General features: G+C 52.5%; 9 protein-coding genes across 31 annotated transcripts in view; 7 read left to right on the top strand and 2 right to left on the bottom strand.

Moving 5' to 3' along the window:
* The window catches only part of NDUFA10 (NADH:ubiquinone oxidoreductase subunit A10), a 41,166-nt gene extending 103 nt beyond the window's left edge, over positions 1–41,063 (bottom strand). Inside the window, exons 1-10 of the mRNA XM_065638069.1 lie at positions 40,939–41,063; positions 39,738–39,906; positions 38,883–39,098; positions 37,930–38,016; positions 34,690–34,811; positions 32,092–32,171; positions 28,505–28,559; positions 22,875–22,960; positions 14,956–15,064; positions 1–359 (exon numbers count right to left, since the gene is read on the bottom strand). The exon at positions 1–359 is cut by the window's left edge and continues 103 nt beyond it. Of these exons, the coding sequence (XP_065494141.1) occupies positions 291–359; positions 14,956–15,064; positions 22,875–22,960; positions 28,505–28,559; positions 32,092–32,171; positions 34,690–34,811; positions 37,930–38,016; positions 38,883–39,098; positions 39,738–39,906; positions 40,939–41,019 (1,074 nt within the window). The 5' untranslated portion in view covers positions 41,020–41,063 and the 3' untranslated portion in view covers positions 1–290. The remainder of the gene's footprint in view (positions 360–14,955; positions 15,065–22,874; positions 22,961–28,504; positions 28,560–32,091; positions 32,172–34,689; positions 34,812–37,929; positions 38,017–38,882; positions 39,099–39,737; positions 39,907–40,938) is intronic.
* A 3,197-nt stretch (positions 41,064–44,260) lies between these two features.
* On the top strand, positions 44,261–64,197 carry LOC135990174 (aryl hydrocarbon receptor-like). Its single transcript, XM_065637627.1, has 10 exons — positions 44,261–44,313; positions 48,088–48,275; positions 54,937–55,055; positions 57,898–57,987; positions 59,815–59,929; positions 60,443–60,570; positions 60,691–60,881; positions 61,277–61,386; positions 62,083–62,224; positions 62,640–64,197. Exons 1-10 carry the CDS (start codon positions 44,261–44,263, stop codon positions 64,195–64,197), a joined length of 2,694 nt encoding a protein of 897 aa, XP_065493699.1.
* A 2,559-nt stretch (positions 64,198–66,756) lies between these two features.
* Positions 66,757–90,237, top strand: LOC135990077 (aryl hydrocarbon receptor-like). The gene is made up of 11 exons (XM_065637421.1): positions 66,757–66,822; positions 66,903–67,090; positions 78,994–79,100; positions 83,871–83,960; positions 84,936–85,069; positions 85,319–85,439; positions 85,806–86,008; positions 86,135–86,244; positions 87,056–87,197; positions 87,879–89,484; positions 90,082–90,237. Exons 1-11 carry the CDS (start codon positions 66,782–66,784, stop codon positions 90,235–90,237), a joined length of 2,898 nt encoding a protein of 965 aa, XP_065493493.1. The 5' UTR covers positions 66,757–66,781.
* A 15,971-nt stretch (positions 90,238–106,208) lies between these two features.
* Positions 106,209–111,494, top strand: LOC135990141 (maestro heat-like repeat-containing protein family member 6). Its single transcript, XM_065637576.1, has 14 exons — positions 106,209–106,350; positions 106,621–106,694; positions 106,792–106,941; positions 107,126–107,280; positions 107,631–107,778; positions 107,984–108,171; positions 108,255–108,392; positions 108,973–109,087; positions 109,380–109,517; positions 109,750–109,926; positions 110,059–110,214; positions 110,517–110,843; positions 111,040–111,142; positions 111,430–111,494. Exons 1-14 carry the CDS (start codon positions 106,209–106,211, stop codon positions 111,492–111,494), a joined length of 2,076 nt encoding a protein of 691 aa, XP_065493648.1.
* A 2,990-nt stretch (positions 111,495–114,484) lies between these two features.
* On the top strand, positions 114,485–128,858 carry LOC135990140 (maestro heat-like repeat-containing protein family member 6). Its single transcript, XM_065637575.1, has 15 exons — positions 114,485–114,626; positions 114,897–114,970; positions 115,068–115,217; positions 115,402–115,556; positions 115,908–116,055; positions 116,261–116,448; positions 116,532–116,669; positions 117,250–117,364; positions 117,657–117,794; positions 118,027–118,203; positions 118,336–118,491; positions 118,794–118,898; positions 119,317–119,419; positions 119,707–119,763; positions 128,632–128,858. Exons 1-15 carry the CDS (start codon positions 114,485–114,487, stop codon positions 128,856–128,858), a joined length of 2,073 nt encoding a protein of 690 aa, XP_065493647.1.
* Positions 128,859–132,698: 3,840 nt separating this feature from the next.
* COL18A1 (collagen type XVIII alpha 1 chain) lies at positions 132,699–172,870 on the top strand. Of its 3 annotated transcripts, XM_065638305.1 has the most exons (43): positions 132,699–132,758; positions 133,213–133,280; positions 158,851–159,395; positions 162,378–162,461; positions 162,553–162,612; positions 162,786–162,933; positions 163,051–163,154; positions 163,243–163,269; positions 163,352–163,522; positions 163,624–163,650; positions 163,740–163,802; positions 163,903–163,989; positions 164,144–164,197; positions 164,271–164,420; positions 164,570–164,632; positions 164,822–164,866; positions 165,566–165,706; positions 165,791–165,862; positions 165,973–165,999; positions 166,103–166,147; positions 166,293–166,355; positions 166,816–166,851; positions 166,923–167,012; positions 167,186–167,215; positions 167,322–167,348; positions 167,564–167,626; positions 167,777–167,851; positions 167,938–167,973; positions 168,098–168,151; positions 168,356–168,430; positions 168,636–168,707; positions 168,918–168,960; positions 169,069–169,131; positions 169,211–169,254; positions 169,362–169,484; positions 169,577–169,721; positions 169,803–169,876; positions 169,959–170,087; positions 170,268–170,303; positions 170,547–170,819; positions 170,903–171,100; positions 171,284–171,399; positions 171,493–172,870. In XM_065638305.1, the coding sequence occupies exons 1-43, from the start codon at positions 132,748–132,750 to the stop codon at positions 171,704–171,706; spliced, it is 4,071 nt and encodes a 1,356-aa protein (XP_065494377.1). In that variant the 5' UTR covers positions 132,699–132,747; the 3' UTR covers positions 171,707–172,870. The 3 variants fall into 3 exon arrangements, with proteins under 3 accessions (XP_065494377.1, XP_065494376.1, XP_065494375.1); XM_065638304.1 differs by lacking the exons at positions 132,699–132,758; positions 133,213–133,280 and adding an exon at positions 153,557–154,513; XM_065638303.1 differs by lacking the exons at positions 132,699–132,758; positions 133,213–133,280 and adding an exon at positions 153,557–155,212 and having other exon boundaries at positions 162,795–162,933.
* SLC19A1 (solute carrier family 19 member 1) lies at positions 172,664–178,554 on the bottom strand. The gene is made up of 6 exons (XM_065638306.1): positions 178,416–178,554; positions 175,573–175,883; positions 174,081–174,828; positions 173,664–173,856; positions 173,431–173,572; positions 172,664–173,340 (listed from the first exon to the last, which is right to left on the bottom strand). The coding sequence occupies exons 2-6, from the start codon at positions 175,747–175,749 to the stop codon at positions 173,152–173,154; spliced, it is 1,449 nt and encodes a 482-aa protein (XP_065494378.1). The 5' UTR covers positions 175,750–175,883; positions 178,416–178,554; the 3' UTR covers positions 172,664–173,151.
* Positions 178,555–178,691: 137 nt separating this feature from the next.
* Positions 178,692–240,092, top strand: PCBP3 (poly(rC) binding protein 3). Of its 21 annotated transcripts, none has more exons than XM_065638320.1 (19): positions 178,692–178,757; positions 179,604–179,765; positions 184,843–184,932; positions 190,621–190,702; positions 191,800–191,910; positions 197,271–197,361; positions 210,524–210,595; positions 210,903–210,926; positions 211,906–211,938; positions 212,591–212,707; positions 213,121–213,252; positions 214,052–214,180; positions 216,849–216,923; positions 220,151–220,192; positions 224,313–224,388; positions 225,130–225,189; positions 228,026–228,078; positions 230,475–230,644; positions 239,742–240,092. In XM_065638320.1, exons 7-19 carry the CDS (start codon positions 210,527–210,529, stop codon positions 239,785–239,787), a joined length of 1,026 nt encoding a protein of 341 aa, XP_065494392.1. In that variant the 5' UTR covers positions 178,692–178,757; positions 179,604–179,765; positions 184,843–184,932; positions 190,621–190,702; positions 191,800–191,910; positions 197,271–197,361; positions 210,524–210,526; the 3' UTR covers positions 239,788–240,092. The 21 variants fall into 21 exon arrangements, with proteins under 21 accessions (XP_065494392.1, XP_065494389.1, XP_065494385.1 ...); XM_065638317.1 differs by having other exon boundaries at positions 224,310–224,388; XM_065638313.1 differs by having other exon boundaries at positions 216,849–216,992.
* A 9,297-nt stretch (positions 240,093–249,389) lies between these two features.
* COL6A1 (collagen type VI alpha 1 chain) lies at positions 249,390–274,194 on the top strand. Its single transcript, XM_065638334.1, has 35 exons — positions 249,390–249,674; positions 250,455–250,584; positions 252,434–252,634; positions 252,949–253,108; positions 253,309–253,431; positions 253,525–253,545; positions 253,753–253,773; positions 253,864–253,908; positions 254,172–254,225; positions 255,010–255,054; positions 255,156–255,182; positions 255,542–255,568; positions 255,670–255,714; positions 255,960–256,013; positions 256,755–256,817; positions 257,248–257,310; positions 257,475–257,528; positions 257,611–257,646; positions 257,798–257,860; positions 260,134–260,196; positions 264,119–264,181; positions 264,679–264,741; positions 265,234–265,284; positions 265,375–265,410; positions 265,906–265,968; positions 266,447–266,512; positions 267,158–267,193; positions 267,526–267,562; positions 268,457–268,465; positions 269,337–269,470; positions 269,974–270,083; positions 270,369–270,552; positions 270,777–270,951; positions 271,371–271,400; positions 272,164–274,194. The coding sequence occupies exons 1-35, from the start codon at positions 249,566–249,568 to the stop codon at positions 272,772–272,774; spliced, it is 3,072 nt and encodes a 1,023-aa protein (XP_065494406.1). The 5' UTR covers positions 249,390–249,565; the 3' UTR covers positions 272,775–274,194.
* Positions 274,195–278,053: the final 3,859 nt, after the last annotated feature.

The following is a 278,053-nucleotide window of genomic DNA, read 5'->3' as shown; positions in this document are numbered from 1 at the left end:
GTTCAGCATTGATCTTAAGTCTGCCCCTGTAACACCACATCACTTTGCTATCACACATAGACTATCAAACATCCAAAGACAAAGCACCCTGAATTCATCAGAGAACAACAAACCAGAATAAAGTGATTTCCTTCTAGGAGTCTATTCTCTTTATGTTGTAGCTGGAAGATGATTTCACCAGTATTTCTTCGCGCTACACAATCGATGCGGAGCAGGAACACTGAATTCAGCCTCTGTGTCACTCAAGTCCTGTGGTCTGTCACAGTTAGGGCTCCAAGGGGAGGCAGATTTCATTTCAGCCAGATCCACTTGTCACCAACATCAGCATTGTAGCCTTGCTTAAACTTGCGACCAGGAAGCTGGAGAAAGCAGAAAGTTCAGTCAGAAACATTTATCTTTTCATTGTTCATGGAAATTTTTAGATTCTTTACAATTGTGCCTCGTGGTGTCTGCAGAAGTGCAGCGTGAAATATTTTCTTTACGACATAATGATTAGCACTCGTAGAAAAATCAGTCCCTCTGAAAAATTTGAGTTGTGCAGCTGGAGGGAAGGCCCACAAAAACCACTATGCCATAGCACATATAAAAATTAGTCCAATATGTCAACAGTACAAGAGCATATTCCACCTGGATTCAGCCAATTCTTCTCCCCTACACACCCCTGTGCCCAGTTTAGTAAGACGTGACCCCTTTAATTATAACATGTAGTACAGGAATTGAATCAGTCAGTAGAATCTCACGCCAAGATAGGCACGCATTGTTAAATACATGAAATATTTCATGCATGAAATACTGAGTTAATTACCACATTAAATTAAACCAAATGAAATTGAATATTTAGCCTTCAAGTGCTGAACTTAACTTTATTAAAGCAAAAGCAATATCTGCCTGTCTTCATAAGAAAAGCCAGAAACCACTCCTTGCTGGAAAAACTGAAGTTTCTCAAACCTCGTACCCAAATTTCACCAGTCCCCTGGGACCTAAGCAACAGCAGGTTAGCCTGACCGATCTTTCTGTGCTCATGGCTCCCAAACCAGGGCTCGGAACCTCGGTGCTGCCACACAAAGTCACTCCTCCATACAGTTCATTACACATTGCTGTACGTGAGACAGCAGAGAACTGGGGACCCCAGCGGGAAACCTTTCCTCGTGACAGCTTCTCAAGAGCTTGGGCTGGTTTGCAAGGTCACAAGAGGATCACGCGAGGAGCAGTTTGAGTCTAGCAAACCAAGAAATGCACTGCAGAGGGAAAGGCTGGATGGACTGGAGCACTGGGAGAGGGACATCAGATATACTAGAAGAGCTGGAGGGTCTGCACCCTCACCAGAAAGGGGAAGCAAATTATCACATAGAGCAAATGGAAGTGAACAGCAGTAGCTTAAACAGCGTCTCGGCATTTGGGCGTTCAAGGAGTTGCATCTATACTTAGAGACAAGAATCTGTTACCTTCAAGTCTGTGAAAAGACACAGGAGACTGAAGCACACAACCCCCCTCCTGGTAGCCCCATCTAGCCAGCCAGATGTCCCACAGCCAAAGCCTTCCACGAGGGTTCAGGAGGAAGAGGATGCGCACAGCTGTACAGACCATGCACTGAGAGAAAAAAGCCAAGCCCGGCCCTCTCAGCCTGCTGTTGTGTGCAGCCACATGGCAAAACTACTCGGGCAGCATTACAGACACAGAAATTCAGCAGCCAAGCCGTTCTACCTCCAGCTTTTAAGATATGGGAAAAGAGGCTGCTTAAGTAGCAGCCATTTTAAGGGATTACAGCCACAGGACTATAAGAGAAAGCCTGCCAGTATGGTTAAAATAGCAAACTCCCCTTATATGGAGTACGTGCTCTCTCTGCAGGCGAGGAAAGCGCTTCTCCAGGCCAAGCAGGCTGCATCAGGTCAGCAAAAGCACGCTTATGTGACAAAAGACTCACCACAAACGTGCCAACAACGCTGTCAACCACCTCATCTCCTAACAACTTGCTTTGCAAACGCAACACAAATTTTTAGTGCAGCTTCAGCCTGAATAAACATAAACCAGACTCTATACCCACTAGGATAACTAAGCCATGGGAACAGACCCTGGCAGAGACAGAATCAGTGCATAAAGTAGCTACTGGGTGATCCTACGGAAGAAACAGATGTACATACATTTCAACCTCTCAGGTGTTAAAGCACTTCCCTTCAGAACGTACGGACCATGACCTGAAATGCCAGAGATAGTGATGTCCAAGATCCAAAGGTGACAAGCGGTGTCCCTCAGGGGTCTGGACTGGGTCCAGTCCTGTTTCATATCTTCATCAATGACACAGACAGTGGGATCGAGTGCCCTCTCAGCAAGTTTGCGGATGACACTGCACTGAGTGGTGCAGCTGACACACCTGAGGGACAGCATGCCATCCAGAGGTACCTGGACAAGCTCAAGAAGTTGGTCCATGTGAACCTCATGAGGTTCAACACTGCCAAGTGCAAGGTCCTGCACCTGGGTTGAGGTGCAAGTCCCGGTATCAATACAGGTGGAGGGATGAAGAGATTGAAGCAGCATTATGGAGAAGGCCTTGGGGGTACTGGTGGATGGAAAGCTGGACATGAGCCAGCAACATGTGCTTGCAGCCCAGAAGGCCAGTGGTATTTTGGGCTGCATCAAAAGGAGCGTATCCAGCAGGTGAAGGGAGGTGACTCTGCCCCTCTGCTCTGCTCTGGTTGAGAACCCACCCGCAGTCCTGTGTCCAGCTCTAGAGCCCTCTGTGCAGGACAGACATGGACCTGTTGGAGAGGGGTCAGAGGAACCACCAATATGATGAGAAGGAGGGAACAGCTCTGCTGTGAGGACAGGCTGAGAGACTTGGGGGTGTTCAGCCTGGAGCAGAGAAGGCTCCAAGGAGACCTTAATGTGGCCTTTCAGTACTTAAAAGGGGCCTATAAGAATCATAAGGACTCTTTAGCAGGGCCTGTCATGACAGGACAAGGGGTGATGGTTTTAAACTAGAAGAGGGGAGATTCAGGCTGGACATGAGGAGGAAGTTTCCCAGAGAGGTGGTGGATGCCCCATCTCTGGAGACATCCCAGGCCAGGCTGGATGGGGCCCTGAACAACCTGATCTAGTTGAAGATGTCCCTGCTCATTGCACGGGGTTGGACCAGATGATCTTTGAAGGTCCCTTCCAACCCAAACTATTCTATTATTTTATGAAAAGAAGAGTCTATCTCCAGAACATCTCTTCCCATCTCCAGGAATGAAAAAAGAGACAGAACAGGGTATTCATCCCTGCGATACAATACTGGAATCAGGCAGCAAACCACCACGAAAAAGCAAATGTGTTTTTTGAGAAAGTCTGAAACAAGAAAAGATGCTATAATAAAACTCTTCCTTTAAAAATTAGCTATCTGCTGGCATCCTTTGCAAATAATTAAGCACAGATCATCTGCTCAGCCCCGCACAAACACTGGTTTTACAGAGGACCCTAACTTGTCCTGATGATTTTTCCTTTCAAAAAACTGTAATAGTATCCTGTTTGAGAGAGCTGACCCTGCAGAGAGGAGACCCAGTCTTGATGAAATCTATGCTCAGACCACAAAAACAGCTATTTAATCCATGATGAAGCCTGTTGTTTTGAGGAGGGGGAGTTATTTTTTCCTATAGTTTTTATTTTTTATTCAAAAGTCAGAAAATAAGACACTTCTTTCCCTAAAACATCAAGCTAACAGAAGGCTTCTACCTCCTTCATGAGACATTCCCTACCCTGCCTTGTCACAAGCCATTACAAGCCATTTGTGATCAGTTTTTCTGTGGCTTTTCATTTAAATTTGTCTTTAATGTCTTGTCTAAATATCAGAAAAAAGCATGCAGTCCTGTTAAGAGTTACTCCTGCTGAGCAAAGAGGAGATGTGAGATGAAAATAAATGATTACTATCTCTGCCCTGCAAATTTACAGCGGTGAACTAGGGAGGACAACAGACCTGCTGTGACCAGCCTGTATCTATTAATTCTAGAATAAAAACAGCTCTCCCCGGTCCTCTCCAGGCAGCACATAATTGGCCCTTTGATACTTGAAGAGATTCCCAGATAACTAGATTATTAAAGCAACAGGAGCTCTCTGGGAAAATACAAGAGTTTACAGTTTCATTTCTGGGTAAATCTGCCCTCTTGAAAAGATACAATATCAATCCCAACAGAATTCAAATTCATTGTCCAAAACAAATTCCCCATGTGTCTTTGGTTAAAGATGTGCAATACATCAAAGCAAATTTTATAATAAGTATTCATCCATACTCCATCGTTCACAGTGGGCCTTGGCAAAAGCAGTCCAGTTTTGGGATGTGTCACAGCTAAGCTTTCAAAATAGACAAAAACATGGGAAGAGGAAGGCACAGTAAACAAATCCCTAATTACCACGCAAGGAGAATGATGTGAATGTCTGTTCTGCACACTATCTGCTCCAGGTACAAGTAACACAGACAACTTCCCAGGAACGGGCCCTTCAAAGCTCACATTTTACAATTGTGACCATAGCAAAAAAGCTGCACGACTCAGAACAAGGCAGGTCTGCCCCAGAGAGGAGGAAGCTGGTGATCTTTTAGCACTTATTGAGCATTTGGAAAAATACTGGAACAGGAGCCATTCCTGTTCTTGTGGTCTCCCGCCTCTCCTCCAGCTCCTCACGTACCCCCGCCTCCTGCCAGAACGAGCATTTGCTCAATGTCACAAGGAGCCTGGATCAAAACAGCCAAATGAAAAGTGCTGCAGCGACGTTGCACAGTGTGGCTGAATGGACCGAACAGCACAATGCCAACAAGAAGAGAGAGGTGTCTTACAGCACCCAGCCTCTCATTTCTGTGCTGCACAGGCCAAGCCAGCTCTGCAGCTTTGCTGGATCATTCCACAAGCTCAATCGACCCCTTTGCTCAGCAAGCAGCTGTTTGTCCCTCCTGGCTGGGTTAGTTTTCAGTGATTCTGCAAGCTCAGTCAGTCAAACACATACCAGATCACTGCCAAGAAGAGCAGCGGGAGCACGAGGGGAGATTGGGGATGCAGGGCAAGTGGTAGGATGTGCTTCTTTTGATGACAACGAATGGTTAAGTTGGTGCTCCCAAAGTCCAGTTCCCAGCCTGCTCTGCCCACAGCTGCTTAACCAGCACAAGGGCAGGGATGGGAACAAGCAGCCAGCCCTGAGGCTGCTGGTACCGCAGCCAGAACAGGGAGACTGCCCAGCCTAGAAGAGACATGATGGAAGGGAGATAGGACAAAGCTCTACAGAACGTGCCAGTAGCTGAGAGAACACAGTGACTGAATCTTCACTGTCTCTTCCAGTACAAGATACAAGTGCCATCAAATGAGTCAATGGTTTGAAGGACTCCTTCCTGAAGGATACTGCCAACACAAAATTTAGAGGGTCTTAATGGGAAACCAGGCAAGTGCTTGGAAGAGACTTGCATTTTCCATGAGACTTGTGCATTACCAGTGAGTTTCCCAGTTGGAATAATGAAAATCAACAAGGCCACACCATTTGCAGGTGGCTGGCACACTCACAGGAACACTCCGCATGCGTTACCTTCAAATCACACTTAAGACAGACCAAAGAAAAGGTGTGATTTAATGGCCACATTAAAAATAATAGTAGCACATCCTATTATGCATGATTAATTATTAACAACACATTTCCACAGGCAAGTAAAAGGAGTAGCATACAGGGTCAAATAAATCCCTTCAAACCCTCTTAGGTGCTTCACCATCATCAGCCCAAAGAGACCCATGGAGCCACCAGATTTGCCAAGCAGCAGAGAAGGCAGTTGACCATCACATTAAAGCTGAACCTTCTTTCCCAGGAGTAAGAAAAGTCGTGTCATTATCACAACGGCCATCTAGACACACACTTTGCAACATAAGAATTAAGTCTCTGCCCTCAAGAGCTTACAGAACAAGCAAACTGGAACAGAGATTCCGCCAGACAAACACAAGAGCTCTCACGCATCCCTGAGGCAGGAGAAGAGTGAGCTCCTGCAAGGTCACTGCCAAGTAACAGATTTTTCCACTCCGTGGAAATGGATGAGACAGAGAATCAAGTCTTGGTCTGCTGTATTACACTATGCAGAACTTAAATTGGCAGCAAGGATCACCTTAAGAAGTACGAGATAAAAATCCACCGCGCAGGGCATGAAACTAATGGAATGAGCTGTACTCAAAGGTAGAGCCAGCTCAAAACAACGAAACCGCTCAACTTTAAATGAGCATCAGTAAAAAGATGAAAACAACATAGTCTCATCAGTTAAATTAAGAACTGTGCCACAGAAGTGTCTGTCAAAACTACAAACATGATGAAAAGCCCTATAAAGTGGTGTAGGCTGCAGAGTAGCAACAAACAGCTTCAGCCAGCTGTTTGCTATACGCTGCGGCTGCATTTCATAGCTCCTCAAAACAGTTCCCGACCACACGTGTACAGGTAGAGCTCCAGCAAGCTCTGGCAACCCGAAAAGGTCTACATCCATCCACTTAGTCTGTCTTGTTTTCCAAGATTTCAGGAGCAAAAAGAATTATGATTTTTCCTGCTATTCCTGTGCTCTTTTCCACTAATGGCTGGGCTTCACAGCTAAAATAGATTTATAAATAGCATGTTTTGAGCAGCGCTGATCAAAAGCACATAAAAACAGAGTCATTACTCTGCAAGCATGGGCTCATTCATCAACATCTAAATCTCTTCATTTAGTGGCTCTTTATAACATGCATAATAACAACACCTTCCAGCACTGCTGTTAGCAGAGACTACTGCTTTTTCCAGCAGAAATCCTGACTTCCAGAAGTTTATCGCCAGTGTTTGCTGTTGGGACACAGCTAAAATTTGCAAAAACACGTAGCTTCATATATTGTCTGTATTCTGGAAGCGTTGGGTTCCCACGTCCCACAGCAACAGACAAAAAAAAAAAGAAGAGGAGGGGATATAATAAGCCCCAAACACATTCAAGGTGTATCAGGTTTGGTTTCCAAAGGACTGGCACTAAATAAGTGTTTGTTTACAGCTTGACTCCTGCCACTCTTTACTCAAAATTCTTAATGCTGTTTTAACATTCATTATAGCCCAAGTAAGAGTACTCAAAGGCTTTTCTGAATTGAGGTTAAAACAATTCCAATTTGCTGAAGTTGTTCAATGAATGTGGTCCTGCCCTTCATTCATTAAAAAAAAGACAGATGAGACAGCAGAAATCTTTTGGAAAGAACAGTATCCACAGGGAAGACACAGCGTATTTGTTTAAAGCTGGAGTATTTTTTTATTTCAAAACAAACTGAGTTTAAGTAGGAATCTGATTTTGTAAAAATTAATGACTTGCAACTCAAACAACTATAAACACCATAAAAAATTGTGATTTATATCTCTAGCCTTACTTTTGCAGGACATCCAAGAATAAATAAGCAACAGAATACAGCTAAATATTTTCCACCATGCCTACTTGCCCTAGCAACTACTCTCCATATCACCAGAATAATATCTAGTTTGGTTTTTTCTCAGTAGATTTGTTCGAAATGCCAGTTATCTACCACAGGAAAAAGCCAAGTAACTATATCCAAGCCAGTTAAAGTGTTATACTAACTGTAGATTTGCTTTTCTAACTGGACAGGTAAAATGCAAAAAGCTTCTTATAATAGCTTGCCTTACATTACATTACCCAAGGTCTTAGGAATGCCAGTTCTACATGAAAACGTACAAAAGCACTCCTCAGCAGAAAAAAAGCTATCAGAAAACAAGAAAAATAACATACTAATGCCATCCCAACCAGAATGGTACCACCACAGCTATGCAGTTAAAGACCTCACATTGACACTATTTCAGTTTAAGACCCATGGAGATGGTACCCATAAGAAGCTGAAGCAAAGCAAGGAGAGTCAGAAACACATCCAAATATCCTTCTTACAGATTTGTCAAAACCTTTTCTTGTTCTAAAGCATGATTTTCGGTATAAGATACCACAATGAAACTATCCTCTGAGGGCTGGATATTTTTTTTAATTACGTTTCCTAGGAGATGCAGAAGAGTGGGGTGGGAACAGTTCACCTGTAACTTTTCTTCAGCTTGCTTCAACACCAACAAAAGATTTTTTTTTTCGAAGTTATTTTCCTTGGGTTTTTATTTGTTTTGTTTAAAAGGATCACATTTCTACATAGATATGGGATTGAGAGAAGGAGGATGCGCTCATACATAAAAAGTGTTTTCTTTCATACAGCTCAGTGGCAGACTGACAAATTGGAAAAGAATTCTTTTAATGCCAGTGGGATTGTACCATCTTTGATCTACATCGGTACCCAGTGCCTGGGACAGCACAGTCCATCGTCTAAACCAAAACAGATGCAACTACCGAGACCAAGATAGTCCTAAGGTCTCTCAGATTCCTTCCTCCTGTATCTGGGATAGATATCCCTGCCAACTGTCCACAATATCTTTCAAGGTAAGCAGGGAAGAGAAGCCACATGCTTCTAAAGCAGAAGAGGGGCTGTTCTCATGCCCTCTCTGTACATATGCAATTGGTGAAAGCAGAGGAAGAGTGGAAAGGTAGGAAGAGGAGATAACATGCCTGCTCCCACCTCTTTCCAGGTACCCTTCGGAAACAGCTTCGTTCCTATGTTTTAGTTATTCTGCAGGTTCTTCTGGGCTTACCAACATTTAGCCAGGCAACATCTGGTTAGTTTAGAAAGGGCTAAATATATTTTTGCAGAGATAAAGCAGAAAAAGAACTTAAATTCAGCTTTGCCTAATTTATTGTGTGTTTGTTTTCATTCCTTCCTGGATTCAAGAACAGACAGGGCTGGGAATTACAGCTTTCAAACACCTCCATTAAAATAAGAATTAGGAAGGGAGACTTTAATCCTAGGAAAAAAAAAAAACAAAAACAAAAACTCCAGCAAGCCAAGAAAAAGTGTCAGGAGAGAAAAAACAGAAGACCAAAGACAGCCACTATGGTAACAATCACAAACACAGAATACAGATATCCTAACATTCCTACTTCTGCAAAGGCAAGAGTACCATGGAAGACAATTCATGGCTTAGATGATGCTTATTGCAGCAGTTGCACTTTATTCGTATGTATGGGTAATGTCCTCTGTGCCTGCAAGTAGAACTGGTCAAAGGGGTTTTTTTCAGAAGCCTGTAACAGTTCTTGTAACCCAAGATCTGCAGCCAAAGGCCATGACGTTGAGGACCCTGCCACACAGCATCACCACATCAAACCTCAATGTGTCATTTTGACACAAACACTCCACGTTGTTGATCCAGACTCCGACTTCCTGAAAGCTCAAGTATCTCTTTCTTAGTTCAAGGTATTTTCAAAAGGAGATTTGTGTGTAAGCCAGGAGGGCTCTGCACTCTCAGAGAAGATGGCAAAGCTAAAGGACTTCCTAACACTCCCATTTGCCAGCAGCCTCTTGCAACCACAGCCGCCAAGAGTCAGGGCTGCACTTCACACACAGCCCGGGCCACATCAAACCTGGAGCAAATCTTCCCTTAATGTTCTCCCTTTTGAGCTATTCATGATCTTAACATTATAAACATGTGTTCTCACAAAACCCTTGGGGTTTTTTTGTGTTGTGAGGCTGCATTGACTAATGTTGCAGACTCACCTTCCCATCACTCAAAAGCTCGCTGTGTTACAGTTGTTTTCCTGCAACTATCTAAAAAAAAAAAGAAAATGAACTGGAGGCAAGGCAGACATCCCACACTCGAGGATCTCACGTCCCAAGGTTGCATCCTGATGAAAACAAGGGAAACAGAGAGTCTGGGGGAGAAGTCTGGGATTCCCCACCCATCCAATCTGTTTCCCCTTCTCCACTTGCTGCTACAGAAGAGTCCAGGGGTCCACCAGTTACATGCTCCCATTCATAGGGCAGAAGGGAGGAAGATGAGGAATAGACTATGAAGATGCAGCTGAGCTGATGCAGCTGCTGTGGAAAGGCAGCCACCCCACCCCAGCCAAACGCTGCTGCTCCTTCCCTTCCACAGCTCTGTTATTCACCTAACTCCAGCAAACTGGTCAGTGGGGTAATCTAGTGTAAGACTAGTCCAGGAACTAAAAAAAAAAAAAAAAGAGACCAACCCTGGTAGGTTAGCAAGCTGAAGGGACTTATCCAAGACAGTTATGGGAGCTGGACTGCACCTCACAGCACTAGCTAGGTCTTTGACAAGCCCAAGTTTTCCTCACCTCATGGTCAGCACCCCTGTATTCCAAAAATAGTCTTCCACCAAGGGAAAAGGGTGGGGAAAAAGGAAAATGAGATCCTTCTCTTACCTTCCAGTGCCACATTTACTTGCTTTCTTGATGAGTTAAATGTTGAGCAGAAAGATCTGAGCGATTCATTTTGTCTTCACTTAATATAGAGCTGTGCTGACAAGGTTGGACCAAGCAGAATCAATACTATTGTCAAATAAGCCTCTGCTTTCCTCACATGGTGAATATAGCACACGTGCAAAGTCTATCTCACCACAGAAAGTGACACCGCACAGTTAGATGGTTCAAAGAAGGACAATAAGAATCACCAAGGAAAGGAGCCAGAATCGGCAAATAGCCAGTGCCTGGTGGAGAAAAGCAGTAAGAGGGTAACAAAAGGAAAGGAAGTATGCGGCTCACCCTTTCGGTGGAAGAGCAAAAGGATACTTCAGATTGAAAGATGACAACTAAAACTGGTCTTACACACAGGCACTCACTGGAACTGGAAGTGGCATAGGAAGAGTCTTTGAAGTTCAAGAGTAAGGAATAAATTCTTCAAAGAATTCATCACAAACTGTCTACTTCAAGAGTAAAGTATGCATCCCTGACTTCCTTTTTCCAATTGTGTAAGTTAGGTTAACAAGAGATACAACATTTTGACATGGGATTTGCCTTAGTACAAAGGGAACTTCCAGGTGCCCACACCTGGCTTGTCTGAAGAAGAATCTGTGCACCGAAGCACTTGGTCATTTTCTTTAATATACACACAAGCACATATACTTAAGGAATCCCAGCAAACTACAAACAGGATAAATACTCCTCCCACTACACAATCTTACACCCATGGAGAAAAAGAAAACCACACAAAAAACCCCACAACAACAACAACAACACCCACCTGAACACAAAGCAAATCCTAGAGCCACATTTTTTTTGCATCCTAGTGAAAATAGCCTTTCTTCAGGATTTCTTAGACTTGTGTTTGAAAGACATTGGGGCAAACACTGGACAAACAGAGGAGCTGGGTTACACGAACGAGGGTCAGGGCGAGTGGGCTGGCACAAATGCTTTTCACTAGGCTGATGACATGAGAAGGGAAACTGGGTTTTAACCATTTTGCTTTCACCTGCTCTAGTGAAGGAATTCTCTGCTCCAGTGCCTGAGTATAAACCAGCAAGCACTGGACTCCAGGCTCTGGTACACCTTATGATAAGCAAGCCCACTATTTTTGTTGTATTTTTAAGGAGAAAGTTTGTATAATGAAATACTGATCCCTTCATTATGATCTGCAGCAGAGAGGTTGCAAAGACTATTTTAAAGTTAGCCAGCTTTGTTTTCATAAGTAAAGATGTAGGTGATAGCTTGAATATCAATCTTAGACAGCTGCACTTAAGTATACAGAAAAGAGCATGCACGTAAAAAAGCCTTTTTTCACCACCCCTAGGAGATCGAGCAGGACTTGCCAACAGCATTCAGGAGTGTGAAGTACATAAGTACATTATTTAAATACACTGATTCCATTAAACAGAACCATTTGTTTTCATCTTCTCTGCAAACACATCTGCCTAAGTGCTCCAGCTTCGCAGGGTGCACATGGAGTTTGGAGCATTATCCGTGGGGATCGTACGCGGTTGGAAGAAAGCAGAGAGATACAGCAGTTGTTAAGGGAAAAAAAAAAAAAAGTAGTCAAGTCTTTACTAGTCTGACAGTTCCTAAAATAATGTTGCTTCACTTTAAAATGAACACACTTATCTCTGATCTACAGAACCTGACCAAAAGGTTACTTTTCCCTTGCCAGAAAAGCATCTTTAGAAGTTTATGAATGCCTGAACAGAACAGCTGAACCCTGCCAGATGACTCTATGGTACGAGGAGGCAGAAAGCCACCTCCTCAACATGTGAAAAGAACACTTATAGAAGAAATTTAGAGGATATACATAAAAAAGGCGAATTTCTAGTATTCAGAGCTGTATGTGGCTACCTCATTATTTTGCAGAAAGGCACACATACTAAAATCATGGACTCCGAAGAGTGTTTCCTCCTCCTTCTTGGTTGCTTCTGACTAATGAGTATTTTGAACAATAAACAGTTTCTGCCTGGAATATGCGAATCCCTGAAAGCCACCATTATTAGGCAGCATGAATTGTGTGCATGCAACTCCGAAAAGCACAGCAGTTAGCTGCTTATTGGTATGATCAAGGATTTATGACTAGTTATAGGATTGCCGAGGAAAAAAAATCCCCTACGCAAATCATTGTATTTATGTGGTAAACATCATTACGCTAACTTTAAAAGCTACGTTTCCCACAAGGAAAAGTTAAAGTTCTGTAATTATACCATAATTAAGTCTTTACTTACAAGTCATGTGAGCCTAAAATCTTTACCTGTCTTCAAATGTAAAAGTGGTAGCGCAGCTGTAGCCGTCTCTGCACAGACACGGGCAAGGGTTTGCAGTTCCCTCTCATTAGACCCAGCAACCTTGTAGCCAAGATTTGTATTTCTAGAAGTTCATCTGCTCTTTCTGCCTGGTCTCATGCTGCATTACCTCTGCCTTGCCTTACAAAGAAATTCACACCTTCATTTGCTAAATGAAGTTGGAGGGAAAAACACACATCTTCAAAGTTTCAACACAAAGAATTTAATTCTTTTGAACATAAAACAGCAGGTGGGGCTTTTGTGCTTCCCTTTCCAGTAGCTATGGGGAAATAAGAAAACTCAGCACCTTTTCCATTGTGCATCATCTCTACAGACCCCACTCATTCCTGGAGGATTATAAGTGTCTAAGCATTCAGAAGACAGAAAAAGAGTAGCTAATATTGGCTGAATTTAACAGAATGCTTTATGAAATGCACAACTCTCCCTTATTCCAAAGGATATTATCACTTTCCACAGTACTTTCCTGAATCAGGGCCTAAAAGCATGCCTGCAGAAGGGAGATCATATTTTGGCAGTGTTTTTTCTGCACTGACAGTGCTCAGCTTTGCTGTCAACTAACTGGCATTGAGCAGAGCAATCCAAGAGCCCAGCTTTCCTTCCCAGGTATTCATATTCCTACTCCTAAGCATTCCTTTGCTACCTCTGCAAGGCAAGTCACATTTTTTCCTGGAAGCCAGCTATTTGATGAGCCAGGGCATCCTCAGTTTCTCGGCTGCAAAAAGAGGAATGTGCTGTTCTACAGTTATAGAAAAAAAAAAAAAAAAAGGCTTTCAGAAGTATTACCCCTGGTTCTCAGCACACAGCACCAAGGTCACATCTAACTGTGTGTCAGGCAGCCTCAATAATTCCCAGCTCCACTGCAAAGTGACATTTTGGCCAAAAAAACCCTATCATCTTTGGGAAGAAAGGCACTGTCAGTACAGATGGATGTTGCATGCTGGCGATAAGTCATACAGCAGATCCTTCTGAAATATGGGCTGCACACGCACAGACGTCTCTTAGAGTGAAGGGCTCCAAAAATCCTTAGTTTGAGCTTGAAGTTTTGGACTTAAAAATGTAAGTGACATCAAGAAGCACGAAATTCAGATAGCAATTTCTCAGGTGGACCAGGGAGTTTTCAAACCCATTAGACAACCTCAAGGAGCACTGAGATGCTTTCTGCTGTTTTAACCTTTAGTTTCAGCCCCTTTTACAAGCTGGAAAGGCTACACCTCAAATGAGGCAGAAGAATGTGAACCCAGGAGCCTCTTCACTGCATAGTGAAGTGAGGAGGAACAAGTTATGGTCAGTATTCACAGGCATTTCTGAACTGACTATTCCAGAATAAAATGTTGGTAGTTCAGAGTTTCCAAACAAGTCCACAAACCTGTACCTTGCATTTTAATTTCAGGAAGAAACTGTATACTAACAGAAAGAAAAACTATAGTGTTTTGACTATGCAAATCATGTTTTACAACCATTTATATAGATTTTCCTTTGTCTTTAATGAATGCTTGGAAAAAAAAAAACCCACACAACCTCAGAGTGGCAGAGAAGTTTCGCAAGCCAACTTGAAAACATACCATCACCTGCAACTTCAGTTTGTCCAATCAGTATTAATTGTAATCAGTTCCACAGTTTCTCTAATGAGAGTTTACAATACCTGGGTCTTAGGAAAACACCGCATGGTGCAAGAGGACCCCATGCCAGGTAAATAACTAGAAGCGATAGGGCAAAGCGCTAAGTCAACTGGAAGCCGTTGTCTCCAGAACCAGAAAGGCAAGCAGCTAATTAAAACATTGTGTGGGAGCCTGCATGAGGTGTAAGAGAGCGCTGGGCCACAACAGGCTTTGGATGTGTGCCTGCGTACAGAAACACACTATTTAAAGCAATAACAGTTTTGAGAAGCAATGTAACATTCATACCTCCTCAGTCTACTCCAGAAAAAAAACACCCCCTCCCTCCCGCTTTATATGCGGTCTTCTTTATAGAAGTCGCCATGGGTTTCCAATTTTCTTGTTTGACTCAAGGGATTATTTTAGATTTCAGAGGTCAGAGACTAATCAGGGCAGGAGAAACAAAAACAAATGAAAAGCACTTATCCTTCAGTCCACATCTAAAGATCAAAAAAGAAAATCAGCTTGCGAAACAAGCCATTTGCTTCATTATTCCTCTTGTGGGGAAGCTAGACTTCAAAAAAGGTGGAGAGCTGGGCAGAATCCAGAACATACTTTTATAAATGTGTATCCCTGTGCATGAGATTGACACTGAGGATGTGCACAGTGCAGTTGTAAACACATTTACACCTTGGCACGGACAACTGCCTGGCTATCATACAACTGCTCCCCTTCCAGTATTACTTACCGATCGATACTCATAGTAAATTCTATCATATTCGGTTCCTCCAATTGTGATTTCTGGAATGAAGCGAGGGATGGCTGCAGGATCCAGCACTCCATCTTTATCCTGAACACTAGGGGGAAGAAAGAAGGAAAAGAAAGAAAAAGGAGCAGTTAGTCCACATGCTGTCCTGTCCCAAAGACAGCAACATCTATTCTGAGTTTGACCAAGTATTAAAGAACTACCTTTCTGTTAAATCCTTCCACATGTTTTGTCTATTTTCCGGTTATGATGAATACATAGTTATGTTCCTCACACAGTTCCTGTGTTTTGGGTTTTTTTTAATCCCCTTGCCTGCAGTTTGCTCCTACTCCAACTTCTCCCTGCTCCTCTATTCCCTCCTCCAGATTTTTCCTCCCTGAAGATGCTCCATCATTCCTGGCAACCTTCTCCATAACCCACCTCTAGCTTTTGCATTGCTATATAAGCAAGGCAAACCCACTGGTTTAATTGAATCCCATGCATTATCTTGCTATATCAACTTCATTTCATTGCATCCACCAAAGATCCATGCTGCACAGCACCAGCACTTTCACATATCCCAAATTTAAAATAAAAGGTCTGAGAAACTGCTAGAAAGCCACCTTCTGCATACTAGTATTATACATAGAGTAACAGTGCCATCTATATGCATTCGAGGAAAAATACATCCGTTTGCAGTGGACAGTGACCAAATGCTAAATTCAACACTTGAAACTCTGTTAATTGTGTTGTTTTCAGTAAGTTGCATTTCTTTACAAATATTTACATACATATAAAGCATACGCCCTGCACAAAGCAAAGTTAATCCTGTTTGAGCAATTCTTTTTCTCCCTAAATCACAGATTTTGGGACCTTCCCTCACAGCACCAAACAGTTCCAACAAGTAAACTAGTCTGCTAACATATCCCAACATGCACACTGTAAGTTATCGTACTACAGAAAAATTAGTAAGGAAATACAATGATCTAATAAAAGTTGAGATGCAAGAGGGTAGAGATAAATGCCATTTCACAAGACCAGGATAGGACCTTCCTATAAACAATTACTTTATCGATCTTCACATATATTTAATGTATATTTAACATGCTGGAAACCAGGAAAACAAGCCCTCTGCCTCATCACCAACACAGCAAGAGCTCCTTCCATGAGATGCTAACACCAGCCCCTCTCGTGGGCCACTCCGGGACAGCCTGAAATAATCGAGCTGCAATGGAAGAGGTTACCCAAAACAGTGATCTGATAGCACAATGGGTTTATTTGTAAATCCCAGCATACTTCAGGAAAAGTGCCTTTGCACCTGGTGAGTCTCCTCTCTTGGAGTTGTGCTGAGCAGGAATCAGCTTTAAACACGCACTGTTAATTAACCTGCAACTAAAATAAATGGACTCCAGCAGAAAACAGCCCTTCAGATACCAGCTCTTTTTTATTCCTTGAGCGGTCTGTCCTGCAACCGCACTTGTAATCAGCAGCGACACTATGAGCTCTATGCAGAGATGAGCAGTGGTCAAGACAGCGAGCTAAGAGTTTTCATCTGAACATGTTTAAAGACCTTGCTGAGCTCAGACTTAACAGCACAGGCTGTGGAAGATCCACTTATCTATCAGTGAATAAACATCTCCATCCCTTCTTCCTACAGAAACGAGAGAGTCAGCTCTCTGCCAAGCAGCAGATGTTCTGGACCTTACAAGTCTGCGGGAGAAAGCAGATAACATTTGTGTAGGCATATGTGAAGTATAACTTGACACGCATATAAACTGAGTCCAGTAGTCAACTGGTCTGCAGCTAATCCATTCTTCCACAAATCTTAGCCAAATGGCAATTTTACAGGACAATGCTCAGGCACAATTTATTTTAGTTACTGGCCAACATGGAAAACCGGCTCTTAAAAATTCTTTGCTTTCACAACCACAGCCTCCAAAGAAACCACCGCACAACAAAAAAAATGCAAACAATGCTACCAATGATGGCTTCTCCAACTTCAGCTCTGCTCTGTACCTTAAGAAGTAACTTTCAATACTAATTAAAAGCTCCACCCAAAGACACCTGCCACAACATCTTCAACCACAAAACCACATTTGCTTGCCAGAACTAATTCACTGCTCAGCAGGAAGCATTTAAAGGTACCTTTTATGTTTCCTTAGGTTTTTTTTTCCCTCTCTCCCCTAGCACAAAATTATCACTATTTATTATTTTCTGGCATGTAACCATATTTTGTTGAAGCAGCTCTCATCATGCAGTAGCACAGCTTCCCAGAGTGTGCTTTATCTACCCATAAGATTATGTGACATTTCAGACTTAACTGAGAGCATCTAAGTGACTGCATGGTCCTAATACTGTAGGAACATTGGATTTTTAGCTCACCATCATTGCAACCATCCATAATACTATTAGCTAGCGTTCTTCACATTGCTACACAGGAACTTGTAAATATATTACAACAACGGGCAGCTCATTTTTTTTCCAAAAGTACCTATTACACACCCGCTTCACACATTATGTCCAGCACGACATGCACGAGCAGGTACTGAGGAATCAGGACTAATGCATTCCTGCTTCTTTTCTGAGGAGGAAGCCCTGTTGCCCTCACAGGCAGCTTACAACAAAGATACACAAGTTTTTCAGAGAGCCTGTAGAAACCCGATGACACACAAGTAACTTCACTTTTTTCTTTCCCCACCTATGTTTAAAACAAAGTCTCAAGATTGCCTACCACAATGAACATTACAAAGCCTTATGAATGTATTTGCTAAAGGTGCAAGGCAAGGTAAAGGAAGTAGACTGTTTGGAAAAAAAATAAAGCAGTCTACCAAACAAAAAGCCTAGTTTGCATAGCCTGAGCCACGATTTCTCAACAACTGACGTTGGCATAGTCACAAAAACTGAAGTGACAATACATAGAATTAGAAAACCACGCTTCCCACCTAAAAGCATTCACTGGTCTAAGAGGCACAAAAGCATATCAGGTTAAATTCTGCACTTCAACACAAAAGTAACTTGAGAAATAGCAGGTGGGTCCCAGTAGGAAACAGAACGTTTTCTCACACACCTTGAAACCAGCTTCTCACCAGCTGGTTATTGTGTTCCAGGTTTGAAAGTGAGCAAGTAGGCGGCATTCATTCCTCTGCTATTCACGCCCTTATTACCTTGGCCAGGGCTCCTCAACCCCTGCCGAGGTTGGTTTCCCTGCCCCTGTGAGTGAACCAGTGAGCCCGTGACATGCTCGCAATTTTGCCCACACTTGTGAGAGCAGGGGAAAGGCAAAATGCTCCTGGCTCACACCATGGGCACACAGAGCTGGATGGGAGAGATGGTTCCCGCACCAGCTTTTTCCATACCAACCTCTGCCCCTGCGCTCACTCAGCAGGCACACAGGACAGCCGTGGGCGGTGTGTCCCCCACGTGTTTTTCCTTGCTTGTCATTTCTTCCTGGCCCATTTTCTCCAGAGTTTAGACCTCCTTAGTACAGACCTTACTACCTCCTTAGTACAGACCTCCTTCTGCCCAAGGGACTCGGCCTCTGCTGTTTGGTTAAGCAGGACAAGAATGCCATGCCCAAGGTGAACCTCAGCCACTCCCTTGGTGAACAAACACCCACCATGAATGCCAAGAAAGAAAAAAGAGCTTTCCAAGAAAAACACGTCTGCAAGAGAAGGTGAGGAGGTGCAAGAACAGCTCTTCAAATATAAAAAAAGAGTCACTGCAAAGAAGAAATTACAAAGAGCTGTTTCAGTTGAATCAAGAGAGAAGTAAGATGTTAAAGGAAAGTAGTTTTTAATAGTGCCAGGAGTTTCACAATGAATGGTTTGAGAGATTTTTTTGGAGTCTCTATGACAAAGAGCTTCAAAAACAAGTCCAGTACACCTATTGCAAGCACTTCTAGTCGCACTATTTGAAATCAGACAAGATGGGCATTCAAGCACGGACACTTCTTCCCCTTGCGAAGGACGCTCTGTGAAACAGAGCTGAAGGGTCACTCTCCCTCATTCACTCTCAGGCTTCCTTCTTGCAACTTTTCATTTAACCAGAGCAAAATGTACAGAAAGGAAATAGGAGCCAAGCTCTGGGGTCAGCAATAGCTCCAAGAAGCTAAACAAATGTTAAGAGAACTCAGAAATTACTAGTTACTGCACGTATGAGATCCTTCAGTAACAACCTCAAAAGGTTTGTTTGGTGTCCTGCCAAATACAATGCAGAAGGATTTACTACACAGGGTTTGTGGCACACTAATAGTTATCAACAAACAAAATTGAACAGATGAGAGTGGCAAACTATTTCATGGCTAGATTGCTTCCAAATGGACACAGATCCCCTTCCCATCAAGATAAAACAAATGCCAATACTCATCTTTTTATAAATGAAATTAGTAGCGGCTGAAAAAAAGCCAAAGATTTGTCCATACAAAATATGTTCTGCCCGAGCAAATTCTGAAGGAGCTGTGAGGATATAACAGATTTGGCTGTGGATTCATCTGATGAAACAAGACGAATGCAGTAAACTTCCCCCAACAGCTGGTAAAGCGACACAGGCAACATTACACAAGCTACAGATTATTTTGCAATACATGCAGAGACACACAATTTCACTGAGAAGGGCACAGATAGAAACATGCTCGAGACAGTGCAGTGGCAACAGAGGGACTCCCCAAGACGTTTCAAAAAGCCAGCAGAATGGTTTCTGTTGGATTCAGCACTTGGAGAGGAAGGAAAGACCTGAAGAGCATCCTCTGGGAGATCCCTCCAGTTCGCATACACAAATATATACATTAACCTTTCACCAAGACATGCCTCAGCCCCACAACCACACTACTATTACAGCAAGGGAAAGAGTACTCAAGGGCAAGACAGGGAGATAAAAGGTATCATTATGCAGCTGATTGTATATGGGTGTGGCTCACTGCTTTGATTAACTTATTTGCATTACCAGAGTAGTCAGAGGCCCTGCTGGAGTTTCTGTGCATTAGACCCTATATACATGCAATTAAAAAGTTATCCTCGCCGCTGCCCATCGATCCCCTTTCACCAGACATGCTGGTATGAGATGAAGGTGGAAGAGGTAGAACTGCCAACAGCCAGGGCAGGACTACAACCACAACACCCTGCCTTCTGCTGCAGTTCCCGGTCAGAGCGTGCTACCTCTCCCACAGCATCAGAATCTGCAAAATGCTGGCAGGTCAGCAAAGGAAACAATTGCAGATGGAAAAAAGCAGATAAATACCTGCTACAGCCTTCCAGAAACACCCAGGAGAGGGCGGCATGCACCAGCATACAGAACCTGGAACACACTAAAACACTCCAAAAGAAAAACATTTATGTGGACACGCAACACCTGCGAATCTACAGAAGGCCGGGTACCACAAACTCGTTTCTATTTGGGCACTGGAAAAAGTGAGGAAAGCATCAGCTTCAACGTTCATGAACCAGCACCTGAGTTTGGTGTTTGATGCTCCAGAATGCAATTGCAACCCTGGAGAGACGCAGCAGAAAACGCAGCTGACGCCCTGCAGCGTTTGTTCAGTTCTTACATCTTTGTCCTCTCTCCAGCACTGGGCCTGACATGTTTTCATGAGTGAAGCTTGTGCAAGCTGCAACAGACTCACACCCGTCCTGCACTTCTGCAGTTAATAGGAGAAAAGATTATGTTCAAACTTAACACTTTTTTTTATACAAAGTTTTAAAGGTGTTCTTCCCAGGCTGCCCAGCATATTGCCCACAAACTCCTCATTTAGCTGAGCAAGCACAAGCACAAAACTGGCGCAGGATCTGTTGTTACACATTTGATCGATGTCCTAACACCCCAGCACCCAACGAAGATTCAAAGCAAACACTGAGCACAATTATCAGAGGCTCAAATACAAATGCTATCTCGACAATGCTATTCCAAATGCAAGGGGAAACAGCAAAATCCAAACCATAAGAATGTTTAAATTAGCAGTTGGTTGCATTGCAAGAACTTAAAACAGACACACGTTGTCAACAGAAGAAATAATTTTGTATTATCTACAATGGCAAGAGTCTCGTACAGGAGACTCTCTCACCCTTCCTCACAGTTCAATGAAAAATTGAGTCCTTAACAATGCGATTCATTCCCTTCTACAGCTGCAAAGTAGAATTTTCATACAATATCTTAATACACTGCTCTTCAATTGTATGCTTTCCTTTAACTCCTTCCTTAACTCTGCAATTAATAATCCTTTCTCAATACCTGTACTAGTGTGATGCTATAGGAAAACAAGCAATTTAACTGTATTTTCTCTTTCAAATTAAATCTGATTTTGCTAGCTCTGCAGAGTCTAAGACACCAAATGCTATCCTTTAATTACTACACAAATACACCTCTGACACCTGAATTATGACTGATTTCTCTTACGCACCATTCAACACTGCTCTTCTGCGATCTTCACCCCTTGATAGAAAGGCCATAGAAAAGGAACATTATCTCTAATTTTAGGAAGCATTTGAAATAATAGTACAAAAAAACAAAAGCTAAAGAACATGAGAAGCCTGCAAAAAAAGCTTAACTTACTACTCCAATTCCTGTCACAATAAAGACTGCAATTCAGAGGCAATACCCCATTTTAAAAATCCCTGTTTCTAATAAGCTGAGATAAACAGAAATATGAAAGTACAATTCTTAAATTTTCTTTTAAAAATGTAGTAACTACCCTGCACTTGCAATTCCAGCAAAATGGGAAGCCTGTCCCACTTCAGTGCAAGGTCGTCTCTATTAATAGTCTTACAAGAGCAGATATATTTTTTTATATAAGGCTATCCAGAGAACATTTTGTTCATCAGCATGACTTCAGAGTGGCACTCCTGATGCCTCATCTGTACCATACGGACAAGAGTGTAGGTCTGATCTCACTTCTCCACACACATGTCAGTAATTGAGTTCAACGTATTTTGGAGGGCTCTTTTCAGCATTGCTCTGGGGACTTATGCAGCCCCACCAGTAGCGCTCCACAGCTGAATTGTAGGACAGATAATCATGGAGTGCTTGCAAAGAATTATTGAATTAAATTTTATTATATTCCAGCAAGGCACTTCCCACTATCTGAGTTTGATCTCTTCACATCCAACTCGACAGACAAAGATCTTTAACCAAAAGAGACAAAAAACCCCCACCCTTCAACTGCTGTACTTTACAATCCCTTGTTGTTATGGAAAATGAACAACAGGACTGCAATACTTTATTCTGTGAATTAGGATTAAAGCTTCTATTTAGGATTATTCACTGGGAGTCCGGGGAAAGGAGGAGAAAAAAAAATTATTGAGCAGTCATCCAAGTTTGCTCTGTTACCTTCCCCCCACCCCCCCCATACTCTGCTCAGCCAGCTTCTTGACAGCTAGAAAGATATTTAAAAGCAGACAGCATAAGAAATTAGTCTAGTCTTAGGAAAAAAAAAATATTCCACAACAAAAGTCTAAACAAGCTAATCTCAACAGCACCACATATAAAACTTGCTACAAGGTTGCTCTGTCAACAAGCTTTGTTGAAGGACTTCATGCTCGCAGGGCAGCAGCAAAACCACCATGCCAACAGCACAAACGCTCTGTTTTAAAATGAAATGCTTTTCTGTGATCACCCAGAAACAGAAGTGCTCACAAAAATATGTTCCCTAAGGGCCACAGCACTTTGGAAATGCCTTGAGAGTCCTTGTGCTTCAGTAATGGAATAGGATCCATTTGTCTGGAGTCTCTTGTTAATCAATTAGCAGCAGCAGAATAACGTCACACCATATTACAGTGCCAAGCACTAATAATACAGAAGCCTGCTATCACTGCTGATTTCTGACCAAAAGAGTGCAAATATATAAACATTCCTTTAAAAACACAAGGTTTTAACCATTTTCCCTGAGATCTGATGCTAAATAATGTTCAGCTACTAGAAGACATCATACTTACTAAAGTCGCAAATGATGGAAAGAAACATCATCCTGCTCCAGCCACGGCCCCTTGTCAAACTTCAGGTACTCAATGTCTTCAATTACCTGGGATCAGAACAAAAAAAAAAAAAAAACACAGTAAGAGGTGGTCTGATCAGAACATCCAAAAAACTCAATGAACACACCCCCAAAATCAATGAAATAATCAAAATATATTATTAAACAAGTCAACCAGCAAAAAGGCTTCATTGCTAAAGTTGTGTTAGCAATGCAAATGTGTAGAGCTGAACTATCATCTCCCAGTCGTATTTCTGGAGGTCGTGGCCCTGTCGTAAGCACTGGGCAGACACAAGGGGGGCAGCTCCAGCTTTCAGCCTTAGTGAGCAGAGGATGGCAGGGAATAAATTGGCTGAGAGGTGCCTTATTTCCAAATTCTTACCTGATCCAAGACACTCTTCCTCAACCTGCCATTGGGGCCGAAAGGAAACAAAGAAAGTACAACCCCAACTCTAAGGTAGAATGAGGAAGAAATAGAAATAAGTCTAAATTTAACCTCCTTTTGTTGCAAACAAAAACCATCACGCTACGTAGGAAGTCTGGTTTGGTTTTGTTTTTTCAAAAAACCTCAAACACGGTTCAAGTAGACATACCGATGGAAGTCCAAAGGCTCACGACTTCATCGGTCATCAGGACCTACCCAGGCACGCACGCACCCCGAGCAGAAAGAGAAGGGAAAACTCACAGCTCAGCATCCAGAACCATGCACACAGGTAACGCCAGCTCAACAAGTCATTCCTTCAGCATCCCCAAACTTATCAATCCCATATTTGAGCTTCATTTACAGCCTGGTTCCAACAGATCTTTGCTGGTCCACTGGGTAATTGTTTAACATAAGCCTGAGGTTATCACACATGACTGAGTAGATCTGAAGGAAACCTGAACTAGTGTCAGGAGGATGCACTTCAGGTGCATGACGAGGTGGAGACAGGACTGCGAATCTTGGGGAAGAGTGGATTGTTAACAGCTCCAAACATCACTTTTCAGAGGCCTCTTCCAGAAGGAAAGGATAAAGCTATGAGGTCAGGACCAAAAATGTAATGACATACTGTCAATCCATTGACAACAAGTAAGCAGATGTCAGTAATAAAGTAGTAGAAGAATAAATGAAAAATGCTTTATTCTTTACTGTGCATTAAATCCACTCTAATTATTCCCTGCAATCACAGCAAACACTAAATCCCATCTCTTACCACTTAAAAGGCAATAACGAAGTGCTATTACAAAGTAGTTTCGACTATAAAGGTCCACACTATTACCAGTATTATGTTTTTATGGTAAGAAATAATGGCTTAAAGATATGACTGCGTTATTTTCCTTGAGGGATTTGTATTTCTTAAAGACTAATTTTGCTCATAAAGACTTAAAAAAAAACGGTTGACAAGACAATACCAAGGCATATTTAAAACTTTAAGCCAGTTTAGGTGCTCTTTAACCATTTTTGATGTCTTACAAAGAGGCAAGGTTGGCAAGCCAAATACTGTAGCTGAGAGCACAGAAAACCTACTTTTCACATAACGAAAGCTGATGACAAATCTACCTGTTGATGGAAAAGTGTTTCCATCTTCAAAAAACACTACAGAAAACTGAACCACAGACATTTAGAGTTTTCAAATTTGTATTTAGAAATTTCTTCCTACCAAACCGCTGTAACATAACTCTCCAAGATAAGCATTCAATGATGGAAAGAGGAAGAAAGGTGTATGGTCAGTCAGCTCAAATATCCATTATTTATTTTAATTATTTAATTTAAAAGTGGCATCAGCCTTCCAAATAGGCTAGAAGAACAGCTTCTTAATTTATAAGGAATTCCTTGTCACTCCCTGGGAATTAGCAGCAAATGAATGACTGAAACCTAATCGCAGCACAACTTTTAATAACATCCAGGACAGATCTCGTCTTAATATATTACAAAGCATGGCAGGACTTATTAAAAATAGTTTCAAAAATGAGGCCCCCTTTCTGTAACCTTTGCAACTAAGCTAATACAAACAGCTCGCTATTTCTAAGCTTGTTTCACAGGGATCTGAGAAGTGCTGGTGCTGGAAGAGCTGGAGGGGTGACGGGCAGCAGAACGAAGCTCATTTCAGCACTTATTACTCCTTTAGCTACGACAACCAAATGTTAATTACAATATGAAACCCCAACTGATCTTTTTAAAACACACTTCTGAAAAGAAGTCATTTCTAAGTTGTGTCTGCTATGAGCAGCTCAAAAGCCATTAAACGATAAGGTCATGAAAAAACAAGCTCCCAAATCACAGCAAATAATCTAGATTGAAGCCCACTAACAGATAAACATTGCTATATATCAACAGGATACACCTCTGTAAACAAACACGCTACCAGCGAAAGCCAAATCTGCGGAACCTTATTTCCAAATTTCAGCTCTTTCATTCCAATAGTAAACTGAGTCTGAACAGAAAGGAAGAAATAAAAAAAAATTTAAAAAACCACACAAAAAACAAAACAAAACCAACTTTATTCTTTGAAGCAGAAATAGTACCAATCTCTATAGATACCATCTAACAATGACAATGATACCATCTTGTACTTCGATATCAAAATAACAATCCTTCCTCTAGTCCAGATTTGTCCAAGCAAATTCAGAACTCCAGCAGTGCATTCTGGTGACTCCATATACAGCAATGACCCAAGACTGCTGAGCTTGGTAGACTCTCTAACTTGAGCAATAAAAGCTTTAGTCTGAGATTAAACCATGATTTAAGTGATTAACATGAAGCGTCTAGCAATGGGTTTTACTACAAAAACATCTAGGGAGGAAACAAACTGCTTTATTCTGATCACTTCAAGACATGCTCACAGAGAAGGAAGGGGAGAAAACAAGCAAATAACCCCCCGTCTCATCTTATTTCTTCTGCCAAACACCTGTGGCTACCTTCTTGAAACACCATGGCTCTCACATCTTATCCTTCCTTTTATATTAACCAGAAAATAATAACAATAATTACTCAATATTCTCATACACATCCTGACTTCTTTTCTTGTTCACTTCATCTTCTCGTTTCATTGGTTTTGTCCCTTGAAAACAGATAAAAATCTAAAAATGTGACAGAGAACATACTATGCTTGGGATGCTGATCCTTCTTGCCACAGAGGATGCTTCTCACTGCAAAGCTGAATATTCCCTGTGGCTGCAGGTGTGTGAGCTGTGACAAGGAATGCTGAATGCTCTGTGCCTCACCTACCACAGGAGCAAGGACACCCCTACCCTGTGAGCACTAAAGCAATACTTTATTTTTTATGCGCATGGGAACAATGAGGCTGCACTCTCAATTTTTCACAGGGGTACTCACAAGACTAAAACCTCAGAGATTCAAGAGCTATTTGGAAACACTAATTTCAGGACTAAGGCAAAAACGTGAAGGTTTACACTCTTCAGTATTTTTTTTCCCCTTCCTGAAAATGATACAGAATGATTCATGTATATTGTCAGCTGGTAAAGGTCACAGGCCTAGAAACACACAACAATGCAGTTAATGGGGGGTTAAATTTTCAGGACCAGGAAAGTCCTTATCAATATTTTCTGCTTCACAAAGCTTTTGCATGGAAACACCAGGATATTAAGTGCAGGCTACTGTAACATGCAATGCCAACTAAAATTCACACTTCATTTCTCCAAAGTCAGGCTTAAGAGAGGAGAGTTTACTGCAGACTTCAGCTGAAACAGATTCATCGTCAACTCCTACAGCAGGAATCAAGTTCAAAGATACAGGAGATTATCCAGCCTCTTGATCCCAGGATTGCTCTTAGCAACAACTAGTTTGGAAAAAAACTCCCCCATTTTTATCGACAACCATGATGTTAAATGGTGTGGAATACCACTTTGGTCAGTCCTAGTCAGGGGTCCCGGCTGTGTCCCCTTCCCAAACCTCTGCACATCACCAGCCTAATTGCAAGGGGTAGAATGAGAAAAACAGCCTTGATGCTGTGTGAGCACTGCCCAGCAATAGCTAAAACATCAGTGCATTATCAACACTGTTTTGGTCAGATGAAAAGAAAAATACAGAAAATTAATTAGACTTCAGGCAATTCCAGTCCATCAGTGAGTGAGCACAGCAGTAATAAGCTGCCTCACATGACACTTACATGTTCAAATATGCTTTTTTTTTTTAAAGCCTGTTACACTTTCCCAAACTTCTCCCCTTCGCCAAACTGGTAAGTTTTCCATCTCAGAGTAATCACCCTGCCACTTCTCTCTTCCCAGCTGATTTAGGAATTAATTGCATACTGCTGTGCAAAGATCTGGACCTATTTCCTGAAACAAAAAGCAACATAACCAGCCTCATATTTCTTCTCTCCTCTAACAGAGGAAAGGAGAGCATTAAGTGGACTCCAGGAGGATTATCAGAGCTTTCAAACAAGGAACACAGAGGATGGAAATATTAAAATCAGCAAGACATATCCAAAAAGATATTTGTAGTGCAGCTGAGATCCTTTTTGTTACTACAGAATTCAAGTAAGCTTTGAGGGATTCACTGTGTAACTTTCATCCCTAGAACTGGAACAGGCCCACTATAGAACTGTCCAGAATTACAAAAACCTTGTTGCTCTTTCCAACAGGGGACAGAAGCTATAGAGAGAAGTTAACCATGGGGAAGCAAAAGGTTTCTCTTACCATCCTGGTAACCCTGCATGAGCAAGAATGTTTGCTGAAATAAGGCAAATTATTACACCTACTCCAAAAAAATAACACAGTTGAGTAGGAGGATGCAGTGATCTCACGTTAATCCTGTCACATAACAGATGGCTCGTTTCTAGCAATGAGAAGGTAATTTATCTGACTCGGTTCTGGGCTAATGTGTCTGGCAAAACCCTCTGGAGAAAAAACTGCAGTTTGGATACCATGTGCTAGCTCACACAGATGAATAACCCAGGGCGACAAAGCTTATAACAGCTCTGGTTATCCAGCTCTACACTATAACCAAATAACGACTAGCTCTTAGAAAACAACAGCTATTTTATCACATAGAAACCTGTGCACCAAACTGGATCACAGGAAGCTGCACAATGGCAAGAGACAGACAGACCTTATACTGGTACACAAAGTCTCAGCTGAATGCTGGAGCTGACATACCTTTTGGTTAATGTCATTAGCTCCCAAACTGAGCCTTGCCCATCCCACCAGGCACTTCAAACAGATCCTGACCAAACAGCCTAACACTGCACAGCCCAGCAGGGACTCTGAAAACGCTGTTTCCACCCCCTTCACAGGATTTGCTTTAGAAAACAAACCAAGTTTGGAAACACACAGCATAAGTTACATCAGACAAAAGATACTAAAAGAATCATTAGTGATAATCATGTGGTCTGCAGGAGGCTTTGTTTGCCCAGCCAGCCAGGTCTCTTGGCAAAAGGTCCGGGGGGGTGAGATTTCCACTCTCCTGACAAAATGACACTTACCACAATATTCTACTACAGACCCATCCAGATCTTTTCCATAGCAACAAACACTAAATGCATTAACTAGTTAACGAAGTTTGTTATCTAGGACAACGCATTCTCTTTACATTGCAGTGTTGGAAGTTAAAAAAAAAAAAAAAAATATATATATATATATGCAAACTCTTACCCTCTCCACATCCTCTGCCTCGGTTGCTGTGTACTGCAAAAGTTCACTGGTCTCACTGCAAAGAGGGGGGAAAAAAAAAATTAGTTTCCCTGATACAAATGCTCTACCCATCCTTTCTCCCCGCTCCAAAATGAAGCGGAAATTAAGTTAAAAGGCAAAAACACAGAACCAGAATCATTACAATTTTTCAAAATGCTCTCGGAGTTCTTGCAATAGAATTCCTATTAGACCTCACTAATGTGAATACTTGCCCCAATGACAACTGCCCAATCTATTTGAAGCCAAGTGAAATTTTCCACCAGTATAACCCAAAACTTCAGCAGACCATCCTTTTTACAAGTACGTTAATACCTGTGGGTAATTTTTAATAGAAGAATACATCCATTATTTATTAAGATTGAGCTAACTGAACCAATACAACACAGACAACAGGATCCATAATTATCTGTTTTAAATGTTTTGATAACAGCAGGGCCACAACAGGAGTTTCTATATGAACATGTTTCATTACTACACACGCACAGCCACCCTCTGCAACAGTTGTTCCCAAACCTGATCCAGCTGTCCTGGAAGATCTTTCCTTTAGCTAACAAAAACCTAAGAAAAAATACACAGTATAACAAACACACAGCAATGCTGAAGAGCATTGGGAAGGATTTGCAAATATTTTGTTTAGCACAACCAGTTTCAAGTTTAAACAGGATTAAGGCTGGCAACCTAAGTTGCTTTGAGTAGTCACATTACCAAAATACCTTATAACCGCAGCAGTCCTAACTAGTTCCTGCTCTGCGTTAACACTAGTCAGTCAAAACAGGTTTGGAAAAAGAATTCAAGAATAAACGGCATTTTACTCCTCCAAACCCCCAAGCTCTTACAGGCAGCCATTCGACTGGCACTCCTAGTAGGGGAACTAAAGAGTTTGTTCTCTACTGAAGAACAAAGCTGAAAGCCTCACAACGACTCTTCAGTCGCAGAAAAAAAGTAAACAGCCTCCTTTCAAAGGGAGCTGCTGTGACAGTGTAGCACCATACTCAAATCTTCAATATCAGCTGTCGGTAGTTAAAAGCAGAGGTCAGGCTTCCTCGGGGTCTTATACTAGCAATTGCTTAACAATGAAGATCGAATCACCTGATACTCTGCAGATTATTAGGGCTTTCATTAAGAGAAAACAGCTGCTCAGTGGAAGAAGTATGGGATTTGAAAGAGAACATTAGCAATCTTAGGGCTTTGGTCCAGAAAACAACAACAAAAACACCCACACACAAACAAAAAAACAAAAGCTGTCTGTTCAAAATCACAAGGTAGTACCTGCCATGAACTTGTCAGACTATAAAGGAAGCATCAGTTTTAAGACAGCCAAATATCCACTATAAAACACACCAAGCAGCACCAAATTGCTCCAATTAAATAGACTAAGATAACAGGAATTTTGCTAAGTAACAAACTAGACTATTTTCCTGCTGCATTTCAAGAAAAGCAATAGAACAAGCAAACATAAGTTTGAACACAGTACGCAGGAGTTTGTTCAGTAGTCTATAGTAACTCTTTTTATCCTGTCTGAACCAGATTTTGGTGATCCTCAAGAGTTAGGGAATCAAATGCTGCTTAGTCTGCCTAGAGACTGACAGCCAGGCACGAATTTAGTTCACTGCATCCCTCTGCAAGGTGGCACACAAGCAGTTAAAGACAACTGAAGCTTGTGTATATTTATCCAATATACAAGCCACCAGTGAGGTCCAGAGATGCACAAAGCTGAAGTTTCACACATTCACAACCCCCCCCACATCAAGGGGACAGAGATGTCCTTCTTCAGACCCAAGCACAAAGATTGATCTGACAAGCCCATCACTGATGAGGATGCCAAGCAGAGGGTGTTTGCTTAACAAGTGTACTGACCATGCACAGACAAAGGGGAAAGAGTTGAAATCACAGCAGGACCAGGTCTAGGATTTAGCCTCACTAAACACCACGGTACATTTCTGGGACTCGACTTGATCCAAACAACAAGCAGCATTTTTCTCCTCGCCAATAAATTCAATACAGTTCTGTCCCCAGGGGGATGACAGTCCCAGAGCTTCCCAGCCTCCCTCTTCATCCTTAGCTCCTCTTCACTTCCGAGAGCCATGTGCTGGCCGCTAACCTGTGAGGGACACACTGGGAGGCAGCTGACCACACATCACACCAACTTCTGCCCTGTCTGAATGACAAGCTCAATACAAAGTTATTCAGTTCAATTGCTGACAGTGCAATTACACTGATTTACCCTGGGAGATGAAGCATGGAAGCAAGGGGAAGATCTGAATACCTGAATATCTACTTTGACTGAAATGTAACTCAATAATCAGCTTTATGCATACACTGAACTTGCACAACTACAGATAGTTTTGATGTGAAGCAGGCCTGGCTCTGTGACCTTTACAAGTTTCTCTTCCAGAAAGCTCTTTATTTGTTTATGCGGGGCCAAGACAGCTTACATTTACATGCTTCTAGATTTTTAGGACAGTTTGACTTTTGATAGAGCTCTTTTACAAGAATTTGGACAGCTAGCAAACTAGAGTAGTCTCATCTCCAGTTTACAGTGCACACATTCTTGCTCCCTAGCTAGAGAAATAGGTGCCCAGAAAAGAGCAGGTAGTAGGGCAGTCTTTATTTACCAGCACAAACGAGTCCATCAAATCCTTTCCAAACACAGAAGGCTACCAGGTGTATGCCTCATGAGGTGGAGAAACAGAACAAGAAAAGAGAACAGTCCCTTACCAGAAAGCCTTTCTCCTCTCCCTCCCTACCACTATAAAGAAACTAGCCCAAGCTATGACAACTAAAAGGAGGTTTTAGGAGAGAAAAATTCCAAACTCTCCAAAAAGGGCTGAGAAAAGCTTATATTGCATCACTCTCTCCTCAGGTTATGCAAACACGCAGCTAGAGCTATGGCATTTTGGACTTCACTCCACGAAAGCACTCCAGCCACTGTTGCAAGCTAACAGAGAAGCAAGGATATTGACACCAATCACATACAGGTACCATCAAAAAGAGAGACAGAACTTGTTTTTGCAGAGCAAACAGAGCAGATTCCTGGCTTTACTCCTGAAGTGCTCTTTTAACTATAAAAAAAGTTTGTTTCCCTTTATCTGACTCCATGACAGCAAAGTTTCAATGCCCCAAGACAGCAGAATGAGAAAAACATATTGCAGACCAGGGCTCATTAGCTTTGCAACATATTAGGTGGGTCAGTTAATAAAATCCAATGAATTTACTACCATACAACACTTCACCCACTCTGAATCTGTTAAGAGTCAAAAAACACTGCTTTACAAAGCTCAAACCTAAAAAAAATTAATTTTTAGTCTTACAATATTCTAACACTGGCATTAGGCTTCTCAAATGCCAGAGGTAACTACACACAAGTATACACAGTTGTTATACCATGAATGCAACACCCCATCATTAGGAGACAATACTGTGCCACACAGCAAAAGGAGGCTTTTCACATAACATGATTTTAGTTGCTTATATTGACAGACATCTCAGGATTCACACAGGTTTTTTTACTCAATGACTTAACAGACAAAACATTTTGTTTTGCTAACCTGATCTCTGGTAAGAAGGTTTTCTTGTAAGCATCCTCAACGTTCTGGAGATACGAAGCAGACACCTTTTTCTCATATGGCTAAAAACAAACAGAAAACATGTTAGGAAATGAGTTTTCTTCTTTCACCAGTGGAGTTCCAGCCTAAGCAGAAGGCCCTTGCTACACCGTCTGCCAAGAGCTCACTCTTGTGTTGGCAGTCAAACGTCCAAGTGAACACACACATTAATGAAAGTTTCAAGAATTAAGACATTTGGAGTGTTCTGAATTTCTTACGTGGCATTAAATATCTACAGTACCCTAAGGAACAAGTTAGTCTGCATTAATTGCTGCTCTGCCCTGTGCTATGATGTCCATGGTTTTAATGATTAGCCATATGAGCAAGATTCTTCCTATATGCTAGTGAATCTAGGAAGAAAGGGAAAGACAGGCTGATCAGAAGAATGTAAAAAGAAAAAACAAACAAACAGCCCCTTTCTTCTCATTTATTTCACTTTGTTACAGGAATCATCTCATTTTCCCCAACTTCAAATAAACTAAGAGAACATCAACCGCCTCAAAAATATTAGCTCTCCAAGGACTGAGCAATCCTAGCTGCCTGCACATTCAATAAGTTACATATAATCATCCAGAAAATAGAAGATGGTCCAAGTCTTCCTTTTCAACAAGAGGGCCAAGCGTGCATCAGTTTCCACGGTTTAAGGCAGGTGCATGGGCAACCATCCACTCCAACCACCAACTCTAAAAAATCTTTAAAATTTCATAGCTATCATACTTGCTATTAAACAGTTCATCTTCCATACAGTTCACTTTAATGCCACATTTACAAAATGCCAAGAATTTCTCTAATCTACCATGTGTTCCTTCAGTTCAATCTTAAAATTAAAATGACATTTCCTGCTTGAAATGTTCATCCAAGATGCTCATTATGTTGGCAGGATCTGTGTCTCTGCTCATTGGACCCACTGGAGGGCTTTTCTTTTTCCAGTGCTCTGCAACAACAGCGTGCTGAATACCAATAAAACACTCCACTTGTTGAGAAGGCAGAATTCCCAAAAATACCATCCCCAAACAAGAACCAGTGTTCGGCAGAGTCAGTGCCTCAAGGAAGTTACAACTTACACCAGCAATTTCTACCAGGACTCAAAAATGCCACCGACCTTTATGCTCACAAGGGCAAAGAACCCACAGGTTCCCACGATACATTAAGAAGCTTCTAATTCTGTCACTGAAATTGCTAAAACAAAAAAGCTATGGTTTCCCTACACAAAAGTATCTTGTTCATTAAAGCACAGAGGCACATAGAATCATAGTCAAAACTGCTGGAGGCCAAAAGGGGAAAGTTATTCAACCAGCAGACAAGCAACTCAGGCCATGCAGGTCACCAAGCAGCAAGGGCAGCCTTCCATTTGCAGCTTTGAAGTCACCTCCCTTCAGCAATCATCAGCCTCCCTCTCAAATGAGCAGGAAACACAACGCTGCCGGCTCACCCCAGCACGCTGACATACACACATGCTTCAGGAGAAGCAGGCATCGACAAGCATTGAGAGACCCGAGAAATTTTAGTAATAAATCAAAGTTTCCTTTGAATCTCTCAGGCTTTCCACAGCTAAATGCTTCACTTGACTACAATTTCCCTTGGTCTTGAACGAAGTACAAGGTAAATATCACTTAATCCTCAAAACGCATCTGAGAACAGTTACAAGCACGTGTCCAAATATCACAGAATGGGGAAGAAAAAACCCAAACCAAAATCTTTACTCCGATTAGTCATTATACAAAAGTACCCAACAGCATTTCTGATCCAAGACTATTTCTATAACCCAGTAATCCAATATGCTGATATAAGGAGAGGTAATTTGAAGACGATGCCACAGAACTAAGTTAATTTTTGTTGCTTTTTAACAGTAGTCTCTAACCAGTGCCATGACTTAAAAAGATACATCTTGGAGAGAAACTGTGCCAGCAAAGGGGTTTGAGAGCAAAAGTGAGAACGTCCCAGCCAGAAAGCACCCTGGATTTTTTTTATATCGTGGAACACCTAAAATTAGTTTTAAGTTTAAAACTGGCAGTTTCACTGTGTTAACACAAAAGCATCAAGGAGTCATTTTCTTAAGTTCAGAAAGTTAACCAAACTTGTTGATCACAAGTCACCCACACATTAATGACAACACAGGTCTGAAACAGCAGTAGGCTGGAGAAGGGGACAGCCAGCAGGGGCTTGTGGTGCTCAGGAAGCACAGAAAATCTTAAATGGCGCTGCAAGAATCACGTTACCTGGACATGACTCCTGAAACAGCAGATACAAAGGCTGTTTTTTAAGGGCAGATAGTTTTTACAGAGCTCCTCATTACAGAAATGACAGCATATTAATGCAAAGAAGTTGATTTTTTTTTTAATTGTTTTTGCTTGGTTGGGTTTTTTTTAGAGCAAGCATACCAGAATACCCACACAGTCATCACCAACACACAGTTCTTACACTTAAGAGGCTGAGAAGCTTTTGAAAAGCAGAATTCTGCAGCAAACCCCACAGGACTCACACATAAGGGCACAAATACAAACATTAACAGGCAGTAATAGTGGCAAAAGATAAAGTTACCTCGCCTTTCTCTTGAATTCTCTTCTGCACCTCTGGGACAGGTACATCTACATAAATAACCAAGTGAGGTGGCAGGAATTCACAAATGCTGATCTCTTTGATCTCATTGTAGTGATCAACACCTGTATAAAAAACAAAATCAATCACAGTGGAGAGCTCAAGGCAGTCCAGCTGAACACATACATTGCGAATGAGGACAGGTGCAATAGGTTATAGTTTTAATGCTGTTCCTATCCAGTAATCAATTTGCAATCATTTCTTGAGTGTTTTTTACTGCATTCTATTTGTAAATAAATCACATGCCCCACCTGTATATTTGTAGTCTCCTCTTCTTGACTGATACAGCAAGTTTAGGGTAGGCATTTCCTCAAACAGGATTCAGGAAGATTTTAGAATAGAAATTTTTTCAGAAACAAAGTAAAACACAAACTAAGCAGCTACCTGCACTGAGATATAAGAATCTGAGATATAACAACCAGACTCCACTTTGGAGGACAGGACTGGACAACCTCACCTTCCCATACAGAAAAATGTATGTGAGAGGAGTTGGTTGGGTCTGTGCAACTGGGTTCTTCTACCACATCAATAACCTAAAGCATGTTTGGGGTAGTAGTTGATGATTAGGAAGCCACACAGGTTCAGGAGAAACATTTATTCAAATTTAAGTGGCATGAATAGCACAGGCTCTATTAAAGCTAGCTCAAGTGCAAGCTTTCCTCAACAAGGCTCACAGCTTAGCTAGAAACATAGTGCCAGGCTTTCAAATTCAGTCATGAAAAATATAAAGCTCACTGTGCTTGGCACCACAGTAAGCAGCAGTATCTCTAATCAAGATGTTTGTTACAGGATTTCAGTACAATCTGTTACTTGTTGTTGGAATTTTATACTAAATATAAGTTGTGGGCTGCTGGGCTTTGTTTGTCTCACCAACACAGGGCACTAAGACACAGTTCATTATAACCAGCCCTCAAACTCATTCAGCAGAAGTTGCAACTTATAGCAGGTGGTAAAAACCAAACATACACCTCCTAAATTTAAGTCAAATCAAACAGGACAGCAGAAACATTAGGCAGTCAGGAAAACAATTACCTTCACCTCAAGAGTAGCCAAAATGCCAGATTTGCTGAGAACAGGCAAAAAGAAGAATTCCAATAGCAATTTATTTAGGGGTCAGTTGCAGGCTGGGATTTACAGCTATTCTCTCCAGACTTCCAAATTCTTGTGCAGCTTTAAGTTTGCATGTTTTGGCTGCGGCTGGTCTCCTATGTATGTCACCTAACTGCTCCATTCCTAGCCAACGGATGGAGACTCCACACGTCTGCTCATGAGCATCAGCACAGTAACGCTGCGCTGCTTAGGAGCTCAGCACCCATAACCCCAAGCCACAGAATCACTCAGGTGGGAAGAAACAACCCCAGACGATCTGGTTCAACCACGCTGCATAGAGCAGGCAGCTCAGGACTGTGTCCCACAGTGTTCTGAGTATCTCCAGGTTAGAGATCCCACAGCCTCCCCAGGCAATCTGCTCCAGGGTTGTAGTGCCCTCACAGCAGAAAATATTTGGGTTGGTGTTCGTTGTTTTTGTTTTGTTTGTTTTGGGGTTCCTGTCTTTGTTTTGTGGGGTTTTTTTTCTTCTTCTTTCTCCTTATAAATGAAACTTCTTTTATTTCAGTTGGTGCCCTTTTGCCTCTTGTCCTCTCACTAGGCGCCACTGAGAAAAGAGAAGTTCCATCCAATACTACTCCCCATCGAGTATTTATACACATAAATACCACCACGTATTTCTACACATCCTCCTGAGCCTCCTCTTCTCCAGGCCATAAAAAACCCCAGCTCTATCAGCCTCTCCCCATACATTGGATGCTCTAGTTTCTTAGTGACTTCGTGGCACTTTGCTAGACTCACTCCAGTAAGTTCTTATCTTTCCTCAACTGGTAGCCCACAACTGGGCACAATATTCCAAATTTGGCAGTCACCTCCCTCAACCTCCTGACAACACTCTTCATGCAGCACTCAGGATGCTGGTGGCATCCTTTGCCAGAAGGGCACATTGCTGGCTCACGTTCAGCTCGGTGTCCCTCAGGACCTCCCAGGTCCTCCTGCACAAAACCCTCTACACAGTTGTCTCCCGGTGTATCCCTGCCATTAATTCCTTCCCAGGTGCAGGACTTTGCAGTCCCTTTTGTTGAACTTCATGAGGTTACCATCCAACCATCTCTCCAGCCTGCCCAGGTTCCTCTGAATAGCAACAAAAACATGGTGTGTCAACCATTCCCCTTCTAATTTTGCATCACCTGCAAATCTGCTGAGGCTGCACTCTGTCCTGTCATCCATGTTTTAAACCAAGTTTAAACCTGGTTTGGCCCCAGTATCTTCTCCTGGGATACACCACTAGTTATAGGCCTCTAGCTGGACTTTGCACTGTGGATCACGACCCTTTGAGCCCAGCAGTTCTGCCACTTAATCTCCTACCCACACATCTGATCCATACTTCATCAGTTTGTCAATGAGGAGGTTATGAGACAGCACTGAAAGCCTTGCTTAAGTTAAGCTAAACAATATCCATTGTTCTCTGCTCATCCACTGAGCTAGCCTTCCATGAGGAGCTGACTATCAGGTGTTTAGGTATGGTTTCCTTTTCATAAAACTATGACAACTCTTCTCCGTCACTTCCACATCCTCTCTATATTTGGAAATGGCTCCCAGGAGGATTTGCTCTATCAGCTTCCTGCAGATCAAGCTGAGGTTGACTGGCCTGTAGCTTCCTGGACCTTCTTCCTTGCCCTTCTTGTCAGCAAGGGCAACATCTGCATTCTTTGAGATTCAAAAGAGAGGTGGCCATTTAAGGCAAGTAGGCCAAACTCTGCTGACCCATTATTTACATCCCACCTAATGGTGCAAGATCAGGGTCTGCCTGAAGGCTTCATCAGCATGCTCACCCACACTTCCAGGGGACTACAGGAGTCTCTGGCTGACAGGACACAAGCAACACACAGAATACGTGTTCTTTAACATACAAGCAGAACCAAAGCCTTGAATTAAAACTCCAAGTCTCATGGCTCGAGGTTGGTCCTTGATGCACGGAATAGTAAGGTGCAAAGCACCTTATGAACAATTCTGAATATTTAAAGGAGTCCATCTTCCCAGCAGGCTTTTTTGTTTCTTTTTTAAAAGCTAACCTACCACACTTCTGATTGAGATTATGACAAAATAACTTCCTTTTGCATGCAAGTAACTTACATCGCTTGTGAATATAGCCTTGTTTAAACATTGCATCCAGAAACACAAAGTCGCTGTAGGGAGAGCGTTCCATCACCACACCTTGTCCTGCAATTGAAAGGAGGTTCCAGTCAGCAAGGCTTCAAGAGGCCACTGGCAGCAACGTGTACAACTAAAGACAGTACTGCTCTCATGGTCAATTTTCTGAATGCTTTTCTAGAAATGTTATTTAAAACAACAGAGCAAGTTTGTCTTACACAAACGTACTAGATATGTATGCTGAACACACCTGTCTCACCCATATATTCTCCTACTGTGCCTATCACTATAGTAGCTAAGCAACACTGTATTTAAAGAGTACATTTACATTTGTGTCTGCTACTTGCTGGCATCCACATATTTTCATCTTTTTTGGAAAACACTTACTAAAGCACAAGCAACAGGCAGATCAGTGTTGGCAGAGAAAATCTTTTATCACTACAAGACACTCACATTGTGACAATACCACCACAAAATCAGTATTTCATTAAATCAGAAATACTGAACAAACAACACCATCAGGAAGTGTGGAGAGAGCTTCAAGAAGGCTGTACCACTCCCAGCTGTCTTGGTATGTTTCAAATGTCTTTTTGAAAATAATCATCAAGGATTGCCACATTAAAACTAACGAAATTAGTAACTGGTGCAGATTTCCTTGACCACAAATTATATACCGTATGTGCATGTGTGTGTATATATATATATATATATATATATATATATATATATATGTATTTCTCACAAAATATGCAGGGTATTTTTATAAATGGACTATTCACTTGTACACACTAAGGGGGAAAATCTAAAAAGCTTAACAACATAACAACCTTTCATTTAAAAATGCAGATACTAGCAAAGCACTTCAGAACAGCTTACTTAAAACTCAGACTCATAAGTTAATCGATAAATGGAATTTATTTACTGTGAAATCTAACCTGTGGCCAGCAGATGCTCCAACGCATCAGCATACTGTAAAACACGGTTACCAAACAGCCAAGCTTGCAGTCGGTAAGAGTGTCCATCAGAGCATTTTGGATCATTGTAGAATCTCTCTAGGTTACAGAAGCCATTAAATTTCTCGGGCAGCAACGTTCCATCTCCTGTGATTCTGTCTAGGTAATGGATGTCTGCTTCTGGGAAATATTTCATTCCTGACAAAAAAAAAAAAAAAAAAACAACACAACCAAAATAAAAACAAACACAGAACACCAGTCATAATAAGAAGTTTTGTTTGATTACAGTAAACATCTATTCAGCTCATTTAACTATATAGCTCTACATTAAATAACACTTGAAAACAGCATATTAAATCCTTTGGTCAATCACATCACGGAGAGTAGACAAACTCTAATTTGAAGTATTGCCATCTTTTACCTCCATAGTAAGCTCTGAGCTTTTGTTCTAAGCAGAATCTTCTTGCCACCAACCCTCGGATCACCTTGATGCGCCGCATACGGCCATGCAGAAAATCCTGCCCCTCAAGGTGCTCAGTGACTCTACCAGAGCTGGGGGCTCAGTGAGCAAACTGACTTCATTAGAAGTGAAATTTCATTCACAACGAATCATTCTTACACAAGTGTCCCACAAATCTGACAAGCATCCCATCACCATTTCAAACCTCACCAACATTTTCATCTCCCCGTATCCATAAGAAGTCCGCATTAACTGCAGCATGGCTAACAATTTGCTGGTTAAAAATTGCTGGTTTGGTGAACTAACTTTCTTTATACAATAATCACAATTGCACTGTCAACTTCTAGCAGCTATCGCAGAAATAGGGAAAGATGTACCTAGTTTTTCTGCTATTTGTTTTGCAAGCTTGCCCTTCCCAGAAGATAAGTTTCCCTCCACTGTAAAGATTTTGCTGTATTCAGTGAACCTTTTTGTAGCTCTGTCTCCCAACATGTAAGCCAGCCAACCATATTGCAAATTCTGCTTGGAGCTGATATGAATTCTTGCCTGAAAGAAAACACAACAACAAAAGTAGCATATTTTAGTTTTCTTGGCCAAACTAGGCATGATCAATGTGCAGCTTTTTCAGAACTTCTGCACGTGCAGGAGGATATGCACTCACACATCTAATAATTTTCATACAGTACAGTTAGCACTGTCAGTGCAGCTCAGCAACTGTATCAGCATTTAGACTGAGAAGCCAGGAACTATTTCCAGTGTATTAGAACAGGACTGCTCTGCCAGAACTCTGCTCTGAGCCCACACAATGACTGAAATGTCCCAGACTTCCTAGAGGCCACAGATACATGATGTGCCCTGTCTTCCCAAGAGAGTTCATATAGCAGTCTTTTGTTTGTTGTTGGATAGATATGAACATTAAATCCTTTCCCGGTCTCTCAGGAGAGTTACAGCTTCATTTCTGCACAACACAGTTCATGGACAAAGGTGGAAAGAAATACCCACCTAGCCTGTAAAACTGAAGGCAGCACCTTACTCAACCCTGCTCAGCAAAGCCGCCAAGAGACTCTGGTAAAAACTGAATAAGCCTTACTTTGAGCAATGCAATGACCTCATTTACACACGCACGGTTTTATTTTTATTTATTCTTCTTCTTCTTGCACCACCAGACGTGACATTCACACGCTGAAGGTCACTGCATCATCACACTCTGGCCTCAGGTATTTTCTCACACCTCTACTTTAAACCTCGCCCCTCCGCAGCCCCTGCACTCACTCATTGGACTGTCCCTTGTAAGGAGCAGTCCAGCCCAGCCTCCCCCCGCCCGCCCAGCGCTCCCCGGGGACACGGCCCCTCCGAGCACCACAAGGCCGCTGTGAGCGAGCAGAGGCCGGCTCGGGGGCCCAGCCGCGCTCCCAAGGAGCGGAGAGCGGGCGCCACCAGCACAGCCCCCCCGCCGCCAGCCCCGGCGGAGGCCGGAGCGGCCCGGGCATCCCAAGGTGAGCCCGCCCGGCCGCGCTGCGCAGCCAGGGCAACGGCAGCTGGGGCGCAGGGACCTCCCCTTTCCCCGGCCCCGCTCACCGCCGGCACGACAGCGCTTCCCAGGCGGCCCCGAGCGGCGGCGGCGGCGGCCGGGCCGAGCTTGGCCAGAGACAAGGACATGGCAGCGCCGAGGAGACGCCGCCGGCCCCACCGCGACGGAAGAGGGCGGGCGCGGAGTGATGACATCACCACAGCGGAGGGGCCATAAGGGCGAGGCTCACGCCGCCTTCCCTCCTGGTCACACAGAATCACAGAACGCTGGGGGCTGGAAGGGACCTCGAAAGCTCATCCAGTCCAACCCCCCCGCCGGAGCAGGAACACCCAGATGAGGTTACACAGGAAGGTGTCCAGGCGGGTTGGAATGTCTGCAGAGAAGGAGACTCCACAACCTCCCTGGGCAGCCTGGGCCAGGCTCTGGCACTCTCACCATGAAGAAGTTTCTTCTCAAATTTAAGTGGAACCTCTTGTGTTCCAGTTTGTATCCATTGCCCCTTGTCCTATCACTGGTTGTCACTGAGAAGAGCCTGGCTCCATCTTTGTGACACTCATCCTTTATAAACATCAATGAGGTCACCCCTCAGTCTCCTCTTCTCCAGCTCAAGAGCCCCAGCTCCTCAGCCTTTCCTCACACGGGAGATGCTCCACTCCCTTCAGCATCTTCGTTGCCCTGCGCCGGACTCTCTCCAGCAGTTCCCTGTCCTTCTGGAACTGAGGGGCCCAGAACTGGACACAATACTCCAGATGAGGTCTCACCAGGGCAGAGTAGAGGGGAAGGAGAACCTCTCTGGACCTACTAACTACATCCCTTCTAATACACCCCAGGATGCCATTGGCCTTCTTGGCCACAAGGGCACAGTGCTGGCTCATGGTCATCCTGCTGTCCACCAGGACCCCCAGGTCCCTTTCCCCTACACTGCTCTCTAACAGGTCATTCCCCAACCTATACTGGAACCTGGGATTGTTCCTGCCCAGATGTAAGACTCTACACTTGCCCTTGTTATATTTCATTAAATTTTTCCCTGCCCAACTCTCCAGCCTGTCCAGATCTCGCTGGATGGCAGCACAGCTCTCTGGCGTGTCAGCCACTCCTCCCAGCTTGGTGTCGTGAGCAAACTTGCTGGCAGTGCACTCTTTTCCCTCATCCAAGTCATTGATGAATATATAACCACTCTGCCTTGGTAAACTTTTTGAGCAAATTTGCTTTGCATCTGAAAAGATCCATGTGCCCAGCCAGCCTGACCTCCCGTGTTGGTCAGGGACCAGAAAAACTGCAGGGAAACCTCTGAATGAACCAGATACTCTGGCTTTCTAATGCTCAGCTCCTGACTGAGCTTTGAGGTCTTGGACATGCCTCGTTGAAACAATGGAGGGGAAGAAGAAGGATCAAAGAGATGTCAGGGTGGAAAGGGGCGGCTGTGCCCTGTACCAAGTGTCTCCCATGCACCTAGGACCACGCTGTGCTTCCAGCCCTGTCCTGAGCCCCATCCAGCAGAGGCTGTGGGGCTGTGTCCCCCTTGACTTCCAGCTCATCATCTTGTTGCCTCCACCACAAGCCCTGGCCCTCAGGTGCTTCAGGGTCTTGCCTCTGTGTCTCCCCTGGATCTTGCCTCCCTTCACTCCCCAAAACCCTGCCTGCCTGTGACCCTGAGCTCCATAACTACCCCCAGCCCAGGAGATCCTCCCACCCTGCTCCCCACCCAGCCTCTGCGGCATCTTCATGACTCCCCATCTCTGTCTCAGCTCCAAGACCCGATGCCATTTCCCTGCCCTGGCTCTGTGTCACCCTGACATAGCCCCATGGTGACCCACAGCACTTGGCCTGCAGTGCTGGCACTGGGACACCTTCCTCCCACAGCTTCCCTTCTCCACTTGGTGGAGACACTGGAGTGCAATTTCCAGGGCTGAGCTGGATCTTTGCCTGCCTTATTAAAAGTACGGCTAAATTGCTGGTCTCTACGCATGGTCTCGGAAGGCCATAAACAACTGTATTAACACACTCTTCATCAAATTGACATCAGCTCTGCTGACTTGGGACATTTTTGATACCATTAGCTGCTCCTGCTTTGCCCCTTGGCAAGAAGTGATCACATTTCATTTCAAGAATTTACGCCTGGAAATTGCAAACCGTTTAAAAAACAAAAACAAAACAGAAAAAAATGTGTCTGGGTCTGGCTTTCTATCCTTAACAGCTCTGTCTACAACATGCTGGCATGTCAGGCGAGTATTTGCAGCGAGAGGGCAGGAAAAAATCTGCCATGGAGGCTGTAGGGCTGCCAGGATGCTGAAGGGGTGACCAGGGAAGGGGATGGGCCGACTCTTGAGGATCATCATTCCGTGCTGCTCTGAAACCGCATGGGAATAAGAGAGCTGTGCCCATAGCACCAAGAGGTCAAGTTCTGCCCAATCTGTGCTGAAAACGCAGCCACCAAGCATGATGCATGGAGACCACAAACATGACCCTGCTGGTGAATGTTATCCTGCAGGTATCACAGCAGGAGAGGAGCAAGGGAACTGGTCCAGAAGTGGTCATCTTTTCATAGAATCATAGAATCATAGAATCATTTCAGTTGGAAGAGACCCTCAGGATCATCGAGTCCAACCATAACCTAACCTAACTCTAGCACTAAACCATGTCCCTAAGAACCTTGTCAAATGCCTTTTAAACCCTTCCAGGGATGGTGACTCCACCGCTTCCCTGGGCAGCCTGTTCCAACACCTGACAACCTTTTCCATGAAGAATTTTTTCCTAATATCCAAGCTAAACCTCCCCTGGCACAACGTGAGGCCATTTCCTCTTGTCCTATCACTTGCTACCACGCTCCAACCTCTTTTCAGGCAGTTGTAGAGAGTGATAAGGTCTCCCCTCAGCCTCCTGTTCTCCAGGATAAACAGCCCGAGTTCCCTCAGCCGCTCCTCATCATACTTGTGCTCCAGGCCCCTCACCAGCTTTGTCACCCTCCTCTGCAGTAAAAAGAGGTGGCCCGTAGACCTGGTGGCTCCCAGGACTTGGTGCCCCGCTGCGTGCGGTGGCTAACAGGCACAGCGAGCTGTGAGCACGGTGACTTTTGGGTCACACTGCCTCCCCCTCTACAGCAGCTCCCCGACAGGGTGGCCCATGCACACAGTGTTTCCCACGATTTGGTGGCCCCTTGGGGACGGTCACCCATGGGGACGGAGGTCCCTGCGCACAGCAGCTGCTGCACACGGGTGACCCAGACACCTCGGACGCACCACCCCCGGGTCGATGGGCCGGCTCAAAGTCCCGGGGGGGCGGGAGCAGCCCCGCCGACATCCTCCTTAAACCCCGCTCCGGGCGAGGCTGCCCGATCCCCGCATCCCGGTGCTCGGCGCTGCTGGCGGGATGTTCGCCGGGATGTTCGCCGGGAGGAAGAGGAAGAAGCCGATGCCGAAGAGGTGGGGGGGACTCGGGCTTGCTCCGCGGAGGGTTTTTTTTTCCCCCCGGTCGATAGTTTGGCAGCCGCCGGGGCGGTGGTGCAAGATAGGGCAGGTGAGCAGGAGCGGGCAGGGCAGCAGAAAGCGGGTCTGTGAGAGCTCAACTGGGTGTAGGGAACTGTGCTAAGCTGCTCCAATGCAAGCACTGAAGAGGGAAAAGAGGTGGGGGACAACATGCTTGGGCTGCTGTGTTTCAATTAGGGTTAATTGGAAATAATGCCTTGCAGGTTCTGGCATACTGCGGGGGGAAAAAATAAAAAACCAAGCCACAGTTAAACTGCATCCCCAGTGCTCCTGTGAGGAAGCTCATGGGGGTGTTTGAGTTGCAGGCTGCCTTATGTAAATCAAACATACAACAATTACTGTTTACCAAAATATGACTATTTCTCAATAATTAATGAGCATGTTGCTCAATAGCTCTTGCATAATGCTCCCCTGATGTGTTGTTGGAGTTTCTTGGCTTTGGGACCCCCGTGCCTTCCCCATCCCAGCTCTGAAGTCACATCAGCCTGTTTATCTCAGGTTATCAGGCATTTTGAAAATAAAGGTGTATATATATTTCTGGGAGGCAGTGGGGGCAGGTAGATGAGCAGAACCTAAGTCTAGGATGAAGGAGGGTTACAAATCTATGGCAAGAAGGTGAACCAGACCATGCCCTGGGTGTTCATTAGGGAGTCTTAAAAGAAGTGTGAAAACATGAAGGGTAGTTGCTCTGCCTCAAACCTTTCTCTTGCTTGCCTCAAAGCAACGATTCCAGCCGTGTGGTAGAGCTGGTGTGGCCAAGCTGAGGGTTTGGGCTGGATTTGCATAGCTCAGGGTGCAGGAGAAGGTGTCTCTTTGGAGCAGAAGGGACCTTGATCCTTGTTGCTGCAAGGCCAACTTCAGGAATCAGAAGGGATTCTTTTCTTTAGTGAATGGGCAGCTCTTGCAGCAGGGTTGTGTTGGGAGAGGCCTGGCAGAGCAGGGCTGGGGGCTGTGGGATGCATGGCCAGCCCGGTGGGGAGGGGAGGATGGAGTTAGGGATTTTTCTGGTCCCTCTACAGTTTGCTCAGGAATTTTTACTTATTAAAAAAAAAGTAAAAATTAGGAGACAATATATCAGCTCAGCTGTCGTTAATAGTTAACATCCTTTGGTACCTGCCAGCTTGCAAAAGTGGTGAACTTCTTGCTGGGTACCCTGTTCAAAGGCAGCTGGCGAAAACCAACACTGCAGCAGTGGCACAGCCTTTGCCCCGCTGGGAGCAAAGTTTTCCCTGTGGCTCTGCTCCAGCCTGTCTACACTGGGGCTCAGAGGTTTTTTGGAGCAATGTCATTATGAACTTTGTGGCACAGCCACACCGAACTTTGCACCATATCCATTTCATAAAGCTGTGCTACATTAGGGCTCCTGCAAAGGAAACAGGGGCTTAGACCTCTTTAAAATGCCTTCTCCTTGCTCCTTGCTAGGTGTTGAGCTGCTTCATTGAACTCCAGGGTTGTGCTTGGGTAGCAGCACTCCCTGGGACAGCCTTGCACGATGCCTGCAGAGACCCAGAGCTTTGCACTGCGGTATGGATGGAGTCAGTCCTAAGGGCAGGGAATTTAAAGAGATTTTAAACATCTAGACCAAGCTTCACTCTTTCAGCGAGTGGGGGAAATGTAGTTTCCTGTGGTGCTCACCTGCATTTTTCTTTGTCATCCCTCCTCTTGAGGGTGTCTGTGAAGTACCCTGTGTGCTACAGCTGAGGACACGCAGGAACAGATGTTGGGTTGCCCTCCTTTAGCCTTCTGGTGTCCCACTGCTGGCTGTGTCACCCCATGGGTCTCAGCCAGAGCACCGTCAGTGGTTGGCCAGACTACTCAAGAGACCCCGTTACCTCTGTATTGTACTCACGCCCATATAGACCAGCACTCCTTGCTCATCTCCAGTCTCATTTTCTCTTCTTTCTGGCTGTTTGTGGGCTAGATTTGGATAGTGAGCGGACAGAGGACTTTTCTTTAAAAGCTGTCTGAAGAAACTCAGAATGATTTTCTTCGCTTTTTTTTTTTCCCAGCGGGAGACTGAATCAAAGGAAAACTATTTCATTTTTTCCTCCCTGATGAGTGACTGTGACTTCGAAAGTGTTTAAGACACTGGCTAACGGAGTACATAAAAGCACCCGTGCTAGTGCATTTTGCCCAGCTTTTACGGACAAGTTTGGTGATGAGTTGTACCCAGCCTCTTTGGGAAGCAGGATATATCCCTCCTGATGCTAGCTACAAAACAGCTTTTCCAGAGAAATGCTACAGTTTTCCATCTGTGCTTAGAAGACCCCACGGTAGCTCTCTGCAATGAAAATTCAACAGGCACCTCACTGCATTTCATTTAATACTAATTTCCTCTCTTGTCACACGCATGAGCAGTCCTGTCAGATGGGATTTGAGAGTGGTAGTAGAGGGGAGAGCTTGAATTGCTGCTAAATACTGGCAGATCCTGTTACCCAAAGCTGCTTTATGAAGCAAGGATGCCTGCGGAGAGGGAGTTTGTGGTTACACAAATTACATCAAAACAATATGAGTTGCATGTTAGGGGATGCAATCTCACCAAATACAGAGTGGGGGTCTGAAGGGTTCTTCTTCAAGCTAGAAAATTCAAATCTGTGTTCAAAACCAAAGGAGACAAGGTGACATCCCAGACTCATTAGAGTCATTAACCTCTTACTGCTGTGGCTGGGACTTCAGCTGTAGCTTGTAAAATACCTGCAGCTGATGGAGCTGGGTCCCCATATGAGCTTAAGACAAACAAGAGCTGCTCTCATGGATCCTACTTGTTCTGCGGACAGAAAGTTGGTCCCAGAGCCTAATTTTGGCATCAGGTGTTGTTTTAGGTTGGAAATACCCATCTGAAAGCATCAGAAATTTGGAGGAAAACAAATTTTTTTGAAAGCTACTTTTTTTTTTTTTAACAAAGTCTATTTTCTAAATGCTGTGCCCTAAACCACCCTGTGTAGTATCTCTTTGTCCAAGTGCTGTCATTGACTTCCACATGTACTCCTCTTTGTAATATTAGGAAGTAAAGCAACGGATTCAGGTTCTGAGCAATTAGAGGAAACTTAGAAGGAGCTAACTGAGATACATTCAAATTAAAAAACAAAACAAAACACAATTTTGGAGCTACCCACTTTCCATTCTGCTGTTTGTTAGCGTGCACATTGCCAAGGCCTGGCTGAGGGCTGCTTGGTCCTGGGCGGGCACAACATCTGATATGAGTCCTCTGAGCAACTCAAGGCAGGGCTTGCCATGGTAGCCTGCTGTGAGTACATGGAGCATGGCTGGGGAGAGACCTGCTGTATGGGATGGGGAAAAGGAGCAAGGATGGACAGGGAAGAGTGTGGGTAGAAGAGGCTAACCAGACCTCCAAGAGATGCTCCAGTGGCTTGTAGGTCTCTGCCCTTGGTGTCCCATTCTCTGCCAAGGCTAGGAGGTGGGAGCAACACTGTGATCTCCAGCTGAGCTGTTTCTTCAAGGTGCCTGTCTGATGATCACCCCAGCTGGAGAACATTATGCCCGGGGCTGCACAAGGTGGCCAGCTGAGATGGCCATGTCTCCACCAGCCATTACCTCATGCACTTGCTGGGGCTTGCTCTTTCTGCCACGTGGCCTTACCTTGGCCACCTGAAGTTTTACTGTTGTTGTGGCTGCAGTAAAGTCATCACTGGGTTTGGAAAGAGCCTGTTGGACAGGCCCAGTTTGATTAAACTCCTTTGCCTCTTCCAGCTGTGAACCACCACCCCCTGAAGGTATGAAGTCCAACCCCTCCAAGCGGCACAGAGACAGACTCAACCAGGAGCTGAACAAGCTGACCGGCGTGCTGCCCTTCCCCGAAGATGTGCGCATTGGGCTTGATAAACTCTCCATTCTCCGACTGGCTGTTGGGTACCTGAAGGTGAAGAGCTACTTGATGGGTGAGTGTCTGTGTTGGTGTTGTGTTGAAAAAACTCCTGGGGTCAATCCCCACTGCACGGCTCACATCCCACCCCAAGCCATGTTTGTCTTGGGATGGAGAGCTGGATCTCCTGAAAATAGGATGACAATGAGTTGTGGTATCAGACCGTTGTTTGTTAATGCATCAGTGTTGGATCTTTAGATGAGATAGTGGTGTGAAAATGCCCTGGAAAACCACGTAGGAAAGTGCCACATCTCCAGAAATGCACATGAGTTGGCAATGGTTGCTGGGAGGTGCTGTGCCTAGGGACATCAATAATATTCCTCAGGTGTTTTGTCACCATGCCACAGGCTTTGTCTGTGTCCCCTTTGGAAGGAAACTCCTTCGGTTTTGGATGCTGCACACTCAAATCTAATCCTTTTCAGTCAGTTATGGGTGGTTGGTGTCTCAGAAAAGCAACATCCTTGGGAAAGTGAGACCACCTTGTTTGGTCTAGGAAACTGAGTTATGGAGATGGAGAGCAGGCAGGGGAGGGGTTTGGGAGAGGCTGGGGGAGGTCAGGAGCAGCACATGGAGCAGAGGACCTCGTTCCTATCACTTTCAGAAGGGGTGTCTGACAGAAATGGCACCGTGGGTGGAGGGGAGCAGCTTGGGTGCCTGCCCAGCAGCTAAGACCTCCTGCAAACCTCCCTCATCTGCTCCTCGTTAGCTGCCATGCTGCCCCTCTTTTATGTCCAAAAACCCTCCTGTGTCCTACTCCCACCAGCCCATGGTGAAGAAGGGAGCAATAGGTAAAACAGTGTGTCTTGCTGAATAGCAACATTTCCCTCACCTAATTGGAACTGCAGTTTATAATTAAATTAAATAGAAAATCACCAGGATTTGTGGGCTGCTGTCTTTGCTGGGCAGGCAGGGTAGGAGGTGTTGCACAGGGCTGCTCTGTTTGTTGAGGTTGGCAGGTTAAACAAAGCTGCTCCTAAGGCCCTTGTTTGGTTTGGCATCTCGTTAGCTCGTTTTTCTCCCCTTTCTTCCTTGGTGGGGGGGGGGTCTCATACATTGATGGTTTACTGCTGCGCTTCCCACCCTGGCCCCGCTGGCCTCAGCTGTGGTGGGTCTATTATACTTCTCTAATGAGCATTTCTATGAGATTGAGGGTGATGCCTCACACCCAGAGACCCCAGATCATCTTTGCAGGATGGAGGGTTGAGCTGATGTGCCTGGAAAACCAATCTCCTCACGTTTGCCTCTCTGCAGCCCTGCTGCTGTGGAGACCCTGGTACAGGGCAGCAGCTGTAGCAGAACAATTATGGCTGGACATCACTGCTGGTTTTCTTCTGCTCTTGGAACCAGGGGCTTTCTGCTGTATTTTTCCTGAGTGTGCATGTAGCTCCCTTCCTGCTGCTCACAGTTCCCAGCAGTGATTGCCCTCTGGATTTCCAGCAGTTGTTGTTGTATCTGAGATAGCTGATGAAAACATTTGTACTGGGGGCTCCAGGGTTTTTCTGCAATCCCTTGTGGATGGTTCAGCTCCTGCTCCTGAAGCTGTAGCTCATACAAGGGGCAGCAATGGTGGGATTTCTCCTGCAGAGCTGGTTTCCCAGGTGGGAACCAGAGCAGCACTCTCCTGTTCCTCCAACTCCCTTCCATGGGACAGTGTTGAAGCATCACAACAGTGTGTTACCTCTGTAAATGACCTGAGGCTGGCTAGCAGACCACCCAGTGTGGCTGTGTGCGTGGTGGGCCCTTCTCCTTGCCCTGGAGGTGCCAGCTACTTGGCCCCTGGCACTGGCCTGTTTCATGGTGTTAGCTGCTCCTCGGGCACTTCTGGCACATCTTCATAAGCGTTGCCAGCTGCTGAAGGCTTTGCTGAGCCTGTGTTGGTACCAGCTGCCTGTGGCTGGGTGAGAAAAGCTGTGATCCAGGAGGTCCTTCCTTGGAGCAGAACCCCAAAGGACATGATGGGAGCATGAAGAGTCACCTTGCTGTAGAGGGAGAATGTCTTGTGCTGGGTGCCTTTGTGCAAGAGGGGTGATTGCTGCACGCACAGCATTGGATGTGCTTTGGATGCTGTTGGGCTCCTCAAAGGCAAGATTGGACTAAGAGCAAAACTTGCGGAGTGTGTCTTCCTCCGTTGTCTGCTTTTTGGGGGACAAAACTGGGAAACAGGATGAGATGCAGGATGGGTATCTGGGTAGGCAGCCTGATGCCATGGTGGCAAGATGTGTTGATTTGGGGACGCGGCGGGTCCTTTTGTCCAAGGCAGTGCTGGCACAACATTAACCTGCATTGCTGATGTTCAAAGAAAGGCAGCAACCAGCCCTCCTCACTGGTAGAGCTGGACTCTGCAGCACCCAGCATATGTCTGGGTTAAGAGGGAAAACAGTGGTGCAGAGCCTGGCTGGGGGATAGTCACCATACTGCCCTGCTTGCTGACAGCACATGAACTGCAGGCTGTGATGCAAATAAAGCCTGGAAGGCTGCTGGGATTGCTTTTATAACCTGCTTGCAAAAGCAGTTGCTGGGATGATCCCTGCAGCAAGAGCAAGACTGGTGTGTGAGCACTGCATAGTATGGAGGGGAGTCAGGACGTATGGACAGGGACATATTTCATTTCCAGTGCCTTGGGCTTGTGGGAATGGGTGATGGACCTTGGTGAAGGCAGGAAGCCAGCAGCATCTTTGTGTACTTAGAGGCTCCTATCATGTTTTCTCCCCACCTAGACTGAAGAAACTTGGCGCTCTTAGCTTTTGCCTCATGCCCAGTCCCTCAGGACTCTCCTGGGGCCCTCTCCAGCTGGGGATGCTGGTCCCCAGGAGGAGCACCCTGTGCCAGGCTCTCCAGCTGGGACCCCTGCCTCCGAGCAGAACTGGTTCCCACTGGATGTGTGCTCACCATGTGCTTCCCAGCATGAGAACTGCTTTGGAAAAGCAATCATCACTGAATGGGTTCATGTTCAGTGCCAGCCTTGACCCTGCCTTGGAGACCCATTCTGCCAGGCCAATTACTCCCATTTGGCCACTGCGCCTGTGATTTTCCACTCCCTCCCCTTGCTTCGCCTGTGTCTGCCCTGAAGTTCATCTTGTTTGACTTCAGATCATCCCACTGATTCATCAAGGTCAACCTCACTTCAAGCCCTGCCTGATGAAGAGCCGTGTCATCTGCAAGTCATAGCAGTCTGCTCGTGGTGTATCACATCAGGCATTTCAGGGGGAGATGACCAAAGCCCTTGTGCTGTGCTCTTTTTTCTTTTTCTTTTTTTTTTTCTCTGCAGTTTGCTGTTGTCTGCTTTCTGCTTTGTGCAGGCTTCTCTTCTGCAGCAGCAGAGCGTGGCATCGCCTGGTGAGCATCCCTGTCCCCTGCTGCCTTGACGTCTTTTCTTTAGCAACCTGAGCCTGCTGCTTTGTCTCCAGGCAGCTTTAATTGATGCCATATTGACAAAGAGTTCTTCTTTTCCAGCATTTCTACTGAGTCTGGGCACTTGCCCTTTCTCCTAGGCAAAGGGTTAATATGTGGAGCCAAAGTATGTGGTTATAACCAGTCTGGCAGGGAGGCACATGCTGGTGAGTGACCCTGGACGTACACCTGCTCAGGCTGTGCCACAGGTTAAAAGTAAAAAATCTATTCCCCTGTCTATGGAGGAGCACAGGATTAATCCTTCCAGGTCTGTGCTTCCTGCCAGCAGTCCCAGTCATTCTCTGTCCCTGCATTGTTGCAGTTAGGAAGGTTAGAACCAAAATCCCCACCTGCCATCTGTGCTGGGGACTGCTCATGGTCCTGGGAAATCTGCTCTGGCTGACCCTGCTGAAGCAGGGGATTGGCCCAGGACATCTCACCAGGTCCCTTCCCACCTCTGCTACTGTGAAGCTCTGCTGCGAGGCAGCTGGCAGCAGGTTTCACCAGGTAATCTCACTGCAGTCAGCATTAAATTAGCTTTTTTATTCATCTACTTCTCTGCTGTTATTGTGGGCCAGAGCTGCAGGAGTCTGGACCTGAATTAACTGATGCAGTGACAGGAGTCAAGCTTAAATCCCTCCCTGGGCAAGATCCTGCAGGAACATTCGGGAGTGTTTGCAGCAGGAGGCTGGAGAGACTGGCGTGAGTTTGGGGGCTGCCAGCACTCCCCTGGGCATTTCCGTGCTCCTTGGGGAAACCTGGGGTGACTTTTTCTGATAGATTTATAATCTGCGAGTTTGGCATTTGCTTTTTACTCAGATGGCGTGAGCCTGCTCTGGTTGGCATGCTGCCTTTGTTAAACAGCTGAGGCAAAGATTGGTGCTAATTTGACAGGGTTTGGGATTGGGTCCAAGAGGGAAACAGTTGCACATGGTGTGGTGCTGCTGGAGGAGCTGGGAGCTCCCAGTTTCTTGATGCAAGGCATCTCTGGAGCCTGTTCAAAGAGAAATGCTTGCCATGGGTGAAGTCTGTTATCTCTTGTGGGTGTAACTCTGTCCATGAGAACAGAACTGATCCCAGGGGGGGTGTTTTGCTGATAATTATTTTTTTCAGTGACAAAACTATGCCAGAGGCAAGGGATGTGTCAGCCTCCATGGCTGTGCTGCTGTGTTTGTCTTCATGAATGTGATGAGCAAAAAGTGAAGAGATTAGATTGCTCCTTTAGCTATCTTTCTCATGCTTGAGGTATTTCCTCTGCAGTGCAGAGTTTAGAAACCTCCTTGCAGAGGGGAAGACAAACAAACAGACTCCAACAACAACAACAACAAAAGAAAACGAACCCAACACACAACAAAAAAACCAACCTGACCAACTCAAAGGGATACTCTTGCTCGTGGTCCTCCAAAACCAGAGACTCCTTTCCCTGCTGTTCTACTGAGTCATTAATGCTGAAAATATTACTGTGCTGACCCTGGAGGACATCTCCCCTGGCTTTTTAAATGGAAGCCTCCCAGTCTTTGGGCATCACTTTGGCAGCAGGCAGCCTCTTCTGGCTGGTGTAGGGGTTCATGACAGAGCTGGATTTTCCTCCCTTCTCTTAAACATTGCACACCAATAGCCTCTATCCCAGTACTTTGAAAATACAAATGATAACTAAGTTGCTTCAGCAAATGCCTGAAATTCCTTTCCAAGTCAAAAAGTGACTGGGAATAGCTTCTGTATCCCAGGTGGTTACGTGGGCCTGGAGTCCTCTGTCTGGATGTGCTCAGGCATCTCTTGGGATTGCTCCCTAGCCCTGTGGTTCTTGGCAATTTGAGCAAGAATGAGTTCAGAGACCTTTTTGGAGGGGGAGAGCCACAGGGACACTTTGCTCCTGACTTGTCGGTTGAGAAGGACGCCCAGTCATGACATGTTTGAACATGAAGAGGGTCACCACCTGAAAGTGGGTTACTTGGGTGGGAGAGCACCATGCATTGTGCCTCATTCACTGGCCTCAGCATTTCCTTGATCTCTGGCCCTGGATTCTGAGGACTAGGCTGGATGTGAACACCAGCTGCTCTTCACCACCAATACTTATGAGCATCAGTTACAATCCATTCCCTGCAGTTCAGACCTTGCAACCCCAGTGCAGTGATGCTTGGTGGCAAGGCAATTGGCAGACACCATCTCTTTGGGTTTCTTACCTTCTCTTTGTGCTCCAGACCTTCCCCCCAAGCCAGGTCATCACAGTGTGTCCCACGGAAGATGGATTCTGCACAATTTTCTAGGTCAGCTGTGTAGAATGGACCACTCTGTGTTTGAGAGTAGGGGAAGTGAGCATCTCTGGGAGATTAAAAGTCCCTTGCTAAGACCGGTGAGAGAGTTGGAAGAAATAACTTTGTTGGAAAGCACAAAATGAGCAAATAGATGTCTTGTCTTGGATTCTGTAAGCCCACAGCAGCTCTCCCCAGCTCATTGCAGCTCTCCCTGAAGATGCTACTGGTGGACACTGGGAGAGAGCTGGGGGCCATGTGCTCTTGGGATATGCATCCTCTCAAAACCTTCTCTGTCCTTTTGGAGCTTTGTTTTAGAAGAACTTGGTTTCGTTTTGAATTTCCCTGCCAGCTTGCTTCATTTCAATGCATTAGAGAGGAGTCAGCCCTTCAAAAGTTTTTAATTTTTTTTTTAAATACTTGATGTTTCATTTTGAAACTATTCTGACTCATCATGTGCAAATTGAAGCCATACCCATGGTCCAGAAGGGCTTTGGCTGTTTTTCCTTGGGGATTGCTTCGCAGTTGGGAAAGAAGGGAGGAAAAAATATGAGTGCTTTGATGACATCTCAGATGGTTTGGGAAGGTTTGCCACAGTCTTTTGTCAGACCTGAAGGGCAGGAAAGCAGACATTGTGGCACTGGGGTGGCTTGAAGCCAGCACCAGCTCTAACAGGCCCTCACCTGGAGACTTCTCACTGTGTTGGGTGGTGTTTCTTGGCTTGGGCAGCCCAGCAGCACTCGCCTCCCCTCTGTCCTTTGCATCACTGCCTCAGACCTTGACAGAAGTGAGGTTTCCCAGTAATGGGACCAAGCAGTGGAAATAATCTCTTGGATGAAGCATTGGGCAAGTTGGGCAACGCAGTATAAAGGGGCTCTACTCCAGTTCCCACTGGTCTTGTCTTCCTCTGAGCTGGGTCCATGTGCATTGGGTAGCATGGTGCAGCTGTGCACGAGCAGCACTGGGGTGGGGAGGAGGAGGGAGAGGCTCGCAACTTGCCCCTTCCATGCTGATTTCTTGCCCTCTCACTCACAGCCACAGCTACGAACGTTGGTGACCGCATGCTGGATCAGCCCAGGGCCCCAGGAGGAACCGGATGGATGGACCTGCAGGTTAACAGAGAGCTGTTTCCTGAGGGAGAACTGCTGCTTCAGGTATCGTGCCATACCTTGGTTGTTTGGGGTCTTCCTTTGGCTCCTGCCATCCTCTGGGCACAATGGCTGGTCCCTGTCTGCTGAACCGTACAGCACCTATGGAGCATTAGGTCCCATTTGTGGGGCAAGAACCCTGCCTTACTAGGAGCTGCTTTGCTGTGTTGCTGCAGGCACTGAACACCTTGGGACAGGGACCAGAGACACTGCCTTCCTGGGACAGGTCCTCCTTACCACCGTTCCTTCCAACATCTCACTGTAGTTTACTGCTCCTTTGGTTACACTGCAGCAGCTCTGGATGGGCTGTACCATAAACTGCATCTGTGAGCAGAGCAGGGCTCGAGGTGGAGGGTCGTGCCCTTCTCCCAAAGGCATCAGGTGGTGTCTGCATCCGTAGCTGCAGGCAGTAGCTGTCACTGAGCCCAAACCTAGCATTTTCCCTTGGGACCCACTACAGCTCATGGACCCAGTGTGCACAAACTCATCCATCCCAACCAAGAGGTGCAGGGGTATCATACAGCAGTGTAGGGATTGATTCTCTGAGGTGGTGGGTTCCTTGTGTTCTAGTAGATGCCAAGAGGAGAATGGTGATAGCTGCAGGATAAAACATCTGCTAGGAACTGTTTGCCCTATGTGGGCCATTGCATGAGCTCCCTAGGCTGAGTTCACAGACTGCCAGGGATGGAAGAAGCCTGGGTTCAGTTTGAAGGTTGGGGAAGGAGGGGGAAAGAAGGGATGATGGATCTGGGAGACAGAAGTGGACAAAATCAGTGAGTGGTGGGAGCTTTGGTTTGTAGAAAGGCCCATGTGTGTCTAACGAAATAGCTATCAGTGAACTTCAGAGAACAAGGAGCTCATGAATCAGCTGGCCAGGATGCTGTTTGCTTGGGCTGTAATTTATAAGTGTAAGCTGAAGGAGATGGTATTGAACAGTCATATGGAAAGGCTGGCTGCTGAATAAACATCTGGGCATCTCAGCTTAAAACGTGCCAATCCTTGGGGCTGCAGGGCAAGTCTGTGCAAGACCTTTAATTGTTCCACAGCTGTGTTCCTGACATTGCATGTGTCTGTGCTTTCTGGAACTTGAGTCCTCTTCTCCCTTCATCCATCTCTCCAAACAAAACCATATGGATACTCAGCTCTCCTTAAGGTCTGATATTGGTGCTTTACGTGCACCATACATCCTGCAAAGCTTTACATGAATGCCCACCATTTCGTTCAGGCAGACGGGTGTGAGCACTGCTGTGAGGAGAGCCCCAACATGAGCCCCTGTGAGTGGTTTTGCTGAGGTGGTGACTCCTGGGAGCCCAGCATGACTTTTGGTGATGAAACTTGGACCACATGAAGTCTCCCATGTGGGTTTCACTCCCAGGAGTGGTCTTGGCTGTCTTCAAGTGTGATAGTCATGGAGGAACATCTGGAATAACATGATAGCCAGGAGGGAGACCGCAGTTGCCCCCGTCTCACAATGGACCTGCTCCTGAGTGCTCTCTGGGAGTTTGAGCTGGACCATATGATGGCAATTTGTTAAGCCACCAGAGCATCGGCAGCTTTGGGTGATTGAAGGCATCTGGAGAGCTTGTGAGGTGTTAATGTGGCAGAAATCCCCCAGCTGAGCTCCCTCATGTTTTTTCCCCCTCAAAGAGCATTTTAATCAGATACTGTAATTTGCAGAAAACTCTGACTCAGGGCCCCTTGGGGGGATGCAGCGCACAAAAGAAAGGGACCAGTCCCACTGGGAGCTGGATCTGAGTGGTATCAAACAACATGCAGCCTCTCACCCAGGGAAGCCTGAATGTTGCTGTAAATGGGCAAATGCACAAGCTGTGTCAGCAGATTGCTCCTGCCCCTTTTCTGCATGGGGGGAGAGGATGAGCAGAGCAAAGGAGCAGTGTGGGCAGCTGGACCCTTCTCTCCAGCCTTGTGACGTGAAGCTGTTGGATGGTGTGAGCATAAAGGTATTTTTTAATTGAGGTTTGGGGTTTTTGTGTTTAAAGCCTTACCTTCTGTCATCGGCAAGAGGAGATTAATTTTCCCAGTATGGTGTCTCATAGTGGTGGTTTGATGCGAGGATGTATTTGAGGAGCAATGGGTTTTGTTTCTGACAAGCATCTCGAGAGCAATGTGTGCTCTTGAGATGTCTGTCAGGAACAAGAAGAAAATCAGTTGAGGAGAGGTTGTGGTCCTGTGTAATGGGAGACAGATGAGAACAGGATGTTGTCTCCTTATCAACGATGCATCAAACAGACCGCATACTTATATGGACCAGAGAGTGCTGTGTCAGGCATCGCAGATGCAATGTCAGGGCCTTCACAAATCTGGGATCTGAGTTTCCAGATTTTTCCACATCTCTTTCTTTCAAGATGGGCATTGGTTTTAGCTGCATTCTCTTTGAATGATAGCAGTGGCTGAATTTGGTCTTACTTCATGTACATTGTGATGAGTTGTCCAATGTACCTTTGGAGCTGAGAGCAGGAGGCTGAGGGACAGCAATGTCCCTGTAGTCCTCAGGTGCTAAGGACTGAAAGGCAGGTTTCAGGGGGTGATGCCCTGCAGTGAGAGGACTTCAAGAAAGGATCTAGAAAAAGTTGTCAGTCCACCTTTGATCATTGCTCATGCTAAGTGAGGAATCCCTCCCCAAGTAACAAGGGTTAAGAGCCTCATGTGGTCACAAGGTGCTTTGATTTTTTTTTTTTTTTTTTTCTTTGTGGATTCTTTGTTGACAAAGAAGGTTCCTTCCCCCCTTCCCATCCCTGAATGTTGAAGAAACACCTGGAAAAGTTCATCTTTCAGCAGTTGGATTGAAGCTAGGCAGAGTAACTCTAGGCTCAACTTATGCTTTCAGGCACTCAATGGATTTGTCATTGCCGTGACTGGAGACGGCTACATCTTCTACATCTCTCCTACTGTGCAGGACTACCTGGGCTTTCATCAGGTGGGTACCACTTTTTTGCTGGCTGTAAGCAGATGGGTGAAGTCCAGGCCTGGGAAGGAGGTGCTGGTAGCCGGGGCTTTCTTTTCTTCTCCCTTCCCAGCTCCCTTGGGTCATTTTTGATGTGCATTTTCCAATGAGTCATGTTCTTTGGGGGCTGTGAAAGCCAACAAGCATGCTTGTGACTTGAGTAGAAACAGATGCAAGCTGAGCAATGGCAAGCTCTGTGTCCTCTTGTCTATGTGGGTAAGAGGGGTGTGAGATTTTTCTTGTCACGCTGCTGGGCACATATGCTCTCACTTACCGAGGGCTGAGGTTATCGTGATGTTGAGCAGTGTCAGTGCCTTGAAGTAGTGTGGGTTACATGGGATGCCAAGGAAAAACAGGGCTCTCCCCACATCCACCGTGTTACCTCCTGTTCCCCTGACACCCAGCTCCTTTGGCCAAAGGACTGAGTCAACAGGAGTACCACGAGGTTGCTGGACCTATTTCATTGCATGGGTTCCTGGTGTCCCTGCAGAGACTGATATATTATCTTCTTTGTCCTCTCTTTGCACCCTTTCCCAGCTCCCTGGGATCCTCATGGGCTGATGCCCCAAGTCACAACAGCTGTCAGAGGCAAGGAGTGGGCTTCTCAAAGTACCTGAATGTCTGGTGAAGCAGGATGCTCTGCTCTGGCATGTTTCTGAGGGCAGGGACATGGCACTTGGTGGCCTGAGCTGCCCATGGGCTTGGCAGGGCCACGCTGACCACTGCAGCATGCAGGACTGGGATGGGAAAAACTGTAGGAGGGGGCTGTGTTTGGAGGCAGGAGGTGTGAGGACTTGCTGGTGTTTCTGCTGCATGGCCAGCCTTACAGCCCAGCGTTAGCATGTCTGTCTTTCCTGGTGGCCCACTGAAGGAAGATGGTTTGCATTGGGATACAGATTCCTGTGGGTTTGGAGTAAAAAAAAAATACCTACAAAACCTTTTTTTAAAACAGCAATTTCCCCCACATAGATCTGGAAAAGTAGTTTGGTTTGCTCAAAATGTTTTGATCAACCTGAAATGTTTTTTTTACATTGATCCTGTGGAAGAATAAAATTTGCAGAGGACTAAGCATGGCAACGTTAAGAGGGATCTTGCATGATGTTGCAGACCGGCAACTTGTACCCCACAAACAAATTCTCCTCTGACAACCCACAGCCTTTCTGGCTCTTTGTCTGAATTGGGTCCTGAGAAGATACTAGAAGTTAAGATAGAAGTTAAGACATGCCAGGCAAATGCTGCTGCTGCAGCATTCACCCCACAGATGGGAAGCAAAGCTTCCCTAAGGGCAGGGGCTCCCGGGGTAGGTGAAGAAACTGGAGCTTCAGCATTTCCAGTGGACTGTGGTTAAGGATGAGGAGCCAGAGCAGTGTGAAAATCTGTGGAAGGGCTGGGTGACACCAGGAGAACCTCGGCCTTGCCGGTGTGGGGAATGGGGTGGAAAGCTCTGCTTAGCTGTGGCCAGGGGACACTGGGGAAGTGGGTGATGTTGACAGCCCTGAGCAGCCAGGGTTACTTAGACATGACCATTTCTATTGCTTCTAAAAACCTCAGAGCCATTCCCACAATTTCCCCAGGCAGACCCACTCTCTGCTCCCTTTTCCTCCTTCCTGAGCCACTCTCCCCAAAAGCAGCTGTTTCCCAGTCCCTGTTCTCCATGCAGCACACAAAGCTGGTTGTCTTTTCCTATTTCTTTACACTCAATCACTGCACTCTTCTAATACCCATGAAGGAAAGCCTCCTGCCGTGTCCTCTGCCAGGCTGGGTAGGAGTCGACACCCTTGTCCCCTTGTGTCATTCCAGTCGGATCTCATCTACCAGAGCGTGTATGAGCTGATCCATGCAGATGACAGAGCCACCTTCCGTCAACAGCTGCATGGTGCCCCGGTGCCCAGCAGCACCCAGCACACTGCCCATGGTGAGTGCTGGGGCTGTCCCAAATGGTGAACCCCAGGGACTATCCAGCCACCTCTGTGTGGCCATCCCATGCTGGAGAGCCCTCCTGGTGGCATTTATAGCCACCAAGCACAGCCCTGTGCTGAGGTGCATGCCATAGCCTCCTCCTGGGACTTGCAACTGTCCCAGGGGTTGGCATGGCCACTTGTCACTGAAAGCAGCCAACAGCAATGACATGCTGTCTTTTGTGATGCTGGAGGGATGGGGACATTTATTCCCAAGCCTTTTTGCTTTTTAGTGTTTGAAATACTTTTAATTTCAGTGAAGGGAAGCTTGTTGCCCTGCTCTTGTCTGGGAGACAAGCGGGAACCAGAAGCTATCATGAACTGGTAATTTCCTGTGGCAAAGTCTTACCCATCTTGGTGAAGATCATGGGTTCACTTCAGCAGCAAAGTCTCCACCAGGAGCAGATCTGCAAGGCCATGAGTTCAAAGTGTGCAGCTTGGAAAACTTTATTTTCCCTTTGTTTTCCTAGGCCTTCCCACTGACCAGCCGCTGCCAGCTGGATGCAGCACCATGTCGAGCCCCAAAAAACTCTCCTTTGTGGAGAAGAGGTTCACCTGCCGCTTCTGCTGCCTGCTGGATAACTCCTCAGGATTTCTGGTAACGCAGCCCTGCACTGGGACACCCCTCTTCCCCCAGCATGTCCCACAGGAGTGGGAGCAACCGCCAGCTCCCATCACCTGGTTTGTTTCACACCCATATTTTCTAATCCCCTCTAAGGCCTTAAATTTCCGTGGGCGCTTGAAATTCCTCCTTGGGCAGCAGAAGGAGGCATTGGACAGGTCCCCACTTGCCCTCTTTGCCGTTGCAACTCCCCTCCAGCCACTTTCCATCCTGGAGCTTCAGACCAAGACGCTGAGTTTCCAGTCAAAGTACCAGCTGGACTTCACTCCCACAGCCGATGATTTCTGGTAGGGCACCTCCTGCCTTCCCTGTGGCAAAACCCATGGCTGCAGGCACTGGATAGAAAACCAGAACCCCTGGGAGCAGCGCACTTCTGACCCAGCTCCCATGGCAAGGTGTCTGATGCTTTTGTCTATCCACTGCTGGGCATTTCTGCAGCCCCCCCCCAGTAACATGGGGAGCAGATTAACTGGGCGCCAGCGCTTCTTGGCTCACATATTTTAGCCCAGCAAACCCAACATGGGGTTTTGTGGAAGAGGGTGCAGTTCAGCCCAGGATGGAGAGTTTCACCACTCAAAGTGGGAGGTTTTCGCTGAGAGCTGGCCAAGGGATCATGTCTGGCTGGTGGGGTGCAACTGGGAGATGCATCCCTGGTGTCACTGGGTTTCTGTCCTGTTTCCAGGGGGAAGGTTGTCCTGGGGTACACGGAAACGGAGCTGTGCAGGAGGGGATCCGGGTACCAGTTTTTGCATGTGGCTGACGTGATGTACTGTGCGGAGAGCCATGTGAGAAGTGAGTGCTGGGGGGCTATTGAGGTCAATGCATTTGTGGGAGCCCTTGCAGCTCCCTGGCGCTGTTGCAGCTCTGGCCATGCCAGTACTGTTGCTCCTTGCTGGGCCAAATGTCCTAAGTCTGGAGCGGCTGTGATAAAGTCATAGAATAGAATCATAGAATGTCCTGAGTTGGAAGGAACCCATGAGGATCATCGAGTCCAACTCCTGTCCCTGCATATGACAACCCCATAGTTCACACCATGTGTCTGAGGATGTTGTCCAGTCTCTTCTTGAACACTGTCAGGCTTGGGGCCGTGACACCTCCCTGAGGAGCCTGTTCCAGTGTCCAGCACCCTCTGGGTGAAGAACCTTTCCCTGATGTCCAGCCTAAACCTCCCCTGGCACATCTTCCTGCCATTACCTCGGTTTCTGTCGTTGGTCACTAAAGGGGAGAGTTCAGTGCCTACCCTTCCTCCTCTCCTTCTGAGGAAGCTGTAACTGCGATGAGGTGTCTCCCCTGCTGGGTGGTGCTTCCTTGGGGAGCAGATGGGGACAGCACAGCATGCAGCATCATGTGCTGGCTGTGTCCCGCCTCTTCTGCCTCTGCAGCACAGGCATGAGGTGATGCTCAACATCATGGCATCTTATCCATGCCATTTGCCTGCCCCCATGACGTGACCGTGTTGGTGCCACCTCTCTTCTCTCCCTGCTGCAGTAATGAAGACGGGGGAGACTGGGATGTTGGTTTTCCGGCTGCTGACCAAGAAGGGCAACTGGGTGTGGGTTCAGGGCAGCGCCCGGCTGGTGTACAAAGGGGGCAAGCCTGACTTCATCATTGCCCAGCATCGAGTCCTGTCGTGAGTATCGCTGGGTCTCCGGCTGGCTCTTGGTGTGGGTGGCAATGGGGCTGCTTGTGGCAGGTGGAGGAAAGGGTGGTTGGGTCGCACAGTTGGCACTTTGCGGCACGTGCTCTCCTGTAGCGGGGGAGCATGAGTGAAACAGCTCTGAGAAGGTGGTTGTGGACATACTTGCTCCTGCCTGGAGTGAGGCCTGGACATGCAGCCCTTCTCTGAGCCATGCAGACCTCCCAATGGGCTTCCCAGAGCCCCAGCCCTCCACCAGCAGCATTGTACCCAGCCCAATCCAGCACTCTTTTCTTTACAAAAGCCAGGGCAGGGCTGTGGGTCCCATCTCACTGTTGGGAGCATGGATTTTCCTGGCCCAGATGAGGTGCTTATGCTGTTTCCATCTCTTTCTCCCTCTGCCCTGAAGGAATGAAGAAGGGGAGGAACATCTGCAGAAGAGGAACCTGCTGCTGCCTTTTGTCTTTGCCAGAGGGGAAGCAGTCATGTATGGGAATGACCTGGACCCCTTCCAGGCTAAGGAGGAGTCGCAGACACAGACAAGCTCCCACTTGAAGCAGAGCTCAGCAGACCCCAATTCTCTTCTTGGGGCCATGATGAAGCAGGATGCATCCATATCCATCTGCCACAGTGATAACATGCCTCAGTTCTCTTTGCCAGATCTCACCACTGAGTCTGATGGACCAAGCCAGAATGAGGAAGTCGGTGATGCCAAGGAGGACAGTGAGTCCCTCCTGGTTGTTATTGAAACCCTCTTTGAGAAGAGCAAGGTGGATGGAAACATCTGCCAGACCATCCAGAGCCTCAATGTGAACAATGCAGAGCTGCAGCGGTGGGAGGAGGCTCTGCTCACCTTGGGTGCAGAGGAGGAGCTGGCAGCTCAGGAGGTTGGTGAGAGGCTAGGCACTGAGGTGTTCTCCTGTGTAGAGCAGATGCTCCTTGGAGAGGATGCTGGGAAGAGCATGGACTTCCCACACTGCTGTGCGTCACCCTGCCATGAGGAAAACAGTGCTGTGGCTCCTTTCCAGCACTACTGGGCAACTAATTCAGCACTTCAAGACCAACCACAGCCTCAGGCACCTGGTGCACAAGGCCAAGATGCTGTGGTCTCTCTAGTCTCTGTTACATCTGAGGTCAGCTGTGCTCAACCAGAACCGCAGGTCCTGTTTAACCCAGCTGGACTGGTGGAGGGGACTGTTCTGGATGTCTCAGGTGCCAGCAGCAAACCCTCTGTAGCACTTCAGCTGGCAGACTTTGGACAAGTGCTTCAAACAGAAGTTGCCACCTCTGCTGTTGTAGATAACGTTATTCCTGACGATGAGAGCCAGCCCGGGTGCGAGCTGATGGGCTCAAGCTGCCCACCTCCCTTGCACTCAAACTCACTAGTGACTCAGTGGCACGATGTCCCAGTTCAGGTAAACCCAGCCAATGCTTTGGGTCAGAGCACTTCCCTTGGAAGTTGCCCATCAGAGGCTTGGATGTCCACAGCTCCAAAACAGCTGGAAGCAGCAGGAACACACCTGGAGTCACAAAATCTGCTGGCTGGCAGCTCCGAGAGGCCCTCAGGGGCTGGGCTGTGGTTGCTGCCCTCCCAACCTGCTCCTTGCCCTGCACAGGGCTTGCATGAGTTCTTGTTCTCTGGGGCTGGGGACCTGCACGATGAGGAGGCCTCTCTCCCTGCACCAGCATCAGCACCCTTAGGAGTGAGCCAGCTGCCAGGGGATGGTGGCTTCCCCAAAGAGCCCCCGATGCTCCCTCTGGAGCCCAGCTTTTCTTGGGAAGGGGAGCAGGGCGAGTGGTTCCTGCAGGCTGGGGCAGGTCCTCAGGGATGCGGTGGGGCAGGCCTGGTGCAACACAGTGGACTCCTGTTGGGGTCCAGCATGGATCCCAGCACCCAGCAGGTGGACCATGTGTTGTTACCTGAGTGCCAGTACAGAAATAACCTTTTTGGACACGAGTGTCTCTAAAACATCCCTTCCCCAGCAGCTGGGTGCTTTGCCTTTTGCCGGTGAGAGCCACCCCAGAGCATCACATTCCTCACCAGGCTGGGTTTTGAGGTGCTCAGCAGTTGTCCCTGCAAAGGTGGGCACAGGAGCACCCTTCTCTGAGCAGGACAGTGGCTCCCCATCAGCATCCTTCATGGTGGGGCAGCTGCTCTGTGCCTGCGAGGTCCAGCTGAAGGTGAGATGTGAGGGCTGCAGGACCTGAGGGATGTACCAGCTTGCGCGGATGGAGCAAGGGGTGGTGCCAGGGGATGCAGGCACAGCATCAGTTGCGGACAGCCTGTTTTAAAGCCTCACTGTGAACTAGGAGCCACATTTTAAAAAGCCGCCAGCAATTATGAGCTCTTCTGGCTGTGCGCACCTGTGAGTGGTGTCCCATGCTTTGTGGTCACTCAGGATTTTGTCTTCCGGTGCCCTAGCAGAGTTTTCAGGCAGCCTAGGATGAACTGTGCTGTATTTTTTCCATTGGAAGGTTTTCAGGGAGAGGCAGCCCTGCCAGAGGGGAGGTCTGTCAGAATCTTGCCAGTCTGTGCTTTCCTGGCAACATCTTGCAGACAGAGCTGCTGGCCTTACAGGCACCACAGCAGTGAATTGCTGTTTCTTGGTGCAGCATGGTTTCCTCATCACCTGTATGTGTGGACCACCCTCGTTGTGTTGCTGTTCGGTCCCCTGCGTCACCTCCACCTACCTGAGCCCCTCTCCTCCTTGCTCCCTCCCTCTTGTGCTCTCCATCTCACCTTCCCGCCCTTGCACCCATCACCCTGAGCATCACATCTCTTTCTCGCACCAGAATTAAGCATGTACTGCTTGCCAAGTGAGTAAAATCAGGTAATCAGTGCAGGGCTAGCCCAGCAGCAAGCCTGCAAGTGTTCTGGTGTGGGGTGGCCTCATCTCTCTGAGTCTCTGCCTTCGTGCCCTGCTCTGCCTCACTCTGCTGGGGCTCCAGGCTGGGAACAGAGTGATGTTGGAGATGTGCCAGACCCCTCTGAAGTGGCCTGGAGGAGCACCTAGGGTGGGGTAAGGAGCTGACTGGCCATGATAACAACTCAGCGGATCCAAAAAGCAGCAGAATGGACTCCGCTCACCAGCCTTTCTTGCCCTGGCGCTTGCAAGATGATGTGGAACTGCCCTGCTCCAGCCAGGGGCTTCCAAGAGGTGTGCCTTGAGTGGGGGGCACCCTGCCAGGTTCTGCTGGTCGGGGCTGGGACAGACCCCTGGTGCTCTGTTACTTGTCTCTTATCTCTTTATACACTGTGTATGTGCATCTAACATCTATTTGTGTGGCAGTGCCTCATTTTACGCTTTGTGATTTCTTTGTATTGCTGTTGGCAGATGGATGATGCCAAGGAGAAAAAGATGTCCTGCAACTCACCCCCTGCATTTGGTTACATATTAAAAGGCGATTTGCTTTGTATAGTGGTGATGGTTTGTTTTGACCTGAAACAGTGTTTATGCATTTCCCTCTTGAATGAGCAAGTTTTTGAAAAAAGCTCCCTTTTGGCTTAGCCCAAAGTCTAATTTCTCTGGGCTGTGGCTGAAGGAGGAGGATAATCCTGGCTCACCCCTTCCTCCTGCACCTGGGGAGACATGGGGCTGGGATCACAGGTGGGGAAGGGCTGTATTTTGCCTTGTACAGGTTAATTTTGGGGAGGAATGCAGCTGTGTGGATGCTATTGACTGTTATGGGTGATGAAAGCAAGGGTTGCTGCCATGTGTGTTTGTGCTCTGACCTTGCTCGGTGCGTGGCCCTGTTGCTGCATGTGAGTCTGAGCATTTTGGAAGGACAGAGCTGGGGGGACCTGTGTGTGCACAGACCCCCTGCCTCTGGGTGAGTGTGGAGCTGTGTGTGCCCAGCCCAGGTGAGTGTGTGACACACTTGGTTTCACTATCCCCAGCCAATCTGGGCATGCACAGCAGCAGAGGTGTGACAGGGTCCCCACGTTGCACCCCCTAAGTGCCCTGTGCAGTGGTGGAGCTCACAGGCACAGTCACGCTTGACACTGAGATGCACACACAGCGTCCTGGGCGTCGCTGCCGTGCACGTGTGTGCACAGACACGTGGACTCTTGTGCACACGGATGCGCACCCAGATGCAGACACACGCCCCCGCAGTGGCACGCACGGTGACACGCGTGTGGTCACGCTGACAGTCACCCTGGCATGCCAACCCCACTGCAGTGACACAAGGGCTCACACCCCTCGCCCATGTGGGCGGTGGGGCTCACCGCCCCGTTTTCTCCCCTTGTCAGCCCACTCCCCTTCATCCACCATCCACTCCACATCACTCCAACACCCCTCTTCACCTCTCGGTCCCCCTTCAGCGCCCCGTATCCCCACTCATCCCTGTCCACCCAATCATTCCCCCGCATCCCCTCCCACCGTTCCCCACCAGTCATCAGCCCCACTCCCCCCCTTCACCTCCCAATCCCACCCCTCAGCCCCCACTTCCCCCCCAGCTCCTCCTCTCCCGGGGCGGGGCCGCTCCGGCTCGTCTGCCCGCGGGGAGCCTGCGGCTGCCGCCCGGGGATGCGCTGGGCTCTGCCCGGCCATGTACGCGGGTCGCAAGCGGAGGAAGCCGGTGCCCCGGACGTGAGTTGGGGGACGAGGGGACGGTTTCCTAGGGGGTGGTGGGGACGTGGGCCGCCCGGTAACGCGGCTCTGCCCGGCAGGGTGCGGCCGGGGCCGGCCGAAGGTGGCACCTCCAACCCCTCCAAGCGGCACCGGGAGCGGCTGAACCGGGAGCTGGAGCGGCTGGCCGGGCTGCTGCCCTTCCCCGAGGAGGTGGTGGCCGGGCTGGACAAGCTGTCGGTTCTACGCCTCAGTGCTGGTTACCTGCGCGCCAAGAGCTTCTTCAGCGGTAAGAATCACCCTTTATTTTTTTTTTCCCCACTTTAAAGTGCTTTTGTTTTCCCCCTAACACTGTTTTTTTCTTGCTTTGCAATCTCAAGCTGCGCGGCTTCAGGGCGCACCGCGTCCGGGCGACAGCGCAGCTCCCGCTTGTTTGTCATTAGAGGGATCTGGGCAGATGAAGTTGATTTTGTTTGTGGGTTCTGCTGGAGTAGGAAATTGAGGTTCAGGCTGGAGGGTTTCTGCGGGATCCTGGGCTGAGGCTTTGGCAGGCACAGCTTGCGGGGGCAGCAGCGTGTTGTGCAGCCCGGTTGGAAAGTTTCATGATGCAGGTGACTTTTTTTTTCCCTCGTTGTGATAAACTGGAGAAATACGCCGTGTGCTGACAATGATTAATAATTATCTGTGATGTGGTTACAGTCTATTTGGGAACCTTTTAAAATAGACAGTGTTAAAGGCACATCTGCATTCTACTGGGCTGTAATTGTTGTAATTAATAGGAGCCCAGAGGGGATGGTTTTTAGGCAGCCCTGGATTTTCCTGGCGAAATAGCAGTGGCTTGAATATACTGCATATGACCTCAGAAACCACAGTTTCTCTTTTCAACTCCAGATCACGGAATGTATTGTATGCCTTTTTTTTTTTTTAATTTTCCATTTCTATTTTCTTTTAAACTCTGCTTGTAGGATTGGCAAGTGGGTGAAACGAAAAATAAATGGCCTCAGGGGAGTTATTTGCCTTGCAGCGTCGGGTCAATTATTTTTTACTATATTGACTGTTTTTTCTGTGGTGCGTTTGCCCTGGTGGGGAGCTCTGCTGCGTCAACCTTTGCAACGCTGAACGTGTTGCCCGATGTGATGATGCTCTGAAGCAGAGGAGGACCAGCGCGGTGCTGGTCTTTCTGATGAAACACACTTGTTCTTGCACAGGGTGGAATTCCATGGCACAGCGCGGGCCTCTCTCTTCTTCTGAAACATTAATAATTTAAAGTTTGGTGCCTGAAGAATTTATAAAATGGAGGGATGGTGGTGATTCCTTAAAACGGAGGGTTTGGAATGGCTGGTCTTGTAAAGCCTCACACCAGGAGTTGCTTTGGGGCTTTCCAGGGTGATTGTGCCGGGATGTCACGCAAGCTCGGCTGGGGAACAGTGAGCACAGGATGACTCGGGGGGGTGGGCATGACACCATTTCCCCTGCCCCGCGAGCATTCTGCTAGGGCTGTGCATCCTGGGGTTTGACATTCCTGCATCCTTGGCACCGTGGGTTACTTTGTTTTTGCATTGCAAGAAGCTGGGAAATCCCATTCTGAGATTTTATCTCGGGTTTGGTTGGTTGGTTGGTTTTGTGTTATTCCATCTGGTTTGATTTCATGGTGTCAACTTCCCAACCACTGAGTAAATCAGTGTGTCTGAAGCTGTGGAACGGTACCTGCCGCTTTCTGCTTCAAAGCAGGTCATGGTAATTCAGGTGTGGGAAGGAAGGAGGAAAGCTTCATCCTTTTAGATGCGCTAACTGATTGTAGACCTCCTTGACTGTCTTCTGCAGCTTTAAAAAAAACATCTTGAGTCTCTTCTGCAGCTTAAATATATATATATATATATATGTATTTAAAAGGAGGCCTGGGCAAGCTCATCTACAAAACAAAATTATTTTGGGTGAATTTAGTCCCTTTCGGTGTGAATGCAGTAGTGATGTTGCTCTCTGACAATCTGTGCTGGAGCAGAGATGTTCTCTCACTCAGCATCCTCAGATTTGTGAAACATGATCCTGAGGAAGCTGTTTTAGCTGCTGAACGCTGACAAGTCCTGATCAGAAAACGCCAGGGGTTTGGGGTGGTTTTTTTTGTTTACTGAGAGCAGCCAGCCCACCCCAGAGCTGTCCCAGGTGTGTCCCTGCTTGAGCACCCCCTGAAAGAAGACCAAGGCAAGGCAAGGGCAGAAACTGGGCTGTGCTTAGTGAGCAAGTCCTCCTGGAGCAGGTCTCAGGTGGTGCCAATGATCACTGATGGCAATTCAGCCAAAAGGTTTACGCCAGCTGCTATGTCTCCAGCCCCCATCTTAAATATTTCCTTGGGTGATAGAAACGTCTCCTTCTCCTGGCTAATTGAAAATGAACTAGTTTTTAATTTCATTTCAGCATCTTGATTTATGCATGGCTGATGCATAGGGAAGTTTGTATGGGCTTAAGTGATTGAAAAGCATGTCTTGGTCACTGGTAGAATCTCTGGGAGCTTCTCTCGTTTTGTTTTGGGTTAATGATCACCTTCTGGGCATAAGAGAAATTATTCAAAATGCAGAGCAGGCTTCACAGCTCTTATTAAACATGTACCTGCATTTACGTTACAGTGGCTGATATGCCCAGGTAAGGGTGGATTGACTGAGCTGTGAGGTGGAAGCAAACCTGCTGATTAGCTACCAAGGTGGCTGAAATACTGTGCAAGAAGCATCTGCGTGTGCTTTTATCTCAACAGCGGAATTTTGAGATCGATTCGGGGAGATATTGCTATGAGGTCTTTGATTTTTAAGACGACATGTTTTCCATTTGTGCATGAGGATTTTTACACTTTATATGGCCTAAAGTGAAACTATCCCTGTCCCCTTTCTGCCCGTCTGTGGTCATGACTAAAGGTCTGCAGTTAGGTGATAGAAATCAGAGGATTTAAGGCTGTTTAATGTTTTGTTGTTTGGAGTGGTTTAGAGATCATCAAGCATTGTTTTTGTTAAGCAGGGTTATTTATCTACACAAACATTTCTTCAGGCTGATGCACTGAGTGCTGGGTTGGGTGTCTCTGCTGTGAAGCCCCTGATGCCAGGTGGTGGCCTCCCGCAGGTCTTTGGAAGTCAGAAGGACACTGGTGTGTGTGTTCGTCTACTAATTCTGTTCCTTTTTTGCGGTCTGGCAAATCCTTCCAGTCTAACAAAGTGGGCGGCAGTTCAGTGCCAGGTGTTTGCCACGTGTGTTCAGCATCTCTGGGGAAGGAGGGTTCTTGGCCATGATAGCTCTTGGCCATGGTCACCTCCTGGAAGAAGGCACTGCTTTTTGCCTTGTACAGTACTAATAACACTGTTTAGGCGAGTGTTTGGCTGAGTTATGTGTCCTGGTGTCAGACAGCAGGTCCTCTCTGATTTTGACCATCCGAAGGACCCTCTGGCCCCTAGGACATAAAGCAGCAAAATGCCTTGGGATTACGCCAGTTCAGCAGATTTTCCCGTGGCACAGTGCAGGGCTGATGAGGATGGTTGGCAAGCATGGCCCACCATGCCAGGTCTGATCCGTGGTGGGGTGGAAGAGACTTCTCTTGTGCTGGAGCAGCACCGCTGTCCTCTGCAAAATGGCTAGGCACATTTCTTCTGCCCCGTTGCCAGACTTCGAGCCCAAAGTGTATACAAAGTGCTTTCTGCCAGCGGGAATGTTGCTTACCATGACAGAGGTGAACTTAGGTAGGGGAGCAAGGCCATGGGAGGGCTGGAGACATTGGGAGAGCTATCCCACCAGGGAGGTGGACTCATAAGGCCAGTGGTCCAGCCCAGCCCTGGACTAGGAGGACTCAAAGGAGCAGAATCACAGAATGTTAGGGATTGGAAGCTGAAGTTGGCTTCCAAATCAAGGGCCCTATCCAAATCTCAGTGCAAGCTGACTTAAGGGCTTCTTTCTGCTCCCTTCCTATCCAGGTCTTTTTTTCCTCTGTAAGTCCCCCTAAATGTCTTATTTCTTTATTCCTCCTTGGTGAGACAAATAGTTTTGATTCTCTCGTTCACCGTCTTAACCTTCCTCTCTGCTCTGCAGGAGGCTCTTTCAGCACGTGTGGCTCGGTAGAGGTGGCAGCGTGCTGCGGGGCTGCCGGAGCCGAGGAACCAGCTGCAGTGATCTGCATCTCCCCTGAGCCTGGGAACCCCTTCCTCTCTTCCCCCTGATGCTGAGGACTGTCCTTGAATGGTGCAGCAAATCCAAGCCACCGAGCAACCTCTCTCCTGCCGCCTTCCTCTCTCGTACCCCGTGTCCTGCTGTTGGGCAGCCGGTGCTGCCGCACTGGTGTCTGCACGGCACGTCGTACCAGCTGAGAACCAGCAGCTTAGCCCGGCGGTGCCTGGCGTCTGCTCCCCTCTAATCCCTCCCCGTTCCTCCCTTGATGCTAGGGCTTGGCAAAAGCTGCTGGTTTATGTTGGGGGGGGAAATCCCTCTTTTTTTCTCCCTTGCCTTCTGGGAAGGGGGAGAGAAAAAGGGAAGATGCTCCAGGGGAAGGTCGGTCTGCTGGGTCTCGCCTGGCATGGTGATTTGTTAGCAAAAAAGGAAGATACCTCAAAGGCGCCTTGTTGTGTGGCTGTTGGATAACAACTGTATTGCTTGGTCCACTTAAATGCCTGGTGGGAAGTCGATTGGCAGACCTCAAAATGGGCAAGGGTTCAGTTTGGAGAAGCATCTCTCACAGTTTGTTCCAGCAGCGTGCTGGGAAGGTTGTTCAAGCTGTGCTTCTCATCCTACAGCGAGCCTGGCCCTTCTGGGGAGTGAGAGCTAGCCCCTTGAGCACTCACTAGCCCTTGGGGGCCAGTTCAGGGTCCCCAGGGGGCCCTGTGCCTGTCACAGACCTGTGCCTGTGTGGCTCATTGCCAGGTACCTACACACAGGGGCTTTGCCAGGATTCTGCAGTCTCTTGAATGGAACTGAGTTGGGCTTTCATGGAGATTGTGCTGTTTGGGAGAGCTACAAAGCATCACGGCTTTTCCAAGCTGTTCCCCAGACCAAAACTGGGGAAGGAGTGGCACAGGGTACCTGTAGGCTTGATGTGAAGCTGGTTAGGCTGAGCCTAACCCTTTAAACTATGGTACAAATCCAGATAATTATTGCTAGAGCGTTATGGCCCAAAAAGTGCCTAAGCTGCTCCCTGGCTGTTGAATCAGGCTGGAGAAGTGCTTTAAATTATGTAGGTTATTATAGACCATATAACTGTGTCTCTAGAACCCCTGCTTGGGGGTGAGGGTGTGTTTATTGATGTGTGGTTGTTTCGATACCAAAAAGTCAGCAAAAAGATTCCTTAACGCTGTTTTGAAAGTGTTAAAAAGCAGGCTCTTTTATTACAGCGCACCAGATGCTTGGAGGATCGTTCCTCTAATCAAGCGTGTGCATGATTCACACTTCTTGGTATTTATTACATATACCTATTGCATATTCATTTGTTTCTACCACTTAGTTAATGCATTAAACATTAATTATTTACATAACTGCACCCTTTGCCAGAGGTCCATCTTTAGTATTCCAGAGTCTTCATGGAGGGTCTCTAGTGGTCCCCGGTGTCTTCGCAGCCTGGTGCCCCCTCAGTGTCGGCTTCTGACCTAATTTCTTGAGCATGCATATTGTCATTTTGTGCTGCTACTCAGCAAAAGTCATGTAGGTCTTTTCTCATTTAGCGGAACATCGGAGTCATCATCCTTGGAGGTGTTTAAAAGGCGTTTAGATGAGTTTCTTAGGGACATGGTTTAGTGCTAGAGTTAGGTTAGGTTATGGTTGGACTAGATGATCCTGAGGGTCTTTTCCAACTGAAATGAATCTATAATTCCGCTTTCCCAGCTTGCAAGCCAAGGACATCCCACTTTTCCTCATGTCCAGTCTCCACAGAGCTATTGTTTCTCTATTAGGTTTCTGTTACATTATGCCTAGTCTTGCTACACTGTGCCTAGGGGTTTCTAAAAGATTTTTGTTCCTCGTATCAGTTTAGAGTTGACTAATGTTGCTCATTTGCTTCATCTGCTGTCTCACCTGAGCTGTTTGGCCACGTACCGTAGATAGCTGTAGCAATAAAGCCTAAGGGACGGTTTAAGAAAATAATGCCTAGTCCTGTGATCATCCTGCTCTCTTAATTGCCTAAGTGATGAGCCGGCCTTGGAGGAGCAACTTAAGCTGGGAAAGTCTCATGACTTAGGTAGGCAATTTTCCTGCTGCCTGCTTTCCTTGCCTGGCAGGTCCTTATCCTCTTTGTCCTTGTTTAAACCTCTGCATGTGCTTCTCCCTTTGAGACCCAAGTGCCTTCAGTGACGCAACAGAAAGCTACACGTAGTCAAGGCCTCCTTGCTTTTAAAAGTGCAATTAGATCTTTTAACAGGACATCCATTATTCACCGCGCATGTTCATGGAAGGTGGTATATCTGCACAGTTCGGGCAGAGGATAAATAATTCATCTATTTAATGAAATTTGTGTCAACGGGGAGCTGTGGCAGGTATTATGAAGTGGTAAGTAAACCCGTAGTATCCATTATGAATAAGCAAAGGGAAACTCAAGAAGTATTTGCCAGTTGCTAGAAAATGGGCTCTGTACAGCTCAGCGGTGACAAATAAACTGGTGGTTCAGTAACCTGGATAGGAGGTGGCTCTGCTGCCCGGTTTCAGCAAATCTCTGCCTGTTTCTCTCACCGTTTCTGTGATGCTCTTGCCTTCTAATGCATTTCAAACACTCTGTATGAGAGGAGCTGCTGGCTACATCCACCGGGTCTTCTTCGTATGTGAAGGCGGAACAATTTTGTATTGGCTAAGAAGGGCTCAGTTCATGCTCAAGAAGCAATACAAATATTCCAGAATAGGATTTACTTAACTAAGTGCACGTTCCTGTTCTTTGCTTCTCAGAATAGTCGGAGGCATGTAAGCTCGCTGTAAAACATGTAGGTTAAATGACAGAGCAACAATCAGATTTGGTGTGCTGACAGGGTAGATGCCATCAGAGAAACCAGAGAGGAGGTTGCGGTGCTTCCGCTGCCTTCACAACAGCAATTTAGCTTTCCACTGGTTTGAGCATGTCAATCGGAAAGGCATTTGGGCCAAGTTTTGCTCCCTTAGCACCACGCTGCTGTTCTCTGCGTTGCACGTTCCTGCTGAGCCACAGCTGTGTCACCTGTTGGGTTCCCACCAGTGGAAATGAAAGCTCTTGTGCTGGTTTCACTGGAGCGTTGCAGAATTCGTGTGTCGTGATAAGAGGGAGGGAAGCTGGGCTCTTCCTTGGCTTTTTTTGGATAGATACATGTACTCTCATGGGTGGATGTGGCAGGTCTTGGAGGGTCTCCCCAGCAGTGCAAGGGGGAGACCCTGCCAAGGCAAGGGAGGAGGGCGGTGGGTGAGGTCTGATATGGGCGATGTGAGGCTGCTGCGGTGGGGAAGGGAACTCGCTGGTTCCCCTGCTGCCAGCGGATTTGGGCAGGCATCGTCTGCTTCCTGCCTGGGACCCACGTGAGCTCATCAGCAAACCTTCTTTCTTATGGTGGGGGAAACCCACTTGTTTATTTATTTTAAAATTAAAATCATTCTGACCGGGGCAAACCACTTTTCTGTTAAAGCAACTCTTCCAGATTGAAAATTTAGATTAAAAGTGAAGCAACCTCAGTTGCTTTAAAAGAAACAGGAAGAGGGTTTTTTTTCTACATTTCCAATATTTTGTTTCTTCTTTGCAGTGAAGTGCAGGAAAACAATTTTGAGGGGTTATTTAATGTGAGGGTGTGTGTACTGAGCAGCAGAGCTGCAGGTCCCTCTGCCCATGAGCATCTTGGAGCTGGAGAGGTGGGTGGGAAAGGATGACTTGGAGATATCTCATGGTAAGATTTTTACTACCATGTGAGTGGAAGACTTGCTTTCCAGGGAATTGGCACAAATGACAGAAAGACAGAGGTAGTTAGAAGGCAATTTCATTAATAAATAAATCAACCAATCTCTCCTTTCCCTGGAGAGTGACTGATACATGCTGGGGCATTGAGCCCTACAGCAGAACACTTGCAGGGTGCACCATAACCAAAACCTCTCTTCTCTCTCCCCCCACAACACCTGCTCGGGCTAATAGTTGCCATGCAGATGTCCCTGCCGTCACTTGTAGCTAGGTTCAGTGTTTTCTCACCTCCTTTAAATGATGACATGACCCGTCGGTGCTCTTGAAAAGCCATGAAGCGGTTGGGTTTCCTTCTGCTGTTTCTCTTGCATCAGTGCCTGGAGTGGGTTTGGGACCGAGTTGTCTCATTTTCCTCCTTCATAGTCAGCAGCTGATGCAAAACCCTGTTCCCACTTGGAGGTTTTTCTGTGTGGAGGGGAGGGGGCTGGGAGATATCCTCTCAAAAATGTTAATACCCACTTGTTGGTGCAGAGATTTCTCAGGTCTGCAAAGCCCTGGCAGGTTCATGAGTTCACCGGCAAACCTGGTGGCCAGCGAGGTGTCCCTCCGGCATCACGTGAAACAGCCTCCCAGGCTGGGTGCTGAGGAAAGCGCTGTCCTGGAGATGGCGGGAGGAATCCTCCCCGCTGGGAGGTGACAGCAAAGGGCCAGGCAGCAGAGACCCGGTGAGCAATGTGGACACCTGTGCAACGTGGACCACCACCATGCAGAAAGCATCCTTCTCCTGTCGGGGGGGCAGATGCAGGCAGGGAGCTCATTCCTTGGAGATGGGGCCAGGCAGGATTTTCTTCCTCTCCATTAAAAGGCTTTTTGTGGGAAAATAGCCTGAAGGTCCTGGCAGAAGCTATTTTCTTTTTTTCCTTTGAAGAAATAGTAGGAGAAATGTGCAAGCCTTGCTACTTTCAGCTGACCAGCTTCCCTCTCCTCACCTTGCTCCTTCCACAACTCCCAGCAGTACAGGTGATGCTGGTGGTCAGAGTGAGGGAGCCCAGGAAAAGCCACTTCTTTCAATTTTTTTTTTTTTCCTGCAAACTTTCCCCAGTTATACAGTGAGGGTGAAGACTGCACCTTATCTCCCTGCCCAACATGAAGGCAAGTGCTTTGTTGGGAAGGCCACCTTTCCTCCAGTGCCGAGCTTGCCCTGTTCTTCCCTTGTTCCTTCCCCAGGATAGCGGGGAGGGTGCTGCGGTGGGGAGGAGGATGCCGCGGTGGGGAGGATGCCGCAGCGGCTCTCCAGCTCGTCTCCGGTCCGTCAGGCTGATGCGCTGCGACAGTTCTGCTGAATTGCTGACCCGAGGGGCTGCGCGGGGCTATTTATGGAGAGACAAAGCCAGGGAACACCAGGCAGGAGGCTGGCCCGAGATGTCTGCAACCAAGAGTGGGTCATCTTTGGAGTTCCTTGGGTGGTTTGGATGGAAAACGTTTGGTGAAGGTCAAAGGGAAACCCCCATGGAGGTTATGTTTTATGAGAGCCGCCCCTCGCCCCGGTGCTTTGATCCTGTTTGCAGGAGCAAGCTGGGTTCGATGGCAGGCATCTGCGTGGAGGACAGTGGGCCATCTTCTGATTTTAACTTATGTTTCCTCTGGCCTTACAGCTTAGGAGCAGCCCAGATGCTGACAGCAAAGTCTATTTTTAGGCAGCGGTTGTGATCAAGTTTTCCTTTTTGCAGGGAAATCTCAAACCATTAAATCAGACCTCTGAGTAGAGTGCAGCACCCTTTATCTGCTCTTCTATCATCCAGTTTTATTTTTATCTTGCACCTTCAGCACAGCAGTCTGGGAGCTAGCAGAGGAGAACTGAAGACTTTTAATAATTCATAGCTCCTACATTTTGCTCCCAGGGATCAGAAAAGCGAGTTGCTGGAAGGACGCTGCCAGAAACCTACTCTGTTCACACCACGGGACCTTGCCTGGGTGATGCAGCTGCTGCGCTTGCACACTGCTCTGCCCGTGGCCGGTCCGTGCCCGGGACTTTGTGCAGGGGTTTTGGGCTCCAACCCAGGCAGGGGACTCTGAACAGTCCCTTGGGGAGCAGTCGGATGTGGCAGCATGTGTGTGTCCACCCCAGCATGTTTGGGACCAACCTGCTGTTTTACAAACACGTCTTGTCAACTTAATCCTGAGGTGTTGGCCCCTTGGTGTTCACATGCCTCCTGAACTAATCTGTGCAGGCTGAGCCCAAGGGGAATTTCCCAGACCTCACAGAAGCAGGGCTTTTGCTGCTGTATCAGAGTTTGTTTTGTTTTGGTTTGTTTGTTTTAATTAAAGGCAATATTAGAACTGGGACATGCTTTTCATTTGCTTATGGAACAGAGTCGATCTTTGGGATAGTCCTGTGCCTGGTGGAAGTGCATTTTGGCCCCAAAGCCTCACACGGTTATCAGTGGGGCTCTGCAGACCACAGCATCTTTCCTTGCTCCCACCTACCTATGAGCTAGTGCTTGGCAATTGCCCGCTGAGGATGTGGAGGACTTTGGGATGGAAGGTGAGCCCTGGCAGCGGAAGAGGGGATGGTGTGCCGTTGCGATGTGCTTGTCTTGCCAGCAGAGAAACGCTAATAGATGGGGAGACTCCACTTTGGAGACTGAACCGGTCCCTTTGCTCACGGCTGCCCTGCAAAGGGGCACCGCTGGGTTCAGCTTCAGACCATCCACCTTTTGCAGCCGCTGGGAAGCTGCTCACCCACGAGCTTCTGCACGCAGGCGCTGAGATCCTTCAGGATCTGCTCCACGTGGATGGAGGAGCTGAGTTCCAGCAGCTGCTTAGGCAAAGCACAAGGCAAGCTCAGTGTTACAGAGCCTGGTTTCATTTACACGCTGGTGGCTGGTGTCTTCCGACTTGCTTCTCTGTCTCAGCTCATGGCTTTGCTCCCACGGACAGCTTAATGGGGTGATAAATTACTTCCAGGGTCTACTTGATGCTCCTGTTCCATCTGAGCGTGGCAGCTCCTTGGCACGTGTAGCACAGGAGCTGGGAAAAGCAAATTCGAAAGAGCTTTTGCTCTCTTGAGCAGGAGCTAGGGCAGGCTGCAGTGGTGGCTGCTGCTGGTGTCACACACCTTACCTCCCAGCTACCGAGGGAGCAGCTGGTTTATCAGTGGCCAAATGCCACCCTCTGTCCTTGTGGTCCTTGCAAGAAGTTTCTCAGCTTTGCTGCGTTCCCCACTGTCTCCTGGACAGGCCTGCCGTGCACAGGCTTGTCGTCATCTTACTCTCTAAGTATTATCCACCCTATAATATCCCTGGGATTTGTTCTTTTGGGGACCACAGTACAAAATTTACAGGCACATCTTTTAGTTAAACTGAGTGACCGGCTTCCTCATCCATATTTATTGTGCATTGATTGCTATCAGGTTGCCTGTGATTGCGATCTCTGGTGTCTACATTTGTATGCATGTGTGCATTTTTTCCATGTTGTTTTTCTCCCACTGTGAGCTGTGGCTTGCCTTAATTTGATTGAATAAACCCACTATGTTGCTGAACTGTAATGAAACTTCATCGACTGAGCTATCCAGACTGTATCCTTCAAAACAGCATGTTCCTTATGCTGGAAGAGAATGGGTTTTGCTTCAATGCCTTTCGCGTAGAGCAGGCTTTCACAGATGTTGGTCAGCTGTCCTTGGCAGAGTCAGGGCATGCAGGAGCTGATGTGTTCTGGTTCAGCATCGCACAGAAATGATGGGTGCAATGACCCCCCCAAGCTGCTGCCGTGCCCCAGAGCCAGGGGGCTGTGCATGGTGTGGTACTAAGCTCTTGCTGTTTGCAAGAAGGGGTGTGAGGCATCAGCCCTGTGTCCACATCAGGACTGGGGACCTCCATGGTCGTTATTGTTAAACGGTAAGAGAGATTTCCAGCTGCTGAGACTTCACTAAACTTGTCCTTTTGTGCTGCTGGTTGCAGGTAGATGGCTGATACATGCAGGACCTTGTAGTTATTCTGCTGATGCCTGTCTGATCCGTGGCTTTAACTGCTTTTTACTTGTAGGTTTTTAGAGGTCTAGGGAGAGGGAAAATGGGAATTTGAAAATATTGGCTGTTAATGGTCTGGGAGGGGAAAAAAAAAAAAAAGGAATTTGAGAGTATTGGGTGGGTGAAAAATGTCCTGTTGAAATCATCTCTTTTGAGGGGTGAAGCAAAGGGCTGGCAGTAAATTGCAGCTTCCCCTGGCAGTGCCTTGCCCAGCTTTGCAGCCAGGTCCACGTTTTGGATGTTCATGGTGGTGACTTGTGTGTGTTACTGCAGCACTGAAGTCCCTTCCCTTTACTTCGTGCAGTTGCTCTGAAGAATCATGGTGCCAAAGAAGCACAGGGGGATGGAGACTGTGGCTGCGGACCAGCTCCGGGCTTGGCAGCGATACCTGAGGGCGAACTGCTCCTACAGGTTAGTGCTCCTCGCTGGACACCTCTCCCTGGCAGATGCCTTCAAGGGATTTTCCTCTTGTCCCACTTCCAACTCCTTTGAATTTTACCCAAAGAGAAGGCTGTTCTGTTATTGATTGCAGGATGTTTTTAAACAGCGATTTTTACGTGGTTTAGCTCATAGTGCTTCTAACTGAGCAGAGGTTTGAGACCTCTGCAGGTCCCTGGGGCAGAAAATGTGTTGCCTCGCCTCTCCTCTCCTCTCCCTGTCCTTCCTGGAGAAAATTGCCACCTGTACATAGTTTGGGTGTCAGAATCCCCTCTATCTCAGTGGAAGCAGTGCTAAACTTCTGACCATGGAGATTCAGCTCTTCTGCTTCCCTGCCCTCGTGTAAATGAGCCATAGGCGTGACACGGGAGCCAAACAGAGAAAGATGTTTTGAGTGTGGTTTTCGGCCTGGGCACACTGGTCCCTACTCAGGGATAGTTCTCCAAACACTTACGAAAACAGGGAAGAAAATGTCATGGAAGTCTTATCTGGTTTTCAGGCAGTGATGCATGACACCAGATACATAGGTGCTGATGGGCCATATGTTTAGCCCATATACACAGGGAACATGGATGTATCCTGGGAGCTCTGTGAGACTTGCATATTTGGCTCCTTCGGTGATGCTGGAGGCAACGCTGGTGATGCTGCAGCACGGCTGGGCTGCGCCTGCTGCTTCCATGGTTTATTCAGAGACGCCGGGAGACGACCTCCTGTCTCCAAACCGTGTGTGGTGAATAAGAAGAGGTCAGGCTCCGGCAGAGCGAGGTCCTGCGAGGACGCGGGGCTCCCCTTCCCTCCCCGCCTGGCGCCCGGGCACAGGCTGCAGCCCCATCCCTGCCTGGCTGGGCTCCAAACAGGGCGAGCATGCTGGTCAGCCCCAGCTCCTTTCCAAAAGCTCGCTCGGCTCTTAGCAGTAAGTATAATTATTGTCCTGCTTGAGAGCTCGGGAGCCAGGATCTCAGTGTTTAGTGAGAGAAATGCTAAAGCCAAGGAGGTTAATAACAAAAAATCTGAGGGCTTTCTGCTGTGGATAAAACAAAACTCTGCTCAGCAGGTCTTGCTGGGGATTGGTATCTTGCTCATCAGCTTGATACCATCCTTGTAGAGATACTGAGCTGGGTGTTAAAAGCTCTGGGTTTATGTTTGGCTCTTCCAGGGGCCCACCTGTGTGATGCTGGACACAGCAGGGGCTCAGAACCTGCCTCCGTACCACCAGGAAACACTCCTACGTGTTTAAAAAATTACTTCCAGCTCGTCTGTCACCTTCGGTGTCCAAATTTCATTTGTCTCATCTCTTGGTCTGCCCTTATTCTTCCCTTCACCTCATCTCATTTTCTAGCCTTACTTTTTTGTCCTGTCTTTTTTCACTAAGGCTCTCTCCAGCAGCAATCTCAGCAGAAGGGAGGTATCTTAAATGGGGGTTAAGCATGAAAATCTCTCTAAAGAAGCCAAGGCCTTACTTAGCAAGACTGAGGACTGGGTGGACCACCTCTGCCTAGGTGTGCAGTGATGCAGGTTCACATTGCTGGCTGCAGGGTATTAAATCAGCCTGCAGGTCAGCGCAGTTGGGGAAGGACAGAGTGCTGCAAGATGTTGCTTGCTGCTGCCATGGCAAAGCAACGCCTCCAAAGCTGCTCAAAGGGTTAAAGTGCATTTGGCAGCACTAATTAACCTCTGCAGCAGATTCCCACACACTGAGATCAACCCCAGTAAATAGAGAAGGCGTTTGTGCCTGGAATAAAGGGAAGGAGAGGGGGGAGAAACATCGACCTGGACAATGAAACAGGAGTTGGCAGCAACAATAGCTGGACTTGGCTGAGGCTACCCGCTAGACCCTAATTAATCGTGATGTCTATACATTATGAAGTGGGGGAAGCAGGCCAGGGCTGGCTACTGTGGCTTCCCTGCCTGCAGCCAGGTTTAGGGGTACGGGATGGTTTTGGCTCTGGACAGCTGTAGGGCTTCTGAGGTCAATGTTGCAGGAGGACCCCTCCTTCTAAAGGGCTCCTGCTTCCATCTGGCAGGAGCGTCCCCACGGGGTCCTGTTGCCCTTAGAGAGAGGAGGCTGGATGATGCTGTCACAGCTGTGAAAGCTGTTCAGCTTCTGGAGAGCTAAACTGGTGGTTTTCTTGTGTTTTCATAGCCTTTGCTCTTAGGCAGCACTGTGGGCTTGAAGGTGTTCATTGGAAGTCTATTGGGATCATTTCAGAGCTGGGGAAACCGAGTCACAGAGCAATACTTACCACTCAGGGTCAAGGGGAGACTCCTGTGGGCCTGCTCCCAGCCCCGGCAAAGTGACGACATAGTCTTCAAAGCACGGGGCTCTGCACCACCAGGGCTCGCCCCTCATGGTTGGCAGAGGCTGGTGCAGTGCCTGCGGTGCTTAGGAGTGCTTTGGGGTGGTGCCATGGAACCCGACGGTGCCTGTGTTAGCAATGCTTTCACAGATATCAGCTTTTCATCAGGGATGAAAAGCCAGGGCTCCTGGGACAGCAACTGCATGCTTAAATTGGTAGGAGAGCTCCTCTGCACCTTCTAATCTTCACGGGTCTCCAGATGCAAGGGACACTGTCGGCCAGCACCCTGGTCCCTTCTCCTGTGTCCTGTCCTGCCAGCCCTGGGACTGCTGGCTTGGAAAAAACACCCAAATAACTTCCCAAATTTGCTACACTGACGAGCTCCTCTTGAGGAGGACAGAGGCTTCAGTCAGCTCAGCCCGTTCCTGCCTGGGAACGCAGCGCACCCTTGGGTGTTGACTTTGCAGTCCTGGATCTCAAGGAGAGGATGGTAGGGCCAGTGAACTATAAAATATGTAAGTTGCGTAGCATTAAAAATGCATCAGAAACTTTGAATTTATGGCTACATTTGCTGTTTTCTGCGGGGAGGGCTTAGTGCTTTGAGCCTGCACAAGCAACAGAGCTTGAGTATTTATTTTGAGAAACCAGAGCACAGCGTTCAGCCTGGTTAGGTGGAGGGCATGCAGGAGCAAGCATGTGCTCCAGGATGGAGTGTTTGTGTAGTGTAAATCTGTACACCACACAGAGAGAGGGAGCTCCAGAGGAAGAGGAGCGTGGCTGGGAATGTCTTGTGGCTATTGTGTGCATCCCAGGTATGGGTGGCTGCAGACACCACTTTCTCCTGCAAACACCGATGTTTGGTCCTTTCGCTGCCATGTTGTGCTTTGGAAGGATGGTGCTGTGCCCGTTGGATGAGTGTCTTGCAGCAGGTTGTCGCCAGGCGTGAGTTTGGGATGCATCATGTGTTAGTTGAAAGGAAAAGGTACTCTGAAGTCCACCAGTGATTCTGCAGTTTTCCCCAAGGCCAGGGACTGGACTCAGCCAGTCCTCCCTCCTGCTTTGGAAGAAAATGGCTTTTCAGAAATCAGAGTTTTCCACTACAGTTTCAAAAAGAGAACTCTTATGCTTTAGCTTTTGCTTTTTCCATTTTCAGTGGTTAAAGCTCTGTGCAGCATTGGGTTGGCCACCTTGACCGCAGGGCAAGCAATAGCAGGAGGAAGGACCAGGCAAGTGGAGGCAACACCTCTAGGCTGGTGCCTTGTTCCTTGCCCATGGGCAGCCCACGTCTGGACACCATGGTCCTTCTCCAGCCTCCTCTGGCACGCAAGGAGGACAGGAGGGATGCAAGTGAGGCCAGGAGCTGGCTGGGTTTCTCCCAAGAGCTGCTGAACCTGCAGGAGTATCCCTGTTGGTGTGGGCCAAGCAGCAACAGGGAATGCCCAGCCAACACTGGCAGCACGCAGTGAGGGGTGGTGGGTTTGCTCTTCACTGAACATCTCCCAGCTTTTCTAGTCCCACACTGTCCCAGGCCACACGTGGCTGCCAGGACCCTCCTGGGCTGCGGGGGGGATGGGAACTACAAGAGCAGAACGACCCAGGTAGATGCAGGTCAACATAAAATGCAGCCGACATGAAACGCTGTTTTGATTCAGGGTTGTCAGAAAGGCTTGTTTCCGCCAGAATACGAGAATAGACCAGTTCCTGATGGTGTCTGGTTTTGTTCTGCAAGTGGTTCTGAGGCTTTTATTTGCTCTTCGCATAGAATGAGTATAAATGTCCAAATCTGGGTCTGAGTGACCGCTCTCGGGATGGAAGCAAAGTTCTCCATCAGTTTGGATTAGGGTACGCTTGGGCAGCTGTATGGGAGAGCTACCTCAGAGAAACCCAGCAGAAGGTGCCGTGTGTTTTCTTGGTGAGCGCAGCTCTGCCAGCGTTGATCCCCATTTTTATCTGTCCAGCCTCCAGTGGAGTTTACCCAAGCGAGGCAGAATGGAGGGTAATCTGAGAATGAGCTGCAGACCTTGACCTCTGCTCGGTAGGGCAGCCTTATCGGGTCTGCAAAAACCTGTGTTTTGGCTGTGTGTGCTCTGGCACTGTGGCAAGGAACATAAACAGGGGAGTTGCAAGGATGGAGGTCTCTGGTAATGCTCCCATCCTGCAGGAAGGATGTAAACCGAAGAAGCTACTGAAACAGTGGATTTGGTGACAGCCAGGGCAGCACCCAGTGTTAAAACAGCAAGGTGCCATTGGGAAGATCTTACTTTCCTTCCAGGGCTTCCCATGCTTTGTCTCCTCTCCTACACCCTTCTGTTGGTGGTGCAATGCCTGCTAGCTGGGACCACCCAGGACAGGTGGTCAGTGTCTGAGCAGAGTGAAACTCTCCATCCAGCTAGAAAAGGGTGATGCAAGTGTGGCATGTACCTGCCGATCTCCTCTTTCTCCCCAGGCACTCAACGGCTTTGTGCTGGTGGTGACATCAGAAGGACTGATATTTTACTCCTCGCATACCATTCAGGACTATCTGGGATTTCATCAGGTTGGTGGGACACCTTTGACTCACTGTGGTGGGGCTGCGGATTGGATTTTTACCTTGGTGGTGGAGAACAGCCACAAGTTCCCTGTGAGGAGGAAGCTCTCCAGGGATCACAAGGTCTTGGGGGGCTCTGTCGGGCTTTTTGTTGGTCTTGTGAATTTGGACCTTGTCTTGCCAGATGTGGTTGTGAGGAGGTGTCAAAGCAACTTCACTAGCCCACAGATGCTTTCCACTAGCCACTCTGACAGGCCGTGAGGTTCATGGCCCCGTTGTGCAATGTCATGGTGAGGTGTCTGGGGTTCCCTACCCAGTTTGCCTTTGGGCACCCACTCTTCTGGTTGACCCCTGGTAGATCCCGTAAGGCTCCGATGCTTTGTGTTTATCTGGACACCCAGGCAACCTGGAAGGCACTACGTCAGATTTACAGGGAAGTGGGACTTGCCTACAGTCCTTTAGTTACTGTGCTTTGGTGTTGCTCCCACACAGTTGGCTTTTCTCAGCACCTGGGGTAGATGAGGATTGTCCACCTGGGCAGAGGGAGCAAAGTCTCAGAGCAGGTGCCTTGTTCTCTCAGTAACAGCGTAGGTCTGGGGTGGCTTTGCTGTTGCTTTGTTCCCAAATACATGTTTTCATCTCATCCTGTCAGTCAGCGCTAGGATTTTAGAAGGGGAGCTGTCAGATTTTGTCAGAGGGGAGCTGTATTGCTGATGCTAGTGGCTCTTTAGGATGGGCGGGTCTGGCCCAACGTGGGCAAGTGGTCCTTAGAGCCAGATGTGCTGCCTGTTCCCACCAGCATCAGCTCCTGTGGAACGTGTCAAACCTCATTCAGCCAGCGACCTAGTTGAGCACTGGGGGAATTGGGTGGGATATGGCCAACAGCGCAGGATTAGGGGCCATGGCAAGCTGTTTCCAGGTGGGACATGAAAACTGGTGCCTGGGGGCAGCCCACAGATCTCACACTTTGCTTTATTCCTCTAGACGGATGTCATGCACCAGAGCGTCTTTGAGCTGATCCACACTGAGGACCAGCAGGAATTCAGACGCAACCTCCACTGGGCCCTCAACCCACCCCACGCCCCCGAGGGTGAGCCTTCTGCAGAAGGTAAACGCAGGTTGGGAGCCAGGCGTCCTGGGTGGCACGAGATGTGTCGCTCCCCACATACCCAGTTCCCTGCCATCGCTTGCGTGGGGCTTGTGTCCTTGTGGACCATGGGTTCATCCTGAATGCTGTAGCTTTCTGTGGGTTTCTGTTGCTGTGCTCTGCAAACCGCCACAGTCCCTGATGCTGGAGACCTCCAACCCCTGCTGGGGGACCCTTGCTTGCTCCTCTTTCAGTCCTTCTCTCCCACAGCAGGGAAGAGTCTCAGCTCTTCTGCTGTCGCCTACAAACCAGATCAGCTGCCCCCAGAAAACTCCTCCTTTCTGGAAAGGAGCTTCGTGTGCCGGTTTCGCTGCCTCCTGGATAATTCCTCTGGCTTCCTGGTGAGTACAGACCCACGCTGTGACCTCCACAGCAGGAGAGGGTGCAGGCTCACCCCATGGGATCTCTGCCACTGCTGGAGCATAAAAATTGGCCTTGAGAGACCCAGCGCACCTTCCTGCCATGTGCAGCTCCTGCCTGTCTCAAACAGGAAATATTTCTGCTGGTTTTCATAAATTTGGTCTGTACCTACAACTTCTCTGCATCTTGTTTTAGTAGGCAGCACTGGAACTGCAAAGGACAAGTCGCAAGAGATTGTTTGCATTAACTCTGCAGCAAGATGGCTTGTTTTCCACACAGATCTCTTCCCTCTCTTCTCTCTCCACCAGGTTTTCTGTGTGACACTGAGCTTTTTCTTCCCTTCCCAGGCTTTAAACCTTCAAGGCAGGCTGAAATTCCTTCACGGGCAGAACAAAAAGTCTGAAGATGGATCTGCGCTGCCACCCCAGCTGGCTCTCTTCGCTATCTCCACCCCCTTGCAGCCACCATCCATCCTGCAGATCCGAACCAAGAACATGATCTTCAGGACGAAGCACAAGCTGGACTTCACCCCCTTGGCCTGTGATGCCAAGTAAGCAGCAGAGCTGGTTTGAGGGGTGATGCTACTGGTTTCCAGCACTGCCAGTCCATACCCCGACTGGGTGATGTCCCACCTTGGCTCTGCCAATGAGCTGGGTGCATTCTCGCTGTCCCGCAGGGGGAAGATCGTTTTGGGATACACTGAGGCGGAGCTGCGGATGTGCGGCACCGGCTACCAGTTCGTCCATGCTGCCGACATGCTGTACTGTGCCGAGAACCACGTCAGGAGTAAGAGTCTCTTCGCTGATTCCTTGTGCCCATCTTTGAGGCTGATGAGTGGCCTGGGCTAGGAGCAGCTCCTGTGGCTGCCTTGTCAAGCCCAGCAGCTCTTTCCCCATAGGATCATAGAATAATTTGGGTTGGAAGGGACCTTTGAAGCTCATCTAGTCCAGCTCCCCTGCAAAGAGCAGGGGCACCTTCAACCAGCTCAGGTTGCTCAGAGCCCCATCCAGCCTGGCCTCGGATGTCTCCAGGGATGGGGCATCTACCACCTCTCTGGGCAACCTGGGCCAGTGTTTCACCACCCTCATTGCAAAAAATTTCTTCCTCATGTCCAGCCTGAATCTCCCCTCCTTTAGTTTAGAACCATTACCCCTTGTCCTGTTGTAATAGGCCCTGCTGAAAAGTCTGTCCCCATCTTTCTTATAGACCCCTTTTAACTACTGAAAGGCTGCAACAAGGTCTCCCCAGAGCCTTCTCTTCTCTGGGCTAAACAGCCCCAACTCTCTTAGCCTGTCCTCATAGGAGAGGTGCTTCAGCCCTCCAATTGTCTTTGTGGCCTCCTCTGGACCCTTTCCAACAGGTCCACGTCTTTCCTGTAGTGAGGGCTCCGGAGCTGATCCACTGCAGGGAGCTTGGGGTGGTGTGTAGTGATAGGTATTTGGGTATTTAGCTGGGATGGTGTCCCCTGCCCGTGCCAGCCATGCCACTGCTGTGACTCCGCCTGCTTATTCCGGCTGGAAGCAGCAGCATCGCTGGAGGCGGCCCTGCCTGCGGTGACGCGTTGACAGCCCTGGGCACGCGTGCTTCCTCCTGGCAGTGATGAAGACGGGCGAGAGCGGTCTGACGGTCTTCCGCCTGCTGACGAAGGAGAAGCGCTGGAAGTGGGTGCAGGCCAACGCACGGCTCGTCTACAAGAACGGCAAGCCTGAGTACATCATCGTCACGCAGAGACCTCTCGTGTAAGTGCCATGTGGGTCAGCCCAGGCTGAGATGGGGACAGGCTGGCTTTTTGCATCACTGTGGGCTCCAGGATGCCCCAGGCAGAGCAGGATGCTCAATTTGTCATTGCTGCTTATGCCTTTTAAAGGAGCAGCCATATTTTGATGCTGTTCAGCCACGTCCCCCTCTGCAAGGCTACCCCACAAGTTTGGGAGAGTGGTGAGCAGTGCCCTACACCTCCCATCCCTGCCCCAGTGTTCTGGGCACCAGTCCAGACTTAACCTGGGGAGACTGGTGGATGCTCTCCAGCAGCTGTAGGGACAGGAGGGTGCAGGAATAGCAAGGACCTCAAATGTGGCTGCTGTATGGCAGCAGCCAAACATCCCTGTCCTAGGGATGCAGCGTAGATGAGCAGGGCAAAGGTGTGACTTCTGTCAGAGCTACATTACCCTTTGCATTTTAAGTATCCTCTTGATTATGCTACAGGTTTGTGTTTTCATGCATGTATATATAAAAGTGTGTGTGTATTTGTACGTAAATGCGCATGTAAATGTATATGTGTGTGGTTCTGCTTGATACATGCATGCTCTTTGTAGCAAAGGAGCTTTGGCTTGCAGAAATCACAATTGTCCATTGCAGAAGCATTTTGCGGCATGTGTTTTTGCATATACAAGCCCCAATCTCCTCTTCCTGCCCTGCAGAGATGAAGAAGGAGGCGAGCACCTTCGGAAGCGGTCCATGCATCTTCCCTTTACCTTTGCTACAGGAGAAGCACTCTTATACCAAAGTGCTTACCCTCTCCCAGGCTTCCCTGATCCTTTTCAGAGCAAAGGGAAAACCAGCAAGCCCAAGAAGACCTCCTACAGCCACAGAGGTCGCTCCCAGAAGGACGGCATCGACCCCAGTTCTCTGCTGGGTGCCGTGTTGCGACAGGACAAGGTGGCATACGTCTCCCATGCAGCTCCCACACCTAACTGCTCCTGCAGCAGCAGTTGCGTAGACCACCTTGGGGACATCTCCTTGCTGGATGCAAGAGGAGATGGCTGGAGTGTGGGCACTGCTCCAGCTTCTTCAAGCAGGGACAGTCTCAAAGAGGAGCTGGTAGATTTTCAGCAGGAGGACCCTCTCTTGGCCACCCTAGACTCACTCTCAATTAAGAGTGACGAGAGCTGTTCCAACAATGAGCTGTTCAGTGCACTGGAGGGCCTGGGGTTGAATGCTGAAGACCTGGAGCTCCTGCTGCTGGATGAGAAAATGGTGATGGTCAATATGGACCCTGACCGCACCTCATCCCAAAACAACTGCCTCACCAGCAATGAGATTCTCTCCTACATCCACACCACGCTGGGGAACAAGCACGAGGGAGGACAACAGGTCTGTCCCCTCCCAGGCACATCCCTGAGCCCATGTGGAGGCACCACTGCGTACCAGGCCCACGTGGAGGACGAGGACTCCCAGTATGTGCCCCAGCACGTGGGGCAGCCCAGCATCGCCCCTGGCCAGCCCCCTGCTCTGCTGTGGGAACAGACCCTCCATACCGTGCCAGGGCAGCCACCCCCACTGCCGCGGGAGCCGGCTGAGGAAGAGGAAGAGGTGGCTGAAGGCTTACAGTGGAGGCCAGCTGGGGAGGATGGTCTGCTCCTTTTCCTCCAGCTGGCACAGGGCAACGCGTGGGACAAGGCACTCGGCTCACTCCCAGGAGCCTCCTGCCCACAGGAGCCCCCCAGGGCTCAGCAGCTGGAGGGGGGCTTCCCGGCCACGCATCCCACCCAAGAGGATGCTCACCGGTCCTTCTCCCTGCACAGCCAGTGCCAGGGAGGACCACCCAGCCAGCCGAAACACCATCACGTGCTGATGAACGGATTGTGTGGCCGCAGCCCTGACCCCACTCCGCACCCCCTCCCCAGCAGCAGCCCCAGCCTGTGGCAGGACCGTGTTCCCTTGCTCCTGGGGTCCCCAGCTCAGCCTGGTTTTTATGGCATCAGCCAAGACTTCATCTCCCAGCACCAGGGATGCCAGAGTCCCGGGCCTGGCATGCCAGCAGTACATTTTAATCTGAATGGATTATGCAGCATGGAAACTGCAGGCAGCAGGGGGTACCAGGCAGAGATGGCTCCTTGCTCTGGGTTTTTTTCGCCCTCCTTATGCCAGCTTATTCCCGAGAAGCAGCCGAGTGCCTCCATGCCCCAGCATCCTTTTCCGAGCTCATCTGCAGAGTGTTTCAGGAGCATCAGCAGCCTGCTGGAGACTCCTGTGAACTCCTATGGGACATACACCTCCACACTGAGCCAGGAGAGCAGGCATAGGGTAAGAGCTTTTCTCTGCTCTCATGTTCAGGCTTTTTTTTCTGTGCTGGTGTTTTCTGGGGTGCCTGGGAGAGCTCATCTCTGCAGTGGTGCTTCCCCATCCTGCAGCACCACCTGGCAGGGTGAGATGTCTAGGATGTGTCTGTCCTGCATCCCTGCTTACCCAGCCCTGCCCTGGTGATTACTGTCCCAAGAGCAGCTCATTCCTTGGTGCCAGACATCATCTGCTATTGGAACAGTGCCCTGCTGTCTCACAGGAGTCTGTGTTAAGCTCTGGAGCCATCAGATGCTGTCATAGCATCTTCTGCTTCTTTCTGAAGGCTATACTCTGCACCTCAGGTCCTCTCATTCTTTATCTCCTCCACTTAACACACCAGGCACCTTCTATTATAGCTCGGCCAAAGAGCTTGTCTCTGGTCCTGCCTAGGAGTTTGGGAGCTTATAGGACCAGTGAGGAACAGCTCTGATGCATCTCTAGGAATGAAGTGACGGGTTGGCATTTGCTCCCCCTTCTGCCAGACTCCTCTGGGCACCAGCCCAATCAGTACTTGTAAAAAGCTGCAAAATGTCTCAAGGCTTTTTTTCTCTCTTCTCCTAGCATGAGAGCAGCTGTGGTTTGCCCAACGCTCCCATGGGACTCCCAGAAGCCCGCCCAGTGCTGGAGGGGAGCCTGGTCCCCCCCTGCCAGCCGCATCCCCGGGCAGAAGTGCTACCAGAGCATCCTCACACCTCCAGCAGCGACTTCTGTCTCTAGGAGAGACTGGACTGGACAGAGCAGGATGATTCCCTGGGGAAGGAGCTGCCTTCAAGTTGCAGATAACAGACCTTTCCCTTGCCACATACATCCTGCCATTGCTCTTGATGTCAGTTGCTTTGGCTCAGTGGGATTTTTGTGTTTGTTTGTTTGGATTTTTTTAATCTTATTTTTTTATCAATTTACCACCATCCTACCCCTGCCGAGGCTCCATGTGCTGCTCCTGTGGAGGTGTCCCTGGCCTGGAGACAGCAGGTTTCCCCAGGGCATGGGAGAGAGCTGGGCTGTGATGTGGGTCAGCTGGCACATGCAACTTCATCTTTATCTCATGGTGTCCGAAGTTTTGGTCAGCTGGTAGATCTCGGAGCACGTTTATCCCTTGCTGTCTCATCCTACCCCCTGACTTCCTTGCTCTTGTTTCTCCAGTGGGTTGAGTGTCTGCCTATCCTGCCTCCATATCTTACTGAGAGTCAGCAGTGAAAAGTTTGGGCCTTTTATGGTTGCTGCTGTCTTTTAAACGACATTTGGAGACTAACTGTTGCTCTGGAAAGAAAGGATTGCTCTGTATGGGCAGCCACGCTGCTGTGTTGAAGGTGTGGTGTTCATGTGGTGAATCCCACACTTTGCCAAGAAGCCAGGGAGCGAGCTCTCCATTGCATTGGTCTTTGCAGTTCTGCAGTTAACTGAGTGCATTTTATTGGTGTTTTTTTCCAGGCTGTTGGAAAGCCAGACTGCTTCCATGGCTGCCACAAGGGTCCCACAGTTTGGTAGTCCCCACAGTGTCTGTGGAAGGCAGCCCTTGTCCCAAAGGACGGGTGGGTTTCTGATGGCTTATGTCCTCCACCTTCACCAAAGCTTTGCATTTACATGCATAATCCAACACAGATGGAAGACTCGCGTGTCCAGAAAAAAAAACAAAACCAAAAACAAAGTTTTTCACTGCTGGTATGAAATTTCCTGCCATCCCAGCCAGGCACCTGTGCCTGTGGCCACATTGTACAGATATTGCCTGTTTTATAAAGAAAGTGAACCCTGACTTGTGTTCTTCTGTTGCACTGGTCCTTCCCCACTGCCAAATTTCCCTTTGTCCCAGGTGTTCCCATTTGTAAGGATCCAGATTAGCAAAATCCAGACGCTGGGTTTTGCTGTATGGTATGTGATGTGCCCAGGTTGGCTGATCAGCAGTTTTTCTCCTGGGTGATGGGGACAGAAGTATCTGAACAGGCAGCAGGGCTCATTCTCAAGTGGCAGGAGCAGGCTGGCATATAAGCCATAGCTTGCATCTGTGCCTAAAAAGATTGCAGATAAGTAACGGAGCTGCCTAGCCTGAGGAGAAGATTTCAGATTTGCTCTACAAAAAAAAAAAAAAGTTTTTAGTAAGATAAAGAACATAAAGAAAATAATTTAAATGATACTTAATTTTAAGTACTGATAGAGTGATATTTTCCCACAGAAAATAAATACAGCCCATATGTATGTATATAATACAAGTTGACAGATGTATTTTTATGCCATTCCAGTGGAGGAAAAAAACCTCTTACCTTCCTGAAGTAGCATCCTATGGAATGGGACAGAAAGGCTGCTCAAAAGATCAGAAATACAGCAACCCTTTAAGAAACCTGACAAAGCATCATTCCTCCTCCTGCATGTCCACCTTTTGGTTTCATGTGAACTTTCTATCCTTTTTGTTTCAATAAATGGTTTCGGACCTCAGCCCCAACATCTCGTGTGCTGGTTGTATGTCTTTTCCCCATCTCAAGCGTGTTGGGTCTGGCTGGTTTCAGTGCTGGAGCCGGTATCCTGCTGCAGGTGAGCTGGGACAGCATCCCATGCAAAGTAGGAGGACAGGGTTCACCCCTGTGTGATGGAGGTTATTGCAAACTGTGCAGTCAAGGTGGTTAGAAGACTTTCTTCTGTGTGTTTGCCTCCACCAGAGGAAGGCAGAACCCCTCAAAGGCTCCTACAATGAAGCTTTCTCAGCTGGTACCTGCTTTGCCTTGGTCCTGTGAGCACACTCAGGTTGTGCGGTGGAGAGAGCCCAGCCTGGGGACCTTCGTCACTGCCTTTGGTGACAGCTGAGGCTTACAGGGCTGGAGAAGGGGCAGCTGAGCTTCCACGAGTTTGGCGTGCTGCCTGGCTTGGGCATTAGGCTCTGACTCTCCTGCTGCCCCTGCCTGAGAGAAGTCCTCTGCTCAGGGAGACACGAGCTGCTGCTGGGTGATGTTCAGGCCCCAGAGAAGAAAATTTTCCTCTGCATACGGGTGCTTTTGGTTCTGTATTGTTGTCCCCTCTGATGCTGGGGACTGCCAGCTGCAGGACATGTAGCCTGGAAGAACTGAAAATGAAGCCATCGTTGGGGTGACGCGCAGCCAGCCCACCCCAGGAGGACTCACAGCCTTTGGAATGCCAGGAGCACCCCACCCATCTTCCAGCTCCTGCCATGGACAAGTCTGCAGCCTCACAGGTACCTGGGGACACTTGCCAAAGTGGTGGGGAGATTGGTGGGCTGGGCAGGGCTGGACTGTGTGGTGGGCACATCTGCTGCCTATCTGCTTCATGAGCATCATCTCTTTATCATGGGAGCACCTTTGGCCAGCTCCATTAGGTGATGCCACCTGGTCTTCAAGGTGGTTTGTGGATTTGTACAGCCTGGGGATGTGGCATTTCAGAGGGCTCGTGGGGCAGCCTGGAGGTTGGTTGTGACTTCTCTCTAGAGAAAGGAGGCTTCATGTGTCCATTCGGTCCTTTGGGAATCCAACACGTGGAGAGAAGTGATAGGGTGGGATGGTGAACCTCAGGCTCTAAAAACAAACAAGCCAGTATGTTAAAATCAGCTGATATACTTAATATTTAAATCTCAGAAGGTTTGGAGAGCTGGTACTCAGGGATATTAAAAGAATCAGCTGAGTCTTTGGTGATTTGAGTATCTGATGATTTTAAAGGAATAGGGGAAAAAGCAAATATTCTGCCAATATTTAGAAATAAATGGGTGGGTTAACTAGAGACCAGCAGGTCAGGTGGGCTTTATTTTTTTTTTTTCCATTAAAAAAAATAATCAGGATCAAGTTTGAAATGAACTGAGAAATTTGATGGAGAAGTATGAGCATGTGGTTACAACAGAGTTCTGTGAGAGGTTTTTGCTCAGCCTGCATGACCTGATTTAAGAAGGTATCTGCAATGTGCAGAACCAGAAGCCTCCTCTGGGCTGCGTCAGGAAAGCTCTCTTTCATACAGGAATTTGAAATGAGACCTTTGCCCAGGTATTTTTGGTAAAAGTGCAAAGTTTTCTATGAGATAAGTTGTGCAGCACTGTATACATAAAATATATATAATTATTTAGAGATATATGGGAATATAAAATGTATGTATTCATAAAATGTTTATTTAACATGTCTTTTAAGACAAACCAGCTGATACTGTTCCCTGGCATTGTCTTTTCAATCTGGAAATTAGAAAAAAACCACAGGTTTGTTTTTCTGCGTATTGAATTTTAGACCATTCCCACCCCTACCTGGCACCTGCATTTCTAAAACAAAATAAGGCAGTGTTGTAACATTTCTCAAATTTGCTGGAGACATGCTGGGAAAATTAGATCTTTTACGTTTTCTGTGCTCTGCTCTGCTATTTCTCCCTTTTTCTTCCTAAGGAGTTTGCTATGGATAGCACCATACACACTGATGGGGATGGAGGAATGGCCACTCTCAGCGCTGCAGCACGGACACCGGAGCATCCTCGTGGCTGCAGGTCACTGATGTCCAATGGTCCATTGAATCAATCCCAGGCACTGAGAACAACCTGACCACTAGCAAACTTTCTCCTTGAGCCAGGTCCTGGATGTATGGGCAATCATACCATCACCAAATAGGAAATCTGGCTGGTTTCTCCTCTTCCTTACCACTTGTTTCCACAGCCTCATGAACTTCCCTGCAGCCAGAGTGACCTAGGGAGGACTGCAGCTTTCCTGGCTTTGTCACCACAGGTGCTGGTCTTCACTTAGCCACAGCATCAATTTGTCTGGTGCTGTGTATCTGTGAGGTCTGTGGAGCAAAAGCCATTATCTGTGCAGTGGGAGGTGCCCTGCAGCAGGTGTCCTCTGCTCTCCAAGGAGGCTTGCACATCCATAATTCATGCCCATCTTCATACCAGCTGCTGCTTGTCTTCCCCTGGGCCTTATGGCAGTGATTTGCAACGCACCTAGCCCAGGAAGCCTGGCTGGAGCAAAACCTCCCATGTGAGCTGCAGCAGAGGAGAAGCCACCGTCCGGCATCCCCATCCTGCCCTGAGCTGTGGTGGCAGAAAAGGGGGCTCAGGCAGGTGTGCTGTTGTGCTCCCGTTCATGCGCCTGGGATGAGCGCTGTCTTGTGGGATGCATTCACCTGTGAAGAGCTGGATTTAACCCAAGAAGGGTGTGAGAAAATAGTATGGAGGGACTTGGGGGCACTTGTGTAGCTCTGGGCTTGGCTTCATCTGGGGAAGGGCAGGAAGAGCTGCAGTGCCTCCTCACAGCAGGGTAGGACATGTTTGGGTGGTCTCGTTCCAGCTGTGCTGGGGAGGTAACAGTCCTACACCCGGCATTCCGCTCTGCCTGCACCCTCCTAGTCCTGCGCACCCCGGGCCTGCTATCGACTCTGCCACGTGGTTGTGGACAGCCAAAAATACATAACTTACGTGTGGACCCAAGAGAACTTACTGTTAGTCAAGTTTTTGTTTGAACAGCATGAGCAAAGACTTAAATTCAAGTCTTGTTATAGTCCAGCCAGGTGCCTCGCCAGCACTGATGAGATGCAGCCTCCTTGCATGGGGAGATGGAGGTTGGTGGTGAGTGGCTGAGCCTGAGTGAGCCCTGTGCCCTCTCAAGGAACAGCCCCTGGTGTCCCCTCACCTGTGGCGGAGGATGCGGCTGACCCAGAGCCATGGTGAGAGCATCGAGGCTCTGTTCATGCCCTGCCAGGTTATAACTGGAGGGAGCAGATTTAGCACTTTTAATGGCATGCACACAGGGGAGGAGGAGAGCAAAGGAGATTTGTTTTTTTTAATTCTGCGTCTTTCTCCTTTACCTTCATGGCCATCATTTTCCCAAGCTGCAGGAAACTCTGGGCAGGGGTCTGTGAGTCACAGCCTGCAGCAAAAGGAGGCTCCTGCTTCAAGCCAGCTGGGAGAGGTAATGTCTGATGCTGCCAGCATCTGTGAGGCTGAAAGCACCGGTCCCCAGACAGCATCACAGAGGCTGGGAGCAGGTGTCTCCCAGAGCCCCAAGGCAGCAAGGAGAGCAAGGTAAATATTTCCATAAAAGCTGAGCCTGGTGTTTGCCCACACCACTTATTGTGTACCATCCATTATACATGGGGGCTGGAGCCGTGGGCAGTAGAGCAGAACACGTTGTGATGGTTCGTGCATTAGAGATGAAGGAGGACGCGGGAGGTGGTGTTCGTTCACGCCTGGTCCGTATCCTCTTCGCTGGCTGCAGCTCAGTGCCAGAGCCGTGCTGAGCTCCCGAGATGGGTGAGAGGAGAGCCATGGACCAGTGCTGCATCCTCACCTGGGACAGCGGCTGTAAAGTTAACTAGCATTTCATTTTGGTTTGAATAATTAAAGCAAACAACTTAGACAAAGTATAAAGTCTCATCTAATACACAGGCAATTGAGAACATCTGGAATGTGCAATGATTTGTACCCAGTACTGTGGGTGCCCATGATTTTCACATATGATGGGCTTTAGATACCAGTCATCTGCCCAAAGAAATACATTTGTGTATCCTTTGACAGGTCCAAAGACTTTCCAAGCCTGGGTGGTGATACAAAGAATGATGGAGCACATCAGCCATCGTCTTGGAAGGAACGACCAGCTCACAGCTGGGAGGTACTTTTGATTAATGGGCTGGTGGTGGTGGTTATTATTATCTGGACCCAAGAAAGTCGGATTTGGATGGGCTGAAACTTTTCATGTTGTTTGATAAATGTGTGTGCCACAAAAAATAATCTCAAATCTAATGTGAAAACTTTCTAAAGAAAATGTTTTCAGGTCCCCTGTTTAATTATTTCATACTGAAACATACTTCAGTTTAGTTGATGGGTTTTAGAAAGCTGGAGTCAAAACTCATCACTCTGTTTAACCTCCGGTGAACCATTTATTTTCAACCCAGAGTATGTTAGCTTTCATTTTATATTTCTTAACCTTCTGCAAAGTTTGAGGAGACTTTAATTTTAGGTGGGTAGGAGACACACCTACATGTGAGTGATCTAAACCGCCAGAGGTGCCTGGGGACCAGCAGCAGTTCATCTGAGATGGGCAAGGCCCCAAGCTGCTGATATATGTGTAACCAAGGATGGCAAGAGGGTGAAGTCAGCCTCTCCCACACCAATCTTGCTGGACACCAGCGTGGTGCTGGTAGGCTGGAGAGGCCAAGAAGGAGCATCCGTCCTTCTTTGGCATTGATTCATGGATGAACACTGTCAACTGGTCTTGCTTGGCTAATGTGTGGCTGTGATGGGATGGTTCTTCAGGAATGCAGGCTTGGTTTCTGCAGTCACCTCTTTTTCTTAGGGAAGTGAGGGGGGCTGCATTGCTTCGGTGATCTGTACCCTCACAGCATCACTGAGGTTGTGTCTGTCACGTCTCTTTTCCTGAGACTTTGCTATTTCAGGACAGAACAGAAGCACCTCTCTATGAAGACAGGCTGAGAGAGTTGGGGTTGTTCAGCCTGGAGAAGAGAAGGCTCCAGAAAGACCTTATTGTGGCCTTTCCATACTTAAAAGGAGCCTGTAAGAAAGACGGGGACAAACTTTTCAGCAGGGTCTGTAGTGATAGGACAAGGGGTGATGGTTTTAAACCATTAAAAGAGGGGAGAATCAGGCTGGACACGAGGAAGAAATTTTTTATAATGAGAGTGGTGAAACACTGTCCCAGGTTGCCCTGAGAGGTGGTTGATGCCCCATCCCTGGAGACATTCAAGGCCAGGCTGGATGGGGCTCTGAGCACCCTGGTCTGGTTGAAGATGTCATTGCAGCGGCGCTGACCTAAATGAGCTTTGATGGTCTCTTCCAACAAAAACTATTCTATGATTCTATGCTAAACTCTAACTAGCATCTGCTGGTGCTGGAGTCACCCGCACCTGGTTACTTGAACGCTGTTTGCTGGCTATAACCACATATTGCTGTCCTCACTCCTCCTTCTGAAGTGTGAGCAGCCTGTTGTTCTGCAACTACGAGAAGCTCCTGCTTTTGCTAACAGATGTACTGTTGTTGTTATGTTGCTGATATGTCTCCCAGATGTCTTTCCACTGAGCAGAGGTGTTCTAGGGCTATTTGGTGTCATGGTGTCCTATGTCGGCTTTGAATTCCACCTCCCCTCCCAAATATGATTAATTCCTCTCTTTCAGCTGTCAGCAGTGGTTGCTAAACCCTCAAACACATCTGAGAGGATTTCCAAACTGAGCAGGTGGACCAAGTGTCACATCTCCCTTGCGCAGTCCTCTGCATTTGTGCTGGGCTCTAGCCCTGGCTGTTCCAGCCATCTCTAGAGGTTTTGGCTCTCCAGTGGAGGAAATGGCTCCTGCAAGCTTGTCCAAGAACAGCTTGCACCTCGGAGCTTGCTGCCTTTTGACAGGAAGGTTCATGCCAGAAAAACCCTTGGCTTGGAATGTGAAAGAGCATTAATGTTAAAAAAATCTCAGCCCAAGCTGACGGTGGCCTGGCCACACAAGAGAAAGGGAACTGCAGCTCTTAAGGGAGAAAAAGAAATCCATTTGCACATTGGCCTTCTGCAAAATCAATAGCTGGAATTACTTTGCAAAAAGCAGAACCCAGCAGATAAGGATCTAGCAAACAAGCAGTGCAATGTCTGCACACAAAGGGGAGAAGTTCAGAGGCGGGTTGAGCTCTACGTCAACCCTAGGGACAAAAATGACACCAAACTTGTCATCTCTGCTGCTGATCAGGCCAGCACACTGCATAGTGTCTTCAGAAGGTCCTTGCTTTTGCTCAGATCTTGTTGCCTTCCTGTAGGGTCAATGGGTAGAATTACTTGAGCTAATTTGCAGAGCATAACAAACATGTTGAGCTGGACTCTTCTGAGGCGCTGAGTTACAGTGATCCCATGTGGTTCAGTTCATCTCCAAAGGGAGATCAGCTGCATTTTGCCAGGCCAACTTCACCTCTGAATAGAAGCCTCTGCAGACACAGGCTTCTCTCTCACCCCTGGAGAAGGAGGGAGGAGGCTTCACGAGTTTGGTCCTGGGGTTTGCAGATTTCCTCCTGCCCTTTAAGTATTTGCCTGCAGTTAATTTTGGAGTTGTTTTTGCAAGGTGTCTACATGCCTGACAGCAGCTGACCTGGGGATGTTTTTCCCAATGCAGGCAGGAAGGGAGCAGTCCTGGGAGCGTGGTGGGGTATTGATGGTGCAGAGGGACTAGGCAGCTTCTGGCAGGAAGACAGTTCCTGCAGCGAAGGAGGCTCTGAAGAAAGGTGGAAGAGAAGACAGGCAAGACTGTGGCAAGCTGGAAGAGGAACAGGCCAAGCATTCTACATGCTGGCTGTGCCCCTGTGGAGGTAATCTCGTAGTTAGTTTAGGCTCCAGCTGGGAAGCAGCTCTGATCCCAGCTTTTACAATATCCTGCCAAGCCCTTGCTCCAAATCTGCTCTCACTGGCCCTCAGTGAGGCAGACCACGCAGCAAGAAGCTGCCAGCATCAATTGAGGTGAAAGACCTGTGCACTGCTTCATGCTGCTGGGTGTGAATTTTGTGCCTTGTTGCCCATCTCAGAGCTCCTGGGAAAAGGCTGTGAGACCTTAGTCTTGTTTTGGGTTTTGTTTTGTTTTTCCATGATATGCAGATTCAAAGGCAGAAATGGAGCAGTTGGATCCATGTTTCGTGGTGCTGAGGAGTTCTTCACTCCCCAAAACCATCTTGCACAAACATGGGAGATCCCTCTTGTGGGAAATGCTCCTTACCAGGATGGACAGCAAAAATAGACAGCATTTTAGGGCTTTCTTGTGCTGATAATACGTGTGGTGGAGCTGGTTCACTTTCTAAATCTATGTCACCACAAGCAAAATCCAATCTCCTTGTTTCTGTGTTCCACTGAGTTCCTTTGCACACAAGCTGTTCAGAGGGGTCTAGCATCACTAATGAAATACAGACTGGGTGGCATTTGGGCACCTTCTGCTTGCTTTTGGTCTGTGTCCTGGAAATATATGAGAAGGGTGAGAAGAAGCTGAAATTTGAGCTCCTCCCTGTTCATCAGCAGTGGTGGCTGTTCCTTCAGCACTGTTTCTGTACCATCATTAAGTCCAGAGTAAATTACAAGCTTGTGGTGGGACTTCACCGTCAAGGATCATATCTCCTGGGCACACTGGCTACTTGGTCAAAGCATGTTTTGGGGGGGATTCAGCCCCACTGATTTCCTCAGTGATGCTCCTCAAGCAGCAAGACCAGATCCCACAGGACTTGAATCCTTGCCCAGTTTCAACTGTATCTAGCTTTGATTTGGTGAGTTCTCAGAGCTGAAGCATTCTTTGGACTTCGGTTTGCTTTTGTGTTTTCAGGATGAAAAAGTAAAACTCATGTATTTGGGTGGGTTAAAGAGAGGAGGGAAAGAACTTGGTTTAAAGCAAGCTTTGCCTTCCTAGCCAAGTTCTTTAAGCAAGATAAGTCTCTGTGTCCCTTGGAGTACATTAAGTGTGGCTCCAGGGGGCCATTGTGGAGACGCAGCACTGTAAAAATGCAGATTTCATGGAAAGCCTTATGCACTGTGACAATTTAAAGTACCCCCGAAGGGCGTTCGCTCAGGCAGAAGCACACTTTATTTGAAGCATATTATGAATGAGACAGCAGAACAATTTGTTTGCCGGAGATGGGCAGTGGATCAATTAAGCAGAGCAGAGGGCACAGAGCAAGTCAATTTGTGAAAGGGCAAAACACAGAGGTGGTGGCTACGTCCTGTCTGGCTTCCAGGTTGGCCCTCTCCTCTCTGCTGAGGTGGGGTTGAGGTGCTGGGCTTCAGGATCGCAAGTGTCTGTGGCTTGGGGCATCTGTGGATGCACATGGAGAGTTGTCTTTCCTGAGGAAAGGGCTCACCGTATTGTGGTGAGGTATCAAGCTTTGGGCGCCCTTCCAAACGCATTGGGGCATCCCCTTGTCTCTGCTCTTCCTCCTGGTTATCATTGTGCTGTAAGTCAGCTGCTACAACCCAGGACCTGCTCCCCAGGTGGTAGTAGCTCACTTGGGGCATTGTCTGCATGTAAATACTGGGAAACCAAGGAATGGTGCAAGCACATTGTTTTGTTTGGGTTTGGTGAGGTTTTCTGTTGTGTTTTTTGGTTGGTTGGTTTTTTTGGTTGGTGAAGGGAAGAGGCTGGCTGCATGGGATTTTAGTTTATCTTTTTGAGAGGGTGGGAATTTCCTTTGCTGAGGTAGAAGGCAAAGTGCTCAGAACTACAAGATCTTATTGGATGACAAAACCAATTTTTTTAAATAGGAAAGGTAAATACCTGAAATCTTCCATCTGTTTGGGTTTTTTTGGGTGGTGTTTTTTTTTTCTCCCATGGCCTATTTGAAAGTAGCTAGGGAAAAAAAAATATTAAGGTCCTTCAGCCCAGCTGCTTAAAATTCTTTGGGTGTGCGTGTCTTTCTGCTGACTCTGTGTGCGACCTAGAATGGCCTTGCAGCTCTTCATGTATGGGCAGCACAAACACTACAGCTCAGTCAGGGACAGCCGACCTTAACTGACCAAAGGGATATTTCATCCCATATCTTGTCATGCCCAGCAATAAAAGCTCAGGGAAAGGAGGAGAAAAGGAGGACATTTGTGTTTATGGTGTTTGTCTTTCCAAGCAACTGGTACACTAAGGCCCTGCCTCCCAAGCACTGGCTGGGTATCTGCCTGCCCATGGCAAGCAGGAACTGAACTCCTCTTTTTGCTTTGCTTGCACATGCAGCTTTTGTTTTCCCTGTGAAACTATCATTACTTCAGTCCACAAGTCTTCTCAAGTTTCTTCTATTTTCCTCCTATCCTGCGAAAGACAGGAATGAGCAAAAGGCTGGGCAAGTGTTCGGCCGCTGATAGCAGTCAACCCACCACATTTGGTTTCATGTCATAGATTTATAGAATCATTTCGGTTGGAAGAGACCCTCAAGATCATCAAGTGCAACCATAACCTACCTCTAGTACTAAACCGTGTCCCAGTGTCTGTCTTGGCATTTTCTTCCATGGAGGAGAGTATGTGACTTAGTCTCCCTAGAAGTGTAGTATCCACTGCTAAGCCTGTTGTTTTCCACGAGTGAAATATGTCCTGTGTGTGCTGAGGAAGTCGTGTCGTTAGGAACCACAGCTTTACCAGTGTGAACCAGGGAAAATCAGGGCTTTCCAACAGTCCTGCTCTGTGTTACTGAGTCTGTGAGCCAGAGAAGATGCCTCAGCTCTCATGAGCCACTCGCTCAGGTATCTGCTTCCTAGGATTTGAGGTGGAAATCTGCCCAAAGGAACCCAGCTGACAAGGGATCTGCCTGGACAACACAAGGTTTGCTTTTCCTTTCACCCAGAGGTTACTCCCCTTCTACCCTAAAGGCAGAGCTTGCTTTGGTGCAAAGTGGGCTAGCTAGGACAGACCCAGAGCAATATGCATGGAATAGGGTGCTGAAGGTATCTTTTCCCATACTTAGCAATTACACCTGAGGTGTTCTGCTGTCTGGTTAAACGTGGCACGTTGTGAGGCCTGGTGCTGTTGCATTCCCACTCCATGGGAGTGCAGCTCCCCTTACAGATCCCTCCATCGGTGTGATAACATAGTCATCACGTTATACTTTAGTCTTACATTTAGTTTAGCTACTCTGAGATTTCAGTCCCTAAAACTCCTCCTGTCACCCCCAGTGGCTGAGCGTCCCCAGCCCGTGACTGACTGTGAGCTGGTAGATGGAGGCGTTTTAACCCTTGGTCTCCTGATCTGTACCAAGATCTCCGTGGTCGCCACTTCCAAATTTTTCAACCACCTATTTAATGTGTACTCTCAAAACGCCTCTGCTGAGTAAGCCCAAAACTCCTCCAGAAGTAATGAGAGAGAAAGCTGCTGGTAACCTTTTAGAGTCCTTGGCTTTTCCCACAAGTTTCCCCTTCATCCTGGTGCTAGAAATCAGCAATCTGTGGGCTTCAGCTCAGTCCTGAAATGCAGACAGCACAGCAGCTGTAGCAACAGCCTTTCCTCTGTGTAAGTAAACTGGCTATCACTTAACGAGCCACAGCACTTAATGAACTGTGACATGGGCAAGTCTCTTTGTCTAAACTAAACCCTGGGCAAACAGCTGCCAGAGGCAATTACAAACTCTGGTTTTTATTAATAACCTTGTCAGCAGGCTGGTCGTTCTGCTTGTTTGGGTTTTGTTGCAGTCTGTCCTGACACATGGTGACGTTGATGGCAGTGATGCCAGACGTTGCCCTGTGAGGTGGGGGAGATGGAAGGAGAGCCCCAAGCCTGGTGCCAGGCATTGCAGAGCAGGCAGGACAGCACAGGATACTGAGGGCCATCGACATCCCCACCTGGCCAGACACGTGGGGACACCATGGGGAATCTCCTCTTTGTGCCATGTGTTGCTCTGGCTTTGCACTTCTCTGCATGGTGCCTGTGGCCCAGTTCTGCCCAAGAACCACGACTAGGGGCATGGGCTGCCCAACAGCCATTGAACCACCTCATTGCCAGCTCCCCCATGGTCTGAGACCCTCTTAGGGAGCGTGGTGAGGTGATACTGTGGGACCGTGAGATGCAGAGCTGTACTCCAGCAGAGTAGGGAGGAAAGGGAGAGAAAGCCACCCGAGGTGGAAAAGGGAGAGGAGGCTGTGGCAGGAGGGAGTTGCGGCCCATCAGTAAAATTCACGCAGCAAATAGCCTCATGAGACAGATTGTTTCATTGCAAAACACCTTGTTGGAAAAAGAAAGGCAGATGCACCCAGGGCAAAAGCAAATGCGCTTGACCTGATAATTTTACTTCAGGCTATGTGCGACTCTAACTTCTATCAAACACCTCTTTATTTTCTCTCCTTCCCTGGTCTAACTTCTGGGGAAAGGGCACATCTAAAAGCCCCACAGTTCTCTCAGAGAATTAAAGCTGTGTTGCTTCCTTGCTAACCTTCTTTACTTGCCTTTAGGCAGCACAGTGATGAGTTAAACTCAGCAGCTCTCCAGATTTGATGACAAAGGTATGAATACAGAGAATGATTTGCCAAACAGACTGCATCCCTTGGAGATGCTGGGAAGCAGGATGTGCACTGACAAGCCAGTTATCTTCTCAGACATCAGCCACATCCAGTGCACATGTGGGAACCAGGCTGAACTGCTTGCATTTTATACACCAAAGAGATGCGACCGGGATTTACCTGTAGGCAGGTCCCTGTTTGTGTCAGGTGGACCACGAAGGGCTATTCAGTTGTTAGGGGGTGTGAAGAACAAGACAGTCTCACAAAGCTTGTCCATGCAGGTCCAGAGGCCAAGGCTGCATCTTGGTGACCTCCTACAGGAACGTGGCAGAGAGCTCCTAAGTACCAACACAGCAACACGTTTGATGTCAGAAAGTCATTGAAGTGTTCCCTGTAGTGCACCGATGCTGACTCGCATATTAAGAAGCAAGCACTGAATCAGGCATGTCTGATTTTCTTTGTTTCCTTAGAAGTAATCAAAAGTTAGGCTTTACGGTAGGTAAAAGTGCATCGCTGTGATTTTTCTGAACCTTTCACTTCCATTTGACCTGATGTTGATGTGATTGTGTGGCTGTGGTACTTTGATATCTGCTTGGATTTTTTGGAAATGAAGCATTTTGCTGCTTTTGAACCATACTCTGGGAGAAAGCTGGTTTGGGAATGGCAGGTGCATTCTCTCTCACCCCTTGCCTTATCTGTTTAGCAGGGAAAATTCTGATTTGCAACCAAAACTTTGCTCTCAGTGTTTGGAAGAGATATACACACAGGACTGGCAGGGCTAGTCAACATTTACCTTTAAAAAAATTTCAGAGAGGGAACTAGATGTCAAGTGCAATAAATGTTCAGTGAAGAGTTTGTTTCCAGACAAAATGCTGCCAATTTATAAAAATCAATGTTTAAAACCTGTTTTCTTTTTTAAAGGAAGCTGGTTTATGGCTTTCTATCCAGACCTGGGGGTCCTGGTGGACAGCAGGATGACCATGAGCCAGCACTGGGCCCTTGTGGCCAGGAAGGCCAATGGCATCCTGGGGTGTATTAGAAGCGGGGTGGTTAGTAGGTCGAGAGGGGTTCTCCTCCCCCTCTACTCTGCCCTGGTGAGACCTGGAGTATTGTGTTCAGTTCTGGGCCCCTCAGTTCAGGAAGGACAGGGAACTGCTGGAGAGAGTCCAGTGCAGGGCAACGAAGATGATTAAGGGAGTGGAGGGTCTGCTGTATGAGGAAAGGCTGAGGAAGCTGGGGCTCTTAAGTTTGGAGAAAAGGAGACTGAGGGGCGACCTCATTAATGTTTATAAATATATAAAGGGTGAGTGTCATGAGGATGGAGCCAGGCTCTTCCCGGTGACAACCAATGATAGGACAAGGGGTAATGGGTTCAAACTGAAACACAAGAGGTTCCACTTAAATATGAGAAGAAACTTCTTCTCAGTCAGGGTGACAGAACATTGGAACAGGCTGCCCAGGGAGGTTGTGGAGTCTCCTTCTCTGGAGACATTCAAACCCGCCTGGACACCTTCCTGTGTAACCTCATCTGGGTGTTCCTGCTCCGGCGGGGGGGTTGGACTGGATGATCTTCTGAGGTCCCTTCCAGTCCCTAACATTGTGTGATTCTGTGAAATTTATTTTTCATCTCTTCTACATCCTATGCTCTACACATTATGTTTTCATGATCTACAGGTGAAGGTCTTTATGAGTTTTTATCCTTTGTTTCTGCACAAGTGTTTCTCCCAGCTCTAGGAAATGTCCCAATGATCTTCCTGTGTTTTCCTTGTACTGTTTCCTAGAGTCCTTTTTTGAAGAGATGTGTTTGGAAGCCTGACTAATGCATCCTTTTGCCTTAGGAGTTAGACCTGAGTCCAAGTGATTTAAAGCAAAGATGGCCAGACCTCTCTGCCTCTCTGGAGCTGGGATGTCAGGGAGCTGGCTGCTGCAGGAAGGCTGTTTACCCTGCATTGTTCCGAAATTGCAGTGGGGGCACAAAGCATGGTGTACCCGTGGTGTACACCCCAGGGGAGAATCAAATCTCAGTCTGTGAAATCTGAGTGTTGATCTAGGAGAACAGCACAGGAGTTTGATACTGGTTGTTTGCTTTTTCCCCATGATCTTTTGCCCTGAGGCAAAGCTCTTTCAGGCCCCAAACCTGCCCATCATGGTGCTCCCCAAAGCATAGGAGCTACTCCTACTGCTCTTCTGCCCTTCTTTCTCCAACAAGTGGGTCTTGCTTTGGTCCCCAGTGTGCCCAGGGCACGGGGGAAGAAGAGAAAAATGGTATTTGTGCTCAGCAACCGTTGGCCAGCCATGCGGTGTGGTAGATAAAGAGACCAGAAAGCCCTTTGCCCTTTGGTTCTTCTGCTGAAGCCTTTAATGCTTCCAGCAACAGCAGAGCCCAGAGCTGTGGGGATCCCTGAAAAACTCATCCTTGGAGATGTCCACAGATACTCTCCCCGCCATGCCCTGCCATTTGTGCCTCTTTAGCGGCTCCTGTGGAGCTCCTTCGGCGCTGGGTCACTGTGGGGTGGGTTTGCTGGGCTGGGGGAGGCCCCAGGGCACACGCCTGTGGCACTGTGTCACAGGGCCCTTTGTGACCCGCTGTGATAAGGGTGCTGGTGGCACAGCAATGACCTCACTGTGCCCGGAGGACACGACGGGACAGGACGGGACCGAGCAGAGCTGCCAGGAGCCCCTGTGCAGACACCTTGTTCCCTGTTGACCCGTGTCTACTGTCTACGGCGCTCTTCCTACACGTCTCCCATCCCTGCGGCAGGAGCCCTTGAGGCCAGGCAGCAGCGGGATGGCGTGGAGACCCCCGTTCATACCCAGGGTGGTCTGGCTGAGCGATAAGAGTGAGGACAAGGAGGAGAAGGAGAAGGAGGCTGAGGCTGCCCCGGCATCGCAGCGTGAGGAGGTGCAGGAGATCCAGCTGCTGCAGGCAGGTCAGTGGCCGGGCAGGGCCGCAGGGCGAGTGGCTGCAGCCAGCTGGGACCCATCCCCGTGGACATCCCCCGGGAAAGAGGGGACAAGGGGACAGGGCTGTTCCCCACACTGGGCTCTGGCCATGCTCCATCCACGGGGCACTCCCAGCCCCATCCTGCGGCCAGAGAGGCGGGGGTCAGTGTCCCCACCAGCCCCTGTCACGGGGATCGGCTGTGTTCTCCAGCCTCTCCCGCAGCCCCTCAGCTCTGCCCACGCTTGGTCTTTGCCAGATCCCAACTGGGAGCTGCCAGAAGAGGAGCAGAAGCAGGAATACACCCGTGCCCTGCACAACACCGAAGCAACGGTACCCGCAGCCATCCCTGCTCTCACTGCTCAGCCGAGCACCGCTGCTGGGCACCCGGTGTGGCATCCTTCTCTTCCCTGCCCTTCCTTCTCTGCAGGTGTTTTGGGAATCCTTCGAGCCCAAAGCCCGTGAAGTCTCCACCATCTCGGTCGTTGAGGTCATGGCAGGAGCACCCTCCCGCTACGCGGAGGCTGGTGCTGCTCTGCTGGATATGCTTGTGGAAAGTGACGTCTCCACTTTGCAGCAGGTACATAGTCCGCGGCCAGGGCTGGAGCCCCTCGGGAACCGTGTGGCCCCTGAAGCCGGGTCTGCTGGGCTGCCAAGAGCCTTTTAGGCCAGCACACTGGGGTGGGCAGGGCAGCACTTGTGGGAGGAAGCCGGGGAGATGTTTCCTCTGGCAGCACTCCAGCTCTCAGCTGTCCTTCCTCCAGGTGCCCAGGATTGTGAGGTGCATCCACCAGTGGTTCACGTCCAACGTGGATGAATCTGCCGAGCACAGGCTGGACAACACCCTTGTGGAGCTCACGCACGCGCATCCCCATGATGTGGTGGTGACCCTGCTGCGCTGTGCCCCGTCGTGCGACCGGTACTGGGAAACCTGCCTTGAGGGCTCAGGGCTCCCCAGCCTTTAGAGCCCATCAGCCTGCACAGCCCGTCCCACGTGGGCTGCCAGGCAGATGGAGATTTTCAGGACCCTCTGGCCCCTCTGTTTCCCAGCCCTGGCGTGTCAGCCCCAGAGCCCGCTGCCGTGCTCCCCCTGCCCACCAAGGCACCGTTGCTCAGCCGCCTGCTGCCCGCAGGGGCAGAGCCGCTGGGTGCTGCCTGCGAGGGGCAGCGGGCAGAGGCAGGTCTGGTGGCCAGCCTGGGCCCCCCGCGGTTGCCCAGGCCCTGGTGCTGTGGCCGAAACCCCAGTGACACAGAGCTTTGGGCCTGCAGAGCTGCTGCAGCCATGTGGAGGATGATGGTCGCCACCAGCATGACCACAAAGGAGGTGTTCCTGGAGCTGCTCTGCGTGCTGGAGGACTGGCCGCTGCACAGCACGTCCACCTCTGACGGGGACCACCAGGACGTCATTGCCCTGGCTGTGAGTGTCCGGGCCAGGCCTTTGCTCAGCCCCAGGGTCGCCCCTGCGGGCAGTTCTCCATCATGTCCCACGGTGGCTGGAAACCCGGGTCAGGGGCAGGTTTAGGAGCAGCCAGGCCAGGCGCTCCCCTTGCGTCCACGCTCGGGCCCTGCCACGGGGACGTCTCGGCACTGAGCGCCGTCTCTGGCTGTTTCGTTTTCTGCAGGCAACCAGGGCTCTGCGGGAGATCCTCCGGATGCCCAGGTGCCCAAGAGGGCTGAAGCTGCATTTCCCTCGCCTCCTCCTGGCTCTGCTCTTCCAAGTTTTGTACAGCACAGAGCAGCTGCCAGAGGAGGTTGATAGTTTCTGGAGGGAATGCCAGGAGGAAGGCCGCCTTCCCACCAGCCCCAGCAGGTGCTCCATCCCAGTCCTCCCAGCTCTCCCATGGCCCTGGGGCCAGGGCTCCCGGCATGACTCGGGCTTTGCTCCGCACACAGGTTTATAGTGCTGACCGTGAAAGCGCTGCTCTGCCGTCTGGGCTACAGGCTCGTAGCCTTTGAAGTGGAACGTAAGCGTGGCTGGGACACACTGCTCCACGCTGAGACCCACCACCGCGCAATGGGGCTGCTGGCCAGGTGAGAGCCCCCTTCTCCCTGCTCGCCCTGCCATTCACGCCCTGCAGACGGGGCGCCCCACACAATCCCCTCGGTGCTGGGTGAGAGGGACTTGTCGGCGGGGTATGGCCCAGCAGCCTGGCAAAGGCTGGGAGAGCCGGGTGCACAGGAGCAGCCACCTGCCAAAGCGCCGGCGTCCCCTCCCGAGGGCCTGGGCTGACGGCACAGAGCCGGGGCTCTGTCTGCAGGCAGCACCAGCCAGGGCAGCCGCCGGGGCGGGCAGGATGCACTGAGGGCCAGCGGCAGAGCCTGGGGGACGAGTCCCCGTGGGCAGGAAAGGAATCTCTGAGACTCAAAGGGAAGGCTTAGGGGTGGGAAGGGTGTTTTTTCCAGTTTCCTCCCCAAAAGGAGCCTGCTGGTGCTGGGCACTGCCTTTCTCCTGGTGAGGGGTGGTGGGAAAGACCCGGGCCTGTGGGAGCAAATGCTGCTGGTGGCTGGAGTGCAGCACACAGGGGTCTTTGGCCCTTGAGGGGGACAGTGAGCCCCGGGAGAGCTTTGTCCGCCATGCTCATGGCCGATGGTGCCTTTTTCCGCTTGCCAGAGAGATCCGTGGTGTCTCAAGACACTTCAGGGACTCTGTGGTGTCCTACCTGGTCGAGCTGCTCCGCAAGAATCAGCCCCGCTGTGAGCTCGCTGCCATGGCGTTCCTTGTGGAGGTGAGCCTGATGGCGAGCGCTGCCTCGCTGAGCTGCCTCCCACCGCTCTGGCCTCTCGCAGCCGCAGCTGCAGCGGGAGCCCGGTCGGTGGCTCTGGGGCAGAGGGTGGGCTCCGCTGTGTGCCCTTGGCCCCCTGCTGCTGGGGGGACACTTGTCTCTGCCTGTGTTTCGTGCCCCCCTTGCGCCAGCTCTCGCTCTTGCATCGCGGCTCCTCGTAGGACGAGCAATCAGAGGCTGCCGAGGGCTGGGGTCCTGCCGGCCGGGCACCCCGTCACTGCTCTGTGTGTTTCAGATCCTGGCCTCCCCTGGCGTAAGTGTAAGGGGTGACAGCGTCCTGCAGCTCGTCCCGAGATACCTGCAGAGCGAGTGCAGCGTGATGCGTTCCCTGGTGCTCAGAGGCCTCATCGCGCTCTCCAGCAGCCCCCTGATGGTGAGCAGGAGGCAGCGGCTGAAGCCGCGCTGGTGGCCTGGGGCTGGGCAGGGCTGCTGGCTACCACAGTGGCTTGGACTTGGCTGGGCTGCGGGAGCTGTGGTAGCTGCTCCCAGCTCTCCTGCCTCCCTGTTCACCTGCCCAAGCCCTTCGGGGCAGGCCGTTGGCTTCTGGGCCCTGAGGCAGCAGCGTGGGCTCCAACGGCCACAACCGCTCCAACTGTTCCACGCAGGCCCAAAGAATGCGCTTCCTGCAGCGAAGACTCGTAGACCTACTGCAGGACGCAGACGTGGATGTGCTGGGGATGACCCTGTCTGTGCTCAGGAAGGTGATCCTGGACCCAAGCGTCCCAGTTTCCACCCCCATTGCTCTGCAGCTGGCTGAGAGGCTCCGGCCGCTCCTGGACAACGTAAGGCTTTGTGCACCCCCCACGGGCGCTGGGTGCTGCCAGGAAACTTTTTGCCTTGTGGATTTTCAGAGCTATGACCAGGTGCACCTGGAGCAGCCGGTGCTGAGGTCTTGCCCTCTTCCTGTCCACCAGGAGTCCTGCTACGTGCAACAGCTCTCCGTCAGCCTCTTTAGAGATGTGATGGAGCACGTAGCAGATGACGGAAAAAAGCCGCTGAAGGCGCTTCTGCACCAGAGCCTGCTCCCACTGATCTTCCACTTGTATGATGAGAACACTTTCGTGGCAGCGGTGAGGATTTCTGACCTGCTGACACCTCACAGGCTGCAGAGCTGCAGCCACCTCCTGGCCTTGGCTCCAGAGCAGCAGCTCTGGGGGACGTCTGTCCTGCTGCCCCGGCAGCCCCCGGTGCCCGAGATGGGGGTTGCCCTGCTGCTGTGCCCGAGCACTGAATCCGCCGACAGACGAGTTCCCCACCTGCTGCATCTCCCCGCCACGGGCCAGCAGGGGCCCTGAGCCTTGCCCAGGCGCAGGGGACGCAGGTCCTGAGCCCTGGGCAGTGGTGCCATCTCCCGATCTCTGCTGCTCTGCAGACCTGTTGGGAAGCCCTGCTGCGAATTACCCGGTTCCTGAAGAAGGAGAAGCTCAGGCAGGTGCTGACGAGTCAGCAGCCGATAGAGGTGATCGGCAAGTGCCTGGTAAGGGTGGCCGTGAAGGCCCAGCCCCGGCCTGGACAAGCCCCCAGTGCCCAGTGTGTGGGGCTGGCAGCTGTGCCCCTGCCCACTGCTGCAGCCCATCGCCGCCAGCCTGCAGCCCACACACGCTCCCGTACCTCGGGTGTGCGGCCCCACGGGCTCTTCTCCAAGCTCCTCTCCCTCCCCGAGCCCAGCGGTGCTGACGGAGCCCCGGCCCGGCTGGGGGTTGGGGGCAGGATGGCACCGCAGCTCCTCGGGCAGCACCCAGCCCTCTGCTCCCTCCAAACCTCGGCACCAGCCGGCTGCTGGCTGGGTGTTGTGGGTGTCCTGGCAGGGGAGGCCAGTCCTGGGCGCGGGGACAACCCGGCCAAGGGCAGAGTCTGCACCAACCCTTGTCTCCATCCCCTATGGCTCTCTCCAGCTGGCAGAGTGCCGCAGCAGAGCAGCAGAGTACCTGCGTCAGTCCCTGACGTACCTGCAGAGCCCACAGGGCTCCATACGAGAGGCGGCCGTCAGGTTCCTTGGTGAGGCACAACCCCCCGGGGTCCCTCCCAGCCCCACAGCAGCTCGGCCCCAGCCCCGGGTGCTGCACCGGCAGCAGGATTGGGCCCAGCGGCTCTGGAGCCCCCACTGCCCTATGCGGGGTGCACGGGGCTCCCTGCCGCCCTCTCCCTCCCTGCGCTTGGGCATCGCGCTTGGGGCAGAGCCCGGGCTCAGCCCTGCCGGGGGCAGGAGGGCGTGTGGCTGGGCTGATGTGGGGGAGCTGCGCTGCTGGGGCCAGCAGGATGGGTGACGGGCTGTGTGTTCCCAGGGCTCCTTGGGCAGCACATGAGGGCTCAGCAGGACAAGCTCCGGCTCATCTGCGATGGTGAGTGAGGGCAGCGGGGTGTCAGCAGGGACTGCCGGGGAGGAGGAAGAACCCTGGGCAGGGAGCTGCGATCCCTGCCCCGGCCGGGGAGGGCTCTGCTCCCTGCACGGACGAGGGGCGGCGGGGGCAGAGCAGGGAGAGATTTTTGGGGACGCGTGGGCTATTCGTGGCCAACGCCTTCCATCTGATCCCGTTGGCCCCTGGCCCCCCGGCCATGAGAAGAGCTGGTGGGGTGGCCCTGGCACGAGGGGTTCCTGGGGTCCCTGCGGATCCGGGCTCTGACTTTGGCTCTGTTCCTCTCTGTTCCAGCCATTCAAGGTGCGACAGAAGACACCAGCCCCTCTGTCTCATGCCAGGCAATTCACAGCCTGCTCCAGCTGAGAGCTGCAGTGGGAAATGGTTCCTCCAGATCCAGGCTGCAGGAACTGCAAGGCCAACTCCGCCAGGCGTGGAGGCGGCGGCCTTCTCTCTGGGGCAACAGCTGGCTGTGCTGCTGGGGCTCTGAGCAGGACTGATCCCGGCACCCCCATGTGCTCTTCCCTGAATAAACAGTCCATGAGCCGCTGAACCTGCAGATCTTGAGTTACTGCTCTTCTGCCCTTCCGTCTCCAACCAGTGGGTCTTGCTTTGGTCCCCAGTCTCCCCAGGGCACGGGAGAAGAAGAGAAAAAGGGTTCTTGTGCTCAGCAACGGTTGCCCAGGCAGGCAGTGTGGTAGGAAAAGTGACCAGAAAGTCCTTTGCCCTTTGGTTCTTCTGCTGAAGCCTTTAATGCTTCTGGCAAAGCTCATGGGGGGAGCCCAGAGCTGTGGGGATCCCTGAAAAACTTGTCCTTGGAGATGTCCACAAATACTCTTCCAGCCGTGACTTGCCATTTGTTTCTTGCTGACTGGATTGCTGAGGGGTCTGAGGTGCTCCTTTAACCGGCTCCGGTTTCTTGTTTCCAGGCAAAATGCTGCCATTTTTGTCAAAATCAATGTTTAAAATCTCTTTTCTTTTTCAAAGGAAGCTGTTTTATGGCTTTGTATCCAGAATTTGAAGTTTATTTTTGAACTCTTCTACATCCTATGCTCTACACATTATGTTTTCACGATCTACAGGTGAAGGTCTTTATGAGTTTTTATCCTTTGTTTCTGCACAAGTGTTTCTCCCAGCTCTAGGAAATGTCCCAATGCTCTTCCTGTGTTTTCCTTGTACTGTTTCCTAGAGTCCTTTTTTGAAGAGATGTGTTTGGAAGCCTGACTAATGCATCCTTTTGCCTTAGGAGTTAGACCTGAGTCCAAGTGATTTAAAGCAAAGATGGCCAGACCTCTCTGCCTCTCTGGAGCTGGGATGTCAGGGGGCTGGCTGCTGCAGGAAGGCTGTTTACCCTGCATTGTTCCGAAATTGCAGTGGGAGCACAAGGCATGGTGTACCCGTGGTGTACCCATGCCCAGGGGACAATCAAATCTCAGTCTGTGAAATCTGAGCGTTGATCTAGGAGAACAGCACAGGAGTTTGATACCGGTTGTTTGCTTTTTCCCCATGATCTTTTGCCCTGAGGCAAAGCTCTTTCAGGCCAAACCCCCCAGTTCCCTGGGACTGTAGTCAAGTCTCCAGGTTTAGATGCCAGACATATGGCTTTGCCTGAAAATCTCACCAAAAGCGTCACCTTTCCTGTATGGGATTAATTGCTTCTGTAGCATCTACTCCTCTGGGGCCAGCTGTTTGGAAGTAGCCACATTCTCCCCGATGTTGCTCTGGAAGAGCCTTGAAACTCTTGGCAAACTCATGGATAAAACATGGGGCTCCATGGAGCATAGGAGCTATTCCTCAAAGGCTTCCTATGGGGAAATGTGAGGCATCTGGGTTTGCTGGATCTTTAAGATCACAGCCAGAAGGGGCACCTCTAAGCAGTGCCAGTGCGAGCGCTGTAGCCTGGTGCTCGTGGTGGGGACACTGGACATGGGAGGAATTAAACTAGATGGATGAACGTGTGTGGGCCAGCACATGGCACTGCAGCTTGACCAGAGCAATGGTGAATTGCTCCAGTGTGCCACCAGGAAGGCAGAGACCATGGTCAAAATACAGGCAGAGCTGAACTCCAGATCCAGTGGAGGAGAGAAAGACAGGGACAGGGAGAGGACAAAGGCTCTTCCTACACTTCTCAGAGCAACATCATACAGAGGAAAAACAGTGAGGCTGAAGGGAAGCCTAGATATCTAGGTAACTCGCTCCAGCCGTGTTCCCCTGGCTGAGCTGGGCCACAGGGCCAGTGGCTGCAGCTGGCTCGGCCCCATCCCATGCCCTGGGGACATCCCCAGGGGAAGAGGGGACAGGGCTGCTCCCCACTGCTGCAGATGCACTCCCAGCCCCCCCGTGCCTCCTGCCCTGAAAGCCCCAGAACCTCCTAGGTGGACACACCAGTATGGTCACGAACACGCCTCTTGGCCAACAGACAAGGCCAATCACCAATCAAAGGCCTTGGTTGAGAGAAGTTTCTGGAACACTACCATAAATGATCACAGTTTAGCTTCAGCTTAGGTTATAAAGCCCTTTGCCCTTCAGATCTGCTGCTGAAGCCTTAAATTCTTCCAAGGAAGCTGGTGGGCAGAGCCCAGAGCTGTGGGGATCCCTGAAAAACTCATCCTTGGAGATGTCCACAGATACTCTCCCCGCCATGCCCTGCCATTTGTGCCTCTTTAGCGGCTCCTGTGGAGCTCCTTCGGCGCTGGGTCACTGTGGGGTGGGTTTGCTGGGCTGGGGGAGGCCCCAGGGCACACACCTATGGCACTGTGTCACAGGGCCCTTTGTGACCCGCTGTGATAAGGGTGCTGGTGGCACAGCAATGACCTCACTGTGCCCGGAGGACACGACGGGACAGGACGGGACCGAGCAGAGCTGCCAGGAGCCCCTGTGCAGACACCTTGTTCCCTGTTGACCCGTGTCTACTGTCTACGGCGCTCTTCCTACACGTCTCCCATCCCTGCGGCAGGAGCCCTTGAGGCCAGGCAGCAGCGGGATGGCGTGGAGACCCCTGTTCATACCCAGGGTGGTCTGGCTGAGCGATAAGAGTGAGGACGAGGAGGAGAAGGAGAAGGAGGCTGAGGCTGCCCCGGCATCGCAGCGTGAGGAGGTGCAGGAGATCCAGCTGCTGCAGGCAGGTCAGTGGCCGGGCAGGGCCACAGGGCGAGTGGCTGCAGCCAGCTGGGACCCATCCCCGTGGACATCCCCCGGGAAAGAGGGGACGAGGGGACAGGGCTGTTCCCCACACTGGGCTCTGGCCATGCTCCATCCACGGGGCACTCCCAGCCCCATCCTGCGGCCAGAGAGGCGGGGGTCAGTGTCCCCACCAGCCCCTGTCACGGGGATCGGCTGTGTTCTCCAGCCTCTCCCGCAGCCCCTCAGCTCTGCCCACGCTTGGTCTTTGCCAGATCCCAACTGGGAGCTGCCAGAAGAGGAGCAGAAACAGGAATACACCCGTGCCCTGCACAACACCGAAGCAACGGTACCCGCAGCCATCCCTGCTCTCACTGCCCAGCCAAGCACCACTGCTGGGCACCCGGTGTGGCATCCTTCTCTTCCCTGCCCTTCCTTCTCTGCAGGTGTTTTGGGAATCCTTTGAGCCCAAAGCCCGTGAAGTCTCCACCATCTCGGTCGTTGAGGTCATGGCAGGAGCACCCTCCCGCTACGCGGAGGCTGGTGCTGCTCTGCTGGATATGCTTGTGGAAAGTGACGTCTCCACTTTGCAGCAGGTACATAGTCCGCGGCCAGGGCTGGAGCCCCTCGGGAACCGTGTGGCCCCTGAAGCCGGGTCTGCTGGGCTGCCAAGAGCCTTTTAGGCCAGCACACTGGGGTGGGCAGGGCAGCACTTGTGGGAGGAAGCCGGGGAGATGTTTCCTCTGGCAGCACTCCAGCTCTCAGCTGTCCTTCCTCCAGGTGCCCAGGATTGTGAGGTGCATCCACCAGTGGTTCACGTCCAACGTGGATGAATCTGCCGAGCACAGGCTGGACAACACCCTTGTGGAGCTCACGCACGCGCATCCCCATGATGTGGTGGTGACCCTGCTGCGCTGTGCCCCGTCGTGCGACCGGTACTGGGAAACCTGCCTTAAGGGCTCAGGGCTCCCCAGCCTTTAGAGCCCATCAGCCTGCACAGCCCGTCCCACGTGGGCTGCCAGGCAGATGGAGATTTTCAGGACCCTCTGGCCCCTCTGTTTCCCAGCCCTGGCGTGTCAGCCCCAGAGCCCGCTGCCGTGCTCCCCCTGCCCACCAAGGCACCGTTGCTCAGCCGCCTGCTGCCCGCAGGGGCAGAGCCGCTGGGTGCTGCCTGCGAGGGGCAGCGGGCAGAGGCAGGTCTGGTGGCCAGCCTGGGCCCCCCCGCGGTTGCCCAGGCCCTGGTGCTGTGGCCGAAACCCCAGTGACACAGAGCTTTGGGCCTGCAGAGCTGCTGCAGCCATGTGGAGGATGATGGTCGCCACCAGCATGACCACAAAGAAGGTGTTCCTGGAGCTGCTCTGCGTGCTGGAGGACTGGCCGCTGCACAGCACGTCCACCTCTGACGGGGACCACCAGGACGTCATTGCCCTGGCTGTGAGTGTCCGGGCCAGGCCTTTGCTCAGCCCCAGGGTCGCCCCTGCGGGCGGTTCTCCATCATGTCCCACGGTGGCTGGAAACCCGGGTCAGGGGCAGGTTTAGGAGCAGCCAGGCCAGGCGCTCCCCTTGCGTCCACGCTCGGGCCCTGCCACGGGGACGTCTCGGCACTGAGCGCCGTCTCTGGCTGTTTCGTTTTCTGCAGGCAACCAGGGCTCTGCGGGAGATCCTCAGGATGCCCAGGTGCCCAAGAGGGCTGAAGCTGCATTTCCCTCGCCTCCTCCTGGCTCTGCTCTTCCAAGTTTTGTACAGCACAGAGCAGCTGCCAGAGGAGGTTGATAGTTTCTGGAGGGAATGCCAGGAGGAAGGCCGCCTTCCCACCAGCCCCAGCAGGTGCTCCATCCCAGTCCTCCCAGCTCTCCCATGGCCCTGAGGCCAGGGCTCCCGGCATGACTCGGGCTTTGCTCCGCACACAGGTTTATAGTGCTGACCGTGAAAGCGCTGCTCTGCCGTCTGGGCTACAGGCTCGTAGCCTTTGAAGTGGAACGTAAGCGTGGCTGGGACACACTGCTCCACGCTGAGACCCACCACCGCGCAATGGGGCTGCTGGCCAGGTGAGAGCCCCCTTCTCCCTGCTCGCCCTGCCATTCACGCCCTGCAGACGGGGCGCCCCACACAATCCCCTCGGTGCTGGGTGAGAGGGACTTGTCGGCGGGGTATGGCCCAGCAGCCTGGCAAAGGCTGGGAGAGCCGGGTGCACAGGAGCAGCCACCTGCCAAAGCGCCGGCGTCCCCTCCCGAGGGCCTGGGCTGACGGCACAGAGCCGGGGCTCTGTCTGCAGGCAGCACCAGCCAGGGCAGCCGCCGGGGCGGGCAGGATGCACTGAGGGCCAGCAGCAGAGCCTGGGGGACGAGTCCCCGTGGGCAGGAAAGGAATCTCTGAGACTCAAAGGGAAGGCTTAGGGGTGGGAAGGGTGTTTTTTCCAGTTTCCTCCCCAAAAGGAGCCTGCTGGTGCTGGGCACTGCCTTTCTCCTGGTGAGGGGTGGTGGGAAAGACCCGGGCCTGTGGGAGCAAATGCTGCTGGTGGCTGGAGTGCAGCACACAGGGGTCTTTGGCCCTTGAGGGGGACAGTGAGCCCCGGGAGAGCTTTGTCCGCCATGCTCATGGCCGATGGTGCCTTTTTCCGCTTGCCAGAGAGATCCGTGGTGTCTCAAGACACTTCAGGGACTCTGTGGTGTCCTACCTGGTCGAGCTGCTCCGCAAGAATCAGCCCCGCTGTGAGCTCGCTGCCATGGCGTTCCTTGTGGAGGTGAGCCTGATGGCGAGCGCTGCCTCGCTGAGCTGCCTCCCACCGCTCTGGCCTCTCGCAGCCGCAGCTGCAGCGGGAGCCCGGTCGGTGGCTCTGGGGCAGAGGGTGGGCTCCGCTGTGTGCCCTTGGCCCCCTGCTGCTGGGGGGACACTTGTCTCTGCCTGTGTTTCGTGCCCCCCTTGCGCCAGCTCTCGCTCTTGCATCGCGGCTCCTCGTAGGACGAGCAATCAGAGGCTGCCGAGGGCTGGGGTCCTGCCGGCCGGGCACCCCGTCACTGCTCTGTGTGTTTCAGATCCTGGCCTCCCCTGGCGTAAGTGTAAGGGGTGACAGCGTCCTGCAGCTCGTCCCGAGATACCTGCAGAGCGAGTGCAGCATGATGCGTTCCCTGGTGCTCAGAGGCCTCATCGCGCTCTCCAGCAGCCCCCTGATGGTGAGCAGGAGGCAGCGGCTGAAGCCGCGCTGGTGGCCTGGGGCTGGGCAGGGCTGCTGGCTACCACAGTGGCTTGGACTTGGCTGGGCTGCGGGAGCTGTGGTAGCTGCTCCCAGCTCTCCTGCCTCCCTGTTCACCTGCCCAAGCCCTTCGGGGCAGGCCGTTGGCTTCTGGGCCCTGAGGCAGCAGCGTGGGCTCCAACGGCCACAACCGCTCCAACTGTTCCACGCAGGCCCAAAGAATGCGCTTCCTGCAGCGAAGACTCGTAGACCTGCTGCAGGACGCAGACGTGGATGTGCTGGGGATGACCCTGTCTGTGCTCAGGAAGGTGATCCTGGACCCAAGCGTCCCAGTTTCCACCCCCATCGCTCTGCACCTGGCTGAGAGGCTCCGGCCGCTCCTGGACAACGTAAGGCTTTGTGCACCCCCCACGGGCGCTGGGTGCTGCCAGGAAACTTTTTGCCTTGTGGATTTTCAGAGCTATGACCAGGTGCACCTGGAGCAGCCGGTGCTGAGGTCTTGCCCTCTTCCTGTCCACCAGGAGTCCTGCTACGTGCAACAGCTCTCCGTCAGCCTCTTTAGAGATGTGATGGAGCACGTAGCAGATGACGGAAAAAAGCCGCTGAAGGCGCTTCTGCACCAGAGCCTGCTCCCACTGATCTTCCACTTGTATGATGAGAACACTTTCGTGGCAGCGGTGAGGATTTCTGACCTGCTGACACCTCACAGGCTGCAGAGCTGCAGCCACCTCCTGGCCTTGGCTCCAGAGCAGCAGCTCTGGGGGACGTCTGTCCTGCTGCCCCGGCAGCCCCCGGTGCCCGAGATGGGGGTTGCCCTGCTGCTGTGCCCGAGCACTGAATCCGCCGACAGACGAGTTCCCCACCTGCTGCATCTCCCCGCCACGGGCCAGCAGGGGCCCTGAGCCTTGCCCAGGCACAGGGGACGCAGGTCCTGTGCCCTGGGCAGTGGTGCCATCTCCCGATCTCTGCTGCTCTGCAGACCTGTTGGGAAGCCCTGCTGCGAATTACCCGGTTCCTGAAGAAGGAGAAGCTCAGGCAGGTGCTGACGAGTCAGCAGCCGATAGAGGTGATCGGCAAGTGCCTGGTAAGGGTGGCCGTGAAGGCCCAGCCCCGGCCTGGACAAGCCCCCAGTGCCCAGTGTGTGGGGCTGGCAGCTGTGCCCCTGCCCACTGCTGCAGCCCATCGCCGCCAGCCTGCAGCCCACACACGCTCCCGTACCTCGGGTGTGCGGCCCCACGGGCTCTTCTCCAAGCTCCTCTCCCTCCCCGAGCCCAGCGGTGCTGACAGAGCCCCGGCCCGGCTGGGGGTTGGGGGCAGGATGGCACCGCAGCTCCTCGGGCAGCACCCAGCCCTCTGCTCCCTCCAAACCTCGGCACCAGCCGGCTGCTGGCTGGGTGTTGTGGGTGTCCTGGCAGGGGAGGCCAGTCCTGGGCGCGGGGACAACCCGGCCAAGGGCAGAGTCTGCACCAACCCTTGTCTCCATCCCCTATGGCTCTCTCCAGCTGGCAGAGTGCCGCAGCAGAGCAGCAGACTACCTGCGTCAGTCCCTGACGTACCTGCAGAGCCCACAGGGCTCCATACGAGAGGCGGCCGTCAGGTTCCTTGGTGAGGCACAACCCCCCGGGGTCCCTCCCAGCCCCACAGCAGCTCGGCCCCAGCCCCGGGTGCTGCACCGGCAGCAGGATTGGGCCCAGCGGCTCTGGAGCCCCCACTGCCCGATGCGGGGTGCACGGGGCTCCCTGCCGCCCTCTCCCTCCCTGCGCTTGGGCATCGCGCTTGGGGCAGAGCCCGGGCTCAGCCCTGCCGGGGGCAGGAGGGCGTGTGGCTGGGCTGATGTGGGGGAGCTGCGCTGCTGGGGCCAGCAGGATGGGTGACGGGCTGTGTGTTCCCAGGGCTCCTTGGGCAGCACATGAGGGCTCAGCAGGACAAGCTCCGGCTCATCTGCGATGGTGAGTGAGGGCAGCGGGGTGTCAGCAGGGACTGCCGGGGAGGAGGAAGAACCCTGGGCAGGGAGCTGCGATCCCTGCCCCGGCCGGGGAGGGCTCTGCTCCCTGCACGGACGAGGGGCGGCGGGGGCAGAGCAGGGAGAGATTTTTGGGGACGCGTGGGCTATTCGTGGCCAACGCCTTCCATCTGATCCCGTTGGCCCCTGGCCCCCCGGCCATGAGAAGAGCTGGTGGGGTGGCCCTGGCACGAGGGGTTCCTGGGGTCCCTGCGGATCCGGGCTCTGACTTTGGCTCTGTTCCTCTCTGTTCCAGCCATTCAAGGTGCGACAGAAGACACCAGCCCCTCTGTCTCATGCCAGGCAATTCACAGCCTGCTCCAGCTGAGAGCTGCAGTGGGAAATGGTTCCTCCAGATCCAGGCTGCAGGAACTGCAAGGCCAACTCCGCCAGGCGTGGAGGCGGCGGCCTTCTCTCTGGGGCAACAGCTGGCTGTGCTGCTGGGGCTCTGAGCAGGACTGATCCCGGCACCCCCATGTGCTCTTCCCTGAATAAACAGTCCATGAGCCGCTGAACCTGCAGATCTTGAGTTACTGCTCTTCTGCCCTTCCGTCTCCAACCAGTGGGTCTTGCTTTGGTCCCCAGTCTCCCCAGGGCACGGGAGAAGAAGAGAAAAAGGGTTCTTGTGCTCAGCAATGGTTGCCCAGGCAGGCAGTATGGTAGGAAAAGTGACCAGAAAGTCCTTTGCCCTTTGGTTCTTCTGCTGAAGCCTTTAATGCTTCTGGCAAAGCTCATGGGGGGAGCCCAGAGCTGTGGGGATCCCTGAAAAACTTGTCCTTGGAGATGTCCACAAATACTCTCCCTGGGGTTCTAGGAAGTCCCTGAGGGTACATGGTTGTGGGAGGGAGGAGGGAGAAGCGGGAGATGGGGTCCCCATTGTGGTATGTCTGCTGGTTGCTGCCTGCAAGGGACAGCGTGCAGAGGCAGGGCTGGTGTCCAGCCCGGGCCCCTGTGGTTGCCCAAGCGGCAACTAAAAGCACCTAGTGCTTGCTCACCCCTCCCCTGCCCTCAGTGGGATCGGGAGGAGAATATGTAGACAGAAGTCAAAGTTTGTCAGTTAGGATAAGAACAGTTTAATGGAATGTCAAGCAAACAAACAAACAATACTCATGAAATAATATACAAATTAAGGACAATCTCTGACCGCGTGATGCAGTTCACCTTTCCGAGGAAACTATTCTCTGGAGCAGTGACTATGAACTCCCAACCGCAGCTCACTGAAACCTAGTTCTGGGTCAGTTGTCCTGGATGTGTGTCCCCCCAGCTACCTGTGGAAATTCACCCTGTTTCAGCTGACCCAGCACTCCAGGGCAGGGCACTGTGGCCAAGACCCTGCTGACATGGTGCTCTGGACCTGCAGAGCTGGCCTAGGTGCCTCCCAGAGCATGGCAGGAGCCCACGGCCGCACTGCTCCCCCACCAGGTAGTTGCCTTGAGAAAACACTTTGCCATACTCAGAAGCTGGCAGGACCCTGCCTTGCTGCCCTGCAGTCTGCATGGTTCTGCTGGGAGAGGTAAAGGCTCCCACCCAGGGCACCCCCAAAGCCTCCTGCACCTCCTCTTAGGCAGGGTGCACCCCCAGGCAGTCCTTCACAGCCCAGCTAAACACCAGCAACCCAGGGCCAAGCATCTCTGTTGCTGGTCAGGGTCTGTTGCTATTTGCCTTCCTGAGATCAAACCCGTCTGATTTCCCTGCAAGGCAGCAAGCACCCAGGGAAAAGCAGTCCTCCTTTTTACACACCACCACCCTGCAGAGTGTGCACAGAATCACAGAATCACAGAATGTTAGGGATTGGAAGGGACCTCGAAAGATCATCTAGTCCAATCCCCCTGCCAGGGCAGGAACACCTAGGTGAGGTTACACAGGAAACACGAGACAGGAGAGCAGCTTTCTTCTGGAATATTTACCCCCCAGGCATCTGTAGAGGTGTCCTCCCCTGCATTCACTGCCTGGGAGCCCAGCAAGGCTGCTGGCTGCTGGCTGCTGGCCCATGCCTCAGCTCCCAGCTTGCTGCTGTAAAGATCAGCAGAGGGCAGGGCAATCCCACCAAAGGGTGACCAAGGACAATTCCCAGGAGCCAGGGCATCCCGTCACAGCGCCATAGAGGATGGCTGCGGATGAAAAGGAGACCAGGGTGCCCAGGTCACCTCCTCCCTGAGGAGGATGCAGCCAGCCAGGCAGGGTCTGTGCCAGAAAATAGGCAGGGTGCCCACAAAATTGCTCTTGCAGGTGCTAGGGATCCTACTCTTGGCTTAAAACCCACATCCTTTGGGGGGCAGGGAACAAGCCAGCCCTGGGTAAGGGGTAGGCAGTGTGGCCCTGCCCTGGCAGCTGGCCCAGCCTGAGTGGAGGCTCCCCAGAGCAAGTGCAGGAGGGACAGTGCCTCTTGTGCTCCAGCCCTGACCTGCTTTGCAGGAGCTCACTCTCAGCTGTGCTATGTGCAGGTAACAGGGTCTGTCAGCAGCCACAGTGAGAAGATGGGGACGAGGTCCAGACAGGAGCAGCAGGAGAGGGGGCTGGAGGCACGAGCAGGACCAAGGCTGCAGCGTGGACCTGAGGGCTCCATCCAGGAGATGGGGCGAGACACAAAGACCAGCCACCTCCACCGTCTGTCCATCCAGCAGATGGGCTAAACACAAGCTCTCTGCCACACAAGTATGAGGTTCACACAGGAAACAGCACCTGAGATAAGCTACCTGTTATGTAGGTCCAAGGTCTACCTGAAGACAGAGGTATCAATAAACACTCCCTCACATAGCTCAGGGCTCAGATGAAGTGAGTGCAGGGCCCACAGCTGAAGGATGTGTGAGTGGGGATCCCAGGTGAGGCTGTTCAGGGTCATCAAGACCTATTAGTGCCCTCAGGGTCCGGACACTTAATACAGCTCAAGGTTTGAGCATGAGGTGTGGGCCACCCAGTGCCTCAAGGGTTCAGCTCTGGTTGGGGCTACTCCTCAAGATGGGGGTTGAGGGGACCTGCATGGTGATGGTGCCTATCTCTGTGGTCGTGGCCAACTGCCTGTGACCTGTTTCCCTGCACCTCTCTTCAAAAAGTGGAATTTTTTGATGTGTTCTGGGGGTGATCTGCTTGTTCAGGTAAGGAGGAAGAGCTGGATTCCACATTTGTAGAGATGCTCCATCAGAGCCCAGAGTACCTCTAACATTTGGTATCTTCGCTTCTGTGAAATCCCAGGTGCATCTGGGTCATGAAGCTTTGGAAAACATCACTGAGTGGTCAAGGCTGACTTGCTTGTTTGCTCTCCTGGCTGCTTGGCTTTCAAGGGTCCTTGGCATTCTCCTAGTGAACGCACAGAGGGGACACATCCCCTGGGGATGGTCAATTTGCCATCCTAGAAGACAGGCAGGAGGAAAAAAGCCAACTTTCCTACCCATTAGTTGTAGCCAGACAAATGAAATAGATGAGTGTCCAGCTGTGTTGCCGGGGTGATGTGCCAAAAAGCCAACTTTGGGGGCTCATGGCCAGGATGGGGGTGGGGGCACCTTCTCCAGGGGCCTTGGAGAGGCTGGGGGCTGCTGCAAAGCAGAGTTATGAATCCACAGCACAACGCAGATAAGCAGCTTTACTTCTGCAGCCAGCAGCCACGTTCACAAATAGCAGGAAGTTCCAGATACCCGGATAAGTAATTTCAGCTACAGTTGGCTTTGCCACACGCAGGGGGTGGTTTGGTATCCATGCCTGGAGGGTGTGTTTCCTCTCCAGCTTGCCAAGCCTGTCTGTCCTCTGCCAGGACAGAGTGCTCCCCATGCTCTCTGCAGGGCTCTGTGCCGTGCCAGCAAAAGCTCCCCAGGACCTGCTGAGCTGGAGCAGGTGGAAAGCATGCCTGTGGGGACACATCTGCAGGTGTCTCTCCATGCCAGGAGGGCTGGGGGGTGGGCTTTTGTGGGAAAGCCTAGTGTCTAGCCTCAGGACGTGAACCCAACAGCTGGAGCTTTGAGAAGGAATCTGAGATTCAAAAAATATGATAAATCACAGGAAGCGGTGATACCAGCAGATGCCTGAGGAGCCCCCATGCAGCTTGCACATCAGGAGCCTCCTCTTGCCCATTACCCAGCAGTGCCGGGCACCGCTTGAGAGTGGAGAAGGGAGCATGGAAAGCTGCAAACCCACACTTGTGTCTTCTAGCTGCTGCGTTTGGGGAGAGCTGTGACAGCTAAAGGTCTTTCTGGGAGAGATGGGACAGGACCAGTCATTTTCCTGGTGCATGGGAGGGGAGTGGAGAGGACTCCTTCTTCCCCAGCTCCAGCAGACACAAGGGCAGAAGTGGAAGTGCACAGCAAGCCTTCGGGGTCCAAGTTTGCACCTTGTTTCTCTGCTGGGGGCGGTGGGGGGGGTGCTGAGAGGTGGGAATTTGGCAGCTCGCCCTCTTTGGAAAGGGTCCAGCTGCCTTAGGAGAAATTCCTCACATACCTTTGCTGTGAAGAAAGTGCTGACCTGTTTGGGGGTGTTTTCTGAGCAAGTGAAGACGAGCCAAAGGCTGCTCCTAAGTGCTGGGAGAAAAAGGCCTGTTTTCTCACCACCAGGGTTAGGCAGCAGGTCAGGCTCTTTGGGGAAAGCGGTGCCTGGTGGCAGCTATTTTGTACCCAGTAAGCAAGCCCAGCAGGATGCCCTGATGTTTGCTGCCTTCACACACTGCTGGGGAGATGCTCTGGCTACAGCAGAGAAGCTGATGGTGCCACGCTGCGCGGTAGATGAGTGTCGGAGGGTGAGCTGGCAGCCACGTCCAGGCTGCTTGGCCAGACACTGATGCTCAGGACCTGCCTGTGGTGCTCTTCAAAACCCTGCCAGTTCCATGGGTGAGACCTAGGAAACATGATGAGATCTGGAGTCTCGGGGTGGGGATGAGACAGTGGGTCAGAGAGGAGGCGTTTAGCTATGGTGGGACTTGGGCACCTCTTGGGATGCCAGGGACGCACACAGGACAGAGGTACTGTTCCTTCATGGTATCAGAAGCAGGCGGCTGGCACTGATAATTGCTGTGCCAGAGATAACTTAAACCAGAAGCAGGCGGCTGGGGGAAAGCACCTCATTTGGCCTGATGGGACTGAAGTGGGGAACTCAGCTAACGCTCAGTATGCTTCCTGAAAATGCCGGCAGGAAAACAAACAGCATAACTGCGATAAATAAAAAGGCAAATCAGATCTCCTGCGGCGCTGGGAGAGCAGCCAGCGCATGCCTGGGCAACCGAGCAAGGGCAAACCCACAAGTGCTCTCACACCAACACCAGACACCTAAAGCCAGATACTTAGACATTTTAGGGGAGGCTGTTATAAGGGGACACTTCAGCTATCAACTTCCAGACTGGATCGAAGTGTCAGGGGACAAGACATAAGGATAAAACCTTTGAATGCAGTACATGGTGCCATACCCCCAGAAGTAGCCTGAGAACCACCAGAAGATGCTTTTCTGGATCTGCTCTTGCACAGCACATGAGGCTTAGCTTGGGAGGGTCTAGCTCAGCTGTGATACCACTTGGTTTTAAGGAAAAGCAGGCTGAATAAATCCAGCATGTGGTTATTTGATTTCAAGACAAAAGATTGTGTGAAAATGAGGAAATGTGTCAAAAAAAAAAAAAAAAAAAAAAGACAAAACCAGGCCAATCCCAAACCTCTCAGTGATGTGGTCCAGGAAGCCGGAGGCTTCCAAGCTGCCTGGAGGCTGCAGAAAAATGCTGTATTAAGAGCCTCAGTAAAATATGGAGCAAAGAGCAACAGGGCAATCTCATAAAATCCCCACACAGCTGATGGGAAAGAACAGGGAAGACAGGAAAAAAGGTTGATGCTGAGGAGCAGAAGGTCTGCCAAAAGAGGAGGAAAGCTGAAAAAACGCAGCAAGTCAGATACAAACAGGGAAGTGAGAGGGCTGGGAGCAGGCTCGAGGACTGTCCTGCCAAATGTGCTCAAACCAGTAGTGAACAGCTCAGCAAATCTACTGCAGGGACCAGAAGGTGAGCAGGGTGCACAGGGATGGGATGGCCACAGCAGACAAGTCTTTGCCCTGGGGCCATTCCCACCCCCACCCAACCCAGCTCATTTTTTTTCCCAGACAAGCAGGAAGGGCTCATTAATTGAAATAGAAATCCTGGAAGGGTTATCCTGAAGACACAAGCTACATGTCAGTCAGTCCTGGACAGCTTGGAAGCAGCCAGCACCAGCTGGGCCAGAGAGGGATGAGGCACGTTGACTGTCAGCAGGAGCATGGTGATGTCCTAGTGCTACCCTGTGCAAGGTGGGTACAAGGATCCTCGAGCATGGGGATCCTCACAGGAGCAATCCTTCTCAGGGGCCAGACCCCCTCCCAGGCTGCGGGAAGCCTGGCAGCTCAGTGCATCTTGGCAGAACCTCTGGGCATCCAGCTGCTGGGCAGCTTGAGGCGGTCTGGTCCTACAGAGCCACCCAGCACAAGATCCTCTGTGGAGAGCTGGGAATTTTCTCTTCCCAAGGAGGAAATAGCTCCTATTTTGAGTCTTGCTGGAGCAAAGGACTTGGATTTTTTTTTTTTTTTTTTTGGGAGAATGAGTCAAAGTTGACTCTTCCTCTCTAGGGGAGATGCGGGGTGCAGTCTGGGAGAGAGGAGATGACAACCTTAGGGCTGCTGGGAGACTCCCCAAGGAAGCAGCACTGCTGTGTGCCAGGACCTTCAATTTTGGTGCTTTTTGCTCTCAGTGTTACCTCCACACAGGGAAAATGCAGGAATGCATCCCCACCGACACAGCATTCCCAGTGCCCCGCTGGTCCCTCCTCCAGCCACCACCCTGCACTGTGACTCATGTCCCCCCACCTGAATCCCACCTGAATCCCTGAATCTGTCTGAGCCAGAGACAGCCGTGGCTTACAGCCCATCAGTGTTGTGCCTGGCAAGCTGAGGGTGGTGCTTCCAGGGCTCTCCCCCCAAATGGCAGCCTGAGCTCAGCCCCATCACTGTGCCAGACCCAGCTCTCTCTTGGAGACCTCATCTTGCCTGGCCTCATTCCAGGGCTCTCCCTTGAGCAAGCACCTGTCTGTCAATGCAGGCAGGAGGGGAAACACGCTCTTTTTCTCATGTTAAACATAAACTGCCTTTCAAGAAGTCTCTCTGAAAGGGCTGGGGAAGGGACGCAGGAATCTGGATGAGTTTGCTTGCTCTGTGGCTGCTGGCCCCAGCTCACACCAAGCAGGGCAGGCAGACATTTATTTGAATTGAACTGCATTTCCTGGGGGCAAAAAGGGAGGTGGGAGTGTGAGCAGAGCTTGATGTGGCACAGCACCCACCAGCCAGCCATGTGAGGGGAGGAAGAGCCCAGGGGACACATCCCAACCTTGAGCTAGAGGCTACAGGTGGCCCCCACCAGCTGCAGGAGGGACATGGAGGGGCTGGAGCTGGCAGCCAGAGTGTCCCAGTGTGGGATGACTCCTCCCTTGCATGAGCAATTCAGGCATCACAGCTGACCGGTGCGTTTCTGGGAAGACTTTAGGAGCTCTCTCAGCCTTGCAAGGTTTGGCAGAACCACGAATGGTCAGTGTTCCCAGGGAGCCCCAGCCCTGCAGAGGGATGGGGGCTTTGGGCAAGGCACACAGTGAGAAGGGGCAGAGCGGGACCTGGTGTCCTCCCCTGGGTAGGCGATGGGGGTACAGGCTGGCACACGTCTCCATGGGCAGCAGCAAGAGATGCTGCTGGAGATGCTGTGAGCCTGGGCATTCTCTGTGGGCTGGTCCCCTTGTGCTCCAATGGTGTCTGTAGTCATCGCATCAGGGATATTGGTGGGGATGTGCCAGTTTAGGGTCTTCATGACCACCTCCCCATCCTACCCTGAGAGCAAGCGCAGTGGCTGGGGACAGAAATGTCTGCTGGGATCTGCTCAGCCTCTCTCTGCTGAGCCTCAGCAGGTGGCCCTGATGCTGGTGTTGCAGGCTGCGGTAACAGCTCTGCATCACCTTGTCCACCAGCTCTGTCAGTGTATAGCCCTCCATTGTCCCCCCTCCCACCCCCTCCTTTCCTCCCAGAGCCCCCCCTGGGTAGTCTTGCCCCTCAGACAGCTGCTCCATCCCCTCAAGTGTTGCAGATGCTACTCACCCCAGCTCCAACAGGTCCTTCTGAAGCTTCGGGGGACCAGACCTGCACCTCATACCTGCGGTGCGGATGCAGCAAGGTTTCATGTGGCTGCAGAGCTGTACCCTTCTTATCTTCCACTGGTGGTGTTCAAGCATGACTGTGCAGCGGGAAGGGAAACAAGTGCCATTTCCCACAGGCAGCCAAGAGGCAGAGACCCAAGGGCAAGACGCCGTGATGAGGCATGTGAGAAGCATCCGCCTCGTCCCCTTTCCCATGAAATGCTTCTCTAGGTCCTTCATCTGATGTGTGCTGAAGTCTGGATTTTCCCCTGGAGTGGATGAGTCATGAAGAAGCCAAGAGGAAGGAGGGGCTGCCAGGACATCCCAGGTGCCCGTGTCTGGTGGGGAGGCTGCACGGACGGAACAGGCACTGCCCCGGGGTGCAGGCAGAGAGCAGGAAGGATGCCCGTGGTCCAGAGGTCTTGGGCTGGCTCTCTCCCTACTGACGCTGCACAGGGTTCCCAAGCCCTGGCATAAGAAGGGGGATCACTCCTCTGGTCTCCCTTCTTCCCTGGGGAGGAGGTTGCTGTGCGTGGGGGGGTGAGCTCTGAGCCATGCCTCTGCTGAATTAGCAACTGTGTATCTGCTGGCTCTGGCGAAAATGCTCTCGCTTGCCCTTCTCTCTGGTATGTTGCTCGATTCTGTTTTTGCGGATATCCAGCTTGGGAATGGGGCAGGCTGTCTCCATCATGTTGTGACTCCACCAGACGATAACTCTCCACAGCACGTGGCCCAGGGTGGGAAGCAGAGGCCCCAGGACGTGGCCGGGGCTGGGGTCCCCTGCCCGCCCAGCTTTATGCGCAGGACTCTAGGCTCTGTGATGATGGGGGGGCTGTGCCATATGATGCGGGGGTCTGCAGGCAGGAGCCTGTCCCTGCTGAGCCAGGAGGTGATGGCGCAGTGGTCCCTTGGCCCCAGCTCACCTCCCTGCTGAGCTGCAGCAATTCACGCTGTCCTGTCCTCCTTGCATCCATAGGAAGGATGCAGGTGGGCTCCAGATCCTGGAGCATTTCTGCTGCCGGCCAAGCCTCCGGCCACCCCCGTAACACCTCCTTCTGCCCTCGGCAGCCCCTCGCTAACGCGTCCACCAGAGCTGGCTGCTGGGGCCAGGCGCGGTGCTGCTACACTCCAGCCTCTCGGCGCCCCAACCTGGCTTAGCTCATCCCCCGCCTACATGGGTGGGTAACGTGCTCCCCACTCGGCCAAGCTTTTGTGCTTGCCAGCTTTCCTAATTGGGGAAATATCTGGGTTTCCAATTACTCCTGCTCCCTGCCTGAGATACTTGGGTCCTTTCCCAAACGCCCACCTTCATGGCTGTGCGCACTTCACCTCCAGAAAGGAGGGATGTCTTTTGCAGACCAAGATGCTGTCATGTCATTCCTTGCCAGATCCTTGCTGAAGGGAAGGCATGGTGCTGCCCTTTGCAGCAGACATCCCTCCTGGACCAGCTCCTCCACCGCTGTCCTGGTGGGTCTGGTCCATCAGCAGACACGGGGCTCTGAGACAGAACAAAGGCTATGACTTATGTCAGTTGTCCTAAGCACTCACACCCAGGGGCTGCAGCTGGGAGAATGTGGCTTTAACATGGACAAATGGCACATCAAAGTGGCACTGCTTGGGGGTTGGCACAGATGGGACAGCCCTGCCTGTCTGTGTTTTTCAGCTCCTTCTGCTTGCTGCAGCCTTTGTTTTTCTGCACAGACGCTTGCCAAATGTTGTCCTTTGCCTTCTTGTCCCTTATTGCCCCTCTTGCCCCAATCCTATGGCTCCCACTTCTCCCCAGCCTTCTCGCTAAGCCCCCCCAAGAAAAACCACGGTGGCAGCGGGACTAATCTCCCTGCCCACACCTCTGCTGCACGTGACGGGAGCATCTCGAGGCAACCGTGCACAAGCAACTGCTTTTCAGCAGTGCAGACAGTTCACGGTGCCTGCTGGCGCCCCCGCCGCTCCCACGGCACGTGGGTCACGGCTCCTTGGGCTGCCCGGCCTGGGGACACGCTGCCCTTCACAGCGCAGGGGCAGCCGTCGCGCCAAAGCCGCTTTCGGAGGGGGACGTGGGTGCATGAGTGCCAGCCCTGGAGCCACTGCCAGGGACACGCCTGAGCTGTGGTAGCCGGCGCTTCCAACCCCTCCCCGCTGCTCAAAGGAGGGAAAAACAGGCCAGTCATCCCGCAGGGTTGCCAGGGTGACATTTTTTTTGGCCGCCGTGCTGTCCCAGCCGCTGAGCTGGCAGGGGCTGTGTGCTGGGAGCTGGGGCACCCTGTATGTCCCTGCACCAGGGTGCCCCTGCCCAGGGCCACCCAGCAGCACAGGGCCACCAGCCGCGAGATGCAGCTGGGAGGGAGCGGGTGGGAGCCAGGCACAGGGGTGGGGGGCCAGCAGGACCCTGGAGGAGCCATGCAGAGATGAAAAATGACAAAGCTTTGCTGGAGCTTGAAGCCTGCAGGGCAGGAGGGCTTTTTTGGCTGGGGCTTGGGAAGTCGTGGCTGCGAGCTGCCGAGCCACCATTGGAGCACCGCTGGTTTCCATTTGGTCGGCTTTCGAAAGAGCTGCCTCCCCGGCAGCATGTCCCCCCCACCCCCGCGGCGGGCAGTGTTTGTTTGCCTGGGAAAAGATGAGCCTCATTATCTGTCCTTCGTGGTTCTCAAACTTTAAAGCACAGCAGGAAGAAATTTTACGATGGGAAACTGCCCTGGTGTCAGCCAGGCACTTTGCATGGGGGTCTGCCGGGGGGAGATGGCCCCACAATGGTGCGGCCAGCACTGGGGCACAGACCCGCTGGCAGGCACAGGGAAGGCAGGAGGGTGGGCAAAAGGTGATGCCCTTGAACCTGCCACATGTCTCTCCCTACAGAACCAGCACAGTGGGAGCTGGGGGAGCACAGCCAGGCCAGGTAGAGCCTGGAGGTGCAGCGAGGAGGAAGTCGGGGTTGTAAAGCAGCTCCATGTTCACCTGCACCTCGGCATGGGCAGCACCCAGCGATAACATCTCTGCTCTCGGAGAAGCACCGGCCACACCAGCGCATGGGAAGGTCTGGGCAGGCAGTCAGGATACCCCAAACAGGTTTGCACCCCCTGGCCCATGGGGCACTGGTAACGATAGGAAGGGCCAGTGCTGCGTTTCGCTGCTGAGCTAGAGCAACGCCCCGTGCAGCCATCCCGGAGCTGCCTCTCCCACCCTGCAGAAGCATTAAACCGCCCGCTCCTGTCAATCTCATTAAAAGCCGGCTTGCTTTGAAGAGACCGCCACTATCGGGAAGGATCGTTTTCTGTTTTCAAGGAGTTTTTTTCCAAGCACCATCCTTGCCCCAGGACTCTCCTCCCACTTGCTTCATGCTCTCCAGGCCCAGCGCCATCGCGACTCCTCCTGCAGCCCATCCACCCCTCCGAAAACCCTGCCCGAAATGGCAGCCCGGTGACTCAGGGCTGCCACGTGTTGCCTTTTGTGCAGCTCAGGTACTCTGGCAACGCACATCAGAGTCTACCTGGAGGAAAGGAATCCAGCTGTGGGAGAAGAAAGGGGCGATAAATCACTCACAGCATCCAGCCAGGAAAGCATAAATTTAACAGTCCCGACCGCGTGAAATCGTTCTGCACCCAAACAAAAGGCAGCTTCGGTGTCTATTCATTGCCCCCAGACTGGGGTCCTGCCGAGGGGCTGCCTGCCTTTGGCTCTGTGATGCAAGGCGCGGTTAAAAGATTTATAGCTAAAAGACGAATAGTGATAGCGTGCACCTCTGCGAGAGCAGAGCCGAGCAGCTGGATGTCATGGTTTATTCTGCTAGATCCAAACTGTGGCTCAGACTAAACACCGCCTCTGCCATCAGTGAATCACTTCTAGATCCCCTGGAAGTTTCCAGGGCTTGGATTTCAGAAGCTTGCAGCCGCGGGGCACTAAAATTGCTGCGGAAGACAAAGCAAGGTGTGGCAGGTTTCGTGGGGATTATCCTGCCCTCTGCGGTGCTGGGGCTGGAGGCAGATGAAAGCTGGGGGTAAGGGGAGGAGGTGGAAGCGGGCGGCAGCACCAGCTTTAGCTCCTTTCCCTGCACAGGAAAGGGGAGGTGCGCTGCTGCCCCGCGTCTGGAGCTCCCGCCCTCTGGCAAGGGCTTTCCTGGGATGGTACCCAGGGACCCCCAGATCTCCCTCCCTGCTGGGGTGCCAGGTTCATTGCATGAACAGCCAGAGTGGCAAAGAATGCTCATGGGGTTCCCAAGCCCTCCACACACAGTGGAGAGGAGTGAGAGACTACTGGGGTAGGGAATAGCCAGGAGAGGAGGGCATGGGGTGCCCAGGTGGGAGCACCCTTTCCTGGTGTACCCAGGGCTCAGATAGGGAGAGGAAAGGGAAATGAGCTCAGCTCGCTGCTTCGCCCCCTCCTTCAAGACCAGGCCTGGCTTGCGAGCTGAAACCCATGGGCTTGGTGGAGCAGGCAATGCTGGGGCAGGTCCAGGCTGCCGGTGCCCTTTGGGGCCAAGGGTGCTCCCCGGCGCCCCGGGAAGAGGATGCTCCTTTGGGAGGGGATGCTCCTCGGGGAGCCGGGCCGTGTCGCCCCGCACATCGGCTGCGCTGGGGCTGGCGCAGAGCCCGGACGCACCAGGGGGGTGTCCCCGAATCCCTCCAGGCTGCAGGAGCCCAGCGGAGGTGCAAACCCCAGTCCCGGGGGCTGGGGGCGGGCTGAGCCCCGGGCCCGGCTCGCCCGCTCCGCCGCCAGCCCGGGTCGGGCCGCCCCTCCTTCCCCTCCCCTCCCCGTCCCTCCCTTCCCCTCCCCGCCTCCCGGCCGCGCCGAGCCGAGCCGAGCCGCGCTGCCGGCACCGAGCGGGCACCATGCGCCCAAGGTGAGCGGCCGGACGCGAGGCTGGGGCGCACCGGGACCCCGGAGACGTCGGGGCTGGGGCGCACCGGGACCCCGGAGCCGCCGGGACTGACAGGGACTGGTCCCACGGAGCCGCCGGGGCTGGGGGGCACCGGTTCCGCGGGAACGCCGAAGCCAGGGGCGTCGGTACCGGGAGGATACCGGAGCTGGCTGGGCTGGGGGGCACCGGTGTACCCGTAGCGGTACCGCGGGGACCGCGGAGCCACCGGGGCTGAGTTTTAGCGAGACTCCAATGAACCGGTGCTGCTGAGGCTGGAGGGCACCGGTGTGCTGTCGGGACCCCGGAGGCACCGGTACCGTGGGGATTTCCGAGCCGCCGGAGTGCCCTGGGGCTGCGGGGGATGCACCGGGCGGGCGGGGGGCAACCCGGAACCGGCGGGAGGGTTGGGTAACACTTTGCTCTCCCGTCCCCGCAGGTGCCCCCCGCGGCGGCTGCTGCTTGGGCTCTTTGTCCTGCTGGTCCCCGCTGCTTCCCAGGAGCCGGGTAATGTGTGCGGGATGCTGGGGTGGGATGTCCCTGCTGCCGTGCCAGGGGTCCCGGACCCCGTCCATGTCCTGAACCCCCCTGTCCCCTGGGATGCGCTGTGAACGCAGCCCTGCTCCCTGGCACGTGTGGGGTTGCATCGTCCCTCGGGCCAAATGTTGCACCCAGTCCGTGGTCCCCAAAGAGAAGGGTGGTGGGGTGGGTTTCCCCTCACACCCTCCTCAAATGCCATGTCCCTTGTGGCTGCTGAGGGTGGCAGAGCTGGGGTCCCATGTGCCCCATCTCATCAATGGAGCACTGGGGAAGGGTGCTGGGGAAACACAGTGCCAGGCAACCCTTGAGAGAGGCGCCTGGCTGCAGTGTGCTCAGAGGCTTTACTGGGGTGAGAGCGGTTTGTCTGGCCTGTTCTTGTTGTGGGATGAACCAGATGGCGTTGCCCCAAAGTGGCCATGCTCCATGTGTTAGTGGTTTCTGCCGTGCCTGCAGAAGTCCTCCCTGTGACTGCATGTCCTTGGAAGCGTTGCGAGCGGTAGGAAGCCTCGGGCGCGTGCCTTGGGGATGCAACACCTCCCACACCACTTGCCGGCTTTCCTCTGCCTTTGGGACTCCGTGAAACAACCCACTCATCTCATTCTCAAGCCGCTTGTGCCCCATGAGAGGGGAATTCAGTGCTGACTCAGCTTCCCAGCCCTTCTTTCCCCACCAGGCTCATGAGCCAGTTCTCTCACTGCCTGAGTACACGAGCTGCCGGTTTTCCTAGTGAACTTTACCTCCCCACCGGGGAAGCTTCCTCCCTGCTGCCAGGCCGGTTGAAAGCCCTCCTCCCCTTGCAGCCGGTCTCTGGATCCATGCCCAGTGCGAGGCAGCAAAGAGAGACGCTCGTGGCTGACACAGGGAGCCCCTGACCCTGCTTGTGGCCCAGGAACCCCGTTGCCAAAGCAGCTGAGTTGTAAGCGTTGATCCAAAACTGGGTGAGGGTAGCTTTTCTCTGTGGTGATGCTCTGGTTGTCTTCTGCTTGCACTGAGCATTGTCAGCTTGCCAGCATATTACGAGGCATGGCTCGTGCCCCTCTCTGGCATCACAGGCTGGGTGAGACGTGTTGGGAAGTGGCTGCCCCAGGTACAGGCGAGCTGGAAGTTGGGCAGGCGCTGGGCCATGAAATCGGTGGATTATTTACTGGAGCAAGGCTTCGCGTCATCTAGGAACAGCTCGGGCATGGCTGCGCGGAGGCTGGCTCTGCTGGCGGCTGGGTCATGTCATGGAGGGGAAGAGAGGGGCTTGGGCAGTGGGGATGCCCAGCATCCCCGGAACGTGTCTGGGAACTCTTGGAGCAGCTCTGGAAGTGCCCCAGGCTGGGTTTATGACGCTGTTTTTTGTGGCGTGGGTGCCTCCTCAGAGACTGCAGGAACAAAGCTCCCCTTGGAGGTCTTCAGAGATGGGAACATCATTCCCATGTGAAATCCTGAATTGACTATTTTAAGTCCCTGGAGACCATCCAGAATGGCTGAACGGAGCTGGAGGGCTGGGAGCTGGTTTAACAGAGGTTACTCAGAGCTATTTGTGCCCTTCCTACCCCCTCGCCACCAGCATCCCGGCTCCCAGAATGGCACTGGGTAGGCAGGGCTGACCGGCACTCTTTCGTGAGCTGAAGCAGCATCCCTCCACCTTTGAACAGCCATGCTGAGAGACCCCAAGGAGGTTTCGTGTGGCACGCGGAGGGGTTAAACATCAGGGGAGCACCGGCGGCGCCGGTCACCCGTTTCACCCAGCTGACTTGGCCGTCTCCCAAATGCAGGCTGCGAATCGGGTTTTAGAAGAATTTGCAAGAGGGCTTGGTGTGGCTTTTCTTCCTTCTTTCTTCCTTCTTTCCTCCTTCTTTCTTTTTCTTTCTTTCCTTCCCTTGTTCAATGTCCAAGGACGGCAGGGCCTGTTCTGCCAGCCCTCCTTTGTGACGGCTCCTGGGGAATGTTTGCTCTGAAGGCCATCTTGGCATGGAGATAACCTTTGTGTTTATCTGCCTGCCTTGCAAATTTGGGGGCTTAGCTGTCTGGAGCTGGTCTTACCTCTTATCACCAGATCTCTGGGATTCCTCAGCAAGGGCACGTAGCTACACCGGGGATGGGGATGCTGTGGGACCAGTCCTGAGAGCATGGGGAAACTGGGGCATGTGTAGGGCAGTGGGTGTCCCCTGTGCAGAGGGCAGCAGCCTGGGCTGTGTCAGATGTGAGGGAAATCCCCATTCCCAGGAGGAGGGGACATCCCTGGGACAGGTCCCCAGAGATGGGGCATCCCCACCCTTAGGGGATTCCAAAATGGGCCAGGGCTGCCCGACAATTCATTTTCTCTTGCACTGAGTTTCTCTGTGTCAATTTGGGACGGGGATGGGCTGGTACATCAAGGTCTCAGCTGGTGATGATGAGGATACAGGCAGCACCTGTGAAGCTGAGCTGCCTCCTCCCTCTCTTAAATGTAGCAGGTGCTGGAGCTGCTTGCTGATGGCATAGAGGCTCATGCTTGATTTTATTTCCGTCTTCAATGGCTTGTCGGTCTCGATGGCTGGGATTCTTTGCAAGCATGTGCCTTCAAAGATGAAACAGGTGCCGTGCAAAGCGATTTACAGCCTGTGACATAACTGCTTTGGCATCAGCGCCTGGGGATTTCTGACAGGTGGATCAGAGCTTTCGCAAACATTATTTTAAGAATTTAATTCTAAAGACTATGAGAAGGGCTGTGGGAAATCGGCTGTGGGCAGCACCCACCTGCATGGGTTTGGCTTGGGGAGAGTTGGCACCTCTCAGCTCCGACAGCATCGTTTGGCTGCTGAGGCCCCTGGGATGGGCTGGAGCAACTGGGGAGGATGCCATGCTCAGGAGGCTCTGTGGACTCTTCATCTCCTTATCAGCTGGCAGCACTTCTGTTTGCAAAACCTTATCTGGGCCGCCACTCTCTGCGTGGGAGCTGATGGGGAGCAAGAGCTGCCCTGGGCTGCTGGTAGCTGGAGGGAACCAAGCCTGTAGACTTATCCCTCCTGGATGCTTCTGGTCCATCCCCTGGCAGATGGATCCCATCCCAAGGAGGAAGCAACAGAGGTGAAGCAGCCCCGCTCAGGTGACACTCTGGGGCTGGAAATTCAGTTTAAAAAGAGACTGGGTAGTCCTGCATAGTGGCTGTGCTCCCAGGCAGGAGTTTTCTTCGCTTCTTTCCATGCAAGCAATTTATTCAAACCCTTTTCCTCATTTTCTCAGTGGTTTTGCAGCTCTGTACCTGGACTCAGTCCATCCACAGAATCCTTCACTCGGAAATCTGATGTGATTTTGGGTTTCTTTGTGGGGAAAGGGAGCTCAGCCCAGGTCTCTCCTGGCCCCGTGTGGCTGTGGGTACCTGGGAGCTCCCCACTGGCATCTGTCCCTGGGAGGATGGAGAGCCGAGCTGCTTTTCCCTATGACCTCTGGAAGATCCTGCACACACACTACCAGATCCTGGAGAAGTGGGGTTTCTGCTCTGAATAGCAGCCTCTTTGTGACTTTCGACTTTGCTTCTTATTTCTTTTGGCTTGCAGCTGGAATAACCTCTTCTTGCAGTGTTCGTGTCAATACAATTGTGATGCTGTTAAATAGCAAACCTGAGCACTTGAAGAAGATAGAGGAAGACATTTTGCAATCCCATTTTAAGTGCTATCACAAGGCTTAAACAACCTCAAGCTGATAACTGTGTTGCTGAGAAACAGTCTTTTCTCTAGTGAGGGGATGTTGCTGCTTCTTTTTAAGGAGGCAGGAGCGTGTGGAGCAGGGAGTGAGAACGAGGGGTGAGGACCGATTCGAAGCTGCATCCTCCTGTGAGCGCAGAGTCTGCTGAGGATGCTGAGGACCTGGGCACATGGGTGCCATGGCCATCACTGTTTGAAAAGCAGCCTCCTGGGCAGCCCGAAGGGTGTCTGGTGGAGCTGAGGTCTGTCACCAGTCCTTCGGGATAGTGAGGGAGAGCTGTTCTCACCACAGCTGGTGCCATGGGATGCCACTGTTCTGTCCTCCAGCACATCTGGGGCTTGTTGCAGTGGCTCTGGGGGGAAGCTCCCAGGCACACTGAGCAACCTGCTCTTCTATGCAAGCCCAAGGTGTCTCGCCCTTGTGCATCTGCGGTCTTACTAATTTACCTGCTCTTGATTTATCGTAGAATAACAGTATGGTTTGGGTTGGAAGGGACCTTTGAAGATCACCTAGTCCACCCCCACAGACAAGGACATCTTGCACTAGATCAGGTTGCTCAAAGCCCTGTCCAAGCTGACCCAGAACAATTTCAGCGATGGGACATCCATAGTTTGTCTGCACATCTTGTTCCTGTGTCTCGCCACCCTCATCATAAAAAAAAAAAAAAAACAAACAACCCAAAACTTCTTTACGTCCAATTTAAACCTACCATCTTTGTTTAAAACCATTGCCTCATGTCCTGTCACTACAGGCCTTGCTAAAAAGTCTCAGACTCTCTCCACCTTTCCTATGAGCTCCCTTTATGTATCGAAAGGCCATAAGGTCTCCCCAGAGTCTTCTCTTCCCCAGACTGAACAACCTCAAATCTCTCAATCTGTCTTCACAGGAGAGGTGCTCCAGTCTTTAGATCATCTTCATGCCCTCCTCTGGACCTGTTCTAACAGGTTCATGTCTTGCTTGTGCTGGGGATCCCAGGTTATTCCAGCTTCCCTGCCTGGAGAGATGCTCTGAGTTTGGGGCTGCTTTGCAGAGGGCGACGTCTCTGGGATGATGCATGGAGAGGAGATGGAGGAGGGATGGAGCTGTGTGAACTGCTCCCGGGCGGCTGGTGGGGCTGCTGCTCAGCTTTACCAGTGAGGACTTCCCTGCACCTTGCTGCTCCTCCTGTTGTCGGACATGCCTGGTACTGGCTTCTTTCCCGCACCGGTCTGGTCTGCGGCGACTGCGAGGGATGATGCTCTAAGCCCTGCAATAACAATCCCAGTGAGTGCGCTGTGTCTCTTCCAAACTCTGATAGTTTACCAAGAAAAGAATTAATTCTGGCATTTCAGTGGAGAGTTCAAAGCGCTGAAGGAGGCATCTGGGATTAAATATCGGATGTGTATCAGCAGCCCAGAGGTATGGGATTAATAAAGCATTTTAACGATCTTCTAGCGTATCTGATGACATTTGAGAAAGCGTTGGAGGTGAATCCTTTCCAAGAGCGTCCTGCACATCTCTCTGGCTGTGTATGCAGCCTGGAGGCATCATATTCTGCAACTGATGGGAGGCCGGTGCTGTCCTCCACTTCGCTCCATCACCGTCAGTGGTATGTTCTCACGTGCTCTTCTGTCCTCCAGCCACATTCCTAATCCCTTGGGTACCAATGTGTGTGGAGCAGCGGCGCTGCTGCCCTCTGAGAAGATGTGTCCTGTCCTGCTGGTGTTCAGAGGAGGTGCTGATGGGTGGGAGGTAGTGGAGAAGAAACCTGCAATGGTGTTGGCTGGTACGAAATCCCCTGGAATATCAGGGAGTGGGAGAAAAGTCCCTGACTTTGTGGTTGGAGGAGAGTATGTGGTAGCAGCATGTGTGTGTGTTTTGGCTTTAATGTAGGACTTGATTAGCACAGAGAGCTTGTTGCCAAAGATATAATTGAAGCAAGGAGCTGAATGGGATTAGAAAATGATTTGAACATTTGTACAGCTAATGGGGGCTTCTGACATTCCCTTAATGTGGATTTGGAGCCACTGAGGGAAATGTGAGAATGGAGGCTGTGGGTGTGGAGAGAGCTGGAGTGGGCTCGAGGGCAAGAATGGGTCATGTTGGGTGGGAGTGAGCAAAGAGCAGAGAGGGAGGGACGTGGTGTGGCAGAACCAGCATAACCTGGGAAACTCATGGCTGATACACTGTGGGTGCTGTTTATCTGGATTTGGGCTAATGCAGAGATGCTCAGACACTCGTGAGGCCATCTCCTGTTCTTGGAAAGTTTGGCTCTGCTATTAAGGAGAGAGGAGCCTTCGTTAAAGAGAAAGCTGTTGGGTGTCTTGCGATGTTGAAGCCCGATGTCCTGCATCCCTCCTGGTCACTGGGAGCAGGACTGCCTGTGGGGTGCATGGCAGCTCGGCGGCACAGCTGCTGGGTTTCCTCGCTGGTGCTGGGTGCGTTTGCCAGCTCTGCCTGCACGATTGAACATCGCGATGTCATTCAGCTTGTTCTCTGTTTCCCTCCTCAATTTCTTCCCCTGCGGGCATATGCGAGAGCAGACAGTGGGCCAAAAAACCTCAACAGCCTTGACACGTGAGCACAGTTAATAAACCCTTTGGGGGTGAAGGGGTGGTTCATGCAAACTAAAGCTTCCCCCCACCCCAGGGCTGCTCTGGGACAAGGCTCTGGAGACTTGCTGTGCTCCCGGCTCTGACCGGCAGTGCTGTTTGGCAGGAGCATCCCTGGTGCTGGGGGCTTTCTCAGCGAGCAACATCTGGTCCGGAACATCCCATGTCTGCTGGTTTGCAGTTGAAAAGGTTGCTTTTGTGGAATTTTTATTGCTTTTTTTGGCATTGTGTCCCAACCCTTTTCTAAGATGGAAATTGGTCATTAGTGGATTTTATTGTATTTTTATTTTATTCCCAAGCTTAATCTGCTGGTTTCCTCCTCCCGAGGGACTGGAAGATCTGGCTGTTCCTCTGACCCTGTCCCCAGGTTGTGGGAGGCTGCCTGAACAGCCTGGGATGGGAACAGCAGTCAGGACACTTGGATTCTGCAGCTCACCAGCCCGGCATCACCATTCTTGTGCTCTTCCCACTGTCACTGCTAGCATAAATCTCTGTCAGCCTGATGGTCCTTGAAGCTATCTCTGATTTTATAATTCATAACTAAGGCACCCTCCTCCCATCCACTAAACGCTGTAGTCAAACAAATTATTTCTTTTTTCCACCCTCCTCGTTAGCCTGTAACTTAATTGAGTCAGGGATTGTTGACTTTTGGATAAACGGCACCTTTTTGATAACCCCAGATAAGCTGGCAGTGCTCGCTGGCTGCACCCATGCTGTGGATGGATGGTGGCCTGGGTCCCGTCCGATTTCCCTCCATCCCAGCAGCATTCCCAGCTGAGGCAGTGCTGTGCTGGGGTGCGTCACCTGGGGAGGCAGGTCAAGGAGGTCCACGTTTGATGGGTACACGAGGCCTTGGCCATCACTTCTGCTGGTGGGTCCCAGGCTGCTGCTGCTGGATCGGGGGCTCTGTGTTTGTTCTCACCTACAATAGGCTGTCATTTATTAAATCAGTGGTGATGTGAGATCAGGGAGGGCGAGGGGTTGCTGAAAGTTGGGGAGATGTTCCCGCTGCCATTGTGGGACCTGTATGTCTGGTGAGATGGGTGGTACAGGGGTGCTGCATGTTCTGCTGTGTCTGCTAGCAGTGGGATTGGCAGGGTCCCCCCATAAAAGGGGTGATGTGGACCCCTTTCTTAAGCACCTATGGTCCAGGTTGAGGAGGTGATGCATGCAAGTCAGGGTAGCAAGGCACCCATGAGTGTGTAAAGGTGAAGGTGAAACAGTGTCTTGTCTTGCTCTCAACTAGCTCCCTCAAGCGTGAAGGCATCTTTTTGGCTCAGTCCTTCCTCTCTGGCCCTGAACTGCTCTTCAGAGGGGCAGGACCCTCATCTTGGGGAAACCTTGATAGGGGACTGGGAACAGCCGGAGACCCTGGGCTCACACAGCCAGCCTGGTCTCAGCCGCTCCTGAGGTTCCTTGTCAAACTCCAGCATGAGATCATCTCCTCGCTCCTTCCTGGGGAGCCCGCCTAGGACACCTGCCCACTCTCCACATCACCCCCAGGGATGGGGTACCGGTAGCCTTTGGGCAGGGGGCTGTGCTGTGGCAAGGGGAATGGGCTTGCCCACACTTGGGAGCCACAGGTGACACAGAGCCCAAGACACCTTTTGTTACCCTCTCCATGATGCCAGCATCTCCCTAGCGGGCTCCTGAAACAGGCAAAGGGCTTGTAGTGGCTACTTGCCCATGTGCCAAGACCGTAAGTCTTCAATCCAGCATTTGTTAGCGCGTGGTCGTGATTAATAACGGCTTGCCTTGCTCACGAGATGACTCATGCTCCACTGTAGAGCACTGGGTCATTCACCCTGGGAAGGGGACAAGTGCTCTCAGAGCCAGAAGGGCCTGTGTTTTGTAAGGAGATGACCTCCTACTGTGTCATGAGTGGGGTCTCTCTCCCCAGAGCCCCGGTAAGGAGCTCACGGCATGGTCATCATCCTTCCAGGCTATGCAACATCTTCTGCGATGATTGGAAGGGGCCAGTGCTGGGCTTCACATCACTCCTTTGCTCCATCTCTTCTCTGCTGTCTGGGGGATGCTCTGACTGGCTCTCCTGCCCTCCAGCCACACTTCTCATCCCTGGGTACCAGTGTTCATGCAGCATCAGTGCTGCTGCCCTCTGGGACGATGTGCCTCATCTTGCTGAGAGCCAGTGCTCAGAGGAGGCACTGATGAGTGGGAGGTGGCATGGAAAAGATCTGCGATTTTGGCTGGTACGAAATCCTCTTGAATATCAAGAAGTGTAAGAAAGTCCCTGACTGTGAATGGAGGAAGGTGTGTGGCAGCAGCACATGTGGGTTTTTGGGTTTTAATGTAGGACTTGATTAACCAGATGTTATTTCTGCAGCTGTTTCAGGGACCTCTGTGCCTGGGGCTTGCTGTTAAATGCTGGCTCCTCAGGAGTGAGTGCTGCAGCCCTGCAGTGAGCCTGGAAAGCAGCGGTCACAGCGCCACTCCTGGCAGAAGGGTGAGCTGTCCCTATGCGTCCCCATCCTATGACCCCACTCAGTCTGGCCTCTTGCCTGCCAAAGCCGCTGGAGACCAGGATGGGGATTTGCTCTCTGGGTGGCTTTTTGCAGGGACAACTTGCATCAGGCAATACCCCTGGTGTAGGGGACAGTGGCAGTGTCAGGACAAACTGCTCTCCCCTGGGTGACCTGTCCCAGATTTCCTCGAGGAGAGTGGTGAAAGGCAAAGTTGTGTGTTTTAGGTTTTGTCATTGGGAAGAGAAAAAATGCCCACATGGAGGTTTCTAACCTCTTCCCACCAGATAACCGTGGCATCATCTGATAGAAACATGTGGGGTTTTATTTTAACAAGCTATCGCATCTTTTTGGTGGGTAGACAGAGACATTAGGCCACAAAGGTGGAAGGAATTGGAGTGTCCCAGCATCTTATCCATGCACGGTACCCGGTGAGCTGGGGCGGGCTCTCTCCATCGCTTTGCTCAGCAGGGCAGGAGGCAGAAGGTGTTCAGCACATGGCATCCCCTGCAGGTTCTTGATGGCTTGAGTGAGGATGCCACTCGCCAAGGTCAGCGTTTGATCTTGCAGGGACAATTACAGGGCTGGGCTGGAGACAGAGTGGTCCCCGCCCAGCCGGGATGCGGGAGGGTGGTCCTGGTTCCCGCTGGGTCCGATCCAGCATTGGAGCTCAGGGGCAGAGACGCCACTCACTGCCAGCCTGCCCCAACAGCACCCGAGGGGACAGGTCTCCTCGTGGCATCCTGTTGCTGATGTTGGTTTCTCCTTCTCCACCTTTTCCTTGGTGTCAGCGGAAAGAGTTAACAAAACCATTTGAGAGGGGCCCCCAGAGGCAACTGCTGGAGGTAATAATCTTCTTTCGGCTCTTTTTTTCTTTTCCCCTGCTAATTGCGGAGTTGACATCGTCCCCTCTCATGAAAGGCTCTTTTGTCGGCTGGGTTGCTGGGCAAAGCCTGGGCTTGGCAGCAGGTTGCGAGACCTCCGTCTGTCTCCTGCACATCCCTCTCTGGCAGCAGGTAGTGAAATGTCTTTTTCAGCGGCAGCGATGTCCCTCCCTCTCTGGCTCCCATCTAAAAAAAAAAAAAAAACAACAAAAAACAAAAAAAAAAACTTACAAAAACCCCTCCTTTTAGCCAACGGCGCCCGATTTTTGCCCTGGTTTTAGCTCACGAGCGTAGGGAAAGGTCAGCCAGTCTAGACGCTAATCCGTCAAGTGTTGTATTTCTTCGCCCGTGGGTGTCCTAGCAACAGGATTAATGCAGCGGTGTAAGGTGGAGGTTGGCGGAGTCCCGCTCCGTCCCCAGGCCGGTGGTCCGGCTGCGTGCTGCTCCGCTCGGCCGGGCAGGGGGAGCCCCGCACTCTGCCGGCAGCTCCCACTGCTTGGCTTTGGTCCAACGGCAGAGAAATTTGGGGGACGGGTGATAAAACAGGCTCACGGATGTTTTGGCTAGCCAACGGATGGGGGGATCGATGGTGAAGCATCTCTGTCCCCGCACCGACACCAGCCTTTCTTTGGGGAGTGCACTGGGGGGATGCTCTGTGGCCAGGTTGCACCAGCTCCACCATGATCACCCCGGGACCTTGAGACAGGCTGTGTCGCTGTGAATGTGACTCTCATGGTGGAAATGGGTCTCCCAATACATCCCTTGCACCTCAGCGCTCGGGTCTCCCAGTACGTGCCCAACGCTTGGGCGGTGCGAACAGTTGCTGTGCAGGGGTTGCTGTTAAGCTACTGGCATCTCTTGGGCCTCAGGGTGTTGCTGGTGTGATTTGGACTGATGAACCACAGTTGCGTGAACACCAGTAAAAACCAGTTTGCTTGGGTAGGGAGTAAAAATGTTTCCTGTTTATTTCATTTTGTGATTTCATCTTTTTATTGCCCTGTTGCTGTTGAATCTCTTGATGACCCCAGTTTGCTTCCAAGTGTTCCTGGCGATGCTTCACCGCCCGTGCTTGGGTTCAGGGGTGCAACTGGTGCCACTGTTTGGCTCCCGAATGTCCAAAGGGTGGTACCGCCATGGGTACCACAAGGTGTTGATGGGTGCCATGCAGCCAAAGCTGGCAGTCAGAGCCCCCTGCATACGTGACATGGAGGCATAAGGCAGCTGCCCGTTGATAACATTGTCCCATTTTAATCTTTTAAGCCCTTCCTCTGCTTTCCCCATGGCCCCTTCCGGGCTTTCTCCTGCCCTCCCTTCCTTGCAGAGGGGCCGGTGAGCATTTCCCCTGTGAGCCACGCAAGCCTTTGTCCCTTCCTTGCTATTCCCCCCATCCTGTTGTGCTCCGATATCCCTGAAAAGATGGGTGCAAAGCAACCCCCTCCAGCAAAAACCGATTTAAAGAACAAAATCTGGGTTTAATCTTTACCCTGCAGCTGTATCGCTGCTCTGGCCACGCAAGTGATGGAGAGGAGTCATGGCCAGCCGGGTACCAGCACAACCCTGGGAGCCCCTCCAGTTTTCAGCATCCCTAAAAGTGGGGTGCTGGTCCGGTGGTGGGGGCCCAGCCCCGGAGGTGCTGGAACCTCTGTGCTCCAGCTGCTGGCTTTGCTGCCTGCAAGCGGCCACACGCTTTAATTAGGCGAGGGGCTGGCGGGGCTCCAGGGCTGGGAGAAGGGGGGTTCGTTCCCCAGAAAGCCCGGCCGGGCGCTGCAGGGACAGGCTGTAGCTTGCCTGGAGTCCCATCGCGCAGCTCCTCCTGCCTACGTGGGGTTTTTTTCTGCAGCTGGGATGGGTTAAGTGGAGTTCTAGGAGCCGTTTCTTTTCTCTTGGGTGCTTGAAACAACAACAAATAAAAAAACCCACACCAGCGAAGCAGGCCGGTGACGCGGCAAGGAAGGAAAGATGTTGCGTTGCTGATTTACGGGGCTTATTTTATCTTTACAGGTCACTGCTAGCATTTGTGGAGTTGGCCCTGCTGCAGGAAAAACTGGTTTCCAGCTTTCCCGTTAGGAAGAAACTTCTGCAATTGTGTAATTAAAACGCAGAAGAAAAAAAAGACCCTATAGCAGCTGGTTGTGGTGCTTGTGGTCAGGTCCTTTGGTGGCTGTGTGTGTCCTCTGCCTTGCTCTGTCCTTGGCTGTGCTGCCTGCAGCCTCTGGCAGAAAAAAAATAATAGGCTTTTTTTTCCCCACCTCCTTTTCTTGGTCTTTCTGGCTCATGTACCAGCCTGCAAAAGAAAAAAAAAAAAAAAAAAAAAAATCTACATTTTGACCATGGGAGTGTTTTAATCCATCTTGAGGCAGTTTCCAGTATTTTTTTATCACCTTATCTGAGCTGGTGCTGGCACTGGGCTAGACTGTCGGTGGGCTGGGGAGGTCGGGACGGTGACTCCTCCATCCCATAAATGAGAAGTAGTTGGTCTGACTCAGCCCCATTACAGTTCCTTGGCAGCAGGGTGGCAGCTTCCTGCGAGGGCTCATCCCAGGGGTCTAGGGTCCCCAGGGATGCCTGAGCTTTTTGGGAGGGAAGGCAAAACATGCCTCTGTGGAATTATTTATTTTTTTGCAGTTTCCTCTTTGCTGCCAGGCTGAGAAAGGACATGCCATGTAGACTTGGATGTTTGGGTGGTGAATGTTTTTTCGTCTGGGGTGGTGATGGGTACTGCTCGCTCAGGATGGGTGAAAAAGACCCCCTGCTGTTTGGGGCACCTTGAACCCCAGGTGTGGTCATCTGGAACAAAACCATCACAAGTAGCCTTGTTTTTTAGGGATGACTAAAAGGAGGTCCCCGAATGACGTACCAGTGCGGCTCGCCCAGCCTTTCCAGACCGCCCCCCCTCTGAACCCTGTGGTATGTGAATTTTTGCTGGTGTCAGAGGGTCGGTGGCGGCAAAATCCCTCTCGGTTAAAGGGTGGGAATACCAGTGTGTGCAGCTTGGGATAATTACCAGTTGTCAGCAAAACAATAGTGGCATTGTAGGGCAGGAGCGAAGCGAAAGGGCCCCTGTCTTGAGCGTAATGTTACTTTTCTATTTACGTTGCCATAGTCTTTGCTGAGAAATGGCCCTATTCTCTCTAATCCTCCTCTTCAGGCATGCCTGCTGGTTTTTTGTGTGTGGTTTGGGGTTTTTTTTAACCCTTATTGTCCCAGAAAATGGCTCGCGGGGACCCATCTCCATGACCCTGTGCCATGTGTTGGTCCTTGGCCAGTGGCAGCAGGATGCTGATGTTGGGGACAGTGCCCAGCCGTGGCATCATCTGTGTGCTCAGGATGGGACGAACCTGCTCCTGAATCCCCATCTGCATGCGAGGAGGAACACAGTTTACCCCCATCCTTGTTCTTGACTTCTGTTGCGTTGTAGTGCTCAACTCTGGTGCGTTAAAACTATTTATCATCATTGTATTTTGCCTTTAAAAGCAAGTGATTTGTTGAAAAAAGGAATAATGGGGCAACTGATGGCTTTTGATTCCCATCTCTTGCTTGCCCAGTGTATTTGGTTTTTGATTGGAGAGGGAAGATATGTTTTCTGGCCTCATCCAGGTCTTGTTGTGTTTCCCCTGCACTGAAGGAAACAAAGATACCTTCCCTCCACTTGCGTGGAGCAGCAAAGTAGCCACTGACAACATTGACCTGTTTGACCTCTTTAATATCTATCTCTGGTGGTGCTTGAACTTTCTCAAAAGAGATAAATGTTGCTTTTTAAATATTTGCTGTGCCAGTGGAGAGACAGACTGTCATGTTGTCCTGGTAGGGAGTGGGGGATTTCAGCCTTGGATGACATCAAGTTGTGATCGCTCAACTTAATTTCAAGGCATTCAGCTGATTTATTTTTCCTTCAATGCTAGGACATGTGCAGCAGGGTAGGTTCAAGGACTGGATGACACTTTCTCTGTTTAAGTGGCCCCTCATCCAGGCTGCTAATGAAGGTATTAAATAGTCTGCTGGGCATCTTGCCCCCTTGTATCCCCTCCTTGGGGGACCGAAAGTTGTGGTGAGGTCTGGTGTGAAGCTCGGTGCCCAGCAGACAGCCCTGGGATGGGATGCAATGGGGTGCCATGGGATGGGATGCCAAAGTGGGATGGCCAAGCTCGGCTGCCTGGACCAGAGGAAACTCCAGAAAGAGCAGGGAAATTATGCCAAAGTCAGTGGCAAAGGCAAGTGTTGTCTGAGGAGTGCAGAGAGGTGGAAGGACCGTGGAGCGGACAAGGAATCTTATTATGAGCACGGCTGGGGGCTTTGAGAGGCTCCAAGCTAAACAAAGTCCCCGGCGCTGCAGGAGGGCAGCTCTGACAAGACCGAGGCTGGTTGGATGAGCACGAGATTGCAGCTGAAGTCCAAAAGCAAAACCCCCTCCTGGATCCCTCTTTTCTTTTCCGTTCCCTAGCAAAACAGTGCTTCTCGCAGCAGCCTCATGAACTTGGATTTTGTTTGCTGCAAGCCGCACAGAGGATGAGGTTTCCCTCGCCATAAAGCTGCAGAGAGGCTCTGCAGAGCATCCACAAGCTGTGGCAGTTGCCTCTTGCAGCAACATGGACCAGCTATTATAGCACCCGGCATCCCTGGCTTGCGGTGTTTGCAGGACAGATGCTGTACCATGGGATGGATGCTGTACCACTCCATTGCAGCTTCAGGTACTACTTCATTTGGTAGCTTTTCTGTATTTTGCCTGGTGAATTTTTTGTTTATTTCTTTGTTTTAGCCATGCTGGTATTTTCATCTGTCTTAAAGTCCTGAAAAACAACTGAGAATGAACAACTCCCATCTTTTGTTGTGCAGCCTTCAAAGCTAGTGCAGGGTTATCCTCTGGCAGCACTCGGTGACTTTGGTGCCTAGCATCCTGGCATGGTGCAGGGCACAAGCACGGTCGTGGGGTGGGCACCGTGTCCCGCTGGCCCTTTCCCAAGCCCTCTCGGTGCCCAGCCCTCTCCATGGCTGGAAATATGCTCATGGGAGTCGTGTTGTGACATTTTGGGCTTCATTGGCTTCTCCACTGCGTGATGCTTGAAGGCTTCAGTTGAGCCGCGGAGAAGCGTACCCTGCCTGGGTGGCTCGTCCTGCTCTTCTGCACCTTGCTTTGTGCCGGTGTGCAGGTTGTGATGGCGTTGAGTCAGCTCACAAATCTTCCACCCCGGCCCTGATTTTCCTTTATCCCGCGGCACAGCATCCATCCTGTGGCGCAGTGTCTGTCCACAAGCCGGGATACCGGGTGCGTTGGTCTCCCTGTATTTCTAGGTAAATAGGTGCCTGGGAACAGGGATGTGCTCCCCAGCTGCAAACTTGCTCAGCCCATCGCGGAGATGGGAACCAGCCCCCCGCCCCCCAATAACCGGGGCTGTGAGGGTGGTCGCGGGTGCCACCGGAGCCCCCTCGGCTGCGTGCTGGGGCAGGAATGCCAGGAACGCAATTGAAATTCAGAGCTTCCCGGGAGTGTGGCTCCCAGGCTGAGCCGGGACCCTGGTAGGGGGTGATTCTTCCCTCTCCAAGGAGCAATTAGTCTGTGAGGTGATTTATTAATGCGGTGGAGGGTGAGTGAGGGGGTTGCATTCCTTCCTTCGCCTCTCCTTGCCTTATCTCCGGGCTGTCGGTTGGCCCGGGGGAGGCAAGTGATGGGAAGCAGAGCCGGCGGCCTCTGCAGGGGCAGGGCAGGGACTGGTGATGGGGCTGGGGGCTACAGGTCACACCTAGCTCCCCTTGTGTTTTAAAGACCTGTTCTCACTTTTAAAGACCTCCCTTGGGTTCGGCCGTGCCCAGAGGTTGATGGTCCCTCTCTACTGCCCATCCCCTGGACTGGCCAGGACACCTTGCAGGGTGGCCAAAGTCACTCCAGCCCCAGCTCCCTGCCCTGGCTGCCAGATAAACTAGGTCCTGCCTTGTCCTCCTGGCCACCTGGATGGGAAAAAGGGGGACAGCAGCATTTCTTGGCTGTCCCTTCTCCAGCTCAAGGCTCCCTATCTTCGCCGGAGGGTAATGAGTTACAAGGCAAACTCAAGATGCCTTTGGTGAGACCTGTTCCCCGGGGGCTTGACCCCTGTGGGTATTTTTAGCCACACTTGGAAGGAAGGCTGTTTGCTTTGCGCTTTGCTTGCCCTGCCCGCTGCCATTGCATGCATAATTTCCCATGAGGGCTGACAAATTAAAAATTCTCCTTAGATGAGTAGAATGGATGCCCCAGAAGCAGCGGGTGCCTCCATCTCCACACAGTTCGGGACCGCGAGGAGGATGCAAAGGGTCTGAGCACAGCCACCCTTCTTCTTCCTCCAGGGGTTATTTGGTGGCTCCTTGAGGCAGTTGTGACATTTTCACGGTTTATCTTATTGAGGAATTTGCTGGGAGGATGTTTCTGGCTGTCCATGAGTAAATGTTTAGGAACGCTGCGGTCCCGGGGGCTCGGCGGTGTTGTGCAGCCAGAGGCAGGGGGGAAACGCTGGCCCAGAAGCAGATTGTGGCAAACCAGCACCTGCATCCCATTCCGGGCTGTGATGGATGCTGTTGCGCACACCAGCTCGGCCCTTATAGATGTTCATCCCCAGCCTTCCCGTCTCCCTGGCTGTGCGCCTATCTGGGGGCCAGGTCGCACTGTCTGTCCCCATCTGTCCCTGGGTGCTGTCTCCACGTGGGACGTCAGCGGCTGGAGATGTGGCAATATCCTCAGCGTGGGTCTTGCTGAGAACCTTTTAACTGTTGTTTGGGTTTTTAGATGAAGAACGGATTAAAATCCCAAACATCGATAGGATTTATAGATACCATCTGCTGCTGACAGTCGCTGATTTTTTCCGCTCGGTGTGTGAGTGCTCCCGCCTCCAGTATTTTGTGCTGGTGTCAAGGTTTCCCTCCTTCCTTCCCCAGCATCATCCGTGGAAGCAGAGATGTACAGATGGGGCATTGGCATCAGCGGTGGTCCCAGGCACTTCCTCTGCCATGGTTTTGTGCCATTCAGAGACAGATGCTTTCTTGGGCATCCTACAGCAATGTTGTCGTCGCTGGTAGTGACCCAGCAAGCTTTTGGTGAGCTGCTGAAGTGCCCGTTGGCTCGGGAAAGGTTGTGGGGCTGCGATGTGTTTGCATCCCAGGGCTGCCCCTAGACATCCATCCTGCTGGTCCCAGGGGTCATTTCACGTCATACCCCCCAACACAATGCTGCGTGAGGGTTGGTGTGGCTGCTCTGAAGGGACTCGGGACATTTTAAGCGGCAACCAAAAGCAAGAGGTGATTTGCAGCCCCCCTGCCTGCTGGCTGGGGGAATGAATTCTGAGCCAGACTTGGCAAACAGAAAATGGATAAATATAGCCTGGTAATGGGCGAATTTGTTAATTAAAGCCCCCAATTGCTTAGGGCAGCTCCCTGGGAGCTGTTCCGTGGGGATGCCGTGAGCTCCATCCCTCCCTGGCTCCAGGGGTGCAGATGAGTTGGAGGTGCCCTGGGGGAATGTTTCCCTCGGTGGCTCAATCTCTTGGCAGCAGGATCCGCTGTTGGCATTAAAGCCCTTTTTGCAGCTGCACTTAATCTTCAGGCTCGAAGCTTCCCACCCGGGACATCTCTGACTCAGGTTTCCCCACCAGCTTGTGGAAACCTTCCCTTAGGATACGAATGGGAGGAGGAAGGAAGCTGCGGATGATGGGGCATCCCCTGCCTGCATCCCCTGCCTGCATCCCCAGGCAACACCCTGCCAAAACCACTGCGGGTCCCTGCCCGCACCCTGGTGACCTCTGGGCTTGTGGCCAGGATAGGACGAGTCCCTGGTGCAACCGGGCTGGGTCATCACTCCTGATGAGGTGCAGTAAAATGGATCTCCCGAGGATGCTTCCATGCTCTGCTCGGCCTGAGGCTCCCTCTGCTGTCGGTCTGCCCATCCGTCTGTCCATCTCTGCCTGCCCGGCTCTTGCTGAGGGTCCTACCTTGGACTGTGAAGGGACGTTTGCTGAGCTGAGCTTAGGCAGGGTCCCTCTTTTTTTCCTTCCCCCCCGTTTATCCCCCACCTTTATCCCTCCTCTTTAATCCCCCCTTTCCACAGTTTTTCCCTCCTTCTCCCACTAATTCTTTTTTCCTCCCTCTTCTTTTTTTCTCTCTTCTTCCCCTCCACTTCTTGCCCTCCCTTTCCCCTCCCATTTATTTTCCCCTTTTCATCTGGGACAGAACTGAGCCTGCAATTAACAGGGCAGCCTCATCCCCCTTCCCAGGGGGACTGGGCTATACTAGCAGATGCTGGACCACGGTGGGAAGACAAAGGCAGCCTGCTCAGGAGAGAATTGGGACCAGAATGAGGGTCCAACTTTGCTTTTAGAGAAGCGGAAGGTCATGATGATCTTCCGGCAATGTGCAAAATGATTTTCAAGAGCCTTTAGCCTAGGGGAGGCTAAAAGAAGGGGCTTTTCTCCTGCTCTGCCAGCAAGCCAGCTGCCGTGGCTTCTCTTTGGGAAATACTTCTCCAAAATATTTCACCAGCTGGTACGTTCCTTGTCCCTGACTTGCTGCTTGGTTTGTGGCAGAGCTGGGCATACTGGGTTAGGATGCTCTAGTGCCATTGGGCTGCCCTCCAAGCCCTTATTTTAAAAATCCCAGGTCCCTTATTTTGGAAATCCTAGGTCCCTTGTTTTGGGATGCCCGAAAAATAAGGGCTGGCTCCTTCCCCAGGAGCCTCTGGTGCAGAGGTGTGCAGTGAAATGAAGATCATTGACTTAATGAGGGGATGTCCTGCATGATTGCTGTTTGCTCTGCTATCATGAGCTGCCTAATCCCAGCAAAAGAGAGAAATGGGATTTTTTTCCAGTGTCTGCACGCGCCGGGGGCACCCCAGCATGGTGTCACTGCCAAATCCCTCCTCGCTGAGATGAGGTGGCTCATCAAGGCTCGTGATTCTCCCTGCTGGCTCCAGAATCTGCCATGGGAGTGCTGCATAGCCCCGGGGGAGTTGGATAGTATCCCCACTGTGGGCTGGCACACACCCCGCTTACCTCCCCTTAATTTGGGAAAGAGGCTGTGGGGACACCTAGCTCTTCCATCTGTCCTCCCCACCGATGGGAGAGGAGCAGCAGCCCCCGGCATCCCCCTCGGATGTGCTGAAGATGCTGGGGGGGGACCCGCATCCTGCCAGGATGCTTCACCCTCGCCCCAGGGGAGCAGAGCCGGGCGCAGCGGGGTCCCGTCCGAACACGCCGGGGCGGGTTGGCAGCCTAGCTCCTTTCATCAGGTTGATGGGTGCACATGAGTTTCAGGAGGGGGCTGTATGGAAACTCTGACATATGGACAAAAATGCGTCCCACATTCAATTCGTCGTGGGCTGTTCCACAACACGCTCCCCTAACAGCATCAGTCGTGGGGAAAGCCTATTAGCAACAGCATCCTTGCTGTGCCAGCTGCCATTTTAAGGGGAAAACTCACCCGTATCGCTTAAAAAGTCACGTGGGAAATGTTACATAAAGCAAAATAGAAATTTGAGCATTCATTTCAGTGCTTTTATTGAGTAGTTTAAAATGGGTGCAGTGGGAGAGTCACGTCCCTTCCCTCTCAGTATTGTAGGACCACAATACCACAGACCATGGCTTTCCTGGCCATGCAGAATCCCAGCTGTGGGGACCTGAAATTGTCACTTCCCTGGCAATGTACCCTCTTAGGGACACTTTTTAAGCCACTAAGGTGACTTGCTGGATGTCATGACAAGATTGGCATGGCAGTGGGCTGCACAGGCACGCTCCATCCATGCAGGGGCCTGGGGACACGGTGGTCCCCAGGGACAGGGATCATCATCTCTGGAGGAAGGTAACATTGAGGTAGGGAAATGGGCCAGATAAGTGCATTTTGGGGTATTGTTTTTAAGCTGAGGCAAAGAGCAACTTAATTTTGGGGGGCATGTGAGAGTGCCAGCACTGTCCAAGGGAGATTTACATCCCAGACTTTAGGGAAACTCAAGTGCTCGAGGCTGTGATTGCTCAGACCTCCTGGCTTCGAGAGGTCTCTGGTGGGGGGTGTTGCAAGCACCCCCGTCACTGTCCTGCCACAGCACCTGGGGGGTCCTGGCCCCATAACCGAACCGGGAAAGCAGCTCGTAAGCACTTGACTTTTGGGACTTGTGTTTCCGGCCGGTGGAAATCTTGGAAATGTTTTCTGGGATTTTTTTTTTTTCCTTCCTTATTCGATTTCGCTCTGAGGTTATAACCTTTCCCGGAGACCTGGAGGAGGGGGTCACTGCATGTCTTACCAAAGCTGGGCATCCCTGGGGACTGTGTCTGCATGTGACCCCCCTTGTGTACGGCTCTGAATGCCGATGGTTTAACCAGACCTGCTGAGCAAGGAGAGAGGATTTAGGATTTTTCTGGTCAGGAAGCAGTTAAACAGCTGGCAGCAGCAGCTGGGACAGGCAACAGGGTTTGTCTGAGGGCTGGCTCAGCTCCCAGAGATTTTGGGGGGCTCAGGTGGATCCCCAGCCAGGCGATGGGGTCCCCGGGGGGCTGTGCCGGCTGCAGGGAGGCTGGCGCAGGGGAGAGGAGGGCTTGGCAGGGCCAGCAGCGCGGCCACTCCTCCCGTTCTGCTCCGCTCTGGTTTGTGAGCTCTCCGGGAGTCTGGCCGGGGCAAAACTCCTGCCTCTTCCCTCCTTTCCTTCCTCTGGCCTCTCCGTTTTGTCCTCTGAAGCAACAGGACTCATTTTTCCTTCCTAATGGCCCTGGCCCCATGTCGCTTGGGGTTTCTGCTCCTCCTGGCTTGCTGCTTCTCCTCCTCCGAAACGCAGCTCCTGGACTGGATTTGGGGCGGCAAAAAGACCACGGGAAGCACAGCGGCACCCAGCAAGAGAACCACAGCACCAGAGCCGCTCACCTCTGCGGCAGCTCCCACCCCCAACACATCCACGGGGACGCGGGGTGACCAGGTGGAGGGGGACATCGCCACCCTGCAGCACTGGGAGCAGGATCCTGGCACGGTAGCACCCACGGATGAGGGGACTGTGGCGGAAAACACTGAGCAGTGGGACGGGAATGCCACAGGGCTGGTGGAGAGCATGGGACAGCCAAGCATCGCTCCTCCCCACAGCACGTCACCTGCCCCTGGCCAGGATGCAGTCAGCAGCTCCACCGAGGACCTGCAGCTCCTGGGGACAGGGACCACCAAGGACCTGCAGCTCCCGGGGAAAGGGACTGCTGAGGACCCACAACTCCTGGGGACAGGATCTGCTGAGGACCTGCAGCTCCTTGGAACAGGGACCACAGAGGATCTGCAGCTCCTGGGGATGGGGACCACCAAGGACCCGCAGCTCCTTGGGACAGGAACCACTGAGGACCCACAGCTCCTTGGAACAGAGACCACCGAGGACCCACAGCTCCTTGGAACAGGGACCACCGAGGACCCGCAGTTCCTTGGGACAGGAACCACTGAGGACCCACAGCTTCTTGGAACAGGGACCACCGAGGACCTGCAGCTGCTGGGGACAGGGACCAGCAAGGACCAGAAGCAACTGGGGACAGTGCCCCCTGCGGCGATGGGGACGCCAGTGTCCTTGCAGAGACCCGTGGGTTCCCAGCCAGGTAGTGCGCCTTTCCCTTTCTCACCAGGTGGTGGTCCCCACGAGCAGGTGGTGCTGCCCCAGAACCCCACGGCACAACCGCCCCAACCCCACCACGGAGCATCGCCTGCCCCACCGAACCTGCAGCACGGCACCAGGCGCTGGGGGCTGGTGCTGGCTGGCATGAATGGGAGCCGGAGCCCTTCGTTGCCTCACAGGAGGTTGACTAACAGTGTGGATCCTCCTCTTGCTGATAACTCCCGTCCTCTTGGGTTTGATTTACTAACCACCACTGCACGACTCTACAGTAACAGCGGCGCGGGGCTTGCAGCCTTCTTACCCGGACTGATATCGCCGGCTGGCCGTTGCCTGCCCGTCCCGACCCACCTGCCCTTCTGCAGCGTGCTGGGCACACACCATGTCAGATTACCGAATTACCTCCGCCACGGCAGCGAGGTGGAAATTTGGGCGGCTTTGCATGAGTGGGAGGGGCTGCTTGAATCGCGGTGCCATCGCTACGTGGAGTGGTTTCTCTGCTTGCTCCTGCTCCCTGGGTGTAGCACCTCTGTCCCTGTAACCCCCCCACCGTGCCAGGGCTTCTGCGAGGCTGTCAGAGACCAATGTTGGATGCACTTGGCCGGTGGCCACCTGCCTCTGCCTTGTGATGCTCTCCCCAAGGAGGATGAAGGGTATTCTTGTGTCTTTATTAATGCTTCTGCAGGTAATGTGGCTGCGTGATGCATGTGTGTTTGTCTGTCTCCCCTCCTTAAATCCTCCCAGGTCTTTAGGTGCCGAGGGATACTTCAGGCTTGTCACAATGAGATACTGCTGAGTCCAAAAATCTCTTTCCATCTACCCTCAGCATTTTCCTGCATCACCATCCTGTTCTCAGGCTGTTTTACCTCGTCCAGGTTAAAAGGCACCATGCCAGTGCCAGGACAAGAGATGCTCCCTGAGCACATCATGCTGGCGTTCAGGGCCGGTTTGCAAGTGGCACTGTGGTCCCTACCAACCACAGCAACAACTGAGGTCATGGTGGTGAGGAGGCTTCAAGGTGACCCACGGCCATGCTCTCACGCTTCCCTCTCCCTGACTGGCCCTTTGCCTTGGGGTTAATGATTTACCCAACGGGTAATGTTTGATCCCCCCTGCTTGGCAGGCGGCAGAGGTCACTTCGCCTCCGGCTTCGTCGTTGGGTGGTTGTGACCCTTGTGTGTGTCAGCCAGGGATCGATGTGTGCCTCTTTGGCTGGGGGGTGAAAGGAAGAGAGCGGGGAGGGGGAGACAGGCATTCGGAGAAATGCACATCGGTCTGTAGGAGCAAGAACAGAGTTTGAGATGAAAGCAGGAGCAGGAGCTCGACGCTCCCCCCGCCGAACCCTCTGAATGGGGCTGTGTTCCCACACTGGCCGCCCCATGCCCTCGGGTGATGGCCCAGGGCTGCCGACAAGGAGCCGCGAGACACCCGCTGCCGTCAGAGGGGCGATTTAGCAGGAGGCTGGCAGACAAGGGTCGCACACGTGATCCCCTCGTTATCAAAGCATCTCTGTTCACCAGCCGACCCCGGAGGGTGCAGCGGGGTCACGGGGATGCTCTGGGGGAGACACATGCTTCTGGATGGGCAGTATCAAGAATGGGTTGGGGACGTGGGGACCATGGTGCACTCCACGGAGTGACTTGAGATGCTCCTGTGTGCTGGGGGCTCCCCTGTATCCCAGCCATGGGAGAATGTGCACAATTGCATTGGCAGCTCTGGCTCGGCACTGCCAAGAAGGTCATGGCAGAATGGGGAGATGGCTTGGAGCATCCCTGGGGCATTTTTGGTGGCAGTGGGAGCAAACGGCTCAGTCACTGCAACCCGCGGCATCCCTGCAGCTGTCCTGTCCCAGCCACTATCCCAAAACCACTGTGGCATCAGCCATCTCTGGCTCCCCATGCTCCGCAGTGGGTGCTGCTGGTTTGTCATGGGGAGGATGGGTGCGATGTCTGGACTCTGGATGCCCTTTGGAAAAAGCCGGCATGGCCTGAAATATTTGGGTTTGGGAAGGGGCACTTGGATTTTGCAGGGGAGCAGGTGTTTGATGGGCTCTTGCCATACCCATCCTGCTCCCCGCTTCCAGCCTCATAGCCGTGGCCACTACCTGCTTTGCACCTGTGCAGGAGAAAGACGTGTCCTTCTGGGAAATGCTGGCACCCAGCTCCCACCCTGGGCTCGGGGGCGAGTGGCGTGTTTGGAGAGGAGGGGAGATCTCTGAGTCGGCTGAAATGCCATGGGGAGCGTGGTTGAAAACTGCATCACTAACAAAAGCCTCTTTCAGCCCGTCTCCCGTCATGCCAAGCCCCGGAGGCAGCCGATGGCTTGTCTGGCTGCAGAAATTGCAGCACTGGCTCTTACACCCGTGTGGACCCCCGGGAGGAAGCTCTGGTTTCCTCTTCCCTTAAAACTGCTGTGAATTTGGCTTCTTCCAGCCCAAGATAAGCTCCATCCCTGCATCCTGACCTTTGCGGTCAGCTTGGCCGCAGCTGCCTGCTACAAGGGGGATGGGGCAGTGGGAGTGAGCTTTGGGGTGTCTGAACATGGGGTGTCTAAAGAATGGGTGCCAGGCTGGGTCTCACTGCAGGTCCAGGGGAGACCGCTCGCTTGCCTCATCGTTTTTGGTGTAGGGTTGCGCACATCTGTGTGTGAAAGGATGCTGGGCTCGAAAGGATGCTGAGCTCCGGGATCCAGAGGACCCCTTGGGCAGCAAGGCAGAGGGGCTGCGTTGAGGGTGGGGATGCCTCATGGGGAAACCCAGTCGGGATGCAGGGCAGATGAGGGGGTTAGGGCTGGTGCAAGACTGGGAGGGAGGTTTCATCGCAGAGGAGTTCTCAGTTTTAGAGTGCCAAGGTTGGGAAGGACTGGGGGCTTGGAGGAGCAGAGTGGGCACAGAATAGTTTCAGAGCGGCATGCTCAGTGGGTCTGGGGTCTGTCAGAGAGAAAACTTGCCCCCACCTCTAACTGGTGGCATTTCTGATATCCTCGCTGCCAGGGTCCCTGTCACGGGGCTGGCACTGGGTCTCGGCAGCGGAGTGAGGCTGGGGATGCTCTGCATCCACAAGTACCCCTAGGCTTTGGAAGAGGCAACCAGGTTTCCATCTCCTCCCACCATCCCAAGAGACATGTTTTCCTTCCAGGCTGGGCAAGGCTGGGCTGATTTCTTCTTCTTTCTTTTTCTTTCTCCTCCTTTTCTTTTTTTTTTTTTTCTTCTTTTTTTTTTTTTTTTTTTTTTTTTTTTCCCAAAGCTCTGGAGGACAATGCCTGGCTCCAGAAAAGGGTGGAGGTTCCTGTCTGGTCCTCCTGGGCTCAGCACACCTCTGATATTCCCCCTTTGCTCATGTGGGAGTTGGGGAATTGAATTTTCTCAGCTCCGGCTCCTGACTTGGGATGGGTCTGAAATTGTCTCTGAGCATCCGTTAGACCATTCCCAGTGTGGAGCTCATGGCCATTTCGGAGCTGGGGTGGTTGGGTTTCCTTGCTCCTGGGAAACATGGAGTTAAAAAGCACCCGGCGTTCTCACTCCCGTCGAGTTGGCACCCGCCCGAGCAGTTGACATAGGAGAGGAGGAATCCAGCGCCCGGTGTGTGGGCGATGAGGATGTTCCTGCTGCCAAAACAACAGGAGCTGGCGTACAGAGGGCCGGCTCGCCGCGGCCAGATGTTCAGCTGCATCGGGTCGGGTAGGAGAGACCGTCCTGAGCAGAACTTCCCCAAGTGCCTTGAGAAGAAGGAGGTGGGAAAGGAGGCGAGTTCCAAATTGAGATCATCTGGGAAGCTGATGGGGCATGCCGGCTTGAGCCCCGTTCCCAGGGTGTTGCAAGAGGATGGCTCTGATTTATTCCCAGCTGGGGTGACCCCGTTGAGCTTGTCCTGGGATGATGTGGGGAGGTCACTGTGACCCTGGAGTGGGTATGGGTGCAACACACTTCCTCGTGGCTCCGTGATTATTCAACATCCTGGTGCTCCAGCAGCATTCCCAGCTGCCTGCCCAGGCGTGTTGCTACCATGGGCAAGAACTCTTTGGTTTTGTCCCATTTCAGGGATGTCCTGGCTGAGGTCGGAGAGCCAGCGGTGGGGAACGGGTGGCATTTTGGGAGTCGCATCCAAATGGTGCAGTGGGAGCAGAGCTCGAGGAGCATTGCTGCCTTGGCCAACCCACAGCCTGAAGGAAAATCCCAGGCCCTGGGGAAGGCGAGCGGAGGTTGTTGCCGAAGAGCGGCATTTGGGGGAGACACGGCCAATGGTGTCCCCCCAGGGTGCCTTGCTGAGAGTGACCGTACTTGCCAGGCCATTTGTGACCATTCCCTTCTCCTTCCTCTTGCAGAGAACCTGAGTACTGAGGTCAGCCTCCTGGAGCTGATTGGAGACCCCCCGCCGGAGGAGATCCTCAAAATTTATGGCCCTGACAACAACCCCGGCTATGTCTTCGGCCCCAATGCCAACACGGGACAAGTGGCCCGGTACCACCTGCCAAGCCCTTTCTACCGGGACTTTTCCCTCCTGTTCCACATCCAGCCCACCTCGCCCCGGGCCGGCGTGCTCTTTGCCATCACAGACTCCTCACAGAGCATCATCTACATGGGCGTCAAGCTCTCAGAGCTGCGGGCGGGCAAGCAGCAAATCATTTTCTACTACACAGAGCCGGGCTCGCCAAGTTCAAATGCAGCAGCCACCTTCACCGTGCCCACCTTGCTCAACCAGTGGACGCGCTTTGCCATCAGTGTGGAGGAGGACGAAGTCGTTCTCTACCTGGACTGTGAGGAGCACGAGCGGGCCCACTTCGAGCGCTCCCCAGATGAGATGGAGCTGGAAGATGGCTCTGGGCTCTTTGTTGCTCAGGCTGGAGGAGCTGACCCAGATAAATACCAGGTAAGGCCTTGGGTCACTCCAAGGAGAAGCCTGGGTGAGGCTGGAGGGATGTGACACCAGCCTGTGTCTGTTGAACCAACCTCCTTGCCCAGAAGACAAACCAGTGGCCACGCTGTCTGTGCATCTGTGGGGAAGGAGATGCTTGAGATAAGGGGGAAAGGTGGCTTGAGATGCCACCAACTTTATTGTCTAGGGTCTTGTCAAGGCAAAGCTTTCAAGGTGCAGGAAGGGTTGTGCTACAGAAGCCAGCATTGCCTCTACCTTTTCCAGCAAACGTTGAGCCTCTTTGAGTCTCCCCTTTGCTAAAAATACCTATCTCCTTGGGTGGAGGAGCTGGTTTGGCTTTTAAAATGTCTCTCTTAGATGGAAAAAATGCTTGGGACAGAGCATATCTTTGTTGGCTGACATTGGGCGGTATCTGCAGGAAGACTTTGGAGAGCAAGGAGAGAGGGTGATAACTCAGCCCGTGAATTGAGCATGACTTATATTCTAGATAAGGTTTATGGAAAGTGTGGGGAAAATGTGCAGCTAATGTGGAAATCCCCTGTAGTGCTTGAGGAGAGGAAAGTTCAGGACTGCACCACCAGATTTCTGCTTGGTTGAGCGCGGTTTGCCCAGCAACAGAGGCTCTGCTGAGTGGAACGATGCTTTTCCTCGGGAGCTTCGCAAAGCACGTTTCTGAGCTTAAGCATTATCTCAACTAATGAGCGGCACTGCCGCAGTCCCAGTTATAGAGTCATAGAATCATTTAGGTTGGAAAAGACCCTCAAGATCATTGAGTCCAACCATTAACCAGTTAAACTGCTTAGCCCAGTTAAACTGCTTTGGGCAGAGAAAGCTCGCCTGGGAAGGGGTTAATGAGTGATAGGCTGGGGACCAGTTTGTGCTGGGATTTGGGTTGGTCCCTTGAAGTCTCAAGAGCAACTTTTTGAAGAGCAACTTTTTTGCTCTTGAACACGCTGGGAAGGCCAGGTCACGGCCATGGGGGAACTCTTCTCCCTAGCTGCAGAGGGTCTGGCACCAGTTGGAAGGCAAAGCACCAGCCCAGAGCAGAGCGAAGAGCTCCTGCCTTCCTAGCAGGTGATGTTCCCCAGCTTGCCAACCATCCGACCCCACCGCCCGCCCCCAGTTTTCCCGCGGGGAATAGCTGGCCATGGAGGGATGGAGGCTGGCTGCCGAGATGGGAGCGGGGCGCACAGGCTGGGATGTCTCCTTGGCATCTGACTGCCTCGTGGTACTTCCATCACCAACCAGCCCTGACTCACATTATCTGGAACTAACTGGGCGTCAGGCTGATTAAAACCTGGCCCTCCATCAAGCTGCAAGACGAGCTGCTGGCGGGCAGCTGGAGGGCTGCTGGGGGGGTCTCAGCTGGCATCTGGGCTTCTTCCCCGGTTGCCTTTGTGTCAGTGGCATGACACATGAAGGGGACAAAGCCTGCAGGTAAAGCAGAAGCCCCTGGGACAGCAGATATCAAGGGGGTTACTGTAAGTGGGGTCTCAGTGGGGTCTGGCAGGAGGGTTTGGTGGCAGCTGGATGCGTGATAAGACCTATGGTATTGCTGCCCCCTTTATTGGGAAAGTGGGCTGCAAAGGGCCCTTGTAGCCATCCCTCCAGGAGATACTTTCGTTTAGGGCTGGAACTGGATTGTTTCCGATGCCTCCATCAAGCCCCAGGACCCAGAAGGCTGGGCGTTTATCAAAGCTTGGGCTTGCTGCTGGTGCTCGGTGGGGAGGAGAGGGATGGATTAGAGCCAGCTGTCACCAGGGCGAGCAGCTGGAGGATGTCACAACCCACCTGGGGGGCTTTGCTTGTGGAAGGGATTTACATATATATTTTTATTATAGATATTAAAAATATAATCTACTTATAATAGATTATATTTGTTAAATATCTATAACATATTTATAATAGATGCGTATTACGATGTCATATCCAGCCTGGCTGAACTGCAACTGCCCCTGATTCTTGTTTTCTTAAACCCACCGTGTTTCCTGAGCGCAGCTCTCTTTCGCGGACATGGTGCACCGTGTTTTTAAGAAAGCCCAAATATTATTTTAGGTGTCTTGCCCAGAGAAGAGACACCAAGTAGGAGGTATCTGCCTTCTCTGAGCTCGCTTCCCAGCATGGTCCCTGATACCTCCCTGCTGATATCAGAGGGACGGGCAGCATCCCATCCTGGCAGCATCCCGTCCCAGCAGCATCCCCCGTCCCACCCCAGCAGCGAGGACCTGGGCTAGGCTCCAAGATGTGCCGGGTGACCCCAGTCACTGTGGAAGCTGTGGGGTTCAGGCTGGAACCCACACACCCTCCCTAGTTGATACAGGGATGCTGCCCTCCTGGGCAGCGCAGGTAGTTTGGCTATGGGGTTTGTCTGGAGGCAGCATCCTTACGAAGGAATTCATGGCTGTTTGTTGTATAAACAAGTGATTTGGATGTGCACAGTGCTTCCAAAACCCAAATAAATGGTAAGGAAGTGCGGATTAGTCTAAGAAATACAAAACCAGGGCTGCAGTGGACTGGGAGCCGCCAGCAGCCTTTGCTCGGGGCAGAGAGGCTGTCTGCGGCTGGGGAGCCCTCCGGAGAGGGGAAACAAGGAGCATGGCCAAAAAGGTCTCTGTAAAAGCATTGCTGGCTGTCTGGATCATGGCCGCTGTCTCCGCTCAGCCCGCCTGGTGCCAGAGCTGGCACGTGGCCTTTTCCCGTGGCTGGTCGAGCCGCGCTGGTGGTGCCGGGCACCGGGGCTGCAGGGTTGAAACCTCTCTGTGTGGGGTTACGGATGGCTGCTCGGGCGGGGAGTGCTCTCTGCACCGGGGGAAGAGCTTGAAGAGAGGATGTGGTGGCTGAGTGACATGGCAGGTCCCATCGTGCCGCTGGGTGGTTTGTGGCACGCATCTGTCCGTGGCACGCATCTGTCCGTGGCACGCATCTGTCCTTGGCACGCATCTGTCCGTGGCAACCGTCAGTATGGTTTTCTTCCAGGGGGTGATTGCGGATTTGAAGCTGCGAGGGGACCCGCGGGCGGCTGAACGCCAGTGCGAGGAAGAGGAGGATGACACCGAGGAGGTGAGCACTGGCAGCCCGGCTGAAGCAGGCTGGGGGGTGCTGCCCTGTGCTCCATGCTCACCCCTCGCCTCTTTGTCCTGGGCAAATGCAGGTCTCTGGCGATTTCGGCAGTGGAGCAGGAGGTGGACACCAACCCTCAGGGAAAGACAGAGTGAGTTGGTGCCCACAAGTGTTGCACTCAGTGGCAGGACCCCAAGATTTTAGGGATGAGGAGGGCTGGGTGCCCGCCATGGTCGAGGTCCTAGGATGCCCAATGGGGTCCCAGTGCCTGTTCCTTTTGGGAGGGCACCAGGACGTGAATGGTGCCATGGTGTCCCCTTATTGTTGGCACAGGGTGTCCCAGGGCTGGTGGATGCTGTCCCCGTCACCTCTCCCCCCGTGGCAACAGGCGGGGGAGCGAGGAGTGGCGGGGGCTCCCTGCAGCAAGCGGAGAGGACCAGAGCAGAGGAGACATTGCAGGTCTCTGCTGGAGGTAACGCCACCCACAGCTTTCCCCTTCCCTGTGCTGGCCAGCCCCAGGGCACACTGGTGGGGACATGGCAGTGTGGCCATCCCCAACCACATTCGGGTTCCTTTTCCCTTCCCACAGGCACCGGCCCAAAAGGCGAGAAGGGGGAGAAGGGTGAGCGGGGCCTGAAAGGGGACTCGGGGACCGGCAGCATCGTGGGGACGGGCAGCATCAAGGGTGAAAAGGTGGGTGACAGAGGGCACCCCAGGGGCTCGGGGATGCTACCAACATGTCTGCATTTGACACTCACTCCTCTTTGTTTCTATCCCACAGGGGGAGAAAGGCGAAGTGGGCATTAAGGTGAGTGTCGCTGGGGGAGCCAGGGAAAAGCCTGGGCTGCCACCCCTGGGGACATGCCATCCATCCCCACTTCTCTCCCCAGGGCAGTGCCGGATTTGGCTACCCCGGCTCCAAGGGCCAGAAAGGGGAGCCGGGTGACCCCGGTTCCCCCAGGACCCTCTCACGGCACACTGATGGCTCAGTGGTGGAGCAAGTCACCGGTCCCCCGGGGCCACCGGGCAAGGACGGAGCTCCCGGAAGGGATGGAGAGCCCGTGAGTCGAGTCCCCCACCCCTTGGGTATCCTCTGTACCCCCAGCCCTGCCTGTTTGCTGCTTGCATGCACACTGACCTCTCCCCTCTCTGCCATCCCTAGGGCGATCCCGGCGAGGATGGCAAACCCGTAAGTGGGGTGGGGGGTGGGCTGGTGGGGCGACGGATGCTGGTCACCCCTCGCCTCACCACCTGACCCCCAACTGATTCCCTTCGCAGGGTGCCATGGGGCCCCAGGGGTTCCCCGGCATGCCGGGGGAGCCCGGGCTGAAGGGGGAGAAGGTGAGTGCTGGTGCGGTGGGACAGGACATGCTGCTGCCCCCCATTCCTCTTGCCGGTGCCTGGGCTGCACTCACAAACCACACTCTCTACTCTCTGCCAGGGTGACCCAGGTGTGGGGCCGAGGGGACCCCCTGGACCACCCGGTCCCCCGGGACCGCCAGGACCCTCCTCCAAGCATGACAAGCTGGTGGGTGCCCCCTAGGATACAGGGATTTGGGGTGGGGAGGGGTTGGGGCCACAGAGGAGTGGGATGCTGCTGCTCCCAGGCAGCATCCCTGTGCCTCCGGGCACCCCAGCCATGGCCATGGGTGTGTGACATCGCCCTCATGCTTCTTCCCCAGACCTTCATTGACATGGAGGGCTCCGGCTTTGGCGGTGACCTGGAGACCCTGCGGGTGAGTGTGGGTCCCCGCCTGCTGACAGGGAGTGGGGGACATGGTCAGCCATCATCCCCTCCTTCTCTTCTAGGGTCCACGAGGGCCACCCGGTCCCCCAGGGCCACCTGGCGTACCTGGTTTGCCAGGGGAGCCGGGACGGTTTGGGATGAATCAAACAGACCTGCCAGGACCACCTGGGCTGCCAGGCAGGGATGGGACCCCCGGATCCCCGGGGCCAGCGGTAAGTGTATGGGGTCGCTAAGGGGACCCGTCCTAGTGCCACCCCACAGCAGCAGGGCCATAACTGCCCCCTGTGGTGGTGGGGGGCTTGGTGCCCGCCAGCCCCGTGGGGTTTCCCCATGCTGGAGCCAGCTCATGGGCATCTTGCAGGGTCCTCAGGGTCCTCCTGGAAGAGACGGGGCACCTGGGCAGCCAGGGCCCAAAGGAGAGCGGGTGAGTGTTCTACATCCCCTGTCCCCCCGGTAAAAACGCACAACTCCCCCATGGGGCAGCTGCCGCCCAGTCCCCTGGGACATCTCCAGGAGGACTCATCTCCCTTCATCCCTGAACTGGAGAGCATCAACCAGCTCCTGGAGCAAGGCAGCTTCTTCACACCCTCTTCACCTTCCTCTTCCTCCCCAGGGTGATGTGGGTGACCTCGGCCTCCCTGGTGCACCAGGACCCAAGGTACGGTGCCTGGGGCAGGTTTCTTGCAGAGGGGTTCCATGTGCATTGCAGCCTGGAGGCAGGGATGCTGCTGGGGGGCCACCTTGTGCTGGAGCGGGGAGGGGGATGCTGGTATCTGGGTTCCTCCTGGAGCAGAGCAGTGCTGTGGCTCAAGGGTGCGTGGAGCTGCCAGCCCCCCCCCAGGATGCTTGCTGGGCTCCCGCCATCCTCCACCTGAGCTGAGTGCAAGAGCCTGGTGAATTAAGGTTTCTTAAGACTGCCAGCAACGAGAGGGTAGATGGAGTGGCAATGAGTGTAAGGACTGATGTTGCACTTGGAGATCAGTAGTAAAGCACGGGGATGCCTGTGAGCGTCCCCCGTCTGTGGTGAGCTCTGCCACTGCATCGGAGCTGGTGATGCATGCAAAAAAAATGTCACATTTATGATTTTAGACGAGCCTCTGGTGGTCGCTGTGCACATTGCATGGGGATCCAGGGTAGTGTGAGGACAGCCAGGATATAAGGGACGCCAGAGCTGGGCAATCCTCCATCCCGAAAAACCCCTGCCCCAGAGACAGGGGAGCATCTGTGCCCTGACCTAAGGGGTGGTTTGGGGATATGGGAGGGGCTGCACTGCCTCCCGTTTGCAAGCCCCAGGCAGGGACTGTTGTCACCTTGTCCCATCTGTTCCCTTGTGTTTTTCTTCTTGTCCCTTTTGCAGGGCAGCAAGGGAGAAACAGGACCAGCAGGAGCCCCAGGAGAAACAGGGTTAGCTGGTCTTCCGGGGCCCATGGGACCACGAGGGCCACCAGGACCCCCCGGTCCCCCGGGACCGCCAGGGCCGGGCTATGAGGCTGGATTTGTAAGTGATCACCCCTGTGATGGGGGGGTGGTATGAGCTGGAGCTGCGGACAGATGTGGCTCAGCCCCTTTTCCACCTGTCTAGGGTGATATGGAGGGCTCGGGGCTGCCGTTCGCTGCCAGCTTCCCTGGACAACCTGGACCTGAAGGACCACAGGTGGCTTCCACTCCCACCCTCCCCTCCATCCTGGGCTCGCTCGGGCATCCCCCACCATCGTGTCCGCTGCCACCACCCCATGTTCATAGCCCCCTTCTTGTTGCTTGCAGGGTGTGCCAGGACTGCCGGGGATGAAGGTGAGGAGCCCTTCAAATGCCACAAGAGCCTGGCTCCATCCTTGCAGGGTGCCCACGGGCAGCCTGTGGGGATGCTCCTGCTCTGACACCTCTTTCCTTGCAGGGGGAGGTGGGCAGCCCTGGGCAGCCTGGCTTGCCAGGACCGAAGGTAGGAGCATCAGGAGATCGGGACAGGCTGTGTGCGAGCATCTGGGGTTTGCAGGGTGCTGGGGAGGACCCTTGTGCTCCCTAACCTGGCGCTGCGGGGGGGATGCTCCGTACTGCATCTCACCCTTTCCTGTGCCTTGTTGCAGGGAGATGCTGGTGTGCCAGGTGTGGATGGCCGCCCTGGCCTGGAGGGCTTCCCTGGACCACAGGTAGGAGCATCAGCCCCCTCTTTCCAGAAGCACCTCGCTCACTCGAGGTAGAGCATCCTTGCTTGGTGCAGGACCACTTGCAGCAGCTCCATCCCCAGCAGCCAAAATCCATCCCCACCATCTAAAATCTGCCCCAAGCAGCCAAAATCCACACCTAGCAGCCAAAATCCAAGCCTGCGGTGCCTTTGGCTGTTGCCCTGCTCTGGGACTGGGTTCACTGTGTGCCATGGGTGCCCACACTGCTTGGGACCCCATACTCATCAGCTCACCACCCTGCTCGCCATCACCTCCACCCAAAAGCATCCCACCCCAGCTTGCTGCCTGGACCTTGCAGGTGGAGGGGGGCGGCCTGAAAGGTTTTGCTGAGCTTCAGGCAGGAGGGGGTCCCCGCTTGTGAGCCAAGGTCTGGCCGCATTTGGTGCCAAGTAGGATGCTCACCCCTGCCTGCTCCTCCTTCCAGGGACCCAAAGGTGACAGAGGCAGCCCTGGAGAGAAGGTAGGTGCCACCATGCTGGGGACGGGGACCGACTGGCAGTGGCCTTGGGGCTGATGGCTTGTGTCTTCCAGGGTGAGCGAGGCCAAGATGGTGTGGGGCTGCCTGGCCCTCCTGGTCCACCTGGTCCCCCTGGACAGGTCAATACTGTCTCGAGCGAAGACGTAAGTGATGGGTCCTGGCTTCCCCACAGCTTGGGGGAGCTAAAATTAGGGTGAGGTGAAGGGGCATGCTCAGTACCCATCATGTGGGGGGACTGAGAGAGACTCCTCCAGGAGCACTGACCTCTTTAGAGCAAAGATCAGGGTGAAAAACCTCGTTTTGTTTCTTTTAACAGAGATCTTTGGTGGCTTTGCCCGGTCCAGAGGTAAGTGCCCCCTTGTCACCCACAGCCCCTGGCAGTGCCACGAGGGCACCCATTTTCTTGGAAAGAAGAGGTTTGCTCATACAAACATCTCTGCTTCTCTCTGCAGGGCAGACCAGGTCGCGCCGGCTTCCCGGTGAGTTGGTGGCAGGGCTGGGGACTGCAGGGGTGGCACTGGTGCCTGCAGCGGGGCATGGGGCCCGGGCACCAGAGCGGGGTCAGAGTGAAAGCTCTGGGAATGTTTTAGTGAAATCTCTGGTTGCTGGTCATGCCACAGTGATGCTGGGGTGGTAATTGGGGTCTGCCTGTGGTGCATTGGGGCTGATGTGAGCTCTGCGTTCCTCCCTCCAGGGCCCGGTGGGACCGAAAGGAGACCAGGGGCCATCTGGTCCACAGGGCCCCCCAGGGTTGAAGGTAACTGCTCCGGGCTACCTCTGCCCATGGGGTGGTCACGCTCCTGGTCCCCTGTCCTGCCTGGCCACAAGGTCCTGGTGGCAATGACAGCCCCGCTGTGAAGGGAGCCTGTTCCCTCCATCTGCCCTCACGCCTCCTCCTCTCTTGCAGGGGGAGAAAGGGGAGCCCGGTGTCATCATCAGCCCCGATGGGACTGTGGTCACTGCAAAGGTGAAAGGAGAAAAGGTGGGTGTGCCGTGGGAATGAGGAGCATGTCCCCAGGCACCGGATGATCTTGGTGGTGATGTTCTTTCTCTCTCCACTGTCCACAGGGGGAGCCAGGACTGCGCGGACCGATGGGACCCTCGGTAAGTCACCATCGCCACCCTCCTTGTGTCCCTTGGGAAGGGACGGGACTGATCCAGGGCAGAGGGGGACTGGGGGGGTGCCCCTACTCGGAGCACCCCCATCCTCATCTTCTTTCCCCTTCAGGGTCCCCCGGGACGAGCAGGGATGAAGGGAGAGATCGGCTTTCCAGGCAGACCCGTAAGACCCACTCCTGGTTTGTTTGTTCCCTCGGCCATCGCTGCCTCCTCTGTGTTCCCCCACTCTATTGGCACATCTTGAACCTGCCAAACCTCAAACCCTGTCGTGTCCTTGCAGTGCTGAGGGGTGGAGTGATGCTGGGGTGTCACCTTGGAGCTGGTTGGGGGGACAGGGACGAGGCTAATCTGTGCTGCTCATCCACAGGGACGTCCCGGCATGAATGGGCTGAAGGGTGAGAAGGGTGACCCTGCGGATGTCAGCAGTGTCCTGGGCTTGCGGGTGAGTGCTGCCACGACCCCCCCAGGCTGCTGGCCCAGCAGATGGGGACACACATCGAGGATGTCCCTGGAGACCCAAATCCTTTGGCAAAGGGCACATGCCTCCCTCTGTCAAGGACTGGGTGCACCTCTGCACGGCCCCAGTGTTGCCCCCACAGGGACTGTCTTCTTTGCAAGACCCTGACACATCTTCTCTCCCCTCACAGGGTCCCCCGGGGCCTCCAGGGCCCCCAGGGCCACCCGGCCCACCTGGCAGCGTAGTCTACGACAGCAGCAATGTGAGTAACAACATGGTCACTGTGATGGGAGAAGCTGAGGGCTGGTGACCCCGTCCCCCCAGTGGCCCTTGCTTGGCTGGAGGGGATGGGGGACACTCTGGTGGCATCCTGGCCAGGGCCAGCACGTGGGGCTGCTGTCAGCATCACATTGAGGGGGGGGTCCCTGAGGATGCTGCTGTCTCTGCAACTTCTTCCTTTGCATCCCCACAGGCCTTCAGCGATTCCGGTCATCCCGTGCTGCCAGCCTTCCCTGGTAAGGGGGTGTCCCTCGGGGTGGTTCAGGGATTGGAGAGACCTTCCATTAGAGCTGGGGCTGAGATGCCGCAGCGCTGAGATGGCACCTCTCTGCTGCTTCTCACAGGTTTCCACCAGTTTCCAGGACAAAAGGGAGAGAAAGGCGATACCGGAGCCCCAGGACCCCCAGGTGTGTGATCCATCCCCGTGGGCAGAGGGTGGCTAATGCCCACCCTGGCTCTCCTCTCCCCTTCTCTCCCTCTCCACAGGCCACTTTCCCTACGACTTGAGTCACTTTGGTGCCAACCTGCGGGTAAGCTCTTTGCCCACTGGCCGTGGCTCCTGGGGCCAGTACCTGGCATGGTTTGGGGTACCAGGGTGCACTCCAGCTGCTCACGCTAAGGCTGTGCCATCCCGCAGGGTGACAAGGGGGATGCAGGTCCCAAGGGTGAGAAGGGTGAGCCGGGCAGCACCCCACTCTACGGTCCCAGCGTCTCCGGGCTGCCGGGGCCACCAGGGCCCCAGGGCTACCCTGGGCTGCCGGTGAGTACCCCATGGCATGGGGGGCAAGAGGGGCATGGCGGGGTGGCACCCCTGGGTGCGTTGCTCTAGGACTACTCTCTTGCACTGCTTAGGGTCCTAAGGGGGACAGTATCGTTGGGCCGCCGGGACCTCCTGGACCTCAGGGCCCTCCTGGTATCGGATATGAGGGGCGACAGGGCCCCCCCGGCCCTCCTGGCCCCCCCGGTCCACCCTCCTTCCCAGGGCCCCACAGACAAGGTGAGTACCTGTGCCTCTGCATCCCTCTCTGCATCCTGCCCTGTCCTCCAGCCCGCTCCTTCTCACCCTTCTTCCTCCCAGCTATCAGCATCCCCGGCCCCCCTGGACCACCAGGACCCCCTGGACCACCAGGCACCAGCGGGACATCATTGGGGGTGAGTTGGGGCTCTGGGGGGGTGTGGTTGCCCGCAGGCTGGCCAGACAAGCCCTGAGCCGCTTGCTGGGCTGTGCCCGCAGCTGCGTGCCCTGCCGACCTACCAGGTGATGCTGAGCGCTGCACACGAGCTGCCTGAGGGCAACCTTGTCTTCCTGACTGACCGGCAGGAGCTCTATGTCCGCCTGCGCGGGGGCTTCCGCAGGGTGCTGGTGAGTGGGGGGACAGGAGGGTGCCCTGTCTTGGGTTGCACTGCCTGGCTCTGAGGGCATGCAGGCAACATTATCCTGGGGTTTCAGTGGCATCTTTGGGGATGCTCAAGCATTCCCCCGCACCCTTGCACAAGATGAGAGTGGGGGGTGGCTGGGATCTGACGTGTGATGTACTTGCAGCTGGAGGAGCACACCCTGATCCCCAGCTCGGCTTTGGTGAGTTCCCTGTCCTACATCCATCCATCTCCAACCATCCCCAACCCTCCATTTCCAACCATCCCCAACCCTCCATCTCCAACCATCCCCAACCCTCCATCTCCAACCATCCCCAACCCTCCATCTCCAACCATCCCCAACCCTCCATCTCTCTCCATCCCCATCGCTAGCCCCATCCCTAACCATCCCCATCCCTGTGCAGGGCACCACCAACCCTCAGCCTGTTTCTCCCTTCCTCCCCAGGACAATGAGGTGTATGACAAGGCCCCCAGCGTTCACTACGCCGGCCCCCAGCCCCCCCTCCAGCCCCGTGGACCCCTTCACCCCCTCCACAACCATAGTCCCCCACCCACCGCCCGGCCCTGGCGTGGGGATGAGGTGGTGGCCAACCAGCACCGCCTGCCCGGGCAACCCGTGCTCCACCACCAGCACGAGCTCCTTAACAGCTACTACATCCACCGCCGGCCAGATCCGGCCCCCGTGGCCACCCATGTGCACCAGGACTTCCAGCCCGCTGTGAGTGCTGCGTGCTGGCCAAGGGGAGGAGGTGATGGTGGCCAAAGCCCCGTCCCTCATGCCCTGTTGTTCCCTCTTGGCAGCTTCACCTGGTGGCCCTGAACGCGCCGCTGAGCGGCAGCATGCGCGGCATCCGCGGTGCCGATTTCCAGTGCTTCCAGCAAGCCCGGCAGGTCGGGCTGGCTGGCACCTTCCGCGCCTTCCTCTCCTCCCGCCTGCAGGACCTCTACAGCATTGTGCGCAGGGCCGACCGCGCCGCCGTGCCCATCGTCAACCTCCGGGTACGTGTATGCCCCCATCCTCTTCCCAACACCATGGAGGCTCCAAGGGATGCAGAACATCCCAAAGCCCCCATCCACCTGCACGGCAGTGACCATGGAGCATCCCCTCCCCGGGGGCTGCCAAGGCTCTTGGGGTGCAGGCAGGGCTGAACCCCCCTCTCCCCTTTTTCCACCCCACACCAGGACGAGGTGCTCTTCAGTAACTGGGAAGCCCTTTTCACGGGCAGCGGGGCCCCACTGCGAGCCGGCGCCCGCATCCTCTCCTTTGATGGCCGGGATGTCCTACGGGATGCGGGATGGTGAGTGCGGGATCGAGTGATGGAGAAGGAGGGGAGATGGGGGTCTGGACCACAGTGGGCACAGCAACAGCTCCCCACATTTCTCCTTTCCAGGCCGCAGAAGAGCATCTGGCACGGCTCAGATGCCAAGGGCCGGCGCTTGCCCGAGAGCTACTGCGAGACGTGGCGGACAGAGGAGCTCACTGCCACCGGGCAGGCCTCCTCGCTGGGCTCCGGCAAGCTGCTGGAGCAGGTGGCCAGTGGCTGCCAGCACAACTTCATCGTCCTTTGCATCGAGAACAGCTTCATGACTGCTGCCAAAAAGTGACACCACCTCCCCCTGCCCCATGCCCTGGATACTCCCTATCTCCGCGGGGAGGGTCAGACCAGCCTGCAGCCCGGCACCCCGGTGGTCCTCAGCCCCTCCATCTCCTGCCCTCGCCCCACAGGGTTTTCTGCTCCTTCCACAGACCTGAAACCAAAGAGTGTGGCCATTGCCTGGGCTGGCTGCCTTCTTCCTCCTCTTGCTCCACTTCTCTTCTAACCCTTAATATTTAACCACTTCAGCTTGTGTCCACCACCTGCTCAGATGCTCTTTTCAGGGTGGCTGGGAAGGAGGATGCTGGGCAGGGAGATTTCAGCGCTGCCGTGCGGTGTGTCCTCCTAGAAAGCCTGTGGGGATTTCTCTGACTCCTCCGCACCAGCTCCACACTGTCCTCACCAAGAACTTGGGACTGAACCCCGATCCCCACTGCTGGGGCCATGGGGTCTTCTCCAGCCAAAACCCTGACATCCCATCCAAGCAAAGGACTGTCCTGTGGACAAGTCAGGGCTTCCCCCAGCTGGTCTCTGTCCTCCCCAGGTAAGGTCCATCCCACCCAGTCCCCCATCATCATCATCATCCTCACCTCCAACCCCAGCCAGCAGCTCGAGAGCCTTGGCGGGGTGGGGGGGCCTGGTCCCCCTCATTTCCTCTGCACACCCTTGGGACCCCGTGCCGTGCCCCCCACCCTGGGTACAGCTGCAGCCAGGCCAGCGCAGAGACCGGGGTGATGGGGTGGCCCCGACATGGGACCAGGCATGTCCTTGGTGTGTGTGTGTACAAGCGTGTGCGTGTTGAGCACGTGTGGTACCAAGGGCAGGTGCCGCCATCGTCCCCCCCCTCCCCGCGCCACCTTTGCTGCGCTCTAAGGGCCAAGGCGCAACAAAGTTGGTTTGAATTGGTGTGGGCAAATCCAAGGTGCTAAAAAAAAAAAAAAAAAAAAAAAAACAAACAGAAAAAAGATAAATCTGTAACTAGCTTTTTATTATTGTATGGAAATTATTACCATAAAAGCTGTGCGAGTCACACGATCTCTATTTCTTACAGTCTACTGTATTTTGTGTAATTAATGCAATTTAAAGCCTGTGGATCTTTATATTTTATTTTGTCAGTTGTGTCCTATAAACCATTTTCTAAAGGCACTGAATAAAGAAACGTTATTCTCTTGTAGCCTGGCTCCGCACGATGATAATGGATTCGGTGGCCAGGAGACCGCCCGGAGCCCACCCGTATCTCGGCGGTGGCAGCCACGGGCATCCTGCCCCTGCTCTGGTTGTGTTTGTAGCCGGGGGGGCACAGCCCCTGCACCCATGGAGCAGAAAGCAGGTCCCAAGGGGTACGTCCTCAACGGGCTAGCACCAAGGACCGCTGGCGGGACAGGAGACGAAGCACGTGGTGATGGTGACACTTATGGAGCAGGGACCCGGCTGCAGTGGTGATGGAGCCGGCGCTCAGGCTTGCACGGTGTCTGCCTCCAGGCTCTTCTCCTGTGCCGGCATCTCGGCAGGGAGCTGGCATGGCTCCTTGGCCGCGGCCAGCTCCACCGGCTGCTCGCGGCGGCTGTGCTGGATGCCCACGCCAATGGCTGCCAGCAGGTAGAGCACTGCCAGCAGTATGAAGTAGCCAAAATACACGTAAAACTGCAAAAGGTGGGGAGAAAGAAACCGTTGCAGCACCCCCCCCTTTCACCTTTAGGGGACCACCTCCATCCTAGGTGCCCCCATCCCTACCTGGGGATGCACAGACAAGCCCAAGCCCCTCTTGTCAGCCACGATGATGGTGATGATGGTCTTCAGCACGGTGGCGAAGAAGGTGTTGACCCCGAAGACCAGCGCACAGAGCTCTTTGGAGAGGGAGGTAGCGATCTGGAAACTGGGACAGAGAGGGGAATCAGTGAGTCCCTGGTGCCAGCCCAGCTGCAGGGGTGGGAGCCAGTCCCCAGGGGCACCACGGCACCACGCACACGGCGATGGGCACCAGGAACTGGTAGGAGCCACGGAAGAGGACGAAGGCGGTGTAGCACAGCCAGATGTTGGCAGTAGTGTTCATGAGCAGGAGGAGCCCTGCCTGGAAAGCTGTCACCACCCCGATCACCAGCTCTGACCACAGCGTCCAGCGGATCTTCACGTAGCCAGCAGCAAAGGAGGCGATGGCCCCTGGGGAGGGGATGAAGGATGCTGTGAACACCACACCAGCATGGGACCACCTTGTATCCCCCAGCCTAGTGATGCTCATCTCACCTAGCGACGGTCATCTTACCACCACTGCCAAACCACTCCCTGCATCCTCCAAAATACCGTAAGGACCACGATTTCCAGAGGATGCAGTGGGATGGGTTGTCCCCCTGCATCCCCAGTGTCCTCAGCCCAGAGCAGCATACCCAGCAGCGTGGAGGCGGCGTCCACCCCTCCGTTGTACACCCGGCGGTTGTCCATGGCGGGGTAGATCTCATTCCAGAGGATCTGCACGTAGTACAGCATCAGGTAGTACCCAGCTGAGTTGAAGACCCACCAGAGGGACCAGAGCCGGAGCTGGGGTTGCCTGGCCAACGCTCCCACCTCCCGCAGCATACGGCACAGCGTTGCCTCCCGCCAGCCCCGTGTCCCCCCACGGCCATCCCCCCCAGCCATCTTGTCCAGCTCAGCAGGCACAGCCCCGTCATCAGCCCCCTGGGGCCGGTTGAAGAAGAGGCTGCGCTGGGGCCGCTCGAGGAAGAGGCTGAGGACGAGGCCGAAGCTGACGAAGCCCAACGAGACATAGTTGAGAGTGAGGAAGGAGACACCACCCAATGTGACGCAGAGCTGGCCCAGCACCGAGCTGGTGAAGACGCCCAGGAGGACGGCGGAGCGGGAGTAGCTGGCCATACGCTGGTAGTGGGACGGGGCAACGAGGGAGAAGATGTAGGAGGAGTAGGCGATGCGTGCGGCCATGGTGATGCTGTAGAAGAACTCCATCAGCTGCATGACCAGGATGGAGGTACCAAATATCAGCAGCAGCCAGATGGAGATGTAGCTCAGGCTCTGCAGCACCAGCACCGGCTTGTAGCGCAGGTAGTCTGTCAGCAGGAAGATGGGCACCAGCACAGCCATGTAGGAGTAGGTCATCACTGGCGTGATCACGTTGGTCACCTGCCACGTGTGCAAGCAGGGGCTGAGCACTGGACACATCCCCAGGAGATGCCCCCGACCCAGAGGAGTGTGGTTTGGGTGGGCACCAGCTGCTGATCCCCATCACGGCACCTCCTCAGGGAGGAATGTGGCCCATGGCGTGCTCGGCCAGGGGCCTGGCTGAGCCTTGGCCCCCTCCTGGGCCGGGAATGCAGCGTTCCCACGGACACAGCAGCCTGCTGGGACCAGGGCCAGCATCCCTTGGTTGGGGGATGACAACATGTGGCCTCTGCTCGTCTAACCCCATCGCTGCCAGCAGCTCAGCGGTGCCCAGCCCTGTGCCCCCGCTGTGCACTGCACCAGCATGGGAAGGTCTCCCCAGTGGGATGGGGCTTCTCCCAGCCCGGCACCCCCCTGCCAGCCCACTGGCTGCCCAGGCGGGCAGGGCTAGGCATCAGCCCCCAAAATCAGTTGCGAGCCTGGGAATGAGGTCTTGTGCCAGGGAGAGTTGAGCCTGGGGCTCAGGGGACAGGGTGACCTCACAGCCCAGTGAGACAGGGACGTGCTGTGATCTGGATGCATATGATGCCACTTTTCCCGCCCCTACCCCCCCAAAAGCATCACCACACACCACCTTGCCTGGGACATGGCATACCTGCACCCCTCCAGGCGCCAGGACCACAGGAGGATGCTCTGGCCAGCCCCAGGGTAGTGATCGTGTCCAGAAAGATGGACACCAGGGGGGACAGGCTGCCCACGGCTCACCTCTGCCTTCGTGAAGTTCTTGTCAGCCCCGAGGAGGTACGGGGTGATGAAGCTCTCCCCGGGCCGGATCTGTGTCATGAAGCCATAGAAGCAGAGGTAGAAGACTTGTAGTTTCCAGCGCTGGTCCGGCGCTGTCTCCGATGCCGGCTTTTTGGCATCCTCATGCTTCTTGGGCATGGCTCCGCTGGCTCTGCCGTGGGATGGCAGCTTTATCCCCAGGACCGTTAGCTAGATGGGCTTTGCTGGGCCAGGCAGCCCCTCTCTGGCCGCAGGCGCTCTCCGACGCATTGAAAGCCACGTCGCTGCAGATTCTGGGGAAAAAGCAGCATTTGGCACAGGCTCAAATTCCTCCATAATCGCAAGGCAAATAAATAACCACTACCTTCTCCACAGGATATGTTCTTGCAAGAAGAAAAGCAGCTCCGCGTCTTGCTGTGCAAAAGCTGGCGGTGGGGCATTTCAGGCGGCATTCGTAAATCCCATATAGAAGAGCCTGGACGCATGAACACCCAGCTCTGCAGCAGGGCATCCTCAGCTCCCATCACCTCCTTTTTCTCCCTTTTAAGAGTCAGTGGGGTTTTACCCTCTCCCTGAAGAGATGCTTCCCTCTAGCCAAGTCGCTCCGCTGCAGACCTGGAGGCAGAGGGACAAGGACACCCTGTGCCGGGGATGCTCTGGAGGGAGACGGCAGCGGCCATGGGGACCACGCCACTTGTGAAAGTGAGTTAATGTGCACACCATGTGCAGGGCCGCCCACGTTATACATTAGCTGGGCAGCTGGTGGGACTTTAGCCGAGCCGCAGGCAAGGGGCTGCCCCTCGGTTCTCCCCCAGCGGGACATGATGCTCAGGCGGCATCGCTCAGCCTGGGGAGAATGCAAAATGCCACGAGTTTCATGGTCTGGAGAGGGATTAAATGCTCAAATCCTGAGGTTTGGCTGCAGGAAAGTTGGCAGCACAGAGGAGGTCCCATTAGCAGTCATGGGATGAAGGCAGGGAAGGCAGAAGGCCTGGCCTGGGCGTCATCCCAGTGCTCCCCACTCCCACAACAAGTCACTGACGGTGCTTTTCGAGCCATAAAAATCCACGTGTGCCAATCCACGCCACAGGAGCAAGGTCTAGAAACCCAATTACCTTGCTAATTGCAGTCATTAAAAAGGAAGTCCATGGTCCCAGTTCGTGTCCTCTGCTGCCACCCTGAAGTTTCCCCCCTGGACAATGCATGTGGCTAATGGGGACACAAGCCAGCACCAGTGCCAGCAAGGGAAAGCCAGTCATGATCAAAACCAAAAGCAGCAGCGGGTGGCAGGGTGCCCAGTAGCCCCAGCAAGGACTCACTGGTCCAGCATCATTCCCATGGGATTTCAGCACCAGTGCCTACACATCAGGAAAACACGCGTGTCCTGTAGCTCACAGCTGGGTCAACAGCCCCAACTTGTTAATTAGGTCCTGGGGGAGTGGGGCAGGTATTCGGTGCTCACTTACTGCCAGCCCAGAGCTGGTGCCGGCTCGTGTGCCGGATGGAGCACCGCAGCCCCCTTGCTGTGCCAGGAAGGGCAGGGGGCAAGGAGCGGAGGGCACCCCCCGGAACGCCCACCCCAGTGCTGCGCCGTGCCCGCCTGTGGCCCCTGCCAGCCACGACCAACTGGACTATGCCCCATCTCCCGCTTGTCCCTGACCCGCGCTGTGGGTGTGAGCGATGTCACCTCCAGCAGCCACTCTCTGCAGGGCAGTACCCTGCCACATGCTCCGGGACCCCGACGGGCTGTTTTCCACCCTCTGCTCCAGACCCGTTCAGGAAGCAGATGCTCCCAGTTTCTTTTCATGTCCTTCCAGGATGGCTGCAACTGCTCATCCCCAGCTCAAAGTAAACTATCCATATTAACCCAGAGATACAGTTCCGTGCCACTGTCTCAGTGCCACTGACCCTAGGAGCACTGGCTCCTAACTCCTGGCATGTGTGTCCCCACACGTGTTGGGACCCCAACCCTGAACTCATCTGGCCAGATCCAGCTCCACTTCTCCACCCCACGCATGGAGCTCCCACCACTTGAGGTGAGCAGGTGCAAGTCCCAAGGGATGCTCCCAGCTCGGTGCTGTCATCCTGCTGCCCTGGTGCAAGCCAGGCTAGAGGAAAGGGAGAAGAGCACGGTCGGTTATCACCGTGTGAACCTGATTATCGCCGGGTTATCGTGGTGTGACCTTGACGAGGGATCGCTGTCACGCACACAGTTGTCGACCCGCAGCCACAGGCTGTGTGGGCGGGTGAGCTCAGGCTCAGCTCTGGGGGGGGCCACAGCCACCAGGGTCTGGAGGGGACAGCCCCGGGGGGGACCGGGGGGATGCTCTCCCCACAGCCGCGTGTCCGTGGCACAGAAGTGACGGCACCGTAGCACAACGAATTTTGTGGGCAGATGCCGAGCGGGCAGGGGGTGGTTGGTGTGCGAGTCCCTGGTGCACCTTCGCCAAAACAGGAGGGGGAACCTCCCCGAAATACATCCTTGCCCACCGTGCGGGCACCTATCTACCTTCCCGCCCAGCACCCAAGGAACGGGTGGCTTCTCCGGGTGCTGGGGGGTGGTTTGGGGTGCACGTGGCAGACAAAAGTGCTACGGGGGGGCGGTGCGCGGCGGCCGCTCACCCTGAGACAGGGCGTACCCTGGGGGCACCCCACACCCCCAGCAGCCCGGGCACCTGTGGGGCACTAGGGCAGTACCCATATCCCCGGCACCCCAGATACCCTGGGCACCCCAACACCCCAGGGACACCCCCTACCCCCGGTACCCCAGGCAGCCCAGCACTGGGGGCACCCCAGCACCCCGTACCCCGCAGCCCGGGCCGTACCTGGGGGGCGGCGGGCATGGGGGCAGCGGGCCCCACCCGCCGGGGCGCAGTGGGGGCGTCCCGGGGCTCCCCGCGGCCGCCGTAGCCGGATCCGCAGCAAACCCGTGAATAGGAGAAGAGGGAGGAGGAGGAGGAGGGGGGCCCTCGGGAAATGTAGTCGAGCCCCATGTGCGGGGCGGCGGGGGGACTACAAGACCCACAGTGCAGCGGGCAGGAGGAAGAGGAGGGAGGAGGCAGAGGAAAAGGAGGAGGAACCCGGCCGCCCCCGGGGGCAGAGCCAAGCTGGTTGCACGTGGTTGTGTGTCCGAGACGGAGAGAAATTTCCACCCTCCTTACGCAAAGGTATCGCCTCCGCATCCCCCCCGCATGGCGGCGAGAAGCACCCTCTCCCCGCCCATCCGCCGCCTCTGGGCTGCGGGGCCCCTCGCCCTGCGCCATCCCCGGGGAGACGCTGCCCACTGCCTTGCAGTGATTTAACGCCCTGCTGCCCGTAGCTGCTTGGATTTATTTCTGCCCCCCGTTTTTTTACGGGGCGGGGGAGGGGATTTGTTACAGTATGGGCTGTTCCACGTCCCAGAGAGTCCTGGATGTGCCGCTGCCTACTGAGGTCAGAGCAAAATTGCCGAATCCCCTCTTCCTCCCGGCACAGCCTGTCTGCAGCCCCCGGAGATGTGCTTATGGGGTGAAACGTGGCCATGAGGACAACGGGGGCCAAACCGTGGCCCTGCACTGGTCCCAGAGGCAAGAGCATCCATAGAGGGAAACTAAGCGGAGGTGGAGACCCTCGAGGATTGGGCCCCAGAGCTGGTGCCCCCATCTCCTGGGAGATGACACATCTTCTGAAAGCATCTTCTCTCCCTGCTTTCCTCCCCCTCTTCCAGCACTTACCCTGCCAGAAGCAAATGCAACCTGACAGGGCTTGGCTGTTCCACTGAAATATTTATATATTCCCGCCTGGAACCGCAGCAGCGGGATCCCAGATATCCGGGGATTGTTACACCCCCCCGCCCAGAGCTGTGAGGGGCCCAGGCAGCCACACCCCAATCTGGGGTCTTCCCACCCAGAGGTCTCCTTTCCCATTGAGCCCCGCAACACCCATCCGACGATGCTCACTGACAAATCACTGCAGTGGGAACGGAACCAGTATTTATTTCACTTGGGTTTTTCTCCTCTTTTTTTTTTTTTTAGGCAAATAGATAGAGCCAGGGTGTGATGTTTATGTGAGGGACATCCCAGGTCTTTCTTTAATGACATCACATTTGCCCCCTGAATCAGTTTCATCCCTGGGGAGGAAACCAGGACACCAGAACAGCTTGGTGCTGCAGGAGCTGGCTTGTGTCCCCCTGACAGGTAGGCGCTGGTCCTGGGGAGGGTGGCAAGATCACAGGCTCCTCGTGCCCACCATGCACCCCCCTTGGGCAGGAGGGCAGCCCTTGGTGGGTCTCTCCATTCCCTGATTGCCAGGATGATTGCGGGGCTGGGTCCCTTCGTTATGTGCAGTAGAACCTGGGCACAAGAGCACCCAAGGGGGTGGGTTCAGGGTGATGCTGTGCACCCAGGCAGTGCCAGGGCACTGATGGGCCTTAATGACCCTGAGCAGTGTCACCTGGAACCCTTACCCATCCACCTCAATGTGCATCCCTTGGCAAACTCATACTGCTGCTACTAGCCCCAGGCACTGGCCAGACTCCACAAAGCCTGGGATAGCACCCAGGGGTTCAAGGGCCAGGCTGGCAAATGCATTTGTGCAAGGAGGGCAGGGTGCTAGCAGCACAGGGCATCCCAGCCTCCCACCAAATGTGGAGCGGAGCAACCACCAGAGCCAAGGGCTGGCATCCCCTGGTGCCCGGTTGCTGGGGCTTTGGGCTGGAGCTGGGACTTGGCTTCAGTACAAAGGATGGGACAGGGGCAGGACCTAGGGCAGGGCAGGTTTAGGGGCAAGATCAGGGGCAAGGTCTGGTGCTGGGAAAGGGACAGGGGCTTGATGAGGGGCAGGGAAGGGCTGGGACAAGGGCAGGGCGGCGGGGCGGTGAGCCGGGGGGGCGGGCAGAGCCGAGGGGGCGGGCAGGGCTGCGGGGCCGGGCAGAGCCGGGGGGGCGGGCAGGGCTGCGGGGCCGGGCACAGCCGGGGGGGCGGGCAGGGCTGCGGGGCCGGGCAGGGCTGCGGGGCCGGGCACAGCCGGGGGGGCGGGCAGGGCTGCGGGGCCGGGCAGAGCCGGGGGGGCGGGCAGGGCTGCAGGGGCGGGCAGGGCTGCGGGGCCGGGCAGAGCCGGGGGGGCGGGCAGGGCTGCGGGGCCGGGCAGAGCCGGGGGGGCGGGCAGGGCTGCGGGGCCGGGCACAGCCGAGGGGGCGGGCAGGGCTGCGGGGCCGGGCACAGCCGGGGGGGCGGGCAGGGCTGCGGGCCGGGCTCCGGCTGCCGCCTCCCCGGAGCGATCCCCGCCGCGCCCTCCCGGCCCCCAACTCCGCCGCTCCGCTCCTCTCCTTCTGCTCACCCTGCCCGAGCCCTCCTCGCTCTGCACAGCCCGTCCGTCCGTCCGGGGGCAGGTAGGGGTTTGTCTTCCACGGGGCGTGCTTTTAAGGGCAGGGGCGGGCTCGGGGGGGCCCGGGACGGAGCCGCCGGTACCGGAGGGGCTGCCTGGCACCAGGCGGCCACACGCTGCCCCGGCCGGTTCCATCCTTGGGGCGGGTCCCCCACGCGTGGACTTGGGTGGTGGCAGGGAAGGGGACACAGCCCCTGCGACGAGGAGGCGGCTCCTAGTGCGGCATTACTCTGGGAACCAGCCTTGGGACAGGGGGTGAGCACCCTCCAAATCCAGGGTAGCTCTGTAGAGTGGTGACTGCCCCGAGTCCCCATCCCGAGGGGCTCCCCCTGCGCCCTACCACCTCCCCGGGTGGGTGTTTCTGCAAGGCTGCTGAGAGTTTTCTGTCCCTGACTGCCAGGCTGGGATGCTGCATGGCTTGGCAAGGGCTGGCCTCTGCTGAAACAGGTCCCAAAGTGCTGTCCCCATGGCCCTGGCTCACAAGCAGGGGTCTCCCAAAGGAGACAGCTTGCCAAGCCCCCCACTCGCCACTGCAGGGAGAGGCACACATGGGGATGGATGATGGCAGTGATGCTGCACAGGCAACTGGCTTTTGGGTGGTGGCCTTCAGGTGTGAGCATCCCACAGGGTCCCACAGCTGTCAGTATGATGGTCGTTTCTAAGCCCCAGCTCTGGGTGTGCCGGTCACCAAGCACCCCCTGAGCAGCTCATCAGTGCAAACAGCTGGGCAGATGTGGGGGGGAAGAAAGGGGCCCAGGCCTTGCTTCTGGAGCACACACCTCCAAACTTCCTTGCAGTTGCACAAATCATCTCCTGGGAGCCCATTTCCCCAGCTGGGACTTTTCTGTCCTTCCTCCAAAATTGGGCTGGTTCATCAGCAAATGCCCTGAGGAAGCACAGGGTTCTCTGCGCTGGGGTTGCTCCCCCTTCCCCACTGGAGCCATCACCTCCCATCACCTGGAGCTGGGTGAAGAGGAGTAGGTTTGTTTAGGTATGACCCTCAGAGCAACGGGGGCATTTACTGCCCATCTTCTCCCAGCAAGTCCCCCTGGGGTCTGGGTGAAGCCTTATTGACCCATCCTGGGGAGGGGGGCCCATTCCACCCTCCCTGCTGTAGCTCAGCCCTGTGCAGCATCCTCCATCGGCCGCCGTACTGCAGAGCGTCCCCACCCTGGTGTGGATGCTGCAAGGCCCCCCGGGAATGGCGCAGAGCCCCGCACCGCAGGGCGTCCTCCCCAGGTTTGCAGCACTGTGAGCCCAGGGCAGATGGGGCAGCTTGGGGCCGTAGTATCTCTGGGGCCCCCATGGTGCTGGGAGCGTGGGGTGAAGCTGAGTGCTGTGGCCATGCGACATGGTGCAGGTGCCCCAGGCTTTCCTGACCTGCAGACGCAGATGGTGCACGCCCTCTCTCCATCTTTGCGAGAGGAGAGAGCGTCTCTGCATCTTGAGGGATGCTGTAGCAAAGGACTGGCTGGTCCTGGTGGGAGATGCGCTGGATGTGGCTGTGTGTCGGGGTCTGAGGGGGGCTGGGAGGTGCACAGGGGTCCCTGAGGGTGGACGGAGTGGATAGCAGCACCTAGTGCAGACCAGCTCCGGCTGTAAGCAAGCAGCCTGGGGATGGAGACCTCCATGGAAGGTGAAGGCGGCAGCCAAAATCTCTGTGACCTATTCCATGCTTTCTAGGAGCATGTCCATAGCGGCCTCTGGGAGATGCAAGAGGGAAGCCCCTGCCTCAGCTTGCTTTATATGATGGCTGAGGAGGTGTAGCTCTGCCATGAAGTTCAGGGCAGTCCCGTGCAGGTGCCGAAAGTGCTGCCAGACACTGCTGGGGTAGGTCAAGCGATGCTCAGCCGCTGTGCTGCCTGAGCCCTGGGTCCATGGGGCTGTGGTAGGAGGATCCAGCCTGGGTTAGTGGGTGCAAATATAACCCCTGGCTTCTTTCGTTTCTCTTTTCCATGGCTCCAGGAGAGTGTGGGCTTGTTTTGGGGCTGGAGCTGGCTCCCACCCACCTGTTGAACAGGCCTGTACGGCAAGGCTGGAGTGCTGCAGGCACTGCTGCATATGTGGTGTCTCTCCCATGGAGCAAAGCCTGGGGAGGGGGAACAAATGTCCCCAGACCCCTCTGTGGGAAGGGAACACAGTCCAGGCAGCTGCTGGCGGTGGTAATGGCTGCTTCTTTGCCTTGCTAATTGGAGAGGTGAATTAATGGCACTATGACACAGCCGGCATCCCACGTGGTGCCTGTCAGCTGTCCTTCCCTGCATGGAGGCTGTGGGGATGCCAGAGGTGTGTCCCAGGCTGGAGGACAGCATTTGTGTCCCCAGGGTGGATCCTTCACAGAAATAGGTCTGCTTTTTCATCAGGTTGGCAGGGAGGGTGGGTGCTAGCACCTGTCTGACTGCCTGCAGGGAAAACACAAGAAGAAAAACTCTTTTTAACACAGGAAGTTCCTCCTTTGGGTGTCCCCAAGGGGCTGCTTTCTGTTAAGGAGGGAATGTGGGATTTCCCAGTGCGCAGGTTCCCATCATTTTGGGGAAATCCCGTGGAGACTCAGTCAATGGGGAGCCCTTGACAGGAGCTACAGAAGGTTGGTGACTTCCTAAATGAAGAAAGCACTCAGGATTGCGAAAAACAAACACTTTCCGCTGAAAATGGTGAAATGAAGCGCTTTGAATTTTCCACCTTATTTTTTTCAATTGCTTCCTCCCCTTGCTGATCCCCAGATTCTGGCCTGTCTGGGCAGGCTTTGCAACAAGACGTGCAGAAGAGCAATGCCATTCCCCAACTGTGGGGAATGTGTTTCCAGCCCCTTTTGGGCCAGCAGCAGCCCCTCACCAGGGTCTCACGGCGTGTGCCCCACCTGCCCTTACCAGGGCAGCATTGGCATCGTGTCCACCAGCCTGGTGGGTACACACGGTGGAGAAACCCAGGGCCAACCAGAGGAGAAAGAGGGTCCACATACGAGGGCAACCAGCCATCATCTCCCAGGAAGGGGTTAATCCTGGAGCTCCAGATCTGGTATCTTATTGCTGGCTGCTTTGGGTAAAAGCTTTTTTGGCTCAGTTTCAAGGGCAGCGGCTGGAGGATGACTCATGCATCCCTGCCACCAAGGAGTAAACCCTCTTGTCCAGATTTTTTCAGTGCAAGGTGATGGTTTCCTGAAAATCCAAGTGCCCTGGGGTTTGGGAAAAGCTGCTTCCCAGCAGTGCTAGGACTGGCTTGTCCTTAGGGAACTGGGGGGGACGATGGCTTCTGTGGGATGGGTGCTGGGTGATGCTGAAGCACCTGTGCGGGTGTCCCTAGGATGGGGACCTTTGATGCGCTGAGCAAGCCACCAGCCTGCCCACACTTGGTTGGGGGTGGGAAGGGAGCAGGGTCTTTTCCTAAAAGCCACAATGTGATAACAACTTAAGCAACGCATTTGTAAACGTAAGCGATGTGCTCCTGCAAGGGGATGTAGCAAATGCTCTGCTTATTCTCGACGTTAGCGGCTGAGCTGCTGCTCAGGGAGGGGTTTCTCATCCGCAACGTGCGGCTTTGCTACATGCGTGGTTTGGGACTATGTATTCATAGCAAACATGGCATGAACGCAAGGCTCGTGGAAACAGTGAACTACAGCCGAGATGGGGCTGGGGGTGTTGCCAGGGGTCTCTGCCTTGAAACCTTGACCCTCGTGCAAACATGCTGTGATGTGGGGTCTGCCCTCCCCGACTCCCCCCATGATGTGGTTGCACGTTTCTGGTTGTGACATCTTTGCTCCACGCTCTTGCAAGGATTTTGGGGAGGTTTGACACTGGGCAGCCAAGCACCTTGTGTGGCATAGGGGTGCATTACTTGGACGATGCTTTTTCACCAGCACGGCCTGACTCTTGTCCCTTTTGTCTGCAGGGAAGAGCTGCCTGGCCAGCTGCACCGTCACCTTCCCAAAGCTGCCAGATGTGCCCCCGCATCGCGCTGTGCTGGGGACCGGTCCCGGGGGTAAGGAGGTGGGAACAGCCCTGCCGCAGGTCCAGGGCTGCCCAGGGGACTCCAGGTGTGACAGTGGCATGTCCCTCCCTGGCACAGGTCACACCAGCTGGTGGCCAGGCCACACCAGACCAGCTCTGTGCTGCCGAGGGGTGGCGTGTGGCTGCTCCATCCTCACTTACCAGGTGACGTTAGGAAGCTGGATGATCTGTGATGAGATCCCCGCTGCCTGTTGTGCTCCTGAAATGATAAAAATGAGAACTTTTGGTGATGAGGATGAGGGTATCCAAGTTTTGGTGCCTGAAGTGAACATTCTCCTCCCTTTCTGTGTGTTTTGAGAAAGCCCACAGCAGAGCCCCTCCCAGTGTGCAGGCAAAAAACAGAGGGTTCGGAAAAAGTTTTGAGGTTTCAGGGTGAAATTCTTTCATGCTAGGCAGCCTAATCCATCTCTGGAATGACCCTGCTTGAGGCAGGAGCTGGACCAGAGACCTCCAGAGATGCTCACAGCCTGACTCGCTCCGTGCCTCTGGCATTCCTTCAAATATGGAAACAATTCACTATTTAAAGGCTTTTATTTGACTGGTAACATGAAGGCAATGTTTTGAGGAGCTGCAGAGAGGAGAGGGGTGTCTGTGAAACCAAGCCGTCCCCTGTGAGAGTGCAGCTCCGTGGGGCAGGCGAGTCTCTCCGCTATGCTTGCCCGTGGCCACTCCATGAAACCTTGGTGATCTTGGGAAGCTGCAAAGCCCAAAGCCAGCAGGCAAAATGCATACATTTCTGACATCTCCTAGCTTTGAGGGAGATTCTCCTAATCTGACCATGTTGGATGCTTTGTGTCAGGGGAGGAGGATGCCTTGGGGATGCACGGGGTGGGCTCCTGGAGCTTGTGCAGCGACACACGAGGCTGCGATGGGGAGGACAGTGAGCGCATAGTGAGGTGCAGAGAAGCAGCCTCATAGCATCACCGGGTGTTAGTGCCCACTGAAAAAAATCCACCTGGGGGACATCTTCAGGCACCTTGCTGGTCTGGACGCCTCTGTGACTCAGTTTCCCCTCCTGGGAAATTTAAACATAAGTGCATGGCAGGGGATGGATAAGTGAGGGACCTGAAGTTGCCTGTTTTTGCTGCACAGCTTGGGTGGCCATGGTCCCCAGGGACATACCCCGATAGCTCACCCTCTCTCTCCCGGGACATTTCCTTGCGTGCGAACTCTGCGCCGGGGCTCTGGCTCCCCAGGTGAGCGGCAGAAGTGATGCTGTGCCGTGCTGATGTGTGTTACACCTCAGCCAGCTCTTCACCGGGCTCTGCCGGCCACCCGTGCTCCTCCACCAGAGGGCCAGGGTGCAAACCGTGCCCAGATACCATGTGTCCTGGCCTGTCCAGTCTCTGTCCTTGCCCTGGGTTGCAGCCTCCTCCCTTCAAGTGTTTATGAGAGCTAACGTGCCTGTCGTCAACAGCTCTCTGTGGCACGGCTAGAAAACACCCCAGAGTTTTGCGAGTGAAGCTGACAGTATCTGGTGAGACGTTTCTCTCTTGCAAGCAGACAGGAGTAGTTTTGCCAGCCCTTAAGCAAGGGAAGAGGGGCAATGATAAAGAAAGGATGGAAGAAAACAAAACAACCCAAACAAAACAACCCAGAAGAATGAAGGATGGTACCAGATTTGCTGACCTCCTTGCTCTCGGTTGCCTCTGAAGCAGAAGGAAAATGAATCGGAGGGTGCTGGCTGCTTGCAGATGGCCTAAGGATCAGGACCAGGCCATACAGAGCCTGGTGTCTCCTTGGGTTGACCTCTGCCGTGGGGTCTTTTGGGCAGAAACACCCTTCTGAAAGGCACGGGATGGGCTTGGCCATAGCTGATGTCCTGGGGAGCTGCTGATGCTCAGCTGCTGGGGCTCAGTTCTGGCTCCAGTGCTTTGATATCGGTGTGTTATGTCACTCCTAATCCTTTTAGTGATGTCTAGGTTTTGGAGAGAGCGTGTTTGGCTCTCTAAATCCCATCCTGGGGACCTAAACTAGCCTAATCCAGTGGACCTAATCCATCCTTCCCCAAAGGCTAGGGAGGACCAGGGATTCCACTGCAGATGGTCTGTCTCATCCTGGTGGTGACTCCTAAGGCTTCCTAAGCCCACCAAGAATTTCTCATGTGCAGCGAAGCCTCAGTCCTTCATGGCTGGGGAGCGCTCTGGAAGTTTTAAAAACTCACCAGATGTGCTTTTCCCCAAGGGGACACCAGCTGCCCTGTCTCCCTGGGTAGGGCACTTATGGTTTAGCTTGCTGTGACCTAAATGAAGTGTCTGCTTGTCCCAAAACCAGGTCTCTGCTGGGTACCCAAGCCCCTGGCGCTGCTGCCTCTGTGCTCAGGGATGCTGCTGACCCTCTGGGCACGCCGGATGCTTCTGGCGTATGCCAGAAGAGGGAGGAAAAGGCGAAATGCTGAGCTTCCTCCCCTCGCCAACTGATTTGTCCTCTAGGAGATTAGTCTCCTTCCCTGGCTTAGGGGGGGATTTGCAGCTGCTCCATCTGCTCAAGCCCAGCAGGTCAGCGGGTGCCGGAGAGGAGCAGAGGGAGCCCAACTGCTGTCACTGCTCCCGGGCATAGCGGGCAAAGCCACCCTTTGGTTTGCACCCCGAGCTGGGCATTTTTGGCTATATCTGTCAGAAAGGAGCAAAGAGCCCCAGAGCTACGTGGGTGAAAACCCCACTCGTGATATAGTTTAGACCCGAAGGGCGTTTGTTGATGGAGCTGATGAAAACTGTGTGAAGCAACAGCAAGGTTTTTTCAGCTGTTGTTGGCTGGTAGAAAAGCCTTGAGGATGCTCAAGGACCTCCCCCTTCCAGCCAGGACGGTCCCAAGGAGATCATTGCCCTGTAAAAACCCTTTGGCCTTTGGGAAAGCGGGTGGGTGGGTAGGAAAGCACCTCAGTGCAGGCTTTCCCAGGTGAACTAACGACGTGCCTGCCAGGGCTTTGGGGGTAAACGGGAGGAGGTTTGGTGGCTCACAAGTGCTTTTAGAGCCAGGCTTTCTGGAGGGGAAAACCGGGAGGTGATGGGCGATACAGGGCTCTCCTCTCTCCCGCTCCATCGCTCCCGTCTCGTCACCAGGCACCATTTGAAGGTGGTGGGTAGCAAAGAGACTGGAGGTAAGTTAGGGAAGAGCAGATGACAAGTGGGCTTACAGATACTGGATTTATAGGGACTGACTGAATTAGGTTTGTGGAAGCGGCGGGGGGGGCTGCTGGGTGGTGCTGAGGGCCAGGGCTTTGCCGAGTGCCATTCTGCTCCCGGCCGCGGGGACCGCCTGTGCCCGTGCCCAGAGCTCAGCCAGGAGCAGGTCTGGCATGCTGCTGGACCCAGGAACGTGCGCTCCCCACACCGCTGCCTTTTCAGCAGGCATGGGGAGACCCCACCAGACCCCGCTGCGGGGGTGCTCCTGGTGGGGCAGCTCTCAGAAAGCACCGGTTTCTCTTCTAATGTGGCAGAAAATCACACGGAGGGGAGCTCTGGGCAGCAGAGGTGAGATGCTGAGATGCCACTGCTGTCCCCATCCCACTCACCCACAGCTGCAGAGCCTGGGAGGGGAGCACTTTTGCCCCCCGTCTCCCTTCTCCTTCCCTTGCTGTTTCGCCAGGAATACCGATGGAGGCTGCCAGGTGTCAGCTCGGAAATCTTTTAACTTTACCTCGTCTCCCCAAATGGACAATGTCTCCGCTCATTAGGTACCCGCCCAGGGGGCAGACGTCAGCTCCGCTCATGGCTTTTCTCAGCTCATCTGTGCCGAGACTCTTGATGGCTTCAGAGCGCTCAGGTCCCATCACGTCATGCCGGCTCCTGCCCGCGGCGCTGCCCGCTCTGCCTGCCCGGCGGCCGTGCCGTCCCGGCAGCATCTCACCTGTGCCCCTCGCACCTTGGGCTCACTGCCTACCCCTCCTTAGGAGCAGGATTTTGAAGGGTGTTTTGTTAAAAGGCTGGAAAATAACGGGCACCGGTGGCACATGCATGGCGTGTGTGTGTGGAGAGCTGGAATTGGTGTTCCTTGCCCAGGCAGTGCCTGGGAGGAGAAGCCGTCGCTGAAGCCTGCCCTTTGAGGCTGATGCGTCCCGACAGCTTGTTCACTGGGACATTAAAATCATTGCCTCTGTCTGCGTAAAACACCCAGTAAGGCGGATGATGGGAACACAGGTCAGGGGAGGATCGTTCTCTCCCCTACACGATGAAAACCCCAAGCAGCAGAACAAAGCAGATCCCGGCAGCGCAGGGGCTGCTGCACCCCAACTGGGTGTGAATGGTTTCCCCTCCGACATGAAGGAATTTGGTGATGTGGTGGGAGAACATCTCCATCCCATCTGGCGCATCCCTCACCAGCTGCACAGCATGTTTTCCCAAAGGGTTTGAGTTTTCCCTGAGGGGTTGCAGCAAAGCAAGAGGACATCTGCAAGCTCCCCATGCTCTCTGCAGACCTTAGACCCCACACAGGTGCCCCGTGGTCCCAGAAACAGGGCCAAGCAAGATGCCCTCTGGGCACAGCCAGGTATTCACAGGTGGGGGGCAGCTGTTCACAAATGACTCCTTCAGCATCCTGGGTGACCCCTCGTGAACGTTGCTGACCCAATTTACTAATAGAACCTAGTCCATGCGAGCTAGTAGGCGAGCTGGCCTTGCAGGGATGGAGCCGTGCTCTCCAGTGACATGGATCAGGAGATAGAAAGCTTTTGGCTTAAGTTTGCTGGTGTCTTTCTCCTGGCACCAGTCCATGTTTCACTAGGGAGAAACAACCAGGGAAAATGGTAACTGACTCCTCTGCTTGTACTACCAGAGCAGATACAAGGTGCAAGGGCTTTAGCCATGCTGGAGAGAGGATTTGGGAGATGATGGTGAGGGTGATAGTTGACTAGCAGACCAAAAAGTTGCTTGTCCATGAGCTTGTGATGCTGCCTTTTAAGACAACTCCTGGCTGCCTTGCATTGGTCACTGATGAGCAAGACCGCACTGTCCTGTGATGTGGGGACTCAGGCAGCTGCCACAGCCAGTGACACTGGGCGGCTGTGCCTGGTAGAGCTCTTCTGGAGACAGCCCTGCAGGTGCTGGGGGGTGCTGAAAGCAGCTGTGGTCAAGATGCACTTTGCAGTGCTGAGGTTTCTGCTTGGAGGCAGCTTTTGGATTACTTGAGGTGCACTCATACCCATTCTGGAACCGAGGTTTGCCCCAAGCACAGCACCAGTGCTCTGGGAAATGCAAGGATGTCCGTACTGGGAGGTGACCTGCACCTTAATCGCAGAAAACACAAGTCAGATGGCTAGACAAGCGTGTGGTTTGACTGAGCTGCTCCTGTGCGTGTCAGGGGGCTGCAAGACATCCAAATACCAGTTTTTGAGCCTGGCTTGCAATTCTACCTGCACCAAACATGCTTCCAGCATCCCGCATCCTTGTCTGAGCCCTCTTGTTCACATGTATTTTGATGAAGTTCGTGCCATGGTCAGGGGTTTTCCTTCTTTTTCTCAATACAGGAATCAGCGTGTGCTCATCAGCATAAAAAAATTACCAAGTATTCCTCTGCTCAGGACTGTTTTACCCATGCTCTTCCCCATCGCCCTGGTTTCCCTCGGCCGTGGTGGTGGTGCCGGGAGGATGCTCTTGTGAGTTCTCGGGTGGGGATGCTGGCCGGGCACCCTGGGGTGCTGAGATGTTGTACTGCCTTCCAGGTCCTCCCCTGCCGCCTCTGCTGCTGACCACCAGCCCTCTGCCCCACGGCCTCCCCAGCCTGTCCCCTCTGCTCCTCCAACGGTGAGTCGCAGTTTGGGTTTTCCATGCTTTCCGAATTTTTTTGGCAATTTGTTTGGGAACTGTCCTGCTTGCTGGGGGCACCAGATGGGGTTGCAGTTGCTACCTTGGAAGACATGGCAGCCATCCAGAGAGATATATAAAATATTGAGAGAGAAAAAACATGCATTCTGAGGATAGCTGATCACCAAGAGAGGCTGTGCAATCTCCATCCTGGGAGCTTTTCAGGCCCCGAAGGGATAAAGCCCTGGGCAACCTGGTCTGATCTTATTGCCGATGTTGCTGTGAACAGCAGGCAGGACTGAACGCTTGACCTTGGGGGTCCCGTGGGCTCCCCTCCTGCCAGCGGGCTCCTTCCCAGGTCACTGAGGATGAGCATGGTGGCTGCTGAGTCACCATGAAGAGGAAGGTTTCCCCTTATAACACACAAGCTGCCCTGGCATGTCAAGAGCAGCACCAAGTCTGAGTGACGAGTGGGGCCTGCAGCTTGCCCATCCCACTGCCCGAGGAATATTTTGGGTGGTGGAGAGGTTTTTCTGCTCTCTGGCACTCAGCTTATTAATGGCTCAGGCTGCTTGATTGATTTTATTGATGGGTAATGCATGCTCCAGTTAACTTATTGGCAGCAGCAGCAAAAATAAAGCAATAAAAATAACCCCGCGCCCATGTCACGGAAACGTGCTGGATGATTTCCATTGCTGTGGCGGTGTGATTTTTGGATGAAGGAGACCCCTGGCTCGTGGTCCCCCCGTGGGGGGCTGTTCCCGCAGCTGGGCTGTGGTCACCTGGGGGGTCTTGCTGGGGTCGCGTTCTGGAGACGCCCTCCTCCACAGCCTGGCTCTTCAGATGTCTTCCCTTGGTCAGTCGACGCTGGGGCAGGACCTGTCCAAATCTGCTCTGAGTGCAGAGAAAAGTATAGACGGGGCTGTGCTGCCTGCCCCATGAGAACCTGGAGGTGATGCTCCTGATCATTTTGAGTCCCCCTACAATCCAAACCGTGTTTTATTTCTCTCTGAAACATGCTTTTGCTGGACGGTAAGCAGCTGTCGGGTGTCCTTCCTCCACGCTGTACCTAATCTCTGCCGTGTCCTGGTCTGCAGGCTCGTGCCGCGGAGCCCCGGTTTCCACCCCGCGCTCAGCATGCCCTTTTCTGGTGCAGCCGGACCCTCCGAGGAATCGCTCTGGAGCTCGAGGCCAGCCTGCAGGGTAAGGTAAGGTGAGCTCAGTCCCTTTCCAAATCCTAGCTGGGAGTCTTTGCAGCTGCACCACAGTCTCGCTTAGGCTGTAAAATGCCTGCAGGGAGGACATGGTTGGGCTCTGCAGAATCACAGAATCACAGAATGGTAGGGATTGGAAGGGACCTCGAAAGATCATCTAGTCCAATCCGCGTGCCAGGGCAGGAACACCCAGATGAGGTTACACAGGAAGGCGTCCAGGCGGGTTTTGAATGTCTCCAGAGAAGGAGAATCCACAACCTCCCTGGGCAGCCTGTTCCAGTGTTCCGTCACCCTCACTGAGAAGAAGTTTCTTCTCAAATTTAAGTGGAACCTCTTGTGTTCCAGCTTGAACCCATTACCCCTTGTCTTATCATTGGTTGTCACCGGGAAGAGCCTGGCTCCATCCTCGTGACACCCACCCTTTATATATTTATAAACATTGATGAGGTCACCCCTCAGTCTCGTCTTCTCCAGGCTAAAGAGCCCCAGCTCCTCAGCCTTTCCTCACACGGGAGATGCTCCACTCCCTTCAGCATCTTCGTTGCCCTGCGCTGGACTCTCTCCAGCAGTTCCCTGTCCTTCCTGAACTGAGGGGCCCAGAACTGGACACAATATTCCAGATGAGGTCTCACCAGGGCAGAGTAGAGGGGAAGGAGAACCTCTCTTGACCTACTAACCACCCCCCTTCTAATACACCCCAGGCAGAGGTGCTGCTGCACCACTGGGACCCAGCGCTGCGGAAGGGGCAACGCTGTGGCGTGGGCAAAAAAGGGAAGGGGGTTTTGCCCCCTGCACAGTGCAGTCCTGCTAACAGGGGTCCTGTGAGGTGTAGTTTGCTGCGGGGGCCTCCCTCTGCGAAGGTCCTTCATCCGTGCAGGTCTCCTGTCCTGCCACCTCTGCCACCCACTTTCCGCCACGTTGGTCACAGGGGTCCATTAAAACCAGCTATGGAGCCAAGCTGGGATGTGCGTAGATGGGGTCGTTTTCATCAGCCACTCTGCTTTTGTTACGAAAATAGATCTGCTTTGGCCTGGGGCCATCGCATTGTCCCAGGCATTGACTATTGCAAATGGACGGTGGGGCAACATTTTCCATTAGCAAAGAGGAGGACACGCATCTCTGAGTAAGAAGATGGCTCTGTAAAGCAGAAGTGTTACAGAGGCAGACAAACCCACCTCTCCTCTCTCCCTTTGCTTCTAAAGTGTTGCTAATCCTTGTTTTCTGCACTCAAAACCCTGGGAGAGACCGGCCAGAGCAACACCCTATTCCTGCAACAAGATGGTGTGTTTTGGATAAGGGATGGAGGGTTTCTCAGAGGAGCTGCAGGTGACCCAGTAAAGGGCAGCAAGTGTAGAACTTGCCCAAAAACCTGCGAGGAGGCTCATCCAAGGTCACTGGTGATGTGGTGGGTAACAATTGTACCTGTTCTTGAGTGAGCATCATCTGAGGTCTCTGCTGTCACCATTTGCAGCTTCTGTGTGCTATGGGCAGCCTCTTACAAACACATCCATCCATAGAGGAGTTTTTTGCGGGGGGTGGAGGGTGGCTTTGGCTTTCCTGCTAGTAGCTTGGAGGCCGTGAGCTGAAGGAAGTATGCCCGTGAGAAGGCACCCCGGGAGGGCTCTGCCTTTTCCCCGATTTCTGGCATCCCCCTGAGCACCACAGGTCTTGAGGAAGGGCTCCCCATAGCCAACTCCAGGAAAACCAGGGCCTGGCCTTGCTGAGGGCAATGAGTGCCCAGCCTGGGACCAAGTCCCTAAACTGTCCTCCCACAAGCGCTCGTAACCCCAATCTGTCCAGCAAGTGGGTTTTATTCTCTGGCTTTAGTGAAGACACTTCTCTGCAGTAAGTGGTTATTAAAGCATCATTTGGATGAACACGATGACATCCCACAGCTCCTGCTTCCCTCCAGGAGGGTCTCCAGCCTGATTTTTCTGCCTTCCCACACTCCCTGTCCAATGTTCCCTCCCTTCTCCTAAGCCTGTGTCCTGGCCCCTCTCCCTCATCCAGAGGCAGGAGAGGAGCCTGGTGCCCAGCTCAGTGCAAGCCAGCAGCTTATGCCTCAAATTGCAAAGTATGGTTTCCATTTTAGATGCTAAGCCTCCTTCAAGGCTGTGTCTTGGACCTCTTACCCCATGGGATTTCATCCTTTGAACTGAGAATGGATCCTGTGCGTGTAGTACCATGACTATTTTATAGAAAAACTACAGGTGCAGGGGAGACTTGGAAGAGGACTCGGTTTTTGGAGACCACTTGGCACTGGGAAACTGCTGCTGCCCCATCTCACATCCAGGCAATGCGACGAGCGGTCACTGCTGATGCTGGGGACTGGAGATGCTGTGGGGCAAGTAGGGTGCTGGGGTGGGAAGTGTCCGTGCTGGCAAGGGGAAAGCTGGCCACAGTGCGACATGAGGCTGCGGGGTGGTGGGGACGTGCCCGCCAGTGACAAACGATTTCCCAGTTTGACCCTTCTGCTTAATCTGAACTTGAAGGTGAATGAGCAAAGCTGGCGGCATCGATCCGGGATGCGGCTGACGAGCGCCGTGCCCTGTGGAGAGCTCAGCCCGCAGCGCCGGGTCCCTTTCCCACGATTTTTTTTCCTGCCTCCCCTTCACGCCTTTCCAAAGCCATCAGTCAACGTGGGGTTCAGCACGGCCCCCCACGCCGCCGACCTTGCTGGGGGCCAGGGAGGTGCTATATAGGTGCTTGCAGAGCGCTGTCCTGCTGTCTGATGGGCTTCTCCCAGCCACGGCTGCCTCTCCACCGCTGGTAAGCCGGGCATCTGCCTGCTGTCAGCTCAGGGGTGTGGGGAGGCACATGCTAAAGGCGTTGGCACCAATAAAACCCATGCAGTGTGCCAGGAGGCACGTTTCTCATAGGTAATGAAGTTGTCTGCCAAGCCACACGCTGGTCTTCCTGACGCAAGAGGTCTGATGTCTGAACAAGCAGTGATGTGTTGATGATGTTTAATTCAGACTCAGCCTGCAGTGCAAAATGTAACTTGGAAGCATCTCCATGCTGCTCTTAAGCCTTTAGATAAAATGCCATACGAACTCGCCAATTTTATTTCTTTGACTGGTTGTGTAACAAAACCTGAGTGTAGGTTGGAAACCTAGGACTTGCCTTGGCTAATATGTAGAAAGCTCTTTTAAGGGGAAAGAAAGGTGATGTGCCTTCCCTCAACATCTTCTGTGCTTTAGCCACAGATTTTCTGCAGCTGAAAATAACAAACCATTTTAATCTAAGTATTGCTTGTTCTGATCTTTTAATCCAGCTTGCTTTCTATCGACAGAGCAGCCTAAAATTATTTCTCTGCCTGCCTCTCTATTATATAATTATTCAGAAGATTACTGGAGAGCCAGATGTAGCTGGGCATCTCTGGGGAAGGATGAGGGGGCTGTGAACGGGGAGCTGCAGGGCTGGAAGGTGGGGGGTTTCTTCTCTCTCTTTGCATGTTGGCCATCACAAAACACAGGAGGGGAGAGCAATGAACTGAGCACTTTTGGCTGTGCCTGTAGTTTGCATTTCAATGTGGCAAGTTTGTCCCTCAGCTTGTATTTGCTGGAATAAAATGCCCAATTGTCTGGCTGGTGGCTGGAGAAGTGTGACGCTCTGAGCCAGAGAGGATTTCGGGTGAAGCCCTGCACTTCTCTACACTGTTTGGGGTCTTTTATAGCTGTACTTTTGTATTTGGCCTCGGGAAGGACCTGGAAATAGAGACTGTGCTCCTGATGCCTCCTGTCCCCCTGCAGAGCTGTGGGTGGGGTAACAGCCGTGATGGAGAACAAGCGGCCAGGTTGGGATGTGGTGGTAATGCCCAGAAGGCATGGAGGTGGCCAGAGCTGTGCTTTCTCACCAGAGCCCAAGCTCAGCTGGTTCTTTGAGGAGCCTCAGGTGTTACCCTGAGATAAAAAGGGCTCAAGCCCTTGGATGATAGGGTCAGCTGCTCTGCAGAAGTAGCATCACTGAAATTCAAGGGTGGATGCTAGAGGTATGTTCATCTGGGGCTTTCCATTGGCAGGGGTGATGAACAGGCATATCACTGGCACAGCTGAGAGGTTTGCCAGGGGTAGACTCTGGTTGCCAGAAAAATGCAACTTCTGAGTGGCAGGAGCTATGGGCTTGACCTTTGATGGGAAAAACAAGAGGATGTCTTGGGCTCCAAAATTTCCTTTTCCTTTCCCCAAACTTTGTGTCCTGCCCCGATGGGCTGGTACCTGTGGTTACCGAGGGAAGGACAGGAGCTGCTATGCCAGTGGTCCATGGCTGGCTGGGATGTGGTGGCTCAGAGCCTCTGTCCCCTGCGAAAGACAGAGCCAGGGCAAGGACGGACCCCAGCACCAAAGTCAGACACTGGGAGTTGCGGCTTGCCTTGCCTTGCTCCACTGGGTCTCTGGGGCAGAACATCCCCGGAATTGTGCTGTCTTTTAGGTGTGGTGAGTATCTGTGGGGGAACACTTTGCAATGCCCTTTGAGCCCAGCGTGGCCATGCGGTGGTGGGAGCAGGCGATGCCCACCTGAGTGCCACACTCCCTGCACTGCGCTTGGCCTTTCTTGCAAGAAAGCTGTTTCAGCAGACCCTCTGCCTCCAAAGCAGGAGACTTGTCCTCTCTCGGAGCAGCTGGTCGGTGCAACCACTGTGCATTTAGCTGGGAGGACAGTGGAGGATGGGATCAGGCTGGGAGGGGGAGCGTCAGGAGCAATGCAGGGGGCATCAGATAATAATTTTTTTAGTGATGAAGTAGTTGTAACACATCCCCTTCCTCTGAGGCTCAGGGAGCCAGCTGAGCTCTGGAGTCTGCAGCCAGAGCTTCAGCCTGGTCTTTCCCTCCGCCACTTTCAACTCTGGGATGGAGGGTTTAGCACAGCCCATCACCTGCAGCCAAATGTGCTGCTCTACATCCTCCTCTTCCTCTCGGAGGCTCCAGAGCGGGCAGGCACCCCTGTACCGATACCCTGATAAAGCATCTCCAAATTTCCCCATGCAGGCAGGCAGCACCCCAGTGCTCATCTCGTACCCGAGCTCCTTTCTCCTTCATGTCGAATGCGTTGGCTGGTTCGCCCTCATCGCCTCAAGGCAACCTGATTTGTTCAGTGGCCTTTAAACAAAAAAAAAAAAAAAAAAAAAAAAAAAAATTTAAAAAAAAAAATCAAAGCCCAGTGAAATAACAAGAACATCAGTGGCGGGTGCGTCCCCCTTTCCAGCAAATGGAGGGATTTGGGAGAAAATGGGTCACGTGCTCTCCATCCCATCCCACGTGGTGGCTCTCCCAGGGCCAATGAGGTTCGGAGCCCTCTGTGCCGTACAGCAAAAAAAAAAAAAATCACTGGGATTTTTTTTTCCCCCCCCGTAGCATTTTTCATCCTTTCCAAACGTGAAAAGACTGGCCATCTGTCCGGACCCCTCTCACACCAAATCGACACTAAAGCGGCTCTTTGGGGAAGGTAAGAAGATTTAAAAGGTTGTGTTGGTGGAAGACCACCTGCCGCGTGCAACTTTTCCTATGGATGAAAATAAGGGGAAAAAATCACTGAATGAGTTGGGTCTGGGACTCCATTATGTGTTAAAAGAGCGTTGAATGCTTAAGAGTCGTCTTAAGTGAATCTCTTGTAGAGGAAATTTAAGTCCACGTCGGAGGGAGATGGGATTATGGGAGAAATAGGTGCGTGAGGAAGGGGGGTCAGCTTAAGTTAACGGCTGCTCTTCAAGTCTGTCCTATAAAATATTTGCAAAAATATTTTTTCAAAATTATTTTGCAAAACTTTTTTTTCTTTGCAAAATTGTTTAGCAAAATGGTTGTTCTCTGTTCTCGTGTGTGCTTTATTTTGCTAAAATTCAGTTTTACCTGTGTCTTGTGGCTAATGCTGAAGATTGTATCTCTGGGCGGGGAAGCGTCCATCTCCGCATAAACCAGAATTTTCAGCCATTCCTAATTTGTGTGATTTACAGTGCAGGCTTTGGACATTATTGTTTATATATGCGCTTGGGGTGGAAATAATGCACATCGAATTGCCTTAAAGAAATTGATAGTAAAATAACATAGATGTCAATCACATCTTGGTCTGGCAATGTAATAAAACCCCCAACCCTATTTGATTTGATTTTTACCTTTTGGTTCTATGTCCATTCATTTTTTTAATCTTGCGCTGGGGAAATTCGGAGAGTGGAATACGTTTTATCATGAGGCTCGCTTTGTTTTCTTTTTGGTTTGCCTTCAGATACCCATTTTACTCAGGGTGGCTAAATTCTTTCTGATACCATCACATTTCTGTTGCATTTTCTTTGGTTGCACCATTGCTTTGTAAGTATGACAGTGAAATTTAGTTGCAAAGATTACAAAGGACTTAAATGCTGTTGAAATCAATGCCAAAATATCATATCCTTATTATAAAAGGAAAATGTTCTCACATGTATTTTTCTGGTAATCTGAGTTTTCTGGGATAATATGATTTTAATGTGAGCCATATTAGAAAATCTTATTTTATTAGTCAGAAGTCACGTCCAGCTTAAAAATAAAACAGAAAGAGTGGGTCAAGGGCGTTGTGTTTAAGTATCCATAAAATGATTGACCTTTGTTTTGACATATGCAAAGACAGATGCTAGCCTGCATTTCGATGCAGAAACCAAACCCTGAAAAAGGCAGATTTTCCTAATATCTAGGGTTTCCTTTTTAATATAGAATTCCAACATGATTCAGTAATATTTCTGAAGCTCTTAATCTCAGACTATCTCCCTCTTTTATGGATTTATATAAACATTTTTAATGTTCTCAGATACAAAAGCAAATTTGAAATTCTTTCTTCCTGAGAAATAACTGTAAAAAATATTCTTTTAATCTGTCTGAATTAAGACAACATTTCTTTCTGAAGAAAACTGATCATTTTGGGGTGGGGAAAAAAAGGCTACTGGTGAAAACCAACGGGAAAAGAAAAAAAAAAAAAAACAAAAACAACACCACCTCTTTAAGTGTTTTCAGCATTATTTAATGTTTGTATTGCAATAGGTGCAAATTCTGCCTTCAAAACGCGTTGGAGAAGCTGTGGGATTTTAGCGCAAACGATCAGAAAATAGGAATACTGTCAGAATTGGTGGCATGGGTTGTGTGGAGTGGACAGAGCGAACTGCCTCTGCAGTGGCCAGCACTGATTTGAGGTGGATGCAGAGGGGTCCTGGGCGCCTGCACGGGGAGATGCTCCCCATGTCGTGGGATGTTCTTACCCTCTGTGGTTTGATGATCCCAGGGCTGCTTTTCTCAGGCCATGATTATTGTTATTATTATTTTTTTTTTTTTCCTCCAAATCGTGCACCCGCTTGGAAAACCGGCGTTTGCTCTGCGGCAAGGGGAGCGGGCACCTTGCTGGCGGCACGGTGCTGGCCAGCGTGGCTCGCGGCAGCAGAGGGGCTCATGCCCAGCACAGAGGGGCAAGCTCGATCCCACTGGCAGCAGAGCGCTTCCAGCCCCGGCTCCGGTCTGTGACAAAGCGACGCATTTGCTTTTGGTGAAGCAGAGGACGCTTTTCCGGCTACAGGACGTGCTGCGCGGGGTGGCACGTCTGGCACGGAGTCCCCATTCCTGCAGTGTGAGTGTGGGTGACAGCCTTCATGGCTTGAGTTTGCCAGGCTTCTGCGGCTGCTTTTTGGCCAGCTGAAATGGAAAGTGAATTTAAATGCTTCCCCAGTGGATGAGGGCTGTCCCCATCCCCATAGTGAGCTTCTTCCAGCCTCTCGCTGATCCTGATGCTGTGACTGCACACACAAGAGTATGTGGTTTAATTTCTTTATTTTATTCAGGCTTTGCTAAATGAGCTGGCAGAGGGCAGTGGGTGCCAGCGCAGGGCGTCCCGGTGACACCAGACCTGCCAAACCCCACGGATGCACCATCCACCAGCAGCAGAGGCAGCTTGGGGTGTCGGTGCCGTATCCCACCCTGGATTTCAGCAGAGACCCGCAGCCCCACGGGGATGGGACCTCTGCTGCGGCCGTGCCCTCGCAGCCAGGGACAGGTTTGGGGACAGGGGTGCTCGTGGCCGTTTCCCCAGCAGCTGCGATTCCCAGCCAAGCAAAGTCACTGATTCCCATGCCGGTGCGTTTTGCTCAGTGTTTAGACCCGAGGTTACAGAGGACCTACCACGGGGAGGAGGAGAGAGAGGAGAAGGCTGCTCTCCTTGATTTTAATCGGGGTTGAGGTTTAGCTGAAGTGAAAACAGATCGGGAGTGACAGTTTTGGAGCCTGCTGTCAGGGTCTGAGCGCGGCGTGGCAGCGATCCACCCCCAGCCACCAAGGGCCCCCGTCCTCCTCCTCGCTGGCCGAAGCCGGGGAGAGCCACCACTGCCGAGTGCGGGACGGGGACCGTGCAGCCCGGCTCCACCGCCAGCGTGGCTGCTGGCTGGCTTAGTCACACTGCATCCTCCTTCCTCTTCCTCCAGGCAGGAGGACACGGCCTTGTGGTGGCTACCGAGCGTGGATTCGGCCCCCGCCTTCTCCAGCTCTGTGCAAATGGATGCTTGAAAAGAGGAAGGATGGGATTAGCGCAGCATCCTGGCCGATCTGCTGGGTCCTGAGCAAGCAATGCCGGGTTGTGTCTCCAGGGCAGGGAGAGGTCCCAGGGGTCTTCCTCCCCATGTCTCCTGTCAGTCTCCATTCCCAAAGAGCATTTATGGCCAGGGTGAAAGTCACGGGTTTAGCCTTGTGCAGAAACGGCATAGGCAGAGCTCTGGATCCAGTCCTGAACCTGGAGGAGCTGGGATTTATTGGGCCAGGCTGATCGTGGCTTCCCCGTTGGTCTCACTTGGTCCACACGCATTTTCCATGGAGGGGACAAGCAGAGCGATGCTGTACCCAGTCTGTCCCTTATGTCCCCACCATGAGGGCGCGGAATTGGAAGACCTGCCCGTTCCCCCATCCTTGGTTCAGGAGGGGCTAGGAGCTGCCCCGGCTTCTTTGGGTGGTTCGGTGGCATTCATAAGAGCAGCCCCAATGCCCCCCATCTTTCATCCAGCACAGCCTGGCATTTGGCTGTCATCTACTTTAAAAAAATTTAAAATAACCAGCTGAATCAGTTGGTTTTTGTAGAGACCGAGAATGGTCAAAATAATAGGCTCCTTGCCTATCTTGACCTGGCACCTCCTGTTTGCTGCCGTGCGGTCAGGATTGGTCTGTCTGTCCGTCCACCAGCACCTGGACAGACCCCTCCAGGGTAGCCCGTGCACTGCAAGCCTTGTCCCTGTTTCCAGGGATTAGAGAGACAGAAGCAGAGACGGGATGAGACGAGGCAGTAGATTGCTTTGCTCTCGGGATGAAGGGATTTGCGGACTGCCCCCAGATCACTAGATTGAAAACGGAGGGAAATTATTGGGACGATGCTGCCTGCGGGATTAAAGCCAGAGCAGCCAGCAGGCTGTGGCAGAGGGGGGGTCATGGGTGGGGGGCTGTGGGGTGCCTGCTGCTCCAAGCTGCAGCGAGGTGCTCCTGCGTACATCCTCATCTGTTTTGGAGGATGCGCTGGAAGCAGATGCCCCCCAGCCCTGGCTCTCCAGGGTGCCTGAACGGGTGTGCAGCATGATGGGCCAAGGTGGAGGGAGGGATTAGAGGACAGGAGGCCTCATCCCTGATGGCTGCATCAAGAAAAATAGTGGCAGCGGGGGGAGGTTGGTGCCTGCTCCGCAGGTGTCGCAGCCACGCATGCATCCGTGCAGCAGCGGTGTAGAAAGAGCAGGGGCAAAAGTCTTGTGCTGTTTAAGTCCATTCAGCTCTTTTAGCTGAGGACTGAGTTACCCCTTGAGGTGATGGTTGAGGCTGTGCAGTGTCTGGCACGGCAGCGGGATAAACGTGCCTGTTGCTTTTTGCTTTCTTGAGGCCTCGGAGGTGCTCTCTCAGCTGCCCCTCCGGTTGAAAGGATGCCAGGAGTGTGCCTGGAGTTGCAGAGTTGTGCCCTCTCATCTCCAGCCGCTTTTCCTCTGAGGTCCACCTATGCCATGAGCACCCTTTTTTGGGTGTCCTTTGGCCTTCCTCAGAAAAATGGCATGTAAAAACGGGCACTGCTATCTGGTTGTCTCACCCCTGGCTCTCTGGAGGGGTGTGCTTCTGATGCTGGCTGCACTGGCATCTTTTGGGCAAGACATGGGCAGAGCATCCTGGGGGTATCTGTGAAGGTATCTCCCAGAGCAAGTGGTGTCTCCTGGCTCCTGTTCTTAGCCTCTGGCTGGGGGAAAAAAAAAAAGCCTAAATTGGGTGCATCCCTGTAGCATGACTGACCTTGGGCATAGCTCAGTGTCAAGGTTATAAGTGCAGTTGTCCAACAGAGATGAGCTTTGTTTGCAAATATGCAAATGTTTGCAAGATGTAAACAACAATGACTGGCAGAATGACATTGTCACCAGCAGCACATGGCTGTGGGCAAGCTCTTTTCCATTGCCTGACCTGGATCTTCTTCACTGCAGTTTAAGCCCCTCACTTAAGCCCATTGCCCTGTCTCCCACCACCCCCTGTCCTGCAGAGACTTGGTTCCTCCAGCCTTTCCCTGTGGGCCATGTTTGTGGCCCCAGGGATCTGGGTTGCTCTCGGCTGGCTGGTTGTTCTATGAAGACCCACCTTATAATTCTTTATTTACTTCTACAGATCTTGAACTTGCAGGTTAAGTTGTTGCTCCCATCTCTTTTTGGGGAGCTCTTCCTCTGTTTCTGCGCACTTAATTGTACCCAACCAAGCTCAGCGCTGTGGTTGCTGAACTGTGCCTTATTTTCTCTTCTTTGCCAAGCTTGCTTTGGTTTCTTGCTCTGCTCTCCAGTACGTTGGCCTCCCCAACTTGGGTAGTCGCCTGGCAGTTTAACAGGAGTGCCACTGATAAACGTTTTGGGGGGATTTAGGGCATTTCCCAGCCATCTTCAAATGGTTTCATCTGCCTCAGGCTTCCCTGTCTCTTTCAGGATGATGCCACGTAGGACAGTATGAACAGCCCCATTACTGCCACCCCTGTACTACCAGTTAGGGCATCTCCCCACTTCTGTGAAGACTCATCCCAGGGATGTTAATTGCTGGTGCTTACAGAAATGCTTGATGAGCTGCCCCAGCTCCCTTCACATCACAGGAGTTTCTCCGTTCTCCTACAGCTCAGGCCAGCTGCCCTCTGCGGCACTGCTAGCAGTGTCCCCCTTGTCCTACTGCACATTCAAGGATGCAGATGTGGAGCATGCACCGAAGCAGTCGTCTTCCTGGCCTCTGCAGTGCAAGGCAGTGCCATTTCAGCTAATTCGGGAAAGCTCTGGGATTTTTTTTCTGTCTCTCGGTTGCTGCTGCAGAATCTAGCCCGTTCCGCAGTGCTGAGCCCCGCGGCAGGGTCCAGGCTGGGGCTGCAATGCGCAGACTGAGCCAACGCTTGATCCTTGCTGGTCCATCAGCAGCTCCTCTGGGGCCCTCGCTCCCGGCCTCTCCAAAAAGTTGGAATTAAAAATGTGTCACATCCACCTGCCCTCCCACCCAAGCCATCCAAAAGCAGCTTTAATTCACGACAAAATTAAACAAATTAAGTGAAGACCTATTCTTATGCCAGGCAGGGTTATCTCAGCTTGTCGAGACAGTGGTTTAGCAGGTTCAACTTGCTGATTTTGCTCAGGGTCGCACAATCATTGAGCCCTGAAACCATGCCAGATAGGGTTTTATGGGTTGCACAGGGGTATCTAATAGCCTGCTCCCACTAGATTGAATTTCCCTCCAACCTCTGCTTGCAACACAGCAGCGGCTGGTGTGAGTGAATGGAAATTCTGCATCGTATAGATCTCTGCAGATACATATCTTAGGTGCAGCTTCCTAAATTTCCCCTGCATGCAGTAATTAGCATAAGCCTCCAAGTTTTATGTCTTTCGCAGATTTATCAGGGCAAGAGGCAGGTGCTATGATCCTGCTGGCCTGTCACATGGGATGAAGTTATTGCATGCAAGACCTTCATCCTAGGGTGGTCAGTAGGCAAAAGCTATGGTTTTGTTTGCTAGCCTGCACACAAAAGATTGCTGTAACAGCACCGCCATTGCAATAAAACCAGTTGTTCTCCTTGGACTGGGGTTGCTGTAGAGATGGTGGAGACTAACACCATCTGACATGCGGGGCCTGATTCTGATTTCATGCGTGGTTGCACATCCATGCACCAGCCATGCCAGGGCTGCACTTCTGTGGGCGGCTGCTGCGGGTCTTTGGTTAACTGTTGAGGTGCAGGAGGCTGTGATGAACCACACGATGCTCAGAGGATGAGCAGGGTCTCCATGGGCTGGAGCCAGGGATTTGTGCTAGTTTTCGTTGTAGAGACTTGCCACCTTTCCTGGGCTGTGCTGGAGGTGTGTGATGTTGTGTTTCTATTCCTCTTGGTTTATCCATCAGGACAGAAATCACTCTGAAATGTGTGAAACCCCACTCAAAACCTACAAAGGTAAGGTGGGTTCAGCAGAGGCAAAGCAGGCTGGTATGGATGACACCCAAAGCAGGATGCATGGCCTGATACCAGCTTGTGGGTGCATTATGTGAAGGAGAAACTCAGGAAAGCAGCTGGGAAATTCCTGGAGGGGAGAGCAGGCTTAGCAGAGCTTTGGGCAGGTCTGAGAGCAGAGGCGTGCATTTGGTTGGGATGTGACTGAGCCCACCAATGTGTGACATAGCTGGAGCTGTGGGTCATCATACCAGTTGCTCCTGAACTCTAGCTAATGCCAGTATCTAGAGCCAACATCTATCCCTGGAGGGCCACCCAGTGTAAAAAAAACAACGCTGTTCTCTAGAGGGCAAAGGCTCTGGGGAGAAAGCCATGCTGACATGAAGCGTGGTAGGAGATTATTGCTTAGAAAACGCAGAGTTGCTCCCAAGAGTTGCAGCCAGCAAAGAGGTGGGAGAGGCAGGAGTTAGAAGACCATCCAAGGCACGGAGGCAGCAAACCAGGCAGCAGGAGAGGTTCCTCTGATGGTGCTGGCACTGAATTTGTGGGCAGAGGAGCCAGCAGAGCAGACAGGGGAAGGGAGGCACATTTGCATCCCCTCAATAGTAATTGGGGTAATTGGCATAGAGGTGAGCAAGTCTGGAAGAGCCCTCTGGTGCACACAAGCAAGGAAGGGGTGGCAGGTTGTAATTGCCCGTCAGCAGCCAATGAGTGACATCCTGGGCCATGAGTGGAGATATCCAGAGGAGAACAGGGAGATCGGAGAAGGTGACTGAGATGAAGCCTCCAGAGATGCCTGCTCTGAGGGCAAGAGCAGGGATATTTTTCTCCTGTGATGCTTAGAAAGATCAAGGGCAGGTGAGAAGCAGGGATATACTGCTAGCTGATGTACCAAGGTAGGACGGAGACATCTTTTTTTTTTTCTTTTTTTTTTTTTTTGAGATTTCTAAAAAATTTCCATTGGAGCTGGAGAGTTTGCAGAGGAAAGGTCAACCAAAATGACTGCAGCGTGTGGAAAATGGCAACAGCTGGAAATGCAGCTTTATTGCAAAACAGCATTTGGCGTCACTCATGTAGACGATACTGCTGTCCTCTCACAGCTTCATTTCTGACAGCTGAAGCCTGCGGTGGCTGATGCATTTCCATTTGGAGCCTGGGTTTAAGGGAATGCTTGACTTTGGTTTTCTGCCGTAGTGGTTTTTTTTCTCCTTCCTCCCCTGTCCTGACCTGGCCAGATCATGTTGTCGTCATAATCCTCAGCTGGCTGCATCGCAATGCTTCCCAGCCACTAAATGCAATGCTGAAAATCACCGGATTAGGTCTTAATGGCAGGATCAAGCTGCCGGGAGATGAGTGGGGAGAAAGCTCCTGCTTACGCAGGTGGACAGGCAGTGCTCCTTGAAAAAGCAAGCTAGAAAGCATAAAATGTCAGAAAAGCAGCTTCTTTCATGGCCTCCCCTACTCTTCTCTACATTTGGAACGTCTTTCAGTTTCCAAGGGTCAGAAAATGCTGGTTTGAGTTCTGTGGAGGGGTTATGGAGAGGTCAAAGGTGTTTAAACATCTTTTTTCCCTCCCAGTGGAAAATGTTGTCTTGAGTGATGGGCTTTCTAACCAAGATGTTAATCCCCAACACGAAAATCTGCCAACCACATGGGAAATCTGGGCTGTGCTGTTGCGTATCGTGGTGTGCTGAAGGACACTGGAGCTTTGTGGTTGTCTTTAATACTTGGCTTTCTCCTGGAGCACCAAAGAGCCTGGGAAGCACGTTGGATGTTTTTCAGGGTGGCATTGCCGTTGAGCAGCCACCAGGATGGTCCAGAGTAGGGTCTCAAGGGTGGTCCTCTGGGTGGGTGGCACAGCATCCCTGTACAGACTGGTGCCCCAACCACCCTGTAGTTCACCTGCATGGATCAGCAAGGGCTCTTGGTCAACAGAGCTCCAAGGTGTTGGAGTTTATCAATCTGCATTGGCCAAACCTGTCAAGAAAGTGTGATTTTTCTGAGGCCATGTGGTGGGCGAGGCGGGTGACAGAGACTTTCTTCTTTGAGTTTTGCTTGGCAGCGCCTATGAACTTTCCATCCAAACCTTTTGGGGAGGAGGTGCGTTGTGGGACGTTTTTGCACTGAGTTGTCCTCTCGGTTTGTTTTTGGCCAGCTTGAACAAAACATCGCGGCCCCCCAAAACAAATAGCCAGATAAAGCCATGAAATTTGATGTCCACAACGCTGATGAGGTATTCCATGATGAGATCTTCCAAAGAAGAAGCCTGTCTTCTGGCAGGACCATCCATCCCAGAGGCACCAGGGTGACTTCAGTGCAGAGAAGAGAGACCCTCCCTCTGGAGCTGGGCTCTGCAGGCAGCAGCAACACTGGTGCCAAAGCAAAAGGAACAATTTTGTGATGGAGCTCGTTTCTGAGAGCCTTAATCCCCTCCTCCAGAATGTAGGTGGCTGCTGCCACATCCCTGGGTGGTGGGGGCTGTCTCGGGGGAGCTGCCCCCCAGTACCAGCAGCAGATGCCTTGGTCTCCGCTGGGCATTTGCAGAGGAGACATAGGCAGCGTTTGCTGGAGCTGCGCTGCAGGACTCGCTTGCGCATGGATAATGTGCCCGGGGAGCCCAAGTGGATGTGTGGGAAGAGGAGGACGGCTGGTTTCAGCAAGCACAGAGCCAGCGATGTCTCCCGGCCCCTGCAGGGACACCGACTGCACCCGACCTCAGCCGAGCCCCTGCTGCTGCCCGTCTGGAGGGGGCTACAGGGGTCCCAGCATCCTATTTGGAAACCAGGCTGGAGAACAAAGTCCAGCCCAGAGCTCAGTTTCCCTCCCCCTATTCTGCTTCATGTGCCATCTCCCGTCTGGGAGATGATCGTGGTATTAATTTAATACATGGTATTCAGAATTCCCCTAATTAGAAGGTTTTGCTTGAATTTCAGTATTTGTGAGGTATCAGCCAGCATAAACGCAAGAGTGCCAGCTTAGGCAATCACTCCAACATTTAAAAAACTGGACAGGAGGAAAATTGGAGTGTGTATGTTTGCACGTGTAGAAGAGGAGTCTTTCTGCTGTTCTGGGTTTCCATTTTCCTTCTTCTTCTCATTATTGTCCGTGGTCACTGGCACCTGAGCTGCTTTTCCAGACATAGGGAGTTACGGATAGATTAAGGACATTTCCCGGAATTTAGTATATTTAATCTCAAAACTAAGGGACAAGGAAGAACCAGATTGCTCTGAGTACTGATGATGTCCCTTCTGAGCACTGTCCCAAAAGACAGCTGCATGTAAAAGGCCTATTTATTCTGCAATGGCATCATCCTTCAGAATGATGTTATTTGGCCGTTTTGGGGCAGATCAGTGCTGGGCACTGTGCTCCCCACCCTGCAGGGCTCCCCTTGCTGCCATACAAAGATATTGGGCTGCTCCTTGTCATGGCCGTGCCTGGGAGAATGCTGCTCCGGTCCTCCTCCCGTGGTTGCCCAGGCATGATGCTCAGCAGGGCTGTGCAATGTCTATTTCAGGGCTAAACTCGACACTTCTGTCTCCAAATGCTGCATCTTTTGACTTCTGCAGGGCTGCAGCTGCTTTGCACTGGGTTGGCGTTGGGCTCTGGACCTACTCTATCCGTTGGACTGGACATAATGATGTCCTCAGGGCTTTCAAGTAGATGGACGAAGAAGCCATTTCAAAGCTATTGTGAACTAGGCAGAATACAACGGTGAAGAGGAAGGGTCTGAGATGGGTCTCTCTCCAGGCAGGGGATGCTCTGAAATGCTCAAAATGGCGTTTGGGGGATATTTTTCCCAGCCCTTTGTCTGTGAAGAATGAAGGCTGTGGGGGGAAGCACGCGCCCAGGGTAAATGCCTCGGCTCTATTGTTCCCATCGCTTCCATTGAGCTCATGAACCCCCATATAAAAGACTTACCTTTCACTAGTATGATTAAGAAAAGGCCAATGTAGCTTTCCTGCTCGCTGGAGCATGAAGCGTGTTTAATTTAATAATGCTGATAAATCTTAAAGCCAGGAGCATTTGGCTAACACATGACCCACTTTTTCAATCAATTGGAAACATTTACATAACGGCCTGATGCAGGATTCCTCCTGCAAGGGATGTGGAGCAGGGGATGGCAGACACCCTTGCAATGAGCCCTGCCGCTGTAGCACATTTGGTGAAAGCAAAACGGTGAATTTGGCCGGTCCTTAGCGGGCAAGTCGTGAGCCGCCTCGTTGGGACTTGCAAGCCGTGGGAGCCACTGCACATGGAGATGCCGTGGCCATCAATTGTGAGCAGCCTTCCTCTGGCTCTGCTGTTAGAGGATGCTCATCGGCCGGGAAGAGAGCTACACCCCTGCATTGGCATGTACCGACCTCCTGGGTGGTTGCAGCAGTGTCACAGCTTTGTTTCTTTCCCTGTGGCAGAGCTAGGTGGCTCCTGGGGCAGGACACCCCCGGGGATGGCTGTCCCCCTGTGTGGCGGGGGCACCTCTTTGGTACTGTTTTGGGCACTTTGTCTCCTGGTGCGTCAGGAGCACCAGCAGTGCTGACCTCCACAAATCAGCCCATTCATGCTTTTCAGCATTGCTTCCCCTGCACAGAAACTAAGATGGGATTAACCAACACAATCAGTTATTTGTTTTCCTTCGTTGTTTCCCTGCAGTGGGCTTGGTCTTGAAAGAGAAAGTTCCTGATCTCTCATGTTGTGCTATTGTGTGGCAGTCCTTCTTGTGTCACCTTCTTCCTCTGAAATATTCTCTTCCTCCCCACCCTTAACAGTGCCTTTTGGCTTGACATCTTCAACACATTTAATTTGTTATCCTTCTTTTTTTTGGTTTTTTTCTTTTTATGTTAACAGCCACCTGCCTCAAGATCAGCATTTGCAAGTAGGTTATAAGCAACTTCATTCCCAGTGAGTGGTCTCCTGTAAGCTTGCTAGGAACACCATCTCCCTGCTGACCACAGGGGTTTTATCCATTTTGGGTTTCATAATAACCTCTCGGAAGAGGTTTTGCATCACACGCATCTCCCAGCCATAATTTGTGCATTGCTGCATGTTTATTCTTCCCCACTGCCTCTTCCCATTAATGTAATACTTGAGAACTGTTTTACCACCCATTTTTTGGCCACGTAAGTCCCTGTCTGAGTGAAGGAAAATTCCAGATGTTCATGACCAGGATGAAGAATCTCCCATCTGATATATACTGAGGGATTCAGTAACACGAGAGAGAATTGCTGCAAATCTCACGCCATTGCACGTAGAAGGATGCTGGCACCTCCCTCTGAGACAGGACCACTCTCCCCATGCAGCAGAGACATAGGCTGCAGAGACATTTCATATGCTGGGTCCTCATGCAGAGATGCCATTCAGGAGGTGTCAGGAAAGAAAAGGAAGGATTTGTTGCCGTACTGTGATATTTTTTTTTCCTGTGCTTTCAAAACACCAGTGGTGTTTTCCCCTCTAGAGGGCAGGGAAGGAAAGAGAGAGAATAGGAAGGGAAGGGAAAGTGACAGCACTGGGAAAACTCGCAGAGGTTTGGTTACATGCAGAGCCTGAATGGCTGGAAATAGCGTGGTCCTGAGATGGAGTGCCCAGCTAGGGTGCTCACAGGTCAGGGTGGAAATGCAGATGTGTAGCAATGAGGACACCAGCTCCATCCTTCCTTATATTTTCTGGTTACTGAACAACTGGCTTTTGATTTTTCTGAGTGCTCATTCGCACTTAAAATGGTGAATTTTGGTTTGCCGGGTAGACGCCCTAGGTGTTTTAAAGTCCTAGTTCAGCCATCGCTCTTTGGCCAGGCTGCTCCGCCGACTGCCTGCCCCTGCATCGAGGTGTCCAGCTGGGCACAGCTGCTTTTTGGCTGGCGCAGGTGTGGGCAAGCCCTCTGGCTGTGCCACCTCCGACACTCGAGTCTGTGCTCCCACAATGGCTTTTGCGTCAAGCCGGTGGCAGAGCTGCGGTCCCTGCAGCGAGCGGCCAGCCCGATGCGCACCCGCGAAGGTGCTCAGCCCACGACATCTCCCTGCAGCAGCTCCAGCTGTGGCTTTCCCATGCTCTGCAGGGTCCCACATCAAGGAACTGGCCTGTTTTGAGAGAAAACCTTTCCCCTCTCTGTCCCCAGGTGATACGGCCGTGGTGCTGTCTCCTTCTGCGCCAGGGCTGCTCTCCCAGCTAACGCACGTCTCCTGTCCCCTGGTAGGAAATGGAGTCGAAGGTCTCTGAAGGTGGCCTGAATGTCACCCTCACCATCCGGCTGCTGATGCACGGCAAGGTAAGGGGCTCCCAGTGAGGGGGTTTCCTTGCAGCTCCCTCTCCCACCTCTGTTCTGGCTGAGCCCCGATCCGGACATCCCCACACACCATCTCCCCAGCCCCGGGCTGCTGGGAGCGGGTGTCCTGCTGATGGGGAGGGTGACATGGTGGCATCGTGCTTCTGGTCCCTGTCATGCCTGCAACCCACCCTGTCCTTCTGCTGGGGACAGTGTGCACCAGCTCTTGGCTTCATTATGGGGTTGGGCTGGATTGTCTCCACGTTTTGTAATATTGATTCCTTTGTGCCTGGCTTTTTTTCTTTTGTAGGAGGTTGGAAGCATCATTGGAAAGGTAAGGATGTCTTTTAAATGTGTATTTAATGCTATTGCCTGCGCCATTTGCTGCCTGTGGTGTGGTAGATGCCAGTCGCCTCTTGCCTATGATGTCTTTAAATGTTTGGTGTGCATGAGCTTGTTGCTGCATTTGTGAGACAAATTCCCCTCAAAGACAATTCTCCTAAAAAAACCAAAACACCACCAAACTTACCTAGTGCTGTTTCTGGGTGCTTCACTGGAGTGATGAATAGGTGTTTATGATCTACGTGTTGTCCCGACATTTTAATCAAATCGCTTCATTAAGAGAAATTAAAAAGTGTCACGCAGGCCCATTTAAATTCTGCAGCACTTGTCCCTGAGGCCACAGGACACCCTTTAGCTTGTGCAGAAAAGCTTCACAAGGTGCTCTGCTCCCTGGTGTTTGCCACAGTCATTTGGAAAGTCCTGACTGTACAGGATTTAGCTTTTCACATTTTGACAAGGCAGGTTTATGGTGGCAAAGGTTTGCAGCATGAACACCTTCGCCCTATACGCTTCTGCCTTATTTTTCCATCAGCCTGTCCAGCCCTGGGAAGATTAACAGTTGTACTTGCTTTACATCTGGATAGGAAAATAATAGATCTTTCTATAGACACTAGGTCAGAAACTGCTCTTTGAAGCCACTCTGTAAGTGCTTTTCTTAGCACGGGACCAGTTTCTGAGCTTTTTCCGTGCGCTTTTCCTCCTTATGGGAAACACAGAAAAGGAGGTGGAGGCTGCAGTTGTGCCTTAGTAGCTGTCGTGTTGTGCGGACACGGGAAGCAGAACTACAACGGCTTACACACAGCTCTTCAGCTGCCCATCGCGTGGGGATGGAGGGCCAGGCATCGCAGAGCTGCCCAGATGTTCGGTTATATGTTGCCATGTGTTAGAGAGATGCATGTTTGGAAGGGCCGTTTTGAAGGTGGAAGTCTTGAACGTTCAGTAATACCTTGTGTTTCTGCTTCTTATTTCAGAAAGGAGAGACTGTGAAGAAGATGCGTGAGGAGGTGAGCAAGCCTGCTCTGTAGAAGGGTTTGTAGGAGGAGGGGAGAGAGGTGGGAAGGCTATCGGGCTGTCCTGCCCAGCAGCAGCCAGAGCTGCGCGTTCCTTTGCAATATGTGCAGTAACTCCCAGGGTCAGGACACGCAAGCTGGCCGTGCCCAGAGCTCTTTGGTCCCGTTTTCTCACTCTATTCTCAGACAAACTCCTACCACATTTAATGGGAATTTTCCAGAGCCAAGAATTTGCTATTAATGAAATATTGAAATTAAGTCACTCATAAGAGTTTGTCCAAGGTCTTTGTGCCTGCAGCTACCAAGGAGTTATTATATCAGACCAGTAAGCAACACTGTTCTTTTTACAAACAACGATCCCACAAGCTGGCTTGTCTTGATCCTGTGGTTTTGCATTGCAGTAAAAGCCCTAAAGTGGATGCTTGGAAACCCTTTCTGGGGGTCAGGGTGAGGCAGCACTGGAAGCATCATGAGGAGCAGGGATGGGAGTTTTTAGGGTTAGATGGGATATCAAGAGGCTGGTACAGAGGAGAGGACAAGGGACCAGGCTGGGACAGGACTTGATGCAGAGGAGGGGCTGCGCCTCTGTCACATCCCCGTGTGTTGCTTGGTTGTGGCTATTCCAGCACTGCCCTTGTCTTTCCAGAGCGGGGCCAGGATCAACATCTCGGAGGGAAACTGCCCTGAGCGAATTGTGACCATCACCGGCCCCACCGATGCCATCTTCAAGGCTTTCGCCATGATCGCCTACAAATTTGAGGAGGTGAGCAAAGTGAGCCCTTTCCTCAGGAGGACAGAGTAGAAGGGTCTGCATCCAGAGCCTTGGGTGGCCCACCAGCCAAGCAGAGCTTCAGCGTGCCCACCGCTGGGGCCAGTGGTGCAGGTGGGCCTGGATACCTCCAACCCATGCATGCTTGGCTGGGCTTGCTTAACTGGTACATGACCTTGGCACAAAACCTTCCAGACATCTCTAACTAGGCAAGAACTGAGCTTCAGTGAACTGTCTCAGAGGCCTCACAGTTAATTAACTGCTGGGATGTGCAGTGATGCAGCTGCAGACAGAAAACAGCCACAGTCTGGGGGACATGACCTCTCTTTTCTGGCCCAGGGTTGGCCTGGATGACAGGCGTCTGGTCGGGTACCAAGAGCTGATGTGTCGCATTCTTCCTTCCCAAGGACATAACCAACTCAATGAGCAACAGCACTGCTACCAGCAAGCCTCCGGTGACGCTGAGGCTGGTCGTGCCAGCTAGTCAGTGCGGCTCGCTGATCGGCAAGGGAGGCTCCAAGATCAAGGAAATCAGGGAGGTAAGGCAGACTTGATTTTGTTATTGTGTGTAGTCGCAGCTCCTCAGAGCTGATCCGTAACCAAAGGGGAGCTGCCTTGGAAAGGGGGATCCTTACACTGCGAGCATCATGCACCACATTGCTTCCCAGGATGGCCCTGTTGATGTAGGAGCAGCATCACAGAATCATAGAATAGTTTGGGTTGGAAGGGACCTTCGAAGCTCATCTAGTCCAAACCTCCTGTAATGAGCAGGGACATCCTCACCAGCTCAGGTTGCTCAGAGCCCCGTCCAGCCTGGCCTGGGATGTCTCCAGGGATGGTTCAGCCACCACCTCTCTGGGCAACCTGGGCCAGTGTTTCGCCACCCTCAGTGTAAAAAATTTATTCCTCATGTCCAGCCTGAATCTCCCCTCTTTTAGTTTAAAACCATTACCCCTTGTCCTATCACAACAGGCCCTTCTAAAAAGTCTGTCCTCATCTTTCTTATAGGCCACTTTTAACTACTGAAAGGCCACAATAAGAAGACTCCCCAGAGTCTTCTCCAGGCTGAACAACCCCAACTCTCAGCCTGTCCTCATAGGAGAGGTGTTCCAGCCCTCTGATCATTTTTGTGGCCTCTTCTGGACCCTGTCCAACAGGTCCATGCCTTTCTCGTGGGACCTTGCCGGTGTGCTCCCGTGGATGCAGGCAGGGTGCCGCATCTCCGCTCGCACGGGGCAGCGCGGCTCTCGGGAGGCGTGTGGTTTCGGAGCTGGTGCTGGTTTCAAGGAGAGGCAATTCAGCTGTGGGATTTCTCCTCCTCTCTCTTTCTGTCTCCAGTCAACAGGTGCTCAGGTTCAAGTGGCGGGGGACATGCTGCCCAACTCCACGGAGCGGGCGGTGACAATCTCGGGGACACCCGACGCAATTATCCAGTGTGTCAAACAGATCTGTGTGGTGATGCTGGAGGTACAGTCTGTGACAAAGGGGGTAAAGTATATAGGAAAAAAACCCAGCTGGCACCACAACAGCACTGGGAGCTGTGGAGCGTGTCTCTCGTACCCTTCACCACGCGTTGTCGGACCACTCATTTCCTGGTACCTCCGTTTGAATCCCACCCAGTGTGTTTCCCCCACCATCTTTGTACGCTGTTTCTAGAGTCCCACCGTGGAAACCTGCCTGGTTGGGTGCCCCAAAGGAGATGGTTTGTGTGGTAGCACAGGGTGGCTTCAGGAGAGAGCAGTGCCGGAGGAGGTGAGGTGGGCTGGGGCAGCCATAGCCTGGTGTCCCAGCAGTGCCGAGTGTGCTGTGGGAAGGGGACGGGGGCTGCAGCCACCCCACCGAGCACCTGGCCTCCTCCATGTGGGGCTCGCGGTGCCCTGTGACAACAACAGCTGCGAGGAGGAGGCCAGTGCATCACCTGCGCTGGGGGACCCGGGGCCAGGAGCACAAAGCCGGGCTCCAGCTGGGCACGGTGGGAAAGGTAGTGAGGAACACTGGTGGAGAGCAGGCCCCGTAGGGCATGTGGACATGTGTCCAGAGCGCGCTCTTTCTGGGAGAAAGGCTGGTGAGCAGAGCTTGAAGGTCTCTGGAGAGATGCTGCTGCACCGATGGCTTGTTGCCAGGAATGGCTGCAGACACGTGCCTTACGTCCACGCTAACCACTTTGGAGGGGAGAAGCTCCAGGAGGAAACCCCTCAGGACACAGGATGGTGACACCTTCTGCTCCTGGTGCCCCCCAAAGGTGGACAGGCACGGACCCACATCAGGCCCCATTGCCTTGCTGCTCAGCCCGCACACAGCTGCCCTTTCACGGCAGGGAGGAGCGTGTTTGCCACTGCAAGAGCTTCAAATGAGGATGCCGAGGCTTGGTGGAGGTGAAGCAAAACCAAATGTAAGCAACTTCAGTTCAGCATCAGAAAGGCTAAGGAGGAGTTGCCACCAGCCCCGTTACCCACCACTGTTGGTGGCGATGCTCAGGCAGGGACACTGCTGCCAGAAGGGTGCGATTTTAGCCGCAGGGTGACTCCAGGTTATGCTCTGCACTGTGGTAGGGGTGGGCCCCAGGTGACACTTGCCAGTGTGTTATGAAATCTTTGGTGGCTGCTCTTCTCACTGACCAAAGTAAGGGTTTCTGCTCCTCTGTCTGAAATCTGGGAAGTCCGCTGACTCTAACAGTCCACGGAGATGCCCCTTTTAAGCTTTCTGTCTTAAATTATCTTACCATAGAAATCCTTGCCAATCCCCTCCAAGTTCTGTAATGCAATACAAGAAAAAGCAGGTTTGTGATTACAGAGGCTGTGCTTTGATCATGCTGCTTTCCTGCAGACCTGTGCTTAGCAGGAAGATTTGGATATGTCACTTGGCTGCAAGTAGACATTTTTAAGAATGTACAGAAAAAATGAAGACTTTTCCATGAGATAGCGTAATTTATATTGCCTATCCTTACATAGCAGTAACTGGGTGATTTCAGTCAGGTAGAACCAGGAGTGTTTTGTCTGAAATCTCTCCTGATCCCTAGAAACCTCCAGAGTCTCTTCTGTGGCCTGTTTGTTATGTTCAAGATAAAACCAACAGAAAGATAACTTGATTGAGACGATCCCGTGCGTCACGCAGAGGAATGCACCACTACAGCTTCATGTACATCACTACAGCTTCTGCTCGGACCTACCTGCTGCAGCAAGGAACGAGATGTCCTGGCCAGCTGGAGCAAGGCTGCCCCAGGGCACGCTGCCGCAGGAGGAAGCCTGGTCTGTCCTCTGCTGCTGGCGTTTGGCTGGCTGCTCATGCAGCCCTAGGATGAGACCTCTGGAAACGCTGGTGTTGCCATCTGAGAGGGTTTCCAAGCCTCTGGCTCCTCCCGTGCTCCGCACCCCAGCCAAAGCCATTGCTGATGCTTTCCCCACCAGATCATGACCACAATGACGGTGCCTTGCAGCATCCTCTGCGTGACCATCCATGTCCCGGCTTGGATGGCAAATAGACCAAACCACATCCTGAAGGTGACCCTGTTCCGGCGGTGAGGAAGATGGGAAGGGTCAAAGAGCTTGAGGACCATGCCAGGTCACTCAGATGGGCTGCTCACTCCTGATGCCCACGCTCACGATGCCGTGCCACATCTCCTGCTGCTTGCCAGGGCTGTTGCGACTCCGGGGTGGGCTGTAGCATGCAAGAGCTCTCAGGCGGCAAAGAAAAGCCACTGCACTGGAGGCTTCTGGCAGGTGGGAGTGAAAATCCTCGTCTGTGCTTATGCCTCCTCCTCTTGCTGCACCTGGAGGGTGTCCTCGGGTGTTTTGAGGAGGGCGCTGCATTCCAGCCTCAGGCTCTAGTCTAGACCAGGTGACATAGTTCGCGGAGAGCAGAGCAAAGGCAAGGGAGGCAGTGAAGGTCCGGGAAGCAATTTAGGGTCCCGTGCCTTTCAGGGCATCTCCTGTACCCCAGGTTGTCCTCATTGTCCGTTAAACATCAATTTCCCCCGTGTCCTCCTGTCCAGAAACGCGGTTTGCCTGGTGCAGGTGTTGCTGGCAGCGGCCCCGGGGGCCGTGTTCCGTCGGGTACTTTTCTAACGCTCTTTTTGCCGCCGTTTCAGGAAAGCTGTTCTAATGTTCTCTCTCCCTCTCCTTGTCCCTTTTCCTAGTCCCCACCAAAAGGTGCCACCATTCCCTACCGCCCAAAGCCCGCCTCCACCCCTGTCATTTTTGCAGGTGGTCAGGTAAGAGCCGACCCGCTTGCAGCCTCCACTGCCAACCTCAGCCTTTTACTGCAGCACCAGCCGCTGCCCGTTAGTGCACTCAGGTTTCTTGCCTTCTGACTTGCATGGTGTCATCCCATCCGTCGTGTCCCACAGCAGGCGGACTGAAAGCTCTTTTGCAGAACTGCTGGCAGGTTGCAAGGCCAGGCCAGATGGCTCAGCTCCTGCGATGGGTGCTGAAGGATTAAGGAAAGGGCCAGCCCGGGTAAGCGAGATGTTAGCTCTGCTGCGCACTTGTGCACTGAGAAAAGGTTGGACATAGCGTGGAGGTGTTAATGTGGCCTGGGGAATCATAGAATCATTTAGGTTGGAAAAGACCCTTAAAATCATTGAGTCCAACCATTAACCTAAAACGGCCAAGTCCACCTCTAAACCATGACCCAAAGCACCATGCCTAACCCACTGTGTTTCTGATAGGCTCATGTGCCCAAAATACTGATTTTTGCATGTATCTATGCCTCGCTGAGTCCTGTTTCTAAATAGCTCCTGGATCAAAATCCAGCTCGAGTTTGCTTTATTATACCCAAGTTCAGTATTTGCCAGCAGTTACCTGTGTGGAGGAGAAAATCAGAAAAGACTTGTTGAACAAGAGTCAATGACAATGCTCTCACAGTGGCTGCAGGTGTTTATTTTCTGACATCTCTAGGTCCAATTAAAAATAACTTTGCACAGTTGCAATAAACCTGAGATATGAAGGGCTCATCCCAGCCACTCCAGAACTGTGCTGAGCCTCTCTTGAGGGCACCCCCTGTGACAGGGTTATCTCCAGTGATGGTGCTGGGCTGGTTCAGAGTGCTGCATCCCCAAAACGTGCCAGAACCTCTGCTGCCCAGCTGGGTCTCAGCTCTGCCCACAGGAGAGCCTGCACGGCATTGCCTTCGGTGACACTGCGCAGGGCTCGGTCTGCGGGCGTGCAAGCACGATGTGGGATTTCTAGTGATCCTTCTTTGCAGGATAACTGCATGCACGTGGCACAGGAGCTGCCAGTTGTCCTGCAAACAAAAATCAGCTCCAGTGGCATGTGATTTATGAAACGAGCGGTTGAGTGGGCAGATACTTTTGGAGAGGGGATTTGAACACTTGCTTTTTCAGCCTCGTCTGTTCACCTCACCAGGTGATGCCATGATGCTGTGGTGCACCGGGATCTAGCAGGAGAGGTACTTTGCCAGGAGCTCCAGCAGCCAGGTAGAGCCAGTGCCACAAAGCTACAGTGAATGCCATCCAGAGCAGCACCACACAAGTTATTTAGTTTATCCCCAAGCTTAATAAATAGCAGAAGGGCAAGCTAAGGCTGGGAGCAAAGCCCAAAGCAGAGGCTATTTCAGGCAGAGTGCTGAATTAGCATCATTTAGTCACTGCTGGCATGGGAAGGAGCGTGCCGTTTGGTCTGAGCTGCCGTCCTGGAAAAGAGCTTTTGAGTCCAGCTGCTTGGTGAACTTATCTTCTCAAAAGGGAGAGTAAGATGGAGGTAGCATTCCTCCTCCTGGCAAATGGTTGGTGTCTTGCACAGAAGTGACGTGGTGGGAAGAAGTGACCATCTATGAAATGGGAGCTCTGCCCGAGGGGTGATAACGGGGCGAGTGGCCAGAGGACAGCAGATGACAGCCAGTGGTGCTGCTTGGGGTGGGCTGAACCTGCAGGAGCTCAGCAGGCTGAGGGTCGCGGTGGCCAGTGGCAACTGCCGAATGGATCAGCCCCATCGTCCATGTGCAACGGCAGCCCCTGCAGAAAGCCAGGGTGCTGTCAGAGTTGGGTTGCATCTGTCCAAGACACCTTCCTGCCTTCAACTGGCTTTTTCTAATCAATCATTCTAATCAACGACCAAATTAAACCACCAGGAGAGAGTGAACTATTTAGAGCAACCTCTGCCATGTCCCCACAAGCACACCAGTGCCATTGCACTGGGATGCCGGCAGGCACTGGGATTGTTGTTTCTGTGCACGGGGCTTTGCCTTCTTCCTCCTCCAGGATTTTGGGGGTTTTCCTCACGCAAAGTGCTTTGCTGTTTGCAAATGTTGCAGGAAATTTGCAGGAGGTTCAGAGGGTATTTTTTTTCTTTTTCTTGGCTATCTTTACTCTCCCTTTCGAAAGTGTTATCCATCTCTTTTGCCATTTTTTTCAGAATCATTTGAATAACATGTCAACCAGTAAGATACGTTTTGCTAGCTGGTTAAGCCTGAAATATTGGGCTCTCTAGTGTCTGGCTCTTTACCCACAGTGGTGCATATTTTCACGTTATTTACAAACAAGAAAGGATTGCTAGAAACGATGTTAAAAAACACTAAGCAGTTTGCCTGGCAGACATTTGCATGGATTTGTCAATTATTGCTGATGAAAGGCATTGCAGTGCAGGCAGCCTGGCCCTGAGCGCTCTCCGTGCTTGGTGAGACATCAGCATCAACTGGCTTTCTGCACAGCAATGTCATTTCCCCCAGTAGAGCACTGGGATATACTGGAGAGATGTAAAGCATGTTCAGAGTTGTGCACTGAAATTCTGGAGAGGCTCGCTGCACTGGCTTGCTTTCTAGGCTCACGCTTAAGGTGCGAAGGGCAGCGGTGATGTTACCCTGCATCCACTACAGAGATAATTCTGGTTTGATGAGCATCTTTTGTACAGCAAAGCCCAGCCTTCCCAGTCCATGCAATTCTGACACGTTTAAAGAGCTGTTTCCTTCCTTTTGGAAAAGCCAAACTGAGCCCAAGCCCTTCAAGTTAGGTAGCTCAGCGTGCTCTGGTGTTGATCGGAGGGAGGGGTACGTCTCCTTCCCACCCCAGGGACTTGTTGCCCCAGTGAATTTAATGCAGTACAAGGGGGCTTTTCCCCTGGGCGACTGCTGGCTGCACAGAAAGTGCTTCCCTCGTCCCCTCCAACCTCAAAATTGAGCCGGTTAAGTCAAAATTCAAGATCCTGCACTCCGCTTTCACCGGCAGCGGAGCGAGGGGAGAGGTGTGCCAGAGTCACGGTGCTCAGCATCCCCTGCTCGGTTTTTTGGGGTTGGGAGGGGGTCCCAGGCAGAGCAGGGAGGGGGCTGCTGAGCTCCTCTTCAGCCCCTGCATTCACAGCATTTACCCCACGACAGGCAGAAAGGAGAAAACCCCAGGGAGATCAGTCCCTGCGGAGAGACACGGGGCTTTGCCACCGCCTCTTGCCAGCCCTAGTAACGTGGTTTTTTTTTTTTCTTTTGCAGGCCTATACAATTCAGGGACAATATGCTATTCCACACCCAGATGTGAGTTTTACCCTAATTTTTCTTATACCCTTTTATGTCACCTGCATGCTACTGTTAATTCACAAAATATTAATATTAGACAATAATATTAATAGCACATTTTCAAAGTAACTGGCCGTGTGTAGTATCTCTAATACTTTGAATAGCCTTTTAACCTATTAGCACTAAACTTTATGAATTCTGAGGACTTGGCCTGATGCTAAATTGTTTGCATTGTTCAGTGCTATCCCTTTGTTCTGAGAGAAACCATACTGTATGCATTTTGTGCCTCAAAATGATCAAAACACACAAACAAAGGAAAAAAGAAAACCCAACTTTTCATTCTGTTTCCTCCTTGTCCTTAAAATGTTGGTAAGCCAAGGGCTTATACAGGTGCTGAGTGCCTTGGTGGGGTGGTGAGAAGCCAGAGCTCCAGCAGTGCGGGCTCTCTTAATTGAAGCCTGGGCAGGGGGGACGTGCCATTTCGGGGTTCGTCCTCCGGGTGACTCGGAAGCAGGTGCTGAGGCTGGGCGAAATGCCACCTCTGTCCCCCAGAGGGATGGAGAGGATGGCCACCCACCATGCTGCTGGGTCTCACCTTGCTGAGGGCTCTGCGCCTCCCCGGGGAGCTGGACCCCCGACACAAGCGGTCACCCTGGGTTTGGGGTCTGTGTTGCTGGGTTTGGTTCTCTGTCGCCCATGGGGGAGCATCACGGGCATGGTCCCTGCTTCGTGTCGCACTCTTTGTTGTGGAGACGGGCGCCGTTCAGGCTTGCAGCGCGGATGGGTTTTGGTGATGCTCGGATTCCCCTGCTTGCACTGGGCTTGGTCAGGAGCTACAGCATGTTTGTTGGGGAACATGTAGGGAACGACTGCTAGCACATCTGTGTGTAAAAGTACCAACAGAAATAGCAAACAAAGTCTGTTTTGAAGGATTTTGCTATGAAAAGCACTGCAATGCCAGCAGCTCCTTGCTGTCAGCAGACAGCTGCTCAGCTTCTGGGGTCGTCACGGCTGACACATGTTGGGGAGCTCTTGGAAAAAGCTGAAGCATTCTAAATGTGTTTCAGAGGGAATAAAATAGCTGACGAGTCACCGCAGAGGCCCCTTCTTGCTGGCATGCAAGGGGTCTGCAGTGGGGGCTGAGCACAAAGTGCCGCTCTGGGGATGCGGCTTGGCTGTAAGTGGTGAGGTCTGGGCGGAAAGTCTTCTCCAGCGAGCCCATGCACAGGAAGAGTTGGACATAGCTCGGTGCTCCTCTTGCTGATGGGTGTGTTGGGTATTAAGTCGTGGGATTACTTTTTGCATGATTGAGAACAGGGCAGGGCTGTTCGATTCCAGGAGTGCACGTTCCCCCTAGGAGCTGTAGGATGGTTTTTGATCTTAGGAGCAGTGATTTCACCCAGTTTAGTGGAGGCCAGGCTTTGGCTCTCCATGTGGCACCAGTATGCATGTACTTTGAATAGTCTGCTGTGATGACTTCTTAGAAATATTCTTAATTGTGCGCACTTCACTTTTGCTTCATAAGTGGAATATAAAGAAATACACCTGCGTATTTAGCAAGCATAGATCAATATATTCTGTGTCCCAGTTTTACTTTGCAAGCAGTGGTGACAGCTTAGTTTTTTCCTTGTTATTATACTCTTCTGATTGACAAGAATAAAATACATTTAATACATTTGCTGGCTGTGCTCTGCCCGATTCCCAGCAGATTCACTGAGACCTGGAAAAAGTTGTTCATATGGGGGCCACGTGCTCCATCCTTACAGCTCTTTGGACTGGTCATTTTAAACACTGCTCGGTGCAGAAGCCAGTCTGGGACATGATTTCAGGGTATTGCCCTTGCTCTTGCAGATGTCCGTGTTTAGTGGATGCCTTTTGCAGACCCGTGGCTGTGGAGTGGGCAGAATTTCAAATGCCGAAGTTAAAAGAAGAGCTGCTGCCTTGATTTTTATCCCCTGGGAAAAAACCCACCGGGTCAGCAGGAGTTTTGGCTCACGAAGGGCTTCAGCATTGCCTGGGTGCTCATAAGCCATTTGGGAAGTGATGTGTATCTACCTGTCTTCATGAAATTTGTGACAGGAGATGAAAAGATGGCCATGGCAGCTGGGAGTCAGGGACATTTGGGAGTGAAATGAATGTCAAGCACAGGAAACCTCCCCAACCAGGGCATCGTTCCTGGGTACGCACGAGGCTGCCAGCCGATGAGATGTAACCGGGAGTTGCTGTGGGTACCTGGTGATGCTCGGCATGGCTGTATGTTGGTCCCAGCACTGCTGTCGGGTCCTGTCCTGTTCCTCCTGGCAATGCCAGTGAGGGAACTTCCCTCTGGTCTATGGGGAAAACCAGAGTTTGAAGAAATGCTCGCAGGTTTTTGCTTTCAGCTTTTTCCAGGAAACAGGAGAGGAGATGTTTAATTCACTGCAAGCACTCACATAGCAGCTTGCACGTTAATACCTAGGCGTAGCCATCCCCTCCTCTTGTACATTTTTTTGTTGCTATTATTATGGATGTTTGCTAAATACCACTACCCAAACTGTGTCTTAAAAATATGCTAGATCAGTATGAGAAAGGATTTTGGTGTTTGCCCTGTTGGGTGAAGCAGGACCTCTGCTCCTCAGCAGTGCCAGCAAAGAGGCAGGAGGAGGTTTCATCTGGAGTCCAGCCACTGGGACTGGTCGTAACAAGGAGCTCCACAAATGGGGCTCACCTGGGTTTAATTCGGTAGAAAACAGGATATTTCTTAAATTAAAAAGCAGTAGATGCTGATGTCCCTGCTGCTTGCAGAAGCGATGGTGTGCCGGGTCCTACCCAGAGCTGACTGTTTTGGCAGGAACCCACCGTAGCACACAAACCTTTGGCTTATCTCCCGTGCTGCACAGGGCGAGATGTGCACCTGCCTCTTCTCCTGGGGCGGCGAGATGTTCTCCCCAAGCCTGGAAGTCCTCACAGCTTTGCCAGGCAGGGCTCCCTTGGCTACTTCTCAGGGGATTTGCAGGCGTTTCCCCTCCCCGCTGCCTCCCTCAGTCTCTGCCCCTGGTCTGCTCAGCCCCCTGGGGCTGCTGTCTCCAGCGCTTTCCCCTTGCTGCTGCCGGCCAGAGCCCCCGCACTCCCTTCCCAGCCACGCTGCAGGAGCGAGGAGGTTTTGGAGTATTGTTTCCCCATCAAATGTGGAAATCCTACCTCTCACTCTGCGGAGGGGATATGTGCAAGTAGCGGTTTGCTTTTGGGGGATGATATGATCCTGGCAACCCTCTGAGCACCTCTGAAAACGCCGAGTGGGAGGTGATAAAGACCCTCCCTCCTGCTCACTGCTGGACTTCAGCCCAGTTTGGTTTGGTTTTCTTTTCTTTTCTTTTTTTTTATTTTTAATTTTTTATTTTTTATTTTTTAATTTGGAGCAGCGAAACAGAGCACAAAATGTATTCCAAACAAACTCCTCTCTATGCAACCACTTCCAGACGGGGCACAAAAACCTACCCGGCACAACAAGGGATACAAGGATCTGAAATACCTACTGGTCATGGCTGAAGCCCATATTTCCCCACACTGCTAAGGGGCTTGCGCTCATAACAAGCTGACATTCCGAGCTGCAGTTTGTCCGTCTCCCAGACGTGTTTCCCATCAGAGGTGCAGCACGAGAGCGTTTGCTGCGGGGGCAAGTGGTCAGGATGCGGCTGCAGCAGCACAGAAAGGGTGTTCTGGCTGCTGGCCTGTGATGGCCACCAGCCTGGCAGTGCTCTAAAGCGACCCTGAAGCGAGCAGCAGCCTCCGGCCGCAGGTTGCGTAGCCTGGGAGGGGAGGGCAGCAGCCGGCTGCTCGCTCGCGGCAAAGGGGCTGAACCGTTTGATGAGGGGTGGAAACCGAGAATGGGCTTCTTGCTGGTATCGTACTTCAGACCCTGACCAAGCACTTCTGCAAAAGATTTGGGCTTTATTGCATTCTACCCAGGCCAAGTCCTTCTGCTAATGTTTTTGCCATGTCTCGCCATGGCTTCCTGGTTTGGTTTTTCTTTTGTTTCCTTTTCTTTTTCTTTTTTTTTTTTCTTCCGTTATAATTTCATTCTTGATTTTCGGTGTGACTTGTTGTACTCTATGAAAATAACCTTCTTAGCTCTAATGTCCCTCCTACCCCTCAGCAGTTGACCAAGCTCCACCAGTTGGCTATGCAGCAAACCCCCTTTACTCCCCTTGGACAGACCACCCCCGCTTTCCCTGGTACGTACCCACACACCCTTTCTAGATATCCTTCTCTTCTTACCTGTAGAGTTTCTCTCTCTTTCTAAACTCATGCTATTTGATGGCAACAAGCAGGGCAAGTAAAACTGAAGTTGCAATGTCCACGGGGAAAGGCTAACAGGGAGACAGGATGGATGTTTGGGGGTTACGGTCCTCACGGGTGAGCGCTCAGCCCTTCACCGTGCGCACCTGGGCTGCTCCTGCCAAGCCACGCTTACCTCGCTCCCAGCTTTGCTGGCTTCCCCAGCAGAAGCGATGAGCGCCAGTCGCATCCTCCCCTGCCCAGAGGAGGCAGCATCCCCCGCTGTGCGCTGATCCGGACCCCGGTGGGACGTCCCCGCGTTCCTGGGGGGACCGGCTGGGCGCCGGCCGGGGATGCTGCCCCGGTGACTGCGGGGAGCGGTGCCAAGCCGGGCACCCCTCGCTGGGTAGAGCGATGGGAAGGAGCATTTTCATGGAAGGACAGGCAGATGTGATGTGGCGTGGCTCAGCAGCCTTGTCCCCAAGGCTGGCGTGGCAGTGAACGCATTTCACGGTGACCTGGGAAGCAGATAGAGCGCAGGGGATGGAGACTCCTTTGCTTACTCGGTGGTCAAAGTACCAGTTGGAAATGCCTTTTCTGACAGTATGTTCATCATATTTTGAGCTTCCTAGATGAAGTGACATTGCTTATCTCCTCGAAGGCAAAAGCATTAAATCTGTTTCTTCTTTGCTCTTCAGGAGAAAAGCTGCCCTTACATTCCTCCGAAGAAGCTCAAAATCTGATGGGCCAGTCATCAGGTAAAACACAAAGCTACAGGGAAATAAACAGGCTTCTGTTGAAATATATTTCATAGATAGGACTGTGCCATTGTTGTGCTCCTAGATGAATTGTGGTATTTGTGCAGAAGACAACAGGTTTTCTTGGTGGGCAGGGAGAGAGCGGGCAGCACCGTACCTGCTGTTCTCCTTTGTACAGCATGTCAAAAGAAAAGTGCCTGGAGTTTATTGCCTTGGTTTTTGATGTTTGTGTATAACTGCTGTCCGTGTAACAGGAAGACATCAGAGTCATTGCCCTTATTCTTTCATTTAATTTTGCATAAACTTTGCTCAGAAACAGTAGAAAAATGCCTGTGGGAGCAGAAACAAGACACAATTTTAGCCATCTCTCAGCCATTCAGGGTGAGCTGCATTTTTAGTGGGACAGGACCCTGAGGAGCCAAAGCAGGCCTGTAATCTCAGAGAAATTTTGATGGCAAATGTCCCACACATTCATCCATATGTGCTGAACATGCTTATCTTTTATAACCTACCATTGCTTAGAGGAGTTATCCTGAGACCTGGAGGCTCATAGGTGACGTGAGCCAGACGCTCACATGTTCCGCGCCAGCCAAGGTGCATCCCATCGCACGCCTCAAAAAAGCCTGGGGACATCGCCTAGCTATGCAAGCAAACATAGCCTAAGTAAATAGACCCCACAAAGCTATAGCAGATACAGATTTTATGATACCAGCCTGTGCAGCCTTTGTTTTCTGCATGCCCTGCTTTGCCCTTTGCAATCACCCGAGGTGCTAATCCCGCCCTGACCCCAACATGTTACTGCCGTGGGGACTGCATGTGCGTTACCAGAGAGGGAGGACCCGGTATGATAAAATAAACAGTCTGCAGGTAATGGAGCGATTCCTCGATGGCTGTTGTGATGCAGTACTGTGGCACTGCATGTCCCGAGGGCTTTCAGCAGCACTCGTGCCATCTGCGCGTGGGGCAGAGGGTCCTGTCTACGAATCTCAGGAGCCCAGCCTCCATTTCCAAAGACCCCTGCGTGCCTCGGCGTTGCTCTGAGCCCATCCCCAGTGCTCTGCTCCCTTTGGAAGACACTTTCAGCCATACCCAGGCTGCTACTGAGCTGAGCCTTGTAACCTATCGCCAAGAGGTAGGGACATCTGCACCCTGGGGAGTGCAGCCCATCTGCCCCTGGACCACGAGGAGCCTTGGTGTGAAAGATGGTCCAGGGCTGGTGAAATGTTTCTTCCAACACAGTGTGCTATAAAATCAGCATTAAGCATCGCCCACTGTGTAAAACCTGGGCAGGAGCTGTTTTGTGTAGGCTTGGGCATTAGTGCACCCAGCAGGGGTGAAGGAGGGTGTAGGGCTGCTGAGTGGAGGATTCGCATCCCCATTCCCTGCCTTTCTGTGTGCACCTGAGTGAAAAATGTGGTAGAGAGACTTTCTGCAAGCGGGTGCCTGGGCGATGTACCCAAGCGTTGCGTCTCTGAAAGGGAGGTGCATGTGGGAAAGCACAGGAATCATACAAGAGCGAATCGAGGATACCTGATACGCTCCTTTCTGGGGATGATGCTCAAATGGGATTGCAACCTAAGGCTTCATTTTAGTATTTTAGAAATCTTGCTTTGACAGTGCCAGTACCCAGACAGACATCAGTTCAGACCTTCTGGCTTTTAAAACCTGGGCAGCTGTTGCTGGCAAACTGGATGGGAGCTCCTCAACAGAAATGCAGACTGTCAAAACTTGGCTGTAGCTTGGAGAAGTTGCTCAGCGTGGTTAAGGCAGCAGCATCGTGCCGTGCAACATGAGGAAGCCCCGTTGGGCTGAGTGACCAGGAATTTGGTGCTGCCTGCTGTCTTGTGTTCTAGCAGCCCACCACTTACAGTCTCCTTGTGCTTCTTTTCTCTGCACCCCCTTACTCTGCACAGCTCTCTTGGGCTCTTGCACATACTGCTCTTGAAAGCCTTCCTCTGTACTTGGTATCATACGGATAAAGGTTTTTTTGAGGTTACTGCAGACTCCTGTTATCCACCAGGCAGCTTCTCTCTCGCAGGTTTGACACAGGACGTCCCTGCTTCAGCATTGAGGTGATTTAATATGGAAACCTGTGGGGGAAGCAGGGTTTGACCTGGCTCATGAGCGTTACGGCATGCTCTCCTCTCACCTTCGGAGCTGCACACACAAGGGTAGCCTGCTGGCTACCCGCTGTTTGCCAGGCATTCCCTTGGGAGGAAGAGGGACCATCAATACCAGGCCCAGCAAGTGTGCATGTCTTAGCAGTCTGGCTTAAATCCAGCATGCAAGTCTGCGGGGCCATAACTTGCAAAGCGCTTTGCAGGCTGCCCTGCACTAACACTGCCGGATCCCCTGGGGAAACCGGTTTCGGGCCACCGAGCTGCTGTTGTAGCTGAGGGGCTCTGTACTGGGGTGTCCGGTGAGGGCTGGAGGGTGCATGGATATCCCTCCCGCTGCCTCAGGGTTGGGTTTCCCAGCCAGCGGGCTGGCTGCTGCTGAGGAGAAGGGAAGGTGCTTTTCCCACCTCTCTCAGACACCCCCGATGATGCTGCAACCTTGCACCCTCCTGTGAAGCCATTCCCAGTGGAAGGCGGTGGGAAGCGAGGCGCTCGTGGGGCAGCCGGTGTGAGGGATGCAGGGGCAGGTGGCACCCAGCTCCAGCACTCAGGTAGCAACCTCCATCTTCCTCCTCCTTGTACCAGCGTGTGTGATCCCCTTCCCCTCCCGGCCCCGGAGCAGGACGCAGCCTTTGCAGTGTTGACTGATGCGGGAAAGCAGCGGAGCTCCACCGTGCTGCCTTTGCACGCTGTAACCGTTTTCCCTTGCATATGCCCAGGTTTGGATGCCAGTCCCCCGGCCAGTACTCATGAACTCACCATTCCCAATGATGTAAGTAAATCCAAGTGCTTCCTTACCATGTGTGTGTTTCTGTGTGTATACACATATATATGTGTGTGTGTATATATATATATATATATATAAAAACTGCAGGCATATGGCTTTGTTAAATATATTTAGAGATGCCCCTTCACCAGGTTCACCCATTCCATGTGCAGCCTGTTGAGGATCAGCCTGCAGCATAAAGCCCCTGCTGGACTTTACCCCTTTGGTAGCTTTCCTAGGTACAATCCTTCTTAATGCTCCTTTTCCCTTTCCAAGTGAACTCGGTGCTCATGAAACAAGCCCAGTTGGCAGCACTGGGAAGGGGAGAGAGCTCGTGAGCCAGTCCTGATTAAACCATAATCATTTAGTCTAGCACTGGATCAAGCGTACTTACTGAGGGGTTGGAGAGGAGGTAAGTAAAGAGTGTTTCTAATGTCACGAAGTGTCGCACAAGCTTTTGAAGGATTTTGCATCTCATCTTGATACTGGTGGCAGTCAGCTTTTGGGTCTTATAGGTGGAGGCGTTGTGGTAAAGTGGTTGTTGGACCGGGATATTGGCTGGGAGGAGGCTGGAGTCACGCAAGACACTAAGTGATGCGAGGAGAGTGCTTGGGGATGCTCAGGGGGATGGAGGTGGGATGGAGGACCCTGGCAGTAATGAGAGGAATATCAAGCAACCCTTTGCAAAGGGTCTTTCCTCCCCTTTAACATGCCGAGGGACATGCCACAGGACCTGGGAACACCCAGAGCATCCACTCACTGAAAGCCTGGCTCTCATCTGATCTGCATACTGTTAAATGTCATCACCTGCATCTTTCTGCTCACTGAAAAATACCTCCTCTTGCTTTGAAGACTCTTAAATTTACACTGCTACCGTCCCGGGAAGTAGAGAACAGGTTTCGGGTGGTCTACAGGCGTGTTTTAGTGGTATAGATCAGCTTGCGGGTGTGCTGCAGAGAAAGGACAGTTGAAGGAAAGCCGATGATGAAATCCATCTTGTCACTCCTCTGACTGTCAGGAGAAACTTGAATGCTGTGCAGAGATGCTTGGATGTTGCTGAACATTTCTCCAAATAGGCTTAGCTCCTTGGGTCTCCCCAGCAGGTTCCCAGCTACAAGGGATATTTATTTGCTGAAGTATCTCTGAGTTATTTCTGTGCTGTGAAGAGCAGGATGTGCAGCTGTTGGGCTGAACATCACACTGCAGCCCCTGAGATAACTGATACCCTCCCAGTGCTGCAGTGGAGTGTATATTCATGTCTGTATGGGACAAACTACGGTAGTTGGTCTGACAACAGGACCAGCCCCATGATCTGACAACAGGACCAGTGGACCTTTGGAGGAGCATTTGTCTCTGCTTCTACAGACAGCAGCAGAAGCCCAGCAGCTGCCAAGATGAGTGTCCAATATGTGAAATTCCCAGGTGCAACCTTAGAAAGAAGCTCAAATGCTGATGGCCAAGAAAGGCATGCAGACATACCTTGTTCCTGTTCTGGAAAATACTGGCATCTTGATACGCCTTGCCAACTTGTGGAAGTGCTTGAGGGAACCATAATTTGATGTGCAAATGAGCAAGAGCAAAGATGAAGACCATTGGGGAAAAGGATCATTGAGGAAATTAAAGCCTCCGAGTGGCTCTAACTTTTTCACAAGAAGGTGAAAGGCACATTTTGAAGTAGAATTCTCCACTTCTGCTGGCACCACAGCCAGGCGGTGCCCTCCTTGTCAAAAGCGTGCACACCAGCGAGCCCTTGCATTGCGCCAAAAGAGCTGAAGGGGTGACGGAGGCAGCAGGCGCTGCCCAGGCGAGGGTGTCCCAGGAGGGCAGAGGAAGGGTGGCGTGGGGTGAGCAATGGGAAGTTGTCAATGGTGTGTGGTTGCACCAGCTGATGAGGGGGCACTTGGGGTCGGGCTGTCCCCGGGGAAGGCGGTGGGTTTGTTTTCTTCTGGTAATGCATCCCGTATAACCACCTTCAGGTTCGCTGTGGCTGGCAAGGGGATGGGTGTGGAGCACAGCCTGGAATGTGACATTCCCATCCTTAGACCCTTGCAAAACATGGACCCATCATTAGACCATGTTTATTATTATTACCGAAATGAGGCCGGTATAATGCCTTGCCCTTCCTGAAGCCTTCTGAGATGCCAGGCATTGTGTGCAGATGGTTGAAATTTGCCCACCAGGAAGCAGGGCAGGGCAGGCTGCTGGATGTGTCCTGGGAGGACCGTGCTCGTGTGCAGGTGGGATTCACCCCCGGGCTGTCCCTTTTCTGTTTTCATGAGCATTAAGGTCACTCGTGCCCCAGGGCAGGGGAGGAAGGCTTCTGGCCAGCGCCATGCAGTTGTGCTGCCGGTGACGGCCAGAGCTGCCGCTTCTCAGACCTTCCCTCCGTGCTTTTTTTCTAGCTAATAGGCTGCATAATCGGACGCCAAGGGACCAAAATCAATGAAATTCGGCAGATGTCGGGAGCGCAAATCAAAATTGCCAACGCCACGGAAGGGTCATCAGAGCGCCAAATTACCATCACAGGAACCCCTGCAAACATCAGCCTCGCGCAGTACCTCATCAACGCCAGGTGAGACCCCCTCGCCGAACTCCGCCGCCTCCCGCCACGGCCGAACCCGTCCTGCCGGCGCGGTGGGAGCGGCACTTGCTCCCGGCATCGCGGGCCAGGAGGGGCTTCCTGAGGCCAGCTGGGATGGATGGTGGCTTGCTGAGACCTCTGAGTGGGGACCAGACATCACCAGCGGGACCTCTCGCCCCAGCTGGCACTGTGGCTGGGGACTGGGAGCTGCTTCGCCACCGGTGGAGTGGCCACGGCTTGCGCCGGTCGCCTGCCCACCCGCCACCCTCGCTCGAGGATTTTGCTCGTGTGTGGGCAAAATTGCCACCGCCTTTCCCTGCAGACAAGGCAGGGGATGGGGACGGAGCTGAGGTGGTGGTGGGGAGGCATCACTTGGGACCTGCTCGCTGGGATCCCAGCATCGCTTACCGCTGCATCAGAGCCTCTTCCACGTGCATCCAGGCCTCCCAAAGGCTTTCCTCCATCCAGTGAAAATAATCAGTCCAATAAACGCAAGACATGGGAACGGCCTGATTGCTTCCTTTTCATGCAGGACTTTGCAGGGGCTGAGTGCTCCCAACACTGCCTCTGGCCCGGGGGCAATGCTGCCCGTGCCGCGGGAGGCTGGCAAGGCACCGCGAGGGCAGCGTACGGGGGAGATGTAGCTGGAAGGGGCTTGGGGACCAGCTCCGTGCCGGCGGTGAGCCATGTCCCGGGTGCTCACACAGACCTGTTTGCCTGCGCCTGCGGACTCATGGATGGGGAGCTGAAGGGGAGACAGGGCCTTTTGGTGGCTTCATGCCCACCTGGCACAGCCGTGCAAGCCAAGCCCGTCCATCTGTCTGTGCGCTCTGCCGTGGGCAGAGTTGGTGCCGCACCAACCCGCCGCCAGCCCAGGATGTGTGGGGCCACGGGAGGCTCCCGGCCGGGTCCCGAGGATTCAGGGGGCTGTCAGCGGCGACTCTGACGTTTGTTGGGGTGTGGGCTGGGAGCACCGGTGAGGTCTGTATGTGATTTCTCCTCCTTGTACCCAACCCACCTCAGCCCCAACCTGCAACAGACCTCCACCATCCTGTCCTGCCCCGCTGTCCTGCCGCCCACACCTGTGGCACCTCTCCAGCCGCCCAGGAGAGGGACAGGGACAGCCCTGCTGAGCGTCTTTCCCCACAGCTCCTTGCCAATCCCCCCCTGCTCCCACCTCTTGAGACAAGAGAGGGAAAGAAAAGAAAAACGAGTGGCTCTTGGTTACCTGGAAGGGCTGGCTGAGCTGCAGCCTGTGCTGTGGCGGAGGCAGAGATGAGCCGGCGAGGGGCAGGATGGGGCAGAGCTCAGCCTCTCCCGTAGTTCTGAAAACCAGAGCGAAACGAAGAACCCGAGTGAGCTGGGACAGCTGCATGTCCTCCGTGGGAGGGATGGTGGTAGAAGTGAAGCTGTGTCCTGGGATGTCTCCTGCCAGCATCCCTGGTGGGTGGTGCCTCTGCCACGGCGTTCCCCCTATGCCCTCTACAGGGACCCCCAAGCCGCCCAGTGATGCTTTGCACCCCCAGTCTGAGCAGAGTGTAGGCAAGAGGAGGAGCACTGCCCCGCAGGGTCTTCGTTTTCTTTTCTGCTCCAGATATTAAGCGCTTGTTTTTGTCTCCCCCCCACCCCTCTCTCTGCCCCTGTCTATTCTAGGCTGACGTCTGAGGTCACTGGAATGGGCGCACTCTAATTTCCACCCACCATCCTCCACTCCGCACCACCCGACCCTCTCCAGCCACCGGCACTCCACCCAGCCTGTACATTTACCGTCTTCCCTTTGCCTCCACAGATACTGTTTTCTTTACTAACAAATATATATATATATATAAATACACACACATATGCACACACTGGAACGTTTCTTTACGAGCTCCTTACTGTGCTCCCAAGGCTGCTCCCGAACTCTTTGGTTATGGTCCTTGTTTTCAGCGTACGATGCTATTACTTCATCTGCTTTTTGGGGGGTGGGGAGGGGGGGTTGGTTGTTGTTTGTTTGGGTTTTTTTCTGCTGGTGAGACTTCAGAAGATGACGGAGTCTCTAGTGTCAGTCTAGCGTAGCTACTTTCACGTTTGAGTTGACGTTGGCGGTTCTTGCTGTAGCCTATGGATGTGTGACGCCACCCAGAGCTGTGCGTGCTTCAGAGTACTTAATTTTCTCACCCTTCTTCCTTTGAGGCTCTCTCTTTGTTCGCTTTGCTTGTTCTGGCTCACCTTTGCCACTCCGCACCCCTGCCCTCAGGGTAAGGTGTAGTTTCCAAGTTTTCACCCCGTGTTATTTGGGAAGTAGGTTGCGCGGAGGACCAAGCCGATGCGGATGCACGGGTTCACCCGCAGGCTTGGCTCTTTGCACCATGGCAGGGTCCAGACAAGCCATTTTTCATACTAAGTGAAGGGAATCACACACACACATACATGCAAATGGTTCTCTTTTTTAACTAACAAGCAACTGGAATCAGGAAGAATTCAGCTGTATGGGATTCACACCCCCAGGGGCCTTTGAAAGCAATCTTTTGACAATCCCCACGAGCAAAACCTTTGGACGATAGCTCAGGAAGCTCTGTGAGCCGGCTGTGTTTGTCGTTGTTCGTGTTCAATAAATGTCTGTGCAGCTCTGCTACTGATGGGCTCCGACTGTTCTTCTCCTGGCTCATCCCACCATCTCTAGCCCCATCCTGCCCTTCGCATCCTTCCACACCTTTTTAGCTGCTTGGAGGGAAGGTGGGGGATGTATAAAAAACTTGATTATTATTATTACTATTATTATTATCGTCATCACCACCATTATTTTATTTTATTTTTAGCAATGAGCAATACACTTCCTGAGTATTTCTAGGCTTTCTTTTTGTTTATAAAGAGAGGGTACTTGGCTTGCATGATGCTTTGGTTTTCCCAAAGGTTAATTTACAAATTACAGTACGACAGCAAACACCTCTCACTGCCCCCTTGTCTGGACAGATCTGCCATGTCTGTGCCCTACACCGTTCCCCAAGACCCTCTCTGCCCAGTCCTGCCTTCTGTCTGCTTCCAGGCTTTACTTCTCTCCTGCCTCTCAAACAGGGAAACAAAAATATTTTCCATCTGTTAACTTCCTACTGTACAAAACGTATGGTACATGTTTTTCCTGTAGTGCAAATGAGGGGATTGTAATATACCGTGTCCCCGGAGAGCTGAAGCAGCCACACTATACATTTTTGCACTGTACCACATGGGAAATATTTTGTTTTTCCAGGTCAGCCCCAAGACTTCATGGCCTTTCCCTCTCTTCCTCCCCTGGTGCTGGCAGCTCCCCTCCCTTCGGCTGGGATGCTGGACCCCTTCTGTCACCAGCACTGACTGCTCTGCCCTCACACGGGGCTGTGGTGGGGACCCCGGGTGATGCCACCGCATCTATGGAGCCAGGGACAGGCAGGGGTTTGTGGGCTCCAGCCCCAGCACAGAGGCTTGTGCGGCTGCTCAACGGCTGGCAGGGACGATAAAGGGTGAAGGGAGTCAGTTTGCTTGAGCACGTGCCTGCTATCTGTGTGTGTCAAGCAGCAGCATCACCTCTCCTTAGCGGTCCGTTCCCCCAGCCCAGGAGCCCACTGCTGGCAAAGCTCCCGAAAGGTGGAGGTGGCTGCCAGCCCTGCCACTGGGCATCAACCATTTGCTCAGCCTCGGCATTGTATAACCCCTGCGTGCTCAGCTCTCTGCAGCATTTCAAGCCTCTGCGTTTAAAGATGCTTCCAGCTCCTTCATAAGATGCTTTGCTGCCTATTCCTAACACCTTTCTCTGCTCTCCCAGGCAGTTTGCATTCGGCCGTGCCTTTCAAGTGATGTAGTAGCCAAACATGCTCATTCCCTTATTCCCCATGCAGGGGAGCGCAGGTGCTTTGGGCATTGCTATGTGGGCTCAGGTGGAACTGATAACCTCCTCAGGCAACAGATTCTCCTCGTATTTGTGCTGATGCTGGAGGAGGGAAGGAGCCCAGGCACCAAATGTTGCCTCCCCCAAGTTGCCCACTGGCCAGAACAAGCACAGAGCCATCTGCCAAGGTGGTAAGTCGCCTGCTGCAATTGCCACTCCTTATCCTCTCCTGTTCCTCCCTCTAGTCTAACCCAAGTGTTTTTCTTGTTGAAAGAAAAAGAATACCAACCGAGGTGTGTGGCAGGAGCTGCCCGCCTCTTCTCGTGCTGCTTTTGTGGGACACAAGAGCACTTTAAAGCTCTGGCACACGGCATGCAGTCAGAAATCATCAGCAACATCATGTCAGCCAAGACAGGGAACTCCATCAGGAGACAGTGCAATTCTGGGGTTCGTATGTCTGTTGGGTGCTTATGCTCTGAGGAAGGCAGGGGACCTTAATGGTGTGCTAATTGCAATGAAAGTGGAAATGGCTTTGCACAAGGACCTGCGGTTTCTGCAGATCACGGCTGCCCTGGATTCCTTTGCTCTGTGTGTGCTGTGCTCCCCGTGCTGTTCCCCAGCTCTGCTGAGACAGCGCTGCCCAAAATAGCAAATGCCAGGTCGGGTCTGCCAGATGCAACCCAGCTCAGAGGCTGCTGGAGAGGAGGAGCAGAGTGTAGCGATACCCCCAGACCTCTGCCAGGGAACCAGCGGGTAATGTCCCCCTCTGGGTACCATCCCCATCCCAGCTGCCCCTCACCCGGTGAGACTGTGCCTGTGGGTGAAGCTGCCGCGGGCACCGATGGTGAAGTGGGGGAGGTCAGGTACGAGCATCGCTCTGGCTTTAGGCGGGTATCTGAGCTGTCACATCAAGCCACACACTGCAGCAAGGACCTGGGCTGGTGGGAGCACTCTGGGGACAATGCTGGGGCCATGGCGGGGGGCAAGGGACTGTCCCAGCAGTAGCGGCCACCCCACAGGAGCACCATGTCCTTGCAGCCTCAGCTCGGTGTGGGGCAGCAGGAGAGTCTCACAAATCTACCGGCACCTAGATAAAAAGCGACACTGCTCGAGACCTGGTTTGTAAGGACTGTTGCTGAAATGTGCCGTCCTGGAGGTCAGAGCACGGGGCTGGATCCTCCCTTCTCCCCGTGGCATTTCAGCTCGCTTTATCTGAATGATGTCTGCTTGTGCGATCGTTAAATCTCGAGGTATTTCCAAGGGACTTGAGAAGGCAAAGGCGCCTTGATGTACCAAACCAATCACAATTCTGCTTTTTTCTCCGAGAGAGGATGCTTTTTTGTTTTAGCTCTCTGGAGAGCGTTTATAACATAAAAAGCAACTTGAGCAACTATAGCTGGGAAATGCCACCCCTCCTGCAAATGAAGCCAGGGGTTTCTCAAACCAGGCATGCAAAAAATGATAAATCTATACTGAGCCCCTACAAAAAAATGCTTATTTGTCTCCCATTGCTCAGGAATCCCCTCAGAGGAGGAGGAGGAGAGAGAGAGATACAGCCCGGCCTGCTGCCTCTCCCCTCCGTGCATTTAGGCTTTAGAGGATGGGGGAAGGAGCTGAGCCTTTTGCTGTAGGGCTGGAGAGCGGGGAACCCGCGGAAAGCGTCGGGTGGGATCCTGCAGGAGTGGGTGCAGTGGAGGATGCGGTCACACTGGCGTGGCTGAGGCATCTTTCCTTCTGACATTGCCTTTGACTTTGCAACTTCTCTTTGGGTTTGCATTTCCCAGGTTATTTTGCAAATCAAAAAAAAAAAAAAAAAAAAGGAGAAACAAAACTCCAGTGTTATGTGGAAATCGAGCAGCTTATCCATCATCACCTGGGCTTGAGCGAGGCTGGAGAAAGAGGTGTTTAAACAATTGCAGCATCTCTTGGGAACATGTTAATGACAGCAATTATAACATAATCACAAGGAATATGTCAAATGGCTTTGATTTCCTTGGTACAGCTCAAAAGGAGATTTGCTGTTTTATTTGGAAGGAGCCTCAGTGTTCTGCTTTTACTTGTGATATGTCTTTGGTTTGCTTTTTTTATGAACTTAAAATGCTCCAGTGTTGCATCCACAGCCATGTCACTGGGAAAAATATGTGCACATCTCTAATATTGGAGTGAATATTCAATACAAGGTGAACATCTCAGTTAATGAACAGAATAGCTTTAGTGCATTGCTTTTCTCTCTCAAAGCAATGCATTTCATCCAGACAGAATGATTCAACATTTCTGGAAGTATCCAGCTCAGTATTACTCAGTCAAACTCTTTGGGAATGCATTATTTTGTAGGAAATTGTTACTTTGGCAGGACAATTTTGGTCTGATGCTTCCTCCTGCCCCCAGAGAGTGGTGGCTCTTAATTATAGAGGGGCTGGCTTAGGTCTGTGCTTGGCCCCCTGGGCTTCAGCTGAACCTCTCCACTCCCCCTCATATCCTTCCCAGGTCATGCTCCCAAAATTAAATGTTTGGAGTATTGTTATGTGCATTGTTTTTCCTGTATTTGCAAATCTAGTACATAATGGAGTTGAAAAAAAAAAAGATTGTTTCCCCTACGGCAAAGTGACTTTCACCAGGGAGACTCTCTTTTAGTTGTAATTCAGGTTTTTTTCTGTATTCATGCTAGTCACTTTTAATTATGCTAATTTCAAGCTTATGATCCATTAGCAAGGGTAATTTCCCCCTCGCAGTGCCAGCAGAGGTGGGGTGTCTGGGGGATCGCTCTGTGCTGTGGGAAGGATGAATCCTTAATCGCATTTTCTCGTTGGCCACCGGGGTGGAAGGATGGTGCGGGCTCAGCGCAAACCCTTTCTGACACCTTTCTCACGCCGTTTGCAGAAGATGAGAGACAGCCCAGCAGCCCATCTCCCCTAACCCTGCCAGGCTGCAGCCCCCAGCCTCGGGCAGGTACCCCGGTCCCCAGCCCTGGCCCCCCAGGCTGGTCACTAGGTGTCCCTCTTGACCAGCTTTTTGCAAGCATCCTGCTCCAGCCGGGGCGTGGGCAGCATCGGGGTGCTCCCAGCTTCTGCTCCATCCTCTCGCAGAAGACACGCCACGCTGCTTGGCGTGAGAAGGGAGAGGGTATTTGTGTCCTCCGCACCCATGACCAGCGGTCACGTCCCATCAGTGCTGGGACCTCCATGGAGACACCCTAGCCCACCTGGGCAAGCAGCTCCCTTGGCCATGGGTGTCCTCACGCTCTCCGGTTATGCTGGTTGCACCAAAGTATGACGTTGGTGGCACAAGCCCCCACCTTCCAATGGCCCAAGCACAGTCAGTCTCCCTGACCCAGCATTTCACAGCAGAAGGATAAGGTTTTGCTGGAGAAGTCCCAAGGGTCTCCAGCCCTCGCTGTCCCCAGGGAGGTTGGTGTGCCTTGGTTTGCGGCAGGAGCATCTGCAGCTGGCATGAGTGTGGAGCTCGGGGTGGTCTCAGTGCAATTCCCCATGTTGGATATCACAGGGAGCTGGGGATCTGTCGAGAAGGTTATTTTTGCTTTCCCTTTGAAAAAAAAAAATGCAGCTGCAGATCTTAATCCGCTTTGCTATGCACCAAGCCCCAGGCCTCCATCCAAAGGGTAACGTGGCAGTGACTTTTAGGAAGTACTGAATGTACCAGATGTGCAACTCCTTTGACTCCAGATGTGCAGCCCCCACCTCCCACTCTGCCTCAGCAGAGTCGTCCTGCAAAGAGGAACAAGAGATATCAGGTTGCTCAGAAAGCATCCCACAGACTGAATCTAGCCAAGTGTGAAACCAGACTGGCTCTGGATTCCCACACCCGTGTTTAGGCAGTGTAACCACAGGGATGTCTCTTCCCAGAAACGGTACTTGCGTCGGCTCCACACATGGGGAACAAAAGCAGCAAGGGGATGAGCGAGATAAAAATGGAGCAGCGGGAGGAGGCTTCATTGCTGTGCCCCACGCTGAACTGCGGCCTGTTGCTGATTTAAAACATGCGTGCTCTTTCTAGAAGGAACTGCTTTGATCCTGAAAGGGAAAGCTGGGATGTGCATGAGGACTCGAGTATTTGAAGCACTCCCAGAGTGCTGTATTCTGGTTCCCTGCAGGCAGCGTCTCAGCGGCGCTATTTATTCCGGGAGGAAAGCCTGTGTCTAAGAGCATTTGTGTCTGTACCAAAAAGGGGACAAGCATCTCTTGGCTCTGGAGCCTCTCTGGGTTTTGATGCTTCAGATCAGACTCCGGGGTGGGGGATGCTCTGGGGAAGTGTGGGGACGGTGGCAACGGGCCACCAGCCAGCTGGCAGCATGGCCAAGCATGAAATGTTCAGGGAGAGTGGGCTGGAGCAGCGTTACTCCTGAATTCAGGGTTGCATGCATGGCTTAGGGTCGAACCACAACGGAAATCCAACAGGATTTCCCAGCGCAAAGGAAAGCAAGATAGCTTCATGACGTGCTCACCCAAAAGCTCTCATTTAGTGGTGTGGGTTTTGGGGTTTTTTTTGTGAGGTCCTTCACAGAAGAGCTCCCACCCAGACATTGCAGAGACGTAGTCTGAGGCTGCTGTGTGGTTTTCCCAAGGGATGTTGCTGTGTGCTGCTCAGCACGCAGCCGCGCTTCCAAATCTTGTACAGGAGTGCTACCGAGGAACGGTGCGCTGCTTCTCACTGCCTATAAAAAGCCAGTTAAAGGCGCAAATCTGACACCCCAAATAAACCACCTTCTCTGTGTTTAAAACAGGTTTTCAGTTGCATGCTAATACTGCTTTTCTTGCCTCAAGTAGATTTCCCCTCCAAACATTTCAGGTTGAAATGCAACGATTTTAAGATGCACAGGACAGCACAGTGCATCTTTAAATGCAGCAATACTTGGGGCGGGGGTTTGGACTGAAAAAAATATTTGCATGTGGTCTTGTACCTGGGATGCAGGATTCAGCCTGTGATGCTCATCCCCTCTGTGCTGGGGCAGCCTGGGGCTGTACGGCTCCAGCTCCTTGTCAGCCAGAACACGGACAGGGTGTGCTTTTTTTTCCCTTAGCGCAATGCCAAGCGCAAAACCTACTCATGGGCTTTCTGCTGTTCATGTGCAGAGGTGAGGCAGGGGTGTGCGCCCTTCCCCAGAGTTGCTCAGGTCGTTTTGCGGGGCCAGGTGTGTCGGCGTAGCCCGCGGCATGGCTGGGGCTGGGAGACACCCGTGTCGGAGCCTTGGCTGAGCCCTGACCATCTCCTTTCATTGACCCCCAGCTCTCCAGACCCTGATCCCCATGGGAGGAACTCCTTCACCGCCTGACTGGAGCACCGCAGCCAACATGGGCCCAATGGCTGATGCTTGAATCCTACCTGAAGGCACCGCCAGCTTCCCACGAGCTTCTCCCTCTCCTCCGTGGCACCCTTCGGGCTGCCTGCCCGGAGCCCCTACCCGTGGCTGCACAGATCCCTCAGCCGTGGCACGGGGCAGCAGCGGGACCGGGTGGCTCGAGCAGCGGCTTGCAGAGGGACAGCAGCTTGCAGCCAGCACGCAGCAGTACCTGCTTCTGCAAGCAAGCGGGTCCCCATCCGCCCTTCTCTGCGCTTCTTTATCACCCCTCACTCCCCTGCCGCTTTGCAATGTATTTCGTGGCTAATTTGTGTAACTGCAATAAAGCTTTTGTTGCTTGAGGTACTCTCTGTGGTTAACGGGAGGAGACTGGGGTGACAGCAAAACAGGGGTCCCCAGGGAGTACACACACTGCTCAGCCAGCGGGGCATCCACAAGGAGGGTGGTGGGATGCTGTGGGGCAGCACAGAAGCCTCTATACCCCCGAAAGGGTTAAAGGGGAAACTCAGCCCACGCAGCCCACAAAGCAAACCATGACTTGCTGGAAAAAGGGCCTCAGAGCCCTGGCTTCGCTCAGCATCAGGAAACGATCCTTTGTGGGAGCGGGGCTGCCAGGACGGGAGGATGGGGGGAGCACTGCAAAGAAAATCCAGAGCTTTCCCCGAAGGCTGTGACAGCCGGGATTCATTATCCATCAGGAGATGTGTTTATGGCAAGCATGAGTCACTGCCAGGCCCTCGGATGGGAGCAGCCCGTGGCATGGCCGGCCAGCAATTTGGACGGAGTACGGGCTGCCCATCCAGCCCCACACAATGGCAGCTCTCAAGCTGCACCCCCCTCCCGAGCCACCTTACAGCAGCCTTGGACCTTGCAGCAGACTCAGTGCTATTTTGAGCCACATCAGGGCACGTGTTTTCTCCAGGATGCTCCATTTCTCACTTGAGAAGCGATGCCAGAGCACTGCCCCTCCCTGCCACGTCACCAGCCATGGCAGTGCCCCTCCGTGCCCATGCCCGTGGGTAAGGCCAGCCCTGAGCAGGGGGTATCGCCTCGTGATGATCAGAAATGGAGCTGCCGGCTCAGCCCCCCACTCTGCTGAGCACCCCAATGCAGCTGAGGGGTCTCCATCCCCAGCTGGTCCAGCCCCGGGGTAGAAACACAGCCAGGCTGCCAGGAGAAGGCAGCGCTGCCTGCCCGGACCTCTGCACAGCGGAGAAACGAAGGCAAAAATACACATTTCGACCTTTTTCTCCATTTGGAGTCGTATTTTTGAACAGTGCACATCACCCTTGCTCACATTTGGCCCTGCAAAGGGGCTGTGGGCAGGCGGGCAGCCCCTCCGGGGCTTCTGCAGCTTGCCGAACCCAAGTGCTGCTGCTGGAACCCGCTTTTCACCCCGATAAACCTGCTCCCCAGGGAGCAGTAGCCCCAAATCTGCATGGGCACTGGTGCTTTCCCCAAGTGCCTTCAAGTGGGAAATCATCCGTCCCTCGTCTGTGCCATCCTTGGCACCCCCTTTGCTGGGGCTGATCTTATTGACCCTATATAGAGGCATCAGCCTGTGCACCATCTGAGGGGGGTCTCGGTCACCCCATATTCAGCATCACGGGTGTACGCCCTCAGACACTTGGTGTGAACTGTGGGGTTGTCATATGCAGGGACAGGAGCTGGACTCGATGATCCTTGTGGGTCACTTCCAGCTGAGAATATTCTGTGATTCTATGAAAAAAGGTCCCCAATCCCACCCTATCCCAGCATCTCTCCAAGAGGAAAAGCCACCCTTGCCGGCTTGCAGAAAGCCAGGGAGCTTCCGCGTTAAAACACCAGCTGGCACCATCCTTAAAAGCACGCCGTTACTTTTCCCGAGATGGGAATTTGCCTAGAAAAAAATCATTTTGCTCCTGCTCTCCTTCACAAATCTCTTCACTGTGGATGAGGTGACACAGCAATGCTTGCCGGGGACTGAAGATGCACACTGCTGCCTGTGCTGGCTCCCGCGGTGGGTGGGTGCTCGGGGTGCCGGCAGCCAGCCTGGCTCGGGCAAGCCACAAAGCCATCCGTGATGTGCAGCTCCAGGCCTGGTACCCACTTTTCACTAAAAAACAGGTTTTTGGGGTTTCTCCTGCCCCAGCAGCTCGTCATATTCTTTGGCTTAGAGAAAAAAACCCTGTCCACACTCCTGCTCCATTCCTCCAAGCAGAGCACCGTGGAGACCCTCCCAAAGCGGAGTGTCACCAACTGAGACTGATGCTCTGGGAAACGCAGGCCAGCCTGGCTCAGGGCTCCTTTCCCACCTCCCCACAAACCACGGGCCATCCACGAGCACCCTGTGTCACCATGCACCCTTGCACAGTGCAGGGGGACACTGCCAGGGACTGCCCAGGGTGGGGACAGCCCCAGGGAAGGAGCCGGTGGCACAGCTGGACCTATGACGGCAAACACCTGGGGCTCAGCCCCAGCTGCCGCTGCCTGCGCACCCACAGGTGTGAATCCCCACCCAGGCTGGAGAGGTGGGATGTGGATGGAATGTTAATCACCGACATCCTTCACCTGCATGCCTGCTTTTTGCTCTGCAGGATGCAGATGAGCTGAAATGCAAGGCACCTGTGCCCCTGTGAAGGCTTTAAAGGGTGCAGATGCTTCACCCCTCCTCCCTATTGTCTTTAGCACTTTGCTGTGGGGCAGCCGGTTGCAGCAGTCGGTGGCTTCCTGCTGAGAGAGTGAGTGTTTGGAAGTTTGGAACAGGCTGTTTACCTCTGACTGTTCCTTTGCACAACAAAGCAGTGAAGGAGAGATGCTTATCTTTATGCCCTGCTGGGATTTCCCTTGCTGCAGCTTGTGCTGGGGGCCTCTAGTCTGCTGTCTCCTGTGTAATTCCTGCTTCTGCTCTGGGATGGAGCAGCCCAGCCTCTCCTTGTGTGCTCTGGCATGTTTTAAAAGGTGGCTGCTCCTGTCCTTTTGCAAGGGTGCTTGTGCTGTGCAAGAGTGCTGCCATCCTAGGCAGGGTGCATGCCTGCAAGACTGAGGGCTGTCCCCCAAAGAGTGCTGCTGCTCCTCAGCAGTGCCCCTAAGGGACAGCTGTCCTCCCTGCTTCTCCTCCAGCTCAGCATTGTCGCAGCTACTTCAGCCACAGCTTAGTGCAGAGCACAGGAAATACGCTTGAGGACAGCAAAATGGCTGGATGGTTTACATTTGCTCTTTGTTGTCTGCGAAAGAGCTGAGGAGGATGCTTGGCACTGCTCAAAGTGGGCTGGGAAGGAGTCCTTGCCAGGAGGGGTAGCTGACTCGTTTTGTGTTTCTAGGAAAAAGCTGCAGGCTGGATCTGGCTCTGGTGTAAAGAGAGCTCAGCTGTAAGCTGTGCTGCATCCCAGGACTGCTTTCAAAGGGCACAGCCACCCCAGGAGCTGTGGTGGCTGTTGGAGTGACAAAGATAAGGAGTCTAAACAATGTGTACGAAAAAAACTGGGAGCAGAGACAGTCTGGGTACAGGCTAGCAGGGACCTCAGGAGGTTTGCCAGACATGTGCGAGCTCCTGGGTTGGGATGGATCATCCCCCTGGAAAAGCACATAAAGGGGTCAGGCTGGTGCTGGGCTGCGAAGCCAGCCAAGGTATGTTATTTGGGGGGAATCCAACAACGAGGATAAACCTCTGTGCTTCCTGGGACTTGGGTGCTTGCTGCCTACACCAGGGGAAAATGAAAGCCTGTTCAGGGGGGTGGAGTGAACTCGAGAGCAGGAGGAAATTAAACGAAAACCAGTTAGTGGTGGTCTTTTGGTTCTGTAAGAGTAGATGAGCACTGCTGCAGCTTGAAAGACAAGCCAGTGGAAAATGAGTGAGGAGTGGAAGGAGACGCGTGGCACAGCGTGGGAATCGGGGATTTTGCTGTGCAGCTTTGGGAGAGGATGGGGATTGCTGCCAGCCTCCTGCCACCCCTTCCAACCGGGGCTTGCTGGGACCAGTCCTGGGCGCTGGTGTGTACCAGCAAGCTGCTGAGCATCCATACAGATGCAGAGAGGGGGCTTAGAAGTGGTGCTGCTGTCCGTGGCAGGGGAAAACCAGGTTTTCTACCTGGGTAGCTCATCTCTTTGCAGCTTGGCGATGCAGGCTGGCCTGGCTTCTGCAAACTGTGGGGCAGGGGAACTCCGGGTGGGAGCTAGCACCTGCAATCCCCCCCGCTGAGCCAGGGCTGTGTCTGGTGACTGCTTGTCTGTTCCTCGAGCACCCAGTGCCTCCCTTCCACGGGAAGATGTGCCCTGCCCAGCCTGGCAAGCACGTTCTGCTCCCTGGGAATGGCCCAAGAGGCGCATTTTCTTGCTGAGAAATGGAAAATATTCTCCTCCCAACTGCCGGAGGGTTTAGCGCGTGTTTTTCCACCCGGTTTTCATGCTGTGGCTGCTGGATGTGCTCCATGAGAAGCTGCGTGGGAGACGCGGGTGCTCTGTCCCCTGTCCCGGCAGCAGTGTCCCCAGGGCTGGGGTGGCGTGTCCTGGGGTGCTGCTGACACCACATATGCTGGCTGGGGCAAGCGTGGTTCCCTGCCAAGGGTTCAGCCAGGATCTAGCAAGCAATGATTCTTGAGAATCAACACCTTCCATCATTTCTTCTCGAGTGTTGTCAGAAAACCACCCGTCCTCCCCCCCCCCCCTTTTTTTTTTCTTCCTCAGAACAGAAGAATAGTGCAGGTGTTGCCGACCTTTCTGTTTTGAGCCATTTTTATCCCCAAACCACAATGCTCCCAACCCCAAAAAGCCTACGCTTTAGGCTGTTTCCATTTTCTGAGTGTCGGGGGTATGTTTTCCCTGGAGAAAAGGGGGAGAAAAAAGAGCCCTGAAAGTGAGTTTTGCTTTGTTCACCTTCAAGTCTCCACGGTAGGGCAGGGGAAGAGGTGTGACTTCATCCCTTCAGGGTATCCTCAATGTGTGATGTCCCTGCATTCCATGGCACCCCTGCGAGAAGGGGATCCCTGTGAACACTAGAGGGCCAGAAAAAGGAGCCCAAAAGTATTATCTCCTCTTTCAGCTCCCACGCTGCATCCGCAACCTCCCCTCTCGCTCAACCCGCTCATCTTTCCTAAGAAGCTGAGCCAAGCTTTCCCACAGACCCAGACAGCTATTAGAGAAATATTATTACCAGATGGTTTGTTTTTTTCCATAGGACCAGAGGCCAGCGTGAGGTAATGGGGAAAACATTAACCCACCCCACACCAGCCTGGGGTTGTGGCTTTGCTGGCGGGGCTGTGCTGTGTCCTGGCTGTGCTGGTGTGCAAGGGGTCTGCAGAGCAGGGTTTGAGGGGTAACTCGCACCCCATGCATGCCGGAACGGCAGAGCAGCTAGAAACCCCTCCTTGGACTTGCGGTAGCCCTGTGGCATGGCTTGGGAAGGGAAGAGTATGTCCCCAAATGGTGCTGGAAGGGAGGGAAGGGTCCCTCCAGGACAGCTCGAGCTGGTAGGAGCAAAGCCCAGCTGGCAAAGTGCACTGTGGGGAAGTTCGAGTCGGGTGAGCCAGTGATTTGAGCGGAGGAGAAGTGCCACGTCATGGCTGTCCTGCCTCTTGCAGGGTCGGTAGGAGCACCTGGCAGAGAAAAAGTGCCAAGGTGCCACTTTGAATAGGGATGTCAAGGGATTTGGAAGATGCTGCATGGTGTGGGTTGGCTCTTCCCCTGGGTCTTTCTGCAGGTGGGTGGGTGAGTGTGAGACCCTCCTCTGGTGCTGCTGAGCCCCCTCTGTGCCCATGGTAGGACGCTCACAAGACACCACCCGCCTGTACTGGGAGAGGTGATGCTTTCCTGCTTGGAGGGATTTCTCTGCCTCCTCCTGCAGAGAAGTGCTGTGGGAAGCTAGATTATCATGTGCAGAAACACCACAAACCACACTCTTTCCAGTGGGGTCTGTGGTTGGTGTAGCGCTATGCTCAGACCTCACGGCTGCTCTTATCTTGCAGATCCGAGCATGGAGATGGAGCGGTCATGGCTGAGCCACGGGCAAGCTGGGCTGTGCACCCTGGGGGCTGGGGTCCTACAGCCAGCATGGAGAGCTGCAGCCCATGGTAACCAGAGAACATGGAAACCTCACCAAGCAAATGCCTTCACCATCCCAAACGTGTGGCAGGTTTTGGGTGCTCACATCTCTGGTGGGGGGGAAGGTGACACATGGCAGGAGGCTGGTGGTGCTTCATGTGGTTGTAACCAGGGAAATTTCAGTTCTTGTTAATTGTAGTGTCTCTTGGGACTGTGCGACAGGACAAAGTAGCCCCAGCTGCAGAAGATGGAGCTGGAAACCTGCCACTTGATCCTTCCTCGCCTTCTAAAGCACCCTTTGGTTGTAAGTGTGCTGGTGGGTTCAATCCTGGCTTTTCCTGGGGGAATTCATTTCAGTTCATTTCCATATTTCTTATGGAAGAAGCATTTTCCATTTCTAAGTGAACTTAATTAAAGGGAAGGAAAAGTTGCATGAAAGAGTTAATAGCAGAAAAACAAAGCAAACTCATTCTTTTCTCAGTCCCGGGGAGGAGAAAAAGCAAAAATTCTGTCGTAAGTGCACTTTTTTTTCCTACACTCCAGTTTCGTCTGGAATAGGACTAAAATCTTATTGCTTGCTGTGCAACACAGCGCTACAGGCTGGGACTTGGGATGGGGAGTTCTCATCCCCCAGAGCATGCAGGCATCATGGAGGGGCTCCCTTGCCCATCTGCATGGCACTCCGGAGAGATGCTGGCCCCATACACATAGATGGAGAAGATCCCTTGCTCTTGGAGGATCTGGTGTGGCAGAGCCATAGGGCTCCACTTGCCTGGCCTTGTGCGAAGAAAGGAAAGGGAACATGCTTCGCAGGCACGTGTCCTTAGATTTTGGGACTCAATGGTGTGCTGCTAGGCCCAATGATTGCAACACCCCTAGGGTCAGCTTGCAAACTGCTGTCCAGCTATCAGCTGGATTTCTGCAAAACTAGCCCACGCTTTTCCAAGGAAATGGCTGTTCAATGCCCAGGGGACGCTGCTGGCTCTAGTTTAGCAGTGCGGACCTGGACAAGGCAGTGCTTTAAAATGCTTTTGAAGCTGGACACGGATCCAAGCCCACAGTCCGGTTGGATAGCAGAGGGGACGCTCCTGGGATGTTACGCCTGATGAGAGTCCCCGGGGCTGGCGGCTGGGTGCCAGGCAAGGAGTGGGGTCCCTGGTGTGGTAGGGGGAGCCTCACCGACTCTGGGTGCTGGGGTGCACGGGGTCTGACGGGCTGCAGCTGCCTGGAGCCATATACGGTCAGCAGGCGTCTTGCACAAGCCATACCATTATCATTAAGTCTTTGCTGGCAGGGCCAGCTGGCCTCCAGCTTGTAAGGCTCTGCAGAGCTGTTCCCGGGCTGGATGTGATGTGCTTTCCCTTCCTGTAAGGAGGTGGGGAGGGATCGGCTCTTCTTCGGCTCAGGGCAATTCACTGAGAGAGAAGGGGAGAGAGAAACAGATAAAGCAAATAGGAAATGTCTCTGGTGTGCAGATTCAGGGATGCCTCTGATGAGCTAATGTGGGAAAATGGGTACCTTCCCAGCACCCCCCTTCCTGGGAGCTTCTGGCTGTTTTTCAAAATTACAGGTGAGCTCCCTCATGGGAGTCCTGAGGGGGCATGCTGGAGAGCCAGGTCAGGTCTGATCCCCCTTGAACTGTCACACAACAGGATTTGTCCCTCGACAAGTTTGCTCTCTTGGAAAGCATCCTCAGTAGATTTGAGATGGCTTGAAAATTTGCCTTTTGTTCTCCTCGTCTCCTGGTGCACAGCTGGGTGGTTATTGACACCAGCCAGGTTCATCCTCATACTAAATCTTTTCAGCTGGAGGAAAAAAATGTTCTTTCTTCAGCACAACAAATGCCTAGCTATTTTGGGGCTGGAGAGTCTCTTCCCATTCCCAACACACAGAGTTTTGTTTCACATCTTGGTGTCACCCCCTGATGTTGCCCAACCTCCCTCCCAGGGGCGCTCTTGGTCTGGCTGCCCCTCAGTCAAAGCACATGGCACCCTGAGGCTCTCCAAAGTCCTAGAGAAGCTGCAGATGGGGTGCCCAGCAGCAGTCCTGCCCCTCTTTGGGACAACCGTTTTCTCCTCTTTCTTTTGTTTTAATGTCAGCTTCCACAGGTACACCTGAATTTTGTGTTGGCAGGGAAAACATCACCTGTTGTGCTGTTGGGTTTGCAAGTTTCACTTCAGCACAGTTTGCATGTGGGTTTTTTTTTTCCCCACTAACTTTAGATTTGTTTATCCAAAGAGTCATTTTTTAATGTGTCTGCCTCAATAGTGTGGACAAGCTACTCCACTGATGTAACTTGTAATCAGTGCAGCTACAGCTTTTTTTTTTTTCAGTTGTCTCAACTTGAGACAACTTCCTACAGCCAAGTCTATGACGTTTTCTGCTCATCATTCAGACAAACATGCTGTCAGAGTAGCGGTGTGTGAAAGGCAGGGTGATGGATGTGGTGGACAGCCCTGCGTGGCCCTGCGAAGCGGCACAGCATGTCTCCTTCTGCTTTCATGCAACCGACTTGTGTGCAAACCATTTGTACTGACCGGGTTTGTGCTGTCAATTCTTTCCCTTTTGGAGCCATCTTGGACAAACCATCAATTTGCTATTTAATGCCAGCTTTTGGTCCCCTCCTGTACTTGTGGGAGCAGGTTACAGCTGTAGCAGAATCAGCACCCAGGTGTTTCACCTCTCTCCAATAGCAAATAATGCTCCTGTTGTGATGAGGGTTTTGGCAGTTCCTGCTTTTGAGTCTGAGTTCAGCAGCATGGGACTTGTCTCCAGTGCTGGCCATGGACAGCAGATGGTTTACAACACCTTGGGCATCACTGCTGCGGGGTCCAGCTCCCCACTGCTGCGGGGTCCAGCTCCCCACTGCTGCGGGTCCTCAAGCTCTCCTGCCATCCTACACAATGGGAAGACGCTTATCTTCAGGAATCCCTAAGGGCTTGGGGCTCCTGCTTCTGCCTCCTGGCTTTGACAGCTTTGACCCCATCCTTGCTCCCTCCTCTGAGCATGGCCAGGGGGGGTTATTCCCAGTCTGTGTGGGTACCTGTGAGGTTTTTCTCAGTTTTCCCCTCAGCTTTCTGACTGGCTTGAGTAGAAAGCCCTGAAAGTTGCGGAGGAAGGTGCTGCTCCAAAAATGTGGTGCCTCCATGGTGCTTCCATCCCTGGGTGACCATGGGACTGCTCCAGTGGTGGGGACACCCCCGGTTAACAGGGGCAAGACAGGCCAATTATCATGCATGTGGGGATGCAATGGGAATGCCTGTCCCCCTGTCCCCAGAGCTGGGAGGGGGCAGTCTGGCAGGCACCCCGAGACCCCTGCCCCACAGAGGAGGCTGACCCCCAAGGGGGATGCTGGTGCTGGGCACAGCCCATGCCAGGGCTCCCTGGGTGAGATCTGCAGAGACCCCAGGCACCGGTGGCCAGGGTGTCATGGCAGGTACAGCAACATCCAGAAAAAGGTTAAGGAGAAATGCCTCATTCATTTCTGACTCACAGCTGACAGCCCCTGATCCCTCCCTCTCTCCATCCTTGGGCTGGAGAAGTCTCCTCCTCACCCTTACCCTCCTGCCTGCTCTCCCTCCCACGGAAACCAAGGGGAAAGCGGTAAAAAAATATTTTCAGCAACTCCTGCCTCTGGACTGTGGCCTCTCTCGGCTGCTGGGTTCTCCTTCCCTGCTTTTTTTTTTTTTTTTTTTCCTTCCATCCAGCTCAATGGTAATCTGAACCAAGAAAAATGAGGCTGCGAGACTTTCTGTTCACTTTGCTGTGCCTGGCCGGCTTCCTGGTGGGGGGCTCGTGGGCTCAGCGCCCAGAAATCACCACCCGGGTCGCAAATGCGGAAGGTAAGCCCGAGCTGCTTCCCAGGGTGGTTTTCTTCCCCTGGATCTTCAGATAAGCTTCCCTCCTGGGCGGACTTCTCTGCTGCTGCACACAGCCGCAGCTTTGTTGGGACGTTTGGTGGAAGAGTTGTGTTCGCTGGGGAGAGCAATGTAGGATCAGAAAGAATCTACAAGACATATGCACTTTAAAAGGCTTTTGGCTCTTTCTCCTTGACTCTGTCTTGTCAGATCTTACTGATGGGGATGCAGGACGGGGGGATAACAGATGGTATGTGTTTATCTTTTTGAAATATTTTGGTGTCGACACTGGCTGTTAAGGGACGCTTTCATTTTTGCTCTCCTTTACAATCATATTTGTGCCAGAATATGTCAGAAAATCATTAATTTCTCACTGTATTAATTGCTATCATGTCTTGGTTTTATTTAAGTGGTTGCTGCAGCTGCATGTTATTTTACACGATAACTAGTATTGGCATTGCAAAGATATCCTTTAAATGTAAATGGAAAAAAATGTACAGGAAACTGTTAAACCCTGTGAAGCTTTGTTTTCTGAGTATGTGCTCAGTCCGGCTTACACTTGATGGTGAAACAGAAATGAGCAACCTCACCCGTCTGTGTGTACTTGTGTGTCTCGCGTGGGGTTGGGATATGACAGTGACTCTCTTGGTGCAGATGCTGGGAGCTGCTGGGAGGGGAGCTGGGTGCAGATGTGCGGGGAGCCCAGGTTTGAGAGGTGATGCAGCGTGGCCACCTGCCCACTCCTCCCTCTCCGCTTCTTCCCAGACTGCCCCGTGGACCTGTTCTTCGTCCTGGACACCTCTGAGAGTGTTGCCCTGAGAGTGAAGCCCTTTGGGGACCTGGTTGCCCAAGTGAAAGATTTCACCAACCGGTTCATTGATAAGCTGACAAACAGGTACACCTCCTGGGGTTTGGTCCAGGCTGCTTTAGGGATGGTGCCAGACAGGATGCTGAGACCACCTTGTGTGACCCTCAAGGAGGGAGAGGAAGAAAGCAGGGATGCCAAGGAGGGGGTGGGAGCATCTCCTCCCTCTACTGGTCTGTGTCGCCCTGTTTCCGCTCTATCCATGCGGAGGCCAGCGTTGCGCCTTTAGCAGGGCTGCCTGCACCTGTCCTCCAGAAAGCAAGGGCTTTTCCTGGAGTGGCAGATGCAACACCCCAGCCCCACCACCGCTGGGTGGCTATTCTGTAGTGCCAAAGCAATGTTGATCCCTATGCTATCAGCTGCTCAGGCCCAGGACAACCCAGGTGCTTGAGTGGCAGCAGGGCACCTCTGATGTTAAACCCAGCAAACCCTCCCTTGCAACTGGCATCCCCCGGGGACACCCTGCAGCACTGAACCCAGCTTTGGGTGCCCTTTATCCACCCCAGTGCCCAGCCCTTTATCTGCCACCTCCTCACCCAGCACTGCAGTCACCAACCCTGGTTTGATCCTGTCTTTCCCAGGGTGAGGTCACCCAGGGATGCCCAGGAGCACCAAAGCTCCCAGGTCCCAGAGGGGGTGATGCTGGGAAGGGCTGCAGGCAGAGGCCATGGCTTGCCTGCTGGCGGGACATCCTGGGATGTGTGGGAGCACCACAAGTCCTGAAGGCGCATGGGTCTTGCTGAGGCCCAAAGAACAGCAGGAAATACGTGCTGGGGCACCGAGGGGATGCCCCAGTGCTGAGTGAGCTGGAGGGGCAAGGCTTGCATTTCAAAACAGGTGGAAGGGGGTTAACAGCTCACCTGCTCATTGCCCAGGTGGGAGAGCTACTTTACAAGGTGTTGAGTGGCCACTAGAAGCCTTGTGCTTTGGAACAGCCTGCCAGGCCTCCATCAATGCAGCATGACTCTCTCCTAAGCAAGACTCTGGGCTTTGTCCAAAGCCTCTGCTGCATGCGGAGAGATGGATGGGCCTCCTGAGCCCATGCCAAAAGCCTCTGTGCCCTACCTGTGCTGGAGACATGTCTCTGCAAGCCACCAATGTGCACAGCATGCTGCCAGGCACACACAGCATGTGTGGTGTGGTTCACCCAGGTGATGGTGAGGCAACTGGCAGATGTGGGGTGGAGGGGAGAGCATTAGGCAATCCTCAGGTGGCTTTAGGAGAGGTCCTGCTGGGCAGAGAGAAGATGAGCTTGGGGAAGCCAGGGAGCTGTGCAACCCCATCCCTTTGGGATTGTCCCTGGCATCCTGAAAAGACTATTTTTGGGACACCGATGGAAGCACAGGAGTTGTGATGCCCCTGTCCCAGGGAGTCACAGGTGCAGGCTGTGTCAGTGCACAGGACAGGGCTTCAACATACACTCATATGTCTCAGTCAGAGCATCCTTCAGAGGGAGGCATCCCTCTTTATTTTAACATATCCAACATTGGAAAACTCACTGCAGTCCTGGATGGGGCGTTTCAGCAGTTACCTACCTTGCAGACACACACCTTCCTGTCTGGCTCAGCCTCTCCTGCTCAGCTCCAGCCACTGCAGCCTGGTACCTCTTTGGGAAGCCTCTCTGCCACACTGTCTGTCTCTGGACACCACCAGCAGCACACCTGTGCCCTTCCACCTGCTGGACAAACTGCCCTGCTCCCAAGGCTGGTCTTTGCATGTGAAGCACATCCCAGCCTTGCAGGACAGCAGGAAGCCCTAGCAAAGCCCTGCAATGTTAGGCAGAGGGTTTGCGTTTTGCATGGCAGTGCATGTGAAGCGGAGGTGGTGGCAGCGAGAGGACGAAGGTGCTGAAAGCCCGTGTCCTGGTGTGTCCGTGCAGGTACTACCGCTGCGACCGCAACCTGGTGTGGAATGCCGGGGCGCTGCACTACAGCGATGAGGTCGTGCTCATCAAAAGCCTCACCTCGATGCCCAGCGGCCGGAACGAGCTGAAAAACAGCGTCTCGGCTGTTAACTACATCGGGAAGGGCACCTACACTGACTGCGCCATAAAGCGAGGCATCGAGGAGCTGCTCATTGGGTAAGGCTGTGGGGGCAGAGGGGTTTGATGCTGGTGATATGGCTGTAGTGGATGGAGGTTGGAAGCTTCTGGGTTAGGATGTCCCTGTGTGTTGTGCAGAGCTGTCCCCAAGCTGTGAGAGGAGGTCATCTAGGTACAAAATAGGCATGGGGGTGGCAGGTTGCTAGCGCTCAGCTTTGCTGGGATGAGGCATTGCCTTGACCACTGGCTGGGACACTGCCTGGGGTGAGTGGCCAGAGGTCCCCAAGTCACTCCTCTCCAGCTAAATCTGCTGAATCCTTGCAATGTTAAATCCTGTGTTTAAACCCTTGCAGTGGCTCCCATCACAAGGAGAATAAATACTTGATTGTGGTGACTGATGGACACCCCTTGGAAGGGTACAAGGAGCCCTGTGGAGGCCTGGATGATGCTGCCAATGAAGCCAAACATTTGGGGATCAAAGTTTTCTCTGTTGCCATCTCCCCCAACCACCTGGTAGGCACCATGTGGTGGGGATGCTCCCTGCAGGGATCCTGAGTGGGACAACAGGATGCCCAGAATGGCAAAGGAGGCTCTGAGTGTCCTTCAGAGCCCCTTGCTGGAGAGAAGATGTGGGTTGCCAGGGTGGTCTCTGGGGATGGGTCCTGTGTGGGTACCCACAGGTCTCATTCCGCCCTCCCCACCTCCAACCCTAGGACCAGCGGCTCAACATCATTGCCACAGACCATGCCTACCGCCGCAACTTCACCGCCACCAGCCTGAAGCCAACCCGGGAGCTTGATGTGGAGGAAACCATCAACACCATCATCGACATGATTGTGAGTACTGCCCATGCCCTGCAACCAGCCCACCCCCTCCCTGGGCTCACCTGTCCCACTTAAATCCTCTCTCTTTGTTTTCTTGTCTTGCAGAAAGCTAACACAGAGCAATCGGTGAGTGTCCCCCGGAGCCTTGCTCCCCCTGTTCCTGTGCCTGACCCTGTCCCCTGTGGGTCACCCGCAGCCAAGCAGGGGCTTGGTGGCACAGCCCTGCCCTGCAGACAGCCTCTGCCAGACTGGGGGGCTCCCCCCGGCAGGGTGCATCCTGGCCCTGGTGCTGCCCCCTGCCTCTAATGCTATTTTCTCCTTCTCTTTGGGCAGTGCTGCTCCTTCGAGTGCCAGGTGAGTCGGGCTTTTGAAGCCCCTCCCCTTGCATCCCCATGGCCCCAGGTGGTACCTTGGTGGCTGGTCTAACCCATATCTCTCCTGCAGCCTCCCCGAGGGCCCCCTGGACCTCCTGGTGACCCAGGCAATGAGGTGAGGGACCAGCCATGGTGTGGTAGTGGGGTGGTGGGATGGGCTCACTTGGGGATGCTCAGAGATCTGTGGGGCATGTGTCCTCAGCACCCCACCACTGTCCCCTGGAGAGGTGGATGAGGACCCACACTGTGCTCCCATGCGTCCAGCATCATCTTCTCCCCGTATCCATGGATCATTGCTGCTACCTGCTCGCCTTTCAACAAGTTGCTGTTCTGTTCCTGGGGATGATGAGCTAACTTTATTTCTGTCCTGTATTGCAGGGAGAAAGAGGCAAGCCAGGTCTTCCTGGCGAGAAAGGAGAGGCTGGAGACCCCGTAAGTAAAGGACCAGCCCTGGTGACGCTGCACAGGGGCTATTTTTCAGCTGCTTCTGGCCAGACTTTTTTGATGCATCCTCCCCAGCCCTTGCCCCTGCATCGCCCTGTTTCCATGTAGTGTCACGGCCAGCTGTCCCCTTCTGCAGCCACCCTGCTGAGCAGTGACTCCTGGTGGGCGGTGGGGTGGCCCCCTCCTCTGTTGCTACAAGGCTTCCTTGTTCCTCACCTAAAATAGCCATTTCTCCTGGAGGACACATCTCTGACTCATGTGTGCCAGCCCAGGGGTGGACTCTGGGCTCCCTCGTGCGTCCTCTGACACAACAAGCACACCAGTGTTACTGGGAAACCTTTGGTATATAATAAGCTAATAGCACAAGGAAACTATTTCCCTCCTCCTCCTCCTCCCTTTTTTTTTTTTTTTTCACTAGATGCACTTATTTTTGGGAGGCGCCTTTCTCCCACTCATGTGAGTGTGCAGTTACTCAGCTTGTGCGTTCCCAATTTGGAAGCTGGATGTCATGCACACACAGATTTTTTTCCTTCCCTTCCATCCCAGATGATGTGTCCTCAAATGCCCTATTTCCCTCATCCCGAGGAAGGGCTGGAGATGGTGGAGGTGAAGGCAGGTGCCCTCTGCCCTTCACAATGCTCCTGTGCTCACAGACAAGGAGCGGAATTATGGGGGAGCCTCCTGTGGGAGGGTATGGCAGCTGAGGCAAACTGCCCCATGGTGATGGTGATGACAGTATCTGCCTTCATAACACCATGTTTCTGTCCTCTAGGGCAGGCCAGGAGACATGGGACCTGTTGGCTACCAAGGAATGAAGGTATGTGGGGCTGCAGGGTGACAGGCATGGTTCTTAGATGGGCCACAGGCTTTGTGCTGCATGTTCTCATTCTGATTTTTCCTCTCTCCTTTCATGTCTAGGGTGACAAAGGAAGTCGAGGAGAAAAGGTGAGGATGGCGAGGATATTGGGAGAAGAACTCTGTGTCCCCCTGCTGCGTTAGCCCAGGCTGCAGCTGCGCGGTGTTGGGATCTGGTAGGTGCCTGCGCATCTGTCCCTCCTGCCAGCCCTGCCCATGCCAGGAGCAGGGATCCCTTGGGATCAGCCAGTTTGCTGCTGACACAGCCTTGGGCTTCAGATGACCACCCTGCAGTGGGCACAGCCAGGCAAAACAGGAGGGACCAGAAGTGTGCAGGGGCATGGTAAATGCTTGCACCCCTGGACTGAGCTGGCATGGGGACCGCAGCGCAGTGGGGGGATGGATCTGCTCTGCACAGGGGTCTAACATCTCTCTCCTTCCCTCTGCAGGGCTCTAGAGGAGCCAAAGGAGCCAAGGTCAGCCTCTGCTTTTGAATGATTTATTCTTTCTGGTTGATACCTGGGGGTAGAAGCGTCTTTGGAAATCCCTTCTTCATGGTCCCTATTCTCTCTTTCAGGGTGAGAAAGGCAGGCGTGGAATCGATGGCATTGATGGCATGAAGGTAAATCCCTGCTCCGAGGCAGTCTGTTTAGCCGGAGAACTCTGGCTTTTGCCCATCCAAAACCATTGTGGGGTGTGGGAATGAAGGCAGTGTCCCACATGGGGCAGCAGGGCTCCCTCCCTGCAGGGCCATTCATCTGCCAGCCAGGGACAGGGCTGGGATGTCCCTTTTGGGGCCCTGGGATGATGGATGGAGTCTTCCCATGGGCACCACTCATGGAGACCCCTGCTTTGTCTGTCTGACAGGGTGAAGCTGGATACCCCGGGTTACCTGGCTGCAAAGGCTCACCTGGATTTGATGTATGTACCTCAGCGGTGCCCCTTGCACATGAATGAACCAGTGCTGCCAGTCTGCCATGATGGCATGTGGAAACAGGGGGCTCCCAAAAAAGGGGAGCTGTGGGAGGGAGTTGCTGCTCTTGGGCATGTGCCTCTAGACATGCAATGCTCATCCCAGGTGTGGCATCTCAGGGTGTCCATGGGACAGTCTGGCTTGTCCTCACCTGGAAGCTGTCCCCCACTGCATGGGATTGCCTGGGAAGCTGCAGGAACATTGGCAGGAGGCTGTTCAGCACAGGGAACTTGGCAAAGAAGAGCTCAGTGCCAGATAGGCAAGGCCAGAATCAACCAATGTCAGTCTGCTGTGACCAGCCAACCAGAAATGTTGGAAATTTTGGAGGGCTCTAGACAACGTTATTCTGATGTTGCATTTCTCCAGTTTCCCTGCTTGTTTCCATACTCCAAGGATGATGCATCTGTGGTGGCACCAGTATCACTGCGGTCTAGCCACAGCAGCCCAACGACCACCTTTTCTGCTGTTTTCCTCTGAACTTCAGATGCACACAGTTTTGCAGTATTTCAGCAACACAGCTGCAGTGTTGCTTGCACAGCTCACAGTGCAAGAGTGCCATGATATCCCCACATTGCTCCCAAGCACACATCTCTCCTGTCCCTCCTGCTGGAATGCTCAGTCCATGCCTGATTTATCACAGATAGCGATGCTTGCTTGGTTTTCAGTGAGACTGGCTTTGTTTACAACAGGGAGCTCAAGGCCCGCCTGGACCGAAGGGAGATCCTGGTGCTTACGGACCCAAGGGTGGAAAGGTGAGCTGCTCTGATCAGCCCCATGCAGGAGGAGAGGTGCTGAGATCTCCCTGCCTGCAAGAGGGAGAGGTGGTGATGGACCCATCACTGGCCTCCTTGCACTGCTTGGGAGCAAGCCTGTGCTGGAGGACATTGCACATCACCCACAGTAAGCTCTGGCGAGCGTGACTTCCAGTATGCCTGAGGTTAGCAGGTGCCCCCAAGCCTGGCATGAGCATCCCTGAGATGTTTGGGGCCCGCTGTGAAAGGTGGCTCGCATTGGGCAGGTGGAGTGGTGGAGGGATCTGCCTGGGGATGTGGAGCTCCCAGGGGAAGGACAGCAGCCCACAAAGGGGCTTGGGGTGCACAAAGGCTCCTGATGCCTCTGCACCATGGCAGCCGAAATCTGCAGCTGGATGCAGTCTTGACAATACCTTGTGTCCTTGCAAAGGGGGAGCCTGGAGACGACGGAAAACCTGGCCGGCAGGGCATTCCCGGCAGCCCTGGAGAGAAGGTGGGTGAAATACCTGTGTGGGAGCATCCTCAGTCCTCTGCCAGAGGGGGAAGCATCCCCTGTGCCAGCCTTGACTTTGAAGCAGAGCTTGCCCAAGCGCACAGGGCTTTGCTCCGAAACCTGCTGACTTGTCTCATTTGCACCCCTGTGGCTTGTTCACACAGGGTGCACCTGGAAACCAAGGTGAGCCTGGACCAGCAGGAGAGACTGGTGATGAGGTGAGTCCTCTGCCCGTGATGCCCTCCATGCATGCTTGCTGACCATCCCCACCTCCTGACTCCCCATGTTGTTTCTCTGCAGGGCGCTCCTGGCGCAGATGGTCCTCCTGGAGAACGGGTAAGTGAGGGCACTGCTGCTGGGCACCGTGTTGGCAGGGCATGGGCTGGTACCCTGCAGAAGGGGAGGGCTGGAGGTGAGCGATGAGGGGAAGGCTTTGCTCCTGCTTGGGAGCAAGTCCTGATTTTGCATTCCCACCATCTTCTTGCAGGGCAGCAATGGAGAAAGAGGCCCCCCGGGCTCGCCAGGCGACCGTGGGCCAAGAGGAGAGCCGGTAACTGCATCCATGGGTGGCTTTGAGCATCTGCTTGCAAATGGGCTCATGCTTGGCAGCCAGGGGCTGGAAACAGGTGCTGAGTGGCTGACTCCACTAGCTTGTGGGTCAGCAGGCAAGCTCAGAGCCTTTACCTACCAGCCTTGGGGGGACCTGCCATTATCCCCCAGCAATTGCCCCTTTATGCTGATAGCTAATCATTAAACAGCCAAAACCCAGAGGAGTACACGCCTGGCAAGCCAAGAGCAGGTGGAGAGTGGTCAGCCCCTGCCTTGTGGCTCCAAAACCAGTTGGAGAGCAAAGAGTCAAGATGTCCTGCTCAAGGGCTGCGTGTGGTACCAGTGGCTCAGAAAGGAAGGCCTGGGTGTGGAAGAGGAGGGGAGGACACCCTCCCCTTTTGGGTGGGAGTCACTAGGAAAGTATTTTTCCTGCCTGCTGGGCTGAGTCACCAAGTGTGAGCGTGGGAGGGACAGGCAGGAGCCCTCAGCAGGCTAGGACAAACATGTGGCAAGCGACAGAGGTGCCACGCACGCCAGGGAGGGACGAGGGGTGCTGCTGCTCAGGGTGGGGACAGTGGGAGCTGGGGTGTCCAGGAGCAGCATCCCGGCGGGTGGCCAGCCATGTCCTGGCACTGCCAAGCAGCCGCCACCGCTCTTCCCTTGCCTCTGCAGTGGGGACAGCGAGTGTCCACCACCAGCTTGGAGAGGGGGAGAGAGGTCTGCCCTGGGAGGGGGCTGCTGGCAACCTCCCAGTTCCTGTTTAGTGCTCGGGGAGCAGCGCTATCGCGTGTGGTGTGCAGGGCAGATGTGTGCGGGAGATGAAGACAAGCCAGTGTCCTGGAGTTAAGTGGTTCAGCAGATGATGAGCTGCTTCCTTCCAAGTCGTAGTCCAAGCACGAGGCTGCATAACCTTGCCAGAAATGTCTCCACTGGTACTTAGGGCCCTTTGGAAGTTGTGCTTTATATTTACTGTTTGGCTCAGGCATGTGGAAGCTTCTAGCTTGTAAACAGCAGCTTTCACTCGCCAAACTTTCAACTGCTTTCCTTAAAGTTTTAAGTCAGGTGTGATTGTCAAGAGGAAGTTTCTGAGTGCATCCCTTCCCTGGGGGCTGCCGGCAGAGCAGCACCTCATGCAAAGACACTTGTATTGCAGCGCTTGGTGCTGGCTGATCTCAGGAGCGGCTTGGCTGTAAGGTGCAGAGCTCTGTGCTTAGCTGTCCTGCAGCTCTGTAAGGGGTAATGCTCCACTTTGGGGTGGATGGGGGAGAGCTTTGTTTTGAACTGCCAGGAGCTTCCAGCAATCCCTTGGGCTGCAGGAGTAGGGGTCATGCCTTCTGGTTCTCGTTTTGCCTTCCTGGCTTGCTCGCTCTTGGCTGTGGGTCTAGATGGGGAAGGTGCCCTGGAGCCAGCCTGGCTCTGGCAGACACACTGCCCCGTTGGGATGCAGCTCTGCTGGGCTGGTAGAAGGCTGTCCCTCTCCACACTGGTTAAGTGAAAGTGGAACTGAGCCATATCCAGCCCTTGGGCATTTCCTTTTATTGGAGCTGCTGGGGTGCAAAACCACCCAGACTCAGACTTTCCAGGTTCTCCTGGGCTGTTAGTTCTCTGCGAACAGCCCTAACCCAGCTCAGGGTGCTGAGTGTTAGCAAAGCAGAGAGGAGAGCATCAGCGATGAGAGGTGGGGACATCCCTCCCCAGCTGCTGGCTCATTTCCTTGGGAATTCCCTTAGCTCCACAAGGATGGCAGACTGGAAGAAGAAGGGATAGAGGCTACTAGCCTGGAGTTGCTGCCTATGTATAGGGACAGTAGCCCTTCTCTATGCAGACTACTCAGGCCAGGAGCTGCTCTAGAAAAGCAGCCATGGTTGCAGAGTGTGGCTGGGAAAAGCTGCCACATGATTTTGGGGCCAGGGCTACATCTGTGTGTCTGCAGAAGCCTTGCAAGATGGATCTCTCCAGTCACTTGCTTTTCTGGCACAAAATGGGCTGAAACATGTCAGCCAGAGGCAAGGACTCCCATCCTTCAGAAGGCCTTCCTCTTAGGGCTATCTTGGCTTCAAGGTGGCCACTCTAGCCTGTCTTTCTCTCCCCACAACTCTGATAGTTTCCTACCCAACTCCTGAATCTGCCTCAAGCCTCCTAGTTTGGACAACTGCATTTCTATCCAGTGTGTGCTATCAGTGCTGCATCCCTGCTCCCCATTGCATGCAGGGTCCTTTGCACCCTACGCCTGTCCCTCTTTGAGTTTCTCATGCCCTTTGTGTGCCTTTTCAGGGAGAGCCTGGACCACCTGGTGACCAAGGGCGGGAAGGACCCCTCGGACCACCTGGCGACCAGGTAAGAGCTTGGATTAACCCTCTGGATCCCAGGTGGAAGTGGTTAGGACAGTGAGGAGAGTTGGGTAAGGGGCTTGACTTGTGCCACGGCATCTTGGAGCAAGTTCTCAGCATCTTCCAGAGAAGGTAGCAAAGCTGGTGAAAAGGGGCAGTGATTTCTGGGTGAACGCAGAATATGAAGAGGGCTAAAGTAAAATGGAGACTTGGCTGCTGGGCTGGGGACAGAGCAACCTCCAGGCCATTTCCCAATCCCATGGAAACAGATGTCAACACATCTGACAGATTTGGAAACTGGCAAGTCCAAGCTGCAGCAACGCACAAAATGTTCAGGCCTGGGGCCAGACGCTGCTCACCGTGGTCAGGGGACTCAATGAGACATCTTGTGTCAGTGAGGATAGCCTGACAGGGCTCCAGCAGTGTCTGTGACACCCTTGGCACCTGCAGACAGAGTCTGCTCAAAGCCAGAATTCCTCAAGTCTGCTTGCTGCAAGGTCTGGCCTTCCTGCTCTGGGGTCTGCTTGTCCTTGTGCACCACAAGGAACAGATCTCAGAGCCCACGGGCTTTCTGGAGAGCAGAGCTGGCTACCTCCAGCCCGAGAAAGGCTTCTGTCCCCTGCACAATTAAAGGCTTTCTTCCCAAAGACATAGGCAGCTCCCAAGTGATAACTCTGGGTCTGGTGGTGTTGCTGGGTTGATCCTCCATGGCAATAGCACTGATTGCAATGACCAACAGGGTCTTTGTAGTTAAGCAAGCATGCTTTGACAACACCCTTGGACAGGGCTCTGTGGGGCAATTCCCCTCCTACTCATACCACCAGTTTTGATGGAGCCTAATATACAGGGAAGTATTGAGATAAACGTTCCCACACTGGTGGAGCGGGGCTTCCAGAAGGGGTGAAGCATGGAAACCAGTGTGCGGATCAAAACGAGACAGCTTTTGAGCTCATTTATGGTTGACCAAGTGTTGAAGAGCACTGAAGGAGATCTGGAGTGCAGGACAGGCATGAAGGGGCTGCTGTCGCGTTCACATTATCCCCAGCATGGGTGACCCCCACAACAGACCTACATCATGCTGCAGCCTGGGGGGAGAACATGCTTGTGCCAGGGTTGTGCTTGCTTCGAGTTGGAATTCCCTCAAGCTTTTCTCATGCTAGTGAACAGCACCAAATTCACACAGGAGGATTTTCCAGATCCTACTGTCTTTAGGTGACCTGGACTCCTGCTGCAACCAAAGAGTGTCTGGCAGCATCCAGCTTGTTGGGCACTGCTGTGGTGGGAGGTCTCATTTTGGGAGGTCACCCTGATGGGAAGGCAGCTCTTTGGATATACATGTGTAATGGACTGGTGCTGCAAGCTGACACAAGTGAAGGAAGAAAGACCAAAGTTGCTCTCCGTGTGGTAGAGGCTCATTCCAGGTTCAAGGCAGAAGGACTGCGCAGAATTCAATTAAGATGGATATTTGACACAAGCCTGGGAGCCAAAGCTGTGTAAGCATGGTAGAGAGCCAGGCTGGGGTAGATCCTGCCTCCAGCCAGCCTTCACTGGTGCGGATGAGGAGAAAGGGGAAAGAACAGTCTCCTTGCTGCCACTGAGCCTATGGGACACCAGTTTTCCCTCCCCAGCACTGAACTTGTGTCTGACTCCTGTCAGAGAGGGAAGCATTACAGAAGCACCTCGAACACCTCCCCAGACCAGAGACTGCCCCACCACCTCCATAGCTCCAGGGAGATTACAAAAGCAATTGCAAAGCAAGGACTTTTTTTCCATAAGCTGAAGAAGAATGCTTTTGCTAGGCCAAATTAAAAATAAATGTGTAATTGGGCTTGGGCAAGAGTAGGACTTTGGCAAACACAAGTGTTTTTCAAACCGTGTTATCTGCAAGCTCTGGATCTTGGAGCGTATTTCTCTTGGCAAGGGGAAAGGGCTCCCGCTAACCTGTGACTCCCTTTCTTCCTCTTTCTATCTGAGACAAGCAAAGGGTCAGCACACTCTTTCCCTGATCCTCATGGGCAGGTTCGGTGGTCCCTCTCTCTTCCTGGCCTTGGTGCCTGTCCCTCCTGCGGTTCTTTTTGCACGCAGAAAATAATGGACAGGGAGCTGCTGAAGATTTCCAAATCCAAAATCCTGCATCTTCAGAAACTCCTCCAGGGCCGTGAGGGATTTGCACTGTGTGTTGCAGTGAGGACAAGCATGGCCAGTGCGATCCAAGGGTGCTGTGGATCCAGCTTTGGCTGATGTGAGCGATCATGAGTTCTGTCCCTCCTTCCCAGCTTTCTCTCTTCTGGGCTTTTGTGCAAATATAAGGTCACATGCCTTTGAGCAGTTTAGTGCTCTGCGCTGTACAACTTCAAGTCCTTTGCACCCACCTGTGCACTTTTCCTTGGAAGAAGGGTGCATGCAGTGTGCATGGATGTTGGGCACCAGCTTCTCCCAGCTGCTGTCGTGCAAAGAGGGAGCAGAGATGACAGCTGGAAGGGATTACAGCTTCCTCAGCTTTCGAGTGGTGAGAAAGCGGCTGCTGAGCCACCACACTGAGGCAGCTCTCAAAAAAACCTCAGATTCTGATGATGCACTGAAAATATGGAGGAGGCTCTTGGGCATGTGCTGCTGAAGCCTGGGTACCATTGAGCAGGTGGTGCCTTCTGCCTACCAGGAGCCTGCAGTCACGTGGCTCATCATAGGAAACGTTTCAGAGGTCAGGAGTCTTGAACTGGCGTTCCTGCTGCCTGCAGCAGTGGTGCTGGAGGGGACGGTTTGTCAAGCCATCGCTTGCTCCCACTACAGCTTGCTCCCTGCCTTCCCTTTCCCACCTCTGTCATCTCCATCACCTGGGGACTGGCTTCACACCCAGCTCAACATGAGCCTCTGCCTTGCTCCAGTGTTTGGAGCTGCAGGCAAGAGCATCATTACCCAATTGTTACCCACTGTCATTACCAATCTCCTGGCAAGCAAACCCCATCAGGGGCTGTTGGCACTGAGCAGAAGGTGGAGAGGCTCCCTTGAGCATCTATTGGAGCTGTTGGAGAAAAAAAAACCCTCTTCTCGCCTCCTCTCTTGTCCCTGGCTGTCTCTGGCCATCCCTGCAGCGGATGAAGTGAGCAGCCTCTGCCCAGATGGGATGTGGCAGAGTGACAGCTCTGGTCTGTTCCAGCACATACTGCCAGAGCTCCTGAGGACAAACTCCTTGGAGCCACAGAAGGGCCTCTACGAGCCCGGCTGCGACCCAGACATGTCTGAGCTTCGAGGCATGGGGAAGGACTCTGTGGAGGGAGAGGTCTGTGTCACCTTCAGGGTGACATGCTCTGCCAAGGACACTTCTCTACCCCGAGGGCACGTCTGTCACAGCCGATGAGATGCCACTGTGCAACCCAGCTGTGCTTTTCTGCTAGAAAGCATCACCCCTGCCTCCCTGGTCGTCTTCCCCACCAGACCCAAGTGTGGAGGACAAGGATGGCTTCCAGACCTTGGAGGTTCTGCTCAGAGGCTGCTCCCTCCTGCGGCCCGGCTGCTGCTGAGAGTGCATGGTGTTCAACCCACGCCTGCAGTGTCACGCCTTGGCCCAGAAAGCTGCTCGTTTTGGCTGGTGCTCAGGAGGGATGTGGCCAGGGCTGCCTCTGATGGGGCTTTGCAGTGCAAGTGGGATGTAAGGCAGCCTGGGGAGCTGCTGCCTGTGCAGGCAGGAGATGGTGGGAGGCACAGGGGGAGCTGGGCACAGCTCCTGAAGCATCTCCCCCAGCATTAATCCCCATCAATAGGTCCTTTCTTGTGAGGCTGGCCGAGGTGGAGGTGACTCACTGATGGGTACCAGAGCGTGAGGTGGATGCCCCCATCCACCACACGTGAAACGAAGGGACCAGCACTTCGAGGCAGGAGCGGCACCAAGAGGAAAATCCCTGTTGTGAGAGCTCTTTGTGTTTCCCCAGGGTGAGGCTGGACCCCCAGGACCCAAGGGCTACAGGGGAGATGATGGCCCTCGTGGCAGTGAGGTAAGTGCTGCTTCATCACCACGTTTTCTGGGGGAGGGAGTGAAGGGAAGACTAGGAGATGCTGCCTGTTAGGGCTGTCCCTAAATCTCTTGGATCTTGGAAACCTGTTGTAGGTACAAACTCAAGTGCTAGCTTTGTGGCAGATACATCAAGGCATTTTTAATGGGTCCTTAAGGCTATGGCTGCCTTTTTCCCAATCTCCCAGGGGCCATTTCATGGAGAAGGTATAGCCACGCCACAAGCTGCATGGCTTTCCATCACAGAAGCTGAGGGAGCTGCTCTCTGAGGGCAGCCACCCAAATCTGCCAGCAGATTTGATCCCCAGGGCAGGCAGCAAGCTGAATCCTAAGCCCAGCTATGGGCTTTGCATTGTTCTTGTATAAGCAAAACATCTCCTGTGATGGGCTTGTGGTGGTAGCTGGTTGTTTCAGAAGGCATCACCTTCCCAGCTCAAAGGATAATGTGCAATGCTTGGGTGCTTTTTCTTCTCCTTCCAGGGCCCAAAGGGATTGCCTGGAGCACCTGGGCTGCCTGGAGACCCTGGCCTGATGGGAGAAAGGGTGAGTGCTATTTGTTTGGTGGGATTGCATGTTACGTAGAAAGGATGTACAATGGGCTGGTTCCACAGAGGCTGATCCAGCTCAGGGAGAAAAGAAATTACATTCATACACAGCTGAGATGCTAGGAAAACTTGTAAGCAGCCTGCTTTTGAATATGCATTATAGCTGCAGGCTTAAAGAGTGGTATTCTGGGGTGTGCTTTCCAGCAACAGACACCTGATACTGCTAAGACTGTTCCCAGCTTGTGGCCATGTCCCCAGTCTGAGACAGTGTCACCCTCTTCTCAGTGGCTGTGCAGATCGCAAACAGCAAGATTGCCTTTTTTACCTGTCTGCACCAGTGTCCAGCTGACCAGTCACGTATTTTCTGCACAGATATTTTGCTGTGGAGATAAACTGTCCAAGGAGATCAAGATCCTGCTGCTGTGCTATCTAAGGGGTCTGCTCTTTATTATCTTACATATTTTTCACATATTTTTCCCTTCCTTACCAGGGGGAGGATGGCCCTTCTGGGAATGGCACCGTTGGATTCCCAGGCGCTCCCGTAAGTTGGGCTTTTTTGTGCTGCTTTGAAACTGTAAGACCATTATTTCTGTTTGTCGGACCTAACATGCTTCCATTCTTTCATCCCCAGGGACAACAAGGAGACAGAGGTGACCCCGGCATTAACGTAAGTGTGTTGCTTCCTTATATACACAACAGAAATTGCCCTGGCCAGTGGTTTGGCTCCTAGAACCTCTCCATCAGCTGCATGGTGAAATGGGCTCCCTGAAGCCTGGTCCTTCAAAGCCCTCTTTTCCTTCTGCCCACCTCTCCTTGTGATGGATGTTTCTGCTGGAAATGTCCTGCCTTGGTGCACTGGTAGTAACAACCAAGAGCAGCAGCCTGGCCTGGGTGGTCTCTGATGCAGCCCTGGAGCCAGAGTTTGGGGTTGGAATTGCCACCCAGGGGGAGCTGGATGGTGCTGAGACAGTGAAAGCCACCTAAGATGCTCGGTCCCTCAGTAGCACTGCGATTTAGTGCTAGGGAGCCTATATGCTGCTCTTTGCCCTCCTCTCACACCAGCTCTCAGAAGGTCTCTCACAAGGTGACTGTGTGCCAGCACCAACTTCACTGTGCTAACAGCAGCTGTCCATGCAGGAGTCTCTTCTCTACTATTTTTCAGGGAACAAAAGGTTATGTTGGCCCTAAAGGTGATGAAGGAGAAGCTGGAGACCCTGGCAATGATGTGAGTAATCTGCATAAAGCTGAATCATCTTTCTCTGTGAACACAGTGCAGGAGCTTTGGGCTGGATCTCTGACACTACCTTGCCTGTGGGTCAGAGCCCATCAGGCTTTGTAAGTCTGCAAGTGCCCTTTGCCACTGAGCAGTGTTTGATGGCAAGGAGAGCTCTCTCCAGAGGTTTGTTTTGTTTCCTACAGCTTATGGCTGGCAAACCTCCAGATCTGTTAGGCTGAGGTGGGTATCACCTCTGCAAGGTTTTGCGTGCTTCCAGATAGCACCGATGGTTGCATCTGTGCTGCCCCACAGGGAGATTTTTCCAGTGTCTGTCCCAACCCTCCCAAGTCCTAACTCGTTTGGTTGGGTGTAGTAATCTCAGATAACATTTTTGTGGTTAAGCAGGGCTCAGCAGACATCTGGAGGGGGAAGGTGCTGCATCCTGGCATGCACAGATTTGCGGATGTTGTTTTTGTTTTCATTCCAGAACCCAACCCCTGGCCCCAGGGGCATCAAAGGAGCAAAGGGCCACAGGGGACCTGAAGGCCGCCCGGTAAGCAAGGGACCCAGGCGAGGTTTGCACGGATGAGCGCAGTGTGCTGGGCTGACGGAGCTCCCAACAGCAGGGCTCGCCGCAGATGTGCTGTGCTTGGCTCTGCTCACAGCAGGAACAAGACAGCCTGAAAACTCTCTGCTGCAGCCTGGTACACAGGTCTCAAATCAGGGCAGAAATTACAGGCACTTGGGCTTTTCCATGAGCAAAGCGTTCTCATATGATCAGGTTCAGTAAGGGCAAGCAGCCCTTTGGAGTGGCCATCCTGAAGCTGAAAACATTTCAGTTTGCAGCCTGGAGGCTAAAGTTGAGGCATCTTCCTAGCAAATTGAATCCATCTATCCCTTGGGTATTGTGGGGGCAACACCAAGCCACATCGGACATGGTCTGTGTGCTCGCTGCCTGCAGCAAGAGCTTGCTTTCACACCTCAGTGGGCATGGCACGTGTGGAAGTGGGTCTCCTTCCCCCCGCCCCTGTGCAGCCCTGGTACATCATGCAAGCAGATGTACCTGCACAGGGGCCAGCAACTGGGAAGCCAAGAGACTCTTCCTAACTCTGCATTGTTTAGAAAGTTATTGGCAGAATATGCCACAGATAGGACTGGCTGCTCTTGTAACTGTTGTCTCCATGCTTCTGTTTGACAGGGACCACCAGGACCCGTGGGGCCTCCAGGACCAGATGTAAGTGGGACAGGAATTTGGGCACTGCTTGCTTGCTTGATCTGTGTTTCCCCTGCCGTGCATGGTGGTTCCTGGGAGGAGGTCACCGCTGGAGGAGCCTTGTGCTCCAAAGCTGGGTGGTGGCTGCCCCTCATTACTGTCCCATTGAGTGTCACTGTCCAGGCGCCATTGATGCTAGTTCTCTCTGTAGTGTGGCCCACTTGCACCTCACTCGTTTCCAGATCAGGACCTGCTTGGAGGGCACAAAGCAGCAGTGGGGGTGGCGGGCAGCACCTGGGAGCCAGGAAGCTGCCTTCACTGTAATTCAGGTGTTTGTTTAACTCTGTTTTCAGGAATGTGAAATCTTGGACATCATCATGAAGATGTGCTGTGAGTACCCTGTGCTGCTCCTCCTACCCCATTTGGCTCCTTGCTGAGCTGGTGTAGCTGCTTTTTCTCTGGGGTCCCAGCAAGCAGGGCCATCCCAGCGTGCAGAGGGATGCCATGGGCATTGCTGCCCTTCCATGAGTCACATATAGGTCAATAAGCTGGGGCAGAGGTGGGAGGTCCTCCCTGCATCTGGGACAGCAACCCAAAAGAGGCAAATATTTGCACAATTGCCATCCCTTCTCTTGACCCAGGGACTTCCAGCCTGATCTCTAGAGTAGGTCGTACATCGGTGTTTCACTTCCGTGTGTTGCAGACTGATTTGCAATATCTGTGGCTCTGTACATACGCAAACACTCGTCAGGGAAAATATAAGCAAAGTTCTGTAAAACCTTTGTGTGGACCATCATACAATGCCTTTTTCTTAAATAGCAGGGCCTGACTTTCCCGTTTAGGAAAGACAGATCTGTTCTGGGATGTCCTGCCATGGGGAGCACCAGCACACATGTGCCACAGAGGGTTTCTGGCTCATGGCCAGTAATGAAGTGCTGGAAGGATGCAGGGTATTTAGGGAGCTGAGTTTGAGCTACATACTCTGGTGATTTACTTAATCCCTCCAGGATTAGCTTTTATTTTTCTTTAAATAAGAATGTATAAGCATGTGCGGAAATGGAGCTCTGCTGCATGCAGCGCTCCAGGTCACGGCATCAAAACCTGAAACAAGAGAGAAATCTGGTTATTTCAAACAGGAGGGAAACCTCCATGAGCTTGAATTGTCCACGCTGGGTCAGGTGTCCTTGGATTTTCAGAAACACAAACCTGTACTCTGTATTAGTGCGTGAAAAATCCTTGTGTGAAGTGTTTTAACGTTCTCTCTTTCTCTCCTTTCTCCTCTAGCTTGCTGTGGTGAGTGTTACTTGGCAAAGTTGCTCTGCAAATATTTGCCAGCCCTTGTCCTTGCTTGCATCTCTCCCTTTACCTGCTCCTTGCCTTCTGCTATGGAGACATGGTGAGAGCCTGGGGGATGGACTGAGCATGAGCAAGGCAGGGGAGGGCAGCGAGCTCTGCCCAGGGGTGCTGTGCAGATGGAGGCTGCTGTGGCTGGGTCCTACCACTGGAGAACGGTTGTCGAGGTGCCCTGTGCCAGCAAACTTCAGGCAGATTTTTCTCCACCCATTTTGCAGTTGAAAAGGATGTCAGTTAAGGGCACGCTCTGGTCCAGCTCTGTCCTCCTCCTTCCAAATCCTGTGCTTGTCTGCAGAGAAATGTGCTTTTTAATTTTTTTTTCCTCCTCTGATGCTATCCTGATGGGTTTGGTTTGCAGTCCAAAAGCTTGAAGGAAGGGCCAAGGGCACATGATGTCCTTCAGCCATGGGAGAGAGGGGGAGCAAGCTGAGTCAGCCCCCCCCAGCCCACCAGTGTCACCTCTGTCCTCCTGGGCTGGGCGAATGGAAGAAGTGAGAAGGCTTATGAGGAAATGCGTTTTGGAATAATTACAGGGTGTTTTAAGGGTACTCACAGCTTGGAAATGCTATGCGTCTTACAAGGGGCGCTGAGCAAAATGCAAATGGAAAAATTAGTAAACTGACTCTCAAGTCTCCTATGCAGCTGTTTTGCTACTTTATTTTACACTGTGCTTTGCAGGTAGATAGGGCACAGGTACCCACCTGGTCAGGACTAACAGCAGACATTAGCTGCTTGCTTTGCTATGCTTCCCTGCAAAATGTGCTGCTCAGGCAGAAAACACAAGCCTCTCTGCTCCTGTGCCTTGCTGCAGAGTGCACCTGCGGACCCGTCGACCTCCTCTTTGTGTTGGACAGCTCGGAGAGCATCGGCCTGCAGAACTTCCAAATTGCCAAGGACTTCATCATCAAAGTCATCGACCGCCTGAGCAAGGATGAGCGTGTGAAGGTGAGATTTCCACCGAGTGCCAGGACACGCTTGTGTGCACTCGCATGTTTTCACTGCAAGCAGAAAACCAGGGAGATGCCTCCACTCCAAAGAGCCTCCACAAGGTTCAGCTTCAAGTGTGTAACTGGGGTGGGTCTTGATTCCTCCCAGATTCATAAACTGATGGAGATGAGGGAGCAGTTTGTCCCAAAATATAGGCATTTTGCTCCTCCTGGGCAAAGGGGCTCTTCTTCCATGTCCCAGCTCATTAAGTACTTGCCTGATCAATCAGTCTCTCAGTCTTTTCCTTGTCATGATGAGCATTTTGGGTGTCTGGAGCAGGTAAGACACTGACTGGCTCACTGAATTGGCCCCCATGTGCATCTGCTCCTGCTGGAGCCCCTTCTGTCTGGAATAAGGCAGAGGAGAGGTGGCAGAGCCTGCTGTGAAGGTGTTCAGTATGAAACCACCAGCAGGATGTCTGAAGGTATCTGGTCCTAACTGACTTCTGCTTTTTCCAACAGTTCGAACCTGGGGAGTCCCGTGTGGGCGTTGTGCAGTACAGCCACGACAACACGCAGGAGCTGGTGGCCATGGGAGATGCCAACATAGACAACATCGGCGCGCTCAAACAGTGAGTCTGTGGGGTCTCGGCACGCTGTGCAGAGACCTGACCGAGGGACACCTACTCACCTCCCATCCTCTATCTCCAGGCCAGCAGCTCCTGCAACTGCAAGGATGCTCAGCGTTCTTTAGTGGAAAGCAGCAGTTGGTGGCATTGTAGGTAGTGCTGAGGCCAAAGCCCCGTGCAGGGATGTTACACTGCCTCACAAGCGTGTCAGTGAGATATGTGTTCCCAAGGGCTCCTTCAGCATTCCTGGGGCAGGGCTTGCAGGCTCACCGGTGTCTGTGCTTGCAGGGCAGTCAAGAACCTGAAATGGATTGCTGGGGGCACCTACACTGGAGAAGCCCTGCAGTTCACCAGGGAAAACCTGCTGCGGAGATTCACCTCTGACAAGCGCGTCGCCATCGTCATCACGGACGGACGCTCTGACACGCTGCGGGACCCTACCCCCCTCAACTCCCTGTGCGATGTCACCCCGGTGAGGGCACAGGGGAAGCACCCTGCCTGCGGGGAACCCCCTCACGGCACCTGCGCATCAGAGTAGTGCAGGGTCTCTGGGGGGTCTCCATGGTTTTGTTACCTAAGGCTAGGGCAGAGGGGATACAAGTCACTAGAAGCACTCTCACAAAGTGACAGGCGTTCAGTTATACGAATGCATTAGATGATGAATACACCCAGTGATGAACCTTAACTTCCCTGCAGGTTGTTTCTCTTGGGATAGGCGACATTTTCCGGAACCCCCCAAATCCAGATCATCTGAATGACATTGCTTGTTTAAGCAGACCTACCAGGCCAGGACTGTCTATTCAAAGGGACAACTATGCTGAGCTCCTGGATGACACCTTCTTGCAGAACATCACCTCGTATGTCTGCCAAGGTGAGTGAAAGGTTGTGGTTGGAGGCAGTAAGGAAGGTAGGGAGGATTGCCTCAGCCAAAGGATGAGGGAGGGATGCAGGCTGCCCTCCCTTGCCTTCCCACAATCATGCTCTTAAGCAGGCATTGAGGGAAGAGAACAGCTTTCAAGGTTTAGTTGAATAAGGGACAAAGACATCTCATGTCTCAGAACACTTTGCAGCCTAGTGCAGTTCCTCTCCTGCTGCAGGACATCTCTGTCCGCAGTATTTTTCAAGCATGCACCTCTGCATTTTCTGGTGCACATTTATAGCCTTTGCACAGCATCTTGCATGACATGACTGTGACCCACGTGAGTGTTTGTCCCTTCTGTGGCAAGCTATAGGAGAAGTGGTTTTCCTGGTTCAGCTGGTGATGTTATTCTTTCTGATTTTCTTATACAGAGAAGAAATGTCCAGACTACACCTGCCCAAGTGAGTATTGACTCGTCCTGCCACATGAAGGGGTTGTGGGTGCTGTGGTGGAGGAAACAGGAGTTTGTGTTTGTGGGAATGCATAGCTTGGAGACCTCTTGCAACAGGGAGGCTCCTGGGCTGGAGAATGGAGGAAGCCTTGTCAGAAATTCGTAGGGTCTCTCACACATACACCAGCCCAAGGCATCTTGGAGAAAGCCTAGACAGTTGTTTTCCTGGCATCTCGAACCTAGAGAGGAGACTGTGCCAGATTTTAGCCCTCACAGGCTTTAGCTGAGGCAGGTAATGAGATCAACTGCTATTTGGTGGTGGAAGCATGAGAAAAATCGGCACCATGGCAGGGATGTTTGAGAAAGGTGCTTGAAAAGTGAATACAAGGGGGAATTTAGTGGAGTACCCCTCCAAGTCAGAAGTGTATACAACCCTCAGATTCCTCATGGAAAGAAGCCAGCCTTGGGAGATGAAATGGTTCACCAGACATGCGAGGGGACAGCATTGTATTTAAGGAACAAGAGTCACGAGATTACCTAAGCCTGGAATGTAGCCTGTCCTAAACCAAATAAAAGATAGAGTGAAAGAGTAAAAGCACAAGTGTAGGACAGCACTGGGGTAGGGGAAACCAAGCTAATACCCAGAGACTGGAGATTTCCCAAGTCTGACAAGGCAGGAAGCCAGTGAGACAGCCAGTGACTTCACTGTCTTTCCATGGAAGAGGCAGGAGGAGAAATGCAGAGTAACTAGCCCTGGGCCTTTCCCCTTGCAGTCACCTTCACTGGGCTGGCGGACATCACACTACTGGTGGACAGTTCCACCAGTGTGGGGAGCAAGAACTTTGAGACCACCAAGAAGTTCGTGAAGCGGCTGGCGGAGCGGTTCCTGGAGGCCAGCAAGCCCGCTGACGACTCCGTGCGCGTCTCAGTCGTCCAGTACAGCGGCAGGAACCAGCAGAAGGTGGAAGCTCAGTTCCAGCACAACTACACGGTCATCGCCAAAGCCATCGACAACATGGAGTACATCAACGACGCCACGGATGTCAATGCCGCTCTGCGGTACGTCACGGGCCTGTACCAGCGATCTTCCCGTGCTGGGGCGAAGAAGAGGGTGCTGCTGTTTTCTGATGGCAACTCTCAAGGGATCACGGCCAGAGCCATTGAGAGGGCTGTGCAGGAAGCTCAGCAGGCTGGCATCGAGATCTACGTGCTGGCAGTGGGCAGCCAAGCCAACGAGCCCAACATCCGTGTCCTGGTCACAGGGAAGAGTGCAGATTATGATGTGGCCTACGGGGAGCGCCACCTCTTCCGTGTGCCTGACTATACGTCTCTGCTGCGTGGTGTCTTCTACCAAACTGTCTCCAGGAAGATAGCTGTTGACTGAGCGACTGGGTGGGTTTCTGCTGAGGCCATGCCTTCTTCTGTCTTGCCTAAAAATGAAAGCCAACAAAACAAAAAATTAACAGTATTCTTGACCAACCTGAGGAATTTGCATCTGTGCAGATAGCCATAGTGCCACAGCCTGGCTGGGTATAGTCCCCTTCCTTCTCCCCCTGCTTCATCATCTGCATCTCTACTCTGTTAGCCTCAAACTTCCCTCCCTGCCCATGACTGCCTCTCCATCCCCATAGCAGGCAAACGCAAGCACACCTAGCAGCAGGCCACCAGAACATCAATAGCAATCTCATCCTGCTGTTTTTTGCAAAAAAAGAATCAGAATGAGGAATTTTGTACCACTAAGAACTAGCCTGGTCTCACAAGCCTGATTTTTGCTCTCTTCAGATACAGGTTTTTTGTTTGTTTGCTTCTTTCTTTCATACATCACAATGGTCCTAACCCAATGCTGTGCTTCAAGTGAAATGTTCAACACTTCAACGAGCTTTGAGAGGGGATCATTGTCATGGCTGGCAAGTTTGCTTCGTACCTCTTGTGCCTGGGGAGGGAAGGGCTGGGCTACATTACTCAAGCTTGGTAGAAGCATCTCTGGCCTCCAGTGTCATGGGATGGGGCACCGACTTCCCAGCACCGGGGTGGAGGTAAGTGGTGGAGCATCCCTTAGGGCTGATGCTCCCATTCGGGCAGGGAGGCTGGGCACTGCTGACCAAATAAAAGATGGACAGCAGCCATTCAGAAGGGAGGAAACCCTAGAAAAAACTACATAACTGCACTCCTTCACTAAACGGCCTTCATGGTCCTACAGTGAAACCAGGAACCTCATTAATAGCCTGATGACTTGTGTTATGGTCCAAGCTCCATTCCTGAAAAAACCTCTCTGAGCCCAGTTAGTGGGATTTTTTAATTTTTTTTTTTTAAGTGCCAAGCTGTCTAATTCCCAGTGAGCTCTCTGGGAGTACCGTTTCTATAGGACCATCTAGGAGTTAGGCACCTGGGCCCTAGGAGAACCCACTAACTGCACTATATATTGAATTAGGGCCTCATCCACAGCTCAGCAAAGTCAAGGGAAAGGCTGTCATCATCTGCCAGGGTCTTTGACTCACACCCAATGGATATACTGACAAAGGTGCTATCACTACATGGGTGATGCAGACCCTTGGTGTTTACACAGTTGTTTCCAGGACCACACTGAAGATGTGGTTTGGCTGGGTGAGGTTTTGTTTCAGTGCTTCCATTGGTGCTCTTGCTATGAATTTATGCGCTTCTGAGAAAGCAACAGTGATTGCCAGGTATTGGCATCCCAATCTCTTTACTTTGTATCCAAAACCCCATTGTACAAGTTAGTTTTATGCCTATGTTTTACTAAATTTGTCCACTTGGGAAATTTGTCAAATAAATTGTTTTCCACAGTCTTGTTGGAAGTTTGTCTGACTTGAATTTCAAGGGCTCTGAAGGCTTAAAAAGTCCCTTAGTAAGATAGCGATTGCTGGGATCTAGGAAGACTACAGCAGAACTTCTCACATAAAACCGTAAGGGATAGAAGAAGAGAGATCTATTGCTCCTGCATTGGAAATCCGACTATGATTGCATACCATGGATTTGAGAAATGCTGTGAATTCTCTTCAGCTATTAAATAGCACATAAAAAATTCATGAGAAGGGCACCGAGCTCTCAAAGGATAGGAAATGCTTATGCGGCTTCTGTTTGCCTTCTGGTTGCAAAAAAAAATAAAAATAAAAATTATAAACTACGTAGGTAGTTACTGGGTTTTTTTCCCAGAAGACCAAGTGTAGCAGGATGGTGATCATGGCAAAGGTGTGGATGGTGATCACAGTGAAAAGGTAAGCTGTGTTTACTTTCTGCTTATGTTCAGTATTTCTCCTTAGTACCTCATTTCCCAGGCACGTGGGGTGCTGCTTTGCAGACAGGGATAGTGGTGGAGGCGTCGAACATCTCACCCAGCTTTGCCAGGCTCAGTGTTCCCCAAATATTTGGTTTGCATCCTAAGGGTGCCTGTCTTTGGGGAAGCTCCCAGGCCATACCTGTTTGTCCCAGGGACTTGTTGCAGCTTTTCACTGTAGGTGCAGGCACAGTCACTCCCCACACAGATGACCACATCCATGTTTCTGGCACAGAGAGAGGCACTGCCTTGCTTCCCCCTTGTCTTATGTCCTCCTATTAGTCACGCTCTCTCCTGGCCAAGCACCTCCATTGAGATGCTTGTTGGGTTCCCTGGCTGTCCCGTGGCACTGGGGACACCTCACCCACAGCTGGAAATTCTGAGGAGCACCTCCGGGGAGGCTCTGCGGCTGACCGCAGTTTGTATCAGATGTCCCGCTCTCCCCTCCGCAGAAAGTTAGGAAAAAATGCCTTCATGTCTGCCCTAATAAAGGCAGTTATTGTAACAGCCAAAGAAATACTTCTTAATGGTCTGCTATAGTCCTCAGCATGAATCATCCATGAAGGAAGGGAACATGATAGGGACAAGCCCCTGGGTTACACACCTACTGTTTGGGCTGCCTGGCTGGTGGGATGCACTGCTGCCAGCAAAGGGGGGAGCGAAAAGGGCGTTGACCCTGCTGTGCAACTCCTGCACCTTCCTGGGATTATGTCCCACTCACCTTCCAGCTGGGCCATATCAAATGGAGGGATGCAAAAGACACCTAGAAAAACCTCTCTCTGACTTTGGGCTGGTTTACAGCTTTTTTTTTTTTTTCCCTCCTAAAAAAAGCAGGTGTCAGGAGGGATTTTTCTGGCTTCTGGGCACTTTTCCTCCCCCTAACCATGTCCTTGCTCTTTCCCTTTACTGAAAGGGGAAGAAAATCCCAAGCCGGCAGAAACTGTTGATTTCCAAGCCTTGGTTCTGAAGTGTTTGTTGGTTTTCCCAATAAGAAATATCTAAACATTCCCTTTAAATTCCAGCTTGCCCAGAAGAAACACAGTTTTAATCAGAGCCTGGTGGAGAGCTGGCTTCCCCAGAAGACAGGGACCAGCAGAGATTTTCAGCAGTGCCTAATGCCTTGTTTTTAGGTATGATGCCTCGTCTGTCCCCACGCTTGTGCACTGTCCAGGCAGGATTGTGGGAGCCCTTATCGGGTGTTTGGGCCAAAGTTGGCCCTGATATGCTGGACCCATTTTGTCTTCCATTTCTGGTTGCATTTACTCTCTTCTTTTCAGTCTTGATTTTTATGCTTCCATTACACGGAAGGTCAAAAATGCCTCTGCCTGCGGGCCTGCTTTGTTAAACTTCAGATGTTCTCCAGATGTTCAGCGAGGGGGTTTATGTAACAATGACAGAATTTGGGCCACACTTCTGTTTTTCTCTGACTAAATTCTCCTCATTTGAGGCAATACTGATTCACAGCCCTTCATGGGAAGGTGATGGTGCAGAAGAAGGGGATCACTGAGGGCACTTTACCAATGTGGTAGGACTCCTAGAACGCGTACCCTATGAGCAATGCAAAAACAAAACCAGCAATGCAACAGGCTGGGACAGTACTGTGGGACTGCGATCCAGAAGGACAGAGCAGAAAGTGATGTAAGATAGGTAAACTGGTGAGAGAGAAATCTCCTGCCCGGTTAGCTCCTGTCGATGCTTGGTCCCACTACCCTTGGAAAGGCACAATAGCATCGTGATCGCCATCTCCGCACCCCTGGACAGCCCCGTTCCCCAGAGACACTGCCCTGGGCAGTGTGGGGCTGCTGGAGACCACAGGGCTGTCAGGGCAGCTCTTCCCCCAGCTTGCAGCCCTGTAGCTCAACCAAATTGCTGTTGGTGTCTCTAGCCCTAGACCTCAAGCTGTATAACAACAAACAGCTGCCCTAGGATGATTTTGAATTGCATTTTCAAAATTATTTAAGAGCCTTTCTTGTGCCTATGATTTTTCCCAAGGAGCAGAGGTCCCCTGCCTAGCCTCTCCTAGCTGTAACAGCAGAGTAACTGGATGTTCAAATGCCTCTTGCTCTCCTGTTGTTTGGGGCTTGGTTTAACTCTAACCAAATGTGTTTTAGTTTAAGTTTTGCATTCATTTGTCTAATTGCATGGATTTCCCCTTAAAAGAAATAATATTGTATAAAGAGAAAGAATCATGGCATAAGCTTGTGGCAAACAGCAGAGGAAAGACTGTAACCCATTAAGAAACACAGGCTTGATGCACAGAAGTAATTCTGAGCAAACTCACAACCACAGAGGAAGACCAGTCCCCGCAATACATTTTATTGTCATCATACTTCTCCAGGTAAAGGATTCGAGAAGCTGATTGTAACATTGCACAGGGTGAGGGAACATCACCAAGGCATAGTGCAAGTCTGAGGGACATGTATTCGGTATAATAATTTTAGATTTTGCTAATTCCCATCAATAATTATGTAATTTAGATTATAAGCACCTATATAATAACCAGACAAAATAATCTGTTGTATCCTGGTTAGGCTGAGAAGATGTTAATTAGACAAACAAGTAATTTTTAGATCTACAATTAACAGTATCTTCCTTGGTTGCCTGTAGCTAAACTCACAGTCAGCAAGCACGCTCTTCCACAATCTTTCCCCTCAAAATTTGTTCTCTCTGTCTGTTGGGAGATTGGGCTGTATCCACAGTGTCTGCCTTCCATGCTTTTCTGCAAAAAGCATATAGTCATCCCTGCCAGACATGGAAACCATAGAAATGCTCACAGGAGCACCCTGAGACAATGGCACAGCCTTTCTGGCAAGGACTGAGAATGTGTGGAGTGACTTATCACCATGAAATATCACTGCAGCCCTCCCACTTGCCCACTGCCTCAGCAGAGCGGCGCTCCCAGTCCCATCCGTTTCTGCAGACACCCGCAGGAAACACTTCTCAGCTTTGTCATCCCTGTGAAAATGTTAAGAGTTTTAACATCCAAGCCACTGAACCAAATGGAAGCGCAGCTGGGGTATCTCTTCTTGATGGTAATATATTGAAAAGGAAAATAGAGCAAAATAGCAGAAGCTGGAGGCAATGCAGATGCATGCTGCCCCCCTTAAGTCATGTTTCTGGAGAAAACTTTTTTTTTTTTTCCCCTTCACTTTTGGTTTTGGAACTTTGTTTTTGGTGACTTCAAAGGTCTTGGGAGATAAGCTGTCTCTTGAAATGAAGTGGGTTTTCTAGTGGGGAAAAGTAATGCAATAAACTTTGGGGTCTTCTATTTTTAATCATCTGACTTGACTGCACAAAACATATACTGGAGCAGCCCTGGAGTAGCCATATGCTTAAGCCTCTGTCTAAAAACTACTTTTTTTCACATT

This window comes from Caloenas nicobarica, chromosome 6, assembly GCF_036013445.1.
Source record: "Caloenas nicobarica isolate bCalNic1 chromosome 6, bCalNic1.hap1, whole genome shotgun sequence".
Taxonomy (NCBI): Eukaryota; Metazoa; Chordata; class Aves; order Columbiformes; family Columbidae; genus Caloenas; species Caloenas nicobarica.
Note: the sequence above shows the minus strand (reverse complement) of the source record. Positions and strands in the feature narration are given on the sequence as shown.

Bases quoted from the DNA above. Each gene is read 5' to 3' on its own strand.
- LOC135990174 (XM_065637627.1), top strand. From the start codon at position 44,261: ATGTTCGCCGGGATGTTCGCCGGGAGGAAGAGGAAGAAGCCGATGCCG. The intron at 44,314-48,087 runs GTGGGGGGGACT...TGCCTCTTCCAG, and splicing joins AAGAAGCCGATGCCGAAGAG to CTGTGAACCACCACCCCCTG. The intron at 55,056-57,897 runs GTATCGTGCCAT...TTATGCTTTCAG, and splicing joins AGGGAGAACTGCTGCTTCAG to GCACTCAATGGATTTGTCAT.
- LOC135990077 (XM_065637421.1), top strand. From the start codon at position 66,782: ATGTACGCGGGTCGCAAGCGGAGGAAGCCGGTGCCCCGGAC. The intron at 83,961-84,935 runs GTTGGTGGGACA...TTATTCCTCTAG, and splicing joins ACTATCTGGGATTTCATCAG to ACGGATGTCATGCACCAGAG. The intron at 85,440-85,805 runs GTGAGTACAGAC...TTCCCTTCCCAG, and splicing joins ATAATTCCTCTGGCTTCCTG to GCTTTAAACCTTCAAGGCAG.
- LOC135990141 (XM_065637576.1), top strand. From the start codon at position 106,209: ATGGCGTGGAGACCCCCGTTCATACCCAGGGTGGTCTGGCTGAGCGAT. The intron at 109,518-109,749 runs GTGAGCAGGAGG...TGTTCCACGCAG, and splicing joins TCTCCAGCAGCCCCCTGATG to GCCCAAAGAATGCGCTTCCT. The intron at 110,844-111,039 runs GTTGGGGGCAGG...GGCTCTCTCCAG, and splicing joins GAGCCCCGGCCCGGCTGGGG to CTGGCAGAGTGCCGCAGCAG.
- LOC135990140 (XM_065637575.1), top strand. From the start codon at position 114,485: ATGGCGTGGAGACCCCTGTTCATACCCAGGGTGGTCTGGCTGAGCGAT. The intron at 114,627-114,896 runs GTCAGTGGCCGG...GGTCTTTGCCAG, and splicing joins GATCCAGCTGCTGCAGGCAG to ATCCCAACTGGGAGCTGCCA. The intron at 116,449-116,531 runs GTGCTCCATCCC...CTCCGCACACAG, and splicing joins CTTCCCACCAGCCCCAGCAG to GTTTATAGTGCTGACCGTGA.
- COL18A1 (XM_065638303.1), top strand. From the start codon at position 153,652: ATGGCCCTGGCCCCATGTCGCTTGGGGTTTCTGCTCCTCCTGGCTTGC. The intron at 167,013-167,185 runs GTAAGTGATGGG...TTCTTTTAACAG, and splicing joins ATACTGTCTCGAGCGAAGAC to AGATCTTTGGTGGCTTTGCC. The intron at 171,400-171,492 runs GTGAGTGCGGGA...TCTCCTTTCCAG, and splicing joins GTCCTACGGGATGCGGGATG to GCCGCAGAAGAGCATCTGGC.
- SLC19A1 (XM_065638306.1), bottom strand. From the start codon at position 175,749: ATGCCCAAGAAGCATGAGGATGCCAAAAAGCCGGCATCGGAGACAGCG. The intron at 174,829-175,572 runs GTGAGCCGTGGG...CACACGTGGCAG, and splicing joins AGAACTTCACGAAGGCAGAG to GTGACCAACGTGATCACGCC. The intron at 173,573-173,663 runs GTGCGTGGTGCC...TCTCTGTCCCAG, and splicing joins TTCCTGGTGCCCATCGCCGT to TTTCCAGATCGCTACCTCCC.
- PCBP3 (XM_065638311.1), top strand. From the start codon at position 210,527: ATGGAGTCGAAGGTCTCTGAAGGTGGCCTGAATGTCACCCTCACCATC. The intron at 228,079-230,474 runs GTAAGTAAATCC...CTTTTTTTCTAG, and splicing joins AACTCACCATTCCCAATGAT to CTAATAGGCTGCATAATCGG. The intron at 230,645-239,741 runs GTGAGACCCCCT...ATTGACCCCCAG, and splicing joins CAGTACCTCATCAACGCCAG to CTCTCCAGACCCTGATCCCC.
- COL6A1 (XM_065638334.1), top strand. From the start codon at position 249,566: ATGAGGCTGCGAGACTTTCTGTTCACTTTGCTGTGCCTGGCCGGCTTC. The intron at 257,529-257,610 runs GTGAGTCCTCTG...GTTTCTCTGCAG, and splicing joins CAGGAGAGACTGGTGATGAG to GGCGCTCCTGGCGCAGATGG. The intron at 265,411-265,905 runs GTAAGTGTGTTG...ACTATTTTTCAG, and splicing joins GAGGTGACCCCGGCATTAAC to GGAACAAAAGGTTATGTTGG.